The sequence below is a fragment of the Barbatula barbatula genome (genome assembly GCF_947034865.1).
Source record: "Barbatula barbatula genome assembly, chromosome: 19".
NCBI classification, from domain to species: Eukaryota; Metazoa; Chordata; class Actinopteri; order Cypriniformes; family Nemacheilidae; genus Barbatula; species Barbatula barbatula.
The window spans coordinates 3,529,510-3,817,867 of record NC_136782.1 but is presented as its reverse complement, the minus strand read 5'-3'; the positions used below and the strand labels follow the sequence as shown (position 1 = coordinate 3,817,867).

At 41.0% G+C, this 288,358-nt stretch overlaps 14 protein-coding genes and 2 pseudogenes across 23 annotated transcripts in view; 9 read left to right on the top strand and 7 right to left on the bottom strand.

Annotated features, from left to right (window-relative positions):
• The first annotated feature begins 84,276 nt into the window (after nt 1-84,276).
• numa1 (nuclear mitotic apparatus protein 1) lies at nt 84,277-97,032 on the top strand. Its single transcript, XM_079480986.1, has 24 exons — nt 84,277-84,356; nt 84,737-84,786; nt 85,139-85,224; nt 85,321-85,400; nt 85,985-86,070; nt 86,358-86,426; nt 86,910-87,000; nt 87,086-87,233; nt 87,506-87,642; nt 87,727-87,838; nt 87,933-88,050; nt 88,142-88,282; nt 88,398-88,511; nt 89,176-93,489; nt 93,602-93,811; nt 93,986-94,149; nt 94,236-94,515; nt 94,655-94,847; nt 94,951-95,087; nt 95,241-95,585; nt 95,707-95,793; nt 95,952-96,185; nt 96,318-96,355; nt 96,729-97,032. Exons 2-23 carry the CDS (start codon nt 84,745-84,747, stop codon nt 96,318-96,320), a joined length of 7,191 nt encoding a protein of 2,396 aa, XP_079337112.1. The 5' UTR covers nt 84,277-84,356; nt 84,737-84,744; the 3' UTR covers nt 96,321-96,355; nt 96,729-97,032.
• A 5,001-nt stretch (nt 97,033-102,033) lies between these two features.
• Nucleotides 102,034-109,831, top strand: LOC306908276 (uncharacterized protein). Of its 4 annotated transcripts, none has more exons than XM_079480989.1 (22): nt 102,112-102,159; nt 102,632-102,681; nt 102,745-102,830; nt 102,922-103,001; nt 103,428-103,513; nt 104,082-104,153; nt 104,234-104,324; nt 104,491-104,623; nt 104,863-104,999; nt 105,495-105,606; nt 105,876-105,993; nt 106,075-106,215; nt 106,333-106,446; nt 106,548-107,189; nt 107,261-107,385; nt 107,450-107,486; nt 108,011-108,167; nt 108,284-108,393; nt 108,623-108,787; nt 108,883-108,966; nt 109,161-109,379; nt 109,499-109,831. In XM_079480989.1, the coding sequence occupies exons 2-22, from the start codon at nt 102,640-102,642 to the stop codon at nt 109,514-109,516; spliced, it is 2,769 nt and encodes a 922-aa protein (XP_079337115.1). In that variant the 5' UTR covers nt 102,112-102,159; nt 102,632-102,639; the 3' UTR covers nt 109,517-109,831. The 4 variants fall into 4 exon arrangements, with proteins under 4 accessions (XP_079337113.1, XP_079337115.1, XP_079337114.1 ...); XM_079480988.1 differs by having other exon boundaries at nt 102,122-102,159; nt 103,428-103,576; XM_079480987.1 differs by having other exon boundaries at nt 102,034-102,159; nt 102,632-102,830.
• A 109-nt stretch (nt 109,832-109,940) lies between these two features.
• On the bottom strand, nt 109,941-111,504 carry rraga (Ras-related GTP binding A). Its single transcript, XM_079480993.1, has one exon. It carries the CDS (start codon nt 111,300-111,302, stop codon nt 110,355-110,357), a length of 948 nt encoding a protein of 315 aa, XP_079337119.1. The 5' UTR covers nt 111,303-111,504; the 3' UTR covers nt 109,941-110,354.
• A 172-nt stretch (nt 111,505-111,676) lies between these two features.
• On the top strand, nt 111,677-117,565 carry nlrc3l (NLR family, CARD domain containing 3-like). Of its 2 annotated transcripts, XM_079480991.1 has the most exons (7): nt 111,677-111,819; nt 111,933-112,026; nt 112,774-112,893; nt 113,118-113,261; nt 113,348-113,672; nt 113,754-114,000; nt 114,162-117,565. In XM_079480991.1, exons 2-7 carry the CDS (start codon nt 111,986-111,988, stop codon nt 115,742-115,744), a joined length of 2,460 nt encoding a protein of 819 aa, XP_079337117.1. In that variant the 5' UTR covers nt 111,677-111,819; nt 111,933-111,985; the 3' UTR covers nt 115,745-117,565. The 2 variants fall into 2 exon arrangements, with proteins under 2 accessions (XP_079337117.1, XP_079337118.1); XM_079480992.1 differs by lacking the exon at nt 111,677-111,819 and having other exon boundaries at nt 111,852-112,026; nt 114,162-117,558.
• A 183-nt stretch (nt 117,566-117,748) lies between these two features.
• Nucleotides 117,749-122,964, top strand: chordc1a (cysteine and histidine-rich domain (CHORD) containing 1a). Its single transcript, XM_079481216.1, has 11 exons — nt 117,749-118,238; nt 118,896-118,945; nt 119,052-119,108; nt 119,392-119,552; nt 119,647-119,750; nt 119,877-119,935; nt 120,025-120,095; nt 120,179-120,281; nt 120,443-120,562; nt 120,700-120,762; nt 121,120-122,964. The coding sequence occupies exons 1-11, from the start codon at nt 118,175-118,177 to the stop codon at nt 121,282-121,284; spliced, it is 1,017 nt and encodes a 338-aa protein (XP_079337342.1). The 5' UTR covers nt 117,749-118,174; the 3' UTR covers nt 121,285-122,964.
• Nucleotides 122,807-130,689, bottom strand: naalad2 (N-acetylated alpha-linked acidic dipeptidase 2). The gene is made up of 19 exons (XM_079481215.1): nt 130,459-130,689; nt 128,993-129,098; nt 128,693-128,879; nt 128,487-128,588; nt 128,059-128,184; nt 127,702-127,888; nt 127,529-127,622; nt 127,304-127,399; nt 126,304-126,389; nt 125,930-126,049; nt 125,752-125,834; nt 125,611-125,674; nt 125,459-125,526; nt 125,217-125,305; nt 124,784-124,874; nt 124,356-124,620; nt 124,150-124,231; nt 123,571-123,663; nt 122,807-123,026 (listed from the first exon to the last, which is right to left on the bottom strand). Exons 1-19 carry the CDS (start codon nt 130,541-130,543, stop codon nt 122,837-122,839), a joined length of 2,214 nt encoding a protein of 737 aa, XP_079337341.1. The 5' UTR covers nt 130,544-130,689; the 3' UTR covers nt 122,807-122,836.
• Nucleotides 130,690-131,960: 1,271 nt separating this feature from the next.
• On the top strand, nt 131,961-143,335 carry nox4 (NADPH oxidase 4). The gene is made up of 18 exons (XM_079481747.1): nt 131,961-132,272; nt 132,495-132,590; nt 133,288-133,398; nt 133,478-133,562; nt 134,606-134,703; nt 134,797-134,824; nt 135,003-135,075; nt 136,084-136,164; nt 136,987-137,149; nt 137,227-137,394; nt 137,615-137,677; nt 139,206-139,266; nt 139,653-139,731; nt 141,241-141,360; nt 141,473-141,581; nt 141,915-141,983; nt 142,270-142,370; nt 142,497-143,335. Exons 1-18 carry the CDS (start codon nt 132,216-132,218, stop codon nt 142,615-142,617), a joined length of 1,683 nt encoding a protein of 560 aa, XP_079337873.1. The 5' UTR covers nt 131,961-132,215; the 3' UTR covers nt 142,618-143,335.
• On the bottom strand, nt 142,813-147,042 carry tyr (tyrosinase). The gene is made up of 5 exons (XM_079481748.1): nt 146,055-147,042; nt 144,472-144,688; nt 144,246-144,393; nt 143,947-144,128; nt 142,813-143,868 (listed from the first exon to the last, which is right to left on the bottom strand). Exons 1-5 carry the CDS (start codon nt 146,883-146,885, stop codon nt 143,630-143,632), a joined length of 1,617 nt encoding a protein of 538 aa, XP_079337874.1. The 5' UTR covers nt 146,886-147,042; the 3' UTR covers nt 142,813-143,629.
• Nucleotides 147,043-155,184: 8,142 nt separating this feature from the next.
• On the top strand, nt 155,185-191,330 carry grm5b (glutamate receptor, metabotropic 5b; the record flags this gene model as incomplete). The annotated part of the gene is made up of 8 exons (XM_079481960.1): nt 155,185-155,869; nt 171,761-172,010; nt 185,252-185,487; nt 186,380-186,626; nt 186,847-187,015; nt 187,457-187,583; nt 188,175-189,114; nt 190,391-191,330. The coding sequence occupies 8 exons, from the start codon at nt 155,185-155,187 to the stop codon at nt 191,328-191,330; spliced, it is 3,594 nt and encodes a 1,197-aa protein (XP_079338086.1).
• Nucleotides 191,331-201,396: 10,066 nt separating this feature from the next.
• On the top strand, nt 201,397-207,058 carry ctsc (cathepsin C). Its single transcript, XM_079481536.1, has 7 exons — nt 201,397-201,742; nt 202,140-202,285; nt 202,535-202,698; nt 202,797-202,952; nt 203,187-203,305; nt 204,015-204,146; nt 206,087-207,058. The coding sequence occupies exons 1-7, from the start codon at nt 201,586-201,588 to the stop codon at nt 206,584-206,586; spliced, it is 1,374 nt and encodes a 457-aa protein (XP_079337662.1). The 5' UTR covers nt 201,397-201,585; the 3' UTR covers nt 206,587-207,058.
• A 592-nt stretch (nt 207,059-207,650) lies between these two features.
• rab38a (RAB38a, member RAS oncogene family) lies at nt 207,651-211,988 on the top strand. The gene is made up of 3 exons (XM_079481537.1): nt 207,651-207,983; nt 210,033-210,313; nt 210,958-211,988. Exons 1-3 carry the CDS (start codon nt 207,782-207,784, stop codon nt 211,108-211,110), a joined length of 636 nt encoding a protein of 211 aa, XP_079337663.1. The 5' UTR covers nt 207,651-207,781; the 3' UTR covers nt 211,111-211,988.
• Nucleotides 211,989-225,193: 13,205 nt separating this feature from the next.
• LOC306908772 (SPARC-related modular calcium-binding protein 1-like) lies at nt 225,194-227,242 on the bottom strand (annotated as a pseudogene). Its single transcript has 6 exons — nt 227,210-227,242; nt 226,495-226,656; nt 226,042-226,119; nt 225,689-225,982; nt 225,586-225,605; nt 225,194-225,340 (listed from the first exon to the last, which is right to left on the bottom strand). The product of its transcript is annotated as an SPARC-related modular calcium-binding protein 1-like (transcript).
• Nucleotides 227,090-232,369, top strand: LOC306908433 (uncharacterized protein). Of its 3 annotated transcripts, none has more exons than XM_079481297.1 (11): nt 227,090-227,525; nt 229,214-229,376; nt 229,650-229,806; nt 229,901-230,168; nt 230,247-230,421; nt 230,580-230,656; nt 230,746-230,926; nt 231,041-231,289; nt 231,390-231,561; nt 231,663-231,796; nt 231,924-232,369. In XM_079481297.1, the coding sequence occupies exons 1-11, from the start codon at nt 227,241-227,243 to the stop codon at nt 232,088-232,090; spliced, it is 2,028 nt and encodes a 675-aa protein (XP_079337423.1). In that variant the 5' UTR covers nt 227,090-227,240; the 3' UTR covers nt 232,091-232,369. The 3 variants fall into 3 exon arrangements, with proteins under 3 accessions (XP_079337423.1, XP_079337421.1, XP_079337422.1); XM_079481295.1 differs by having other exon boundaries at nt 229,587-229,806; nt 231,924-232,265; XM_079481296.1 differs by having other exon boundaries at nt 229,217-229,376; nt 229,587-229,806; nt 231,924-232,205.
• A 2,929-nt stretch (nt 232,370-235,298) lies between these two features.
• actn4 (actinin, alpha 4) lies at nt 235,299-266,712 on the bottom strand. 2 transcript variants are annotated; one of them, XM_079481431.1, is made up of 21 exons: nt 266,357-266,712; nt 249,028-249,142; nt 248,483-248,602; nt 247,544-247,630; nt 247,334-247,421; nt 246,894-246,972; nt 246,565-246,646; nt 245,210-245,295; nt 242,570-242,662; nt 242,253-242,483; nt 241,995-242,142; nt 241,743-241,893; nt 241,508-241,616; nt 241,290-241,430; nt 240,466-240,648; nt 240,217-240,351; nt 239,948-240,127; nt 239,722-239,868; nt 238,828-238,908; nt 237,436-237,594; nt 235,299-237,349 (listed from the first exon to the last, which is right to left on the bottom strand). In XM_079481431.1, the coding sequence occupies exons 1-21, from the start codon at nt 266,489-266,491 to the stop codon at nt 237,191-237,193; spliced, it is 2,709 nt and encodes a 902-aa protein (XP_079337557.1). In that variant the 5' UTR covers nt 266,492-266,712; the 3' UTR covers nt 235,299-237,190. The 2 variants fall into 2 exon arrangements, with proteins under 2 accessions (XP_079337557.1, XP_079337558.1); XM_079481432.1 differs by lacking the exon at nt 245,210-245,295 and adding an exon at nt 244,718-244,803.
• Nucleotides 266,713-267,695: 983 nt separating this feature from the next.
• LOC306908771 lies at nt 267,696-275,191 on the bottom strand (annotated as a pseudogene). Its single transcript has 15 exons — nt 274,973-275,191; nt 273,713-273,782; nt 273,324-273,425; nt 272,658-272,680; nt 272,367-272,420; nt 271,932-272,022; nt 271,735-271,809; nt 271,078-271,120; nt 270,914-270,987; nt 270,756-270,816; nt 270,446-270,510; nt 269,612-269,684; nt 269,280-269,396; nt 268,949-269,007; nt 267,696-268,764 (listed from the first exon to the last, which is right to left on the bottom strand). The product of its transcript is annotated as an uncharacterized misc_RNA (transcript).
• A 10,161-nt stretch (nt 275,192-285,352) lies between these two features.
• LOC306908239 (kelch-like protein 33) overlaps nt 285,353-288,358 on the bottom strand; it is a 9,162-nt gene continuing 6,156 nt past the window's right edge. Inside the window, exons 3-4 of the mRNA XM_079480935.1 lie at nt 286,501-286,671; nt 285,353-286,137 (exon numbers count right to left, since the gene is read on the bottom strand). Of these exons, the coding sequence (XP_079337061.1) occupies nt 285,618-286,137; nt 286,501-286,671 (691 nt within the window). The 3' untranslated portion in view covers nt 285,353-285,617. The remainder of the gene's footprint in view (nt 286,138-286,500; nt 286,672-288,358) is intronic.

Here is a 288,358-nt window from a genome sequence, read left to right as displayed (position 1 = left end):
TGTTGCTCCCAGCTGTCGCTGTACAGAACTATATCATCAAGATAGGCTGCCGCAAATGTAGAGGAATCACGAAGTACCTGATCCATCAGCCTCTGGAAATTTGCTGGCGCTCCATGAAGACCAAATGGAAGCACTGTGAAGTGGAATAGGCCCCATGGAGTCCGGAAAGCAGTCAGCTCTCTCGATCGCTCGGTCAGGGGTACCTGCCAGTACCCTTTGCTAAGATCTAATGTAGTCAGGAATTTTGCCTTTCCCAGCCGTTCAAGCAGGTCATCAATCCTGGGTGTTGGATAGGAGTCAAACTGAGAAACTGAGTTCAAGTACCTGAAATCAATACAGAATCTTATGCTACCATCCTTCTTCGGTACCAGGACTACCGGGTTGCACCATTCACTCTTTGATGCCTCTATGATACCCTGGGACAGCATGAGATCCACCTCCTCCTTCAGTGCGGTCAGCAGGCGCTCAGGGATCCTGTAACTGAGTCGTCTCACAGAAGCACCTTCTTTAAGGACAATATCGTGTTTGACAAGGTCAGTCCTCCCAGGATTCCCCTGGAACACTTCAAGATTACAGATGGCTCTCACCTGCTGCTGTCTGTCTTCAGAGAGATGACGGAGATCAAAATCCGCTGGACCACCTTCAGAAGGTAAGTATTGCTCCTCCGCTTCCTCCTCTTCCAGAATGCTTCTGACGAGCATCACCTCTGTTTTCTTTTCGGGTCGTTGCACCCATTCCTTCAGGAGGTTCACATGCAGTACTTTACTGGAACGTGACTGACCTGTGGTCAATATTCGATAGGTGGTAGGCCCAAGCTTCTTCTGGACCTCATATGGTCCTTGCCACTTTGCCAAAAGCTTGTTATCATCACTAGGGAGAAGCACTAACACCTTCTGTCCAGGGCTGAAGGATCTCTGGCGGGCTGACTGATCATACCAGCACTTCTGCCGTTTCTGGGCCTCTGCCATATGTGACTGGGCCAGCTCGCTCATTTTCTCCAATCGGTCTCTCATCTGCACAACATAGGATACCACATTAACAGCATCCCCTCTCCCTTGGTCTCCCTCCCAACTTTCTCTCAGCAGAGAAAGAGGGCCTCTGACATCATGTCCATAGAGAAGTTCAAAGGGAGAAAACCCAGTGGAGGCTTGGGGTACTTCCCTGTATGCAAATAAAAGATATGGCAGCCAGAGGTCCCAGTCAGTACCACTGCTGTTCACAAACTTCCGCAGCATCTGCTTCAGTGTTTTGTTGAAGCGTTCTGTCAGCCCATCCGTTTGGGGGTGGTAAGGGGTGGTCCTCAGGCTCCTGATGCCCAGTAATTGATAGACCTGCTTCAACAAAGTTGACATAAAATTAGTTCCTTGATCGGTCAATATTTCACGAGGGAAACCCACCCTTGAAAAAAACTGTACTAGACAAAAAGCAACAGATTTAGCTTTTATAGTCTTCAATGGGAACACCTCTGGGTACTTGGTTGCATAGTCTGTTATAACCAGCATGTAACGGTTCCCAGCTCTACTCTTCTCAACGGGACCAACAATGTCCATCCCAAGGCGTTCAAATGGAATGGCAATGATGGGGAGGGGTAGGAGTGGGGCTCTGGAGGGAAGGCTAGCAGATGTCATTTGGCACTGAGGACAACTTTTGCAGAATTCAGCAACATCTCTACCCAGTCCAGGCCAATGAAAGTGGTGTTTAATGCGGGCTGTGGTTTTGTGCTTACCTAGGTGGCCAGCCCAGGGAACAGAATGCCCCAACGCCAGTATAGCCTCTCTGGCTGCATGGGGGACCACTAGCTGCAATACGGATTCCTGTTGACGGTAGAGAATGCCCTTTTGCAAGATGTACTCCTCTTTGCTCATGTCCAGCTCATCTCCTGTCTCCTTCTCCTTGATTTTCTGAAAAAGAGATGCTAAAGATGGATCAGATTTCTGCATGTTTATGATACTGGCTGGCATTTGAAATCCTAAAGGCAACTCTGGCTGGGTGTTAGTTTGTGACTTCACAACTGTGTGAAGGAACTTCTCCTGTCTTCTCTGTCTACGAGTTTTACGTGACTTCACGGATGTTACACCGTCATTGTAGAATGGCAAGGTACTGAGGATCTCCAGGTGCTCGTTAGACGACTTAGCCTGCCCCCTGGTGACAGCTGCACAGCATCTTCTGGGTTTGTCTAATTGGCACAAATCAAAAAGTACTGGTAGGTCCCGTCCCAGCACAACAGGAAAAGGTAATTTATCAGCGACCACAATGTTCAAGAGATATGTTTGATTGTCAACTTTGATATACATATCCGCAGTTGAGTAACTCTTCTCATCACCATGCACACAACATATAGGGATGGTATCTCTGGAGCTGATAATATTGGTTGGTACAAACTTCCTGTGCACAAGTGTCTGATCACTCCCGGTATCAATTACCGCTTTAAGAGGCGTTCCATTAACTTCCACATCAGCCATCTTTGCAGCTTGGCCAGTCTTTGAAACAACATCCACATGAGGGCGTGGTACAACACACATCTGAGTCCACTTTGCTGTATATTTAGGGCACATGGGCTTGGTATGGCCTTCTATTCCACACAGATAGCAAATTGGTTTTCTACCTGAAGGTTGCGATGGCCTGCTAAATGACTGGTTCTCCCCAGTGGGAACCTTACCCCCGCTGACCTCTGGCTTTGGTTGGTTCGGCTGAGGGAGTTTACGGCTGTCTCTTGGGGACTTCCATGAGTTGGAGCTCCATGGCTGTCCTTTACTCCGCGCCGCCACAAACACATCCGCTAGTTTAGCAGCCTCCATGGCAGAACCTGGGTCATGCTCTCTGATCCAAATCTGCAGCTCAGGGGACACCATTCTCAAGTATTGTTCCAGCATGATAATTTCACCAATTTCTTGTGTCGTTTTACCTTTTGGCTGGATCCACTTTCCATACAGCTCCTTGAGTCTTGCATACAATTCCTTGGGGCTCTCGTCAAGGCTCAACTCCAGGGAACGGAATCTTTGCCTATAGCTCTCAGGGTTAATGTCATACTTAGAGAGAATTTCACCTTTAACCCTGTCATAATCAAGAGAGTCATCAATGTCCATATGCACATAAGCACTTCTAGCTTTACCAGTTAGCAATGGCATTAAATGAAACACCCAGTCAAGCTTCTGCCATCTGCAGGCTACAGCAATACGCTCAAATGCAATGAGAAAGTGTTCAATATCGTCATCATCAGTAAATTTCTCTAATCTGGGCACATGGTGTGGAGGGACCTGACCTGCTGCTGTTGTAGTTGAAACAATCACTGCAGTGGGATCCATTCGGGTTTGTGAATGAGGTCTATTGGGTGGAAAATCCTCCAGATCTTGATCAGAATCTGTTGGTGGGGGCCCTTGCAGTGGATATGTTCGGGCTTGTACCTCTAACTGCAGCATCTGAAATTGATGTTGAAGTGTTTTAAACCTCTGTTCTTGTCTTGTAGTTGCTTCCTTCTGATTCTCATCTCGGGCCTCCTGCTGTCCCATGTGTGCTCGAAGAATAGCTGCCAGGTCAGACAGGGTTGGCTCCCTTCCTTCATCCTCAGGGTTTTCCACTCCAGAAACTCCATTTTCTTCACTTACAGGCTGCTTGTCCGATGTAATTTGGCCTGCAGCTCCTCCTTGTTGTCTACCTTTTCCACCTCTTCCACCACGATTCATTTCTTCTTGTTGGGGAATAGCAAAGAGAGAGAAAAAAAAATAAATAAATCCTGTGTCCGTCACTGAAAGATCCCACCGCTGCCACCAATTGTAAGGGACCAGAACAGTGAGGCAAGGGAACACAGGAAGTTGTCCTTTAAAACAAAGGGTATTTTATTGCCCAAGATGTTGAGGAATTACAAAAAGGACCCGCATCCATAGCTAGGCCCTGAAACCAGCAACACAACAGTGATGGCAAATAGGATTATGTACATTGCCTTGTAACCCAAGACCAACTGAACCAAAAAACTGCCCCCCCTTTCACAAAGACACAGAAGGGCGGTTATATAAAGGCTAAGCAAAACCAACTAACATAGAAGGGGTAAACAATTAACATTTAACGCCCACAAAAATTAACTAAAGGCAAAATCCCCCCTGGCACATGGTGAGACATGGTATGGCCTAATGAGCTGGCTTCCGGATATAGGTCTCCTCAGCCCTTTGCCACTCCTTTCGCCCAACCAGGAAGTGACCGCCCCCAACGATCCAGGTAACTCAAAGAAACATATGATTAATGCACTCCCTGTAAATCAATATAAGGGTAAAGCAAAATAAACCAAATCAAAGAAACTGTCTTGGGTCTGTTATTTAAATATCAGTTTTAGATGACTAAATACTCAGTGCAACAAACAAACTAATAAAACTGTAATCAAATATTCAGAATTGAGGTGATGTTACCCTGTGTGGCCGTAGCCATCACACTCAGTATAAAATACATTTCGTTTCTTCAAGATATGTTCTAACCACAAACTGCTGACCTCTTACACAAGTCGGTAGAAAGAAAACCTTAGAACTTTCCCGGTTCAAATCCGGGACCCGCTTCTAAATTAGATGTTACTTCGGCAGCCGTGATAAAAACGGGAAAGTAAAAAACATGTAAGCCGAGAGGTTTCTTTTGGTGTTGTAATATTAAACTTCTATGTTTGATGTTGGACTACAGGCGACTGGACGAGGGGGGGCGCAACTCGACATGCCACAGGGGAATAAGCTCAAATGGTAGAGCGCTCGCTTATCATGCGAGAGGTAGAGGCATCGATGCCGGCATTCTCCAGCTACGTGCCTTCTTCTTTGCCTCCAATTGAGGCTGACAGGTAACTTCGCAAGCTGACTAGTTCCTACATTTAGGAACTGCACAAAAGGATTTGTTGTAAATTGCAAAGAGAAGGGAAAGCATGAATGTGTCACCCTTTCCATAACTCAGAGTGATATGGTGCAATGTTTTGCACACTCAATGAACATGGACAGAAAGCACCAGAAACTGCAAAGAGCTATATCATCAGAAGGCAGGGCTCGTCCGGGATTTGAACCCGGGACCTCTCGCACCCAAAGCGAGAATCATACCCCTAGACCAACGAGCCTCAACTTCAGGAGCTTTGCGGCCTTGGGGAAAAACAATGAGGTCAGGATACTCAGGAGACAATAAGTTTGGTTTCGGACTAGTTCATCAACACAGTTGCCAAACCGCTTACTCCCTGTACAAGTCGGTATACAGAAATCTTTTTTTTATCAAACGAATTTCTTCTGTCGTGAGTTCCATCATGAGCACTCTGGACTTTAAATCCAGCCATCAGAGTTCAAATCTCAGTGGAACCTCTTTGCGGGTCCTGATGTTTGTCAAATAACTATTTGAATGCAGGTTATATGGGAAGATCGAAGTCAGCAATGCGACGAAACCTGTGGCTTTGAAGATTTAGTGGAAAGCGGTTTGAATTCAATCATCTGTATAACCAGTGCACCGAAAAGCACAGATAATAGGACGTACATATACGCTTATTAAAATGGCTAGAAACAGACCCCTAGACCAACGGCTCTAGACCAAACTGCAGGGTATTGGACAAAGACAAGCAGGTCAGGGTACTCACGAGACAATACGTTTGGTTTAGGACAAGATTATCAATGCATTTGCCAAACCACAGACTGCTTGCCCATTGTTAAAGGTGGTATACAGAAACATACCACTACACCAACAAGCCAAAATTACCAGCGGACTTTGACTTGTGAGGCACTTCACAAACAAAAGAAGGAAGGCCACTCACTCAGTATTAAATACATTTCGTTTCTTCAAGATATGTTCTAACCACAAACTGATGACCTCTTATACAAGTCGGTAGAAAGAAAACCTTAGCACTTTCCCAGTTCAAATCCGGGTCCCCCTTCTTAATTAGATGTTACTTCGGCAGCCGTGATAAAAACGGGAAAGTAAAAAACATGTAAGCCGAGACGTTTCTTTTGGTGTTGTAATATTAAACTTCTATGTTTGATGTTGGATTACAGGCGACTGGACGAGGGGGGGCGCAACTTGACATGCCACAGGGGAATAAGCTCAAATGGTAGAGCGCTCGCTTATCATGCGAGAGGTAGAGGCATCGATGCCAGCATTCTCCAGCTACGTGGCTTCTTCTTTGCCTCCAATTGAGGCTGACAGGTAACTTCGCAAGCTGACTAGTTCCTACATTTAGGAACTGGACAAAATGAATTGCAAAGTGCACAGAGAAGGGAAACCATGAATGTGACAGCCTTTCCATAACTCAGAATGATATGGTGCAATGTTTTGCACAATCAATGAACATGGACAGAAAGCATACGAAACTGCAAAGAGCACAGAAGGCAGGGCTCGTCCGGGATTTGAACCCGGGACCTCTCGCACCCAAAGCGAGAATCATACCCCTAGACCAACGAGCCTCAACTTCAGGAGCTTTGCGGCCTTGGGAAAAAACAATGAGGTCAGGATACTCAGGAGACAATAAGTTTGGTTTCGGACTAGTTCATCAACACAGTTGCCAAACCGCTTACTCCCTGTACAAGTCGGTATACAGAAATCTTTTTTTTATCAAACGACTTTCTTCTGTCGTGAGTTCCATCATGAGCACTCTGGACTTTAAATCAAGCCATCAGAGTTCAAATCTCAGTGGAACCTCTTTGCGGGTCCTGATGTTTGTCAAATAACTATTTGATTGCAGGTTATATGGGAAGATCGAAGTCAGCAATGCGACGAAACCTGTGGCTTCGAAGATTTAGTGGAAAGTGGTTTGAATTCAATCATCTGTATAACCAGTGCATCGAAAAGCACAGATAATAGGACGTACATATAAGCTTATTAAAATGGCTAGAAACAGACCCCTAGACCAACGGCTCTAGAAAAAAATGCAGGGTATCGGGCAAAAACAAGCAGGTCAGGGTACTCACGAGACAATATGTTTGGTTTTGGACAAGATCATCAATGCATTTGCCAAACCACAGACTGCTTGCCTATTGTTAAAGGTGGTATACAGAAACATACCACTACACCAACAAGCTAAAATTACCAGCGGACTTTGACGTGTGAGGCACTTCACAAACAAAGAAGGAAGGCCACTCACTCAGTATAAAATACATTTCGTTTCTTCAAGATATGTTCTAACCACAAACTGCTGACCTCTTACACAAGTCGGTAGAAAGAAAACCTTAGAACTTTCCCGGTTCAAATCCGGGACCCGCTTCTAAATTAGATGTTACTTCGGCAGCCGTGATAAAAACGGGAAAGTAAAAAACATGTAAGCCGAGAGGTTTCTTTTGGTGTTGTAATATTAAACTTCTATGTTTGATGTTGGATTACAGGCGACTGGACGAGGGGGGGCGCAACTCGACATGCCACAGGGGAATAAGCTCAAATGGTAGAGCGCTCGCTTATCATGCGAGAGGTAGAGGCATCGATGCCGGCATTCTCCAGCTACGTGCCTTCTTCTTTGCCTCCAATTGAGGCTGACAGGTAACTTCGCAAGCTGACTAGTTCCTACATTTAGGAACTGGACAAAATGAATTGCAAAGTGCACAGAGAAGGGAAACCATGAATGTGACAGCCTTTCCATAACTCAGAATGATATGGTGCAATGTTTTGCACAATCAATGAACATGGACAGAAAGCATACGAAACTGCAAAGAGCACAGAAGGCAGGGCTCGTCCGGGATTTAAACCCGGGACCTCTCGCACCCGAAGCGAGAATCATACCCCTAGACCAACAAGCCTCAACTTCAGGAGCTTTGCGGCCTTGGGGAAAAACAATGAGGTCAGGATACTCAGGAGACAATAAGTTTGGTTTCGGACTAGTTCATCAACACAGGTGCCAAACCGCTTACTCCCTGTATAAGTCTGTATACAGAAATCTTTTTTCTATCAAACGACTTTCTTCATTCGTGAGTTCCATCATGAGCACTCTGGACTTTAAATCCAGCCATCAGAGTTCAAATCTCAGTGGAACCTCTTTGCGGGTCCTGATGTTTGTCAAATAACTATTTGATTGCAGGTTATATGGGAAGATCGAAGTCAGCAATGCGACGAAACCTGTGGCTTCGAAGATTTAGTGGAAAGCGGTTTGAATTCAATCATCTGTATAACCAGTGCACCGAAAAGCACAGATAATAGGACGTACATATAAGCTTATTAAAATGGCTAGAAACAGACCCCTAGACCAACGGCTCTAGACCAAACTGCAGGGTATTGGACAAAGACAAGCAGGTCAGAGTACTCACGAGACAATACGTTTGGTTTTGGATAAGTTCATCAATGCATTTGCCAAACCACAGACTGCTTGCCCATTGTTAAAGGTTGTATACAGAAACATACCACTACACCAATAAGCCAAAATTACCAGCGGACTTTGACGTGTGAGGCACTTCACAAACAAAAGAAGGAAGGCCACTCACTCAGTATTAAATACATTTCGTTTCTTCAAGATATGTTCTAACCACAAACTGCTGACATCTTATACAAGTAGGTAGAAAGAAAACCTTAGCACTATCCCTGTTCATATCCGGGTCCCCCTTCTAAATTAGATGTTACTTCGGCAGCCGTGATAAAAACGGGAAAGTAAAATACATGTACGCCGAAACGTTTCTTTTGGTGTTGCAATATTAAACTTCTATGTTTGATGGTGGATTACAGGCGACTGGACGAGGGGGGCGCAACTTAACATGCCACAGGGGAATTAGCTCAAATGGTAGAGCGCTCGCTTAGCATGCGAGAGGTAGCGGGATCGATGCCCGCATTCTCCAGCGACGTGCCTTCTTCTTTGCCTCCAACTGAGGCTGACAGGTAACTTCGCAAGCTGACTAGTTCCTACATTTAGGAACTGCACAAAAGGATTTGTTGTAAATTGCAAAGAGAAGGGAAAGCATGAATGTGTCACCCTTTCCATAACTCAGAGTGATATGGTGCAATGTTTTGCACACTCAATGAACATGGACAGAAAGCACCAGAAACTGCAAAGAGCTATATCATCAGAAGGCAGGGCTCGTCCGGGATTTGAACCCGGGACCTCTCGCACCCAAAGCGAGAATCATACCCCTAGACCAACGAGCCTCAACTTCAGGAGCTTTGCGGCCTTGGGGAAAAACAATGAGGTCAGGATACTCAGGAGACAATAAGTTTGGTTTCGGACTAGTTCATCAACACAGTTGCCAAACCGCTTACTCCCTGTACAAGTCGGTATACAGAAATCTTTTTTTTATCAAACGAATTTCTTCTGTCGTGAGTTCCATCATGAGCACTCTGGACTTTAAATCCAGCCATCAGAGTTCAAATCTCAGTGGAACCTCTTTGCGGGTCCTGATGTTTGTCAAATAACTATTTGAATGCAGGTTATATGGGAAGATCGAAGTCAGCAATGCGACGAAACCTGTGGCTTTGAAGATTTAGTGGAAAGCGGTTTGAATTCAATCATCTGTATAACCAGTGCACCGAAAAGCACAGATAATAGGACGTACATATACGCTTATTAAAATGGCTAGAAACAGACCCCTAGACCAACGGCTCTAGACCAAACTGCAGGGTATTGGACAAAGACAAGCAGGTCAGGGTACTCACGAGACAATACGTTTGGTTTAGGACAAGATTATCAATGCATTTGCCAAACCACAGACTGCTTGCCCATTGTTAAAGGTGGTATACAGAAACATACCACTACACCAACAAGCCAAAATTACCAGCGGACTTTGACTTGTGAGGCACTTCACAAACAAAAGAAGGAAGGCCACTCACTCAGTATTAAATACATTTCGTTTCTTCAAGATATGTTCTAACCACAAACTGATGACCTCTTATACAAGTCGGTAGAAAGAAAACCTTAGCACTTTCCCAGTTCAAATCCGGGTCCCCCTTCTTAATTAGATGTTACTTCGGCAGCCGTGATAAAAACGGGAAAGTAAAAAACATGTAAGCCGAGACGTTTCTTTTGGTGTTGTAATATTAAACTTCTATGTTTGATGTTGGATTACAGGCGACTGGACGAGGGGGGGCGCAACTTGACATGCCACAGGGGAATAAGCTCAAATGGTAGAGCGCTCGCTTATCATGCGAGAGGTAGAGGCATCGATGCCAGCATTCTCCAGCTACGTGGCTTCTTCTTTGCCTCCAATTGAGGCTGACAGGTAACTTCGCAAGCTGATTAGTTCCTACATTTAGGAACTGGACAAAATGAATTGCAAAGTGCACAGAGAAGGGAAACCATGAATGTGACAGCCTTTCCATAACTCAGAATGATATGGTGCAATGTTTTGCACAATCAATGAACATGGACAGAAAGCATACGAAACTGCAAAGAGCACAGAAGGCAGGGCTCGTCCGGGATTTGAACCCGGGACCTCTCGCACCCGAAGCGAGAATCATACCCCTAGACCAACGAGCCTCAACTTCAGGAGCTTTGCGGCCTTGGGAAAAAACAATGAGGTCAGGATACTCAGGAGACAATAAGTTTGGTTTCGGACTAGTTCATCAACACAGTTGCCAAACCGCTTACTCCCTGTACAAGTCGGTATACAGAAATCTTTTTTTTATCAAACGACTTTCTTCTGTCGTGAGTTCCATCATGAGCACTCTGGACTTTAAATCAAGCCATCAGAGTTCAAATCTCAGTGGAACCTCTTTGCGGTTCCTGATGTTTGTCAAATAACTATTTGATTGCAGGTTATATGGGAAGATCGAAGTCAGCAATGCGACGAAACCTGTGGCTTCGAAGATTTAGTGGAAAGTGGTTTGAATTCAATCATCTGTATAACCAGTGCATCGAAAAGCACAGATAATAGGACGTACATATAAGCTTATTAAAATGGCTAGAAACAGACCCCTAGACCAACGGCTCTAGAAAAAAATGCAGGGTATCGGGCAAAAACAAGCAGGTCAGGGTACTCACGAGACAATATGTTTGGTTTTGGACAAGATCATCAATGCATTTGCCAAACCACAGACTGCTTGCCCATTGTTAAAGGTGGTATACAGAAACATACCACTACACCAACAAGCCAAAATTACCAGCAGACTTTGACGTGTGAGGCACTTCACAAACAAAAGAAGGAAGGCCACTCACTCAGTATAAAATACATTTCGTTTCTTCAAGATATGTTCTCACCACAAACTGCTGACCTCTTACACAAGTCGGTAGAAAGAAAACCTTAGAACTTTCCCGGTTCAAATCCGGGACCCGCTTCTAAATTAGATGTTACTTCGGCAGCCGTGATAAAAACGGGAAAGTAAAAAACATGTAAGCCGAGAGGTTTCTTTTGGTGTTGTAATATTAAACTTCTATGTTTGATGTTGGATTACAGGCGACTGGACGAGGGGGGGCGCAACTCGACATGCCACAGGGGAATAAGCTCAAATGGTAGAGCGCTCGCTTATCATGCGAGAGGTAGAGGCATCGATGCCGGCATTCTCCAGCTACGTGCCTTCTTCTTTGCCTCCAATTGAGGCTGACAGGTAACTTCGCAAGCTGACTAGTTCCTACATTTAGGAACTGCACTAAAGGATTTGTTGTAAATTGCAAAGAGAAGGGAAAGCATGAATGTGTCACCCTTTCCATAACTCAGAGTGATATGGTGCAATGTTTTGCACACTCAATGAACATGGACAGAAAGCACCAGAAACTGCAAAGAGCTATATCATCAGAAGGCAGGGCTCGTCCGGGATTTGAACCCGGGACCTCTCGCACCCAAAGCGAGAATCATACCCCTAGACCAACAAGCCTCAACTTCAGGAGCTTTGCGGCCTTGGGGAAAAACAATGAGGTCAGGATACTCAGGAGACAATAAGTTTGGTTTCGGACTAGTTCATCAACACAGTTGCCAAACCGCTTACTCCCTGTACAAGTCGGTATACAGAAATCTTTTTTTATCAAACGAATTTCTTCTGTCGTGAGTTCCATCATGAGCACTCTGGACTTTAAATCCAGCCATCAGAGTTCAAATCTCAGTGGAACCTCTTTGCGGGTCCTGATGTTTGTCAAATAACTATTTGAATGCAGGTTATATGGGAAGATCGAAGTCAGCAATGCGACGAAACCTGTGGCTTTGAAGATTTAGTGGAAAGCGGTTTGAATTCAATCATCTGTATAACCAGTGCACCGAAAAGCACAGATAATAGGACGTACATATACGCTTATTAAAATGGCTAGAAACAGACCCCTAGACCAACGGCTCTAGACCAAACTGCAGGGTATTGGACAAAGACAAGCAGGTCAGGGTACTCACGAGACAATACGTTTGGTTTAGGACAAGATTATCAATGCATTTGCCAAACCACAGACTGCTTGCCCATTGTTAAAGGTGGTATACAGAAACATACCACTACACCAACAAGCCAAAATTACCAGCGGACTTTGACTTGTGAGGCACTTCACAAACAAAAGAAGGAAGGCCACTCACTCAGTATTAAATACATTTCGTTTCTTCAAGATATGTTCTAACCACAAACTGATGACCTCTTATACAAGTCGGTAGAAAGAAAACCTTAGCACTTTCCCAGTTCAAATCCGGGTCCCCCTTCTTAATTAGATGTTACTTCGGCAGCCGTGATAAAAACGGGAAAGTAAAAAACATGTAAGCCGAGACGTTTCTTTTGGTGTTGTAATATTAAACTTCTATGTTTGATGTTGGATTACAGGCGACTGGACGAGGGGGGGCGCAACTTGACATGCCACAGGGGAATAAGCTCAAATGGTAGAGCGCTCGCTTATCATGCGAGAGGTAGAGGCATCGATGCCAGCATTCTCCAGCTACGTGGCTTCTTCTTTGCCTCCAATTGAGGCTGACAGGTAACTTCGCAAGCTGACTAGTTCCTACATTTAGGAACTGGACAAAATGAATTGCAAAGTGCACAGAGAAGGGAAACCATGAATGTGACAGCCTTTCCATAACTCAGAATGATATGGTGCAATGTTTTGCACAATCAATGAACATGGACAGAAAGCATACGAAACTGCAAAGAGCACAGAAGGCAGGGCTCGTCCGGGATTTGAACCCGGGACCTCTCGCACCCAAAGCGAGAATCATACCCCTAGACCAACGAGCCTCAACTTCAGGAGCTTTGCGGCCTTGGGAAAAAACAATGAGGTCAGGATACTCAGGAGACAATAAGTTTGGTTTCGGACTAGTTCATCAACACAGTTGCCAAACCGCTTACTCCCTGTACAAGTCGGTATACAGAAATCTTTTTTTTATCAAACGACTTTCTTCTGTCGTGAGTTCCATCATGAGCACTCTGGACTTTAAATCAAGCCATCAGAGTTCAAATCTCAGTGGAACCTCTTTGCGGGTCCTGATGTTTGTCAAATAACTATTTGATTGCAGGTTATATGGGAAGATCGAAGTCAGCAATGCGACGAAACCTGTGGCTTCGAAGATTTAGTGGAAAGTGGTTTGAATTCAATCATCTGTATAACCAGTGCATCGAAAAGCACAGATAATAGGACGTACATATAAGCTTATTAAAATGGCTAGAAACAGACCCCTAGACCAACGGCTCTAGAAAAAAATGCAGGGTATCGGGCAAAAACAAGAAGGTCAGGGTACTCACGAGACAATATGTTTGGTTTTGGACAAGATCATCAATGCATTTGCCAAACCACAGACTGCTTGCCTATTGTTAAAGGTGGTATACAGAAACATACCACTACACCAACAAGCTAAAATTACCAGCGGACTTTGACGTGTGAGGCACTTCACAAACAAAGAAGGAAGGCCACTCACTCAGTATAAAATACATTTCGTTTCTTCAAGATATGTTCTAACCACAAACTGCTGACCTCTTACACAAGTCGGTAGAAAGAAAACCTTAGAACTTTCCCGGTTCAAATCCGGGACCCGCTTCTAAATTAGATGTTACTTCGGCAGCCGTGATAAAAACGGGAAAGTAAAAAACATGTAAGCCGAGAGGTTTCTTTTGGTGTTGTAATATTAAACTTCTATGTTTGATGTTGGATTACAGGCGACTGGACGAGGGGGGGCGCAACTCGACATGCCACAGGGGAATAAGCTCAAATGGTAGAGCGCTCGCTTATCATGCGAGAGGTAGAGGCATCGATGCCGGCATTCTCCAGCTACGTGCCTTCTTCTTTGCCTCCAATTGAGGCTGACAGGTAACTTCGCAAGCTGACTAGTTCCTACATTTAGGAACTGGACAAAATGAATTGCAAAGTGCACAGAGAAGGGAAACCATGAATGTGACAGCCTTTCCATAACTCAGAATGATATGGTGCAATGTTTTGCACAATCAATGAACATGGACAGAAAGCATACGAAACTGCAAAGAGCACAGAAGGCAGGGCTCGTCCGGGATTTAAACCCGGGACCTCTCGCACCCGAAGCGAGAATCATACCCCTAGACCAACAAGCCTCAACTTCAGGAGCTTTGCGGCCTTGGGGAAAAACAATGAGGTCAGGATACTCAGGAGACAATAAGTTTGGTTTCGGACTAGTTCATCAACACAGGTGCCAAACCGCTTACTCCCTGTATAAGTCTGTATACAGAAATCTTTTTTCTATCAAACGACTTTCTTCATTCGTGAGTTCCATCATGAGCACTCTGGACTTTAAATCCAGCCATCAGAGTTCAAATCTCAGTGGAACCTCTTTGCGGGTCCTGATGTTTGTCAAATAACTATTTGATTGCAGGTTATATGGGAAGATCGAAGTCAGCAATGCGACGAAACCTGTGGCTTCGAAGATTTAGTGGAAAGCGGTTTGAATTCAATCATCTGTATAACCAGTGCACCGAAAAGCACAGATAATAGGACATACATATAAGCTTATTAAAATGGCTAGAAACAGACCCCTAGACCAACGGCTCTAGACCAAACTGCAGGGTATTGGACAAAGACAAGCAGGTCAGAGTACTCACGAGACAATACGTTTGGTTTTGGATAAGTTCATCAATGCATTTGCCAAACCACAGACTGCTTGCCCATTGTTAAAGGTTGTATACAGAAACATACCACTACACCAATAAGCCAAAATTACCAGCGGACTTTGACGTGTGAGGCACTTCACAAACAAAAGAAGGAAGGCCACTCACTCAGTATTAAATACATTTCGTTTCTTCAAGATATGTTCTAACCACAAACTGCTGACATCTTATACAAGTAGGTAGAAAGAAAACCTTAGCACTATCCCTGTTCATATCCGGGTCCCCCTTCTAAATTAGATGTTACTTCGGCAGCCGTGATAAAAACGGGAAAGTAAAAAACATGTACGCCGAAACGTTTCTTTTGGTGTTGCAATATTAAACTTCTATGTTTGATGGTGGATTACAGGCGACTGGACGAGGGGGGCGCAACTTAACATGCCACAGGGGAATTAGCTCAAATGGTAGAGCGCTCGCTTAGCATGCGAGAGGTAGCGGGATCGATGCCCGCATTCTCCAGCGACGTGCCTTCTTCTTTGCCTCCAACTGAGGCTGACAGGTAACTTCGCAAGCTGACTAGTTCCTACATTTAGGAACTGCACAAAAGGATTTGTTGTAAATTGCAAAGAGAAGGGAAAGCATGAATGTGTCACCCTTTCCATAACTCAGAGTGATATGGTGCAATGTTTTGCACACTCAATGTACATGGACAGAAAGCACCAGAAACTGCAAAGAGCTATATCATCAGAAGGCAGGGCTCGTCCGGGATTTGAACCCGGGACCTCTCGCACCCAAAGCGAGAATCATACCCCTAGACCAACGAGCCTCAACTTCAGGAGCTTTGCGGCCTTGGGGAAAAACAATGAGGTCAGGATACTCAGGAGACAATAAGTTTGGTTTCGGACTAGTTCATCAACACAGTTGCCAAACCGCTTACTCCCTGTACAAGTCGGTATACAGAAATCTTTTTTTTATCAAACGAATTTCTTCTGTCGTGAGTTCCATCATGAGCACTCTGGACTTTAAATCCAGCCATCAGAGTTCAAATCTCAGTGGAACCTCTTTGCGGGTCCTGATGTTTGTCAAATAACTATTTGAATGCAGGTTATATGGGAAGATCGAAGTCAGCAATGCGACGAAACCTGTGGCTTTGAAGATTTAGTGGAAAGCGGTTTGAATTCAATCATCTGTATAACCAGTGCACCGAAAAGCACAGATAATAGGACGTACATATACGCTTATTAAAATGGCTAGAAACAGACCCCTAGACCAACGGCTCTAGACCAAACTGCAGGGTATTGGACAAAGACAAGCAGGTCAGGGTACTCACGAGACAATACGTTTGGTTTAGGACAAGATTATCAATGCATTTGCCAAACCACAGACTGCTTGCCCATTGTTAAAGGTGGTATACAGAAACATACCACTACACCAACAAGCCAAAATTACCAGCGGACTTTGACTTGTGAGGCACTTCACAAACAAAAGAAGGAAGGCCACTCACTCAGTATTAAATACATTTCGTTTCTTCAAGATATGTTCTAACCACAAACTGATGACCTCTTATACAAGTCGGTAGAAAGAAAACCTTAGCACTTTCCCAGTTCAAATCCGGGTCCCCCTTCTTAATTAGATGTTACTTCGGCAGCCGTGATAAAAACGGGAAAGTAAAAAACATGTAAGCCGAGACGTTTCTTTTGGTGTTGTAATATTAAACTTCTATGTTTGATGTTGGATTACAGGCGACTGGACGAGGGGGGGCGCAACTTGACATGCCACAGGGGAATAAGCTCAAATGGTAGAGCGCTCGCTTATCATGCGAGAGGTAGAGGCATCGATGCCAGCATTCTCCAGCTACGTGGCTTCTTCTTTGCCTCCAATTGAGGCTGACAGGTAACTTCGCAAGCTGATTAGTTCCTACATTTAGGAACTGGACAAAATGAATTGCAAAGTGCACAGAGAAGGGAAACCATGAATGTGACAGCCTTTCCATAACTCAGAATGATATGGTGCAATGTTTTGCACAATCAATGAACATGGACAGAAAGCATACGAAACTGCAAAGAGCACAGAAGGCAGGGCTCGTCCGGGATTTGAACCCGGGACCTCTCGCACCCGAAGCGAGAATCATACCCCTAGACCAACGAGCCTCAACTTCAGGAGCTTTGCGGCCTTGGGAAAAAACAATGAGGTCAGGATACTCAGGAGACAATAAGTTTGGTTTCGGACTAGTTCATCAACACAGTTGCCAAACCGCTTACTCCCTGTACAAGTCGGTATACAGAAATCTTTTTTTTATCAAACGACTTTCTTCTGTCGTGAGTTCCATCATGAGCACTCTGGACTTTAAATCAAGCCATCAGAGTTCAAATCTCAGTGGAACCTCTTTGCGGTTCCTGATGTTTGTCAAATAACTATTTGATTGCAGGTTATATGGGAAGATCGAAGTCAGCAATGCGACGAAACCTGTGGCTTCGAAGATTTAGTGGAAAGTGGTTTGAATTCAATCATCTGTATAACCAGTGCATCGAAAAGCACAGATAATAGGACGTACATATAAGCTTATTAAAATGGCTAGAAACAGACCCCTAGACCAACGGCTCTAGAAAAAAATGCAGGGTATCGGGCAAAAACAAGCAGGTCAGGGTACTCACGAGACAATATGTTTGGTTTTGGACAAGATCATCAATGCATTTGCCAAACCACAGACTGCTTGCCCATTGTTAAAGGTGGTATACAGAAACATACCACTACACCAACAAGCCAAAATTACCAGCAGACTTTGACGTGTGAGGCACTTCACAAACAAAAGAAGGAAGGCCACTCACTCAGTATAAAATACATTTCGTTTCTTCAAGATATGTTCTCACCACAAACTGCTGACCTCTTACACAAGTCGGTAGAAAGAAAACCTTAGAACTTTCCCGGTTCAAATCCGGGACCCGCTTCTAAATTAGATGTTACTTCGGCAGCCGTGATAAAAACGGGAAAGTAAAAAACATGTAAGCCGAGAGGTTTCTTTTGGTGTTGTAATATTAAACTTCTATGTTTGATGTTGGATTACAGGCGACTGGACGAGGGGGGGCGCAACTCGACATGCCACAGGGGAATAAGCTCAAATGGTAGAGCGCTCGCTTATCATGCGAGAGGTTGAGGCATCGATGCCGGCATTCTCCAGCTACGTGCCTTCTTCTTTGCCTCCAATTGAGGCTGACAGGTAACTTCGCAAGCTGACTAGTTCCTACATTTAGGAACTGGACAAAATGAATTGCAAAGTGCACAGAGAAGGGAAACCATGAATGTGACAGTCTTTTAATAACTCAGAATGATATGGTGCAATGTTTTGCACAATCAATGAACATGGACAGAAAGCATACGAAACTGCAAAGAGCACAGAAGGCAGGGCTCGTCCGGGATTTAAACCCGGGACCTCTCGCACCCGAAGCGAGAATCATACCCCTAGACCAACGAGCCTCAACTTCAGGAGCTTTGCGGCCTTGGGGAAAAACAATGAGGTCAGGATACTCAGGAGACAATAAGTTTGGTTTCGGACTAGTTCATCAACACAGGTGCCAAACCGCTTACTCCCTGTATAAGTCTGTATACAGAAATCTTTTTTCTATCAAACGACTTTCTTCATTCGTGAGTTCCATCATGAGCACTCTGGACTTTAAATCCAGCCATCAGAGTTCAAATCTCAGTGGAACCTCTTTGCGGGTCCTGATGTTTGTCAAATAACTATTTGATTGCAGGTTATATGGGAAGATCGAAGTCAGCAATGCGACGAAACCTGTGGCTTCGAAGATTTAGTGGAAAGCGGTTTGAATTCAATCATCTGTATAACCAGTGCACCGAAAAGCACAGATAATAGGACGTACATATAAGCTTATTAAAATGGCTAGAAACAGACCCCTAGACCAACGGCTCTAGACCAAACTGCAGGGTATTGGACAAAGACAAGCAGGTCAGAGTACTCACGAGACAATACGTTTGGTTTTGGATAAGTTCATCAATGCATTTGCCAAACCACAGACTGCTTGCCCATTGTTAAAGGTTGTATACAGAAACATACCACTATACCAATAAGCCAAAATTACCAGCGGACTTTGACGTGTGAGGCACTTCACAAACAAAAGAAGGAAGGCCACTCACTCAGTATTAAATACATTTCGTTTCTTCAAGATATGTTCTAACCACAAACTGCTGACCTCTTATACAAGTAGGTAGAAAGAAAACCTTAGCACTATCCCTGTTCATATCCGGGTCCCCCTTCTAAATTAAATGTTACTTCGGCAGCCGTGATAAAAACGGGAAAGTAAAAAACATGTACGCCGAAACGTTTCTTTTGGTGTTGCAATATTAAACTTCTATGTTTGATGGTGGATTACAGGCGACTGGACGAGGGGGGCGCAACTTAACATGCCACAGGGGAATTAGCTCAAATGGTAGAGCGCTCGCTTAGCATGCGAGAGGTAGCGGGATCGATGCCCGCATTCTCCAGCGACGTGCCTTCTTCTTTGCCTCCAACTGAGGCTGACAGGTAACTTCGCAAGCTGACTAATTCCTACATTTAGGAACTGCACAAAAGGATTTGTTGTAAATTGCAAAGAGAAGGGAAAGCATGAATGTGTCACCCTTTCCATAACTCAGAGTGATATGGTGCAATGTTTTGCACACTCAATGAACATGGACAGAAAGCACCAGAAACTGCAAAGAGCTATATCATCAGAAGGCAGGGCTCGTCCGGGATTTGAACCCGGGACCTCTCGCACCCAAAGCGAGAATCATACCCCTAGACCAACGAGCCTCAACTTCAGGAGCTTTGCGGCCTTGGTGAAAAACAATGAGGTCAGGATACTCAGGAGACAATAAGTTTGCTTTCGGACTAGTTCATCAACACAGTTGCCAAACCGCTTACTCCCTGTACAAGTCGGTATACAGAAATCTTTTTTTTATCAAACGAATTTCTTCTGTCGTGAGTTCCATCATGAGCACTCTGGACTTTAAATCCAGCCATCAGAGTTCAAATCTCAGTGGAACCTCTTTGCGGGTCCTGATGTTTGTCAAATAACTATTTGAATGCAGGTTATATGGGAAGATCGAAGTCAGCAATGCGACGAAACCTGTGGCTTTGAAGATTTAGTGGAAAGCGGTTTGAATTCAATCATCTGTATAACCAGTGCACCGAAAAGCACAGATAATAGGACGTACATATACGCTTATTAAAATGGCTAGAAACAGACCCCTAGACCAACGGCTCTAGACCAAACTGCAGGGTATTGGACAAAGACAAGCAGGTCAGGGTACTCACGAGACAATACGTTTGGTTTAGGACAAGATTATCAATGCATTTGCCAAACCACAGACTGCTTGCCCATTGTTAAAGGTGGTATACAGAAACATACCACTACACCAACAAGCCAAAATTACCAGCGGACTTTGACTTGTGAGGCACTTCACAAACAAAAGAAGGAAGGCCACTCACTCAGTATTAAATACATTTCGTTTCTTCAAGATATGTTCTAACCACAAACTGATGACCTCTTATACAAGTCGGTAGAAAGAAAACCTTAGCACTTTCCCAGTTCAAATCCGGGTCCCCCTTCTTAATTAGATGTTACTTCGGCAGCCGTGATAAAAACGGGAAAGTAAAAAATATGTACGCCGAAACGTTTCTTTTGGTGTTGCAATATAAAACTTCTATGTTTGATGGTGGATTACAGGAGACTGGACTAGGGGGGCGCAACTTAACATGCCACAGGGGAATTAGCTCAAATGGTAGAGCGCTCGCTTAGCATGCGAGAGGTAGCGGGATCGATGCCCGCATTCTCCAGCGACGTGCCTTCTTCTTTGCCTCCAACTGAGGCTGACAGGTAACTTCGCAAGCTGACTAGTTCCTACATTTAGGAACTGCACTAAAGGATTTGTTGTAAATTGCAAAGAGAAGGGAAAGCATGAATGTGTCACCCTTTCCATAACTCAGAGTGATATGGTGCAATGTTTTGCACACTCAATGAACATGGACAGAAAGCACCAGAAACTGCAAAGAGCTATATCATCAGAAGGCAGGGCTCGTCCGGGATTTGAACCCGGGACCTCTCGCACCCAAAGCGAGAATCATACCCCTAGACCAACAAGCCTCAACTTCAGGAGCTTTGCGGCCTTGGGGAAAAACAATGAGGTCAGGATACTCAGGAGACAATAAGTTTGGTTTCGGACTAGTTCATCAACACAGTTGCCAAACCGCTTACTCCCTGTACAAGTCGGTATACAGAAATCTTTTTTTATCAAACGAATTTCTTCTGTCGTGAGTTCCATCATGAGCACTCTGGACTTTAAATCCAGCCATCAGAGTTCAAATCTCAGTGGAACCTCTTTGCGGGTCCTGATGTTTGTCAAATAACTATTTGAATGCAGGTTATATGGGAAGATCGAAGTCAGCAATGCGACGAAACCTGTGGCTTTGAAGATTTAGTGGAAAGCGGTTTGAATTCAATCATCTGTATAACCAGTGCACCGAAAAGCACAGATAATAGGACGTACATATACGCTTATTAAAATGGCTAGAAACAGACCCCTAGACCAACGGCTCTAGACCAAACTGCAGGGTATTGGACAAAGACAAGCAGGTCAGGGTACTCACGAGACAATACGTTTGGTTTAGGACAAGATTATCAATGCATTTGCCAAACCACAGACTGCTTGCCCATTGTTAAAGGTGGTATACAGAAACATACCACTACACCAACAAGCCAAAATTACCAGCGGACTTTGACTTGTGAGGCACTTCACAAACAAAAGAAGGAAGGCCACTCACTCAGTATTAAATACATTTCGTTTCTTCAAGATATGTTCTAACCACAAACTGATGACCTCTTATACAAGTCGGTAGAAAGAAAACCTTAGCACTTTCCCAGTTCAAATCCGGGTCCCCCTTCTTAATTAGATGTTACTTCGGCAGCCGTGATAAAAACGGGAAAGTAAAAAACATGTACGCCGAAACGTTTCTTTTGGTGTTGCAATATTAAACTTCTATGTTTGATGGTGGATTACAGGAGACTGGACTAGGGGGGCGCAACTTAACATGCCACAGGGGAATTGGCTCAAATGGTAGAGCGCTCGCTTAGCATGCGAGAGGTAGCGGGATCGATGCCCGCATTCTCCAGCGACGTGCCTTCTTCTTTGCCTCCAACTGAGGCTGACAGGTAACTTCGCAAGCTGACTAGTTCCTACATTTAGGAACTGCACTAAAGGATTTGTTGTAAATTGCAAAGAGAAGGGAAAGCATGAATGTGTCACCCTTTCCATAACTCAGAGTGATATGGTGCAATGTTTTGCACACTCAATGAACATGGACAGAAAGCACCAGAAACTGCAAAGAGCTATATCATCAGAAGGCAGGGCTCGTCCGGGATTTGAACCCGGGACCTCTCGCACCCAAAGCGAGAATCATACCCCTAGACCAACAAGCCTCAACTTCAGGAGCTTTGCGGCCTTGGGGAAAAACAATGAGGTCAGGATACTCAGGAGACAATAAGTTTGGTTTCGGACTAGTTCATCAACACAGTTGCCAAACCGCTTACTCCCTGTACAAGTCGGTATACAGAAATCTTTTTTTATCAAACGAATTTCTTCTGTCGTGAGTTCCATCATGAGCACTCTGGACTTTAAATCCAGCCATCAGAGTTCAAATCTCAGTGGAACCTCTTTGCGGGTCCTGATGTTTGTCAAATAACTATTTGAATGCAGGTTATATGGGAAGATCGAAGTCAGCAATGCGACGAAACCTGTGGCTTTGAAGATTTAGTGGAAAGCGGTTTGAATTCAATCATCTGTATAACCAGTGCACCGAAAAGCACAGATAATAGGACGTACATATACGCTTATTAAAATGGCTAGAAACAGACCCCTAGACCAACGGCTCTAGACCAAACTGCAGGGTATTGGACAAAGACAAGCAGGTCAGGGTACTCACGAGACAATACGTTTGGTTTAGGACAAGATTATCAATGCATTTGCCAAACCACAGACTGCTTGCCCATTGTTAAAGGTGGTATACAGAAACATACCACTACACCAACAAGCCAAAATTACCAGCGGACTTTGACTTGTGAGGCACTTCACAAACAAAAGAAGGAAGGCCACTCACTCAGTATTAAATACATTTCGTTTCTTCAAGATATGTTCTAACCACAAACTGATGACCTCTTATACAAGTCGGTAGAAAGAAAACCTTAGCACTTTCCCAGTTCAAATCCGGGTCCCCCTTCTTAATTAGATGTTACTTCGGCAGCCGTGATAAAAACGGGAAAGTAAAAAACATGTAAGCCGAGACGTTTCTTTTGGTGTTGTAATATTAAACTTCTATGTTTGATGTTGGATTACAGGCGACTGGACGAGGGGGGGCGCAACTTGACATGCCACAGGGGAATAAGCTCAAATGGTAGAGCGCTCGCTTATCATGCGAGAGGTAGAGGCATCGATGCCAGCATTCTCCAGCTACGTGGCTTCTTCTTTGCCTCCAATTGAGGCTGACAGGTAACTTCGCAAGCTGATTAGTTCCTACATTTAGGAACTGGACAAAATGAATTGCAAAGTGCACAGAGAAGGGAAACCATGAATGTGACAGCCTTTCCATAACTCAGAATGATATGGTGCAATGTTTTGCACAATCAATGAACATGGACAGAAAGCATACGAAACTGCAAAGAGCACAGAAGGCAGGGCTCGTCCGGGATTTGAACCCGGGACCTCTCGCACCCGAAGCGAGAATCATACCCCTAGACCAACGAGCCTCAACTTCAGGAGCTTTGCGGCCTTGGGAAAAAACAATGAGGTCAGGATACTCAGGAGACAATAAGTTTGGTTTCGGACTAGTTCATCAACACAGTTGCCAAACCGCTTACTCCCTGTACAAGTCGGTATACAGAAATCTTTTTTTTATCAAACGACTTTCTTCTGTCGTGAGTTCCATCATGAGCACTCTGGACTTTAAATCAAGCCATCAGAGTTCAAATCTCAGTGGAACCTCTTTGCGGTTCCTGATGTTTGTCAAATAACTATTTGATTGCAGGTTATATGGGAAGATCGAAGTCAGCAATGCGACGAAACCTGTGGCTTCGAAGATTTAGTGGAAAGTGGTTTGAATTCAATCATCTGTATAACCAGTGCATCGAAAAGCACAGATAATAGGACGTACATATAAGCTTATTAAAATGGCTAGAAACAGACCCCTAGACCAACGGCTCTAGAAAAAAATGCAGGGTATCGGGCAAAAACAAGCAGGTCAGGGTACTCACGAGACAATATGTTTGGTTTTGGACAAGATCATCAATGCATTTGCCAAACCACAGACTGCTTGCCCATTGTTAAAGGTGGTATACAGAAACATACCACTACACCAACAAGCCAAAATTACCAGCAGACTTTGACGTGTGAGGCACTTCACAAACAAAAGAAGGAAGGCCACTCACTCAGTATAAAATACATTTCGTTTCTTCAAGATATGTTCTCACCACAAACTGCTGACCTCTTACACAAGTCGGTAGAAAGAAAACCTTAGAACTTTCCCGGTTCAAATCCGGGACCCGCTTCTAAATTAGATGTTACTTCGGCAGCCGTGATAAAAACGGGAAAGTAAAAAACATGTAAGCCGAGAGGTTTCTTTTGGTGTTGTAATATTAAACTTCTATGTTTGATGTTGGATTACAGGCGACTGGACGAGGGGGGGCGCAACTCGACATGCCACAGGGGAATAAGCTCAAATGGTAGAGCGCTCGCTTATCATGCGAGAGGTAGAGGCATCGATGCCGGCATTCTCCAGCTACGTGCCTTCTTCTTTGCCTCCAATTGAGGCTGACAGGTAACTTCGCAAGCTGACTAGTTCCTACATTTAGGAACTGGACAAAATGAATTGCAAAGTGCACAGAGAAGGGAAACCATGAATGTGACAGTCTTTTAATAACTCAGAATGATATGGTGCAATGTTTTGCACAATCAATGAACATGGACAGAAAGCATACGAAACTGCAAAGAGCACAGAAGGCAGGGCTCGTCCGGGATTTAAACCCGGGACCTCTCGCACCCGAAGCGAGAATCATACCCCTAGACCAACGAGCCTCAACTTCAGGAGCTTTGCGGCCTTGGGGAAAAACAATGAGGTCAGGATACTCAGGAGACAATAAGTTTGGTTTCGGACTAGTTCATCAACACAGGTGCCAAACCGCTTACTCCCTGTATAAGTCTGTATACAGAAATCTTTTTTCTATCAAACGACTTTCTTCATTCGTGAGTTCCATCATGAGCACTCTGGACTTTAAATCCAGCCATCAGAGTTCAAATCTCAGTGGAACCTCTTTGCGGGTCCTGATGTTTGTCAAATAACTATTTGATTGCAGGTTATATGGGAAGATCGAAGTCAGCAATGCGACGAAACCTGTGGCTTCGAAGATTTAGTGGAAAGCGGTTTGAATTCAATCATCTGTATAACCAGTGCACCGAAAAGCACAGATAATAGGACGTACATATAAGCTTATTAAAATGGCTAGAAACAGACCCCTAGACCAACGGCTCTAGACCAAACTGCAGGGTATTGGACAAAGACAAGCAGGTCAGAGTACTCACGAGACAATACGTTTGGTTTTGGATAAGTTCATCAATGCATTTGCCAAACCACAGACTGCTTGCCCATTGTTTAAGGTTGTATACAGAAACATACCACTATACCAATAAGCCAAAATTACCAGCGGACTTTGACGTGTGAGGCACTTCACAAACAAAAGAAGGAAGGCCACTCACTCAGTATTAAATACATTTCGTTTCTTCAAGATATGTTCTAACCACAAACTGCTGACCTCTTATACAAGTAGGTAGAAAGAAAACCTTAGCACTATCCCTGTTCATATCCGGGTCCCCCTTCTAAATTAAATGTTACTTCGGCAGCCGTGATAAAAACGGGAAAGTAAAAAACATGTACGCCGAAACGTTTCTTTTGGTGTTGCAATATTAAACTTCTATGTTTGATGGTGGATTACAGGCGACTGGACGAGGGGGGCGCAACTTAACATGCCACAGGGGAATTAGCTCAAATGGTAGAGCGCTCGCTTAGCATGCGAGAGGTAGCGGGATCGATGCCCGCATTCTCCAGCGACGTGCCTTCTTCTTTGCCTCCAACTGAGGCTGACAGGTAACTTCGCAAGCTGACTAGTTCCTACATTTAGGAACTGCACAAAAGGATTTGTTGTAAATTGCAAAGAGAAGGGAAAGCATGAATGTGTCACCCTTTCCATAACTCAGAGTGATATGGTGCAATGTTTTGCACACTCAATGAACATGGACAGAAAGCACCAGAAACTGCAAAGAGCTATATCATCAGAAGGCAGGGCTCGTCCGGGATTTGAACCCGGGACCTCTCGCACCCAAAGCGAGAATCATACCCCTAGACCAACGAGCCTCAACTTCAGGAGCTTTGCGGCCTTGGGGAAAAACAATGAGGTCAGGATACTCAGGAGACAATAAGTTTGGTTTCGGACTAGTTCATCAACACAGTTGCCAAACCGCTTACTCCCTGTACAAGTCGGTATACAGAAATCTTTTTTTTATCAAACGAATTTCTTCTGTCGTGAGTTCCATCATGAGCACTCTGGACTTTAAATCCAGCCATCAGAGTTCAAATCTCAGTGGAACCTCTTTGCGGGTCCTGATGTTTGTCAAATAACTATTTGAATGCAGGTTATATGGGAAGATCGAAGTCAGCAATGCGACGAAACCTGTGGCTTTGAAGATTTAGTGGAAAGCGGTTTGAATTCAATCATCTGTATAACCAGTGCACCGAAAAGCACAGATAATAGGACGTACATATACGCTTATTAAAATGGCTAGAAACAGACCCCTAGACCAACGGCTCTAGACCAAACTGCAGGGTATTGGACAAAGACAAGCAGGTCAGGGTACTCACGAGACAATACGTTTGGTTTAGGACAAGATTATCAATGCATTTGCCAAACCACAGACTGCTTGCCCATTGTTAAAGGTGGTATACAGAAACATACCACTACACCAACAAGCCAAAATTACCAGCGGACTTTGACTTGTGAGGCACTTCACAAACAAAAGAAGGAAGGCCACTCACTCAGTATTAAATACATTTCGTTTCTTCAAGATATGTTCTAACCACAAACTGATGACCTCTTATACAAGTCGGTAGAAAGAAAACCTTAGCACTTTCCCAGTTCAAATCCGGGTCCCCCTTCTTAATTAGATGTTACTTCGGCAGCCGTGATAAAAACGGGAAAGTAAAAAACATGTACGCCGAAACGTTTCTTTTGGTGTTGCAATATTAAACTTCTATGTTTGATGGTGGATTACAGGAGACTGGACTAGGGGGGCGCAACTTAACATGCCACAGGGGAATTGGCTCAAATGGTAGAGCGCTCGCTTAGCATGCGAGAGGTAGCGGGATCGATGCCCGCATTCTCCAGCGACGTGCCTTCTTCTTTGCCTCCAACTGAGGCTGACAGGTAACTTCGCAAGCTGACTAGTTCCTACATTTAGGAACTGCACTAAAGGATTTGTTGTAAATTGCAAAGAGAAGGGAAAGCATGAATGTGTCACCCTTTCCATAACTCAGAGTGATATGGTGCAATGTTTTGCACACTCAATGAACATGGACAGAAAGCACCAGAAACTGCAAAGAGCTATATCATCAGAAGGCAGGGCTCGTCCGGGATTTGAACCCGGGACCTCTCGCACCCAAAGCGAGAATCATACCCCTAGACCAACAAGCCTCAACTTCAGGAGCTTTGCGGCCTTGGGGAAAAACAATGAGGTCAGGATACTCAGGAGACAATAAGTTTGGTTTCGGACTAGTTCATCAACACAGTTGCCAAACCGCTTACTCCCTGTACAAGTCGGTATACAGAAATCTTTTTTTATCAAACGAATTTCTTCTGTCGTGAGTTCCATCATGAGCACTCTGGACTTTAAATCCAGCCATCAGAGTTCAAATCTCAGTGGAACCTCTTTGCGGGTCCTGATGTTTGTCAAATAACTATTTGAATGCAGGTTATATGGGAAGATCGAAGTCAGCAATGCGACGAAACCTGTGGCTTTGAAGATTTAGTGGAAAGCGGTTTGAATTCAATCATCTGTATAACCAGTGCACCGAAAAGCACAGATAATAGGACGTACATATACGCTTATTAAAATGGCTAGAAACAGACCCCTAGACCAACGGCTCTAGACCAAACTGCAGGGTATTGGACAAAGACAAGCAGGTCAGGGTACTCACGAGACAATACGTTTGGTTTAGGACAAGATTATCAATGCATTTGCCAAACCACAGACTGCTTGCCCATTGTTAAAGGTGGTATACAGAAACATACCACTACACCAACAAGCCAAAATTACCAGCGGACTTTGACTTGTGAGGCACTTCACAAACAAAAGAAGGAAGGCCACTCACTCAGTATTAAATACATTTCGTTTCTTCAAGATATGTTCTAACCACAAACTGATGACCTCTTATACAAGTCGGTAGAAAGAAAACCTTAGCACTTTCCCAGTTCAAATCCGGGTCCCCCTTCTTAATTAGATGTTACTTCGGCAGCCGTGATAAAAACGGGAAAGTAAAAAACATGTAAGCCGAGACGTTTCTTTTGGTGTTGTAATATTAAACTTCTATGTTTGATGTTGGATTACAGGCGACTGGACGAGGGGGGGCGCAACTTGACATGCCACAGGGGAATAAGCTCAAATGGTAGAGCGCTCGCTTATCATGCGAGAGGTAGAGGCATCGATGCCAGCATTCTCCAGCTACGTGGCTTCTTCTTTGCCTCCAATTGAGGCTGACAGGTAACTTCGCAAGCTGACTAGTTCCTACATTTAGGAACTGGACAAAATGAATTGCAAAGTGCACAGAGAAGGGAAACCATGAATGTGACAGCCTTTCCATAACTCAGAATGATATGGTGCAATGTTTTGCACAATCAATGAACATGGACAGAAAGCATACGAAACTGCAAAGAGCACAGAAGGCAGGGCTCGTCCGGGATTTGAACCCAGGACCTCTCGCACCCGAAGCGAGAATCATACCCCTAGACCAACGAGCCTCAACTTCAGGAGCTTTGCGGCCTTGGGAAAAAACAATGAGGTCAAGATACTCAGGAGACAATAAGTTTGGTTTCGGACTAGTTCATCAACACAGTTGCCAAACCGCTTACTCCCTGTACAAGTCGGTATACAGAAATCTTTTTTTTATCAAACGACTTTCTTCTGTCGTGAGTTCCATCATGAGCACTCTGGACTTTAAATCAAGCCATCAGAGTTCAAATCTCAGTGGAACCTCTTTGCGGGTCCTGATGTTTGTCAAATAACTATTTGATTGCAGGTTATATGGGAAGATCGAAGTCAGCAATGCGACGAAACCTGTGGCTTCGAAGATTTAGTGGAAAGTGGTTTGAATTCAATCATCTGTATAACCAGTGCATCGAAAAGCACAGATAATAGGACGTACATATAAGCTTATTAAAATGGCTAGAAACAGACCCCTAGACCAACGGCTCTAGAAAAAAATGCAGGGTATCGGGCAAAAACAAGCAGGTCAGGGTACTCACGAGACAATATGTTTGGTTTTGGACAAGATCATCAATGCATTTGCCAAACCACAGACTGCTTGCCCATTGTTAAAGGTTGTATACAGAAACATACCACTACACCAATAAGCCAAAATTACCAGCGGACTTTGACGTGTGAGGCACTTCACAAACAAAAGAAGGAAGGCCACTCACTCAGTATTAAATACATTTCGTTTCTTCAAGATATGTTCTAACCACAAACTGCTGACCTCTTATACAAGTAGGTAGAAAGAAAACCTTAGCACTATCCCTGTTCATATCCGGGTCCCCCTTCTAAATTAGATGTTACTTCGGCAGCCGTGATAAAAACGGGAAAGTAAAAAACATGTACGCCGAAACGTTTCTTTTGGTGTTGCAATATTAAACTTCTATGTTTGATGGTGGATTACAGGCGACTGGACGAGGGGGGCGCAACTTAACATGCCACAGGGGAATTAGCTCAAATGGTAGAGCGCTCGCTTAGCATGCGAGAGGTAGCGGGATCGATGCCCGCATTCTCCAGCGACGTGCCTTCTTCTTTGCCTCCAACTGAGGCTGACAGGTAACTTCGCAAGCTGACTAGTTCCTACATTTAGGAACTGCACAAAAGGATTTGTTGTAAATTGCAAAGAGAAGGGAAAGCATGAATGTGTCACCCTTTCCATAACTCAGAGTGATATGGTGCAATGTTTTGCACACTCAATGAACATGGACAGAAAGCACCAGAAACTGCAAAGAGCTATATCATCAGAAGGCAGGGCTCGTCCGGGATTTGAACCCGGGACCTCTCGCACCCGAAGCGAGAATCATACCCCTAGACCAACGAGCCTCAATTTCAGGGGCTTTGCGGCCTTGGGGAAAAACAATGAGGTCAGGATACTCATGAGACAATAAGTTTGGTTTCGGACTAGTTCATCAACACAGTTGCCAAACCGCTTACTCCCTGTACAAGTCGGTATACAGAAATCTTTTTTTTATCAAACGAATTTCTTCTGTCGTGAGTTCCATCATGAGCACTCTGGACTTTAAATCCAGCCATCAGAGTTCAAATCTCAGTGGAACCTCTTTGCGGGTCCTGATGTTTGTCAAATAACTATTTGAATGCAGGTTATATGGGAAGATCGAAGTCAGCAATGCGACGAAACCTGTGGCTTTGAAGATTTAGTGGAAAGCGGTTTGAATTCAATCATCTGTAAACCAGTGCACCGAAAAGCACAGATAATAGGACGTACATATACGCTTATTAAAATGGCTAGAAACAGACCCCTAGACCAACGGCTCTAGACCAAACTGCAGGGTATTGGACAAAGACAAGCAGGTCAGGGTACTCACGAGACAATACGTTTGGTTTAGGACAAGATTATCAATGCATTTGCCAAACCACAGACTGCTTGCCCATTGTTAAAGGTGGTATACAGAAACATACCACTACACCAACAAGCCAAAATTACCAGCGGACTTTGACGTGTGAGGCACTTCACAAACAAAAGAAGGAAGGCCACTCACTCAGTATAAAATACATTTCGTTTCTTCAAGATATGTTCTAACCACAAACTGCTGACCTCTTACACAAGTCGGTAGAAAGAAAACCTTAGAACTTTCCCGGTTCAAATCCGGGACCCGCTTCTAAATTAGATGTTACTTCGGCAGCCGTGATAAAAACGGGAAAGTAAAAAACATGTAAGCCGAGAGGTTTCTTTTGGTGATGTAATATTAAACTTCTATGTTTGATGTTGGATTACAGGCGACTGGACGAGGGGGGGCGCAACTCGACATGCCACAGGGGAATAAGCTCAAATGGTAGAGCGCTCGCTTATCATGCGAGAGGTAGAGGCATCGATGCCGGCATTCTCCAGCTACGTGCCTTCTTCTTTGCCTCCAATTGAGGCTGACAGGTAACTTCGCAAGCTGACTAGTTCCTACATTTAGTAACTGGACAAAATGAATTGCAAAGTGCACAGAGAAGGGAAACCATGAATGTGACAGCCTTTCCATAACTCAGAATGATATGGTGCAATGTTTTGCACAATCAATGAACATGGACAGAAAGCATACGAAACTGCAAAGAGCACAGAAGGCAGGGCTCGTCCGGGATTTAAACCCGGGACCTCTCGCACCCGAAGCGAGAATCATACCCCTAGACCAACGAGCCTCAACTTCAGGAGCTTTGCGGCCTTGGGGAAAAACAATGAGGTCAGGATACTCAGGAGACAATAAGTTTGGTTTCGGAGTAGTTCATCAACACAGGTGCCAAACCGCTTACTCCCTGTATAAGTCTGTATACAGAAATCTTTTTTCTATCAAACGACTTTCTTCATTCGTGAGTTCCATCATGAGCACTCTGGACTTTAAATCCAGCCATCAGAGTTCAAATCTCAGTGGAACCTCTTTGCGGGTCCTGATGTTTGTCAAATAACTATTTGATTGCAGGTTATATGGGAAGATCGAAGTCAGCAATGCGACGAAACCTGTGGCTTCGAAGATTTAGTGGAAAGCGGTTTGAATTCAATCATCTGTATAACCAGTGCACCGAAAAGCACAGATAATAGGACGCACATATAAGCTTATTAAAATGGCTAGAAACAGACCCCTAGACCAACGGCTCTAGACCAAACTGCAGGGTATTGGACAAAGACAAGCAGGTCAGAGTACTCACGAGACAATACGTTTGGTTTTGGATAAGTTCATCAATGCATTTGCCAAACCACAGACTGCTTGCCCATTGTTAAAGGTTGTATACAGAAACATACCACTACACCAATAAGCCAAAATTACCAGCGGACTTTGACGTGTGAGGCACTTCACAAACAAAAGAAGGAAGGCCACTCACTCAGTATTAAATACATTTCGTTTCTTCAAGATATGTTCTAACCACAAACTGCTGACCTCTTATACAAGTAGGTAGAAAGAAAACCTTAGCACTATCCCTGTTCATATCTGGGTCCCCCTTCTAAATTAGATGTTACTTCGGCAGCCGTGATAAAAACGGGAAAGTAAAAAACATGTACGCCGAAACGTTTCTTTTGGTGTTGCAATATTAAACTTCTATGTTTGATGGTGGATTACAGGCGACTGGACGAGGGGGGCGCAACTTAACATGCCACAGGGGAATTAGCTCAAATGGTAGAGCGCTCGCTTAGCATGCGAGAGGTAGCGGGATCGATGCCCGCATTCTCCAGCGACGTGCCTTCTTCTTTGCCTCCAACTGAGGCTGACAGGTAACTTCGCAAGCTGACTAGTTCCTACATTTAGGAACTGCACAAAAGGATTTGTTGTAAATTGCAAAGAGAAGGGAAAGCATGAATGTGTCACCCTTTCCATAACTCAGAGTGATATGGTGCAATGTTTTGCACACTCAATGAACATGGACAGAAAGCACCAGAAACTGCAAAGAGCTATATCATCAGAAGGCAGGGCTCGTCCGGGATTTGAACCCGGGACCTCTCGCACCCAAAGCGAGAATCATACCCCTAGACCAACGAGCCTCAACTTCAGGAGCTTTGCGGCCTTGGGGAAAAACAATGAGGTCAGGATACTCAGGAGACAATAAGTTTGGTTTCGGACTAGTTCATCAACACAGTTGCCAAACCGCTTACTCCCTGTACAAGTCGGTATACAGAAATCTTTTTTTTATCAAACGAATTTCTTCTGTCGTGAGTTCCATCATGAGCACTCTGGACTTTAAATCCAGCCATCGGAGTTCAAATCTCAGTGGAACCTCTTTGCGGGTCCTGATGTTTGTCAAATAACTATTTGAATGCAGGTTATATGGGAAGATCGAAGTCAGCAATGCGACGAAACCTGTGGCTTTGAAGATTTAGTGGAAAGCGGTTTGAATTCAATCATCTGTATAACCAGTGCACCGAAAAGCACAGATAATAGGACGCACATATACGCTTATTAAAATGGCTAGAAACAGACCCCTAGACCAACGGCTCTAGACCAAACTGCAGGGTATTGGACAAAGACAAGCAGGTCAGGGTACTCACGAGACAATACGTTTGGTTTAGGACAAGATTATCAATGCATTTGCCAAACCACAGACTGCTTGCCCATTGTTAAAGGTGGAATACAGAAACATACCACTACACCAACAAGCCAAAATTACCAGCGGACTTTGACTTGTGAGGCACTTCACAAACAAAAGAAGGAAGGCCACTCACTCAGTATTAAATACATTTCGTTTCTTCAAGATATGTTCTAACCACAAACTGATGACCTCTTATACAAGTCGGTAGAAAGAAAACCTTAGCACTTTCCCAGTTCAAATCCGGGTCCCCCTTCTTAATTAGATGTTACTTCGGCAGCCGTGATAAAAACGGGAAAGTAAAAAACATGTAAGCCGAGACGTTTCTTTTGGTGTTGTAATATTAAACTTCTATGTTTGATGTTGGATTACAGGCGACTGGACGAGGGGGGGCGCAACTTGACATGCCACAGGGGAATAAGCTCAAATGGTAGAGCGCTCGCTTATCATGCGAGAGGTAGAGGCATCGATGCCAGCATTCTCCAGCTACGTGGCTTCTTCTTTGCCTCCAATTGAGGCTGACAGGTAACTTCGCAAGCTGACTAGTTCCTACATTTAGGAACTGGACAAAATGAATTGCAAAGTGCACAGAGAAGGGAAACCATGAATGTGACAGCCTTTCCATAACTCAGAATGATATGGTGCAATGTTTTGCACAATCAATGAACATGGACAGAAAGCATACGAAACTGCAAAGAGCACAGAAGGCAGGGCTCGTCCGGGATTTGAACCCGGGACCTCTCGCACCCGAAGCGAGAATCATACCCCTAGACCAACGAGCCTCAACTTCAAAAGCTTTGCGGCCTTGGGAAAAAACAATGAGGTCAGGATACTCAGGAGACAATAAGTTTGGTTTCGGACTAGTTCATCAACACAGTTGCCAAACCGCTTACTCCCTGTACAAGTCGGTATACAGAAATCTTTTTTTTATCAAACGACTTTCTTCTGTCGTGAGTTCCATCATGAGCACTCTGGACTTTAAATCAAGCCATCAGATTTCAAATCTCAGTGGAACCTCTTTGCGGGTCCTGATGTTTGTCAAATAACTATTTGATTGCAGGTTATATGGGAAGATCGAAGTCAGCAATGCAACGAAACCTGTGGCTTCGAAGATTTTGTGGAAAGCGGTTTGAATTCAATCATCTGTATAACCAGTGCACCGAAAAGCACAGATAATAGGACGTACATATAAGCTTATTAAAATGGCTAGAAACAGACCCCTAGACCAACGGCTCTAGACCAAACTGCAGGGTATTGGACAAAGACAAGCAGGTCAGAGTACTCACGAGACAATACGTTTGGTTTTGGATAAGTTCATCAATGCATTTGCCAAACCACAGACTGCTTGCCCATTGTTAAAGGTTGTATACAGAAACATACCACTACACCAATAAGCCAAAAATACCAGCGGACTTTGACGTGTGAGGCACTTCACAAACAAAAGAAGGAAGGCCACTCACTCAGTATTAAATACATTTCGTTTCTTCAAGATATGTTCTAACCACAAACTGCTGACCTCTTATACAAGTAGGTAGAAAGAAAACCTTAGCACTATCCCTGTTCATATCCGGGTCCCCCTTCTAAATTAGATGTTACTTCGGCAGCCGTGATAAAAAACGGGAAAGTAAAAAACATGTACGCCGAAACGTTTCTTTTGGTGTTGCAATATTAAACTTCTATGTTTGATGGTGGATTACAGGCGACTGGACGAGGGGGGGCGCAACTCGTGATGCCACAGGGGAATTAGCTCAAATGGTAGAGCGCTCGCTTAGCATGCGAGAGGTAGCGGGATCGATGCCCGCATTCTCCAGCGGACGTGCCTTCTTCTTTGCCTCCAACTGAGGCTGACAGGTAACTTCGCAAGCTGACTAGTTCCTACATTTAGGAACTGCACAAAGAGATTTGTTGTAAATTGCAAAGAGAAGGGAAAGCATGAATGTGTCACCCTTTCCATAACTCAGAGTGATATGGTGCAATGTTTTGCACACTCAATGAACATGGACAGAAAGCACCAGAAACTGCAAAGAGCTATATCATCAGAAGGCAGGGCTCGTCCGGGATTTGAACCCGGGACCTCTCGCACCCGAAGCGAGAATCATACCCCTAGACCAACGAGCCTCAACTTCAGGAGCTTTGCGGCCTTGGGGAAAAACAATGAGGTCAGGATACTCAGGAGACAATAAGTTTGGTTTCGGACTAGTTCATCAACACAGTTGCCAAACCGCTTACTCCCTGTACAAGTCGGTATACAGAAATCTTTTTTTTATCAAACGAATTTCTTCTGTCGTGAGTTCCATCATGAGCACTCTGGACTTTAAATCTAGCCATCAGAGTTCAAATCTCAGTGGAACCTCTTTGCGGGTCCTGATGTTTGTCAAATAACTATTTGAATGCAGGTTATATGGGAAGATCGAAGTCAGCAATGCGACGAAACCTGTGGCTTTGAAGATTTAGTGGAAAGCGGTTTGAATTCAATCATCTGTATAACCAGTGCACCGAAAAGCACAGATAATAGGACGTACATATACGCTTATTAAAATGGCTAGAAACAGACCCCTAGACCAACGGCTCTAGACCAAACTGCAGGGTATTGGACAAAGACAAGCAGGTCAGGGTACTCACGAGACAATACGTTTGGTTTAGGACAAGATTATCAATGCATTTGCCAAACCACAGACTGCTTGCCCATTGTTAAAGGTGGTATACAGAAACATACCACTACACCAACAAGCCAAAATTACCAGCGGACTTTGACTTGTGAGGCACTTCACAAACAAAAGAAGGAAGGCCACTCACTCAGTATTAAATACATTTCGTTTCTTCAAGATATGTTCTAACCACAAACTGATGACCTCTTATACAAGTCGGTAGAAAGAAAACCTTAGCACTTTCCCAGTTCAAATCCGGGTCCCCCTTCTTAATTAGATGTTACTTCGGCAGCCGTGATAAAAACGGGAAAGTAAAAAACATGTAAGCCGAGACGTTTCTTTTGGTGTTGTAATATTAAACTTCTATGTTTGATGTTGGATTACAGGCGACTGGACGAGGGGGGGCGCAACTCGACATGCCACAGGGGAATAAGCTCAAATGGTAGAGCGCTCGCTTATAATGCGAGAGGTAGAGGCATCGATGCCGGCATTCTCCAGCTACGTGCCTTCTTCTTTGCCTCCAATTGAGGCTGACAGGTAACTTCGCAAGCTGACTAGTTCCTACATTTAGTAACTGGACAAAATGAATTGCAAAGTGCACAGAGAAGGGAAACCATGAATGTGACAGCCTTTCCATAACTCAGAATGATATGGTGCAATGTTTTGCACAATCAATGAACATGGACAGAAAGCATACGAAACTGCAAAGAGCACAGAAGGCAGGGCTCGTCCGGGATTTAAACCCGGGACCTCTCGCACCCGAAGCGAGAATCATACCCCTAGACCAACGAGCCTCAACTTCAGGAGCTTTGCGGCCTTGGGGAAAAACAATGAGGTCAGGATACTCAGGAGACAATAAGTTTGGTTTCGGAGTAGTTCATCAACACAGGTGCCAAACCGCTTACTCCCTGTATAAGTCTGTATACAGAAATCTTTTTTCTATCAAACGACTTTCTTCATTCGTGAGTTCCATCATGAGCACTCTGGACTTTAAATCCAGCCATCAGAGTTCAAATCTCAGTGGAACCTCTTTGCGGGTCCTGATGTTTGTCAAATAACTATTTGATTGCAGGTTATATGGGAAGATCGAAGTCAGCAATGCGACGAAACCTGTGGCTTCGAAGATTTAGTGGAAAGCGGTTTGAATTCAATCATCTGTATAACCAGTGCACCGAAAAGCACAGATAATAGGACGCACATATAAGCTTATTAAAATGGCTAGAAACAGACCCCTAGACCAACGGCTCTAGACCAAACTGCAGGGTATTGGACAAAGACAAGCAGGTCAGAGTACTCACGAGACAATACGTTTGGTTTTGGATAAGTTCATCAATGCATTTGCCAAACCACAGACTGCTTGCCCATTGTTAAAGGTTGTATACAGAAACATACCACTACACCAATAAGCCAAAATTACCAGCGGACTTTGACGTGTGAGGCACTTCACAAACAAAAGAAGGAAGGCCACTCACTCAGTATTAAATACATTTCGTTTCTTCAAGATATGTTCTAACCACAAACTGCTGACCTCTTATACAAGTAGGTAGAAAGAAAACCTTAGCACTATCCCTGTTCATATCTGGGTCCCCCTTCTAAATTAGATGTTACTTCGGCAGCCGTGATAAAAACGGGAAAGTAAAAAACATGTACGCCGAAACGTTTCTTTTGGTGTTGCAATATTAAACTTCTATGTTTGATGGTGGATTACAGGCGACTGGACGAGGGGGGCGCAACTTAACATGCCACAGGGGAATTAGCTCAAATGGTAGAGCGCTCGCTTAGCATGCGAGAGGTAGCGGGATCGATGCCCGCATTCTCCAGCGACGTGCCTTCTTCTTTGCCTCCAACTGAGGCTGACAGGTAACTTCGCAAGCTGACTAGTTCCTACATTTAGGAACTGCACAAAAGGATTTGTTGTAAATTGCAAAGAGAAGGGAAAGCATGAATGTGTCACCCTTTCCATAACTCAGAGTGATATGGTGCAATGTTTTGCACACTCAATGAACATGGACAGAAAGCACCAGAAACTGCAAAGAGCTATATCATCAGAAGGCAGGGCTCGTCCGGGATTTGAACCCGGGACCTCTCGCACCCAAAGCGAGAATCATACCCCTAGACCAACGAGCCTCAACTTCAGGAGCTTTGCGGCCTTGGGGAAAAACAATGAGGTCAGGATACTCAGGAGACAATAAGTTTGGTTTCGGACTAGTTCATCAACACAGTTGCCAAACCGCTTACTCCCTGTACAAGTCGGTATACAGAAATCTTTTTTTTATCAAACGAATTTCTTCTGTCGTGAGTTCCATCATGAGCACTCTGGACTTTAAATCCAGCCATCAGAGTTCAAATCTCAGTGGAACCTCTTTGCGGGTCCTGATGTTTGTCAAATAACTATTTGAATGCAGGTTATATGGGAAGATCGAAGTCAGCAATGCGACGAAACCTGTGGCTTTGAAGATTTAGTGGAAAGCGGTTTGAATTCAATCATCTGTATAACCAGTGCACCGAAAAGCACAGATAATAGGACGTACATATACGCTTATTAAAATGGCTAGAAACAGACCCCTAGACCAACGGCTCTAGACCAAACTGCAGGGTATTGGACAAAGACAAGCAGGTCAGGGTACTCACGAGACAATACGTTTGGTTTAGGACAAGATTATCAATGCATTTGCCAAACCACAGACTGCTTGCCCATTGTTAAAGGTGGAATACAGAAACATACCACTACACCAACAAGCCAAAATTACCAGCGGACTTTGACTTGTGAGGCACTTCACAAACAAAAGAAGGAAGGCCACTCACTCAGTATTAAATACATTTCGTTTCTTCAAGATATGTTCTAACCACAAACTGATGACCTCTTATACAAGTCGGTAGAAAGAAAACCTTAGCACTTTCCCAGTTCAAATCCGGGTCCCCCTTCTTAATTAGATGTTACTTCGGCAGCCGTGATAAAAACGGGAAAGTAAAAAACATGTAAGCCGAGACGTTTCTTTTGGTGTTGTAATATTAAACTTCTATGTTTGATGTTGGATTACAGGCGACTGGACGAGGGGGGGCGCAACTTGACATGCCACAGGGGAATAAGCTCAAATGGTAGAGCGCTCGCTTATCATGCGAGAGGTAGAGGCATCGATGCCAGCATTCTCCAGCTACGTGGCTTCTTCTTTGCCTCCAATTGAGGCTGACAGGTAACTTCGCAAGCTGACTAGTTCCTACATTTAGGAACTGGACAAAATGAATTGCAAAGTGCACAGAGAAGGGAAACCATGAATGTGACAGCCTTTCCATAACTCAGAATGATATGGTGCAATGTTTTGCACAATCAATGAACATGGACAGAAAGCATACGAAACTGCAAAGAGCACAGAAGGCAGGGCTCGTCCGGGATTTAAACCCGGGACCTCTCGCACCCGAAGCGAGAATCATACCCCTAGACCAACGAGCCTCAACTTCAGGAGCTTTGCGGCCTTGGGGAAAAACAATGAGGTCAGGATACTCAGGAGACAATAAGTTTGGTTTCGGACTAGTTCATCAACACAGGTGCCAAACCGCTTACTCCCTGTATAAGTCTGTATACAGAAATCTTTTTTCTATCAAACGACTTTCTTCATTCGTGAGTTCCATCATGAGCACTCTGGACTTTAAATCCAGCCATCAGAGTTCAAATCTCAGTGGAACCTCTTTGCGGGTCCTGATGTTTGTCAAATAACTATTTGATTGCAGGTTATATGGGAAGATCGAAGTCAGCAATGCGACGAAACCTGTGGCTTCGAAGATTTAGTGGAAAGCGGTTTGAATTCAATCATCTGTATAACCAGTGCACCGAAAAGCACAGATAATAGGACGTACATATAAGCTTATTAAAATGGCTAGAAACAGACCCCTAGACCAACGGCTCTAGACCAAACTGCAGGGTATTGGACAAAGACAAGCAGGTCAGAGTACTCACGAGACAATACGTTTGGTTTTGGATAAGTTCATCAATGCATTTGCCAAACCACAGACTGCTTGCCCATTGTTAAAGGTTGTATACAGAAACATACCACTACACCAATAAGCCAAAATTACCAGCGGACTTTGACGTGTGAGGCACTTCACAAACAAAAGAAGGAAGGCCACTCACTCAGTATTAAATACATTTCGTTTCTTCAAGATATGTTCTAACCACAAACTGCTGACATCTTATACAAGTAGGTAGAAAGAAAACCTTAGCACTATCCCTGTTCATATCCGGGTCCCCCTTCTAAATTAGATGTTACTTCGGCAGCCGTGATAAAAACGGGAAAGTAAAAAACATGTACGCCGAAACGTTTCTTTTGGTGTTGCAATATTAAACTTCTATGTTTGATGGTGGATTACAGGCGACTGGACGAGGGGGGCGCAACTTAACATGCCACAGGGGAATTAGCTCAAATGGTAGAGCGCTCGCTTAGCATGCGAGAGGTAGCGGGATCGATGCCCGCATTCTCCAGCGACGTGCCTTCTTCTTTGCCTCCAACTGAGGCTGACAGGTAACTTCGCAAGCTGACTAGTTCCTACATTTAGGAACTGCACAAAAGGATTTGTTGTAAATTGCAAAGAGAAGGGAAAGCATGAATGTGTCACCCTTTCCATAACTCAGAGTGATATGGTGCAATGTTTTGCACACTCAATGAACATGGACAGAAAGCACCAGAAACTGCAAAGAGCCATATCATCAGAAGGCAGGGCTCGTCCGGGATTTGAACCCGGGACCTCTCGCACCCAAAGCGAGAATCATACCCCTAGACCAACGAGCCTCAACTTCAGGAGCTTTGCGGCCTTGGGGAAAAACAATGAGGTCAGGATACTCAGGAGACAATAAGTTTGGTTTCGGACTAGTTCATCAACACAGTTGCCAAACCGCTTACTCCCTGTACAAGTCGGTATACAGAAATCTTTTTTTTATCAAACGAATTTCTTCTGTCGTGAGTTCCATCATGAGCACTCTGGACTTTAAATCCAGCCATCAGAGTTCAAATCTCAGTGGAACCTCTTTGCGGGTCCTGATGTTTGTCAAATAACTATTTGAATGCAGGTTATATGGGAAGATCGAAGTCAGCAATGCGACGAAACCTGTGGCTTTGAAGATTTAGTGGAAAGCGGTTTGAATTCAATCATCTGTATAACCAGTGCACCGAAAAGCACAGATAATAGGACGTACATATACGCTTATTAAAATGGCTAGAAACAGACCCCTAGACCAACGGCTCTAGACCAAACTGCAGGGTATTGGACAAAGACAAGCAGGTCAGGGTACTCACGAGACAATACGTTTGGTTTAGGACAAGATTATCAATGCATTTGCCAAACCACAGACTGCTTGCCCATTGTTAAAGGTGGTATACAGAAACATACCACTACACCAACAAGCCAAAATTACCAGCGGACTTTGACTTGTGAGGCACTTCACAAACAAAAGAAGGAAGGCCACTCACTCAGTATTAAATACATTTCGTTTCTTCAAGATATGTTCTAACCACAAACTGATGACCTCTTATACAAGTCGGTAGAAAGAAAACCTTAGCACTTTCCCAGTTCAAATCCGGGTCCCCCTTCTTAATTAGATGTTACTTCGGCAGCCGTGATAAAAACGGGAAAGTAAAAAACATGTAAGCCGAGACGTTTCTTTTGGTGTTGTAATATTAAACTTCTATGTTTGATGTTGGATTACAGGCGACTGGACGAGGGGGGGCGCAACTTGACATGCCACAGGGGAATAAGCTCAAATGGTAGAGCGCTCGCTTATCATGCGAGAGGTAGAGGCATCGATGCCAGCATTCTCCAGCTACGTGGCTTCTTCTTTGCCTCCAATTGAGGCTGACAGGTAACTTCGCAAGCTGATTAGTTCCTACATTTAGGAACTGGACAAAATGAATTGCAAAGTGCACAGAGAAGGGAAACCATGAATGTGACAGCCTTTCCATAACTCAGAATGATATGGTGCAATGTTTTGCACAATCAATGAACATGGACAGAAAGCATACGAAACTGCAAAGAGCACAGAAGGCAGGGCTCGTCCGGGATTTGAACCCGGGACCTCTCGCACCCGAAGCGAGAATCATACCCCTAGACCAACGAGCCTCAACTTCAGGAGCTTTGCGGCCTTGGGAAAAAACAATGAGGTCAGGATACTCAGGAGACAATAAGTTTGGTTTCGGACTAGTTCATCAACACAGTTGCCAAACCGCTTACTCCCTGTACAAGTCGGTATACAGAAATCTTTTTTTTATCAAACGACTTTCTTCTGTCGTGAGTTCCATCATGAGCACTCTGGACTTTAAATCAAGCCATCAGAGTTCAAATCTCAGTGGAACCTCTTTGCGGTTCCTGATGTTTGTCAAATAACTATTTGATTGCAGGTTATATGGGAAGATCGAAGTCAGCAATGCGACGAAACCTGTGGCTTCGAAGATTTAGTGGAAAGTGGTTTGAATTCAATCATCTGTATAACCAGTGCATCGAAAAGCACAGATAATAGGACGTACATATAAGCTTATTAAAATGGCTAGAAACAGACCCCTAGACCAACGGCTCTAGAAAAAAATGCAGGGTATCGGGCAAAAACAAGCAGGTCAGGGTACTCACGAGACAATATGTTTGGTTTTGGACAAGATCATCAATGCATTTGCCAAACCACAGACTGCTTGCCCATTGTTAAAGGTGGTATACAGAAACATACCACTACACCAACAAGCCAAAATTACCAGCAGACTTTGACGTGTGAGGCACTTCACAAACAAAAGAAGGAAGGCCACTCACTCAGTATAAAATACATTTCGTTTCTTCAAGATATGTTCTCACCACAAACTGCTGACCTCTTACACAAGTCGGTAGAAAGAAAACCTTAGAACTTTCCCGGTTCAAATCCGGGACCCGCTTCTAAATTAGATGTTACTTCGGCAGCCGTGATAAAAACGGGAAAGTAAAAAACATGTAAGCCGAGAGGTTTCTTTTGGTGTTGTAATATTAAACTTCTATGTTTGATGTTGGATTACAGGCGACTGGACGAGGGGGGGCGCAACTCGACATGCCACAGGGGAATAAGCTCAAATGGTAGAGCGCTCGCTTATCATGCGAGAGGTAGAGGCATCGATGCCGGCATTCTCCAGCTACGTGCCTTCTTCTTTGCCTCCAATTGAGGCTGACAGGTAACTTCGCAAGCTGACTAGTTCCTACATTTAGGAACTGGACAAAATGAATTGCAAAGTGCACAGAGAAGGGAAACCATGAATGTGACAGCCTTTCCATAACTCAGAATGATATGGTGCAATGTTTTGCACAATCAATGAACATGGACAGAAAGCATACGAAACTGCAAAGAGCACAGAAGGCAGGGCTCGTCCGGGATTTAAACCCGGGACCTCTCGCACCCGAAGCGAGAATCATACCCCTAGACCAACGAGCCTCAACTTCAGGAGCTTTGCGGCCTTGGGGAAAAACAATGAGGTCAGGATACTCAGGAGACAATAAGTTTGGTTTCGGACTAGTTCATCAACACAGGTGCCAAACCGCTTACTCCCTGTATAAGTCTGTATACAGAAATCTTTTTTCTATCAAACGACTTTCTTCATTCGTGAGTTCCATCATGAGCACTCTGGACTTTAAATCCAGCCATCAGAGTTCAAATCTCAGTGGAACCTCTTTGCGGGTCCTGATGTTTGTCAAATAACTATTTGATTGCAGGTTATATGGGAAGATCGAAGTCAGCAATGCGACGAAACCTGTGGCTTCGAAGATTTAGTGGAAAGCGGTTTGAATTCAATCATCTGTATAACCAGTGCACCGAAAAGCACAGATAATAGGACGTACATATAAGCTTATTAAAATGGCTAGAAACAGACCCCTAGACCAACGGCTCTAGACCAAACTGCAGGGTATTGGACAAAGACAAGCAGGTCAGAGTACTCACGAGACAATACGTTTGGTTTTGGATAAGTTCATCAATGCATTTGCCAAACCACAGACTGCTTGCCCATTGTTAAAGGTTGTATACAGAAACATACCACTACACCAATAAGCCAAAATTACCAGCGGACTTTGACGTGTGAGGCACTTCACAAACAAAAGAAGGAAGGCCACTCACTCAGTATTAAATACATTTCGTTTCTTCAAGATATGTTCTAACCACAAACTGCTGACCTCTTATACAAGTAGGTAGAAAGAAAACCTTAGCACTATCCCTGTTCATATCCGGGTCCCCCTTCTAAATTAAATGTTACTTCAGCAGCCGTGATAAAAACGGGAAAGTAAAAAACATGTACGCCGAAACGTTTCTTTTGGTGTTGCAATATTAAACTTCTATGTTTGATGGTGGATTACAGGCGACTGGACGAGGGGGGGCGCAACTCGACATGCCACAGGGGAATAAGCTCAAATGGTAGAGCGCTCGCTTAGCATGCGAGAGGTAGCGGGATCGATGCCCGCATTCTCCAGCGACGTGCCTTCTTCTTTGCCTCCAACTGAGGCTGACAGGTAACTTCGCAAGCTGACTAGTTCCTACATTTAGGAACTGCACAAAAGGATTTGTTGTAAATTGCAAAGAGAAGGGAAAGCATGAATGTGTCACCCTTTCCATAACTCAGAGTGATATGGTGCAATGTTTTGCACACTCAATGAACATGGACAGAAAGCACCAGAAACTGCAAAGAGCTATATCATCAGAAGGCAGGGCTCGTCCGGGATTTGAACCCGGGACCTCTCGCACCCAAAGCGAGAATCATACCCCTAGACCAACGAGCCTCAACTTCAGGAGCTTTGCGGCTTTGGGGAAAAACAATGAGGTCAGGATACTCAGGAGACAATAAGTTTGGTTTCGGACTAGTTCATCAACACAGTTGCCAAACCGCTTACTCCCTGTACAAGTCGGTATACAGAAATCTTTTTTTTATCAAACGAATTTCTTCTGTCGTGAGTTCCATCATGAGCACTCTGGACTTTAAATCCAGCCATCAGAGTTCAAATCTCAGTGGAACCTCTTTGCGGGTCCTGATGTTTGTCAAATAACTATTTGAATGCAGGTTATATGGGAAGATCGAAGTCAGCAATGCGACGAAACCTGTGGCTTTGAAGATTTAGTGGAAAGCGGTTTGAATTCAATCATCTGTATAACCAGTGCACCGAAAAGCACAGATAATAGGACGTACATATACGCTTATTAAAATGGCTAGAAACAGACCCCTAGACCAACGGCTCTAGACCAAACTGCAGGGTATTGGACAAAGACAAGCAGGTCAGGGTACTCACGAGACAATACGTTTGGTTTAGGACAAGATTATCAATGCATTTGCCAAACCACAGACTGCTTGCCCATTGTTAAAGGTGGTATACAGAAACATACCACTACACCAACAAGCCAAAATTACCAGCGGACTTTGACTTGTGAGGCACTTCACAAACAAAAGAAGGAAGGCCACTCACTCAGTATTAAATACATTTCGTTTCTTCAAGATATGTTCTAACCACAAACTGATGACCTCTTATACAAGTCGGTAGAAAGAAAACCTTAGCACTTTCCCAGTTCAAATCCGGGTCCCCCTTCTTAATTAGATGTTACTTCGGCAGCCGTGATAAAAACGGGAAAGTAAAAAACATGTACGCCGAAACGTTTCTTTTGGTGTTGCAATATTAAACTTCTATGTTTGATGGTGGATTACAGGAGACTGGACGAGGGGGGCGCAACTTAACATGCCACAGGGGAATTAGCTCAAATGGTAGAGCGCTCGCTTAGCATGCGAGAGGTAGCGGGATCGATGCCCGCATTCTCCAGCGACGTGCCTTCTTCTTTGCCTCCAACTGAGGCTGACAGGTAACTTCGCAAGCTGACTAGTTCCTACATTTAGGAACTGCACTAAAGGATTTGTTGTAAATTGCAAAGAGAAGGGAAAGCATGAATGTGTCACCCTTTCCATAACTCAGAGTGATATGGTGCAATGTTTTGCACACTCAATGAACATGGACAGAAAGCACCAGAAACTGCAAAGAGCTATATCATCAGAAGGCAGGGCTCGTCCGGGATTTGAACCCGGGACCTCTCGCACCCAAAGCGAGAATCATACCCCTAGACCAACAAGCCTCAACTTCAGGAGCTTTGCGGCCTTGGGGAAAAACAATGAGGTCAGGATACTCAGGAGACAATAAGTTTGGTTTCGGACTAGTTCATCAACACAGTTGCCAAACCGCTTACTCCCTGTACAAGTCGGTATACAGAAATCTTTTTTTATCAAACGAATTTCTTCTGTCGTGAGTTCCATCATGAGCACTCTGGACTTTAAATCCAGCCATCAGAGTTCAAATCTCAGTGGAACCTCTTTGCGGGTCCTGATGTTTGTCAAATAACTATTTGAATGCAGGTTATATGGGAAGATCGAAGTCAGCAATGCGACGAAACCTGTGGCTTCGAAGATTTAGTGGAAAGTGGTTTGAATTCAATCATCTGTATAACCAGTGCATCGAAAAGCACAGATAATAGGACGTACATATAAGCTTATTAAAATGGCTAGAAACAGACCCCTAGACCAACGGCTCTAGAAAAAAATGCAGGGTATCGGGCAAAAACAAGCAGGTCAGGGTACTCACGAGACAATATGTTTGGTTTTGGACAAGATCATCAATGCATTTGCCAAACCACAGACTGCTTGCCCATTGTTAAAGGTTGTATACAGAAACATACCACTACACCAATAAGCCAAAATTACCAGCGGACTTTGACGTGTGAGGCACTTCACAAACAAAAGAAGGAAGGCCACTCACTCAGTATTAAATACATTTCGTTTCTTCAAGATATGTTCTAACCACAAACTGCTGACCTCTTATACAAGTAGGTAGAAAGAAAACCTTAGCACTATCCCTGTTCATATCTGGGTCCCCCTTCTAAATTAGATGTTACTTCGGCAGCCGTGATAAAAACGGGAAAGTAAAAAACATGTACGCCGAAACGTTTCTTTTGGTGTTGCAATATTAAACTTCTATGTTTGATGGTGGATTACAGGCGACTGGACGAGGGGGGCGCAACTTAACATGCCACAGGGGAATTAGCTCAAATGGTAGAGCGCTCGCTTAGCATGCGAGAGGTAGCGGGATCGATGCCCGCATTCTCCAGCGACGTGCCTTCTTCTTTGCCTCCAACTGAGGCTGACAGGTAACTTCGCAAGCTGACTAGTTCCTACATTTAGGAACTGCACAAAAGGATTTGTTGTAAATTGCAAAGAGAAGGGAAAGCATGAATGTGTCACCCTTTCCATAACTCAGAGTGATATGGTGCAATGTTTTGCACACTCAATGAACATGGACAGAAAGCACCAGAAACTGCAAAGAGCTATATCATCAGAAGGCAGGGCTCGTCCGGGATTTGAACCCGGGACCTCTCGCACCCAAAGCGAGAATCATACCCCTAGACCAACGAGCCTCAACTTCAGGAGCTTTGCGGCCTTGGGGAAAAACAATGAGGTCAGGATACTCAGGAGACAATAAGTTTGGTTTCGGACTAGTTCATCAACACAGTTGCCAAACCGCTTACTCCCTGTACAAGTCGGTATACAGAAATCTTTTTTTTATCAAACGAATTTCTTCTGTCGTGAGTTCCATCATGAGCACTCTGGACTTTAAATCCAGCCATCAGAGTTCAAATCTCAGTGGAACCTCTTTGCGGGTCCTGATGTTTGTCAAATAACTATTTGAATGCAGGTTATATGGGAAGATCGAAGTCAGCAATGCGACGAAACCTGTGGCTTTGAAGATTTAGTGGAAAGCGGTTTGAATTCAATCATCTGTATAACCAGTGCACCGAAAAGCACAGATAATAGGACGTACATATACGCTTATTAAAATGGCTAGAAACAGACCCCTAGACCAACGGCTCTAGACCAAACTGCAGGGTATTGGACAAAGACAAGCAGGTCAGGGTACTCACGAGACAATACGTTTGGTTTAGGACAAGATTATCAATGCATTTGCCAAACCACAGACTGCTTGCCCATTGTTAAAGGTGGAATACAGAAACATACCACTACACCAACAAGCCAAAATTACCAGCGGACTTTGACTTGTGAGGCACTTCACAAACAAAAGAAGGAAGGCCACTCACTCAGTATTAAATACATTTCGTTTCTTCAAGATATGTTCTAACCACAAACTGATGACCTCTTATACAAGTCGGTAGAAAGAAAACCTTAGCACTTTCCCAGTTCAAATCCGGGTCCCCCTTCTTAATTAGATGTTACTTCGGCAGCCGTGATAAAAACGGGAAAGTAAAAAACATGTAAGCCGAGACGTTTCTTTTGGTGTTGTAATATTAAACTTCTATGTTTGATGTTGGATTACAGGCGACTGGACGAGGGGGGGCGCAACTCGACATGCCACAGGGGAATAAGCTCAAATGGTAGAGCGCTCGCTTATCATGCGAGAGGTAGAGGCATCGATGCCGGCATTCTCCAGCTACGTGCCTTCTTCTTTGCCTCCAATTGAGGCTGACAGGTAACTTCGCAAGCTGACTAGTTCCTACATTTAGGAACTGGACAAAATGAATTGCAAAGTGCACAGAGAAGGGAAACCATGAATGTGACAGTCTTTTAATAACTCAGAATGATATGGTGCAATGTTTTGCACAATCAATGAACATGGACAGAAAGCATACGAAACTGCAAAGAGCACAGAAGGCAGGGCTCGTCCGGGATTTAAACCCGGGACCTCTCGCACCCGAAGCGAGAATCATACCCCTAGACCAACGAGCCTCAACTTCAGGAGCTTTGCGGCCTTGGGGAAAAACAATGAGGTCAGGATACTCAGGAGACAATAAGTTTGGTTTCGGACTAGTTCATCAACACAGGTGCCAAACCGCTTACTCCCTGTATAAGTCTGTATACAGAAATCTTTTTTCTATCAAACGACTTTCTTCATTCGTGAGTTCCATCATGAGCACTCTGGACTTTAAATCCAGCCATCAGAGTTCAAATCTCAGTGGAACCTCTTTGCGGGTCCTGATGTTTGTCAAATAACTATTTGATTGCAGGTTATATGGGAAGATCGAAGTCAGCAATGCGACGAAACCTGTGGCTTCGAAGATTTAGTGGAAAGCGGTTTGAATTCAATCATCTGTATAACCAGTGCACCGAAAAGCACAGATAATAGGACGTACATATAAGCTTATTAAAATGGCTAGAAACAGACCCCTAGACCAACGGCTCTAGACCAAACTGCAGGGTATTGGACAAAGACAAGCAGGTCAGAGTACTCACGAGACAATACGTTTGGTTTTGGATAAGTTCATCAATGCATTTGCCAAACCACAGACTGCTTGCCCATTGTTAAAGGTTGTATACAGAAACATACCACTACACCAATAAGCCAAAATTACCAGCGGACTTTGACGTGTGAGGCACTTCACAAACAAAAGAAGGAAGGCCACTCACTCAGTATTAAATACATTTCGTTTCTTCAAGATATGTTCTAACCACAAACTGCTGACCTCTTATACAAGTAGGTAGAAAGAAAACCTTAGCACTATCCCTGTTCATATCCGGGTCCCCCTTCTAAATTAAATGTTACTTCGGCAGCCGTGATAAAAACGGGAAAGTAAAAAACATGTACGCCGAAACGTTTCTTTTGGTGTTGCAATATTAAACTTCTATGTTTGATGGTGGATTACAGGCGACTGGACGAGGGGGGGCGCAACTCGACATGCCACAGGGGAATAAGCTCAAATGGTAGAGCGCTCGCTTAGCATGCGAGAGGTAGCGGGATCGATGCCCGCATTCTCCAGCGACGTGCCTTCTTCTTTGCCTCCAACTGAGGCTGACAGGTAACTTCGCAAGCTGACTAGTTCCTACATTTAGGAACTGCACAAAAGGATTTGTTGTAAATTGCAAAGAGAAGGGAAAGCATGAATGTGTCACCCTTTCCATAACTCAGAGTGATATGGTGCAATGTTTTGCACACTCAATGAACATGGACAGAAAGCACCAGAAACTGCAAAGAGCTATATCATCAGAAGGCAGGGCTCGTCCGGGATTTGAACCCGGGACCTCTCGCACCCAAAGCGAGAATCATACCCCTAGACCAACGAGCCTCAACTTCAGGAGCTTTGCGGCTTTGGGGAAAAACAATGAGGTCAGGATACTCAGGAGACAATAAGTTTGGTTTCGGACTAGTTCATCAACACAGTTGCCAAACCGCTTACTCCCTGTACAAGTCGGTATACAGAAATCTTTTTTTTATCAAACGAATTTCTTCTGTCGTGAGTTCCATCATGAGCACTCTGGACTTTAAATCCAGCCATCAGAGTTCAAATCTCAGTGGAACCTCTTTGCGGGTCCTGATGTTTGTCAAATAACTATTTGAATGCAGGTTATATGGGAAGATCGAAGTCAGCAATGCGACGAAACCTGTGGCTTTGAAGATTTAGTGGAAAGCGGTTTGAATTCAATCATCTGTATAACCAGTGCACCGAAAAGCACAGATAATAGGACGTACATATACGCTTATTAAAATGGCTAGAAACAGACCCCTAGACCAACGGCTCTAGACCAAACTGCAGGGTATTGGACAAAGACAAGCAGGTCAGGGTACTCACGAGACAATACGTTTGGTTTAGGACAAGATTATCAATGCATTTGCCAAACCACAGACTGCTTGCCCATTGTTAAAGGTGGTATACAGAAACATACCACTACACCAACAAGCCAAAATTACCAGCGGACTTTGACTTGTGAGGCACTTCACAAACAAAAGAAGGAAGGCCACTCACTCAGTATTAAATACATTTCGTTTCTTCAAGATATGTTCTAACCACAAACTGATGACCTCTTATACAAGTCGGTAGAAAGAAAACCTTAGCACTTTCCCAGTTCAAATCCGGGTCCCCCTTCTTAATTAGATGTTACTTCGGCAGCCGTGATAAAAACGGGAAAGTAAAAAACATGTACGCCGAAACGTTTCTTTTGGTGTTGCAATATTAAACTTCTATGTTTGATGGTGGATTACAGGAGACTGGACGAGGGGGGCGCAACTTAACATGCCACAGGGGAATTAGCTCAAATGGTAGAGCGCTCGCTTAGCATGCGAGAGGTAGCGGGATCGATGCCCGCATTCTCCAGCGACGTGCCTTCTTCTTTGCCTCCAACTGAGGCTGACAGGTAACTTCGCAAGCTGACTAGTTCCTACATTTAGGAACTGCACTAAAGAATTTGTTGTAAATTGCAAAGAGAAGGGAAAGCATGAATGTGTCACCCTTTCCATAACTCAGAGTGATATGGTGCAATGTTTTGCACACTCAATGAACATGGACAGAAAGCACCAGAAACTGCAAAGAGCTATATCATCAGAAGGCAGGGCTCGTCCGGGATTTGAACCCGGGACCTCTCGCACCCAAAGCGAGAATCATACCCCTAGACCAACAAGCCTCAACTTCAGGAGCTTTGCGGCCTTGGGGAAAAACAATGAGGTCAGGATACTCAGGAGACAATAAGTTTGGTTTCGGACTAGTTCATCAACACAGTTGCCAAACCGCTTACTCCCTGTACAAGTCGGTATACAGAAATCTTTTTTTATCAAACGAATTTCTTCTGTCGTGAGTTCCATCATGAGCACTCTGGACTTTAAATCCAGCCATCAGAGTTCAAATCTCAGTGGAACCTCTTTGCGGGTCCTGATGTTTGTCAAATAACTATTTGAATGCAGGTTATATGGGAAGATCGAAGTCAGCAATGCGACGAAACCTGTGGCTTCGAAGATTTAGTGGAAAGTGGTTTGAATTCAATCATCTGTATAACCAGTGCATCGAAAAGCACAGATAATAGGACGTACATATAAGCTTATTAAAATGGCTAGAAACAGACCCCTAGACCAAAGGCTCTAGAAAAAAATGCAGGGTATCGGGCAAAAACAAGCAGGTCAGGGTACTCACGAGACAATATGTTTGGTTTTGGACAAGATCATCAATGCATTTGCCAAACCACAGACTGCTTGCCCATTGTTAAAGGTTGTATACAGAAACATACCACTACACCAATAAGCCAAAATTACCAGCGGACTTTGACGTGTGAGGCACTTCACAAACAAAAGAAGGAAGGCCACTCACTCAGTATTAAATACATTTCGTTTCTTCAAGATATGTTCTAACCACAAACTGCTGACCTCTTATACAAGTAGGTAGAAAGAAAACCTTAGCACTATCCCTGTTCATATCCGGGTCCCCCTTCTAAATTAGATGTTACTTCGGCAGCCGTGATAAAAACGGGAAAGTAAAAAACATGTACGCCGAAACGTTTCTTTTGGTGTTGCAATATTAAACTTCTATGTTTGATGGTGGATTACAGGCGACTGGACGAGGGGGGCGCAACTTAACATGCCACAGGGGAATTAGCTCAAATGGTAGAGCGCTCGCTTAGCATGCGAGAGGTAGCGGGATCGATGCCCGCATTCTCCAGCGACGTGCCTTCTTCTTTGCCTCCAACTGAGGCTGACAGGTAACTTCGCAAGCTGACTAGTTCCTACATTTAGGAACTGCACAAAAGGATTTGTTGTAAATTGCAAAGAGAAGGGAAAGCATGAATGTGTCACCCTTTCCATAACTCAGAGTGATATGGTGCAATGTTTTGCACACTCAATGAACATGGACAGAAAGCACCAGAAACTGCAAAGAGCTATATCATCAGAAGGCAGGGCTCGTCCGGGATTTGAACCCGGGACCTCTCGCACCCGAAGCGAGAATCATACCCCTAGACCAACGAGCCTCAATTTCAGGAGCTTTGCGGCCTTGGGGAAAAACAATGAGGTCAGGATACTCATGAGACAATAAGTTTGGTTTCGGACTAGTTCATCAACACAGTTGCCAAACCGCTTACTCCCTGTACAAGTCGGTATACAGAAATCTTTTTTTTATCAAACGAATTTCTTCTGTCGTGAGTTCCATCATGAGCACTCTGGACTTTAAATCCAGCCATCAGAGTTCAAATCTCAGTGGAACCTCTTTGCGGGTCCTGATGTTTGTCAAATAACTATTTGAATGCAGGTTATATGGGAAGATCGAAGTCAGCAATGCGACGAAACCTGTGGCTTTGAAGATTTAGTGGAAAGCGGTTTGAATTCAATCATCTGTATAACCAGTGCACCGAAAAGCACAGATAATAGGACGTACATATACGCTTATTAAAATGGCTAGAAACAGACCCCTAGACCAACGGCTCTAGACCAAACTGCAGGGTATTGGACAAAGACAAGCAGGTCAGGGTACTCACGAGACAATACGTTTGGTTTAGGACAAGATTATCAATGCATTTGCCAAACCACAGACTGCTTGCCCATTGTTAAAGGTGGTATACAGAAACATACCACTACACCAACAAGCCAAAATTACCAGCGGACTTTGACGTGTGAGGCACTTCACAAACAAAAGAAGGAAGGCCACTCACTCAGTATAAAATACATTTCGTTTCTTCAAGATATGTTCTAACCACAAACTGCTGACCTCTTACACAAGTCGGTAGAAAGAAAACCTTAGAACTTTCCCGGTTCAAATCCGGGACCCGCTTCTAAATTAGATGTTACTTCGGCAGCCGTGATAAAAACGGGAAAGTAAAAAACATGTAAGCCGAGAGGTTACTCTTTTGGTGTTGTAATATTAAACTTCTATGTTTGATGTTGGATTACAGGCGACTGGACGAGGGGGGGCGCAACTCGACATGCCACAGGGGAATAAGCTCAAATGGTAGAGCGCTCGCTTATCATGCGAGAGGTAGAGGCATCGATGCCGGCATTCTCCAGCTACGTGCCTTCTTCTTTGCCTCCAATTGAGGCTGACAGGTAACTTCGCAAGCTGACTAGTTCCTACATTTAGGAACTGGACAAAATGAATTGCAAAGTGCACAGAGAAGGGAAACCATGAATGTGACAGCCTTTCCATAACTCAGAATGATATGGTGCAATGTTTTGCACAATCAATGAACATGGACAGAAAGCATACGAAACTGCAAAGAGCACAGAAGGCAGGGCTCGTCCGGGATTTAAACCCGGGACCTCTCGCACCCGAAGCGAGAATCATACCCCTAGACCAACGAGCCTCAACTTCAGGAGCTTTGCGGCCTTGGGGAAAAACAATGAGGTCAGGATACTCAGGAGACAATAAGTTTGGTTTCGGAGTAGTTCATCAACACAGGTGCCAAACCGCTTACTCCCTGTATAAGTCTGTATACAGAAATCTTTTTTCTATCAAACGACTTTCTTCATTCGTGAGTTCCATCATGAGCACTCTGGACTTTAAATCCAGCCATCAGAGTTCAAATCTCAGTGGAACCTCTTTGCGGGTCCTGATGTTTGTCAAATAACTATTTGATTGCAGGTTATATGGGAAGATCGAAGTCAGCAATGCGACGAAACCTGTGGCTTCGAAGATTTAGTGGAAAGCGGTTTGAATTCAATCATCTGTATAACCAGTGCACCGAAAAGCACAGATAATAGGACGCACATATAAGCTTATTAAAATGGCTAGAAACAGACCCCTAGACCAACGGCTCTAGACCAAACTGCAGGGTATTGGACAAAGACAAGCAGGTCAGAGTACTCACGAGACAATACGTTTGGTTTTGGATAAGTTCATCAATGCATTTGCCAAACCACAGACTGCTTGCCCATTGTTAAAGGTTGTATACAGAAACATACCACTACACCAATAAGCCAAAATTACCAGCGGACTTTGACGTGTGAGGCACTTCACAAACAAAAGAAGGAAGGCCACTCACTCAGTATTAAATACATTTCGTTTCTTCAAGATATGTTCTAACCACAAACTGCTGACCTCTTATACAAGTAGGTAGAAAGAAAACCTTAGCACTATCCCTGTTCATATCTGGGTCCCCCTTCTAAATTAGATGTTACTTCGGCAGCCGTGATAAAAACGGGAAAGTAAAAAACATGTACGCCGAAACGTTTCTTTTGGTGTTGCAATATTAAACTTCTATGTTTGATGGTGGATTACAGGCGACTGGACGAGGGGGGCGCAACTTAACATGCCACAGGGGAATTAGCTCAAATGGTAGAGCGCTCGCTTAGCATGCGAGAGGTAGCGGGATCGATGCCCGAATTCTCCAGCGACGTGCCTTCTTCTTTGCCTCCAACTGAGGCTGACAGGTAACTTCGCAAGCTGACTAGTTCCTACATTTAGGAACTGCACAAAAGGATTTGTTGTAAATTGCAAAGAGAAGGGAAAGCATGAATGTGTCACCCTTTCCATAACTCAGAGTGATATGGTGCAATGTTTTGCACACTCAATGAACATGGACAGAAAGCACCAGAAACTGCAAAGAGCTATATCATCAGAAGGCAGGGCTCGTCCGGGATTTGAACCCGGGACCTCTCGCACCCAAAGCGAGAATCATACCCCTAGACCAACGAGCCTCAACTTCAGGAGCTTTGCGGCCTTGGGGAAAAACAATGAGGTCAGGATACTCAGGAGACAATAAGTTTGGTTTCGGACTAGTTCATCAACACAGTTGCCAAACCGCTTACTCCCTGTACAAGTCGGTATACAGAAATCTTTTTTTTATCAAACGAATTTCTTCTGTCGTGAGTTCCATCATGAGCACTCTGGACTTTAAATCCAGCCATCAGAGTTCAAATCTCAGTGGAACCTCTTTGCGGGTCCTGATGTTTGTCAAATAACTATTTGAATGCAGGTTATATGGGAAGATCGAAGTCAGCAATGCGACGAAACCTGTGGCTTTGAAGATTTAGTGGAAAGCGGTTTGAATTCAATCATCTGTATAACCAGTGCACCGAAAAGCACAGATAATAGGACGTACATATACGCTTATTAAAATGGCTAGAAACAGACCCCTAGACCAACGGCTCTAGACCAAACTGCAGGGTATTGGACAAAGACAAGCAGGTCAGGGTACTCACGAGACAATACGTTTGGTTTAGGACAAGATTATCAATGCATTTGCCAAACCACAGACTGCTTGCCCATTGTTAAAGGTGGAATACAGAAACATACCACTACACCAACAAGCCAAAATTACCAGCGGACTTTGACTTGTGAGGCACTTCACAAACAAAAGAAGGAAGGCCACTCACTCAGTATTAAATACATTTCGTTTCTTCAAGATATGTTCTAACCACAAACTGATGACCTCTTATACAAGTCGGTAGAAAGAAAACCTTAGCACTTTCCCAGTTCAAATCCGGGTCCCCCTTCTTAATTAGATGTTACTTCGGCAGCCGTGATAAAAACGGGAAAGTAAAAAACATGTAAGCCGAGACGTTTCTTTTGGTGTTGTAATATTAAACTTCTATGTTTGATGTTGGATTACAGGCGACTGGACGAGGGGGGGCGCAACTTGACATGCCACAGGGGAATAAGCTCAAATGGTAGAGCGCTCGCTTATCATGCGAGAGGTAGAGGCATCGATGCCAGCATTCTCCAGCTACGTGGCTTCTTCTTTGCCTCCAATTGAGGCTGACAGGTAACTTCGCAAGCTGACTAGTTCCTACATTTAGGAACTGGACAAAATGAATTGCAAAGTGCACAGAGAAGGGAAACCATGAATGTGACAGCCTTTCCATAACTCAGAATGATATGGTGCAATGTTTTGCACAATCAATGAACATAGACAGAAAGCATACGAAACTGCAAAGAGCACAGAAGGCAGGGCTCGTCCGGGATTTGAACCCGGGACCTCTCGCACCCGAAGCGAGAATCATACCCCTAGACCAACGAGCCTCAACTTCAAAAGCTTTGCGGCCTTGGGAAAAAACAATGAGGTCAGGATACTCAGGAGACAATAAGTTTGGTTTCGGACTAGTTCATCAACACAGTTGCCAAACCGCTTACTCCCTGTACAAGTCGGTATACAGAAATCTTTTTTTTATCAAACGACTTTCTTCTGTCGTGAGTTCCATCATGAGCACTCTGGACTTTAAATCAAGCCATCAGATTTCAAATCTCAGTGGAACCTCTTTGCGGGTCCTGATGTTTGTCAAATAACTATTTGATTGCAGGTTATATGGGAAGATCGAAGTCAGCAATGCAACGAAACCTGTGGCTTCGAAGATTTAGTGGAAAGCGGTTTGAATTCAATCATCTGTATAACCAGTGCACCGAAAAGCACAGATAATAGGACGTACATATAAGCTTATTAAAATGGCTAGAAACAGACCCCTAGACCAACGGCTCTAGACCAAACTGCAGGGTATTGGACAAAGACAAGCAGGTCAGAGTACTCACGAGACAATACGTTTGGTTTTGGATAAGTTCATCAATGCATTTGCCAAACCACAGACTGCTTGCCCATTGTTAAAGGTTGTATACAGAAACATACCACTACACCAATAAGCCAAAATTACCAGAGGACTTTGACGTGTGAGGCACTTCACAAACAAAAGAAGGAAGGCCACTCACTCAGTATTAAATACATTTCGTTTCTTCAAGATATGTTCTAACCACAAACTGCTGACCTCTTATACAAGTAGGTAGAAAGAAAACCTTAGCACTATCCCTGTTCATATCCGGGTCCCCCTTCTAAATTAGATGTTACTTCGGCAGCCGTGATAAAAACGGGAAAGTAAAAAACATGTACGCCGAAACGTTTCTTTTGGTGTTGCAATATTAAACTTCTATGTTTGATGGTGGATTACAGGCGACTGGACGAGGGGGGGCGCAACTCGTGATGCCACAGGGGAATTAGCTCAAATGGTAGAGCGCTCGCTTAGCATGCGAGAGGTAGCGGGATCGATGCCCGCATTCTCCAGCGGACGTGCCTTCTTCTTTGCCTCCAACTGAGGCTGACAGGTAACTTCGCAAGCTGACTAGTTCCTACATTTAGGAACTGCACAAAAGGATTTGTTGTAAATTGCAAAGAGAAGGGAAAGCATGAATGTGTCACCCTTTCCATAACTCAGAGTGATATGGTGCAATGTTTTGCACACTCAATGAACATGGACAGAAAGCACCAGAAACTGCAAAGAGCTATATCATCAGAAGGCAGGGCTCGTCCGGGATTTGAACCCGGGACCTCTCGCACCCAAAGCGAGAATCATACCCCTAGACCAACGAGCCTCAACTTCAGGAGCTTTGCGGCCTTGGGGAAAAACAATGAGGTCAGGATACTCAGGAGACAATAAGTTTGGTTTCGGACTAGTTCATCAACACAGTTGCCAAACCGCTTACTCCCTGTACAAGTCTTATACAGAAATCTTTTTTTTATCAAACGAATTTCTTCTGTCGTGAGTTCCATCATGAGCACTCTGGACTTTAAATCCAGCCATCAGAGTTCAAATCTCAGTGGAACCTCTTTGCGGGTCCTGATGTTTGTCAAATAACTATTTGAATGCAGGTTATATGGGAAGATCGAAGTCAGCAATGCGACGAAACCTGTGGCTTTGAAGATTTAGTGGAAAGCGGTTTGAATTCAATCATCTGTATAACCAGTGCACCGAAAAGCACAGATAATAGGACGTACATATACGCTTATTAAAATGGCTAGAAACAGACCCCTAGACCAACGGCTCTAGACCAAACTGCAGGGTATTGGACAAAGACAAGCAGGTCAGGGTACTCACGAGACAATACGTTTGGTTTAGGACAAGATTATCAATGCATTTGCCAAACCACAGACTGCTTGCCCATTGTTAAAGGTGGTATACAGAAACATACCACTACACCAACAAGCCAAAATTACCAGCGGACTTTGACTTGTGAGGCACTTCACAAACAAAAGAAGGAAGGCCACTCACTCAGTATTAAATACATTTCGTTTCTTCAAGATATGTTCTAACCACAAACTGATGACCTCTTATACAAGTCGGTAGAAAGAAAACCTTAGCACTTTCCCAGTTCAAATCCGGGTCCCCCTTCTTAATTAGATGTTACTTCGGCAGCCGTGATAAAAACGGGAAAGTAAAAAACATGTAAGCCGAGACGTTTCTTTTGGTGTTGTAATATTAAACTTCTATGTTTGATGTTGGATTACAGGCGACTGGACGAGGGGGGGCGCAACTTGACATGCCACAGGGGAATAAGCTCAAATGGTAGAGCGCTCGCTTATCATGCGAGAGGTAGAGGCATCGATGCCAGCATTCTCCAGCTACGTGGCTTCTTCTTTGCCTCCAATTGAGGCTGACAGGTAACTTCGCAAGCTGACTAGTTCCTACATTTAGGAACTGGACAAAATGAATTGCAAAGTGCACAGAGAAGGGAAACCATGAATGTGACAGCCTTTCCATAACTCAGAATGATATGGTGCAATGTTTTGCACAATCAATGAACATGGACAGAAAGCATACGAAACTGCAAAGAGCACAGAAGGCAGGGCTCGTCCAGGATTTGAACCCGGGACCTCTCGCACCCGAAGCGAGAATCATACCCCTAGACCAACGAGCCTCAACTTCAAGAGCTTTGCGGCCTTGGGAAAAAACAATGAGGTCAGGATACTCAGGAGACAATAAGTTTGGTTTCGGACTAGTTCATCAACACAGTTGCCAAACCGCTTACTCCCTGTACAAGTCGGTATACAGAAATCTTTTTTTTATCAAACGACTTTCTTCTGTCGTGAGTTCCATCATGAGCACTCTGGACTTTAAATCAAGCCATCAGAGTTCAAATCTCAGTGGAACCTCTTTGCGGGTCCTGATGTTTGTCAAATAACTATTTGATTGCAGGTTATATGGAAAGATCGAAGTCAGCAATGCGACGAAACCTGTGGCTTCGAAGATTTAGTGGAAAGCGGTTTGAATTCAATCATCTGTATAACCAGTGCACCGAAAAGCACAGATAATAGGACGTACATATAAGCTTATTAAAATGGCTAGAAACAGACCCCTAGACCAACGGCTCTAGACCAAACTGCAGGGTATTGGACAAAGACAAGCAGGTCAGAGTACTCACGAGACAATACGTTTGGTTTTGGATAAGTTCATCAATGCATTTGCCAAACCACAGACTGCTTGCCCATTGTTAAAGGTTGTATACAGAAACATACCACTACACCAATAAGCCAAAATTACCAGCGGACTTTGACGTGTGAGGCACTTCACAAACAAAAGAAGGAAGGCCACTCACTCAGTATTAAATACATTTCGTTTCTTCAAGATATGTTCTAACCACAAACTGCTGACCTCTTATACAAGTAGGTAGAAAGAAAACCTTAGCACTATCCCTGTTCATATCCGGGTCCCCCTTCTAAATTAGATGTTACTTCGGCAGCCGTGATAAAAACGGGAAAGTAAAAAACATGTACGCCGAAACGTTTCTTTTGGTGTTGCAATATTAAACTTCTATGTTTGATGGTGGATTACAGGCGACTGGACGAGGGGGGGCGCAACTCGTGATGCCACAGGGGAATTAGCTCAAATGGTAGAGCGCTCGCTTAGCATGCGAGAGGTAGCGGGATCGATGCCCGCATTCTCCAGCGGACGTGCCTTCTTCTTTGCCTCCAACTGAGGCTGACAGGTAACTTCGCAAGCTGACTAGTTCCTACATTTAGGAACTGCACAAAAGGATTTGTTGTAAATTGCAAAGAGAAGGGAAAGCATGAATGTGTCACCCTTTCCATAACTCAGAGTGATATGGTGCAATGTTTTGCACACTCAATGAACATGGACAGAAAGCACCAGAAACTGCAAAGAGCTATATCATCAGAAGGCAGGGCTCGTCCGGGATTTGAACCCGGGACCTCTCGCACCCAAAGCGAGAATCATACCCCTAGACCAACGAGCCTCAACTTCAGGACCTTTGCGGCCTTGGGGAAAAACAATGAGGTCAGGATACTCAGGAGACAATAAGTTTGGTTTCGGACTAGTTCATCAACACAGTTGCCAAACCGCTTACTCCCTGTACAAGTCTTATACAGAAATCTTTTTTTTATCAAACGAATTTCTTCTGTCGTGAGTTCCATCATGAGCACTCTGGACTTTAAATCCAGCCATCAGAGTTCAAATCTCAGTGGAACCTCTTTGCGGGTCCTGATGTTTGTCAAATAACTATTTGAATGCAGGTTATATGGGAAGATCGAAGTCAGCAATGCGACGAAACCTGTGGCTTTGAAGATTTAGTGGAAAGCGGTTTGAATTCAATCATCTGTATAACCAGTGCACCGAAAAGCACAGATAATAGGACGTACATATACGCTTATTAAAATGGCTAGAAACAGACCCCTAGACCAACGGCTCTAGACCAAACTGCAGGGTATTGGACAAAGACAAGCAGGTCAGGGTACTCACGAGACAATACGTTTGGTTTAGGACAAGATTATCAATGCATTTGCCAAACCACAGACTGCTTGCCCATTGTTAAAGGTGGTATACAGAAACATACCACTACACCAACAAGCCAAAATTACCAGCGGACTTTGACTTGTGAGGCACTTCACAAACAAAAGAAGGAAGGCCACTCACTCAGTATTAAATACATTTCGTTTCTTCAAGATATGTTCTAACCACAAACTGATGACCTCTTATACAAGTCGGTAGAAAGAAAACCTTAGCACTTTCCCAGTTCAAATCCGGGTCCCCCTTCTTAATTAGATGTTACTTCGGCAGCCGTGATAAAAACGGGAAAGTAAAAAACATGTAAGCCGAGACGTTTCTTTTGGTGTTGTAATATTAAACTTCTATGTTTGATGTTGGATTACAGGCGACTGGACGAGGGGGGGCGCAACTTGACATGCCACAGGGGAATAAGCTCAAATGGTAGAGCGCTCGCTTATCATGCGAGAGGTAGAGGCATCGATGCCAGCATTCTCCAGCTACGTGGCTTCTTCTTTGCCTCCAATTGAGGCTGACAGGTAACTTCGCAAGCTGACTAGTTCCTACATTTAGGAACTGGACAAAATGAATTGCAAAGTGCACAGAGAAGGGAAACCATGAATGTGACAGCCTTTCCATAACTCAGAATGATATGGTGCAATGTTTTGCACAATCAATGAACATGGACAGAAAGCATACGAAACTGCAAAGAGCACAGAAGGCAGGGCTCGTCCAGGATTTGAACCCGGGACCTCTCGCACCCGAAGCGAGAATCATACCCCTAGACCAACGAGCCTCAACTTCAAGAGCTTTGCGGCCTTGGGAAAAAACAATGAGGTCAGGATACTCAGGAGACAATAAGTTTGGTTTCGGACTAGTTCATCAACACAGTTGCCAAACCGCTTACTCCCTGTACAAGTCGGTATACAGAAATCTTTTTTTTATCAAACGACTTTCTTCTGTCGTGAGTTCCATCATGAGCACTCTGGACTTTAAATCAAGCCATCAGAGTTCAAATCTCAGTGGAACCTCTTTGCGGGTCCTGATGTTTGTCAAATAACTATTTGATTGCAGGTTATATGGGAAGATCGAAGTCAGCAATGCGACGAAACCTGTGGCTTCGAAGATTTAGTGGAAAGCGGTTTGAATTCAATCATCTGTATAACCAGTGCACCGAAAAGCACAGATAATAGGACGTACATATAAGCTTATTAAAATGGCTAGAAACAGACCCCTAGACCAACGGCTCTAGACCAAACTGCAGGGTATTGGACAAAGACAAGCAGGTCAGAGTACTCACGAGACAATACGTTTGGTTTTGGATAAGTTCATCAATGCATTTGCCAAACCACAGACTGCTTGCCCATTGTTAAAGGTTGTATACAGAAACATACCACTACACCAATAAGCCAAAATTACCAGCGGACTTTGACGTGTGAGGCACTTCACAAACAAAAGAAGGAAGGCCACTCACTCAGTATTAAATACATTTCGTTTCTTCAAGATATGTTCTAACCACAAACTGCTGACCTCTTATACAAGTAGGTAGAAAGAAAACCTTAGCACTATCCCTGTTCATATCCGGGTCCCCCTTCTAAATTAGATGTTACTTCGGCAGCCGTGATAAAAACGGGAAAGTAAAAAACATGTACGCCGAAACGTTTCTTTTGGTGTTGCAATATTAAACTTCTATGTTTGATGGTGGATTACAGGCGACTGGACGAGGGGGGGCGCAACTCGTGATGCCACAGGGGAATTAGCTCAAATGGTAGAGCGCTCGCTTAGCATGCGAGAGGTAGCGGGATCGATGCCCGCATTCTCCAGCGGACGTGCCTTCTTCTTTGCCTCCAACTGAGGCTGACAGGTAACTTCGCAAGCTGACTAGTTCCTACATTTAGGAACTGCACAAAAGGATTTGTTGTAAATTGCAAAGAGAAGGGAAAGCATGAATGTGTCACCCTTTCCATAACTCAGAGTGATATGGTGCAATGTTTTGCACACTCAATGAACATGGACAGAAAGCACCAGAAACTGCAAAGAGCTATATCATCAGAAGGCAGGGCTCGTCCGGGATTTGAACCCGGGACCTCTCGCACCCAAAGCGAGAATCATACCCCTAGACCAACGAGCCTCAACTTCAGGAGCTTTGCGGCCTTGGGGAAAAACAATGAGGTCAGGATACTCAGGAGACAATAAGTTTGGTTTCGGACTAGTTCATCAACACAGTTGCCAAACCGCTTACTCCCTGTACAAGTCTTATACAGAAATCTTTTTTTTATCAAACGAATTTCTTCTGTCGTGAGTTCCATCATGAGCACTCTGGACTTTAAATCCAGCCATCAGAGTTCAAATCTCAGTGGAACCTCTTTGCGGGTCCTGATGTTTGTCAAATAACTATTTGAATGCAGGTTATATGGGAAGATCGAAGTCAGCAATGCGACGAAACCTGTGGCTTTGAAGATTTAGTGGAAAGCGGTTTGAATTCAATCATCTGTATAACCAGTGCACCGAAAAGCACAGATAATAGGACGTACATATACGCTTATTAAAATGGCTAGAAACAGACCCCTAGACCAACGGCTCTAGACCAAACTGCAGGGTATTGGACAAAGACAAGCAGGTCAGGGTACTCACGAGACAATACGTTTGGTTTAGGACAAGATTATCAATGCATTTGCCAAACCACAGACTGCTTGCCCATTGTTAAAGGTGGTATACAGAAACATACCACTACACCAACAAGCCAAAATTACCAGCGGACTTTGACTTGTGAGGCACTTCACAAACAAAAGAAGGAAGGCCACTCACTCAGTATTAAATACATTTCGTTTCTTCAAGATATGTTCTAACCACAAACTGATGACCTCTTATACAAGTCGGTAGAAAGAAAACCTTAGCACTTTCCCAGTTCAAATCCGGGTCCCCCTTCTTAATTAGATGTTACTTCGGCAGCCGTGATAAAAACGGGAAAGTAAAAAACATGTAAGCCGAGACGTTTCTTTTGGTGTTGTAATATTAAACTTCTATGTTTGATGTTGGATTACAGGCGACTGGACGAGGGGGGGCGCAACTTGACATGCCACAGGGGAATAAGCTCAAATGGTAGAGCGCTCGCTTATCATGCGAGAGGTAGAGGCATCGATGCCAGCATTCTCCAGCTACGTGGCTTCTTCTTTGCCTCCAATTGAGGCTGACAGGTAACTTCGCAAGCTGACTAGTTCCTACATTTAGGAACTGGACAAAATGAATTGCAAAGTGCACAGAGAAGGGAAACCATGAATGTGACAGCCTTTCCATAACTCAGAATGATATGGTGCAATGTTTTGCACAATCAATGAACATGGACAGAAAGCATACGAAACTGCAAAGAGCACAGAAGGCAGGGCTCGTCCAGGATTTGAACCCGGGACCTCTCGCACCCGAAGCGAGAATCATACCCCTAGACCAACGAGCCTCAACTTCAAGAGCTTTGCGGCCTTGGGAAAAAACAATGAGGTCAGGATACTCAGGAGACAATAAGTTTGGTTTCGGACTAGTTCATCAACACAGTTGCCAAACCGCTTACTCCCTGTACAAGTCGGTATACAGAAATCTTTTTTTTATCAAACGACTTTCTTCTGTCGTGAGTTCCATCATGAGCACTCTGGACTTTAAATCAAGCCATCAGAGTTCAAATCTCAGTGGAACCTCTTTGCGGGTCCTGATGTTTGTCAAATAACTATTTGATTGCAGGTTATATGGGAAGATCGAAGTCAGCAATGCGACGAAACCTGTGGCTTCGAAGATTTAGTGGAAAGCGGTTTGAATTCAATCATCTGTATAACCAGTGCACCGAAAAGCACAGATAATAGGACGTACATATAAGCTTATTAAAATGGCTAGAAACAGACCCCTAGACCAACGGCTCTAGACCAAACTGCAGGGTATTGGACAAAGACAAGCAGGTCAGAGTACTCACGAGACAATACGTTTGGTTTTGGATAAGTTCATCAATGCATTTGCCAAACCACAGACTGCTTGCCCATTGTTAAAGGTTGTATACAGAAACATACCACTACACCAATAAGCCAAAATTACCAGCGGACTTTGACGTGTGAGGCACTTCACAAACAAAAGAAGGAAGGCCACTCACTCAGTATTAAATACATTTCGTTTCTTCAAGATATGTTCTAACCACAAACTGCTGACCTCTTATACAAGTAGGTAGAAAGAAAACCTTAGCACTATCCCTGTTCATATCCGGGTCCCCCTTCTAAATTAGATGTTACTTCGGCAGCCGTGATAAAAACGGGAAAGTAAAAAACATGTACGCCGAAACGTTTCTTTTGGTGTTGCAATATTAAACTTCTATGTTTGATGGTGGATTACAGGCGACTGGACGAGGGGGGCGCAACTTAACATGCCACAGGGGAATTAGCTCAAATGGTAGAGCGCTCGCTTAGCATGCGAGAGGTAGCGGGATCGATGCCCGCATTCTCCAGCGACGTGCCTTCTTCTTTGCCTCCAACTGAGGCTGACAGGTAACTTCGCAAGCTGACTAGTTCCTACATTTAGGAACTGCACAAAAGGATTTGTTGTAAATTGCAAAGAGAAGGGAAACCATGAATGTGTCACCCTTTCCATAACTCAGAGTGATATGGTGCAATGTTTTGCACACTCAATGAACATGGACAGAAAGCACCAGAAACTGCAAAGAGCTATATCATCAGAAGGCAGGGCTCGTCCGGGATTTGAACCCGGGACCTCTCGCACCCAAAGCGAGAATCATACCCCTAGACCAACGAGCCTCAACTTCAGGAGCTTTGCGGCCTTGGGGAAAAACAATGAGGTCAGGATACTCAGGAGACAATAAGTTTGGTTTCGGACTAGTTCATCAACACAGTTGCCAAACCGCTTACTCCCTGTACAAGTCGGTATACAGAAATCTTTTTTTTATCAAACGAATTTCTTCTGTCGTGAGTTCCATCATGAGCACTCTGGACTTTAAATCCAGCCATCAGAGTTCAAATCTCAGTGGAACCTCTTTGCGGGTCCTGATGTTTGTCAAATAACTATTTGAATGCAGGTTATATGGGAAGATCGAAGTCAGCAATGCGACGAAACCTGTGGCTTTGAAGATTTAGTGGAAAGCGGTTTGAATTCAATCATCTGTATAACCAGTGCACCGAAAAGCACAGATAATAGGACGTACATATACGCTTATTAAAATGGCTAGAAACAGACCCCTAGACCAACGGCTCTAGACCAAACTGCAGGGTATTGGACAAAGACAAGCAGGTCAGGGTACTCACGAGACAATACGTTTGGTTTAGGACAAGATTATCAATGCATTTGCCAAACCACAGACTGCTTGCCCATTGTTAAAGGTGGTATACAGAAACATACCACTACACCAACAAGCCAAAATTACCAGCGGACTTTGACTTGTGAGGCACTTCACAAACAAAAGAAGGAAGGCCACTCACTCAGTATTAAATACATTTCGTTTCTTCAAGATATGTTCTAACCACAAACTGATGACCTCTTATACAAGTCGGTAGAAAGAAAACCTTAGCACTTTCCCAGTTCAAATCCGGGTCCCCCTTCTTAATTAGATGTTACTTCGGCAGCCGTGATAAAAACGGGAAAGTAAAAAACATGTAAGCCAAGACGTTTCTTTTGGTGTTGTAATATTAAACTTCTATGTTTGATGTTGGATTACAGGCGACTGGACGAGGGGGGGCGCAACTTGACATGCCACAGGGGAATAAGCTCAAATGGTAGAGCGCTCGCTTATCATGCGAGAGGTAGAGGCATCGATGCCAGCATTCTCCAGCTACGTGGCTTCTTCTTTGCCTCCAATTGAGGCTGACAGGTAACTTCGCAAGCTGACTAGTTCCTACATTTAGGAACTGGACAAAATGAATTGCAAAGTGCACAGAGAAGGGAAACCATGAATGTGACAGCCTTTCCATAACTCAGAATGATATGGTGCAATGTTTTGCACAATCAATGAACATGGACAGAAAGCATACGAAACTGCAAAGAGCACAGAAGGCAGGGCTCGTCCGGGATTTGAACCCGGGACCTCTCGCACCCGAAGCGAGAATCATACCCCTAGACCAAAGAGCCTCAACTTCAGGAGCTTTGCGGCCTTGGGAAAAAACAATGAGGTCAGGATACTCAGGAGACAATAAGTTTGGTTTCGGACTAGTTCATCAACACAGTTGCCAAACCGCTTACTCCCTGTACAAGTCGGTATACAGAAATCTTTTTTTTATCAAACGACTTTCTTCTGTCGTGAGTTCCATCATGAGCACTCTGGACTTTAAATCAAGCCATCAGAGTTCAAATCTCAGTGGAACCTCTTTGCGGGTCCTGATGTTTGTCAAATAACTATTTGATTGCAGGTTATATGGGAAGATCGAAGTCAGCAATGCGACGAAACCTGTGGCTTCGAAGATTTAGTGGAAAGTGGTTTGAATTCAATCATCTGTATAACCAGTGCATCGAAAAGCACAGATAATAGGACGTACATATAAGCTTATTAAAATGGCTAGAAACAGACCCCTAGACCAACGGCTCTAGAAAAAAATGCAGGGTATTGGGCAAAAACAAGCAGGTCAGGGTACTCACGAGACAATATGTTTGGTTTTGGACAAGATCATCAATGCATTTGCCAAACCAAAGACTGCTTGCCTATTGTTAAAGGTGGTATACAGAAACATGCCACTACACCAACAAGCCAAAATTACCAGCGGACTTTGACGTGTGAGGCACTTCACAAACAAAAGAAGGAAGGCCACTCACTCAGTATAAAATACATTTCGTTTCTTTAAGATATGTTCTAACCACAAACTGCTGACCTCTTACACAAGTCGGTTGAAAGAAAACCTTAGCACTATCCCTGTTCAAATCCGGGTCCCCCTTCTAAATTAGATGTTACTTCGGCAACCTTGATAAAAACGAGAAAGTAAAAAACATGTACGCCGAAATGTTTCTTTTGGTGTTGCAATATTAAACTTCTATGTTTGATGGTGGATTACAGGCGACTGGACGAGGGGGGGCGCAACTCGTGATGCCACAGGGGAATTAGCTCAAATGGTAGAGCGCTCGCTTAGCATGCGAGAGGTAGCGGGATCAATGCCCGCATTCTCCAGCGGACGTGCCTTCTTCTTTGCCTCCAACTGAGGCTGACAGGTAACTTCGCAAGCTGACTAGTTCCTACATTTAGGAACTGCACAAAAGGATTTGTTGTAAATTGCAAAGAGAAGGGAAAGCATGAATGTGTCACCCTTTCCATAACTCAGAATGATATGGTGCAATGTTTTGCACACTCAATGAACATGGACAGAAAGCACCCGAAACTGCAAAGAGCTATATCATCAGAAGGCAGGGCTCGTCCGGGATTTGAACCCGGGACCTCTCGCACCCAAAGCGAGAATCATACCCCTAGACCAACGAGCCTCGACTTCAGGAGCTCTGCAGCCTTGGGGAAAAACAATGAGGTCAGGTTACTTAGGAGACAATAAGTTTGATTTCGAACTAGTTCATCAACACAGTTGCTGACTTCAGGCGCTATGCGGCCATGGGAAAAAACGATGAGCTCAGGTTACTAGGGAGACAATAAGTTTGGTTTCGGAGTAGTTCATAACACAGTTGCCAAACCGTTTACTCCCTGTACAAGTCGGTATACAGAAATCTTTTTTTTATCAAACGACTTTCTTCTGTTGTGAGTTCCATCATGAGCACTCTGGACTTTAAATCCAGCCGTCAGAGTTCAAATCTCGGTGGAACCTCTTTGCGGGTCCTGATGTTTGTCAAATAATTTTTTGATTGCAGGTTATATGGGAAGATCGGAGTCAGCAATGCGACGAAACCTGTGGCTTCGAAGATTTAGTGGAAAGCGGTTTGAATTCAATCATCTGAATAACCAGTGCATCGAAAAGCACAGATAATAGGACGTACATATAAGCTTATTAAAATGGCTAGAAACAGACCCCTAGACCAACGGCTCTAGAAAAAAATGCAGGGTATTGGGCAAAGACAAGCAGGTCAGGGTACTCACGAGATAATATGTTTGGTTTTGGACAAGATCATCAATGCATTTGCCAAACCACAGACTGCTTGCCTATTGTTAAAGGTGGTATACAGAGACATACCACTACACCAACAAGCCAAAATTACCAGCGGACTTTGACGTGTGAGGCACTTCACAAACAAAAGAAGGAAGGCCATTCACTCAGTATAAAATACATTTAGTTTCTTCAAGATACATTCTAACCACAAACTGCTGACCTCTTACACAAGTCGGTAGAAAGAAAACCTTAGAACTTTCCCGGTTCAAATCCGGGTCCCGCTTCTAAATTAGATGTTACTTTGGCAGCTGTGATAAAAACGGCAAAGTAAAAACATGTAGGCCGAAACGTTTCTTTTGGTGTTGTAATATTAAACTTCTATGTTTATGTTGGATTACAGGCGACTGGACGAGGGGGGGCGCAACTCGACATGCCACAGGGGAATAAGCTCAAATGGTAGAGCGCTCGCTTATCATGCGAGAGGTAGAGGCATCAATGCCAGCATTCTCCAGCTACGTGCCTTCTTCTTTGCCTCCAATTGAGGCTGACAGGTAACTTCGCAAGCTGACTAGTTCCTACATTTAGGAACTGGACAAAATGAATTGCAAAGTGCACAGAGAAGGGAAACCATGAATGTGACAGCCTTTCCATAACTCAGAATGATATGGTGCAATGTTTTGCACAATCAATGAACATGGACAGAAAGCATACGAAACTGCAAAGAGCACAGAAGGCAGGGCTCGTCCGGGATTTGAACCCGGGTCCTCTCGCACCCAAAGCGAGAATCATACCCCTAGACCAACGAGCCTCAACTTCAGGAGCTTTGCGGCCTTGGTGAAAAACAATGAGGTCAGGATACTCAGGAGACAATAAGTTTGGTTTCGGACTAGTTCATCAACACAGTTGCCAAACCGCTTACTCCCTGTACAAGTCTGTATACAGAAATCTTTTTTCTATCAAACGACTTTCTTCATTCGTGAGTTCCATCATGAGCACTCTGGACTTTAAATCCAGCCATCAGAGTTCAAATCTCAGTGGAACCTCTTTGCGGGTCCTGATGTTTGTCAAATAACTATTTGATTGCAGGTTATATGGGAAGATCGAAGTCAGCAATGCGACGAAACCTGTGGCTTCGAAGATTTAGTGGAAAGCGGTTTGAATTCAATCATCTGTATAACCAGTGCACCGAAAAGCACAGATAATAGGACGTACATATACGCTTATTAAAATGGCTAGAAACAGACCCCTAGACCAACGGCTCTAGACCAAACTGCAGGGTATTGGACAAAGACAAGCAGGTCAGGGTACTCACGAGACAATACGTTTGGTTTAGGACAAGATTATCAATGCATTTGCCAAACCACAGACTGCTTGCCCATTGTTAAAGGTGGTATACAGAAACATACCACTACACCAACAAGCCAAAATTACCAGCGGACTTTGACTTGTGAGGCACTTCACAAACAAAAGAAGGAAGGCCACTCACTCTGTATTAAATACATTTCGTTTCTTCAAGATATGTTCTAACCACAAACTGTGGTTAGACAGAGGTCTACCGACTTGACCTCTTATACAAGTCGGTAGAAAGAAAACCTTAGCACTTTCCCAGTTCAAATCCGGGTCCCCCTTCTTAATTAGATGTTACTTCGGCAGCCGTGATAAAAACGGGAAAGTAAAAAACATGTAAGCCGAGACGTTTCTTTTGGTGTTGTAATATTAAACTTCTATGTTTGATGTTGGATTACAGGCGACTGGACGAGGGGGGGCGCAACTTGACATGCCACAGGGGAATAAGCTCAAATGGTAGAGCGCTCGCTTATCATGCGAGAGGTAGAGGCATCGATGCCAGCATTCTCCAGCTACGTGGCTTCTTCTTTGCCTCCAATTGAGGCTGACAGGTAACTTCGCAAGCTGACTAGTTCCTACATTTAGGAACTGGACAAAATGAATTGCAAAGTGCACAGAGAAGGGAAACCATGAATGTGACAGCCTTTCCATAACTCAGAATGATATGGTGCAATGTTTTGCACAATCAATGAACATGGACAGAAAGCATACGAAACTGCAAAGAGCACAGAAGGCAGGGCTCGTCCGGGATTTGAACCCGGGACCTCTCGCACCCGAAGCGAGAATCATACCCCTAGACCAACGAGCCTCAACTTCAAGAGCTTTGCGGCCTTGGGAAAAAACAATGAGGTCAGGATACTCAGGAGACAATAAGTTTGGTTTCGGACTAGTTCATCAACACAGTTGCCAAACCGCTTACTCCCTGTACAAGTCGGTATACAGAAATCTTTTTTTTATCAAACGACTTTCTTCTGTCGTGAGTTCCATCATGAGCACTCTGGACTTTAAATCAAGCCATCAGAGTTCAAATCTCAGTGGAACCTCTTTGCGGGTCCTGATGTTTGTCAAATAACTATTTGATTGCAGGTTATATGGGAAGATCGAAGTCAGCAATGCGACGAAACCTGTGGCTTCGAAGATTTAGTGGAAAGTGGTTTGAATTCAATCATCTGTATAACCAGTGCATCGAAAAGCACAGATAATAGGACGTACATATAAGCTTATTAAAATGGCTAGAAACAGACCCCTAGACCAACGGCTCTAGAAAAAAATGCAGGGTATCGGGCAAAAACAAGCAGGTCAGGGTACTCACGAGACAATATGTTTGGTTTTGGACAAGATCATCAATGCATTTGCCAAACCACAGACTGCTTGCCTATTGTTAAAGGTGGTATACAGAAACATACCACTACACCAACAAGCCAAAATTACCAGCGGACTTTGACGTGTGAGGCACTTCACAAACAAAAGAAGGAAGGCCACTCACTCAGTATAAAATACATTTCGTTTCTTCAAGATATGTTCTAACCACAAACTGCTGACCTCTTACACAAGTCGGTAGAAAGAAAACCTTAGAACTTTCCCGGTTCAAATCCGGGACCCGCTTCTAAATTAGATGTTACTTCGGCAGCCGTGATAAAAACGGGAAAGTAAAAAACATGTAAGCCGAGAGGTTTCTTTTGGTGTTGTAATATTAAACTTCTATGTTTGATGTTGGATTACAGGCGACTGGACGAGGGGGGGCGCAACTCGACATGCCACAGGGGAATAAGCTCAAATGGTAGAGCGCTCGCTTATCATGCGAGAGGTAGAGGCATCGATGCCGGCATTCTCCAGCTACGTGCCTTCTTCTTTGCCTCCAATTGAGGCTGACAGGTAACTTCGCAAGCTGACTAGTTCCTACATTTAGGAACTGGACAAAATGAATTGCAAAGTGCACAGAGAAGGGAAACCATGAATATGACAGCCTTTCCATAACTCAGAATGATATGGTGCAATGTTTTGCACAATCAATGAACATGGACAGAAAGCATACGAAACTGCAAAGAGCACAGAAGGCAGGGCTCGTCCGGGATTTAAACCCGGGACCTCTCGCACCCGAAGCGAGAATCATACCCCTAGACCAACGAGCCTCAACTTCAGGAGCTTTGCGGCCTTGGTGAAAAACAATGAGGTCAGGATACTCAGGAGACAATAAGTTTGGTTTCGGACTAGTTCATCAACACAGGTGCCAAACCGCTTACTCCCTGTATAAGTCTGTATACAGAAATCTTTTTTCTATCAAACGACTTTCTTCATTCGTGAGTTCCATCATGAGCACTCTGGACTTTAAATCCAGCCATCAGAGTTCAAATCTCAGTGGAACCTCTTTGCGGGTCCTGATGTTTGTCAAATAACTATTTGATTGCAGGTTATATGGGAAGATCGAAGTCAGCAATGCGACGAAACCTGTGGCTTCGAAGATTTAGTGGAAAGCGGTTTGAATTCAATCATCTGTATAACCAGTGCACCGAAAAGCACAGATAATAGGACGTACATATAAGCTTATTAAAATGGCTAGAAACAGACCCCTAGACCAACGGCTCTAGACCAAACTGCAGGGTATTGGACAAAGACAAGCAGGTCAGAGTACTCACGAGACAATACGTTTGGTTTTGGATAAGTTCATCAATGCATTTGCCAAACCACAGACTGCTTGCCCATTGTTAAAGGTTGTATACAGAAACATACCACTACACCAATAAGCCAAAATTACCAGCGGACTTTGACGTGTGAGGCACTTCACAAACAAAAGAAGGAAGGCCACTCACTCAGTATTAAATACATTTCGTTTCTTCAAGATATGTTCTAACCACAAACTGCTGACCTCTTATACAAGTAGGTAGAAAGAAAACCTTAGCACTATCCCTGTTCATATCCGGGTCCCCCTTCTAAATTAGATGTTACTTCGGCAGCCGTGATAAAAACGGGAAAGTAAAAAACATGTACGCCGAAACGTTTCTTTTGGTGTTGCAATATTAAACTTCTATGTTTGATGGTGGATTACAGGCGACTGGACGAGGGGGGCGCAACTTAACATGCCACAGGGGAATTAGCTCAAATGGTAGAGCGCTCGCTTAGCATGCGAGAGGTAGCGGGATCGATGCCCGCATTCTCCAGCGATGTGCCTTCTTCTTTGCCTCCAACTGAGGCTGACAGGTAACTTCGCAAGCTGACTAGTTCCTACATTTAGGAACTGCACAAAAGGATTTGTTGTAAATTGCAAAGAGAAGGGAAAGCATGAATGTGTCACCCTTTCCATAACTCAGAGTGATATGGTGCAATGTTTTGCACACTCAATGAACATGGACAGAAAGCACCAGAAACTGCAAAGAGCTATATCATCAGAAGGCAGGGCTCGTCCGGGATTTGAACTCGGGACCTCTCGCACCCAAAGCGAGAATCATACCCCTAGACCAACGAGCCTCAACTTCAGGAGCTTTGCGGCCTTGGGGAAAAACAATGAGGTCAGGATACTCAGGAGACAATAAGTTTGGTTTCGGACTAGTTCATCAACACAGTTGCCAAACCGCTTACTCCCTGTACAAGTCGGTATACAGAAATCTTTTTTTTATCAAACGAATTTCTTCTGTCGTGAGTTCCATCATGAGCACTCTGGACTTTAAATCCAGCCATCAGAGTTCAAATCTCAGTGGAACCTCTTTGCGGGTCCTGATGTTTGTCAAATAACTATTTGAATGCAGGTTATATGGGAAGATCGAAGTCAGCAATGCGACGAAACCTGTGGCTTTGAAGATTTAGTGGAAAGCGGTTTGAATTCAATCATCTGTATAACAAGTGCACCGAAAAGCACAGATAATAGGACGTACATATACGCTTATTAAAATGGCTAGAAACAGACCCCTAGACCAACGGCTCTAGACCAAACTGCAGGGTATTGGACAAAGACAAGCAGGTCAGGGTACTCACGAGACAATACGTTTGGTTTAGGACAAGATTATCAATGCATTTGCCAAACCACAGACTGCTTGCCCATTGTTAAAGGTGGTATACAGAAACATACCACTACACCAACAAGCCAAAATTACCAGCGGACTTTGACTTGTGAGGCACTTCACAAACAAAAGAAGGAAGGCCACTCACTCAGTATTAAATACATTTCGTTTCTTCAAGATATGTTCTAACCACAAACTGATGACCTCTTATACAAGTCGGTAGAAAGAAAACCTTAGCACTTTCCCAGTTCAAATCCGGGTCCCCCTTCTTAATTAGATGTTACTTCGGCAGCCGTGATAAAAACGGGAAAGTAAAAAACATGTAAGCCGAGACGTTTCTTTTGGTGTTGTAATATTAAACTTCTATGTTTGATGTTGGATTACAGGCGACTGGACGAGGGGGGGCGCAACTTGACATGCCACAGGGGAATAAGCTCAAATGGTAGAGCGCTCGCTTATCATGCGAGAGGTAGAGGCATCGATGCCAGCATTCTCCAGCTACGTGGCTTCTTCTTTGCCTCCAATTGAGGCTGACAGGTAACTTCGCAAGCTGACTAGTTCCTACATTTAGGAACTGTACAAAATGAATTGCAAAGTGCACAGAGAAGGGAAACCATGAATGTGACAGCCTTTCCATAACTCAGAATGATATGGTGCAATGTTTTGCACAATCAATGAACATGGACAGAAAGCATACGAAACTGCAAAGAGCACAGAAGGCAGGGCTCGTCCGGGATTTGAACCCGGGACCTCTCGCACCCGAAGCGAGAATCATACCCCTAGACCAACGAGCCTCAACTTCAGGAGCTTTGCGGCCTTGGGAAAAAACAATGAGGTCAGGATACTCAGGAGACAATAAGTTTGGTTTCGGACTAGTTCATCAACACAGTTGCCAAACCGCTTACTCCCTGTACAAGTCGGTATACAGAAATCTTTTTTTTATCAAACGACTTTCTTCTGTCGTGAGTTCCATCATGAGCACTCTGGACTTTAAATCAAGCCATCAGAGTTCAAATCTCAGTGGAACCTCTTTGCGGGTCCTGATGTTTGTCAAATAACTATTTGATTGCAGGTTATATGGGAAGATCGAAGTTAGCAATGCGACGAAACCTGTGGCTTCGAAGATTTAGTGGAAAGTGGTTTGAATTCAATCATCTGTATAACCAGTGCATCGAAAAGCACAGATAATAGGACGTACATATAAGCTTATTAAAATGGCTAGAAACAGACCCCTAGACCAACGGCTCTAGAAAAAAATGCAGGGTATTGGGCAAAAACAAGCAGGTCAGGGTACTCACGAGACAATATGTTTGGTTTTGGACAAGATCATCAATGCATTTGCCAAACCAAAGACTGCTTGCCTATTGTTAAAGGTGGTATACAGAAACATGCCACTACACCAACAAGCCAAAATTACCAGCGGACTTTGACGTGTGAGGCACTTCACAAACAAAAGAAGGAAGGCCACTCACTCAGTATAAAATACATTTCGTTTCTTTAAGATATGTTCTAACCACAAACTGCTGACCTCTTACACAAGTCGGTTGAAAGAAAACCTTAGCACTATCCCTGTTCAAATCCGGGTCCCCCTTCTAAATTAGATGTTACTTCGGCAACCTTGATAAAAACGAGAAAGTAAAAAACATGTACGCCGAAATGTTTCTTTTGGTGTTGCAATATTAAACTTCTATGTTTGATGGTGGATTACAGGCGACTGGACGAGGGGGGGCGCAACTCGTGATGCCACAGGGGAATTAGCTCAAATGGTAGAGCGCTCGCTTAGCATGCGAGAGGTAGCGGGATAGATGCCCGCATTCTCCAGCGGACGTGCCTTCTTCTTTGCCTCCAACTGAGGCTGACAGGTAACTTCGCAAGCTGACTAGTTCCTACATTTAGGAACTGCACAAAAGGATTTGTTGTAAATTGCAAAGAGAAGGGAAAGCATGAATGTGTCACCCTTTCCATAACTCAGAATGATATGGTGCAATGTTTTGCACACTCAATGAACATGGACAGAAAGCATACGAAACTGCAAAGAGCACAGAAGGCAGGGCTCGTCCGGGATTTGAACCCGGGACCTCTCGCACCCAAAGCGAGAATCATACCCCTAGACCAACGAGCCTCGACTTTATGAGCTCTGCAGCCTTGGGCAAAAACAATGAGGTCAGGTTACTTAGGAGAAAATAAGTTTGATTTCGAACTAGTTCATCAACACAGTTGCTGACTTCAGGCGCTATGCGGCCATGGGAAAAAACGATGAGCTCAGGTTACTAGGGAGACAATAAGTTTGGTTTCGGAGTAGTTCATAACACAGTTGCCAAACCGTTTACTCCCTGTACAAGTCGGTATACAGAAATCTTTTTTTTATCAAACGACTTTCTTCTGTTGTGAGTTCCATCATGAGCACTCTGGACTTTAAATCCAGCCGTCAGAGTTCAAATCTCGGTGGAACCTCTTTGCGGGTCCTGATGTTTGTCAAATAACTTTTTGATTGCAGGTTATATGGGAAGATCGGAGTCAGCAATGCGACGAAACCTGTGGCTTCGAAGATTTAGTGGAAAGCGGTTTGAATTCAATCATCTGAATAACCAGTGCATCGAAAAGCACAGATAATAGGACGTACATATAAGCTTATTAAAATGGCTAGAAACAGACCCCTAGACCAACGGCTCTAGAAAAAAATGCAGGGTATTGGGCAAAGACAAGCAGGTCAGGGTACTCACGAGACAATATGTTTGGTTTTGGACAAGATCATCAATGCATTTGCCAAACCACAGACTGCTTGCCTATTGTTAAAGGTGGTATACAGAGACATACCACTACACCAACAAGCCAAAATTACCAGCGGACTTTGACGTGTGAGGCACTTCACAAACAAAAGAAGGAAGGCCATTCACTCAGTATAAAATACATTTCGTTTCTTCAAGATACATTCTAACCACAAACTGCTGACCTCTTACACAAGTCGGTAGAAAGAAAACCTTAGAACTTTCCCGGTTCAAATCCGGGTCCCGCTTCTAAATTAGATGTTACTTTGGCAGCTGTGATAAAAACGGCAAAGTAAAAACATGTAGGCCGAAACGTTTCTTTTGGTGTTGTAATATTAAACTGCTATGTTTGATGGTGGATTATAGGCGACTGGACGAGGGGGGGCGCAACTCGTGATGCCACAGGGGAAATAACTCAAATGGTAGAGCGCTCGCTTAGCATGCGAGGTAGCGGCATCGATGCCCGCATTCTCCAGCAACGTGCCTTCTTCTTTGCCTCCAATTAAGGCTGACAGGTAACTTCGCAAGCTGACTAGTTCCTACATTTAGGAACTGGACAAAATGAATTGCAAAGTGCACAGAGAAGGGAAACCATGAATGTGACAGCCTTTCCATAACTCAGAATGATATGGTGCAATGTTTTGCACAATCAATGAACATGGACAGAAAGCATACGAAACTGCAAAGAGCACAGAAGGCAGGGCTCGTCTGGGATTTGAACCCGGGACCTCTCGCACCCGAAGCGAGAATCATACCCCTACACCAACGAGCCTCAACTTCAGGAGCTTTGCAGCCTTGGGAAAAAACAATGAGGTCAGGATACTCAGGAGACAATAAGTTTGGTTTCGGACTAGTTCATCAACACAGTTGCCAAACCGCTTACTCCCTGTACAAGTCGGTATACAGAAATCTTTTTTTTATCAAACGACTTTCTTCTGTTGTGAGTTCCATCATGAGCACTCTGGACTTTAAATACAGCCATCAGAGTTCAAATCTCGGTGGAACCTCTTTGCGGGTCCTGATGTTTGTCAAATAACTATTTGATTGCAGGTTATATGGGAAGATCGAAGTCAGCAATGCGACGAAACATTTGGCTTCGAAGATTTAGTGGAAAGCGGTTTGAATTCAATCATCTGTATAACCAGTGCACCGAAAAGCACAGATAATAGGACGTATATATACGCTTATTAAAATGCCTAGAAACAGACCCCTAGACCAACGGCTCTAGACCAAACTGCAGGGTATTGGACAAAGACAAGCAGGTCAGAGTACTCACGAGACAATACGTTTGGTTTTGGATAAGTTCATCAATGCATTTGCCAAACCACAGACTGCTTGCCCATTGTTAAAGGTTGTATACAGAAACATACCACTACACCAATAAGCCAAAATTACCAGCGGACTTTGACGTGTGAGGCACTTCACAAACAAAAGAAGGAAGGCCACTCACTCAGTATAAAATACATTTCGTTTCTTCAAGATATGTTCTAACCACAAACTGCTGACCTCTTACACAAGTCGGTAGAAAGAAAACCTTAGAACTTTCCCGGTTCAAATCCGGGACCCGCTTCTAAATTAGATGTTACTTCGGCAGCCGTGATAAAAACGGGAAAGTAAAAAACATGTAAGCCGAGAGGTTTCTTTTGGTGTTGTAATATTAAACTTCTATGTTTGATGTTGGATTACAGGCGACTGGACGAGGGGGGGCGCAACTCGACATGCCACAGGGGAATAAGCTCAAATGGTAGAGCGCTCGCTTATCATGCGAGAGGTAGAGGCATCGATGCCGGCATTCTCCAGCTACGTGCCTTCTTCTTTGCCTCCAATTGAGGCTGACAGGTAACTTCGCAAGCTGACTAGTTCCTACATTTAGGAACTAGACAAAATGAATTGCAAAGTGCACAGAGAAGGGAAACCATGAATGTGACAGCCTTTCCATAACTCAGAATGATATGGTGCAATGTTTTGCACAATCAATGAACATGGACAGAAAACATACGAAACTGCAAAGAGCACAGAAGGCAGGGCTCGTCCGGGATTTAATCCCGGGACCTCTCGCACCCGAAGCGAGAATCATACCCCTAGACCAACGAGCCTCAACTTCAGGAGCTTTGCGGCCTTGGGGAAAAACAATGAGGTCAGGATACTCAGGAGACAATAAGTTTGGTTTCGGGCTAGTTCATCAACACAGGTGCCAAACCGCTTACTCCCTGTATAAGTCTGTATACAGAAATCTTTTTTCTATCAAACGACTTGTTTCATTCGTGAGTTCCATCATGAGCACTCTGGACTTTAAATCCAGCCATCAGAGTTCAAATCTCAGTGGAACCTCTTTGCGGGTCCTGATGTTTGTCAAATAACTATTTGATTGCAGGTTATATGGGAAGATCGAAGTCAGCAATGCGACGAAACCTGTGGCTTCGAAGATTTAGTGGAAAGCGGTTTGAATTCAATCATCTGTATAACCAGTGCACCGAAAAGCACAGATAATAGGACGTACATATAAGCTTATTAAAATGGCTAGAAACAGACCCCTAGACCAACGGCTCTAGACCAAACTGCAGGGTATTGGACAAAGACAAGCAGGTCAGAGTACTCACGAGACAATACGTTTGGTTTTGGACAAGTTCATCAATGCATTTGCCAAACCACAGACTGCTTGCCCATTGTTAAAGGTTGTATACAGAAACATACCACTACACCAATAAGCCAAAATTACCAGCGGACTTTGACGTGTGAGGCACTTCACAAACAAAAGAAGGAAGGCCACTCACTCAGTATTAAATACATTTCGTTTCTTCAAGATATGTTCTAACCACAAACTGCTGACCTCTTATACAAGTAGGTAGAAAGAAAACCTTAGCACTATCCCTGTTCAAATCCGGGTCCCCCTTCTAAATAAGATGTTACTTCGGCAGCCGTGATAAAAACGGGAAAGTAAAAAAACATGTACGCCGAAACGTTTCTTTTGGTGTTGCAATATTAAACTTCTATGTTTGATGGTGGATTACAGGCGACTGGACGAGGGGGGCGCAACTTAACATGCCACAGGGGAATTAGCTCAAATGGTAGAGCGCTCTCTTAGCATGCGAGAGGTAGCGGGATCGATGCCCGCATTCTCCAGCGACGTGCCTTCTTCTTTGCCTCCAACTGAGGCTGACAGGTAACTTCGCAAGCTGACTAGTTCCTACATTTAGGAACTGCACAAAAGGATTTGTTGTAAATTGCAAAGAGAAGGGAAAGCATGAATGTGTCACCCTTTCCATAACTCAGAATGATATGGTGCAATGTTTTGCACACTCAATGAACATGGACAGAAAGCACCCGAAACTGCAAAGAGCTATATCATCAGAAGGCAGGGCTCGTCCGGGATTTGAACCCGGGACCTCTCGCACCCAAAGCGAGAATCATACCCCTAGACCAACGAGCCTCGATTTCAGGAGGTCTGCAGCCTTGGGGAAAAACAATGAGGTCAGGTTACTTAGGAGACAATAAGTTTGATTTCGAACTAGTTCATCAACACAGTTGCTGACTTCAGGCGCTATGCGGCCTTGGGAAAAAACGATGAGCTCAGGTTACTCAGGAGACAATAAGTTTGGTTTCGGACTAGTTCATAACACAGTTGCCAAACCGTTTACTCCCTGTACAAGTTGGTATACAGAAATCTTTTTTTTATCAAACCACTTTCTTCTGTTGTGAGTTCCATCATGAGCACTCTGGACTTTAAATCCAGCCATCAGAGTTCAAATCTCGGTGGAACCTCTTTGCAGGTCCTGATGTTTGTCAAATAACTATTTGATTGCAGGTTATGTGGGAAGATCGAAGTCAGCAATGCGATGAAACCTGTGGCTTCGAAGATTTAGTGGAAAGCGGTTTGAATTCAATCATCTGTATAACCAGTGCACCGAAAAGCACAGATAATAGGACGTACATATAAGCTTATTAAAATGGCTAGAAACAGACCCCTAGACCAACGGCTCTAGAAAAAAATGCAGGGTATTAGGCAAAGACAAGCAGGTCAGGGTACTCACGAGACAATATGTTTGGTTTTGGACTAGATCATCAATGCATTTGCCAAACCACAGACTGCTTGCCTATTGTTAAAGGTGGTATACAGAAACATACCACTACACCAACAAGCCAAAATTACCAGCGGACTTTGACGTGTGAGGCACTTCACAAACAAAAGAAGGAAGGCCACTCACTCAGTATAAAATACATTTCGTTTCTTCAAGATATGTTCTAACCACAAACTGCTGACCTCTTATAAAAGTCGGTAGAAAGAAAACCTTAGGACTTTTCCGGTTCAAATCCGGTTCCTGCTTCTAAATTAGATGTTACTTCGGCAGCCGTGATAAAAACGGCAAAGTAAAAACATGTACGCCGAAACGTTTCTTTTGGTGTTGTAATATTAAACTTCTATGTTTGATGTTGGATTACAGGCGACTGGACGAGGGGGGGCGCAACTCGACATGCCACAGGGGAATATGCTCAAATGGTAGAGCACTCGCTTATCATGCGAGAGGTAGAGGCATCGATGCCAGCATTCTCCAGCTACGTGCCTTCTTCTTTGCCTCCAATTGAGGCTGACAGGTAACTTCGCAAGCTGACTAGTTCCTACATTTAGGAACTGGACAAAATGAATTGCAAAGTGCACAGAGAAGGGAAACCATGAATGTGACAGCCTTTCCATAACTCAGAATGATATGGTGCAATGTTTTGCACAATCAATGAACATGGACAGAAAGCATACGAAACTGCAAAGAGCGCAGAAGGCAGGGCTCGTCCGGGATTTGAACCCGGGACCTCTCGCACTCAAAGCTAGAATCATACCCCTAGACCAACGAGCCTTGACTTCAGTAACTCTGCGGCCTTGGGCAAAAACATTGAGGTCAGGTTACTCAGGAGCCAATAAGTTTGGTTTCGAACTAGTTCATCAACACAGTTGCTGACTTCAGGCGCTCTGTGGCCTTGGGAAAAAAGGATGAGCTCAGGTTACTCAGGAGACAATAAGTTTGCTTTCGGACTAGTTCATCAACACAGTTGCCGACTTCAGGCGATCTGCGGCCTTGGGAAAAAACGATGAGTTCAGGTTACTCGGGAGACAATAAGTTTGATTTCGGACTAGTTAATAAACAGTTGCCGACTTTAGGCGCTCTGCGGCCTTGGGAAAAAACGATGAGCTCAGGTTACTCAGGAGACAAATAAGTCTGGTTTCGGACTAGTTCATCAACACAGTTGCCAAACCGCTTACGCCCTGTACAAGTCAGTATACAGAAATCTTTTTTTATCAAACGACTTTTTTCTGACGTGAGTTCCATCATGAGCACTCTGGACTTTAAATCCAGCCATCAGAGTTCAAATCTCGGTGGAACCTCTTTGCGGGTCCTGATGTTTGTCAAATAACTATTTGATTGCAGGTTATATGGGAAGGTCGGAGTCAGCAATGCGACGAAACCTGTGGCTTCGAAGATTTAGTGGAAAGCGCTTTGAATTCAATCATCTGTAAAATCAGTGCACCGAAAAGCACAGATAATAGGACGTACATATACGCTTATTAAAATGGCTAGAAACAGACCCCTTGACCAACGGCTCTAGACCAAACTGCAGGCTATTGGGCAAAGACAAGCAGGTCAGGGTACTCACGAGACAATACGTTTGGTTTTGGACAAGTTCATTTGCCAAACCACAGACTGCTTGCCCATTGTAAAAGGTGGTATACAGAAACATACCACTACACCAACAAGCCAAATCTACCAGCGGACTTTGACGTGTGAGGCACTGCACAAACAAAAGAAGGAAGGCCACTCACTCAGTATAAAATACATTTCGTTTCTTCAAGATATGTTCTAACCACAAACTGCTGAACTCTTATACAAGTCGGTAGACAGAAAAGCACTTTGCAACATGTGCTGTAAATCTTGACTCGTATCTTTCAAAACAACTGAGATACCATTTGGTCAGTAGAAAAGAATGAGATCACAATTCTTTTTAGAGGCTACTCTAATATTGATATTTTATATATTTTTTGTAAACATTTTCATTTTATGAATATTTTGATATTCTAAAACATAACAATGACACTGGATGAGTTTTAGCAATGTTATATGTAGTTAATGGCACAAATGCCATTTATAATTCGTAACCCGTATTTTCTTAATGTCTTGGACCTTGACGGTGTTAAACATGTTGTCACGTGCATGAAAATGATACAAAGATGTGGTTATGCATAGTAACACTATAGGCGTTGTAAACTACATATATGGTGAATATGGGGAGGAGAAATACATACATTTACGCATTTGGCAGACGCTTTTATCCAAAGCGACTTACATTGCATTATACTATTCATTTGTTTCTAAGTATGTGCAATGCCCTGGGATCGATCCCACGACCTTGGCAATACTACAGTTTTAGTATGAAATCTACGGAACGTTTGATACATGATGCCCTAGCATTGTTTCTCTGCGTGTATTTGTCCTTAAATACGATAAAAATGGGTAATGAATCATTTCTATAACAATAAAAACCATCGGTTTAAACTGCTACTGTTTTACGCCGTCTGCAACTTTTCCAAGGGGGCGCTGCTCAGAACGTTCCATTGGCCGCTTTAATTTAACACAGCCAATGAGGAGAGAGCAAATAGCGTTGCGTCGTCACTCGACGGGCCAATGGGCGTTCACGTACAGTAAGCGTTATGAGTTTGAATTTGAAAAAGTTTCGGCGAGAGATTTGATGCGGATCATCTCGGTTTTGTTTCAGCCTGAGCTCACGGTAAAAAATATCTTGTTTATTATTATATTTCGCATTATTGGCAAATATATAAGACTTATAATAGATTTGTCTGCGGTGTCATGTCGAATATAGGAAAGTTAACTAGATAGTAACGCGTGCGACGTAAACAAAGAATGCTAAATGAACGTGCTATACGTTTAGTTGAAACTTGTAGTTGTATGTTTGTCTGTATGCTAGATTTCTAAATATTATGTCCAAAGCATAATGTCATTAAAATGAAGCATGAAATCAAAAGTACATATCGTAGAAATGTTCACAATGATTTTTTTAGCGCATCTGTGAGTTTGATTCAATTCTTCAGTTGTATGCGGTTTCTCCATTGTTGTTTATGATTTAATATGGTTTTGAAATGTTTTTAGAGTTCGCCATGAAGTTAAAAAGGTCGACGATGGAGGCGCTTTTAACATGGGTAAGATTTGTTTATCAATGTAACGTTATGTGATGTGTATGTTCACACCCAATCATAAACATCAAACCAGAAATGTGTTACACTAGATGTCACACAGCATTGTCAGTCACACTGTTTTATTGTTTTCCCTTAACAAGCGGCATGTGTATTTGGCTAAAAATGTCATCCACAAATGATAAAGTATTTTCTTAAAACGGTACATAAACATGAGACTCTTTAAAATGCTTAGTTTTCACTTATCACAAGATATGTTTTCTGTTACATTTTAAGAGAAGTAAACAATCTGATGGTATCTCCTCTGTAACGCTTTAAGATACAGGTATGTTATGAGTGACTCTTGCTTTTCTGACAGATGAACGGCGTGTTCCCGAATGGACCCATCACACAGTTCATCCATATTAGGGACGGGCACCTGCTCATGAGAATCTGCTGTAAATTGTACGTCTGACGTTGAGTTATAATGATTTCGATATTTAGTGATAATTCAATCTATACAATTTTTTCAATGACACTTCTGTTTCTTATTTCACGTAGACAGGGGAAAGAGGAATTTGAGAAACTGATGTCATTACCCCTTGATAATAAAGTGGAAATCATCTTCAGCATTTTGCACAGTAAGTTTAAAATCTGTGCTTGTGACTTTACTCAGTGTCTATGTACTGCGTCTGTGGGGTTATGTTATGTCAATATTAAGAAAAAATCGAATGACATTAGCTTAATAATTAACCCGCAGGGCTGTTTACATTAAAGGAATGTTCTGACTTCAATTCAGGTCATGCTCTTTGGAAATGAGAATGAATCCGTATAGGTCTTTTGCAGACCTATACATCACACATTTTTTGTGTCTTTCTCAACGTGCTGCAAATGTTGTTGATCAACCTTTAGTTGTATTAAGCAAAGATGCTGCATTGGCAACTGAATGTTGTGTATGTCTCAGGTATTGAACCCAGAATATTTCATTAAGGATTGATTTTAGCCAGAGTACTGTAAATGTGTGGTTTGTCCAAATGTGGTTGCTGAGCCGAGCATTGCGGTAGTCCTGGACGCCACACAGAGTGATGCTGGTTCCTGCCGACAGGTCCTGTCAAGTGTTTGGGTTGTCTGTGCAAGGGTTCCACACAAATATTTACAAACAACGGTTTTGCTTTAAGATGATAAAGCTGTTTATTTGACTGTAATGGCTGTCCATCGTCTGCAGATGACTTTAACTTCAGCAGAACACAAGGTTCCCTCATCTCACAGAAAGTGAGTCAAGGAATTGATCTGGAGCTTCAGCTCGCCAAGGTGTGTGTTTGGTTTTACTTGAGTAATTTACATAAATATTTTGTTTAACGTTAAAAAGAATAGTTCACCCAAAATGAAAATGTTTTATCATTTGCTCACCAAATGTTACAAACCTGTATACATTTGTTTGTATTCCTGAACACAAATAATGTTTTTTTAAGTATTCAATGGTGACCCAAATTGCTGAGCAAATGACTACAAAGCTCCTTAAACTATTTCTGAATTTGTGTGCATACAAAATCTAGTGTGTATTTGTGTATTCATGTGTTCTTAATGTTTGTGCACAGGTGGCACTTCTGCTTTGTTACTGCAGTTTAAAAAAAGACAAGGTCAAAAATGTGAGCACAAGTACAGAGGTTAGTCTATATTCATGACTATAACAATATCAAAATCTCACTGTACAATAATACCTGGGTATGGAGTGCATTGTAGGGTATTTATTGCAATATTTAAAATAACAAACGATGACTTGAAAACGTTCCGTTAGCTTCACTTTATCCTCTAATCGGTGCCAGTTCTAGTATGAGATGGTTCAAATTACAGAAAATTTTATAATATAAAATAATTGCACCAAGATGGACCTTGACAAAGGTTATATCTATTATTTCTTGTTACATTCCCTATTTGAGAGCCGGAAAGACACATCCTTTCACAAGTCATGTGACCACGATAATATTGAGAAATTTTTGCTATTGTGAAAACACGATATATAGATAATTTTGTTACATCGATACTCATTACCACATTCACTTACTACACATAAAGCTCCAAACATTTAGTGTTACAGTACTACAACGTATTGCTTGAAACTCTGATGTTTCTCTCTCTTATTAATTCAGCCCGTGATTGGATCCATGTTTCATTTTATAAAAGACAACGCGGATGGTCTGTCTTTAGACGAAGGCTTAGATAAGTTTCTGACCCAAGACTGTATGTAGCCACATTTAACACTGTGTAACGTTTTTGTATGTAATCTGCTGGATGTTTGTGTATGAATCTTTCTTTCTCTGTGTAGCTGTGATGCATTTGTCCAGCTTCAGCTCTGACAGCGGAGCCAGTTCATCATTCAACACCGATGAAGAGTCACCGCTCTTCAGCCGCTTTCATCGTCATCCGATGGTTCAGTTTCAAGAGCTCTGCACTGTGGCCTCAAGTTCAGATGGGTGGGTGTTCTTTCTGTTCAGATGTCACAGTGAAGGAAAGCATAATTACAGAAATGCATTCGTTTCAGTCAGCCACGATTTATTTATTTAAGGTTACTTGTCAAAAGGACGGGAGCTAATACTTTTTTAATGTTTTGTTTTCAGGAAATAAATAAATATAGCTTTTTGTGATGAAGCTAATGTTTGATTATGGGGTAATATTATATTGTTGTACCGAGTTAGAGTTTAATATGACCAAATAATTCTCGTACATCTTTCTGTATGATGTCCAGCTCTCCAGTGCAGGACATGATGAGCACTCCGCATTTCCAGTTAAAGAGACTCCGGAAAGAACTGGCACATGAAGGGGACATCAGAGACGAACTGGAGAAAGAACTGGCCTATCAGATCAGCATCATCTCAGAGAAAGGTTTGTGAGACACACCCATCTTGTTGTTCTGTATGGAGTCAGTGAGGTTATTGCTGATGTGTGTGTTCTGTGTTTGGCACACAGAGGGTTTAATCTCTCAGCTGCAGCACAGGGTCGAGCGTCTGCTGCGGGAACAGGGTGAGCTGGAGAAAGACCATAAAACTGCTCTGCTGGAGCTGCACGAGAAGAACGAGAGGTGAGAAATGATAAAACTAAGATTTTAAATAAAACATTAAAAAGTTGTTCTGTGGTGAGGGTACATTGAGTATAATTAATGTTTTTTTAAACAGTCTCCTTCACAGAGTACACGAGGTTCTAAAGCAATGCCAGGAACTCAAAACCGACAACTCTCAGAAAGAGAAAAAGATTGATGAGCTGACGGAAGAGAACGGGACTCTTGCTGCTCAGGTCAGATTCTGTTTTGTCTTACTGTGTTCTGTAGTGTCATTACAAACAGTTTGATCAGATTGAGTTCATCTTCTGTCTTTGGTCCCATCAGGTACGAAACGTCTTCGCTCGGCTGGCGAGAACAGAGGAGGAGGTTGCTAAGCTCACGCTGGCCCAGGAATCATCTCAGGATGAGTGGAGGAACAGAAGAGAGTTTCTGGAGAAAGGGTTGAATGAGGCCGTCACACACCGGGTGAATCATTTGAATTCTTTTGGAAAGCAATTTGCGCTGTGACTGCAGTAACTCTAAAATTCTTTAACTTTGCGTTGTGATTTTTGTTTCAATTCATTCTTTTCTGTATGTACAGGAGTGCCTGAGTGAGCAGGTTCAGATCTTGCAAGGAAAGATTTCTGTTCTAGAGGATGAACTCATGAAAGCACAATCTCAGGAGAAGGGAGAGGTTCTTGGTCCCATCATGGAGGTGAGATGTTCAAAATCATAGATAATAATTTGTATTTTTCTGAATAAATTTGTGCTGGTACTCAAAGATACAGTTTGATGTAATAATTGATTTGTACAATATTGTTACCGTGGGCAATACAAGATTCAGTTTATAGTTCTTGATAACATACATTTTTCTAAAATCACAAAAGCTTTTTTCAGCAAGTTAAAATTATGAAAGCTCTAACCAGAGTTATTGGTTTTACCTGTATTGTAGTTTTATGTATATTTTGAATTTGCTTTTATTTAGTTTTTGTCAATTTTACCTTTTCTTTTTTAGCAATTTCTTATGTGCTTTTGTCATGTATTTATTTGCATTTTTTTTTGCTATCCAGGATACATTTATTTTAATTTATTATTATTATTGTTCATAACTTTTGTATCTTGGTTTATTACTCCCAATGCTACATGGTACCTGCTGTATATGAAAGTGAGGGTATTGGCAACAGTATATTATATATATAATCATTTAATATATACTGGATGTAATTGCATTCACCATTGATCAGATACTGCATATTATATCAAGGTTTTATCTTAGAATGCAAAATTGTCATTAAGTTGGCATATAAATTACAACCATTTTTCTGTATCTATACTGTTTTCTAGAATCTTGACTAATATTCGTAAATTTTCTTTCTCAGTGGGAGAAGCTTAAACAGGAATTGACAGATCTGACTCTTAAACTTGCTCAACTTCAGGACACTATTTCTCGTCTTGAGAAAGAGAAGGTTGAGGTCGAGGCCTTGCTGGCTAAGGAGAGAGGCTTATTTGAAAAGGAAACCCAAAGACTTCAGACCGTGGTATTCGATCTGGAGCAATCCATAAGCAGTATCCGTATGGAAAGAGAGACACTGCAACATGCCTTACAGACCCAGAAAGAGATGCTCACCAGACAGATTGAGGCTCTGGAAAGAGATGTTTCTCGGCTGCAACAAGTAGAGGTTCAGCTGACAGAAGAGATCAAAATCTCTGCAGATCTCCGCCAACAGAGAGAGGAGCTGGAGGGGAGGGTAGCCTCGCTCGATCAGATGGTTAATACTCTACGTGCTGATATCCAGGGCTTGGAAATGGAAAGAGCATTGCAGAAGGACTCTCTTAATGCCCTCATGGTCGACCTGAAAACTGCCAAAGCAACCCTGCAAGAAAATGAGATGAAGTTGGAAGACCATCAGAATTTAGTCAAAGAAAACGTTTCATTGAAAAAGGAAGCACATACAATGCGACAGGAGATCGATGAGCATCTGCAGGCTATCAAAGATCTTCACGGGCAAATCAGTTTCCTTCAACAGGAGAAAACGGAGGAAGAGAACAAAGTGAGTCAGGCCGTATCCCAAATTGAGAGCCTCCAAACTCAAATCACACAAGTGTCAGAGCAAATATCCCAGAAGGATGAAGTTATAAAAAATATGAGTAATGAATTTGACTCTTTATATAACGAGCTGAAGCTTGTGAGGGAACAAAATGTTGAAATCAATGAAATTATCAAATCCATTTCTAAAGACCACGAAGACACTATTAAAAAACTTCAGCAAGATCTATGCTGTGCTGCTTCGACTTCTTCAAAGAAACAAGAAGCACTGTCGGCTGAAGTAACATGTCTAAAAGAGCAGATCTGTCACTACAATGAAAACAAACTGCAGAAACAACAGGAGTTTTCTATTTTAAAGGCCGAACACAAAGTGATGAAGGAAAACATGACGTCTCTTCAAAATCAGTTTATGGAAGCAACCGCTACCACTGCACAGAAAGAATCCGAGCTCATCTCTCTTCATCAGGAGATTTGCCATCAAGAAATCCTGAGAAAAACAGCTCAGGAGCTCGAGACGGCCAGGTGTGAGGAATTCAACAAGACTGTGAGTGAACTTCAGGCCAAAATCCAAGAGGTGTCCTCACATGCATCAAAAAGTGAAGCATGTGTGAGATCTCTTCAGGATGAAATAAAGGATCTTCAGTTGAGAGCAAAACAGTCTGAAAAGGGTCTTCGCACAGAGCTTGAAGAAAATATGAATAACCTACAAAACAAACTGGATGCTGCGAAATGTTGTCTTGCAGATAAAGAACATCAAATGGAGTCTTTGGAACAGAAGCTGAAGGAGATGGAACGTATTTGCCAACAAAAGGAGAACAATGTTCTTGAGACATGTCAAGCAAAGGAAGACCTGGAGAAGAGGATTGTTGAGCTTCACGTTGAAAAAAATCAACTAATTGAGTGCCAACAAAATGTAGACCTCTTGAAAAAAGAAAAGGACCAATTTTCTGCTGAAGTGACATCTCTCAAAGAAGAATTATGCCATGCCCTAGAAAAGGAACAACAGAAACAGAAAGAGGTGTCTGTGTTGGAGGCTAACCACAATGCTTTGAAGGAAAACTTGGCTGCTCTTCAAAACAAGTTGGTGGAGGTGATGGCTACAGATTCGCAGAAGGAGTCTGAGCTTCTCTTGCTTCAGCAGGAGCTTTGCCACCAAGAGAATCTGAGAAAAAGAGCTCAGGAGCTTGAGACTGCCAAGTGTGGAGAATTTGAGAGAAAGGTAAGCAAACTTCAAACCAAGATTCAAGAGGTTACCGCTCTTGCCACTGAGAGAGAAGCTCAAGTAAGTTTGCTTCAAAATCAGATAAAGGATCAACAAGCGAGAGCCAAACAAATTGAAGATGATCTCCACAAAAAGCTGGAAGAGACTGTTGGTTCCCTACAAGGAGAGCTTGATGCTGCTAATTCTGTTGCTATGGATAAAGGACATCAGCTGGAGTCTTTGGAAGAGAAGCTGAGGGAGATGGAATGGCTTTGCCAACAAAAAGAGAACAATGTTCTGGAGAAACAACAAGCAAAGGAAGACCTGGAGAAGAGGATTGTTGAGCTTTACGTTGAGAAAAATCAGCTAATTGAGTGCCAACAAAATTTAGACCTCTTGAAAAAAGAAAAGAACCAATTCTCTGCTGAAGTGACATCTCTCAAAGAAGAATTATGCCATGCCCTAGAAAAGGTACAACAGAAACAGAAAGAGGTGTCTGTGTTGGAGGCTAACCACAATGCTTTGAAGGAAACCTTGGCTGCTCTTCAGAACAAGTTTGTGGAGGTGACTGCTACAAATTTGCAGAAGGAGTCTGAGCTTCTCTTGCTTCAGCAGGAGCTTTGCCAACAAGAAAATATGAGAAAAAGTGAGCAGGAGCTTGAGACTGCCAAGTGTGAAGAATTTGAGAGAAAGGTGAGCGAGTTTGAAGCCAAGATTCAAGAGGATTCCGCTCTTGCCACTGAGAGAGAAGCTCAAGTAAGTTCGCTTCAAAATGAGATAAAGGATCAACAGTTGAGGGCCAAACAAATTGAAGATGATCTTCACAAGAAGCTGGAAGAGACTCTCAGTTCCCTACAAGAAGAAATCAAAGCTGTCACTGCAGATAAAGAACATAAACTGAAGTCTTTGGAGCTGAAGCTGAAGGAGATGGAACGGCTTTGCCAAGAAAAGGAGAACGATGGTCTTGAGACACACCATGCAAAGGTGGCCCTTGAAAAAAGAATTGACGGGCTTCTTGTTGAGAAACAACATCTGAACGAGTGCCAGCAGAATTTAGATATCTTGAAAAAGGAACGAGACCTCTTGTCAACTGAATTAACATCCCTCAAAGAAGAAGTCCAGAGTTACCATGAGAACGAAGTTCAGAAACAACACGAGCGATGTCTTGTAGAAGCTGAATGCAACACGTTAAAGGAGAACCTGGCCGCTCTTAAGATGCAGTTGGTGGAGGTGACGACTTCCTCCGCACAGAAGGTGAGTGAACTTCAGGCTCACATCCTTGAGGTGTCCACTCTTGCATCTGAAAGGGAAGCTTATGTGAGTTCTCTTCAAGAGAAGATGGATGATCATCAACTGAGGGCCAAACAGTCTGAAGATGATCTCCGCAGGGAGCAGGAACAGAAAATTGGAAACCTACAGACACAACTGGAGGTGGCTGGTCATCATGCTGCAGAAAAAAATCTGAAGCTGAGGGAGATGGAGCAGTTGTGTCAACAAAAGGAGAGAAATGCTCTGGAGACGCATCGGACAAAGGAAGACCTGGAGAAGAGGGTTGTTGAGCTTCTTGAAGAGAAACAACTGTTTAATGAGTACATGCAGAATTTAGATAAATTGAGAAAAGAAAAAGACCATCTGTCAGATGAAGTAACATCTCTTAAAGAACAAGGATGCCATTACCAGGAGAATCAGGTGAGAACACAAAAAGAAATGTCTGATTTGGAGGATAAACACAACAAGATTGAAAAGAACTTTGCTGCTCTCAACAACCAGTTGGTTGAGGTGACGACTACAGCTTCACAGAAAGAATCTGAGCTCCTTCGCCAACACAAGAACCTTAAAGAACTTTCTGAAGAACTTCAGGAGAAAGTACTAGAGGTCTCCACTCTTGTTTCTGAGAGGGAAGCTCAAATTGGGTCACTTCAAGATGAGGTAAAGAATCAACAATGTATAGCCAAACAGTCTGAGGATGATCTCCGCAAGGAACTGGGGGACAAGATTGAAATCCTACAGAGCCGATTAGAAACTGCCAAGTGTGAAGCTGTAGAGAAAGAACGTGTCCTAGAGTCTTTGGATCACCAGCTGAGAGAAATGGAAGTGCTGTGTCAACAAAAGGAGAAAGATGTCCTCGAGATACAAATTGTGAAGGTTGAATTGGAGAGGAGAATTGTTGAACTTCATGTTGACAAACAACGGCAGGATGGTCAGCAGCAGAATTTGGAGATGCTAAGGAAGGAAAGGGAGCACTCGTCTTCTTTAAGCCAGTCACTCCAGAGAGAATGTGATGCATCACAGAGGATTAGAGCTGAGCTGGAGGTGAAGGTTGAAGAGCAAAGTGTTTCCATTTCAGCTCTTAAGGAGACAGCTCGACAGTGGGAGGAACAGAACCAGGCACTCTTGGAACAACTGAAGATGAAGACGGAAGCAGTTGAACACTACAAAGCACAGGTATGGCTTGGTTTTCTCTTACATTCTAATTTGGAAAGCCTATTTTGATGCTTTCATTTAAAGATGTGCAAAAATGTTAATGTAATTTGTCTGTCATTTGTTTTTTCTTCAGGTAGAGAAAGCAAAAAATCACTACAACGGTAAAAAGCAGCTGCTGGTGGAGGCTCAGGAAATTAACCAGAATCTTGAAAACTGCCTGGAGGCCAGCAAGAGAGAAGTCAAAGCTCTGGAGACTGAACTGACACTGGCTCGCATGGAACTAGACCAGGCAAAGACCAAAGAGAAGAACATGGCAACCAAAGTGAACAGCTTGGAGGCTCAGGTTTGTTTGTGGATGTTTCAAGAAATGGTTCATCTGAAAAAACAAAAATGTCCTCATGTTTTACCTGTTCTGGTCTAAGAGCTCCATATGATGTTATGTAAAACAGACTTTAGAGTTCTTTCGAATTTTCATGACTATTGCCTAGTCTCATGATTAGGTCTTTGTTTGCCTCAGGTGGACTTTGCTAACAGGCAGCTGCGAGAGCAAAAAAAGCTGAGCGATAATATCACAGAAATGAGACACACAGAAACTCCGTACACAAGACTCCCAGAGACACGGCAGGACACCAGCACAGACAGCTTGGAGCTGGAACTCAACGATTCTCTCAATTCTAACAGGTAACTGGACAAATCAACCTGTACCCTGTAGAGTTTTCTTCCAGGTGTAGCTTATGCCATGTCTACTTTTCCCCTCTCTTTTGCAGTCAGTCGGCAATGCCAGGTGAGTCTAGCACTCCGTTGGTCCGTAGCTCAGAGCGTTTGGCTGCTAAACGCCATGCGTTGGGGGCAGAATCCCTGGAGACTCTCTATTTCACACCGATGAGTCAACATGGGAACAAGAGAAAAAGCAATGATGCCATCGAGCACAAACTGGAGTCGAGCATCATTTCATTTGGTGATCTCGTGGTTGACTCTGCCAAGAAACTCACAGCCTCGGCCCGCAGGCGGCGTACTACACAGGTTATCAACATCACCATGGCTAAGGTAACGTGTCGGGACTTCTGTTTTTCTACTCCTTTTAAATTATATTTGGTCAATTGGTCATCCATGTTCAAACATGTTATTATTGTTTATAACAGAGGTAAATGAGGTAAGAAAATACTTTTGTTTTTATTTTGTTAAGAAGGCATCAGGTGAAGGGGAGGAGTCTTTTTCTAGTCTGCACTCTGCTCGATCTCATCCCAACTTGGCGGTACAACAGTCACGGCCTTTCTCATTGGATTTCTCAGAAGATGGTGGTTTATCCAAAACAGACAAACTTCAAAGTTTGCCAGGATATCGCAGAAGTGCTGTACACACAGCTGGCCCAACAAGAGGTACAATTTTGCATCAGATTATTTGGTCATATGACCTCATTGGCGTTACATCATGTGAATTTGATACAACACATTTTCACTTTTGTGTATTTGTGTTGTGTAGCCACCAGTACTTTCTGCATAGGAGCAGAGAATGAACCTGAGCACGCTGCCGACGACTGGATGCGCATCGCTGAACTGCAGGCGAGGAATAAAGCTTGTCTGCCTCATCTGAAGAGCAGCTACCCGCTCGAGTCCAGGGTATGAACAGTTAACTGACACACATGCACATCTCTGTTTGCCTTGCCTCTCTGTTGTATGAATCACTTAAACACTGAAGTTCCTATGTTTCCTCCAGGGCCTTCTGTAGATGCTGAAATTCAAATTAAACTCTACATCATTCTCCCTCTTTAGCCCAGTCAAGGACTCCCTTCATTCACCATAACAGACGATGACCTGCGGATGGGTGATCCGGACGAGACGATTCGACGTGCGTCCATGATTCCCGACCAGATTCTGGAATCCCTGAACTCCCGCCGCTTCTCTCTGGCGGTTGGAACGAGCTCAAATCAGAGCCTCGCACAATCCCAGCCTCAACGCGCCACCATGTTACCCGGTCAGATCAGATCTAGCACCACCGCTCACCGGGCCGCGCAGCTCACGAAAACCAACTCGCAAGTGCATGCATCACAGAATACCCGCAGCCCATTAGCTCCAAAACGGCAGGGATCCCAACTGCAGGGACCTGATACACCAGAGGTACATGATTTCTTGAGTCATGTGAAAACGACATATATTAAAAGCTGTTTTGTTTGTTTATGTTTATTTGGTGGCAGAATTACAGTTTTCTTTGGTTTCACCGATATATTTGTTTCCACAGGCAAAGAAGTTGGCAAGCTGCTTCCCACGACCAATGACACCTAAAGGCCGGCACGCCAACAGTCAAAACAGACCTCCAAACTCTCCGGTATGTCATCTTTCATTTCAGGTTTACTGCTAGGTTAGTTTATAGCAAGTGAAAGCACTTAAATGGTTGTTTCATACTAAAGATGTTTGAGAAATTATGCTTTTTGATATAGTGTAAGCGTCTGCCGAATGAATAAATGTAAATTTCTTTATCACCAGGCTGAGCGCAGACAATCTCTCATGTTCACCGTGGTAAATACTCCGAAGAATAACAGTTACGGTGACAGCAGGCTGCAGAGAGGCCTCAACAAGCTGCGTAACAGTGCCCGCAAATCTCCTGCCGTGGCCAGTCGGGCCTTGCGCTCCGCTGCCAGTGCTGTTAATGGCAAATCGCCTCTGGACTCGAGAAAATCACCTCGCAACAAGTCTCCTAAATCCTCCAATGCCAAAAAGGTACAAAAGCATCCTGTTGTAAAAAATATGTTTGATGAGAGCAGGTAGTTCTTGTTAGATATATCGTACGGCAGAATGATTATGATCAGAAATCGCAGGTGTATATAAAGTATTTGCTTTGTGTGTTTTCAGTGAACTGCTATGACAGATTTATGCTGGAGTATTTATCTGTATGTATCTGTTATTGAATTGAGTAATGTTTCCTCTGGGTGTCTCTGATCTGTCTTGCGGGCTTAGTCACTCATCACATGTTTCAGCTTCACTTGTGGTTGTGAGTTCTGTATATTATAATTGTTGTTATAATCGCTTCCAATGTTTCCTCATCTGTAAGTCGCTTTGGATAAAAGCGTATGTTTGGTGGAGGAATTGCACCGATGTGGGTTCAGTTCTTACTGGGTCTCCTTTGATCTCACCTGCCGATGATGTGCACAAAGTCCCTTTTGGATCATCTCATGTTTGTGTCTAGATCATACAGAATGTGGAGGTAACAGCGATATAAATGTTTTCCTTCACTGAAAAATCTTCCTTTTTCTTTCCCCACAGATGAAATTCAGGATGAAGGTTTAAATTGCAGATTCCACCCAAAATCTGTCTTCTTGCATCAGAGTTTTAAAGCAAACTATGCACCTTACTTGATTTCTGTACTTTTTAAATAAAGGTTTTATTTTCATTTCATTTTGGTGTGCAGTCAGTTTATTGACTGTTGCCCTGTTTGTTTCATGTAACTGGTTCTGTTTGTATAATATTTAAATGTATTTCTTGTTTTCTGAAAATAAAGTCTCTGTCAGATGTGCGGATGAGCTTCTCAGCTATTGCTAAATAAAAGCAATGAAAAATGAATATAGACTTTGTTTCTTATACAAATATACAAGAATGTGATCCTATTGAAATGTCCAGAGACGTGTGTGTTCACGGGCGCGTGTTCTTGATCATTTGTACAAATTTACTACTAAAATGCTTTGTCCTAATGTTTACAAAGGCTTAATTTTTGCACTTTTATCAAAATGAGCCCATGTGTCTCAGCCAGTGGCGGTTCTACACGGAGGCCTATGGAGGCCCGTGCCTCTGTAGAAATGTCCCTGGCCACCCCCGTGCTGACCAAAAAATAAGTATCAATTAATTATGATTTTACACGCGAGCGCCAAAAGCGGAACTAATACGACTCAACGTTCTACACGGGTGAATTAAAGCGGCGCACCCAAACACTGTAGCCGCCTGCGGTGCTGCTCGGCTCAGCACCTACTCTTGGAGAGCGGAGCTACAATTTCTCCTGGTGCAAGAGTCGAAGCAGGTAAGAAAAAATGATTTGATCTCATAAGTGACTTGTTGTTCTTGCACATAACCATGTTACTTTTGTTCCTTACATTGATAATAAAATAAAGTTTGTAAATGTCTGGTTTCGATATGTTTAGAAACATATTCATATCTAAGCAAACTTGTTGAAGCAGAGGCGAATATCTAAATGTCAGTATCCTTGCTACTTACGGAACAAAAATATATGGGAATATTCTTCAAAATGTAATGCGATATATTACATAATGCATTTCCATATATGGGAAACTAGTGCTTATAGTTTTCAATATACTGACATAGCATCCTTTTTTGCCCGAATAATTAAAAAAGTGAGAGAAACAAATCAAGGTGTTGAGGAGCAGGAAGAGGGAGAGCCAGATGAGTCAGTGGAGGTTGGAGAGAGAGCATGTGATTAAAGTAAGGGCTCTGACACAGAGAGGGAAATTCCAGAGGGTGATGAGCATGAAGAAGAGGGTGAGGAGGAAGAAAATATACAGGGACAGAGAGGGGAACAGCCAGAGGGACAGAAAATTGATCCATGTGGATCAAGTACTGCACCGTCAGGTTTGTGATGAAGAAGGTCTTTAGTATTTGCAAAACAGTGCAATGATAATTTCCTTGTTGGCCTACTGTGTGTCCTTAAAATGGTGCTTTCTGCTGTAAATTCCTTTTTGTGACAATATGACTCTGTTTATTTTTTTAAGTAAATACTTGCCTTATAAATTGAAATACATGTCGATATACATGCATAAGTCATTAAATGTGTGTTTACTGTACATCTTTCTACAGATATCAGCAAGTCCAAGAATGATGTACCAGTCTTGCCCTGCCATCTTGAATATATACCCAACCACTTTGATGGGGGACAGAAAACGGAGCTTCAGGCCAAACTGGTATAATCCAGCATTGTTATGCCAAGTTAAGTGTGGACTCAACTGTCCACAATAGGAAATGGCACATTGTTGTACCCTGGATGCATTTTTTATGGCCCTACCTCTTTTACACCTGCACTCACTCTTGCACTACTGTACAAAATAAATGTTTATATGATTGTAAAGTAAAATAAAGTTTGTAATCTTTAAATATCATTTGTTGCAATTTTTTAATGTGCCCCTCTGGTTAAACACTGGCCCCTCCTTGGCCCCCCTAGTAAATTTTGTCTATAACCGCCACTGGTCTCAGCCATGTGTCTTAAAAGGCAGAATATGTTTTCCTGCGGCTCAGTGCGTAGAGCATGGCGCTGGCAACCCCAAGGTCATGGGTTCGACCCCAGGGGATTGCACATTATCAGAAACAAATGTGAAGTACAGGGGTCTGCCAAATGAATAAATGTTCGTCTCCACAGAAATAGTTGCCAATTAAGTTAAATCAAGCCATGACAAACTTGAGTTAATTTTAATATAATTGAAATTGGTTGTGAAATGTAAACACAAGCCCTTATGGGAGTTTTATCCAGACAAGGGGCCCGTTCTTCGTACGTCGCTAACTCGGTTAGCTGGATTTGATTGTTGATGATTTGGCATGATCTTGGATTGTTCGGTTCTTGGACGCTCATCCTGGACTTGCTGTCATAGCAACAGGTCCGTAAGCTTGAACCTGCTCGGGAGCAGGCTTACTTTATGTAAACAGGATTAGATTGCGGCTTTATAAGCGGAGGAGATAGGTAAATCTGTCGCAGCCATGTCTTGTCCATTTATACGACAGCAACCTGTTGCGGAAGGTGCAAGTATAATTCGCAGAGCTTTTCGAATGAATAGACAGGATCATTTAGCGCAGCGCGATAGCGTCATTGTTGAGAGATACCGTATTTCTCGTAAGGGTGTTATTTACATCATTCATTTGTTGGAACCACACATTACGTGTTTAACACGGAGGAGTCGGGCTTTAACAACACCACAGACTGTGTGCATTCGCAAACTTTACCTGGCGCTCAAGCAGTTTTTAGGGGTTTTTGTTGTATTTCTAAGCCACTTAAAACCGCAGGATTTTTTAGCTATTGCAAGTACATTTATAATTGTTAATGACATGCAATCATGACCATGCCAATAAGTATGAATAACAGTTCCCTAACGTGATTGGTGCCATAGACTGCACACATGTCCCCATCAAGGCCCCCTCAGGCAAAATATAATTTTATAATTATAAAATATAAATATAATGAGGGGGATTTTGTGAAGCGAAAGGGCGTTCATAGTGTTAATGTGCAGGTAAATTACTATTACAATTTATAATATTCCAGATTATTTCATGGAAAAAAGTAATGAAATCAAAAAGTATGCAGTTGACTGACTAAAATCTCTTCGATGGTGTTTGACTCAATGCTCCATGTCACCAATGTGGAAGCAAAATGGCCAGGATCAGTAGGCCTACATGACTCAAGAATTTTCAGAGAGTCACATTTATGCACATTATATGAACGTGGTAAGGGAACAAACATTTCAAGCTCACGGTATTATACACAGTATTATGCTGAGCCTAACAGAACTGCATTTTCCATTATACAGGGGATTGTGACGGGATCCTGCTTGGAGACAGGGGCTATGCCTGCAGGCAGTATTTTATAACGCCCTTCCGTGAGCCAAACCCTGGACCACAAACCCGTTACAATGCAGCTCTAGCCAGGACAAGCATTGAAATGACCTTTGGGCAACTAAAGGGAAGATTTCAGTGTCTGAAAAGTCTGAGGGTTGCACCTGACAGGGCCTGTGACATAATTGTTCCATATGCCATATTGCATAACATTGCCACCATCAGAAAGGAGAGGAACCCTGTGGTGGGGGTGAAGCCTGATGATGACCTCCAGCCAGTGCACTTGAACCAACCTAGTAGCAGAGCTGCACGGGACAGAATTGTGGAACACCATTTTTTTACTGAATAAAAGACAAGACAAATATGCTTAGTTTCTTGAGTTTTATTTAAAAGATTATTTATAAAGAAAAGCCAGCAAGTCATATTTTGCCTGCAATAAGAGATAGTTATGGAAAGTCAGCAATACTACTATGTGTGAAATAGTGTATTAGCACTTACTCTGAAGCAACTCTATCTCCAGTGAAATTTTTCTCTCTTTCAAGTTGTCAAGTTCAATTTCTCCTCTTATTTCTCTTTTTTCACCTTAAAATACTCTAGTTTTGGTTAAAGATGTCGTTTATATAGGGAACGGATGTCACCCTGTGTAATTTTGTGAAAAAAAGGGTCAAAACATGCCTCATGCAACAAAAGACAAAAGTAAAACACTGCCCACCTCTGTATCAGTTCTTTGTGCAGACTGTTCTGTGAGCCTTTCTGTAGACCTTTCTCTAGGTGTGGACTCCTGCAACTCATGTTGCAGACAGAAAGAATAGGTACACAAGTATATACAAATTATAGTTAAGTTATTTATGCACTTACAGGTTCTTCCTCCAAAGGACAGTCATCTGAGAGGATTTCTTCACAGGACGTGCAATGGAAATAAATGGGTATTACAATGTGTTGCACTCTTGGGGGGGGGAAATAATGTCATTACAATTAACTACACTGTAAAAAAATAATGTGATCAATTACTCATGGCAACATATTTTATATGAACAAAGTTTATTAGTTTTCACTTTCACAAACATTTGAAATGACTGTACCAAATTCATTTAATGCAGCAACAAACCATTTTACAGTATACTAAGAGAAATAAAAGCTCATTTAGCCTAACAGTAATGTAGGTGTTGCTGCTGGTCCCTGGCTTTGGGTATAAGGAAGAGCTGCCCCCAGGGATAAGGAAGAGCTACCTCCACAACGGGTCGGTTTGAATTCAACCCAAGGGCCAGCTCTTCTGCTGGGGTATATTGTGGGGGTGCACCACCACCTGTAATCTTTCAGCCTTTTTCTTTGTGGCTGTCATAAATAGACACATAATTTAACAGTGGCTTTTTACATAAGGACTGTATAAGAAGTAAAGGCTACCATTTTGTAGAATATTCTTGTACCTCACATTTACTTGTTCCCATGTTCTAGTGGGTCCCGTGGTGGCTCTGACATAAGTAAATATGAAATAAATAAAAAATGCAAAAATACATACTGTAGAAAGTGATAGAAACATCTGACATGGACACCATTTATGCATTTAATTTGTTTGAATTAAATGTTCAAATTGGGCATAACCTTCCATTAAAAGCTCTTGTTCTGCTTGAGAGGAAAACTGGGCGTTTTCTTTAGCCATGCTGAACAGCCAATCACAGCGTTGCTGATCATTGTTTCTACTATCGATACATATCCCCTTTTAAACCAACGCAAGAACGCGCAATGATCTCAGATAACTCAATCCAGCGATACTTATCATAAACAACAGGTGTGTTCGAAGAACCCAATTAGCCGGATCATGATTAGCACGATGATGTCATCTTGGATGCGTCTTTTGATCTCGGATGTAATAAGCGACGTACGAAGAACGGGCCCAAGGTGTCGCTCCCCGTTCACCTGTATGTGTTTACAGAACAATCTTGCTCCGCTCCAATATGGCGTCGTCGTTGACCTATCGCAGCCACCGGTAAAAGCGCGCAATGCGGCGCCTGTGATTTAATTGGCTGCAAAGCTACGCTAGAATTTTTCTATTGGCTGCTTAATTTACGGCAACCACTGAGAAGCGATAACAGGAACTTGCGTCATCAAATATAATACACAGTTAAACCTGACGCACTATTTTACATGTGTGGTAAGTATTAATACTGTCTTGGATAGTCTAGGACACACTTATCAACGATTCATTTAAATCTCATCTTTACATTTGCATGTGCAAATAATTAATTACTTTATTATGTCAAGATTTTTAACGTCGTGCTTACGTTGTAAACCAATCTTTTATATGCGTTCTTTGATCCACATATCCAACGCTTTATAAGTACTTGTGTCATAGTACAGATTGTTTAAGAGACTGAATAAGTCTTTGTTAGAGCTTTATGCAGCAAAATGCATCCCTGTCTATGTTTACCTGTTATGTGAAAATTGCTGTATATAAACCTGTTTATGGAACATAGGCTATGCTGTTATTGGTTCACCATATTTCATTTGTTTATTTAGTTCAGCTTTACCGTATTAAACCGTTTTTCTATGAAACATTTTAATCTGTTCTGGAACTAGAACATAATACATATTGCAACCTGTGTGATAATGCTGTTTTGTTTTAGTGTGAGTTATGGAGTTGAGTAAAGGAAAGGAAGAAGCACTGTTGTCGTGGGTAAGTCACGTCTTAAAACCGTCACCCCATAATGTTTCGCATAACCAGTGTTTATTTGGACAGATCAACAGCCTTTGTCCAGTGGAGCCTTTTGGGAAAATTATTGATGTGAAAGATGGACATCAACTCCGGAGGTTTACCTACAAAGTGTGAGCTGGGATTTTAACTCAAAGACCCCAGACATGCGTTACAGTATATTGCTTGTGATGGTTTTTTGCATTGTGTTGGTGTTTTCTGTAGACAGGGGAAAGTGCCCCGTGAAACCATGTTTGTGCCACCGTTTTCTGAGACGTTAGAAATCATCATAAACATACTGCAGGGTGAGTTACAGTCACATACATCCATTTAAAAAGTTTTAAATGCAAACATTTTTGTTACACTCGAGGAAAAGGGCAGCGAGTAGACACTGACCATGTAAATTATGGGATGGGATGGAGAGGGTGATGGTGGCTCAGTGGTTAAAGAGGCTGACCTGCTGACACGAAGGTTGCATGTTCGATCCCAGGTGTTCATGAAAATCCACTAATATGTGGAATCCAGACGAACATTCAAAAAATTGAAAGCAAACTGTGGTCGGTCCAAATGTGGCTGCTGAGCCGAACAGTGCTGTAGTCCTGGACGCCACACAGAGTGATGCTGGTTCCTACCGACAGGGCCTGTAGAGTGCTTGGGTACTCTGTGCGATGGTTCCACACAATTATTTCAGATCGTAAACCTCTGCTTACCTGAATATCATCTCTTCACAGATGATTTTCATTTCAGCAGAAGACAAAGTTCCCTCATCTCACAGAAGATCACTCAAGAAATTGACCCGGAGCTTCAGCTCGCCAAGGTGTGCTTTTCCTCAGTATTACTGAAAAAGAGGCCGGTCACAGCTGATATGCAAGGTTCTATAGTAAGATCTGTTTTTGTCTGGATGTATAAATGTAGGCAGTATCGAAATCATTTAAACACTAAACTATTTTAAGGGATACTTCACCCGAAATTCTGTCATCATTTCCTCACCTTGGAGTTGTTCCAAATCTGTATACATTTATTTGTTCTGATGAACACGGGGAAAGATATTTGGAAGAATGCTTCTAACCAGACAGCTTTTGCCCCCCGTTGACTCCCATAGTAGAAAAAATACAATGGTAGTCAAAAGTGCCCCAGAACTGTTTGCTGTCCTACATTCTTCAAAATGTCGTCTTTTGTGTTCAACGGGACAAAACGGTAAAGTTTTTTTTCTATTATGGGAGTCAATGTGGGGCAATATATGTTTGGTTATAAGCATTCTTCCAAATATCTTTCTATGTGTTCATCAGAACAAAGAAGTCTATACCCATTTGGAACCCGAAGGGGTGTAATTTGAGTCCAGGATCCCTTTAATATGTATTTATACTGTATGTGTATGTGCACAGGTGCTTCTTGTGCTCTGTTATTGTGGTTTTAAAGAACACAACCTGGTACCTGACTTAGATGTGAAGTCAGAGGTAAGGGATCGTCGTTGTTTTATGGGGCTCTGTGACACTTTGTTTGGTGACACAATCTCTCTCTCTCTGTCTTATTTCAGCTGATGATGGCATCCATGTTTCGGTTTGTTAAAGACGATGTAGATGGTCTTTCTTTAGATGAAGGCCTAGATAAGTTTCTGACCAAAGACTGTAAGTTATTGACACTGTGTGGATTTTTCATGATTTTCAATGCCTTTGACAATTGAATAAATACTCTGTATAATACTTTAATGAATACATCCATGTTTTCAAGAGTGAAGTGTAAATTATTATATTTAAATTAATATTATTTGTTTCTATGTCTCTCTGTCTGTAGCTGTTTTAAATTTATCCTCAAGCAGCGAGAGCAGTATCAACTCACCATTTTTCACTGGTGATGAGTCTTGGTTCTTTGGCCCTAGCAGGGTTCAGTATCAGAGGCTGTTGACAGTGGCCTGCACCTCGGTCAGGTGGGTTCCCGGTCTGATGCTAAACCTCGCTTACTGTGGGTAACAATATTTCATTTTACTCTGATGCCTTCTGTCCACTACAGTTATGAGATGTTTAGATCTTAGCCAGTGTTGTAACTTTTAGACCAGCCATGAGCCTCTGCCTGCCGGACGCTTCAGCAGTAGAGTCTTCTGAAATATACCCAGTCTCTTCTGAATGATAAATTACTAAATCATGCTCATACATGTATGATCTCCAGCTCTCCGGTGCAGGACACAACGAGTATGCCGCACTTCCAGTTGGAAAGGCTCCGGAAAGAACTGGCGAATGCAGGTGACGTGAGAGACGAACTGGAGAAAGAACTGGCCAATCAGATCAGCATCATCTCAGAGAAAGGTACCTCAGACACGGCCACCCGTCACCTCTGATGTTGCAGTTTATTTTCTTGTTCAGTTTAACTAATGCCTGTTTTTCGATAATCAAGTTAAACAAAATCCAATTTTATATCCTGTGTTTTGTTGAAAAAGTATTTTCTCATCCGTAGAAACTCACATTTGTGAACATATACGCTATACATTTAAATATTATACGTTTGTTGATAACTTTTCATTTGAACAAACAGAAATCGATCTTTATGCTCAAAGCAATTTTTTTTATTTAATCCGAAACTGAAATGATCCAAAACAAATTTTAGTTTTTATTCTATTGAAATTTGATTTGTCAGCTATTAGTTGTTGTACGCCTGTTTTAAAATGAGTTCTTGATTCCTTTATGTATGTGACCGTGTTTTGTTTTGTAATGTCCATTGCACTCATGTATATGCTTTTTGTCATCAATTTGATAAAAACCACTGTGCGATTTCATTCAAACTATTGAATGTTGAATCCTCAGAGGGTGTCATCTCTCAGCTGCATCACAGGCTGGATTGTCTGCTGCGGAAAACTGGACAAATAGAGACAGACCATGATGCCAGAGTGCTGGAACTCCAGGAAAAGAATGACAGGTGAGACAGGAAATTCATCATCAGGGACCTCAAAGGGATAGTTCACCCAAACCAATTCTGTCATCATCTAATGTAACCAGACAGTTCTGAGGCAGAATCCCACATTCTTCAAAAAATTTATTTTTGTGTGTGTAAAACAGAACAAATACATTTGTAAAGCTTTGAAACTATCCCTTAAAGTTTGAATTACTGGTTGTATTTTTTGTATTAAACCAATGAAATTTAGTTTTATACATCGAGAATGTGCATAACTTAAATGTTCTTTACAGTCTGGTCCAAAGAGTGCATGAGGTTGTAAAACAATGTCAAGATTTTAAAACCAGCAGCTCTCAGAAAGAGAAGAAGATTGATGAGCTGACAGAGGAGAATGTGACTCTTGCTTCTCAGGTGAGATTTAGTTCTCGCCTTCTGTTGTCCTGCTTAAAACTTCAGATTTGGTCGACTCTCATCTGTGTCGGGTCCCATCAGGTGCGAAATGCTTTCGCTCAAATGGCAAGAGCCAAGGAGGAGATTGCTAATCTCACACTGGCTCATGAAATGTCACAGTCTGTATGGAAGGACAAGAGCGAGTATCTAGAGAAAGAGTTGAGTGAGGCCGTCACACACAAGGTGAATCGTTTTAAAACTTGTGTAAAGCCACGTGATAAATCTATAACTTAAGTCACTTTGGATAAAAGCATCTACAAAAATATGTCAATGTTTCTTTCTCATGTCATCTATGTTCAGGAGGTCCTGATTGAACACGTTCAGATATTTCAGGGAAAGATCTCAGTTCTGGAGGATGAACTTCAGAAAGCTCAATCTCAGGAGAGCGGAGAGGTTCTGGGACCCAGTTTGGAGGTGAGATGTTCTTTTCTGTTCCTAAATAACATTTTGTTCTTAAAACACTTGAAACTATTTGTTGGAGCTATTCTAAAAAATAAAAAAATTGAATATGCCAGGCATTGACCAAAATTGAGAGCCTCGAAACCCAAATCCTGGAACTGACAGCTCAAATATCCATAAAGGATAATGAAAAGACTGAGTGTGACATTAAAATAAACAATACAATCAAAATCATGCGTAAAGACCATGAGGACACTATTAAGAAACTTCAGCAGGAGCTATGTTGTGCTGCTGTGACTGCATCAAAGAAACAAGAGGAAATGTTGGCGCTGTCAGCTGAAGTAACCCGTCTGAAAGAGCAGATCTGTCACAACAATGAAAACAAACTGCAGAAGCAACAGCGAGAAGCTTGTGTAAATTCTCTTCAGGATGAGATGAAGAGTCAAGAGAGGCTTCGAGATAAACTCAAGTTGAAGGTGGAGAAACAAAGCGACTCCATCCTTGCTCTTAAAAATATTGCCAGAAAATGGGAGCAGCAGTGTAAAGAGCTTCTGGAGAAGCTGAAGATGATGTCGGAAAGATTACGACATTACAGCGTAAACAAACAGCAGCTGACGGAGGCTCAGGAGATGAACAAGTCTCTTGAGAACTCCCTAGAAACCAGCAGACGAGAAATCAAAGCTCTGGAGACAGGACTGTCGCTGGCTCGTATGGAACGAGACCAGCAGGGAGCCAAGGTCAAACGCTTGGAGACAGAAGTTAGTTTACAGCTAATAATTGTATATTTTGTAGTTTTCTTCCTTTTTTCATGTGTAACTGTATGTTTCAGGTGAACTTTTCTAACAAGCGTCTGAGAGCGAAGATGATGGGTGATGACATTCACTTCCTCAGAGTGCCAGAGACATGGCAGGACACCAGCGCTGACAGCTCCGAGTGCGAGTTCAATGCTGACAGGTACCTTCACAAGTCAACAGATCCCAGAGTTTTGCATTGATTTTCAGTCATTTTTCTTGATCAGCTGTTGGGCAGAGTCTGGTGAGAACAGGACCCCACAGGTACATTGTTCTGAGCAATGAATCAGTCAGTTTATCATCACAGTGACTGGGGTGGAGCATGCTGGGATACACACAACTGTTGTCTCCTCTGCACTTGGGATGTTAACAGGTTGATTTTACATTCACTGGGATAAAATTAAGTATTAAGGCAATTTAAGGTATACAGTGTACTTTCAATACAGTTTGCACTTTTGATTAAGTTCACTTGTAGTGAGAAACATTGGTAAACTAGTTGTGTACTTATGGTTCACTACCATTACACTTTAAGTACATTTAAGGTATACTTTTAAAAACTAAAAAGTGTGCCAATGCAGTCCTAAGTGGTATTGAAATAGTACACTTACCTAGTACACCACTAGTACACTCATATTAGTTTACGTCTTACATAAAGTTAAAATACTTGAACTTCACAGAAGTTCATTTAATAAAATTAACTTATTGCTTGTAAGACATTTCTTTTCTTCAGGTAACAGGTGGAGATTTTAAAGCTTTTATTTATAATTGCCATTATTGTTGTTTAAAAGACACCAGGGAGTGTTGAAGTGGAGGAATCATTTTTAAACCTACATCCTGCCCGATATCAGCACAACCAAGCGGCCCAACGTTATAAACCCGTCTCCACAAATATCTTCAAGGAAAATGATGTCACAGCAACTTCATCTAAAACAAATGAACCTCAAGGTCGGGATATAGCAGAAATGCAGACAGTTCAAATCTCATTTGCCTTTTGTTTTTTCTATGTAGCACATTATTGAACATATACAGTATACATCTTCATAGATTGATATGTCTGACAGAGAATAAACCTGAACGCACTGCTGATGACTGGATGCGCATCGCTGAACTGCAGGAGAGGAACAAAGCTTGTCTGCCTCATCTGAAGAGCAGCTACTCACTGGAGTCCAGGGTATGACATGCTATTGCACAGTACATCTATTGATGGGGGATTGAAGGAACCGCTACAGCTTGGGATGATTCTGAACCATGGGTTCAGCATGTGTCCTGATAAAAAAAGAGACAGTCTCACACTGCCACTTTGAACAAAGAAATCAGACAAACGTGGAAATGTAATAAGCAATTTAAATCATCTTTTATTTTTAACCATTGGTATAATCTGGTTTCATGATCTTCTGTAGCCCAATATTGGACTTCCTTCTTTCACAATAACGGATGATGACATGCGGATGGGTGACCCTCGAGAGACCATTCAACTTGCTGCTTCACACCTGCGTGCATCACAACACACACGCAGCCCACATGCTCGTAAATGCCCAGGATCCCGGCGGACAGCCACATCTGAGGTTTATAGATATAATCGTTAATTGATTTGTTGATTTTTCGTTTCTTTACCTGGCAGTATATGGATTATAGTCGAAAATCCTGTTTCTTTCCACAGGTGAAGGATCTGACAAACTGCTTCTCTCAGACGTCAACTAAAGGCAGGCGTGTGAACAGTAAGAAAACACACCTGAACTCTCAGGTGAGTGTTTGTTTATGCGTATATTTAATGCTTTAAATATGCACCGCTAAATTTCACTTACACCATAGATTCAGAAATGCTTATTCTATACTATACTATAAACCAACTATTGAAAGGTGCACTCAGTAGTTTCTCCCATTTAAAACGTTTCCACAAAGAAATACCAGTAAAAATCTAAACTCTTTCATCTCTAGGCTAAGCAAATGGAATCTGTGACTTTCACAATTCCTAATGCTCCAAAAGCCAATGGTGGTGGCAGTTTGCTGCATCGTGGTAAGATCTGTAATGACGCCTGCAAATCTGCCACAGCATCCCTGCGCTCGACGGCCACCACTGCTAACAGCAGATCTCCCAGAGTCTCAGCAGTGAGAAAGACTTCACACAAGCCTCTCAAATCCTCCAGTGTCAAGAAGGTAAAACAAGCCTGACACCCATAATGTGGAGGTCTTGTTTGTAATTCAACTTCATGTTTGGTGGTGCATTATTTATTGATGGAGGACACCTTCTCTTACACCAACTTCTGTTTTCACAGACATCCACAAGAAATTGATGACCTTTTCCCCCGTTTATCTTCTGTCACCTTTATAAATGTGATTATTTTAAATGTATTTCATTTGAAATAAACCTGTTTTGTATATTTTTGTATTAAGGTCTTTCGTTGAGGTTTCATTTTCCTTCTTAAACAAATAAATGCTACATGGTAAATAAAATAATCCTGTTGTTAAGTGTGGAATGGATGGTTTTTAAAACTGGATTTGCGTGTTGTTTTACTTTTCAAATTTGAATGTTATGTGTCACGTTCCATTCACATTTACCAAACACCTATCGCACTGTACAGCATACAAAATTAAATAATTACGTCACTAAATACCTCACTGTGTTTGTGTAAAAGCAAACGGTCAACATCAACATGATGGCGTGTCCTTACTGTGCCACAGCATGGAGAATGTTTGTGTGAAATCAAACAATACACATCAAACGTATAATATTTATTTTTTGACATCCTCTACAAAGAAAAAACAGGATGCAAAAATAATTTCCATCAGAAGCATACTTCATCAACATTCGACTCGTTGTTTTTCACATTTGCTGAATGTATTTTTTAAGTGGAGAAACAGTCATTGCTTAATTACAACCAGCTATGATCATGCTGAAAGACATCAGAATGTGTATAAAGGACACACATGAAAAAATGCAAACAATAGTTCGTTTTACTTTCTGATGTATGCAACCTTTAAGTCACTGTATGGCACAACTCATGATTTAAAAGACAACGGGACCGATCGTCATATAATGACCACATCCACTGCAACGTTTGTGCACTGAGAGAAACAATTTGAACATCTGAAGAAAAGAAAACGCTCGACACAGAAGTGTGGAGTGCGCGTCTAGCGCATGCGCATATGCAGACTGTGTTTCGGCCCGTCCACCCGTTCCAGCTTCTCAAAATGCCTCCGGGCGTTTCTGATGTTGATGAGAGTAGCAGCCGAGGGTATCGACGGGTCAGACATGATCACCATCACGTAGGTGTTGGACGTGAACACATCAATAAAGGCTGCGAAGTTCGAGTTGCGCACTTCCATGCTCTGGAAAGATGCTGCCAACTTACTGCAGCTGAGCTTGAACTGCTTGATGATGTTACTGATTTTCTCGAAGCGATGCGCGTCGCGCTGCTCTTTGCACTGATAATGCGAGATCACCAGGAAAGTGGCCCTTTCGAAAAGCAGCACCTCGTCCGCTTCGATAATCTGCGCAAAGTTGCGCAAGTTGCACTCGAGCTGCTGCACGTTCGGGATCAGCTGGTAAACGATGCTCGACCAGGCTTTATACAGCGTCTCGTCCCAGATGGACGTCCGGAAGCAGGTGCAGGCAAGCGGACGGGACAGTCTCTTCAGGTCCTCCTCGCGCTCTTTAAAGATCAGATCTCGCTGATCCTCCTGGACCAGGTCCATCTTGTGCACGAGACAGAAGATCTTGGCATCGGGCGAGTTCTGCAAAATGGCTTCCAAACACGACTGGTAATAGTGCATGTCTTTCTCCAGCTCGCGGCTCTCGACGTCGAACACGTAGATCAGCACCTCCACGTTGCGGAATATGTTGTCCCGCTGGCTCGTGAAGTAGTTCTCCATGAACGTGTCCTGGCCGCCGCAGTCCCACAGGTTCAGCACCAGGTTGCCCAGGAATCTAACGTGAGAGTGCTCGACGTCTATTGTGGCTCCGAGACGGCGGGTGTCTCTGGCGATGTAGTTCGCGAAGATGATCGACCGCATGCTCGTCTTTCCCGAGCCGCTTTTCCCCATCAACAGCACCTTCTTCTTCATGGCTGTGCTGGACATTTCCCGCTTCACCGTCTCCCGTACACGACGATCGAACTTCGGATCGACGTTCGTCAGCTGATTCGCACGAAAGCGAAAGTAAAATTGCGTCACGGGCGTATGACAGGAAGTGGCGCAGTCACATGAAGCGTTTCGGGACCCCGGTGCGATTGCTTCATTGGCTGAAAGACTTTTGAGGGCTGCTCGATTTAGTGCCTGATCACAATGTCTTTAAATCGCTTACATAGACATGTATACTTCATCGTAACGATGTGAAATGGCCCTTAATGTATTTTTAATGATTTGTTACATGTAATTTTATGTTAAACAACCACATTTTTCGTGAAAATAAGCATCGCATGTTACCTGTGTTTTTAAATCTGACGTATATTCCTATGACTAAAGTGCTGAGGCGGTTCCGGGTAGATCCAATGTCGGACAGCAGAAAAGTGCCGCGAACAGTGTTAAAACATAAATAAATATAAAGAACTCGTTAAAGAGACACATTTAACGCTGGGCTGTCTTATAAATTATTTGGGTAACTATGCTTTCACGTTACTTCAATGTTGAGGTACCGAATTAGTTCCGATATGCTGAACAATAATTTCCTCATTGCATGTAACGTAATGTATGTGTTCTTTTCAACGACAGGAACCGTGTCGAAGTCTGACTCATGAGTTCATAAGGATTCATCAAACTTCATCATGAGTGATATGGGGGAAGACAGTGATAATGAAGTGGAGGGGTGAGTGTATTTACAGGTTGCTGATCCGGGTAAAGTCTTGTCAAACCATCTTAAGCAGACGTAAAACGCGCAGAACGTGGTGTAAAATAAATGTCAGTAGTGCAAATTACAGGAAGGACGAAGAAAAACAGGTGCAACAAACCTTTTGCGAGAAATATTTGACCTGATGTCTTATACAATTATTCTACAGTAACATCATATAGCATATTGTTCCTGAGCACTTTAATTGAGGTTTGAAGTCATTATGTTGTTTTTATATTATTTCAAGCACAAATAACAATACTGCATGCTTATTTTCTACAAAACATTAGAACAAATGTATTTTCGGGGGTTCATTTTTGGTTTGGAGAGCTGTTGGCTTGTCATATAGATCATCTGTGGGATTAATGCTTGATTTTTTCTACCATTAGACTTTTTGGAACCTAATCTGACTGATCCGGTGTCAAGCCACTTTGTTCAAGAGAAATCATTCTCACTGTCAGAGATGTTTCTGTTTCAAGTCTTTTATTCCATAAAAATCTTCATGCAGACACATGATTTTTGATCGACTCTTCTCTAGTTATTCCATGGCTTGTTCAGATCGGTCCCAGGCTTGCATGAATACCGATACGTCTCTAAACAACTTTTCTTTCCTTGCACAAACAATGTTCTACAAAGACAAAGTGGTCTGATGTAGTTGTGTAAATGATAGTTATTGGTTATTGGGTTGTTAGTTTTGTTTTTAACATTCAATTGTAACATTGTTAGGAACATGAGGGGCCGGCCACCCAGCAGTTATGGATCTATGATGAGTGACGAGCCAGAAGACATGGATGACTTTGATGATCCTCCAGCATCAACGATCAGAGTCATCCAGGGAGCTGCGGGGTAAAGCTGCTATACACAGTCACACTTTCTGGGAAACCTTCCCATTTTTGCATGGTCATTTTCAAAAGTGCATTATTAAACATTCTGTCAGACCGAAGAAATTGATAATTAATTGATTGTGAATGAGGAAGCCAATACACAAAATGCAGAAGCGCATACACCTCAGTATATTCACTACATGTGTGTTGATGTGTTGTCATATATACAAGTCTTTGTTTATACAGTTTAATGCTGCAGCGCCCAGAATCGCCAGAGACAGTGATAACGGAGCGTACACACACAAATCAGTCCAGTGTACACAGAGAGGGAGTGTTCTTGAAACATGCGTCCAGCGGACTCAGTGCGGAAACATTCCCAGTCCAACACAGGTAACTACAAGCACATTACATGCTGGTGATAGTTCACCCAAAGCATTCAGCTCTCATTTCTTTACATTTTGTAACGATGACACTAGGTCCAGCGTGGACAAAGAGCACATGGTGGCAGTGGGGTCTGAGGTGCGGAGCAACATTCGAACAGAGAGAGAACTGGATAATGCACAGAGCGAGAGACAAACCGAGTTCAGTGAGACACACGTGGAGGAGCAGCCGAACGAATGCGGTGCAATGGAGGTGCAGGAGGAGGACAAGAAGGAGATGGAGACGAGTGATGATTATGATGAAATTGTTTTAGATGCGGGCTTCAGTGAGCCAGTGGAGCCTCCGCCTCCTCCCCCAGAGGGCGTTGGTCTTCAGTTTCGTCACAAGCATCGGTCACTAACACTGAGTCATCTTTTAACGGTGACTAAGAAAAAACATACAATTCCAACATGCAATTTTTCCTTTGCATGTGTTCAATTTATTTATACTTGTCTTTTTCAGGCCATGGTGACGAGTCTCAGACCGTTGAAGCAAACTGAACTGGCTTATTTTAAGCGAAATCTGTGCGGCCATTACAGATTTGAGGCTGACTACTCGACGATCGCTGACCTAACTGACGTGTTGGATCTGGCAGATAAACTCATTGAGCTCTGCGGTGAAGGAGAGGCGATGTATCTCACTATACGATCACTCCTTAACATAAAAAAGGATGAGCTCGCTAACACACTAAAGAAGACCTGTAGAAGAGGTAAACTGGCATTTACATCCAATCTAAAATGTTGAAGCTGTTGTTTTTCTAATATGAAACCTTGACCTCTTTCTTTCATGTCAATCTAAATGGGTAAATACAACTCTTTACTGAACTAAACAACCTCATTCTTTCCTATTTTCTTTTTCGTTTCTCTTCAGCTTTGTTGCAACATGAATTGAGATTGGACCTTGACAGGCGATATTACTGTCTGTATGAAGGCTGTTGCCGTCCGGGTCAGCAGCGGTACATCAGCGAAGTCTACTCTGAACCTCTGACTGTCATCAGAGGCAACGGGGACCCTGTAAACACTGAACATGAGGTGCGCAGGACAGAAAGCACAATCCAGGAGACCGTAATAAGAGCTAGCGACATCTTCCGACCCCTCCCCAATGACCCCAGCGACGTTCGTACAATCATGATGACCGGAATTCCTGCTTCAGGGCTGACAGTGGCTGTGAACAACTTCATCATTGACTGGAAGGAGGGAAAAACCAATCAGGATTTTCAGTTTGTGTTCCCACTGGCAGGGAAGGAATTACACCTTGGGAAAGAGGGCGATCAGACCTTCCTACAGATGCTTGCCACGTTTTTCCCAGAGGCTGACAGCATCAGATTCATAGAGAAGGAAGACTGCTTGATTCTGTTCATTATCGACGCTTTAGATCTTTGTGAGTTCCCACTTAACTTCCAAAGCAACGAAGCCATTACAAGCGTGGCTACAAAAGCTCCCGTGGACGCTCTGCTGACCAGTCTGATTAAAGGCACGATGCTTTCTCACGCCCGAGTTTGGATCACCGGCCACAGGGCCGCCGCTTACAAAATCCCCTCGCAGTTCATCAGCAGGTACGTGGAGTTAAGAGGGCTCACGGACGCCCAGAAGGAAATCTACTTCACAAAGCGAACCAAAGACCCGGAGCTCGGTAGGAAGGTTTGGAACCACGTAAAGCGTTCCAGAACCCTCCAGATCATCTGTCACCTTCCCCTATTTAGTTGGATGGTGGCATACGTGTTCGAGCGTGGATTCCGTGATCCTGAATATGGTGGACGTCTGCCTGCCCTCACAACGTTCTATTTGCAATACGTCATCATCCAGATGAACAGGTCATTCGAGAGGTATCGCGGATTGAGCGTGGAGGCACAGAGGTGGAGGGATGAAGACAAGCTATTTCTGGAGAAGCTGGGAAAGATGTCATATCGCATGATTCTCGAGGAACGGGAAGAGTTCAGCGTGAAGGATTTGCACTCCGTGGAACTAACATTTGAGGATTTGGACTCTCGGGATGAACTCACCACCGAGGTCAGGAGAAGTAGCGATGACCAGCAGACGTGGGTCTTCAAGTTTGTGCACTACACCATCCAGGAGTTCATGGCGGCGATGTACGCGTACGTCACGTTTAGGAAACAAGGGAAAAACGTAATGGACTCACACAAAAGCCTGTTAACAAAGATGCTGAGCAAGGATCGGCCGATGATCGACCTGTACCGTACAGCGATCGACCAAGCGCTGGCCTCTAAGAGAGGACAGTTCGATTTGTTCTTGCGTTTTTTGCTCGGACTGGTGACGCTGGGAACAGAGGACAACCTGCGTGGATACCTGCTCCCGCACTATCATCCCAAACCCAAAGGGATGGAAGATGTGGTTAAATACATCAATAAGAAGATCAGAGAAAACGCTCATCCTGAGAGGTGCGGGAATCTGGAATTGTGTCTGGTTGAACTGGAGGAAGGAAAAGATGGATGAGAGTTGAGTAGAAAAAAGAAGGACTGTGTTACACATTGTAGATGACCGAGGTGTGTTTTGGGGGGGCAGCTATTTTATAACAGCTTTCTGTAAGGAACAGAACTAAATCTAACCGATGAACTTTCCTGCAGCTCGCAAATCTCATTTGTGCTTGCAGAAACTTGACATCAGTGGCACCAAAACATATTTTTGACCAATCTCTAGTCACTGTTCTTTTCATTGCTTTGTATTTATCTTGTGTTCAGTGGATGAAGGTCATAAGAGTGTGGCCTTATGAAGTTACCACTTCCAGGCTAATTCATTCTTAACTGTTGGGTGAACTGTTTCTTCAAATCGTTTTGGTGGTGTGAGCATAACATTTCAATTAGCTTCTTTTGCTTAATCTAATGATGTAACCTTTTTTGTTTATAACAAACGAAAACATTTAAAAACAAAAGAAAGCACCTCTTAATAATATGATGCACACGTTCCCTGACTTTAACAGACATTGGACACACTAGTGGTTGTGTAAATCTCAGCAATACACACTAATCATCTGTTTGTATGTGTCACATGTTTAAAAATACTTTGTAATGCTGCCTTGATGCATCTGACTTGTGTACTAAATGAGAGGTCACAGCATTTGCGTCCATGTTCCTGTCAAATGAGTATGTAATGTTTTCATTCAAATGGCATTTCCTTTTGTAGACACAAAAGTCTCAGGGGACTGGTTTCACAGACAAGATCCAGGACTATTTCAATTGTGCAAATTTCGCAAACAACTTGCAACTACACAATGTAAACAATCCCCTTCCCCTACAATAACTGCGAAGTTCAGACTTCTTTAAACTGAATAGCATGCAAAGATAAGTTGCATACATAACAGAACAGCGCTCGAAAATAACATTTTCCCATATCTATGGGCAGCACTGGTGCTCCCAACCTCAAGAGAATGTGCACCAACCCGAAAATAAATACCACGGGCTGTTTGAATAGTTGAATACAAAATAGTAACAATATACCAGTAACACAAGCATGTGATGTCTACTGTGTTTTACATAATCACATTGGCTTCATGATTTCCTGAAATCATTTTTTTTTCATTAAACAAAGGCATCTTGCTGGCAATCCTCCTACCTGTCAATCATCATAGCATACAGAGAAACAGTTAAAACTAGAAGCGCATTGTTATAATCTTATATTGAGCAGGTATAAGGGGAACACGGTTTGCTCGTGATATTTACTATAACGTAATTTGAACTTACAATTGCTACACCGGTCACAATGCAACAGTGAAAAGGAACCCCAGTGCGCGCTGCGTGTTAAAGCTATATAGGCCTACCGGTGATGCGGTATATAAAAAATGTATATCAGAAAAAAATGCACACCGGTATTTGGTATGAACCGGTATACCGTCCAACGCTAACTGGTGTGCATCTCGAGTTAAAACAATGGCAACATAAAACAACATTTAAATATGTCCGGGCAAGTTATTTTCAGTTCAAACTTTCATCTTAAACTTTCCTTTTGGCCTGGGACTAGTTTAAAGCCTAGTCTCTGAAACTGGGCATACATGTGATTTTTTTCAGTTTGTTTAGGGATTTTATGTGTCATTGTTTTAAATGTATGCTCCAGAATAAAATGTTGTGTTTACAGATCCAGAAACATTTGAGTGTATGTGTTTTTAAAGGAGACTACAAACAGAAGTAAGATAAACAGGTGTTTTGCTTAGATGAAGGTTGTGTTTTAAAAAGCTACTTTAAACAAATGAAATACACATTCATTAAAGTTATAGCTGTGTTAAACTTTAAATACACGTATTAAACCATTCTGAAGACTGTTGAAGATCTGATTTATTCGTTACACTAACGCGTTTAAATGAATAAATTAAATTGTTATACTTTTGTATTATGTTCTAAGCCCCGTAACCATTGTTATGAACGTATTTGTGTAACGTAATATCATGGAGCTATGGACTTTACGATCTTTACCGATGTTTCACGAGTCCCTGCCATGTGCTGCGTCGGTGCAAGCATTGTGCTGCAAACTCTCTACTGTGTCTCGTTGTTCTTCCTGCAGGGGGCGCATGATGGCCCTTCTGAATGGGCTGCATTCAAATCTAAACTCGATTTTTGTCTTGGAGATATTATATTTCTATACCCAACAAATATAACCCTATACACAGATATCACACTTAGTCGACAGTGACTGGCCCTTCCTCAACGGCATTTGAGGCACGAGATTGAAACGCTCTGAACGTCCATCGCCCTTCTAGAGGATTGTTTTTATCTGACGCTTGAAATTTCCCGAAACCTCGCGTGAGTTTCCGGGAAAGAACAGAACAGATCCAGCGCGAGCCACAATACACGCGGAACGTTTAGTGTAATAATATCAAAAAGTCGGGCGTTATACGGGCTGTGTGTATTCAGCTTGTGTCGCGAACAAAGCGTGATGTCTCAGTTGTGTTATAATAAAGGCTGCGGACAGAGATTCGATCCAGACAACAACCCGGAGGGTAAGTGATCGCCATAAAGTTCATTCATCACGCGAACATCTCAAATGTTATTTGTTATCATTCATCATGCGATATACAGGATCATGATACAGTGACGTTGGGAATCTTTAAAAACAGAGTCAGAAATGCATGCATTGCTTTTTATGCACGACTATAACAACGAAGAAAATGTTGTACACACAATACATTAACTACAGTAAATATTAAAGCATGTCACGGTATTTTCTAGTTTATCAATTCACTATAGTCCATATATGAAGACTTTGGTTCCAAAATGAGATCTCCCTTTTAAAAAATCATGTTTTTTTATTGTGCATTCCGATTAATATCAACCAAACTGCAGTTGGTTTTGATTTAAGCCACAATATCAGCTGACTTACACATAGTAAAACATGATTTTTTAAAATTTTTGTTGTATATAATCATTGGTAAAATATGATACATCTTCGAATATTTGATATATATTATGTCAAATAATAAAAAAGTTTCGTAACTTTTTAATAGGGAGAAAATCACGTTCATTTGACAGGTGAATGAGGGTTGTCATCAAAAATCTGTTTTCATCACAGTTTACTTTTTTACTGATGTTAAGATAACAGTTTTAAATGTTTGTGTGCTGTTCATCATGAGTGTAAAGAGTAAAAGCATCTTTTCCAGACGCCTGCACGTATCATCCTGGAGTACCCGTGTTTCATGACGCTCTGAAGGTCAGTGTTTGAAGATCCAAGACAAATAACCGCAACCATATCTGTATTATTCTTTTGTTGTAGTTTTAAATCTGAACAAATCTCTCTTAATTCCTGTTTTCTTCAGGGCTGGTCGTGTTGTAAGAGACGTACAACAGACTTCTCAGATTTTCTGAGTATTGTGGTACGTGAGAAGACATCACTTATTTATACCAGATAGGGCAGAGCATCTACATCTAAATAAAGTGAAGGAATAGTTCTATGCTTTGCTAAACAAACACACATTTTTCACAATTAAACCTCATCTGAAACTCTTAACAACATCATGAGATGTTTTTGGGCGCAGTGTGAAGGGGGTTGACATTGCTTTTATTAAATGTTGCGAACAGAAAAATATGATAAAACAAAAGTTCAATAAACAATTTTGTTCATTAAACAACCAGAATATATGTTTGATCATGTGTCAGGGCTGCACCAAAGGCTCTCATAACAAAGTGAAGCCCCTGGAACCCGTGAAACCAGAGGTGAAGATCTCAGGCGAGAAGAAAGAATTGGAGGATCTCAAACCCAGATTTGATGAATACATCATTCAAGCCCCTAAACCACTGGAGCTCATACAGCGACCGAGGTGACTCCTCCTCATCTTCGTCATCATGACTGATACCTTTATTTCATCTCTCTGTGTGTTCATTTCTTGACATGCGTGTATGTGTTTATTACAGCGGTGAAGAGCCTCTAGTAGAGCTACAGCGGAAAGTTGCCCCGTCTCTAAACCAAGCGCTTGAGAAGCTACGACTAGCGGACAACAATCAGCTCAAAGAGAAAGGTAGCGTTACACCATCAGGGTGCCGAGAAAAGTGTTGATGCGATGATATGATTGGCTGTTATGCACAGCTACGCACCTAGACCTGGAAAATCCTTTAAACTTGAACGCAAACCTTTGCATTTTCAGAAGAGAAAGGAGGTGAAGTACAGCCTGGGACGACGTGCAAAAACAGAGGCTGCTCGAAGGTAAAAAAAGTGTTCTTTACATCGTATTTAATGTGTAAAAACCAAAATAAACATGACTTGCATACTGATATGATGGCGTTGATTATCAGTCCTACACCAGCCCAAAGACGGACGAAGAGACATGTTTGTATCATCCTGGAGTGCCCATCTTCCACGAGGGGTGAGCGAGAGATGATAGACTGTGAACAAGTATTTGATCTAATTTCATCATGATGACATCGTGTGTGTCTGTGTGTTTTGCAGGATGAAGTATTGGAGCTGCTGTAAAAGGAAAACATCAGATTTTAACTCTTTTGTTTCTCAGGAGGGCTGCAGTAAAGGATCACACCAGTGGAGAAAAGACTCGGTCAGACTAACAACTGACACATGTGACAATAAACATTTTATTAACGTTCTGTTGATTACATTATTATATATATATGATGCAACAGTGATATCAGTTACTCTTATTGTGATGTCAGCGTGTGTTTGTGTAACTTTACTAAAAATGGTATCTCGATGTTTCAGGGTAATAAAGTGGCACCCTGCAGATTTGATTGGCACCAGACAGGAAGTCAGGTGACCATGTCCATCTACGCAAAGAACTGTAACCCTGAGCTGTCACTCCTGGAGGCCAACAGCACCACGGTCAGTGTGTGTGTGTATTTGTGTGCGATGGCACGTGTTATCCCTGTGTGCCGTGTCTGGCCTGTGTTTTGTCTTGTTTCATAGATTTGATGGTATACTCTAATGCTTTGTTTGTAACGTTGATGTTTTTTTTACAGCTGAAAATCCATCTAGTATTTGAGAGAGAAAAGGAGTTCGAACTGATGATGAATCTGTGGGGAGTGAGTATCATTTATCATCAGCTGTTAAAAAGAATGCTTTATCTTAATGGGTGATATATTGAACATTTTGATATTATTGAGGCTATTGTACTTAAAAACATAATACAGAATATTGTGAATATGGAATATTGTTGACATTTTTTTCTGTGTTCTGTTTTCGCACGTAACATTTTTAATGTTCTATTCAAACCATCTGTTTTTTTAATGGTGCAAAAGAATATCACGTTTTGTACTAAGAAGATATATAAAGAGTATTGTCAAAATTTGTAAAGATATCAAATTTGGATTAGTATCATACAAGGGACATGTCAAATATATGGTGACAGTGAGTGAATCTTTTTTCAAATGTTTTTTTAGGTTATCGACATCAGTAAAAGCTTCGTAAACATGATGGCTGCTAAGGCGGAGATTGTCATGAAGAAGGCGGAGCCTATGTCATGGGCGAGGCTCGACCTGCCTCCTCCAAAGCCTGAAGCAGCCAATGGGAAGAAAGAAAACGACGGAGAGAAACTGAATGCTTAAGACGCAGACAAGCACAGATTAACTCATTATCTCAGATTTTCAGATATACGCACACAGACTGCAGTAACACCTGCGAGAGTTCATAAGAATCTTCTGGTGCTGATCATGTTGATTCATGTAGGAAGAGAACAACACTGCAACCCTCCGATCACTTATGTGTATCTTACAGAATACACAAATTTGTCATAATTTATTTACCATCATGTGTTTGTATGTTACTCTTTCTTCTGTGGAACTCAAAAGAAGATATTTTGAGAAATGTCTTGGTGGTTTTGTGTTTAATGGAAGTCAGTAGGGTTCAGTGTTGTTTGTTTACCCACATTCTTCAAAACATCTTCGTTTTGTATTCTGTAGAAGAAAGTCATACAGGTTTGACATGACGTGAGGGTGAATAAATGACCAAAATATTTTTAGGTAAACTGTTCCCTTATTATAGTTTTACTGTAACTATTAAGGGTGGATGTTGAATTTCATGTCACATGAGTCCAGATGTACAGATGGTTTAATGTCATACAGATGATGTTGTGAGCTACGCAAGTGTAAACGTCATATTATATAATTGGTAATTCTGCATTATTCTTTACACAACAATGCTTGTTCTTATTGAGTTTTCTGCCTATTACTTTCCACAGTAGATTTTCAGTTCTCGTGGCTTTTGTTGATCTTTACCTTTGGTTTGTTTCGTATGTCATTCACTTGAAGAGTTCATATGTATTTGCAATAGGAACTTCAATCCTGCAGTTGTTTCAGTCAGATTACAGCCTTGGCCAAAAGTATTGGCATTGGCATAAATACTGTGCTTTGCTAAATTTCTGCTTAAACTGTTGTTGTGTTCATTCATTGTTTATTATGCAAAGTGATCCGATGCATTATAAATCATTGCAGAAAAAGCAACTCCAAAAAGCGAGTGGACAAGCAGAACCCCAAAAATGTTGTTCCTCTCAGAGCACTAAGACGGGAGATGTTCGCCATCGGTCAGGATTTGGCACAAAAGCTAATATCCAGAGGTTATGAAAAACAAGGCCCGACACTGCATATGTTATGTTTTTGACAATAAACGCCCTTAAAATGTAGGATATACCATAGAAACATCTGGGGAAATAATCTACAAATAAAAGCAACAAACTTTGCAAAACACAAAATGTATGTCACTGCTAATATTTTTGTCCACAAGTGTAGATTTAGTTATTTCCCTAGTCTATGACTGGAAACTTGTCTCTGTTGTTTTGTGAATGTACTCGACAGAAGAAGAAACAGAGCAAGAGATGTCGGAGAGACTGTGTCCGTCTCGTAGGGCCAGTGGAAATCAATCCGCTGTCGGTCATAGATCACCTTATTATGAATGAGTTTGTCTCATGGGCCATATCACGTGTTATTTGAAACATTACATTATTGCACACAATTGCACGTGTCACTCTTGTCTAGTCAGTTGTAAAATGTGCAGAATGTGCAACTGCTCATATTTAAAATGTTGCATGATGTGTATTTTTTCCATAAAGACGGCTGACTCTGGGTTTTTATTAACTGGAACTTTATTTCGAGGAGCTGAAGGTCAGACGACAGGCATCAGGGTCACGGCGGCTGCGTTGACAGTGAAGGCAGCGATGCTGATCTGTCGTTTGACCTCCTCCCAGGACTTGTGTGGCTCTGCTGTGTTCTCAATGTCAAACAGAGCATCGTAAATCCCGGGAAAAGACTCGCCCGCGTATTTATTGTGACTGCTGGGAGCAAAAATGATATGCCTACAACAGACAAGAAACAAATATCTGTAGTTTTAGACCAGAAGTTGTATGTCATATGGAAACGTTTAAAGTTCGTCGACACTTTAGAGCAAGTTTACCGCGTGTCTGCAGCTTTAGTTACATTCATGTATGAATATCAAATGTTGCGTGTGGTTGTGTAGACCAAAACATTGCAGTTGCTAACTAACAATACAAGACGAAGGCGTTTACTAGCATTTACAAGTGACCATAATTTAAAATCCTGTAATAGTGAGTAAATACGTACAAAAACCCAAACCAAACATGTAGTTACTATCATAAGAGGTTGCATCTTAGAGAATACCAATCAATAAGTAACAACCGCAACTGAAATGCGCTAGACATTGATACTGTATATCTACCAATGACCTTGAGCATGTCTCATTTTAATAAAAGGCTAGATATGCTCCTTGTTTGACAATGCATTATGGGTATGCCCAGAGATCTCCTTCCCAACACTGCTAAAAGATGAATGTGAAGCTATGAGTCTGTCAACATTGCTATTCAATGCTGATCTGTGTTTTACCTGTAGAATGGCCTTCCAGGTAGACCCAGCGGGTCAATGAAAGCTCTTTCCAAATACATGAGCTGATCATTTATCATCCGCACAGCCAAAGCACTGAGAGAGAGAGAGAGAGAGAACAGATAACAGGTGTAAGAGCAAGTTTTCTGTTGTTGCGGTTGGAAAGTGGATGTGCCATCAGCATCTAGTTACTAAAAGGGATAGTTCACCCAAAAAACATTCTGTAATCATTTACTCTTCCTCAGGTCGTTCCAAATCTGTATAAATGTTTTTTTTCCGATAAACACAGAGAAAGATATTTGGAAGAATGTCAGCAACCAAACAGATCGCATCCCCCATTTACTGCTATAGTAAGGAAAATAAATACTATGGGAGTCAATGCAGGATGAGAGTTGTTCGGTCACTGACATTCTTCAAAATATCTTCCTTTGCATTTAGCAGAACAAAGAAATGTATACAGGGTTGGAACAAGCTGAGGGTGAATAAATGTTGACAGAATTGAATTTTTTGGGTGAACTGTCCCTTTAAATGTTTCATAAAAATCGCTAAATCTTGTCCGTGATGACGTGTTGTCGCTCGTACTCAGAAGTGTCCAGATGAGTCAACCGCTGGTGAAAATCTCGTGCTGCGTCTGTGAAGTTCCCAGCCGCAGAGAAGAGAGAGTCTAGAAACACCAAAATAAAGAAGTCGATGACAAAGAATTAAAGCTTCGCATCCCAATTCAAACTGACAGGCTGTGTCTCAATACTGCTTCTACACACCGAGTATGTTCATTTATAACCTCTCACCGAATGACACGTGGTACTCTTTCATGGCATCAGGATGTTTCTGTGCCAGCTGGTATATGCTTTTAGCGTATCTGTTAAGAGATGAGGCGTATTCCTCGCAGTTTAGAGGAAGAATCACAGAGTCAGCCAAACTGAAGATGAGTCCACCCCTGACGCGGGCCACGGCCTCCAGCCTGCGGAAAGTAGGGTCGTAGAAACGCTCCACTATCTCATAGGTCTCATAGACACTGTGATAGACGGGATAACTGCTGTAGCGCTCTGTCTTCTGAGGGACGAAACACGAGTATATACTCTATAAATGACTTGTTTAGAAATCGTTGTGGTTATGTAATGAATGCTAAGGAGGATTGAGAGAGAGGATAGAGAAGCATCTGAATTATGTTTAGGTGCTACAAAATTTATTGAAGATTTCACACGAAGTCACTCACGCTGTTTTTTGTGTATCTTGCCCTTCCAGACGCAATACCTAATCTGATGAAATATGCTTCAAAATCACTTCCAGAACCCAGTTTACTGATCCTACACACACACACAGAGAGACTTGATCAGAAACACCAGACATCTTAAAGATCTCAAATCAATCAGGTCTTATAATTAATATTAAAGGAATAGTTCATCTTTCTTTCATCTGCAAAACACAAAAGAAGATATTACAAATTGTCGGTCCCCATGGACTTCTATCATATGGACACGAAACCAATGCAAGTCAATGGGGACCAACAAATATCTTCTTTTGTGTTCTGCAGAAGAAAGAAGGTCATACAGGTATGGAATGACAAGAGGGCGTGTAAATAATGACAGAATTTTTATTTCGTGGTGAACTATTCCTTTAATTCATAATCATCATCACACTGTCCTTACCGAGGTACATTTTGTTCGGTCCAGTTGTCTCTCTTGTGCCAGCTCTCATATAGACTCATTTTCTCCTCTCCGACCTCTGGACTCGATACCTTCAGAAACACAAGTTTGACACTTAAGTGTTGTTAGAAGAATGATTCAGAGGGTTTCTTGAATAAGCAAATCACTTTACAATTATTTAAAGAATTTACAATTATCTATTTAAGGCAGGCAGACAAAAATAAATACACATTTTTATTTCTGACCTTCTTGGTGATGTCATACACAATAGTGTGTAGAGAGGGGGTGCAGTCGACCCTCAGTGTGTACATACCTGAATACACACATCAGATGTGACTTCAACATGAACATGAAAACTCAACGTGCGTGTATGTGTGTGTGTGTGTGTGTGTCTAACCTTCAATGGCAGAGTCAGCATTGATGTAAGCGACCGCTCGCTCCTGCAGGATTCTGGCATTATCCTACAACACACAACAAACAAATTCATTCATTTTAAGTCATTCAGTACTTCATTTATTCATTACTTTTACATTCTTACTTCTGCCCACTCTGTCGATCCCAGCAGACCAAACTCTTCTGCGTCCCAGCTGGCAAAGATCACCGTTCTTCTCGGTCTCCAACCTCAATAACACACACACACAGATAAAACATGATTTAAATAGAAAATGAGGGTACAATACTGTAAGAGACGGTCATGACAGTGTGTGTGGACACACCTCTGCTCATGAGTTTTCCAGCCGCTCTCACAATCTCGTGCACCACAGCAGCTCCTGATACAGGATCAATCCCTCCAAACACCCATGCGTCCCGATGACCACCCAGAATGATGTACCTGTCTGATCACGTACATACACACACCAAACACAAGGTCGCACACACACACACAAGATCACTAAATTTGTCACCTTAATCCTAGGGATCAGGGGATTGTTAGTGGGTCTTATGGTGTTCTTGGTGGTTTGAGTTTACATGATATTCTGCTCTGTTAGAGTTACAGGTTTGTTTAAATCACTAACCCTAAATTATAGTGAATGATGGTTCAAAATAAGAACTAGAACAAGAACTAAGAATTGGACATCAGTGATATCACCTGGCTCCACAGCTCCTCTCATCCAGCCAATAACATTGTAGATACGGGTCACCTGATTGTTGGTGTGGATGTTCATACGCACTGTACTAAATTAAATAAAAAGCAATAAATGAGTGAACGGTGACAACTTTTCATTATACTGTTTATAGCAGCATGCTGTAGTGTACACGGTATACACTCTTAAAAATGAAGGTTCTTTAGGTAGACGTTAAAGGTTCTTTATGGAACCATTTAGACAAAAAAAGGTTGTTCTATGGCACCGTGAAGCACCTTTATCTTTAATAGTGTAAGTGCCCACTTAAACAATATTTTGAGGACCCAAAAGTGAGCAAAGCCCGAAAAAAGTCAAATCTATATAGTAAAATGTTTTCTTTTTCAAAATTGTACAAATGTTAAAAGTTCCCTTTTAGGATTTGGTTATTGCGTTTATATCTAGCTGCGTAGACAAGAGAAGTCTATGGAATGTCGTCATGTAGAGAGATTTGTAAACGTGTGTGTGTGTGTGTGTGAAAACACAGGGTCAATGTGTGCACTGGCAGACCTCCAGAATTAAAGAAAACAACACAGCCAAAGAAGTGTGTGTGTGTGTGTGTGTGTTTGCGTGTATTGCGGGAAGAAAATGTTGTGTCACCTCAATGAGATTGTTTAGTGAACAAACAGCTCTTTACTGCTGACATCATGAAAAAGATTTGTTAATGTTTACCTGGAGTGACAAAATGTGTGTGTGAGCTGATAATAGCTGAAGTTAATGTAACCCTTCATTAGAAGGATCATGGGTTGTACACACACACACACATAAATATATATATGAACACGCGCGTGACACTGGTTAAAGGTCAGGTGTGAATTGGGTTCAATGTTTAAGTTTAACTGTCTAAGTGTCTTTAAACATCATGAAATGAAAGATTTACCCTATTCACTTTTTTTATAATTGTCCCGGGTCTCTACATAATTTTAAAAGTTTACCATATTTAAGGTCAAAATTAAGTGTTTATTTTACTTCTGTTCAATGCCAGCCATGAATCCTGGTCCAATCCGGTACGAGATGTTAAGAGCGCCCTTCCAGTTATCAGGAGGAACAGGTCCCCCCATATTCCTACAAGAAGTGACATCACATCTCATCTCATAAATCGGTGCCCCCAAAACCTTGAACGCATTGTTGCATTTTATTTGATCACAGACCCGGATTCAATAGCATCAGTATTTTTAGCAAAGGTCAACCCACTTCAGCAGTTGAAAAGCATCATGATATCCAATGGGATGGACTGGAATCTTGGGTAATCCCACGCCGTCCTCTGCCGGATATCTGTAGGTGTATTCTACAAGACAGATGCATAATGATGAAGACTATGAAGATTTAACACTCACACCACAAAATTTCTCAGCACAAACAGAGACCTTTAGCAGGGTATCCGGGTGTGAGAGGGTCTCCCGCTCCATTCAGGTTAAGAACGTTTCCTCTCTGAGCGCCCCCTCCTGGTAGATTCCAGCCTTTCGGGTACGGCTCTACACCCTCGGCACAATAATCTGCAGGGTCCGAATAAAGAATGATGCCTTTCGCTCCAGCTAACATCGCATTCTTCACCTGCGACGACATGTTAGAATAGTCCACATGTTGAAGATATCACTATTTACATCGGAATCTTTCACTTAATGCCATTTGCGAAAACCTTTCGTGTTTGGGTAAGCGTCCCTTTAACACAATCCATCAAACATACATCATACAGCGCATCATACAAGCACAACCCTCATCACCTTGTTTCCACGGAAGATTTTGCCGTATCGAGCGATGACGATTTTTCCAGTACAGTTAATCCCCAGATCTCTGTCCAGTTTAAAGAAATCCTCCGTCCGTCCATAATTCACATACACCAGATCACCCTATAGTTCAGGAAACATCACGTTACTACAAGAGCTTTGTATACCTTTGTGTAACGCATTATATGGCAGTAAAGGATCTGACTTCCATTGTATGAACACAAAGCCACTGAAACATTTCTCAAAATATCTTCTTTTGTGTTCCGCTGAAGAAAGAGTCGCTCAGAGGTTATGGAGAAATAAATAATGACCACATTTTTATTTTGGGGAGAACTATCCCTTTAATGAACGAAACAGGATTAATTAAGATTCATGTTAACTCTATACATTAGCAGATAGCAGTATGTTGTCTATAAACCCATCACCTGTGGTTGTCCTTTCGCAGAGAAAGCGCTGTACGGAGGGACGATATCTTTCACATGTTCATAACCTTCAGGAACAGGTTCAGCCAGAGAGGTGTTGAAGATCTGAAAGAGAGACAAAACCTTACTCATGAAATATCGCAATGCTTATTTGAACATATTCTAATGAATGAATGAAAACACACGAATGTCTTATTTATGTTTCATACCTCATTGCCCACACGGTCCACTATGGAGATGTAATTGGGGTTTGTTTTATTGGGGTACGACAGCAGTACGTCATATGGTACAAGATGCACCGAGTCCAGCCCGAACTTCATCCACTCATCTCGAATCTGCTCGGCCAGGATGAGATTCTGCTGGGACCCCGCCAGATGGGGCAGTCGCGTGAACTTTCTGTTTGGTTGAAAATGTACTGCTGTAGAAAACATCTAGACCCTTTAAACATCAAACTCTCAGTAAACTTGGTGCATCGAGGGAACCTCCGGACAGGAGGGGAGTATTTTCACCTGAGATGTTGCTTAATATTCTCTGCCTGCATTTCATCCAGCAAGTCACGCAGGGAAGTTTTTGACGTTTGTCCATGATTGACATGAGTAGGTCGAGCAAACCAACCTGTGAACAACAGTTATGAGAAACAGACACCTGTTACGCCAAACCATGTCTGAAGGAATAACACTTATCTTCAGTTCACGTATGTGCTTTCAGTTAAATAAATAATGCACAAAAAACTGCATTCCAGGTGTGTGCATATTCCTGCCCAACCATTACTTTGCATTGTATTTTATCTTGACGCATTTTATTTGATCTTCAGTATTTCATCTGCATTCTCGACGATTCATGCTGTGATTAAAAATAAGCGCTTTAAACTATCAAATCTAAAGATCCATTGAGCTGAGGTCGGTGGGGTCTTAGGTGACATTCAGGAATTCTGGAATGCGGCAGAAGAAATCTGGACAAGCGAGGGATCAGTGGACCATGAATGCGTCACCACAGGAACAATACAAACACTTTTCTTCAAAGCATCTGACGAAGCAAGAGCAGCAACCTTTGCCGTCCTGCAGGTTTAAAGAGTAAACAAGAGCAGTAGACTCAGAAAAATTAAAAGTTCTATGAAGGTTCTTTAGCAGTGATGACAAATAAGAACCATTTTATATTCAGTCAAAGCTTCATAAAATAACCATTCACAGTTTGTAGAGCCTTCTGTGCAACAGAAAGGTTAGATGTCATTGGTTCTTTACAGAACCGTGTAGATCAAAAAGTTGCAGGAATCTTTATTTTTCGGAATGTACAGAAATGACATCAGAAGTACAAAACTCTCTAGTAGCCTATAGAGGGACAGAACAAGAATATATTTGAGCTGTTATTGCAAGTTACGTTACAACATGATTCATTCTTTTAGTGAGGGTTTGACATAGGCCAAATACCAGTTTTAAGATATGCCGAGGTTTTAAAGAGGTTTCAAAACCGCTGAAAGTTTCCGTTTCCAAGGTATGAACTGTATATACACAAAAATAAATGATGTTTATGAATATATGGGCTATGTAGGCTATTACAATTTTAAGGTTTTATTTTTACCCGACATATATGTTCTATGAATGTTGGTTAAAAATGAAATGTCCAGTTGAAAAGTTGTCATTTGGATACGCAGACATTTGAAAAGAACACACTTCAATGTTATAATTGCAACACCGTGAAACCGTGTCACTTTTGCAAGAGGATATCATATCGTCAAAATCGCATACCGGCGGCCCAGTGAGGGTCACTTAAGGCTTCACAATATTTGTGAGGACATTTAAAATAAAAGTGTCTCTCTCACGAGTACAGTTAAACCTTCACACACACACACACACACACAAACTAAAAACAATGAATGTTGATTGTGCTCATGGCGTGGCATAATGTTGTTTACAAAAATCCACAATCGGACATTATGTAAACATTCGGACATTGTAAACAATAACATTAAACTCACCTACAATAAACCCAACCAAGAAAAAAGCCGTAATGACTGTCAAGCGACAGATCCAGCTCTTTGCTATCTTATCCTGGGTTCCCATTTGAATGCGAGCAACACTGACTGCTGCATGAATGAACTGAACAGAGAGAGAGAGAGAGAGAGAGAGAGAGAGAGAGAGAGAGAGAGAGAGAGAGAGAGAGAGAGAGAGAGAGAGAGAGATTGGCGGGGGCGGGTCTTGGCAGGTCTGAGAGAATCGTTCATTTCAGCGAATCGGTTCATTTAAAGGGTCCGTTCACCCTACATCTCCCACTGAAACTGTCAAACCTAGCGCAGTGACTATAAACCTATAAAAACTATTCCCAAAACATATCCATCTACAAACATTTGATATTTGTCTCATTGTCTTCAGTTTAGTTTAGATTATAGTTTGTTAAAAGTTACATTTGTCTGTGATAAATGCACATTTGCAGGGCAGCAGGACGCGCTGACACCGGACAAGACGCGCGCGGGGGACGTTCAGGAACGCGACGCGATGTTTTACTTGGAGATTATTTAGAGAGAGAGAGAGCGAGAGAGAGCGAGAGGAGCGAGAGAGAGCGAGAGAGAGCGAGACAGAGAGAGAGAGAGCGAGACAGAGAGACAGAGAGCGAGAGAGCGAGAGAGCGAGAGAGAGCGAGAGAGAGAGAGAGAGAGAGAGAGAGAGCGAGAGAGAGAGAGAGAGAGAGAGAGAGAGAGAGAGAGAGAGAGAGAGAGAGAGAGAGAGAGAGAGAGAGAGAGCGGGTGGTATGTGGAGGTGCATGTCTTTGGTTTAGGTTCATTTGTTTTTTATTGGAAAGGATCAGACGCATTTGAGCTTGTCGGCGCAAAACGACATTAGTAGGCAGGCATACCAAACTTTGCAATGTTGTAACTCCACTAGATAGCGCTATAGTCCGCGACGAGATTTGTGCTCAATACTCCCTTTACACGCAAAAATAAATAGCTTTTGTAAACGTGTCCGACTGCGTTTACCAATAAAACTACATATAACTTAGACAATACAGATAATAAAACGTCACATAGAGATATATATGTGTTATTAATGGAATGGCTATTGCGTAATTAAAATAAAATGACCACCTCTTTAATTTACCTGCCAGCGTGTTTAATTTTTAAAGAATACAAACAGATACGCTAACTTTGTCTTTACTTTGCATTCGTTTTGCATTTTCGATATATACATTTTTATAATTTTTCATCACTGCTTTGTTTACTTGGACACCCTGATAAAAAAACAACGCACATTCTGGTGGTTTTCATTACAGATACTACAAAAATCCAGCCATCATCTGTCATTAACATCACTACAAAATTGCGTGTACTGCGTTTTGGGATTTATTCCACTGGGATTTAATATCGGTTCCCATACCCATCTGCCATTATAACCGTCACGTACTTTCTCCAAGAATTTCTCTGATGAGATCTGCTGTTGTTCTATTTTTTTCAGCAGGCTAAAAAGTTCGTCACAGATGTTCATTGTAGTGATTTTGGTTAATGCTTAGAATGCACAGGACCGGACGTCTGCCCTCCGCGTTCCCAAATCCGGGTGTTGCTGTTGAGTCGCAGGGGAGGCGCGTCACACCCGAAACATGACCGGCGCGCACGGGTCCGAGACTCAAGAACACGATCAGCATTATGAATGTGAAAACCTGCAACTCCGATGATCATCGAGACTGATCTACGGTCAGAGGGAAAACGTCGCCGATCAGTTTTGCGGTGCGTGGAAACAAAAAATGCCTTTAGCGCTTAAGAGCTGGATGGCCAACGAGGGTCCCAAACACTTCATCATGGTGAGATGAGTTATCTCATGCCTTCATTGAGATGCGTTTGTGTTACAGCTCATTTAACACAAACCATCAGAGAAAAATGTCTGGATCTAACTGCTGGAAATTGCTTTGGTTTGAATAGAAACTAACGGTGTATTGGTAATGCGTTGGGTTTTATTGGTGGGATATTATCTGGTTGATGGGAACCAAACGTTAGATTTTCTGATGTGTTTTAACTGTGAATAGATGGTTTGGGTTGGAGTGAATGTCTTTCTGTTCTGGAGAACCTTCATGCTGTACTACAGCGGCGCGCAGTATTATTATTTACACAAGATGCTTGGGGTAAGTCAGAAGTGTGTGTTGTGGAGATGTGTGTGTATGTTGGATTTGTTGTGTGCATGAGCTGCATTTCATTGTGTTTATGTGTTGAGTGTTTAAACGTTTGTGATGTGTGTTATGTAATGTATATTTTAGTACAGATATTTATGTGCTTGATTTTGTGAGGTGAACTCTTTCTCATTGCTGGTGTAGAGGACAGGACGTTCGGAGTGTGTTATGATGTTCTTGTAATGTTAATGTGCCTGAACACAATGTGTCCGCGTGAATCTGGCCAACTCTCGCCGAAACACATTGTGTAAAGTCTTGGAAAGATGTGACACACTCACACACACACACACACACAAACCATTTTACTAAATTGTGATAAAGGGACACCTGGTGCGTGCGTGCGTGCGTGTGTGTGTGTGTGTGTGTGTGTACAGTAATCCCTCTTGAACACATGTTGTGTTTCTGTATGGGGTTGTACAGACGTGTGTACACATGCCCTCCTCTAAGCAGGAAGCAAAAGGATCAGAGAGAACAACACATCTCCTCTCTCTTTTGCTCTCTCATATAAACACACGCACACACACACACACCGCACAGAACGATTGTGTGTGTATTGAATGTTTTCATGTGAACAGTTGTTTCTGTTAATGATGAAGTAATATGACTGACGAGTTTCTGCGATCGATATGTTTATGTGTGTGTTTGTGTTCAGTTGGGGCTGTGCATCAGTAGAGCATCGGCGTCCGTGTTAAACTTTAACTGCAGTCTTGTTCTGCTGCCCATGTGCAGATCAGTACTGACGTTACTGCGGGGGTCTCAGCGGGTGAGATACACACATCATGTGCTTCTGATTGCAAAACCTTTTTTTCGGAAATTACACATGACATCTCTCTTTGTCTCAGGTGACCGGTCGACAGGTTCGCCGGTGCTTGGATAAGAGTAAATTGTTTCACGTGGCTTGTGGAATCACCATATGTGTCTTCTCAGGTAAGAGACTGATCTGTGATGTTTAAACTTGCTTCGACCGTCAAACGTAAAGTGTGCTCCACACTGTATCTTTCTGTGTCCACACGCATGCATGCACATGCATGTAAAGTTGGATACAGACCCACCTCTGAAAGCAATCCGAGATATTTAGAGAAGAGATTTGCATCTACGTGTCTCAAACAAATCTCTTGAAAAAACAAGAATCTGCAAACATTGCTGCTCCCATAATTATTTATTAAAATTATCACAACGTTAGGAGAAAGGGTGTTTAACATATATATAAAACGCTTCCCTATGTAGTAAAATTGTATCGATAGCATTACTCCTTCTTGGCATCTTCACTTCCTAAATATTGAAGAATCGACGAGTTATGGAGTTTTCTGTCTTGAAAATAATTGACATTTTTGTGTGTAATATGAGCGAGTGACTTCAGATCAGACAGACAGCCGTTTCACATCACACAGACAATGACGGATTATTCACAATATGGCACTATCATATCTGAAAACATGTTTTGTGTGTGTGTGCGTGTCCGTGCCCGTCTGCGGTTGTGTGTGTATGCAGGCACACTTTTGGGAGCGTGTCTTGGTTAAACAACATATTGTCTTGCGTTACAGTTTTAGGACGCCAGCTGTGGGTTGTCGACTGACGTGTTGTGTGTGTGTGTGTTTGGTAAGAATATCGGAGTGTCCTGAGGGTTTTCCCAGCTGGTTTGACCATGTTGTCTAAGACTCCCCCCCTCACATTTCCTGTCTCATGGTATTGTGGTCTTGTTCTAATTACAGAGCTCTTGAGGCATCCCGTTACCACGACAACTGTACAGCATAGCTAGAACCCCCCCCCCGCATGCACACACACACACACACACACACACACACACACACACACACACACAACTGTTGAATAGACAAATCTTTCAAACATTCTTGAAGTATGCTGTCAGAGCGAGTGTGTGTGTTCATGTCTGGTTTTCTCTGTGTGTGCATGTGTATTGTGAAAGCAGATGTGATTGTTTTTGTGATTGGTTTTGTTTATTTCTGCAGTGATTCATGTAAGCGCTCACCTCATGAACATGGTCAATTTCTCTGTGAGATATTCAGAGGATTTTCCTGAACTGAATGTGGCTCAATACAAAGGACAGGTAAACCGCTGTTTTCATAAAATCCAAATTATGAGTTAATGAGATTATGGTTCTTAATGTCATAATTTGATGTTATGTTTCTTGTCTCCTCAGGACCCCAGAATCCTCATCCTGAGCACAGGTATTTCACATTTCTCACTTGATTTCTTTTTTGGTAATATGTTATTTTTTCAGTGGTGTTCAATGCTGTTAAGCGTTTAACAACATAGATCATGTCTGATAACTTTAAACATCGATCAACTGACTGGTTTCTTATTGCTGTCATGGTGAGAGGTCATGATGGTGTTCGTCTCTTTCAGTTCCTGGAGTTACTGGTGTTCTGTTGGTCATTGTGTTGTGTCTGATGTTTACCGCATCATCTTACAGCATTAGGTAAAACGTCTCCCTGGCACGTATACACATTACATCTATCTCTATTCTACCCTATTAAATCATTTTGAAATGAAAGCGTGAGACAATGATATATTTACAGTGAGGGAACTATATCTTTAAGTGCTGCATGACCTAATTCTGACCCCAGTTTTCTCTAAACGCAAACACAGACACACACACACCGGATATTATCTCCGTGGGGACAATCTGTAGGCGTAATGATTTTATACTGTTCAAACTGTACAGTATTTTATTCCCTAACCAACCCCTAAACTATTAATGATGACTATTAATGACAAAATTTATTAATTAAATCATTTTTTTTACTTTGTCTTGTTGTGCAAGCACGGTCGAGCTTGTGCAGAGGCTGCAGCTTTTGCCAGAGGGAAACTGGAATCCCCTGGTTAGGAGTTTTTTTTCCTTTTTTATAGTTTTATTTAATTAACACTGCATATAGGAATTCGTCTGTCTGGTATTTGACCTGTGTTTTGACTTGCATGACCTTATATGTTTTGCTTATAGTCAATGTTTTCTTGTACAGCTGCTTAGTAACAATGAACATTTTAAAAAGAGCTATATAAATAAAGCTGACTTGACTTAAACTTAAAGATCATAGAAAAGTCTTAGGTTTTCAAAAAATATCGTTCTGTACTATACACTTTTATGCCGGTGGAGACCTAAATTTTGGTCCCCACAGTGACATGAGTCCCCACGAGCTGGTGAGTGTTCAGGTTATGGTCCCCACTGGGATATAAGAACAAGGCCACACACACAGCACTATAATTACTGACAGTAACCTGAAGGGGTCCTTCCCCTCTGATTGATGTGAAGCTGATGGGGGTGTCCACTCTGTTTGCTTGCTGTAATTGAAATGTTTACTGGGTCTTTTGTTTTGTTTCTGAGTGTCTCATTCAATCTAAGAGATTTAAAACACACAGTCTATCTCTCTCATTCCTTTAATGTGTTTGACAGTGGTGGATTTAAGTGTGTGTGTGTGTGTTTTCTCAGGGTGTCGAGCTATGAGATATTCTGGTACACTCACAATCTCTTCATTGTGTTTTACCTTATTCTGATGCTCCATGTAGTGGGGTGAGTTTCTCTCTCTCTCTCTCTCTCTCTCTCTCTCTCGCTCTCTCTCTCGCTCTCGCGCGCATGCACACATAAAAGATCATACAGAAAATTAGTTTTATGTTTAAACAACTGTCAATATGTGATGGCTGCATCCTAATATACACAGTATCCTGAAAAGATCCCAATACAAAAGTAAGTATACTCAAAGCTCATTTTATGAACTATAATTCATTTCTAATAATTCATATAAGTACATTTCTAGTGTATTATAAAGTATATTTTATCTAGTAAGTATACTAATATTAATGTTCTAGCAGTTCACTTTTCAATGTATAACTTGGACCTAAATTGGCTCACATTTGAAAAGTATTCTTAAAATTATACTTTAAGTGTACCGTAGTAAACTTAGAGTACACAACTATGTTTTTTAATGTTACGACAGTTATGTGAACTTCTAGGTATACTGGTATGTTGAGTAGCTAGACGCTTGTAGTTCATGTTTTGGTTGATGAAAGTACACTTTGAAATACACTCTCAGTTAACCACTACTGAAAGCAAAGAGGAAAAAAATGAATTCGCTACACAATCACGGTACTTCATTATACTTGTAGGTATGTCAAAGGATTGTTTACAATTACACAGCAAATGCTGTATACATTTTCCGTACATAGAGTAAACAAAAGTATACTTTCTTATTCTTCATTTCAAATAAATTAACTCTGAAAACTTCTTAACTATCCCCAAATCATATAGTACATTTAAGAACCTTACGCAAAAAAGTTCTGGTTGATCTTCCCTCTGTGCTCGACGTGATATGATTGACACATCTTTATCCAAAAGGGGCGCTTTAAAGTATCAGTTAAACGTGGAGGCACACCCACCTGGCTGCCTACACAAAAACCTCAGTTCACACTCGCCACTGACCAATCACAGAGCTGCAGGAGAAAAGGACTCCCGGTCAGTTTGTCGAGAAGAGGCACGTTTTCAAACACATTTCCCTCAGGTAGGGAATGATTTCTGTGTGTTTATAATGTTGTGTAAATGTGTACGGTTATTGATCTTCGTGTGTCTGCATTTTAGACATGGCTGTGGGTCTCGGCTCCTCTCTGTCTGTACTGTGCCGAGCGGTTGTATCGCTACATTAGAAGCACCACTGAACCTGTTACCATCATTTCTGTTGTCTGTCATCCCTGTGACGTCCTAGAAGTAAGCATGTTGAAGAGCGGCTTCAAGCCCCGCCCAGGGCAGGTGAGTAAGCTCCGCCTCTGTGCTGGGCCACATTTTGTCTTTTATGATAGTGGATAAACATTTACATGTATTGGTTTAGCAGATGCCAAAGCGATTTAAAAGTAAGAATAGACATATTCTAGGTATTTATATTCATAGCTCTAAACTGAATCCCTAGTCCTCCCAGGGTTGCAGCTTTTATTTTAAGATTATTTTAAAAATCATGTGCTTTTTTCTTTAGTACATACTGCTGAACTGCCCGAGTGTGTCCTCTTTTGAAAATCATCCCTTTACTCTAACCAAGGTAAGTGTGTTTCAGTGTGTATGTCAGAAATATTGTTCGTTTATATGACACATGTACCACACCCAGGCCCGGTTCCAGAACCAATGAGGGTGCTTTTGAAAATAGTGCGCAAACATATCTAAATATATTATGTTGTAAATAGCCTGTAATCATAAACAGGAAATAAAACAAAAACTATTACCAACAAACAAAACATGGTATTATCCATCTATTACCTTATACCGTATATGTCTCCTAGATTTAATAACAATAAGAACAAAATCTGTAAAATTCATAAAAAAACAATGGCACATTACCAAGAAATATATCACCACCCTTACGAACATTAACCATGAAAACCATGTTTTTAAAAAGCCAAAGTTAAGCTATGGTTACTGTAGTAAAACCATGGTTTTGCAATAAGTAGTCAATTCACCAAATTGTTTTTATTTTCGCTGGGGATGAGATTTAACAAAAATAATTTAATGTAAACAATTGGTTTATAACTCACTCGCAGCGTTCACAGCACCGAAACAGAAACAAATTGAAGAACCACAAAATTAACGAATATTTTCACTGCCACTACTAAATGGTCGATGGGGTATTTCTTTAGGCATGTGACATGTAAGGCTCTTCGTCACCTTGGTCACTCGGCGGCACTCGCTGAAATTTGACGAACATCTTCCACTGTGGTTTGGGATTTGTTTATCCAATTTCTGATGTCTATAAGTACATTGTTTATGAGCAACATGGACGATAAATGTTTACATTTTTTACCAGTTAGCTAGCAGAGTTGACTTCCAGAGCGTAACGTTACAAACAAGCAATTGAAGATACAGGATCACATGCGCTTCACGCTCGCTGAAGACATGAATCGAACAAAACTGCATTTTAAGAATACAGACAAAATGAAATTAAGAGATTAATAATTTGATTTTGGGTGCTTTTCCTTTGCACCCTCGTTGAACCGGTCCTGACCATAGATTGGTATAAAGTGACTCAACTACGTTTTTCTTTCAAAGATCATCTGTTACACACCTAATGCATCTTTTCGTCTTCATTTGGTTGCACTCTTAATTTTGTTGTGTTTAGAAATGAGATTCAGAGATACATTTTCCCAGTGCGGTTATGCACATGTTTGAATGCACATCGTAATTTTGATGTCTGAACTGATCAGGAGGAATTTTCCACAAGAACACGAAGGCAGCGTACGGACATGTTCTTTTATTTTCTTCACAGCTCATGGCTAAGGGCAGTGTAGATGATGTCATTCTGTTGAAGTATCAACCCTCTCTCTCCCTCTCTGTATTCAAAGAAAACAAGTGCGCAATGTTTGAGAAACATTCTGATCTGAGCAGTAATCCCCACCAGACACTTTCACATTCCACTGCGAATCATTTTTACCAGATTGCGATTCTTTCCACACACGGTCATTTTTGTCACAGTGTTGAGGCCCGCAGGGGTTTGTTTCTGTGCAGTGCATGACTGTACCTAAGAATCACACAAAGCCTGTGGTGTGTGTGCCTGTGTGTGTGTGTGTGTGTTTTAGTGTCCAACAGTGAAGAATGCATCATTTGGTATTCATCTCAGAGTGTTGGGGGACTGGACATGTAAGTACCCCCCACACACACACACAGCAGGGTTTGTGAAGACAAATGAAGACCTCTCGTGATGTTATGAAATTCAAAGCAGACTGAATGAGATTTATGAGACTTTCAAAAATAGTGAGCTCACTTCAAATGTTAAATGCTTTCTAATAGTATGATATTAGAATAGTTATCTTTATTTGTCAGGATATTTTGTAACATTTCTTTGGATTAGATTCAGCTTTATTGTCATTACACATATACAATTACAGTGTAACGAAATGTATTAACCCTCACAAGTGAACTCAAACTTGGACACACACTCACAGTAAATTAAGTGTATTTATAAAGTACTGTACATTTAACTTTGTAAGTGTGTATTTTCTCTCTTTTTCTCTATCATGTCTCAGCGAGATTTTCTCAGTTGCTGATCAAACAGTCAAACAGCTCCGAGATCCTTCCCATGATGCAACAGAAGAGATATCCCACGTAAGTCCGGTTGTGGCACATAAACTGCCCAGAGTTGCTGGCTGACCTTTTGGCACTGAGGAGGTTCCAACCCCTCGTGCAGATCAAATACGTTCTGGTCTGGTCGGAGTGCACAACTGCCATGGCGTACATCAATCACCAAGGTGGCACACACTCACGGCAGATGTCACGATTTGCCCGATGCCTCCTCCTCTGGAGTCAACAGGTGATCAAGTTGCTGCAAGACACCTTCATCCCGGGTGACCTGAACCAGACACCCAATGTGGTGGCGCATTTTTTCGCATGTTGTTCTCCCCACCGGTGAGACCATGTTGGTGTCTCCATGTGTAACCTCCCCTTGTGGTAGGATGTGGGCTCCGTAACACACACTTCAACATGGAGAGCAGTGTTTCCCCAATGTTCCTTTTGACGCCATGTGGCGTCTGGCTAATAGAGACGAATGCCACCGCCCGTGACGGCCGTCGGTACGAGCCTCTCAGGGTATGCTATTAAGTGCTGATCCCACTGGAAGATTACGTCTCGCAGTAGTGCTCACTTGTGACTATCTAGTCTAGTCAGTGTTGCTCCACTTGAGGTTGTGATACGGCTCAGCGGCGTGTAAAGATAGGCCCCCAGTCTGTCTCTCAACACAACCTGAGAGACCGACTGAAGGTGGAACGTCTCGGTTACGACTTTAACCTCCGTTCCCTGAAGGAGGGAACGAGACATTGTGTCTTCATGCCCATGGCTTCCTCAGCCCTAAAGATGAGTGAATGGCCGCCGCCACCTCCCTTTTATACCCGTATGCACTTGGCAGGGACTGGCATGCGTGTGCCATACACCAAGCCCATTGGCGTTTTAAAATTCCTCTCTGAGAGAATAGGTCCTCAAGATCAAAGTCTTTCTCTCAACACATCGTCTCGTTCCCTCCATCAAGGGGAATGCTACAACTATGCTACAACTAAACTTGTTTACTAGTTGGATCTTTTTTTGCTTATGAAAGTACACTTTGAAGTGTACTGCTAGTAAACTACCAGTTTATTAGTTTTTTAGACTTTTTATAGTTTTAAAGTGAACTTAAGTAAATACTTATAATTTACTATTTATATGCGTCTGTTTTCCTTCATCATAGTTTTAAGTGTATCTGGTTCAAAGGATTGAGTATAGGCCAAGAATATTTTTTCTAAATTCTTTGATGTGTAAGTCAAAATTTAAATAGTTTTGAAACGTACCTAGAAATAATTAAACTTGTAAGGGCAGCAAACATGCAAACATTCCAAATGCACAAACGTAAATTAAAACATGTAAATGCTGTTGTTAGTGTGTAGTTTACCACGGAGCATGCAATGCACTTGACCTGACTTAATTTCCAGTGTAAGTGATATTAACCATAATTTAACCAATGCAGTAGGTCATCTGGATATTTCAAATCACTTTATTAGCTTTGACTAATTTGATCAAGTGATCGTTTTGTGTCTGTACCCTCAGCATCTGTCATTTGATTGGTTCTTCTGTCTTGTTCTGCCCCAGAGTGCATGTGGACGGTCCGTTTGGCAGTCCGTCAGAGGAGGTGTTCAATTATGAGGTCAGCCTGTGTGTGGCGGGCGGGATCGGAGTCACACCGTTTGCTTGTGTTCTGCAGTCTCTCTTGTAAGTCCTCAGTCAAACCTGTCAGTCACCTTCACTATGATGGACAGAAGTACTGTATGTGTATGTGTTGTAACTGTGTGATGTTACAGTGTTTGTTGTGTTTGTGTTACAGTGAGGGTTGGTGTCAGTATAAATTGAAGAGGTTATATTTTGTTTGGGTGTGTAGAGACCTTCAATCCTTCTACTGGTTTGCTGATCTTCTGTGTGGCCTTCATGAGAGGGTAAAACATAGAAACATACACAAGTTGGCTTTCTGAGGCTCTCTGGTCCCCACAATGATAGATAAAAACACAAATACACAGAGAGAATTTGAATATTTGATAGATTTGTATGAATGTGTGAATCTCAGGGTTATATCGCCACCTGCTGGTCCATTTTACACCATCATGTTTCTCTATAAGAGACTATTGGCCAGTCATTGTATCATGCTCTCTCTCTGTCTCTCGCTCTCTCGCTATCTCTCGCTCTCTCTCTCTCTCTCTCTCTCTCTCTCTCTCTCTCTTGCTCTCTCTCTATATATCTCTCTTGTTCTCTCTCTCTCTCTCTCTCTGCAGTTGTGGCATAACAATCGTCCAGATTATCTGAATGTCCAGCTGTACCTCAGTGATTCTCAGGGATTACAGGTGACATCACTTTATCTTTCATTGTTTATCACATAACCTCATACACTACACAGTGGACACTTAAACAACAAACACATATGTGCTTGTTTAACATGTTTGTAACTGTAGTTTTTAAACTTTTGTCATTTACATGATCCTCTTCTGTTTATGTGAAAACATTTTATTTTGCTTTATTTAAATGTACTAAAAAGTAGTTTTTCCTTCTTGAGGTTTTACCTTACCTCTATTGTACTTATGGTTTTCCTTTATTTATATATCCGAGTGTTTCTTTAATTGTGTCTTTAAGAACATCGGCGAGGAGCGATACCGTTTCCTGAGCTCGAGGCTTCAGATTGGCCGACCAAAGTGGAAGCTGCTTTTCCAGGAGATAGGAAGAGCCAACCAGCAGTGAGTTTACCAGAATAAAATACTATTATTGTTTTTTTAACTTTTGTGGTAACTAATCGAATTTAACACCCAATTTTGTCTAAATGTCAAAGCAAGAATCAATTTATTTGTATGTGTTTTCCGCAGTAAAAGAGTGGGAGTGTTCTGCTGTGGACCCAAAGGAATTTCTAAAGCATTACACACACTGTGTAACTCAAACCCACACTCAGGAACTGCTTTTGAGTACAACAAAGAGTCCTTCAGCTGAGAGATCACAAAATGAATCTGAAGCAAAATAACAATGCCAATAACACCTTTTCCTCTCTGTTGAGGGATGAAGATCAGAAGACGTCTGCACTTCACAGCAGCATCATCATCATCTTCAGCTGGTAACCAAGTTTAAAGATTTGCACAGCGCTGAAGTTGCACATGTATTCAGGGATCGTTTTTTCGACACGTATCTACACGGCCCTGGAAAGACCTTTATAGAGAGAGTTTGCACAAAAAAATGATCAAACAAATCATAAAAACATCTTGAAACAAGATGATGGACAGAAATGATAACAGTATTTACATTTTGGATGAACTTTTGCTCTATCACCTCATCCTGTCTGCTGAATGCAAACACACAAGGAGGGTTGGACTGAAGCTTATTTAATTATATTCTTTATTTATTGGCTATTTTTACTATTTCAGTTTTTACTCTCTTCGTATTTCAAGTAGGTTATTACAATTTTCACACATCATGGAGATCTATCATCTGTCCATTATCCTAGGTAAAGCACAACAATTGTTTACGTTTTGTTTTTGAACATACTGTATTATTATTCATATTTTATTCTGAACAAAGAGACTAAATATTAACATTGAGATCATCTTGGGTCACGTGTGTCTGAAATGAACTGCACTGTTTTTTATAAGCACTGCCAAAGATTTCATTTAATCTTTATATGTTTCATGCTTTTATAAACATCTTTTTAATATGACTATGTGTTTTAATGCATAAACGTGACATGACAGTACGTAAGATTATAAAAGCACCAGAATGATCATTGGTTGACTAGGAGATTAGTACAGACGTGTATGTTTTACTCCGTCATGGTTGGTGTTTCATGACTGGTACAGGGTTCGAGATCTCATCACATGACTTTGCTCAATGGTGAGATCTTGCTTCATTTGTCATATGACTCTGTAAACTGACTGGGTTAACTGGCTGTTGTGTCTTTTCCCCGTTGGTACAGTAGGTCCTGCCACGTGCCTGTAGTTTGTGTGTGTTTGATTCACAGCGTCGTCTGATATGAAGTTGAACCGTCCTCCTCGCTGCTGTTCAGAAGCGGCTGTCTCTCTGCATACTCCGACACCTTCCTCCTTTTTTGCCTCCTGCGACACGCCACGGCGATGATCGTCGCGACAATTCCTGCCACGAGCGCCCCCAAAATTCCTGCAGCCAGGAGCCAGCGCCAGATCTGCTGAGCTTGCTCAAGATACGGCGTCAGAAACTCTTGGACGAACCGCTGGCCTGCGAGACGGCAAACACAGTTACGCAAAAAGCAACATAGAGATGAAAAAATAACCTATGTGTGTGGGAATATCTTACTGGGGTCCAGTAAATATGCATATTCATAACCCAGAGCTTTGGTGGAGAGGAAATAATCCCCGTTTCTGTACAGAGGAATGAAGGGAACCATGAAATATCCGTCGTTGTGCCCGATCGGGGCGTTGGCTGTCGGGTACTTTGAGCGCGGAGGCTGATGTCGTCTTAACCACTGCTCAAAGATGCTAAAAACACACACATACACACATGTATATATTGTGATTTAATTGTGTCAAGAATTGTATCCGCCTTTATTTGTAAAAATGTTGGTTGAAATGCGGAACGAGATGTGTGCGTGCTACCTGTCAATAAAGACGTGATGCAATAGAAAAATGGGGTCATTGGCTGACCCCTGAACCGAAGACATGGATCCGTTCATGAAGACGTGTAAGGAGTTGTGCATCAGACTCTGACCTGTTACTGGCAAACCTGTTTCTGGACTCGCAAAACCTGCGTCCACAAACGCACAGGTGAGTCTGTGTTAGATTGTGTAAAACTGTGTTGTTGTTGTTGTTGTGTTGCTTTTACCTTCCAGAGTGTTCCGGAAGCTCATGTTGGCCCGCCGGTCCATTGGTCCCGTCTCGTACTCTGTGAGTCTCAGCACCGACTCCACGTCTTCAGAGGTGGGCAGTCGTCTGACACGGCTTCGGTCGTGGTTGCCGGGGTTGCGCTCTAACGGCCCCTCGGGTGACCCGTCACACAGCACCTCGCGACTGTTGTATTCTTCGGGTTGTGAACAGATCACCTGTGCAGGTAAAGTATGTGAACATGCATCATCATATATGTGAAATCACATCAATAGAAATAAAGTGAATTATAACTCATTCTGTTTTAATCTCCGGCTATAAAACTCAACAGAAGGGTCCAATACATACAGTAGATTCAATTTAAATTGTTTATGTGCAGGATATACCGTATATGCTTAAACTAAACCAGTGAAAAAGTTGGAAAAAAAATTCTGTTTGTTTATTTAAGCATAAACATAATTCAATTATGTTTGATCTTTTTTATCAAAAGAATTTGTTATCTGTCTAAAATCATCTCAATGCAAAAGGCCTGCAGCAGGTTTGTGTTTGAAGCGTGAAAGCACAATAGAATGCGTCCTCTATTTCTAAATGCCATTCAGAGAGGGTTTTTTTCCATGAATCCAAAGCCTGACATTACAGTGTGCTCAAGTCAATTGGGGTTTGAGGGTCAGAAACACATGTGACTTCTTAAAACCCCCAAATTCCACTGCAAGAGTTGTGCTTCAGGCACAATCACGCATTTATAAGATCAATGGAGTGTGACCTCACTGTTTAGTCACATGGGACGGCTTCATACTTGATGTACTTGATGTCAGAAACACTTGGAGCTTTTCGCTCTACATGTGTTTTCATCACTTAAATTGTAAATGAAAGAGAAGTGATTGGACCACATGCCCTAAACATGATGTGTAATGAGCTTTCTTATTAATTGATTTTTGCAACATAATAAATAACTGTATATATATTATATATATATATATATATATATATAATCATTATCATTTAGAATGATCTATTAAATAACTATACTGAAATGGATATAGATTGTTAATAAGATGTAATGGAAATTACAAACTCTAATTATTACGATTATTTGGGAATAATATTCATACCCATTAGAACGCAATAAATACATTGAAATTATGAATATTTACTTATAAATGATAATGTCAAATGATGAATATTGACTTATAAATGATAATGTCAAAAGTCTATGATTTGACAAAAGTTTAAACACTGCTATACATTTTACATTGTTTAACATTTGACTTTTTTAGTAAATGTATTAGTGAACATTAGCTGTCAATATATGTGCATGTATGTATGCATATATATGTGTATTATATATGTATTTTTGGTTTTAGTTTATCGGTATATTTGTGCATTATCCAATGTTAATATATAACTAAAAATTATCAAAATAAATAATTCAATATTATATGTAGGCCTAATTAGTATCACTATTCATAATTGTTGTAATTGGCATAAATAAGATTAAGAAATTAATTAACTGTTGAAACCTTACGGTAAAGTGTTACGCGTTGTCTTTTATGAATAAAGAATTCTTTACTGAACGTAATTTACCTTCCAAGATGAGAATACAGAGGATGGGCTGATAAGGTTTGGTCTCAGGGGGCTGCGCCCTCCCATCAGCTCATCCGTGCACACCTGACAGTCCTCCGCGTCACGCCAGTCCCAGTACGGGATGGTGAAGTCAAAATCTCCGGTCAGTTTCCGTATCTCATGCTCCCAAAACAGCAGATAAACGCGATGCCACGGCAGGAAGGCCGCCGACTCGTGCGCAAAGTCGATGTCGGGCCACACGTTACCGGGACCCCCCAGAAGCGCGTCATGGGACACGTAGTAGTGCATCCACACGAACAGGTCGTACACGCTGCTGTTGGCGAACATGGGCATCGTGCCGTTGTTCATCTGCGCGTACGTGCCCGTCGCGATCATGTAGTCCGGGCTGATGGTGTTCTTGGCGAGGTTCAGGTACGAGATGAACCGCTGTCTCTCTGTTATCGACAGCTGGAAGATGTTCCTGCGCACAGATTCGCGTCTCTCCGCGCAGATGGCCCCGAAGTACCCAAACTTGCATTCGCCGCAGTTGAACCCCATGTAGTTACCTGCGCATTGACATGTTCGGTTGTAAAACACCAAAGGCCACTGTTCACGGTCATCCACGCCGGTGTGGGGGTACTGCGGCCCGTTGGGTAGATCCGAGACCGTTACATCCTGGCAGAACCCTCGACCCGAAAGGCTCCCGCACACCGAGCCGTCCCCGGTCCAAACCGGACAGCACTGCTTGCTTTGGAGAACCTCTGGAGTGGTACATGGTCTAGGAAACTGTTGGAGAGAGGGACGCGGGTTCTGAATGAAGAAGAGGAGCAGAGAGACTAATAAAGGGTTCATGGCGAGCTATCCAAAGAGAGTAAGTTACATTAGACACGCAGGGCAACGAAAAAAGCGTGAAACATTTTAGGAACACTTGATTCATCCCTCTATCTCTCTCTTTACGCACTGGATTGCGTACCCTCCCTCCCAAGCGCACACATGCACGACCCTCAGTTGTGTCACATGCTTAGGATAAAACCATGCACCCAGGTCTCGGGACTCTGGAATGCGCGTGCTTGAGTGGATCGTGAGATCATTTCATTTAGAGTTGAATAACTTGTTTAATGAAAATCCATTAGTTTGAAGCCAATAGCCGGCGCAAATAACCAAAGTTAACACAATGACCGCAAGCCTTTTGATTGACAGATGCAAGCTGTCGGTGCACAACATGGTTTTAGTGGGTTTTGTTCAGTTTGAGTTGAACTCTGTGTGCATGATATATTTCCTCATTCAATGCAATATATCAGTAGCAACAAACTTTTAAAAGTATAGCTTACAGTTGCCCAAACATATATTTGGATGCTTAAGTCACTTTTAATGTATATATTTAATTACAATAGATAATACAATGTGCCATTTGCCAGCACGTATTTCTTGAGATATTTTTCACTTAGTAAAATATATTCACTCACCTTTGCAAATGTATGATATAAGTTTCTCTAAAGTTTTGGTGTTTTAGTGTTCATCACATAAACTATCAACATGACCCATTAACTTGTCAATAAATTTTCAAAATAGTGACAATATCGTTTAATTATTTAAATAATGATTATCTAACACAATATTATTCAGCCATTTTCAATTGTCATTTTATTTACTTTTGTGGCCACTTTATGAAATTACAATGTCTTCATTAGTTCTGAAATTCTGTAAATATAAAAATATTTTTAGATTAAATGTATTTGATACAGTAATAGCATCAAATGGCAACTCTTAGTGCTGATGCTAACCGTGTACCATGGTTTTTACATAGTAGTTTACTTCAAGATAATCCAGAAATGTCAATAATACTATATCATTGTGAGTACTCTTTTGGCAGTGATGAACCATGTTGTGTCTTTATGGGTGCGTGTCATATGTCGCATCATGAGTCGTTTTGGAATCTGCACATCTCGGATCATAAGTTTGTCACATGTTAGAGAAGTTCACACGAGGGCCAGATAATCCAGCACACAGAACTAGTCTGAACGTCACAGGATTACTACTGCCTGTGGCTCTCTCCCCTCCCCCTCCCCCCCTCTCTCCTCTCTCTCTCTCCCCTCTCTCTCTCCCCCTCTCTCTCTCTCTTTCCCCCTCTCCCCCCCTGTCTCCTCGTCTCTCCCCATCTCTCCCCTCTCTCTCTCCCCTCTCTCTCTCCCTTCTCTCTCTCTCCCTCTCTCTCTCTCTCTCTCCCCCCCCCCTCTCTCTCTCTCTTTCTCTCTCTCTCTCTTTATTTTACAGAAAGGTATTTTTAGCGTATTATAATACATTCAGTGGCCAGTTAATGTTTGCACACAGTAATTCTCACTATTATGCATTTGTGAATATCATTGCATTAAATATCAGAATATTGGTAAAATAAACGCTTCAAAAATGTTTTGCTGATGAGTACAATAAAATAGCTTTTTACCATTTTAAATGTTTTTTCCATTAAGTCTACTCATCAAAGTAAGTTAGGCCATTTCTACTTTTTTTATGCAACTTGAAGATTTGAGTTAAAATGAATGGTGAAGCAGGTTTGATTGTACTTAAATATTAAAGTCAAGACAAAAACATACAGAAAATGAATATATTTTATGTATAGCAGTTCATTGTATATGACTGGTTTATAACTGAATTGACTGTTAGTTCATGTTGGTCTGCAGGGGGCACTGTGGTGGAATTTGTTGGGCACATTGGAAAAAAACCGAGATACCCACTGAATGGTGCTGATAATCATTTCTCTTTAATAATTTGCTCTCCTTCTCTTTTCCCTCAATAGGGAAAGCACAACTGTTTACTGCTGCTCCATCTGTTGGATTTCCCATTATAATCTTGTGTTGTGCGAGCATGAGATTGAGCAGAATTATGAGCCTGCACGGAAGATACAACAGTTTTACGGGGTAAATCCAAACCAGTGGAATTCACAGGTTCAGGAAGGCTTAGTTTTAGTGTAAATTCATGTTTTTAAATGTTTTGAATGTGCTTGAAAACAGAGAGAGAGAGAGATATCTTTATGTCAAAAGCTTCTATGAACATCACTTACTGGTAACAGCATTTCATGTACAGGAATCTTTATATATCATCAGTGTTTCTATGGCAACGGAGATTATGTCAGAGTAATTTTAGAATGGCATCATTTTTATGGGTTTCTTCATGTGCGTGTGTAAAAACGATAATCTCTCCCGTCACAAACTGCCCACTCAAAACGACATCTCTGTCCTTCGGTTTTTTGCTTTCTTTTTTGATGGTATACAGTGTTTCGTATTTACTTCTAAAAGCTGAATTCAGTGAGGAAAAATATTGAGATGCACTAACTGATCAAATCATGAGCGTTCTGGATTCAGGTGGTTACCTATAGAAAAAAATATTATTTTATGTTAGTAATCTTTTACCAACATAGAATAACTTGGTACACTACAGAAACAATTTCAATTTACGGCTGATGACACAAGTTCCTCTTTACAGCCCCCTCCATTTAAACACTTAACCAAAACATAACCCTGAACCACAAAACCAGTCATAAGGGTCAAATTATTTCCATTGATGTATGGCCTTTTAGGATAGGACAACATTTGGCTGAGGCTGCAAAAAAAAAATCAAAATATGATGAAAATCGTCTTTAAAGTTGTCCATTAGAGGCGCTGTAGCAGGCTGTTGGCCTAAGGCGAAACATGTTTGTTTTAACACTCTCTATTGGCTTACCACTGTAATGATGTTGTGGAGAATAGATGAAACCAGAAAGCAGAAATTCTAAGCTTAACATCGATATCAAACTTGAGTGGGTAATTCCCAGAACGCGGGCAGCAGCGAGTGAAGTTTGTAGGCGTGGTTCCAGCCATTTTTGTTCAAAACTGCATCTACTCACAAAAATAAAGTTGAAATATATTAACGGTTGGAAATGTATAAAATATCTTTACCTGATTTACTAATGATCTTGGGCATAAAAGAAAAATCGATCATTTTGACCCATACAATGTGTTGTTGGCTATTGGTTCAAATATACCTATGCTTATGACTGGTTTTGTGGTTCAGGGTGCACAAACCTGGCTTTGTTGCCCCTGCACAGTAAGCCAGATGTTAAAATGTCAAATGAAAATGAATTGTTAATATTCTTCTTTCTAGGTTACCGATCAGGAGTCAATGGCAGCTGTTATCATTACATCACATAGATGATATGTAACATACTTGTTGCTAAAGTTTGGGGTGGTGATAATATGATTTGTTGCATAAAATGCAAAATTGCATCACTTTTGCTTGTGGTCTTTTGTGCGTGGTGTGTGAAGGTGGATAAAAGCCTCGCGTGTCTCCATAAAGCAGCACAGCAGACTGTGAGTCACTCACACCAGTTTCATCCCACGCAGACGTCCAGATTCTCAGCGTGTTTGTGTGTGTATTCAAGAGTCATTTAGAAAACTGTCATGTCCTTCATGAAATATTTCCGTATTTAAATGACAACAACTGTGTGTGTCTTTTGGTTGTTTTTGAACTTTGTTGCTTGTTTATTTTGGGGGGGTTACTTGACGTGTGTGTATTCTTGCATTTGACTGAGGGCTCAATTACACACTTCAGACTCTGATTACTCGTCATTACTCATTTAAAGAGATTGGGAGGGGTTGCCATAGCAACTTGACCCCCAGAAGCCATTGAACGACTACTCTTGTACTTTCTAAGAAGCGTTTAGGATGCTTTCCAGCTTTCAAATGTAATTTATCCCAAAACGCGATCAGGCTAATTCTATAATTAACACGCGTTAATGATATTACAAACATTCCAGAAGAGGTTGATAGGTTGTTGAGTATTTGGAAGAAAAAGCGGGAAGTCAAACAAACAAATGTGACATCACAGTGGACAGGTTTGGTTGTGAACTGAATGTGTAGTGAGAGATAAATATTTTGGCTGATTAAAGAGACAATTCACCCTTTCTTCGTTTCTTCATCCTTGTGTCATGTCAAACCTGTGTGGGTTACTTCTGCAGAACACAAAGAAGATGTTTTGAAGAACGTTGGTACAACACTGAACTCCATTGACTTCCATTATATGAATGCAAAACCAATGAGACATTTCTCAAAATATCTTCTTTTGTGTTCCACAGAGAAAAGAATCATATACAGGTCTGTATTTTTGGGTGAGCTATCCTTTTCAATTACTACATTCAAGAACATGTGACCTGCCCTAATAAAAATGTAGCCACCATCCCAATTTCACAAAAATTACCCTGAGAAGTGCCCCGGGCTTTTCCAGGCTATCACAGATTGATCTTTATAAAGCCATCTTTTAAGATAAATATGCTTTTATGATATTACATGACTTCTCTGTTAGCTTTTGGTGGAAAAGATTTAAAAGCCGCTGGGCTTAGCTTGAGCTTAATGTTTAGCGTATTGTTTATTCCTTTTGGATGTTTGCTTATGAATATAGGGCCAGATTTGTTCTCTAATCCATCTTGTACTGAGCTCAAATGCATCTACAGCCAGACGTGCACTGTACACATTTTTGCCGTAGTTATGCAGCTAGTTGCCAGTAATTTACTGTAGATATACATTCATGTAATTTATTAGCAACAGTTTGTTCAAAGATAAATGAACATTAAACATGTCTTTATCGTTACAGAAAAAAAGATAAAATAACAGCCTCATGCAAAGCATTCTGGGAACCAGAAATCCACATAAACCTTTTTCATATTTTTTCTCATTTTGGTTCCAAGAATGCTTTGCATGAGGCTGTTATTTATAGTTTTTTTTGTAAGGATAAAGACTTGATAGCGTTTAAGGATCATTTACCTTTGAACAAACTGTTGCTGGTAAATGACATAAATGTATATCTACAGTAAATTACTGGCAAACTGCTGGCAGCAATACCGTAAAACATTATTTACAGTGTGAATGTGCGTTTAGGAGAAATGCAGGGCAAAATTCTGAGGTTAAGAAGAGGACCTGTTGTGGCTAAATTATGTGGCCTGATATAAAGAACACGTAAGCTTCATCACCATAGGCCAACACAAAAGCCAGCACTAACTCACCTAAACCAGTCTGGACCCACCTGGTCTTCCAGCAGGTTGAGGGGAGAAATGTGTGTGGGGGAAAACAGAAAGATGTCAGCCCATCGGCGCTCTGGTAAACATCACAAGATGCTGCTGGAGTGGTTTTGCCCTTTTAATGGTCGTTAATCCCACACGCAGTTGGCCGGCACTTTAATCCCGCGCGAAACCCAAAGCCACTCTGTCTAAAAAGCCCCATCCCGTCAGCCCCACCGACTACCGCTGTAGCTTCTAGCACAACAGATTGCTGTCAATTCGAGATATCGATCGGCGGCTCTTCTTTTGGTTCTTTTCTGCTGTGCTCAAGAGCGAGCGGGAAAATGAAATCCCGCTGTGGAGCGCCTCTGTAACGGCTCTTGCGGTTGCAGTGGATTAATCGTCGAAATGCGGCTCTCGTAATAGCCGAAAACAAACCCCAGAAAATAAACCTCTTGACAAGGTGCGTGAGGAAACACATTGGAATACATTTTCTGTCAATACCGTAAAACATGATTAGGATTATGTTTAACAAGTTGTGGTTTATTGGTGCATTTGTGTTTATCTTGATTTTGACAGGAGCTGTGTTGCTTGTGTCCGTTTTCAAGTTTAGTCCCGAATTGAAAAGTAGGCTACCACGAGGTGGTGGGCTTCTTCAGGGTTGTTCTCTTTTAGATGGGGAGCAATTGGGGGTTGCTTTCCACCTGCTCACGTTTTAAAATATAGGCCACTATTTTCTTGCCTCATATGATGCTTTAAAGCAAACCTAAGAAAAATGATATTGCGTTCGGTGATTTTGTGCGCGTACCCTGCGCTCAAACCCGCCACAGCAGCGGGAAACGTCTCAATCTCCGCTGTGCCCGTTCGCACGCAGATCCCCCTACAATATTCCCCAAATAATGTAAACAAACACCAGCAGAATGCGTGTTTTCTTTTTCGTTTAGAGAAGCAGGCTTGCAGGTGACACCGCCGGTTGGATTCAGCCAGTCGGGGGGTTTACGGGTGGGGGGGGGAGCGAGTCGGACTGGCGCCGGGATGTGTGTACACAACCACGCATCGGCAGTGTCAGTGCGTGACAAGAAGACGAGCCGGGACGACACGAGAGTAGTTGCTCTCCGGTGCCCCGCCGATTATCGCGCTACAGACCCCCAAATCTCAAAAATTACACCTGTGGGAGGCACGCGCCGTCCGTGACCTTAAAGGATTAGACAGGTAAGGAAGACCGTCATTAGCGCCACAGAAAACCTATGCGTAGATACGGGTAACAGTTTGGAGGTGTGGGAGCGATGTTGTTCTGGAATGAAGGACCGAGGAGAGTTATTTGCTCTCTCTGCAGATTATCGACCGCTAAAGGCTCCACGTAACAACCGCAAGTACGCGAGCATTTCGTTTGCACGGGTACCAATTTGCACATAACGTTTAAGCCCACTTGACTTAATGGGAATTTTTTAGTGCAGTGCCGTATTGCGAATGCAATGTTACAGCCTATAGGAAAAGCTTTATGACTTATTGAAAATTCTGTACTTGTATTGCGATGTTTATGTATTGTCCACACAGTGGCTGTCAGATAACCTCTTTGCATTAGGTTGAGAAGGTAAAGGAGACTATTTATCATATATATCGGAGCACATGGAGTTTTTGGCCACCGCAGTGTCGCGCGAGGCGAACGGATGCGTTTCAGCACCGCGGACAGCGCGCAGCTCTCCGTTATCAACGGCAAGGTCGTTCACTCTTATCCGTCCCGTTCAATTTCCATTTATCTTCGAGGGTTCGAGAGGCGCCTTCTGCTCTATCAGACTGACATTTAAATGAATTCAAGTGAGGTGATCATTAAATACCAGTCTGAATTCAACATGTACTCGTATTTGCTTAATAATATTGGATTGGAGTTCTCCTCTATTGTTTTTGTACGGTGAGAGCCATTCAACATGATGCATTGATTTAAACTCTTCCATTGAGCTTTTGCTGCAGTGTTTTATTTAAAAGGGATTTTTTATAATGACAGAAATCACAGTCCCTTTTTATTGGACCTCACACAACACATTTGAACAAGGAGCCAGTCTGCGGTTTGGTTTTCGAGACTGTACGTTTAGATGCCGCTAAATGAGGGCATTTATTTATGCAGCTCTTCATTAATACTGATGCGATTACTCTGAGAGACTCGAATGAGCTGCTTGTGTAAACCACTCGATGAAAGTCTATTCATTTTGTGAGTGTTCAGAGACAGAGGCAACTCCTCTGTAAATTGTCACCTCATTTTGGTTTTGTCCATGGTTTGACTGACAGGTTTTGTGACTGGCCTCCGTGCTTGTTTTGGGTAAATTGTCCCTCTTGACCACAGACATTGTTGATGTGTCCATTGTTTTCTGACCCAATAAACAATGTCCCATTCAGGTTCCTCTAGCAATAGTGATATTATTTACCCAACCTATGTCATTCCAAACCCCTATGGGTTTCTTTCTCTCATTGCTAGAAAACGGGGGCTGTTAGGCAGATGGTTCATTTCTGTGTGCAACGACAGTAAATGGTGATCATAGGATGTCAAACTCACAACATGCCTAAACAGCATCAATATCATATCATAACATACGATCGTTAAGGAAACTTTCTGTGCGAAAACAACCAAAATGTAAATCATTATTCGTTTTATATCTTGGCACTTGCTGAGATCTCGTGTGCAAATCAAATAATACATCAAAATCATTTTCTCATGAGTGCACCAATTGTTGTATCAATCTTTTAAATTAAAATGATCAAAAAATGCTTAAATTATTCCTACGGATGTAGAGATCAACATTTCCAAGATTCTCTGTGTTGCTTGTGGATAATAATATTGCTGTGTCCATCTTCTCTGTTATTCAAGGTTATGAGGCTGATCATCTCATGCCATCCCCAGCTAGAGGTTGCCACGGCAACGACCCAGCATCCCGCTCGGGGTCATCGTAGAAGCTTTCGGACAAATGACAGCACAGTTGAGAGCAGCAGAAACCCCGGATTTCCTTTTTGTCTAGACCGATTTGGTAAGGAGCCAGTGGAACCCACTGCGGTTGACTTGATCGGCTCAAAGCCGCTGGACTAAAGACAAGACAAAAACAGTAGAACCCCTTTTTATTGTCGTTCTTCAAAATGGCCACATGGTTCCCACTCGGTTTCGCCGTGCTCTTCTGTCGATTGGCATCTGTGGTGACAGCGGCCCAGTCCATAGAGCGGCGTGTTGTGTCCCACATGCCTGGCGACATCATCATTGGAGCCCTTTTCTCCGTGCACCACCAGCCGCCGGCCGACAAGGTGCACGAGAGAAAATGCGGGGCCGTCCGGGAGCAGTACGGCATCCAGCGTGTTGAGGCCATGATGCACACGCTGGACCGGATCAACGCCGACCCCAAAATCCTCCCCAACGTCACGCTAGGCTGCGAGATCCGTGACTCATGCTGGCACTCCGCAGTCGCCCTGGAGCAAAGCATTGAGTTTATACGGGACTCCCTCGTTGCCGCCGATGATGCCGCGGAGGCCGGGGGAGGGGGCGGGACCAGGTGCGCCGACCCGGGAGCCACGCCCATGAAAGGGAAGAAGCCGATTGTGGGGCTGATTGGTCCGGGTTCAAGCTCTGTGGCCATTCAAGTGCAGAATTTGCTGCAGCTGTTTAACATTCCTCAGATCGCGTACTCCGCGACCAGCATGGACCTCAGTGATAAATCACTTTATAAATACTTCATGAGGGTCGTGCCTTCAGACGCCCAGCAGGCCAGAGCCATGGTGGACATAGTGAAGAGATACAACTGGACTTACGTGTCTGCCATCCACACTGAGGGTGAGTAAACGGCAATGTGTAACAACATCATCTTTAACTACATCATATAAACATCTGGTCAGTAGATGAATCAAATGAGTTCAGTAACTAAATCGTTAGAGTAATTTCGATCAATAACTTGTGAGTCGTTCCAACCCGATTCATTATACGAACCAGGTCAGTTGTTTTTGAGGAAATCAGTGTGGAAATCAAATTATGACAAAAGTTCATGTGTGCAGCCTTTGAAGACAGCGTCGATGAACAGATTTGCTGTTTATTTCATACATTTGTATTCTTTTTTATCTTCTCGTTCAATTCAGAGTGTATTTTTTCTGCCACCATTGATTGACAATGCATGTTACTGTACAAACACATGACAGCTTAGAGGTGTGATGTGCATGGTGTGTGTGTCATTTAAATTCTGACAGTGTGGCCTCTTTGGTGTCAGATGGGAATTGTGTGTGAATGCATCTGTAAAGGGTGTGTGTCTGTGTATGTAAAGAGCTAAAACACTGAACGATAATACTCGGTCAGTGAAAAATGGTGAAGTGTGAATTTTTTTTAAAATTTGTTTTCACATCACAGGCCGTGTGTGTTCCATCTCTCTGCTACTGAACATGACATTATGAATGTTGTTTATTAAGTAATAACTGTTTTCATTTTAGTGTTTCCTTTATTTGACTGAAATAATATTTCTGTCAGTTTCAATACCGTCAAAATGATTGACAATTAGCAAACAGTTTAGATTGATGGTTCTGGGCAAAACTCCCTGCCCATCCATGCAGCCTGCATGAATAAGAGCAGGGAGCGCAGCGATAACCCCCCTTAGAGTATACAGAACAGAACAACAGATGTCATTAGTTCTCAAAGATATTTAAGTGTAACACATAATTAAAATGTAGTTGATACTTATGAAAAGGAATAACACAAATGTCGAGTCCCGATTGTAAATGTAAGGTGGAGCCTGGGATGGAGGAGGGTAATTTGCTCCTGAGCAATAAACTGCTATTAGCTGAATGGATTTTAAAACGGTTGCTCTGATCGCGTCATATTTCTATAGGTAGAGGAGGATCAGCTGACGCAAGCTTGACTCACGTGACCTTCCAGAACTAACACTATGCTTGATTATTTAAATCGATAATTTGGGTTATTATTTTAGAGTACGGTAATGATCCTGCTCTTCTAACACTTCACCCTTATGGCTTCTGTTCTTACTCAACATCTCTCTTCTCCTCAGACACACACACGGAATGATGTATTTCCTTCCACCCACTCCACTCGCTCTCTTTTCATCCCACTCTATTCCACAGCTCCAGAAACACCCCCACTCCACGTCTGATCTCAGATATTCACACAGAGAGTGTGTGCGTGTGTGTGTGTGTGTGTGTGTTGGTGTGTGTGATGGTATTTTTACTGTCTTGACCCTAAAGCTAGAGACCTGGAATGTGTCCCAGACATAATTAAGTCAAGTCAAGTCAGCTTTATTTATATAGCGCTTTTTACAATTTTCATTGTTATAAACCAGCTGTACAAGAAAACATTGCCTATAAGTAAAACATAAAAGGTTATGGAAGTCAAAACACAGGTCAAATATCAGACACACAATAAATTCCTATATGCAGTGTTAATTAAATAAGACTATCAAATTCTAGCAGCCCCCCAGCCAGGCAAACAGTGCAAAACAGTATGCAAACGGTGGCGAGGAACCCAAAACTCCATTGGAGGAGAAAAAAACCTCAGAGGGAAACCAGGCCTAACCAGGCGATTCCAGTTCCCCTCTGGCAAAAGCTGCAGCCTCTGCACAAGCTCAACAGTGCTTGCACACAAAGGCAATATAAAAAAAGTTAGATTTAAAATTATCATTAATAATCTAATAGCGACTGAAGTTTTGTAGAGTCGCCACGTCCTTCGTCCAGCATTTGTCAGGTCTGGGAATGGAGAGCGTAGTGCACGTGATGGACTATAATACGTTAGAAGTTCTCTCAAGTAGTGAGGAGCTAAACCATGCATGGCTTTATAGGTAATAAGCAAGATTTTAAAGTTTATGCGATGCTTTATAGGTAACCAGTGCAAGGTTGACAGAACCGGGCTAATATGCTCATACTTTTTTGTACGCGTAAGAACTCGAGCTGCCGCATTTTGGACCAGTTGGAGTTTTTGTAATAGGCCTGCAGGGCAACCACCTAATAGTGCATTACAGTAATCTAGTCTTGATGTCATAAAGGCATGTATAAGCTTCTCTGCATCTGATGGTGACAGCATATGACCTAGTTTAGATATATTTTTAAGATGGAAAAACGCAATTTTACAGGTGTTGGCGACCTGGTTCTCAAATGACAGAGTACTATCGAATATAAAGCCAATATTCTTAGCTGAAGATGAGGGTTTTATGGAAGATCCATCAATAGTTAAGCAGTATTCTTGGTTGTTACGTAGGGCGGTTTTCGGTCCGATAAGTAACACTTCAGTTTTGTCCGAGTTCAGTAATAAAAAATTGCTACTCATCCACTTTTTTATATCGATTATGCATTCCACTATTCGATGGAATTGCTGTGTTTCATGAGGCTTTGAGGAAATATAAAGTTGCGTATCATCAGCATAACAGTGAAAGCTTACTCCGTGTCGCTTTATTATATCTCCTAGAGGTAGCATGTATAATGCGAAGAGCATAGGCCCTAAGACTGAGCCCTGTGGTACACCGTACTGGACTTGCGATTTGCATGATACCTCATTGTTTATTGCTACATATTGAAAACGGTCGCATAAATAAGATCTAAGCCATTTCAAAGCTATTTAGTTAATACCGACATCATTTTCGAGTCTATGTAGGAGCATGCTGTGGTCAATGGTGTCGAATGCAGCACGAAGATCTAGCAGCACCAATAAGGAGATACAACCTCGGTCGGACGCCACAAGCAGATCATTTGTAACTCTGATCAGAGCAGTCTCTTTACTGTGATGTGCTCTAAATCCAGACTGGAAATTTTCATTAATCTCATTCCTTTGGAGGAAGGAGCATATTTGAGTTGAGACTACTTTTTCCAGAACTTTAGATAAGAAAGGTAGATTCGAAATATGTCTGTAGTTAACTAGTTCTCCAGGGTCCAGATGGGGTTTTTGACAAGGGGCCTTATAACAGCCACCTTATATGCTTTAGGCACATGTCCTAATGTCAGAGATGAGTTAATAATGCTAAGTAGAGGATCTATAATTTCTGGGAGCATCTCTTTCAGTAGATTTGTAGGTATAGGGTCTAACATGCATGAAGTTGATTTAGATGATCTAAGGATTTTAGAGAGTTCATCGTGATCTATAGTAGAAAATAAACGTAATTTCTCCTTAGAGGCGCTGTAGTTAGTCGTTTGTTCAGCGGGATTCACTTCTGGTTGCATAGTTATAATTTTTTCTCTAATATCTTGGATTTTATTTGTGAAATAGTTCATAAACTCATCACTGCTATGCTGGTATACAGAATCAGAAGTCACTGACGATTTATTTTTGGTTAATTTAGCCACTGTATCAAATAAAAACCTAGGGTTATGCTGGTTTTCTTCTATTAGTGATGAAAGGTAGGCAGATCTAGACGTTTATAGGGCTTTCCTGTATTTTTTAATACTATCCTTCCAAGCAGTATGAAATACCTCTAATTTAGTTTTCTTAAAGTTGCAAGAAACGCACCTTTTGTAGTCGAAGTTATTGTTCTACAATATTTGTAACTTGGAGTTTGATTTGCCACCATTGGGTAGTGAAGCAAGCATGATACCAGATAATGATCCGAAATGTCTTCGCTCTGCTGAAGGATTTTTACGTGGCCCACGTTTATACCGTAAGACAATATTAAATCCAAAGTATGATTACGAAGGTGAGTAGGTCCTGACACATGTTGACTAACGCCCATGGAGTTAAGAGTGTCTTTAAAAGCCATTCCTAAAGCATCTGTATCATTATCTACATGAATGTTTGAGTCACCAACAACAAGGACTCTGTCTGCAGCCAGTACTAGTTCTGATAAGAACCCACCAAATTCTTTAATAAAATCTGTGTGGTGCCCTGGAGGCCTATATACAATAGCCAGAATACATTTTAAAGATGTTTTGTCCTTAGTATTAGGTATTGATGCATCAAGTACCGTGACTTCAAAAGAATTATATTTAGGATTAGACTTCTGAGAAATGCTAAAAGAGTTACGGTAAAGTGCAGCAACACCTCCTCCTCTGCCTTTTAGGCGAGGCTCGTGTTTATAATAATAATCTTGGTGGACAGACTCATTTAAAGCAATATAATCATCTGGCTTAGCCATGTTTCTGTTCATATCGTTAACAAAAAGTGCTTTATTAGAGAGAGATCTAATATTTAGCAATCCGAGTCGTAACAGTTGATTATCTGTATTATGTTCATGTTTAGTTAGTTTAACGTTAATTAAATTACCTTTGAGAGGTTTACGCATTATTTTATGTTTGCTAATCCAGGGGACAGACACAGTCTCTATTTTATGATGTTTGGGAGAAAGTATTATCGCATGTTGTGTATTTAGTGTGTTCTGCAACGTGAGACAGCAAGCAGACCGTTGGTTAAGCCATTCTGTCTGCTCCCTGACCTGGGCCCCAGTGAGTCAAGTTTTAGCATTAAGACTATGTGCCATATTTCTAGACAGTAGAAAAGCTCCAGCCCAGGAGGGGTGGAGACCATCACTTTTCAACAGGTCAGGTCTGCCCTCAAAATTCTTCCAGTTATTTATAAAAACTATATCATTCTGCAGGCACCACTCAGACAACCAGCCATTTAGATATGATAATCTGCTATGTATCTCATCACCACGATAAGCGGGGAGGGGCCAGAGAATATTACAGTGTCTGACATCGTGCTTGCGAGCTCACACACCTCTTTAATATTATCTTTTGTGATCTCCGATTGACGGAGTCGAACATCATTTGTGCCGACGTGAATAACAATCTTACTAAATTTACGATTAGCCTTAGCCAGCACATTTAAATTTGACTTGATGTCAGGCGCTCTGGCTCCTGGTAAACATTTGACTATGGTTGCTGGTGCGTCTATCCTCTATCCTGGTGCCTTAACGTTCCGAACAATAGAATCACCGATAACTAGGGCACTTTCAGCAGGTTTCTCAGTCGGTGCATCACTGAGCGGGCCTAGCTATTTCCCTGTATTTATCGCATGTAAAGCCCTCGCCGCTGACAGAGAAGGCTAAGCTAAACATATGACATGAGGTGCAAGTGACAATAATAAGAGAAGAAGCCATAACTCACCGGGCTTGAAGAGTAATTCCAACTTACCAAGGCTGCTCGGTGATTCTTAGTATACACGCTTAAGAGAGAAACCGTTAGCACACAAGAAAACTAGAAGGCGAGATGATATTTAGCAGTGTAAACAGAAAATCCGCTAGCACGCTTGTGCTATGCTAACGGCGCGGAGTGTTTTGGTTTAAGATCTTCAAGTAAATAACCAGGAGATGTTTCTTGAGATATCAGGATAAGTTTAGCAACAACAGTGATAAGTAACAATGTATGCTATGAATAAAATACACTAATATGAAAGAAAGTACAAGTGCAGTGATACAACAAACCGATTCCGCTGCAGTGAGGTGAAACTCCGTCTACCGGAAGCCAGTGAGCTGATGATACAATTAAGATGGCAGACAGTGTAAAACACTTAAACACACACATACACACACACACACACGAAGAAACAGAAAGCAAGATTTTCACTTGAACATATCTGTTAATGAAAAGAGAAAACAAACCAAACACAGGTTGAGTCATGCTGTAGTAGAACGCTGTGTGAGTATTCATGGTGAATGCGAGAATGATCTAGATTTCTTTAGAATTTATAAAGTCAATTGGAATCTGATGGCCAGTATTTTTGTGCGTGTGTGCATGTAAGAATAAAACTTTCACCTCATATTTCAAGACCCTCAGGTGTTTCTATATTTACATCAGCTTTTCTCCGAGCCTCTCTCTTTCTCTTGTCTCAAACAGTCTCCCTCTTCTCTTTCATATTCTTTCATAATTTCTCTCTATCAAACACAGTATCTCGCTCGTCTTCTCTCAGGAATAAGCTGCTGTGAAGAGAGTGATCGAAGAATGGAATAGAGATTAGTTGAAGTAAATTGGGTGGAATTTAAAAGAAGGCAGAGGAGGTGGGAGAGAGAGAGAGACCTGGAGAAGAGTGAGATGAGGAGAGGCAAAATATAAGGATTAGGAGACGAATATCAGAGAAGAGCAGAATGAGGGAAAATAGGAACTGAATTAATCCAGTTTGAGGCGCATGATAAAAATCTGTGTAGGTGATCTGACACACATACGTTTCTCAAATATTAAGATTTAGATATATACAATAAGATTCAGGTTAATACTTAGACATCATTTCCGACATCATGAAAAAGCAATAAATGATGCTCGATCGGGGTTTGTTATCTGAATTAAATCATTTAAAAAAAATCATTTTAACAACTTCCACTTGAGTTCTAAGCAGCACTGGAACTAGAACTAGAATTAGAACATTTGACTCGCTCACTAAAGCCAAAGTCAATACTTTACGTCATATCCAAGTCCGACTTGAGAACACTTTCTCTCTTGTGTTGAATGGATGATGTTGCACATGTATACATTCATGTAGGAATTTCTTCTGTGCACACATACGCACATGTTAAAACACACCTGCAAGCACTTGTTTATGCGGCAGATATCGCAGCTCTTGTAGGCGAGACACGTCTCTTTGTTTCTCAGACTTCAGGGTGAATGAGAATATTTTGAATGATTATTAATGACAAACCGGCATGTTCTCCATGGCAACCTTTTTCCACCTTCTTTCACTTGCACTATGCTTTTCATTTGAATTGTAAACTCTGAGCCGTGTGGGTGGATGGAGAGAGAGAGAGAGAGAGAGAGAGAGAGAAGAGGGAAAGTAAGTTTGCCATGCGTCTGCTCTATCAGCGATGACATTGAGAACACAGCCGCTTTAACAAGACTCAGATTCACCCCTTAACAAGCCAGAGGAACCTTTATAAAACAGCACAACCTTTACTGAACAACACACACAGTCCCATACAAAGACTTATGACTCACACAGTACTGCCGCATTTGAATTTAGTTTCGTTTTTGTTACTGCCAGTTTACTTGAATTCAGAGCGGAAATCTCACAAAAACTCACACAAAAGAGAACGTTAAAAAGAAAAGCGTAATAAATGACTAGGGGTGTCACTATACGTTCAGCTCACAATATGATACGATACAAGATACTGGGTTTGCGATTGGGATTGCATCACGATATTTGAAAAAAATATATATAAGAAACTGACACTCGAATGACAGATTTCTTCCCCCCAAATATTATCAAGTTTTTCTATTTTCTTAAAGAATTTTAGAATTTTAAGAAAAGGTTCAATTATATTAATTAAACCATCTTTATGTAAACTAATAAAAACTGTATAGATCTGTCACAAAAAAATACTATAACTGAACTGCCAATATTAAGGATACATATCTTAATACTGTAGCTCTCTACGATACATATTTTCATGTTTATGTATTGCGATATGCAATGCTTTCTATATATTCTTACACCCCTAGAAATGACATATGCATAACGAAGATTAGACCAAATTTTTAATACCTTAATATCATTACACAGTGTAACAAATTGTTGTTTCGCCCGACCTTTTTATGGTTCTCGTACAATTCTGTGGTGCTAATTATTAAATTTTTCAATTCAATTTTATTTATATAGCGCTTTTCACAATTTGCATTGTTCCAAAGCAGCTTTACAGGGGAAAAACGAAAAACCCAAGAAATTGTAAAACACATTACATGGTGTTTTATATAATAAATCCAATTATTCTAGTAAATAATATCTAATATCAGCATCTCCTGGTGGTTTATTTAGCATATTTGCATTAAGTTAATGCTTGGCTGAAAAGATGCGTTTTTAATCTAGATTTAAATTGGGCGAGTGTGTCTGATCCTCGAATAATATCAGGAAGGCTATTCCAGAGTTTAGGTGCTACGTATGAGAAAGCTTGACCCCCTTTGGTGGATTTAGTTATTCTAGGTGTTATCAAAAGTCCTGCGTTTTGAGATCTTAGAGAGCGTGATGGGTTGTAGTGTGATAGAAGCTCTGTTAGGTAGGTAGGGGCTAAACCCTTTAAGGCTTTATAAGTGATTAAAAGAACTTTAAAGTCAATACGATACTTAATGGGTAGCCAGTGAAGGGTTGATAAAATTGGGGTTATGTGATCGTATTTTCTGGACCTGGTTAGAACTCTGGCAGCTGCATTCTGAACTAACTGTAGTTTGTTATTGATGATGCAAGACAACCACTAAGTAGCGCATTACAGTAGTCAAGTCTTGAGGTCATAAATGCATGAATAATCTTCTCCGCGCCAGCAACACACAGAATATTTCGTAACTTGGCAACATTTCTTAGGTGGAAAAAGTCTGATTTCGAAATGACAGGTTGCTGTCTAATATAACGCCTAGATCTTTTACTGTATTTGTTGGAGTAACAGTACATCCTTCAACTTGCAGTTTATAATCAGAAATATTTGGTTTGCGTGTCTTTGGTCCGATAAGTAATATTTCTGTTTTATTAGAATTTAAAAGAAGGAAATTACAGGTCATCCAATGTTGTATATCTTCAATGCACTCTGCCAATTTGGATAGCTGTGAGGAATCATCTGGTCTTGATGAGATATATAGCTGAGTATCATCTGCATAGCAATGGAAGCTAATTCCATGTTTTTTAATAATGTTTCCGAGGGGAAGCATGTATATGGACAACAGCACGGGTCCCAGAACCGATCCCTGAGGTAGTCCATAGTTTACTTGCGTTAGATTGGATGATTCCCCATTTAAATGGACAAATTGATGTCTGTCTGACAAGTACGATCTAAACCACTGTAGTGCCTGTCCCTCAATACTTGTGTAAGCGATCTAGAAGTATGTTATGGTCTACGGTATCGAACGCAGAACTAAGGTCAAGCAGGACCAGGAGTGAGATGTTACCTTTATCTGATGCTATAAGCAGGTCGTTTGTAATTTTAAAGAGCACAGTTTCAGTGCTATGATGCGATCTAAAGCCTGACTGAAATTTTTCGTGCATTTTGTTATTTTGTAAGAAAGAGCACAACTGAGTGCACACTACTTTTTCTAGTATTTTAGACAGGTATGGGAGATTTGAAATCGGTCTATAGTTTCCAAGTTCATTTGGATCTAAGTTTGGTTTCTTGATTAGAGGCTTAATGACGGCCATCTTAAAGGGTCCTGGGACATGGCCTAGATTAATTGACGAGTTGATAATGTTATAGATGGGCTCAATTGCAACAGGTAGTAGCTCTTTTAATAATTTAGTTGGTATGGGGTCTAATAAGCAAGTTGTAGGTTTAGAAGTTGCGATAAGTTGAATTAAATCTTCCTGTTTTATAGGTGAAAAACGCTGGAGCGATGGTTGGTGCTAATTCATAGGACAGATTTGGAGGTTGAGTGTTTACAATTTTGTCACAGATGTTTTCGATTTTCTCTGTAAAAAATTTCATGAATTCATAGCTACCGAGGTGCGGCGGAATAGCCAGGTCAGGTGGTGTCTGTTTATTTGTTAATTTAGCGACTGTGCTAAATAGAAACCTTGGATTGTTTTTGTTGGTTTCTATGAGGTTACGAAGGTGCTCAGCCTTTGCTGCTTTTAGTGCCTTTTTATAACAATTTGCACTCTCTTTCCACGCCATTTTAAAGACTTCTTATTGCGATTTTATCCATTTGCGCTCTAGTTTGCGAGTTTCTCTTTTAAGGGCGCGAGTGGTCCTATTGTACCATGGTGCAATATTTTTCTCATTAATCTTTTTTGACTTCGTAGGTGCAACAGCTTCTAATGTATTAGAGAAAATAGTACCCAATTTCCTGGTCATGACATCGAGCGATTCTTTATTTATTGGTATGGTTATTAAAGGAGTCAGATCTGGCAAGCTCTTTGCAAAGCTATCTTTAGTAGCGGAGGTGATTGTTCTACCCCTTTGAGGCATAATATCTATACTGGTTAGATCGGCTCCGTGAGATATAATCAGGTCTAGTGTATGAGTAACTTGGTGGGGTACACTCATTTAGGCCGAAATATTCATTTGGTTTAAGCCAGGTCTCGGTAAAACAGAGTATATCAAAACTTTTGTCCGTGATCATTTCATTTACAATTACTGCCTTTGAATTTAGTGATCTAATATTAAGTAGGCCGAACTCTATAATTTGGTTTTGGTTGTTTATTACATTGTCTTCAGGTTTAATCACGATCAGATTTTTTCTATGACTTTTGCCAAAATTTTTACTTTGTAGTATTATTCGGGGACACATATAGTCTCTATATATTTGAAAGCAGTAATTATTGCGGTTATATTTATTTTCATGCAGCATCAAAGTTTTATTTAGCTCAAGTAAATTTTGAGCTTATATCATTGATAACAATATATCGGTATGATGTAATTGTTTTACATATTTTGAAAATTATTTTGCAATTGTCACTGTGATGACTACATCTGGAACTTGGTTCATGAAGACAGTTTTAGTCATTATAAAGACAAAAACGATCAAATGTAGACTTTGGAGTTTTGCACTGAAGTTTTGGACGACACATTTTTAGTAACTGTTATGTTAAACAGCTCAGTGTTATGCCAGTACCCTTTAATTTCTGCGTACGAGTAATAATACCAAAATGTATACGTTTGCGAAAATATTTTTTAGTTTTTACCGTCGATGGTAAATATTCAGCATATTAGACTGTATAAATAAACAAATTAAAGCGAAACTCAACTTAAAAACAATGTTTGTGTGTAAAAATAAATCTGCATTTTAGTTTCTGCTGGCACGGGGTTTATTCATTGAAATATAGCAGGTAAAGTCCTTTCTGATGTAAATGCACCCTGTGGGGATACACAAACCTGTTTTATAGACAGCTGGAAATAATGCAGGGCTTCATCTTACCCACTGAGATGTAATGCGACTGGATTGTGAAAGGTATAGGAAAAATAGTACCTATAATGAAAATAACACAAGGGACATATTTTAAAAAATCAGCTTGCTGTTAATATTCCTCAAAAGGAAACATGATTGAGGAGTCAGTGATGATGTCCAGGCCTCTGGGGATGTGAGAGTGTTTCTGAACACAGCATCTCACACTCTCATCTACTGTAGGCTGTTTACTGTCATCTTAACACGACTAATGCACTGTGACATTTACAGAAACATGTCTTCTGATCTCTCCTGCCACGCGGTGACTTTACCCCGCCGGGGTCGAGACCCATCCTTTCCCCTGCAAACTAATTTAGGCCTTGTGTCATTTCTCTCGCTGGCTCTTTTGAGGTTAGTGCTAGAGCTGGGTCAGTGTGAATGTTTTCGGGTTTTCTGGATCAGAACAGTCCAAACACGTTCTGTATGAGATTAAATGTCGACTTCAAATGGCATTTACACAGGGGATAGCAACCACAACAACTGAGAAACTTCTCAGTCCGTGCCTCCTCTTTTGGAAAGAATCAAGAGTTTCAGGCACCGTGTGAAGAAAACATTCTTGTTGCCTGCTACCAGCCGAAAGCTTTGGCAATTAAAGAACTTAATTTCAGAGACAGGCCTCTGGGAGATTTACGTTTAGATGAACGATGATGAAGACAAGTGTTTTTGCTTTGGAATAAAATGCACCGATGAATTGTGTGCAGTAAAAGCTGGATGGAAATGTGATTTTATGTCGATTTGATCTATTCTTATAATGATATTCTTCTTCGTGTCACTTATAGCAATAATGTCTTTGCCTTCCCTGCAGATGAGAAAAGTACGATAGAACCTATCCAAGAACCTTCAGGTCCTGTCGTAAAGCTTCACCTGCAGTTAGGTACATTAGATTGAAACGTCTCGTCTGTCTTTAAATTAAACTCTGTCATGGATGCAGTTGAGTCTTCACACCTGGCAGTTAGCGTCAGCACATTTGCGGCAGGCAGCCGTGGTCTCAACTAGTTATTCAGTCACTTAATAGGACAGAAAATCGTTCTGTACAAACATTTAGAAAAAATGGGCTTTTACATGCCCGAGCTCTGAGCTGATCTGAATACAAAAAAACAGGTGCGACAAAGCAGGAAGAAAAAATCTTTAGAGTATCAAGAGACCATAACATTCTACAATGCCAAATACACCACATTGGGAAATAAGAGAATACGTTTTTTTGTTTACCTAAAACATTTTTGTCTTTAAGAAGTTATTTATTGTTCAATATCTGTGGAGTAATGTGATGTTCAGTGATAGAGGAGACAGTGTTGGGTCAGTCCTGGCAAGGTTTATACAGGAGGGTTAGCTGGTCAGATTTGGATCCACAAAGAACCTTTAACATCTGAAGAACCTTTCTATTTCACAAAAGTTTCTATGTGGCAAAAAAGATTAGAAAAAGGAATACAGAGATGGTTCTTTAAAGAACCTTTGATCGAATGGTTCTTTGTGGAATCGAAGATGGTTCCTCTATGGCATCATGTGGAAAACCTTTGAGCAGCTTTATTTTAGTTCAAGCTTTGTGTTATTTTTGTACTTTGTGACTTTAAACACTATATTTCTGTGATTTAGTAATACCAGTGATGTCGTTTTTAGTGAAAATTCGTATATATAAAACAGTTTATCCTTAGTTTAAAGACTATATAAAATGTGTGCAGGGCTGTTGTACATTATGCTCTATGAATGGAAATATTATCTGCATGGACATATTTTTTCCAAAGCACTTACAAGTGAAGAACATACTTCAAGCTATTTTCATTCAAGAGTCAACAATATTTACAGACTCAAAATAAAGCGGGTTTGAAGAGTACACGCTTAAAAATAAAGGTGCTTAAAGGTTGTTCACACATTGCCAAGGAAGAATCATTTTTGGTTCCACAAAGAACCATTCAGTCAAAGCTCAGATTCAGTCTTATTTTTAAGACTGGTGCGGAAGTCCGAGCAGAAAGAAAAATCCAGATTGGTTTACAGTTTGTTTAAATGAATGGCTTCAGTTAACAGTTGTGATTTTTCTTCATTCCACACCTACACACACGTAAGGAAATGTCTTCACTCCTTGTATTTTTCACTGTGATTAACCATAACATCTCTGAATCATCATAGTCATAACACACACAGATCAAATAGTGAGTGGTTTAGGCCGCTCATTGTTTGGGTTTGTGTGCTCTGACTCATAGAATATTTCAAAATCTCTTTGGTTTAGTGAAAATACTGCCGTCCCCGGCAGCATTGATCTGAGCTGTAGAGCATTCAGAATGCTCTGGAAATGTGCCCGGTCTGTCTCGCCCTCTTTTGTTCCGTCTCTTTTATGTCTTTAACTGCTGCTCTCTGGTCAGGTGAAATGAACAGGGTCACTTCTGTAAGACAATCGAGCGAGAATTCATCAAAGTGGAAAGAGAGTGACTCCACTGCGCTGCTAAATAATCATGCCTTTACTTCAAGAGCGGAGGCGTTTGGGATGGCTTTCTATACGAGAGTATCATGATTTTATTTCATTTATTTACTCTTTCTTATTGACCTCATCTGAAGTCTGTGTAGACCACCTTATTTATATTGTTCAAATAAATGCCAAGGTCTCCAAACATAAAACGTAAAACTGGCTTTCCACAATTCCTGTGACTCGGCATGCTGAGAGAGTTTTACTTTCAGGTCTCCTGATTTTAGTGACGGGTTTGGGGAGTAACAACAGAATACCTAAGATGCCAGATAACCTTGCTTTTATAGTTATATATCACATTCACAGATGTCATTATAATTTTATTCAAATAAGATTAAACCCGTCTTCATCTTGTTTAATGGGATCTGCATTTTCATTCAATTTTTAATAGCTACAGTATAAAAGAGATGTCATTTGCACATGCGATTGTCAGCGTGTGTGTGATAAACAGGATGTGTGTGTTTCCTGTGGAGACAGACATGTATGTGCCATCTGCTCGTGGTTTTGATATCAGTGTTGCGTTCAGTGCTGGAATCATCACATGTTTGGAGTATTGTGATTTCATACGAGAGTCAATCACAGAAATGAATATAAAGGTGCTAGATGGAAGAAAGAAAGAAATAGCTGTTTGAGAGATACATTTCAGATGTTATCACCACGGGACATTTTGTAAATTATGTGGCACGGCGGGGGATTTTTTTATCTTTTGATGTCGTCGGATTTTCTACTTGATTTAGTGAAAATTCTTCAGAGCAAATGAAATGACAACCTGATCCTTTGTAGCTTAATACTTTAATCATTCAACCTTTTCACATCTGTACTGTATGACCTGAGCATGTGCTGTAAAGGGAAGAATCTTAAAGCAATAGTTAACCAACAATTAACACTACTGTTTACTCACTGAGAATGTGAGTTAATGCCTCAGTCTCCATTCCCTGGTGACTGAGTCTGTCAGTCTCAAACATTCTGTCTGATGTGATAAACGGGTTTAGAATGACATGAGGGTTAATAAATGTCGACAGAAATTTTATTTTTGAGTGAACTTTTGCTTTAATGCAAGCGGACAAAACAAAGGCTTACACATTCGTTCACCCGTCGCAAGAATTAAAGGCAGACTGCTGAACCACAGCCAGAGAGAGAGAGTGAAAGAGCAGGAGAGAGATACTCCGGGCAGTTCTGATAGCATCTCCGTTCAGCTCCAGTGTGTGAGCAATTACAGACACACAAACCCAACACATCCATGTCAACACACGCACACACCTATGTCTGGTTTATTATCTCCGTAGGGAAAATCCAGTAAAAACAGTATATTTTATCCCATACCCCTAAACTTACTCCTTAACCTAAAGATCATAGAAAGCTTTTTGCATTTTTAGGTTTTAATAAAATATTTGTACAATTCATAAGCTTTTTTGCCCATTGGACCTCAATTTTTGTCCCCACGGTGACACACACACGCACACACACACACACACACACACACACACACACACACACACACACACACACACAGTCAATATTAACCATTCCATTTTAGTACAGAAAAGTAAAATGTATAAATAATCATTTGGCACATTAGTTGACAAATACTGTGTTCAATAGTGTTAGTTCTGAAAAATCTGTTATCATGACTTTCTCTCTTCCGCAGTAGACGACATTTTGAAGAAAGTTGGAAACCAAACAGCAGCGGCACCCATTCACTTCTATTGTATTGTCACAAAACCAATGCAAGTGAATGGGTGCCAGTTAACCAACATTCTTCAAAATATCTTCTTATGTGTTCTGCTTAAGAAAGAGAGTCAAGATTTTCATTTTTGGGTGAACCAAGTCATATAAGCAGCTAAAAAGAGTGTGTTCTGTGGTGCCTATATACAATACAATGCAGAATATATATATATATATATATATATATATATATATATATATATAAAGTTACATAATTTTTCCACACTTATGGTGTATTGTTCTGTTTCGGTTATGGAATACTTTATTGCCACATTGAGCTCTATCGTGTTCTGAAATGATTTTATGAGATGTGAACAAACAGAGTTCATTGTTTCAACTGTGAGTTGTTTGAAATTGATCTCTGTGTATGATCATTTGAGAGGAACTGAAGGCCCATTTATGAACCGAGACTGTGATCGTGTGTGTATGTAAACAGTGTGTGCGTGTGTGCCCGCATACGTGTGCCATCTGTTCACGTCTGCTACTCTCACTTCGAGACTGATGACAAGACTTTACACGTCGCCAAGACAACCAAGGCCGTCACATCCCAACCCGAGGAATTTCAAAGTTCATGCACTCAGTGAACACTTTCTCTTATCCATTTATGTACTGTATATGAGTTAATGTATGTGTGCGAGAGAGTCTTTGTACACTTGATTTCTTTTAGTAAATCCTGGCATGCCATAACTCTATTTGCCCATCTCTCTGGTTTCCTAGGTAACTATGGGGAGAGCGGGATGGAGGCGTTCAAGGAGATGTCAGCGAAAGAAGGGATTTGTATTGCTCACTCGGATAAAATCTGGAGTAACGCCGGCGAGCAAAACTTTGACCGTCTGCTGATGAAACTGCGTAAATATCTGCCCAAAGCTCGTGTGGTGGCCTGTTTCTGCGAGGGCATGACCGTACGTAACATCCTCATGGCCATGAGGCGCCAAAACCTCGTTGGAGAGTTTGTACTGGTAGGCAGGTTAGTGGATGAATGAAAAAATGGAAAAAGGGAGATTTTACTTGCTGTGCTTTTTATAAATGTGGGTGTTCATACGGTCCATTACATTCATACGGTGTTCATACGGTCCATTACATTACATTACACATAACTGTGTAACTGGTTTTGATTGACTGCGGACCATTTGGGATGTTGTGATTGTGTGTCTCTCTGTCTATAGTACATTACTTTATTTTGTTTTCAAAAGATTATTATATAATATACAGTATATTACATTAAACATTTAACATACAGTACATTCGATATGAAATAAATGAAAAAGAAACAATATTTGTATTTGAAATTTGGGAGAAATAATGTTATGAAACAAAAATATATATCTTTAAATAGTAAATTCAGAATGGTCTTTGAAAAGGTCTCTTAATTTTTTCCAAGGCTATATATATTTTCCAGTATATTCCCCCAATTTCTGTTGTATATGGGTATTCTTCATATAATGATAGTGAATGTGCCTGTTGAGCTCCAACAGAATATAACAGCACCATCAAAGTATTGTATAAGTCATATGTTTTTTGTGCTATATTTCAAGTCCTTTGAAACCATAGAATCTGTGTCAGGAACCTGATTAACTATAAATCTTGCCCTGTCAATGATTTGATTTATGTACTATGACTTGAATTCACCTTTATTTTGACACTCATGAATTAACATGATGAGACATAATCTGTGTGTGTGTGTGTGTTTGTGTGTGTGTTTATGTGTGTGTGTGTTTCACTATTATCTGCTCTGTTTAGATGTCAACCTACAGGAAGTTACTTCAACATGATTGTCATCTTCATAACCATCATAATCATCTTCTTCATCACCAAATCATCCTCATCAGCATCAGTATGTTTGGAGGTAAAGTTTGTTGCATTGATTGCAGAAGACACACGCGCACATGCATACATACATTCATTCTGTCTGAAGTGGAAACAGAACAACAGGCCGTTGTTTCATTAAAAAAGAACAACATGCTGTGTGTTATTAATCATATGTGTGTGTTTGTTTGTTTGTTTAAAAAATAAACACTTTTGTGTGACCCTCACCTAAACTATAAAGTCTTGTAAAGACGTTCCTGGTAAAATACAGAAAAATCTTACACTGAAAGAATTGAAGCATCATATGCATCCAGCAGTCCATGGAGTGTGCAGTGTGCATACAAATGATCTCACCTTCTCTCTGCTATCCTCCTCATGTTTGTCCTTGCCTCTCCTCGCCCCGCTTCTCATCTCTCCTCCTCGCCTCCCCTCACCTCGTTTCTCTTTTCTCCTCCTCGCCTCGCCTCAACTCTCCTCGCTTCTCTTCGCTTCTCTCCTCTCCTCGCCTCAACTCTCCTCGCTTCTCTTCGCTTCTCTTCTCTCCTCCTCGCCTCGCCTCAACTCTCCTCGCTTCTCTTCTCTCCTCTTCTCTCCTCCTCGCCTCGCCTCAACTCTCCTCGCTTCTCTCCTCGCCTCGCCTCAACTCTCCTCGCTTCTCTTCTCTCCTCTTCTCTCCTCCTCGCCTCGCCTCAACTCTCCTCGCTTCTCTTCTCTCCTCGCCTCGCCTCAACTCTCCTCGCTTCTCTTCTCTCCTCCTCGCCTCGCCTCAACTCTCCTCGCTTCTCTTCTCTCCTCGCCTCGCCTCAACTCTCCTCGCTTCTCTTCTCTTCTCTCCTCCTCAACTCTCCTCGCTTCTCTTCTCTCCTCCTCGCCTCTCCTCGCTTTGATCTCTTTTCTCCTCCTCTTCTCGCCTCAACTCTCCTCGCTTCTCTTCTCTCCTCCTCGCCTAGCCTCTCCTCGCCTTGATCTCTTCTCTCCTCCTCGCCTCGCCTCGCCTCAACTCAACTCAACTCTCCTCGCTTCGCTTCGCTTCTATTCTATTCTATTCTATTCTATTCTCTTCTCTTCTCTTCTCTTCTCTTCTCTTCTCTTCGCCTCAACTCAACTCAACTCAACTCAACTCTCCTCGCTTCTATTCTATTCTCTTCTCTTCGCCTCGACTCAACTCTCCTGGCTTCTCTTCTCTCCTTCTTGCCTCGCCTCAACTCTCCTCGCTTCTCTTCTCTCCTCCTCGCCTCTCCTCGCTTTGATCTCTTTTCTCCTCCTCTTCTCGCCTCAACTCTCCTCGCCTCAACTCTCCTCGCTTCTCTTCTATCCTCATCGCCTAGCCTCTCCTCGCCTTGATCTCTTCTCTCCTCCTCGCCTCGCCTCGCCTCAACTCTCCTCGCTTCGCTTCTATTCTATTCTATTCTATTCTCTTCTCCTCACCTCACCTCAACTCAACTCTCCTCGCTTCTCTTCTCTTCTCCTCGCCTCTCCTCGCTTTGATCTCTTTTCTCCTCCTCTTCTCGCCTCAACTCTCCTCGCCTCAACTCTCCTCGCTTCTCTTCTATCCTCATCGCCTAGCCTCTCCTCGCCTTGATCTCTTCTCTCCTCCTCGCCTCGCCTCGCCTCGCCTCAACTCTCCTCGCTTCGCTTCTATTCTATTCTATTCTATTCTATTCTCTTCTCCTCGCCTCAACTCAACACAACTCAACTCTCCTTGCTTCGCTTCGCTTCGCTTCTATTCTATTCTATTCTATTCTATTCTATTCTATTCTCTCCTCCTCTCCTCGACTCAACTCTCCTGGCTTCTCTTCTCTCCTCCTTGCCTCGCCTCAACTCTCCTGGCTTCTCTTCTCTCCTCCTCGCCTCGACTTGATCTCTTCTCTCCTCCTCGCATCGCCCTGAACTCTTCTCTCCTCCTCGCCTCGCCTTGATCTCTTCTCTCCTCCTCACCTCAACTCTCCTCGCTTCTCTTCTCTCCTCCTCGCCTCAACTCAACTCTCCTCGCTACTCTTCTCTCCTCCTCGCTTCTCCTCGCCTCAACTCTCCTCGCTTCTCTTCTCTCCTCCTTGCCTCGCCTCAACTCTCCTCACTTCTCTTCTCTCCTCCTCGCTTAGCCTCTCCTCGCCTTGATCTCTTCTCTCCTCCTCGCCTCGCCTCAACTCTCATCACTTCTCTTCTCTCCTCCTCGCCTCGCCTCAACTCTCATCACTTCTCTTCTCTCCTCCTTGCCTCGCCTCAACTCTCCTCACTTCTCTTCTCTCCTCCTCGCTTAGCCTCTCCTCGCCTTGATCTCTTCTCTCCTCCTACCCTCGCCTCAACTCTCATCACTTCTCTTCTCTCCTCGCTTCTCTTCTCTCCTCCTCGCCTCAACTCAACTCTCCTCGCTACTCTTCTCTCCTCCTTGCCTTGCCTCAACTCTCCTCACTTCTCTTCTCTCCTCCTCGCCTCAACTCTCCTCGCTTCTCTTCTCTCCTCCTTGCCTCGCCTCAACTCTCCTCACTTCTCTTCTCTCCTCCTCGCCTAGCCTCTCCTTGCCTAGATCTCTTCTCTCCTCCTCCCCTCGCCTCAACTCTCATCACTTCTCTTCTCTCCTCGCTTCTCTTCTCTCCTCTACTTTCCTCTCTCCTCTACTTTCCTCTCTTCTCTCTTAGCCTTGATCTCTTCTCTCCTCCTCGCCTCGCCTCAACTCTCCTCGCTTCTCTTCTCTCCTCCTCGCCCATAACTCTCCTCACTTCTTTTCTCTCCTCCTCGCCCATAACTCTCCTCGCTTATTTTCTCTCCTCCTCGCCTAGCCTCTACTCTCCTCACTCCTCTTCTCTCCTCTACTTTCCTCTCTTCTCTCCTCACCTTGATCTCTTCTCTCCTTATCGCCTCTCTTCTACTCTCCACGCATCTCTCCTCCTCCCCTCGACTTAACTCTCCTCGCTTCTCTTCTCTCCTCTACTTTCCTCTCTCCTCACCTTGATCTCTTCTATCCTCATCGCCTCTCCTCTACTCTCCACGCATCTCTCCTCCTCCCCTCGCCTTAACTCTCCTCTCCTTACTTCTCTTCTTTCCTCGCTTCTCTTCTCTCCTCTACTTTCCTCTCTTCTCTCCTCACCTTGATCTCTTCTCTCCTCATCACCTCTCATCTACTCTCCACGCATCTCTCCTCCTCCCCTTGCCTTAACTCTCCTCTCCTCACTTCTCTTCTCTCCTCGCTTTCTCTTCTCTCCTCTACTTTCCTCTCTTCTCTCCTCACTTCTCTTCTCTCCTTGCTTCTCTTCTCTCCTCGACTTTCCTCTCTTCTCTCCTCTACTTTCCTCTCTCCTCGCTTCTCTTCTATCCTCGACTTTCCTCTCTTCTCTTCTCTCCTCTCTTCTCTCCTCGCTACTCTTCTCTCCTCCTCACCTCACCTCACCTCTCCTCGCTTATCTTTACTCCTCCTCACCTCGCCTCTCAATGCATTGCACCTCCTCTACTCTACTTTCCTTTTTGTCTTTTTTTGGTAAAAACTTCTCTAGCCCCATCTAGCCTCCCCATCATGTCTTTGCCTTGCCTCTCTTCACCTTCCCTCGCCTCTCTTTTCACTCTACTCTCATCTGCTCGCCTCTTTCCTCCTTTTTCGCTGTCTAGTCTCCTTTCTTCTCTTTTCCTCTTCCTTTCTCTCTTTTTTGGTCCTCTCTTCTCCTTTCGTTATCTATCTAGTCCTGTCCTGGTCTCTGCTCTTGTCTCTGTTTAGAGCTAAACCACAAGGCAGTCATAAAATTGAGCACATTGTACAATCATCAGTGAAGGTTTAACAGCGGTTATGATGCGTTTCCAGTCTGTCTTTCTCTTGGGCAGGACGGGGTGTTTGTGCAGCGGTCTGTGTTCCATGCGGAGGAGCTGTCAACTCTTCGTCATCCTCCTCTTCCTCCTGGCAGTGCTGGGAGTGTGAGAGGAATATTTAACAGATAGAGTCAAGCAGATCAGCACTGAGACGAATGAAAGATGGCAAGCAGGAGAGTTTGAGACGCGCTACAAACCTGTTTGTTCAGATCAGCAGTAAAAGTCAGTTTGCAATTGGATGATTTGAAACAAACAAATTTTAATGTGTAAAAGAGTTTTAACGATTTAAAGAGAAACTTAGATGTGCGTGAATTTCCCCTCTATTAGACTATTGATCTAAAGCCAGAGATGAAACGCAGAGGATCAAAGCATCTCAGAGCTAATTTTCTGTGGAATAAACACTCTTACGCACCTTTGCTTGTGTGTACATACACACATTTATGAATTCACTTCTTCTTAAAAGGGAAAGTTTGTGATGTTTTATTGTCCTGAACTTCGGTATAAGTGGATAAGAAATCACAAACATCACTGTTAAGAAGAGTTCACTTGTAACATCTTCCTAACGCTGCAGACGTTATGTGGGCTGGGTTTGTGGGATTCCAACCATGTCGGCATAGGAATATACCAGATCCTCTTATGGACCTCCTGATGGATGTACCTCACGCTCTTCCATCACAAACAGCCTTCGCATCATTCTATTTAGCTTTCATTAATGCTGTGAGGGGGCGGGGTTTCCAGAAATTGAACTATGAGTTCAAATAGCGAGAGTCGTCTGTGTGTCAGCGTTAATGGACCTGTCTCGCTGAACTCTCACAACACTGATCTTTATGACCCGTGTGACATGCATTAGTCATGTTCTGCCTCCAGCGTTTAGCCCGCAGACACACACCCGGTGCTAACTGATTAATGACGGACAGCGTGTGTGTGTAGCTGACTGAACTGCTCCTCCGCTCTGTCATGTTGCACCGCGAGCTAGAGATGGAACGAAATCAGAACTAGTTCCAACACCCTTCTGCTTGTTGCCATGGCAACAGAATTGTCACCCTTACCACCCCCCAACCTCAGATTTAGTCAGAAAGAGAGAGACAGAGAGACCTCTGGGAAAATTGTGATCTTGTGTAAAGTTTTAAAGTCCCCATGAATTCAAAATTGACGTTTTGTTTGTAGGTACAGTATTTGCAAGTAGTGTTTCAGTTGAAATTAAGGCATTGACTATGCTGTGCATTTCAAGCCACGTCTTTTTACTTGGGTAGATTTCGGGGGAACTAAAAATTAACAATAATAGTAATCACTGTCTTAATAAGCTCTAGTAATTCAATTCTTCACCCCTTATGTGTAGAGGAGCACAAGAACATCACGCATAAACTGTGAGCCGCAGATCTGAATGTTATTGCTGGTGTTTTGAGATTTTATTGATGGTTGGTTCATGAGGATTGTGCCTGATGGTGCAGAAACGGAGAGGCTAAAATGAGAATGATCATCACAATTAAAGCTGCTGTTATCATCCATTTTAAATGACTAACTATGGCTTTCAAAATGGCTGGATGTACTGATCAGTGTGTTTGTGTGAGAAAGATACATTTAAAATTGTATTTATATTGTTTTGTTGTTTTAAATGGGAACTGTGTGTCTGTGTGTGAGATGTTAGAGAGGATGGACTTCACTTCAGATTTAACACGTCATTTGTCAAGTACAATTGACTTGACGAACAGATACAAGGTTTGTCAAATGTTGTACGGATTTTATAGTTGTTATTGTATTTCGGGATAAAGTCGAACTGGACACAAGCGGCACGACAAATGCCTTTTTCTAAATAGGTTTGTCTTGTCGCACTGCGCGGCATCCAGTATGAACAAACATAAAAAATTATAATGGGTTCTAAAGGGTTCTATTGTCTTTTGTCGTGCCGCACACGACAGTGTATCATTCATACGCAGCAGAATGTCAGATTTACTCTGCTCAGAAGACATGCTGCTGAGGTTGTGTAGACATCAGTTTTGTTTCTGTTATTCTGTGCTTTGTTGAAATAATCTGTTAATGAGAAAAACACAATTTGAAAAATTTTGCGATTATGTGTTTGTCCACAGTTTCAGTGTTAAAAACCCTGTGGGTGACACTTGTGTGTGTGTGCATGTGTGTGTGTGATAATTGAGGGTAAAAGTCTGTAGCTGTCAATCTTGTGTCAGTGGGTTTTTCTGTCATGTCATGATGTCAGATGTGTGCATAGATGGACACTGACCTCATAAATTTGATCTACAGAGCTGTGTGTGTTGTTTTAATGTGTGCATGTTTTGTGTGAGGAACAGCAACATAACAAGGTGTTTGTCTGTACGTGATCGTGTAAGTCTGTGTGTCTGTGGTGTTTTATTGTGTGCAAAACAGCAGGGTGTGTGTGTGAAGGACAGCTGTGGCCAGTGTTTTGACTGGCTGTAGTAATTGCTGTCTATTTTCAGCTCTCTCCAAATCTTTGAAGATCGCACATTATACCCTGACTTAAATGACTGAAAAAAGCACAGCAATCTCTCTCTTTCCTTCTCTCTCTTTACTTTTATCTCCTCTGACATCTTGTTAAACACCATCTCCCTGTTCTGAACTTATTCGGACAACTCCAAAATCGGACAATCTGGTCTAATTGTTCATACCCAAGATAAACAACCGACGTCACACAGGTTAAAGTTCACAGATAGTCAAAGACATTGAAGTTAATGGAGTGAACACAAAACCAGTCTCATACAATGGAGGTCAATGAGTTTCAATGATGTTTGGTTATCAACATTCTTCAAAATATCTTCTTTTCTGTCCTGAAGAAGAAAGAAAGTCATACAGGTTTGGAATTGCATGAGACTGATTAAATGATGAACGGATTTTCATTTCGGGGTGAACTATTCCTTCAATTTGATAAAGATTATGACAAAAAAAGAGGGGTTGTCATTGGGACACTCTGAAGGATGAACATGACCTTCTGCTTCTAAATTCAAGTCTAAAATCCTCCTCGACAGTCAGAGCTGCTGGTTTTTCAGGTCCTTCACAATCCGCTGAACCTCACATTCAGCTCTGACTTCGTTCTGCTCATCCAATTAAATCCAGAGAGGAGTTGAACATTCAGAGGAAAAGAGACGAGAGGTTTGATCTTGTCTGCACGGTCACATTTCATTTGAGTTCAAAGCTGTCAGAATCTGCACACAGGTTTGAGAAGTGTTGAGAGAGAGAGAGAGAGAGAGAGATGGTGTGTTTATCACTCAGGCTGTCCTTCCTTTAACCTTCATTGAGTATATGTATGCAGATACACAAAAATGTAAAACGAGGAAAGGAGATGATGTGTGTGTGGCACAGAGATCTTGCTTTGGATCAGTGTTAAAGATGCTGTGTATTGATCAGGGATTTGAGGATTGATCAGTATTGATCGGAGATGTTGAGTTAATAGACTCGAGATAGAGAGGAAGATCTGTGTCTTCACTAAGTCAATGTTACTTTAAGTAAATAATATGACACTATAATGACTGTAGATACTGTAGTCTCCGAAAAATTTGAAGATGTTCGTACAGAAATGAGGTCATATTGACTTTGGTATCATTGCAGATCAGTACAAAACATCTGGATTGGATCTGAAACTCAAATTTGATATTACTTTAGTCTGATTCTTGTCCTCGAGTCTCCATTTTCTCTTGACGTAATCTTGTTCCTTATGAGAAACAATCGGGATATTAAAGAGCTCACTTTTTAGATGTTTCCTCTCGAGTGGGATCGAGAGCTGAATTATTTCAGGCTTGATTCACAGAGAGGTGAATGAGATTTTAGGCGCAGCTGTGCGTAAGGAGGAACAGATATGATCCCAAATAAACGAGTGCAGACGCATCCATCTGCCTGTTCATTTCCTCTCTTGACAGAAGCGATGGAAATAAATAGATAGTGAAGAGACACGAACACCCAATAAATGCAGAGGAAATTTAAACACGTGCGATTACGCGTGGCTGAACGAGTCTTTAAATTATGTATTCCAAATTTGACAGGAATTCACACTTATTATAATACCTGTATTTATTCATTTATTCAATTTCACCGCAACGATCGAACAGCTCTTCATCCAGACGCACACACACTGGTTTTATGGGGACATTGCATCGACTGCCATTGATTTTATATCGTGCTTATGATATATTCTATCCCAACACCTAAATCACATAAAACTTTCTGCATTCTTATATTCTCAATAAATACCATACAGTATGATACAAGGCTGTTTTGCCTGAAACCTGACAATGTCCACGAGGTCAAAATCCACTGGTATTACTATCTTTGTGGGGACATTAGGTCCTCAACACAGTGGTGAATACCAGACACACACACCCGGTCTGCATGTTGAGTGGACGCCCACACATCTGTTGTGATTGTGTAAGGTTTTTTGTTAAGAGAATTTCATAACACAAACAGAGAAAATTACACTTCTCTTAAGGAAACACCACACAGGCCCGGTTTCACAGACAAGGCTTAAGGCTAGTCACGGACTAAAATGAATGTGTGACCCGTTTAAATTGAATATAACTATAGCCCAGAAATATCTTAAAATATATCAGTGCCATTGTTTTTTCTCGAGAGGCAAACCAGTAATGGATTCTTTTAAGGCATTTTATAAAAGCCATAAAAATATCTTAATTCAACTAAGACTTAGTCCTGGCTTAAGATAAGATGTGTCTGTCAAACCAGGCCTTACAGTTATAAAACCATTTTTTAATCTGTATAGCATACACATTATATAATGCATCCTGGATGCTGATTGGTCAATAAATTGGTGTGTGTATGTGTGTGCGTGCGTTTGTTTGCTTGTGTGGCTCAGGTGACATGAATGCATTAGTGTAACATTATTCTTATATTAATGTTTCCGTGGTGATGGGAGTTTGATAGATGACACATGCTTTCATTTTAAATACCTGCTCAGAGCCACCCACACATTAATAAAGAGCGACATCGTGTCCGACATCTGCTCTCACTTTTCTATCACACACACTGTTTTAGTGCGGGCATCTCATTCCATGGTTTTCAATGCAGACTAATGATATTTTCCATCTCTTAAATGTAACCCACACTGACCTGTATCCCTGAAGTGTAGCTGAACTTAAAATGAGGACACACAACAAACTTCAGCATTACTAACAAACATTTGTAGAAGAGATGTTGAAATACATTTATGCCGAGTCAAAACTTTGGAGTGAAACAAAAAGGTAGAGATAAACCAGGTGTGACCTGTTTTAGGAAAGTTTCATAAGAATCTTTTGAACTTACTCTTTTTCGTAAAAACACACATCTCTCTCTCTTTCTCTTTCTACACTCTCCGTCTTTCTAAAACTTGCTAATACCCCTCCAAGCTGTCAGGTTGTCAAACAGCGAAAGATCTATTGCCGTAGCGATCAGCCTCCCTATGATCAGTCTCCAAGGGGGTGGGCCTTTTCTGATGGAGATGGTGAGACAGTGTGCACAGTGAGAGAGAGAGAGACAGAAAGACATAGTGCAGGGGTTGTTTGTTTTGTTTTTGGAGGTTAAATTCACACAGAATACAGTTGGAAAACTTGGAAACTCTGGGTTGGATTGTGTCTGTTTAGCTCTGTTTGCGAGTCCATATGTCCTCATTAAAGGAGTAGTTCACTACAAAATAATTCACGCAACCCTATTTCAGACAAGCCCTGTTTGTGTGTTTATTTCTTCTGTTGTAAACAAACTAATGCATTTGAGGAAAGCTTTCCAGGGTTCTTAACCATATAATGGACTAAAATAGGGGGCAGTTGGTTAAGGTCCAAATTTCCATTTCATTGCAGCTTCAAAAGGCTCTAAATGACACCAGTCGATGAATACGGGTGTTGTCTAGAGAAACGATTAGCCATTTTCCAAGAAAAATAAAAAGATATACTTTCAGAGCCCTGTCCACACATGTAGGTAAATGAATTATCATGAAATGTTTAATATTATAGTGAAAATATCATGACACACAACTCACTGCCAAACCATGTTTTTTTCTCTTCAAATCTAATGATGTGAGGGTTAAATTTCGGGTTAGTTACTAGAAATGATCAATAGCCAGATAAAATCAATGGAAGTCTTTGTAAAAAACAGAGCTCGAAAGAGAGAGAGATTAGCGATCTGTCCCTTCGGGGAATGCTTCGGCGTTGTGATTGTTTCATCCTCAAAGAGGACAAGAAGAAAGAGAATCCTTTCAAGTCAACACGAAATGACAAATTGACCTTGTTCATGCAGACTTTCTATAATCTTGCCAGTAGTTAAAGGTGAAGTGTGTATTTTTATTAACACCTTCAAATGAACTGCCAGCCTAGGCACCTTGTAAAATATTTACAAATTCCTGTAAAATTAGGTTGAAACTGCAGAATAATGATATTGAGATACTGTCATGAGTTTATGAGAACTTCAGTCCCTGTCTGTCTTCTCCAAAAATCCTCACTGTATTCACATTTTGTCCTGTTCTGGTATAGAATGTCTACAATGCAAACATTTAAAACAATTTAAATGTAGTCAAAAATATCATGATGTGATCGTATTGTGAACCCTATATGTTGTATTGTGTTGAATCTTGAGCTGACTGGAGCTTTCGTTTGCCTTCTGTAAACGTTTTTCAGGCATTTCCATATTTGCCGGAATGACAAATTCGCTTCATTAACTCATTTATTTCCCACGCCGTTCATACACCTCAGGAGTCAACAGTTCACAGCAAAATGACAATTCTTCCGAACACTGGTTTGTCAGAGTGCGTTGTGGGAAGATGTGATAGCTCAGGGATGAAAGCGGGAGCACAGAGAGGAAACTGGCACTGCCTCCTGTGACGGTCAGCAACATTGCCAGTGTTTGCTGGTTGAAGTTATCTCTGGTACGCAGCCCTTGTTCCAGACGACAGTGCGGCTGCATGACGGACTGTGTTGTGGGTCAGTTTGTGTTCAATTCCTCAACTTGGGAATGACAGCGATATGAGTTGCCCTCTCTCTGTCTCTCTCACTGGAGAAAAGGATGTTCTCAATAAGTCATGCTACACACGTTTTTAAACTATTCCAAAAGCAACTTGATGTATTAGTCAGATTAACATAATTTAACAGTTTGAAATAACAAAATATATTTCATAATTTAATGCTAAATTTTAGAATTTGATTTAACTGACATTAAAATCAAAATAACCTTTTTTATATTATTTCTTTGTTATTTTTTGTCCTTCATTTATTTGATTATGTTCTTCTGATACAAGCTTTTAGTTTGCTTTATTTGAGTTTTGATCTATTTTCAGTTAGGCTAATTATTAAGTTAATCATTTTAGTGCACCATTTCTAATTTTCATTTATTTTGTTTAAAAAATTGTATGCCAATTTTAATACATAGAAGTGTTTAATAGTTTTAGTGAACTAGTGCTCTCAAATGCCTTTACTTGTTTGCATAGACATCAAATGGAGACTTTTGGTTAAACGTGATGTGTTTTTTTTTTATAAATATGTTTTTTTGTGGGTAGATGTCTTCGCTACAGTTTTAGAAGAATGAAACAAATTTGAAAAATCTCTTAAAACGTGCAAGATACTAAAATGAGCTTTAAAAAAAGAATAGATCCAAATATTCCATTCATGGTGTAGCTCAATGCTTGTGTATTTTAAGAGAAATAATAATAAAGTTGTTTTGAAAATGGAACAAAGCTCTTGATATTAGAGCATCCTGTGAGCAATAATATTTTCTTCTGGGACATCAACACACACTAACAGTCTCAGTGTTGTCCCTCAGAATCCCCATTAGGCACTTACACGATGCTGTAGCCATGGCTACAGTCTCGTCCAATCACAGTCCAGCCAGTTGTGAGGTCACCAGCACCTTCAAACAACCACACAGGGTGTCAGATGAGTTTACCCACAATGATGCCATCTGTACCCTCAGTGTGTGTGTGTGAAAGACAGAGAGAGAGAGAGATTTTCCACATTTATTTATGACCTGCATCTGTGTTGTGGTATTAGGTCAGACCACGGGTACTTTTGAAGCTGTCCGGTCGCACTCATTCACAAACACATCAAACACACAAAGATTTGCATGGAATTAGTTTTATATTTATATATATACATCTTTAGTTTTGCTACATGCTAAGACACAAACTTGAGTCTCATCTGTGGTGGAGTAATATTTGTGCCCATCAAACTGTTTTTATCTCCGCTCTCTTGACATTAACTGTAACATATAAAGTCATAAATCACCAGCATATGTGTGTAAGTTATTAAATAAATAATTCAGTGCAATAGCGTCTACGTATATATGATCATTTCTCATTCACACATGCACTTACTGTATATATAGATGCGAGATTTTTTCACATGAAGGATTATCAGTCTTTTAAAAATACTCCTGTTGTTGTCATGGTGACCAGGGAAACTGGCAGAGCAGGCAAAGAAAAATAATGAGTCATTTGCTTGTGGGTGTTCGGCTAATTGGCAATTTATATCTGGTTTGTATCAAACTATTTAATTTGTTCAAATGTTTCAGTCAACGTGAATTTCAGCGCCGATTCATGCGGCAGAACTCGATGCCAAAATCTCACACACTGAAATACATACAAATGCTGTCTTTGTTCATTCGCAGCGATGGTTGGGCGGACCGTTATGACGTGACCGATGGCTACGTGCGCGAGGCCGCCGGCGGGATTACGATAAAGCTTCAGTCTGCAGACGTGAAATGGTTTGACGATTATTACCTGAAACTACGACCCGACAACAACCTGAGGAATCCGTGGTTCCCCGAGTTCTGGCAGCATCGCTTTCACTGCAGACTGAAAGGACATCCACAGGAGAACCTCAAATACAACCGAACCTGCGGCAGTAAGTCACAAACCCCCACATTCATAAGCAGAACAGTGGTGTTTTGAGTATATTGCATTTGTGTATGTCATTTTGTTCTCAATCGTGAATGAATTCTGGCCAAACACTGGCGTTGACTTGATGAAACTGACCACAGTTTAATGTGATGCTACATTGTATATAATAGAACACAAAATGAAATACATAAACTCCGATACATCTGGTTTACTTGCTGGTTTTGTTATCATTCAAAACATTGAATGAAATTAAATTTGACATGAACTTAAGAAAACAAAACCTTCAGTCTTTGTGCCATCGTCACGGATGCAAATAGTTATATAGTTATATATACACAAAAACACGTCCATGTCCAGTAAACAAAATAATCCTTCTCAGCGACAATTTTAGTCTACATTTGTTCAATACCCACAAAATAATACATTGACACCTTCTACTAAAAAGATCCTTGTTCAAGATACTTAATGGATTTTGTTAGGAGAAAATTTTCATTAAACATTTTTAACAGAATGTTATTCACAATATGAAGGATGAAATTACTTAAGTTGTGAGACGATTTTGAGAAGCGATCTATCAGCTCAAGCCATATTTTAATACCAGCTCACACCATCTCTTCATACAGTTTATAAAGGGGATCTGATACTGTTAGTTCAGGGGTATTTCTCAGCCGTGTAAGTTACACCTTCACTGATCCCCTATAAATACTGTACATACCCCTCACCGATAGAATTATGAGTCTCTCCACCGTACGTAAGCAATTTAACACAGTTATATTTTCATTTGCGCAGCCAACAGGACAGAAAGAAGACTTATCTAGCATTAACACCCATCTTTCTCTCTCTCTCTCTCTCTCTCTCTCTCTCTCTCTCTCTCTCTCTCTCTGTGTGTGTTTCAGAGCGAGATTCTCTCCAGCAGCAGTACGCTCAGGACACTAAAATGGGTTTCGTGATAAATGCCATCTACAGTATGGCCTATGGGCTTCATAACATGCAGAAAGCTCTGTGTCCTGGTATGGTGGGACTGTGTGATGCCATGAGACCCATCGATGGTTCCAAACTGCTCGAGTTCCTCATGAAGACCAACTTCACTGGAGTGACGGGGGAAAACATTTATTTCGATGAGAACGGAGATTCACTCGGAAGGTAAAATAGTCCATCCAGTCATTTACTAACCTGGGAAACACTGAACTACAGTGGTCAATCAATCATTGAATAAATGTATCAATCATTAACGCAGACGGCCATTGATCGATTGAATCAATCCGTTAATAAATCAGCTAACAAGTCAGGCAATTCATGTTTGATAAATGGACTCATACGATCAATATTACTTTGATCAGACCGTGTGTTTGAATGTTCACAGTTATGTCATCATGAATTTTAAGAAGATGGGGAAGGATTATTTTGACTACACAAACGTGGGCAGCTGGGACAACAGCGGACTGCAGATCGAGGATGACGAGATCTGGCCCAACAAAGATGACATCATCAAATCAGTGTGCAGTGAACCCTGTGACAAAGGTCAAATCAAGGTCAGCAAACAGTGACGTGCTCATCGACCCTCAATGATACATAATCTTCAATATGTTTTGCATGCTTGTTGGTAAATATATAGCAGTAATTACAAGTTATAATATAATTTTATGAGTTTAATTGAATGTACAGCCTTGGACGTCAACAATAAAACACGATTATTCTGTCCGCAGAAACAATGAGTCTGTATATTTTTCAGTCCTACCCATGCACAATCATTGGGCTAGTTGTATTGTATTGATTGCATTTATCATTGCTTGATAAGCTCCCTGACGTGACCAAAGCTCTGCTTTATAGAACCAAATAAGATTAAAAAAGCAGGTAAAAATAAGCTTGTTCTCTCGCTTTCTTTCTTTCTTTCTTTCTTTCTTTCTTTCTTTCTTTCTTTCTTTCTTTTTGTCTCTCTCTCTCTCTCTCTCTCTCTCTCTCTCTGTCTTCAGGTGATCCGTAAAGGTGAGGTGAGCTGCTGCTGGACCTGCACTCCCTGTAAAGAAAATGAGTTTGTTTTTGATGAGTACACCTGTCGAGCATGTGAGCTGGGTTCATGGCCCACCGATGACCTCACTGGTGAGTCAACAAACACACAAACCCAGCGACACATCAAGAGCGCAGCAATCAGACTCCTAGACTTTTGAAGAGATCAGATTGATGACAGAGATCTGACAGCCCTCAATTTACTGCCTGCACTTGTGTTGAGATTCAATAACGTGTTTGTCCATCTAGTTCTGTAAATTTGCAAAGTGCACAAGCTTCAAACACACAGATCTTCTAATAAGCGTAAAGCGTTTCGTTCAGGGTCAGTTAGGAAATAAATGATTTTGAAATGTGCATGACTGTATCTCTATTAAATTTACCAGTGCTAGGAAAAGAAAGAGGGACGAATGAGAGATTTATGTATCCACCACAGAAAGAAATTCATTTAAAATGCGTACAGTTATTGAGCTGAGCTGAAGGTCAACAGTATCAAAGTCGTCTGAGCTGAACTGATCAAATCGGACTTCCTGTCTGTCTTCATCACCTATTTATACAATCAGTTTAGCAAAGGAAAAACATTTAATTTAAAAAACGACTTTATGATATTCTGATCGCTAGCTATGACTTGATTTATTTTTACGATCATCTTAGCAGACAGTATTAAATGTCTCTCTTTCTCTTCAGGTTGTGACCCTATCCCAGTGAAATATTTGAGGTGGGGAGACCCCGAGCCCATCGCCGCGGTGGTCTTCGCCTGCTTGGGCCTGATGGCCACTTTCTTCGTCATGTCCATATTCGTCATCTACCGTGATACGCCGGTAGTGAAATCGTCCAGCCGTGAGCTCTGCTACATCATCCTGGTGGGAATCTGTCTGGGATACCTCTGCACCTTCTGTCTCATCACCAAACCTCAAGTGATCTATTGCTACCTGCAGCGTCTTGGCATCGGCCTGTCGCCCGCCATGAGCTACTCCGCCCTCGTCACCAAAACCAATCGCATCGCTCGCATTCTGGCCGGCAGCAAGAAGAAAATATGCACCAAGAAACCTCGCTTCATGAGTGCATGCGCCCAGCTGGTCATCGCCTTCCTCCTCATCCTCCTGCAGCTGGGCATCATCGTGGCGCTCTTCGTGATGGAGCCTCCCGACGTCATTCATGACTACCCGTCCATCCGCGAAGTCAACCTCATTTGTCACACCACCAACCTGGGCGTGGTGGCGCCGCTGGGCTACAATGGCCTGCTCATCATGAGCTGCACCTTCTACGCCTTCAAGACGCGCAACGTTCCGGCGAATTTCAACGAGGCCAAGTACATCGCCTTCACCATGTACACCACCTGCATCATCTGGCTGGCGTTCGTGCCCATTTACTTCGGTTCCAACTACAAGACCATCACCATGTGTTTCTCTGTCAGTTTGAGTGCTACCGTCGCTCTGGGCTGCATGTTCGTGCCGAAGGTTTACATCATCCTCGCTAAACCCGAGAGAAACGTCCGAAGCGCCTTCACCACGTCAACGGTGGTGCGCATGCACGTCGGGGATGGAAAATCGTCGTCCGCTGCCAGCCGTTCCAGTAGTCTGGTAAACCTATGGAAAAGACGGGGATCATCCGGAGAGACACTCAGGTGTGTGTGTGTGTCCAATACCAGATTTGGATATCATGAGAATAGCATTAAAGTTTTAGATAACTTAGAGCTTGGTTGTGTATAAATGAGAGCTGCATTAGAGCCATTATTCTGGTATAATTTACCAAAACTTTATTAAATAGATGGACAAACAGACAGGTAGTTATTCAGACAGACAGATAGACAGGCAGACAGACAGACAGATGAATAGAACAGAAAGTTGGTTAGACAGACAGATACAAATAAAATGGAGGGATGGATGGATAGATAGACAGCGAGTCAGATGTATAGACAGAAAGGTGGTTAGATAGACAGATAGACCAAACGGCAGGATAGATAGATGGGTGGGCAGACAGACAGACTGACACGTGGTAAACAGACCATAGATGTCAGACAGGCAGACAAAAGGATAAATAGATAAACATGCAGACAGGTGATAGATAGACCGACAGAGGGAGGGAGAAACAGTCAGTTAAAAGACAGACAGGTGGTTAGATAGACAAACATTAGACAGATAGACAGCCAGTGTAGCCGGTCCCACTCGCACAGTTCTTCGCGGGCTTCGAACCGACGTCGGTCCGAATGGGAGACGGGTGCTCTAACGAGGAGGCTAAAGACCGCAGTCTCTAGCGTCTGTCGCTAGAGCGTCTCTGTTGGTCGGGGAGTGAGGCTTACACACTGCACAGCTCTTCACTAGCTTGCACCCGTTAAACCAGTAAGATGAACAAATGTTTAGACAGACAGATGGTAGACAGGCAGAAAGAGATTGATGATGACGGATAAAAATGTTGTGGTTGTTTTTCAAAGGAAATTCAAAGACACAAAAGGAAACAGAAAGACAGATTGTAGAGTTTCACCTGTCATTGTGGTTTATGGAGTTTCATTAACACAAAAGCTATTGTTTTATTTATCCTTGATGAAGGTCACACATCTGTCTGTCAGTCATATTTAATATCAAAGAGGAAACTGAAAAATGTTCTCCATATTTTCTCTCTCTCCATAGCTGTCTCTTGTACTGCATTTAGACAAAAAATGAAAATGTGTTGTGAAGTGAAGGTCATTGTTTTGGCACGTATCTGTGTGTGTAAGACAAACATCACAGAAGCGCCAGTTTAACCTCAGGCAACCATAATGAGTCTAAATAACCCCACAACATCACAGAGAGAGCGACAGTGATCTATGACTTCACCTATGACTGCATGACTCTTTGGTCAGGTTGTGTTTGCATCCCGCACGTTGAACATCTGTAAATAGAACTCTTGTAATCTTCTTGCAGCTCTAATGGAAAGTCTGTGACGTGGGCTCAGAACGAGTGCAGTTCCAAAGGAAACCACCTGTGGCAGCGTCTCTCCTTCCACATCAAGAAACGCGAGAGCAACCAGACCGCAGTGATCAAACCCTTCTCCAAGACAGCAGAAGGGCGCTACTGTGGTGGCACAGACATTAACACCGACAACAGTAACAACAAGATGCTCTACGAGGTCACGGAGACGGAAGAACGCTATCCGATCACATATCGGCCTCAGATGCCTTCACCCATCAGCACCGTGACCCAGAGAGCCAGCATGACTTTAGCGCAGAGCTCAGCGGTGGATGCGCAGGTCATGAGCGTCTCCACGTACATGTGTCAGCCTCCGCAGCGCGGAAGCGTAACGTACGGCGGCGGGAGTGCGTCGCAGGGTTCACTGATGGAGCAGATCAGCTGCGTGGTTAACCGTTTCACTGCCAACATCAGCGAGCTCAACAGCATGATGCTAACCAATTCTCCACCGGCAGGGCCCGCCAGTCTGTCCACCAGCGCTTCTGCGCACGCTCAAGCCACCGTGATGGAACCATCAGCCTACCGCCTCTCTCGAGAGGTTTCAATGCCGACCACCATGACCACCTACGCCGAGATTCAGCCCCTCCCACCAGTGGAGTCTAACGTTAGCCGCCCGACCCCGCCTCGCCCCCTCTCCGGGTCATCGTGCCTCAGATGCTCACCCACAGCCAGCGGGAAGGAGTTTAAGGTGGCCGTGGTCTCGGGCCGGGAGTCTCCATCCAATCAGCCGGAGCTCGACGAACTGTTGCAGCTGACTCCGCCCTCCCCCTTCAGGGACTCTGCCGGGTCAGGTAGTGCCTCGCCTGGTTCGGAAGTTGAAACGGCCCTTCCGCCCACACCTAAATACGAGTGCCTAGTGCTCCGACACTACAGCCAGAGTTCCTCCTCATTATAGGACCGGCACAACAGAGAGGGACAACGCACCAGAAGAACAAGACGGAGACGGACGGAAGTCCTGGCTTACATGTGTGTGTGTTTACATGTTCTCACGTTAGGACCAATGCAAACAAACTCTTTCACAGACCTGCAGTAGAATCGCAAAGGTATGTGATCGTTCGTCGAGTCAGAGTGCCGTTTGTCTGTTTTGTAGTGGCCTTAAACACACACGGCTTTCATCTAATTAGTGCTGTCTCAGGCGTGTTGACGTGTCACTGAAGAGACGGGGTGGACGAGCTCACAGGGAGACGTGCGCCACAGGGACGTTTTCCAACGTACCTGGACATTATAAACCTTTTCTGCAGTGTTCATCTTCAGACAATGAGATTATTAAGGGCTGGAATAAGATAAGCAGAAAAGCCTGTATAATTACATGTTGAATAATCACGCGTGCACACACACACGGCTGGTACACCGTCATAATTAAAGTCTGTTAGAGGTGATGTCCCTGTAGATTTCTCAATCTTTGAACAAAGTGCTTCGTCTGATGTTCAGCAGAGAAATGTCAGTGGAAACGCAGGCTGGTTAGAGAGATACCGACTGTTCCGTCATCTTCAGTCTTCACCTTCTTCCTGTCTGTCCATCTTTATTTGGGATCAAAATGAAAGAGGAATCTCTCAGAAAACAGGTCATGACGTCTCCTTTTTTTACTCCAATTTCAAAAGAAATGTAGAACCATTGAAACTTTCTGCACAGTCACAGCTATTAATATATTAATGCAGTGCAAAAAATCTGTTTTGAAAGTAAACAAAATAATTAGTTAAGTAAGTAGATTGACTACAAGTCTACAATGTCACAATGCTAACACATCTTAATGATTTAAAAAATATATATATTATTATAATTCTTTAACATGTCTTTTGATTTCGGGATGAAATGTGACCTTGGTTTTGTGGGATTGACTGTTTTTATATTGTATTGAAATTATTGTGGGTCCAAACTATGTATCCATCTCGGCCTCTTAGAACAGATTCTTTAACCTCTCATCATAAGATGATACCGGGGCAGTATTGTGGTAAAATAATCATATCTGATGGTAATGCCAAAGTAAGGGACCTCAATGTCATTGTAAAAATAATACTAGGTACTTACCGTGGTACATTCCGGTACTTTTTTGGTTAGTGACTACAGCAAACTAATGAATGAAAGACTGAAAATATCGATACAACCTTTTTTAATACAGAAGAGTATGAAGTTGCATCTTATCACCTCTTTCAAACTGCTTCGCTGTGGTTTAACGATTATTACAATGCATCCAATATTCCAGTCCAGTCATTAAAGTCAACATGAAATAAAAATGGAGCCACGTACTTCGTACACACCGGTAAGAATTGAAAAAAGAACACAGTTCGGTTTTCTTTAATATCTTAATCATTGTTTTATCTAATTATTATCAGTGAGATAAAATGAAGAACGAATGAAAGGGATTTTTTGCTTAAAGGGATATTTCACCCAAAAATTCTGTCATAATTTTCTTACCCTTTGTATTTACTTACATTGTTGCAAACCTGTATCAATTTCTTTGTTCTGCTAAACTCAAAGGAAGATATTTGGAAGAATGTCTAGATCTCACCCCCATTGACTCCCATAGTATTTTTTTTCCCTATATGGCAGTAAACGGGGGTGAGATCTGTTCTTACAAATATCTTTCTCTGTGTTCATCAGAACAAATACTTTTACACAGGTTTGAAACAACCTGAGGGTGAGTAAATGATGACTGAATTGTCTTTCTTGGGTGAACTATCGCTTTAAGTGTCTCACATATTTCTCCTGAGAACAAGAGTCAGAAATGTCACAAATGTGTCTGTCATTAGAGTTTCAGAAGAGATGTCAACACTGTGTCAAAGATTATTAAAGATCTCAATATGAACTCAAACCTTCCTCATCAAATGAACTCAAACTCAGATGATTTGACCTTTACAATCTTCATTCATTCAAACTTCTTTTATTTCTCCTGAGACTTTGATACTTGAATGAAACACGACTCTCCATCAAATATCCAGAGCTAAAAGAGAGCAACATCTGAGCAATAAGGTTTTCTTCTGGACAATCTTGATGACGTTATTGTAAACAATTCATCAGTCGGTATTCTAAAGAGAAAAGTGTTGCTTCACCCCTTAAATGACTCGTCACATCACAAGAGAAAGGTTTCATGTTGACTTTAAAGGCTGTTATCACTAGCAGAAGGGCTTCTGACACCATTTCAGTCTAAAACAGTTCTCAACAGTCTATTCAGAATTATAGTTAGTAACAGTTCATTATTCAGTCATTTTCTATTGATTGTGTAAATATCAAGGGCATGCGTACGGCAACAAGTATGGTAAAGTTTTAACACTCACAGAGTGTTAAACCTAAACAACAGCAGCGTTTTACACAGATGATAGGTGGACAGGAAACTTTATCATCAGAATCAAAGATGTCTTTTCTTACGTCCCCTTATGTACAGAACTTAGATGAATGTGAGCCTACTCAAGTCTCTTGCAATTGTATAGATATATAAAAAATAAAGAACGTGATTTAAAAGTTATATTTATCTTATTAGAGCTTTTAGTGCCAAAGGGGAAAGGGATGAAATGTGGGTTTTCGTAACATAGTGATACGAATCGTTTTTATGGTGATAAATATTATTTTATATATTATAAATATACCAGACGACTCGAAGCAATACAAACCATACACCTACACAAAGCACACAGACATTAGTGCGTATTTGTGCTAAATGAGGACGTTTTTTTTCTTAATTTATTTGAAGCGTTTCTGACGACACTGGACGAGTTGGAATGATGAACGCCCTGTTTCTATTTCTGCCGCACATTTGAATTCTTAAAGCAAGCTTGTGATGTTTCAATTCAGTTCGGACCATTTCGAATATTTTTTTATTTCTCCACATCATGTAGCAATACTTCATCATTTCAACTGTATATTTCTAATGAATATGAAGTGGGATATAATGTCCTGCACTCATTGTACTGTTGTTAATATGTACGCCTCGAGTTTACAGCCGCTCTGTTATCAATGAACATTCACAGCCAGATAACATGTTGCGCTATTTTGTCGCAATGCGCTGTGATGTCGGCCACTTCTAGTATAGACGAAAAAACTGCTGATATGAAGCTGATAGCTATAGCTGAAATAAAGTCACATTGTGTTTTCAGTGTACTGAACATTCAGACCATCGCAAAGATGTTGTTTTAAAAACTGTGATTTTACTCTGAGGATTTACTGTGGTCTGCCAGTGTGTTCCACTTCTTAATTTCTTTATCCCCTGTTTTGTAGAGAATACTGTATATCAGGGCTGCAATGAATCCATTTACATATAAATATTTATAAGTATGAAATATTTATGAATATTCAAAATCTGTTTGTAAATCTATCTATTCCAAATGATATGTAACATTTGTGTCAATTGGTAATAGGCTTCAGTGTTTAGCTTTACAAAATAGCCAGAGAGATTATTCAGATTTCTGAAAGCTGCGGTTTATTAAAAACCAGCGGCGGTTTGTCAGGAACAACTTAGATTTTATTTTGCATGATCAAAAACATGACGCTAGAAGAGCCCCGTTAATAATTCAGCCCCGATATTCATTAAATGGGTTTATGAACATGACAGATACGTTTGGCACATTTGTAGCTCTGCGTTGAATGTCTACAGCGGACTCACATCAATGTTTACATTTTGCTACATTATAATGCTTGTTATGAAGTTATTGAGTTCATGAAATCATTTCTCGGCACAAAACATAGTCGGTTATAGAGTTTAAACTACAAAACTAAACCTGGCTGGATGTTTTGAGGAGGTGAATTCACTAAGAATGAAGCGATGTTAAAACACACTTCTTATCTGTTAATTGAGTTTTTAATCTCAGAAGAACTGCTTTGGGAATTCACTCCTGAATGTTTGACAAAGGTTCATAAAATCATGAACTCTGTGACTTTATCTTAAGTGCTGAACATTATTTTTGTGTTCTTGCCTCTCAAGTGATGGTTTTATTTTCGTTAAATCTATATATCGATCTATATATCTATATATTGGGATTGTGTTTTCGGATTCTCGGACGTAGAGATCTTATAGAATGTTGATTATCATTGACGTGATACTGCAGATGATTTTTTGACATTTGTTGATATTCCAGTAGTTTCTTGCAACTTTGTGAGAAAAACAAAATGCTGTGTAAAAAAAACGTCTCCCTTTTTCTTGACATGGAAACCGTTGTGGTGTGTTATGACATCTTTCTTTATTAAAACCAGGAAATATAAATAAAGCTGTGTTTCTGTGGAACACAAAAGGAGACATTTTGAAATGTTTTTTTTCCGTACAAGACATCATCACTTTTACAGTTTGAGTCAGCTTCACACAATTTAACGAAAGAATAATTCGCCAATAACACAGTCAAATGACAGTGATATCTTTGGACCAGCCTCTTTGAGTCCCCTTAGCGTTTCAACACTGAAACTATTTTAAAAAGAAGGGGTCTGATGGTCACATCAATGGGGGAAAAACTAAAAAAGAATAATTATTCTAGAACAAAAATATTGGGATTAATGGGAGTTATGTAGCCTACTCAATCCATTTGGTCCAAGAAAACAACAAATAGATCCTTCTGGAAATCTACACGAAATTATTTTTTTTCCATTATACATATACTCTTCAAGACATCAATCCAGCCTCGCCTTTGTGAAGGGTTAGATTTATACCAACACAGAGTTATTGCTTTTTAGGCTGATGCAAGAATCATTTCAAACATATGTTTCCTACTCTTCCCCCGAGACATCGAGACATTTCCCAAATAAAGTACCTCAAAACTATAATCAATTGCCATATTAAGAATTTTTCCTAGGACATTGTCTATCTTCCCCAAAACGTACAATATTAGGGCAATCACAGAAAATGTGAAAGTGACTGGCTTCTTGAATGCCGCCTTGCCTCCAGCAATTTAAATTACCCAAATAATCTTTTCTGATTTGGGGTAAGGAAAAACCAGATGGGAACAAAATTCTCTCCAGTACGGAGAGGGTGATGTTGTCCATGTCTCCCAATCTTATACTGCCCGTTTCCTTTTACCATCTTTTTTCATATATAAACTGTACAGAAAAGTCATCTTGTAAATCTACTAATGATTTAAATCATTTAGAAATTGCAGACTTATCCGTTGACTGAGCTTTGTAAGCTGAGGTAATTATTTAAATTGATAAAATACTGTTTGCGTCTCCATCAGTCCTTTATTTAATGTTTTGGTAAAAGTGTTGCCGTAATTGGTACCGATATCTATAGAAATCCTTAGATTCCAGCTGCAATTTGTCTTTCAAGGATTGAATATCTTATAGTTGCCCTTTGTCCATGATAGAGAAATAAACCGTAATACATTTCTGAATCGTATGAGCCTCGTTTCAATATTTTATCCATAATCCATAATCCTTTTTTCAGGATGGTCACTTGAAAAAGGAATCTCCACAACACTAGCCTATCTCTGTCTAATAGTTAGAGTTACACCAACAGATTACTGTTCTCAATTGTGCTGCCCAAGAATTATTTTTGTAAACCCCCCAACCCCCCTGTAGGGAGGTAGGCGGGACGAGACCCGGGATTCGAGGCCGGTGCATGAGTGATTACGAGCGTCAGCTGTACGCGCACCGATCTCGTATCACGGAGGAGATTGGGAGCATAAGAGGACAAGCGACCGGACCGCCATTGAGAGAGGACCAGGCCTGGATTTTATGTTGTGGTTAGTTTGTGTTTATTTACGTTTTATTTTATTAATTAAAAGTTAGTTTATGTTTGCCGGATCCCGTCTCCTTCCTTCCTTTTATGGATCTTGTTACGTCCCCTTTAATGTTGGGGTGTTTCAACACATTGTTAGGTCAAATAAGGATAAAATATGTGTGTGCTGTTTTCTAAATCCCAAAAAGAACTTGTTATTCTTATAATGACACAAAACTCCATTACTGCTCCTGTGTATTACAACCAAATCAAGTTGCATGGATAATGAGATTTTAGATTTGACTGATTTAATGTGACTTTATTGGTTTAACTGAATGTAATTGGAATTGGATTGTTTTGGAGTTCATGGCTATGGGAAAGTTCTGTAGAGAAAAACGTTTTCAATCCCAGACAGGCCGGTATGAATGAAAGCGCATCAGCATAATTTTCTTTCACCCACATGAACACACATCTCTCGTGTGTCTTCATACAGAATGTTTGTCTTTTTAGGAGGTAGTCTGTGCTTCAGCTTTAATTCTCTTTGATAGAGAAGAAATTGGAAATTGGAGGACAATATTTGAATACATCTCACTCTGCGAAGGATTGAAACCACACTCGCATCAGGGACGTCGCCCGTGGCTGTTTGGAAGCATCTGCCGTCAAACCGAAGCGTTTTTCATTGTCAGATGAATATCAGCAGATAAACACGGTTGTAATTCACGTTGTGTGAGCCGAGACCTTTATCTGAAGGTCTAAATCTGTCACAATCTCCACTGTTGTGATAAAAAACAGGTGTTGAAAAAATATCACCACACGCTTTAATGTAGAGGTTAAAAAACACAGCTGAGCTGCTGAAAGTCTTTCTAACACTTCAAGGCACTTGAACACACACATACGTATTAACATTAATTGTGGGTGGGTAAGAGCGTTTTCTTTCAGTTTTTCTGAAGCTGTAGATTGTTACAGAAGAACAATGGTGACGGTATGTGTATGTTTCCGTGGCTAATGGTTTACAGTCTCCCTGCGTGAGACCTTTATTGCAGCAGCTCAGATCATTAACAGCAGACCAGTGCTACTGCACTGCATTTCATCATTTCTGTGCTTCTCTTCTGAGCTAACGCACACACGCGCGATCATGTGATTAAACATATACCACAAGAGACGATGCCTGTGATTGGATACCAATGTACCAGAATACCAATGTGCTGCTCACTGCATTCTGCAGATGTAATGTACTGTATACTGTTAATGTTTTGTGAAAATGAGATGTCAAGAATATGCGACAGTGAACATTTATTTGACAACTGATCAGTGACAAGGTGCGATTATGGTAAAATATGTAGTTCTTTGGCGTAAGCCCCTTCCATAGCTCGCATCCAGAGGGTCAAGAATTCCTGCCTGGAGATGAAGGCAGGGGCGCACCCAACCCCCCTGCGGTTAATGGACAGGGACCATCCTGGTGGTGGTGGGGAGGATGGGGGTGAATATCGGCTGCTTCAACTGAACACAAACAAAGGGTAGGTGGCGATCTTATATACTCCAAGTGTCAGATGAAGATTGGTTAGGTCTTTACGTAGTAAGTGATGTAAGATTGAGTCTTCCCAGCACAACTAACATTTTCATATATAGGAATCAAATGTATTAATATATGTATGAAATGTTGCTATTGCTTTTGAATGATTTAATTTATTGTATTAAATGATTTAGTATATTGACAGTTAAGGAAAGACTCTGTTTTTCTGTGTTTAAAATGTACTAGTCATAGATTTGTGTTTAGGTAAAATTATTGGCAGAATGACAACTGGAGAAACAGGTGAAAATAACAATAAAGTATGAAGTATTTTTTCAGACATCAAATACTGCAAAGAAAACAAGTTCATATTCAATTTTAATCAATCTATCTATCTATCTATCTATCTATCTATCTATCTATCTATCTATCTATCTATCTATCTATCTATCTATCTATCCACTCACCCACCTAACAATCATCATCATCCATCTATCCATCTATCCATCCATCCATCCACCTATCCCACTATCAACCTATCATCTATCCATCCATCCATCCATCTACCATCCATCTATCCATCTATCTATTTATTTAATTATAATATCTGTCCATCCATCCACTTCGGAAAAGTAAGATTAGCATTGTAGTACTATAAATGAATGGGTGCCTCGTGTGGCGTGTGTGTTTCAGCGCTGTATTAGAGTGACAGCAGATGGCAAGCTTATGTAATTAGTGTGGGCGAGATAACAACAGCAGCATGTTTGAATTCAAGACCCCGAAGATCACGTCATACACACACACAGAACACAAACCATGAAAATGTGCGCTGATCAGAGTAAACGCACTTGTCTGTATCCATGGAATCTCTGTTTTTAAAGCATGAAATGAAAGTGTGTGCTGTCTTTGAAAACACATCACGGTTTAGATTCTTGTGAAGGTCTTGAGACTGCGTCCATCCTTGTTGTGCCATTAGCCAATCAGTGTTGTCATAAATCTACGTGACAAAATATCTAGTTTATCATAAAGAAATACTTTTGAATCAACAAAGAAAGATCCTTCTACCCCGTGGTGATGACATGCAGGTCACAATGCAGAATGTGTTCTGTCTCTCATTATATGCATTTATTTCCAAAACATTTCATTCCCATCGTCTTTTCATATCCGATGCATAACAGCAAAGCAAATCTATTCATCAAAATCAGAAACATCGCACTGACACCAGTTATGTCCGCCGAAACCCTGACACCAGCCCACCATTCCGAATAAAGCAGCTGCTTGATGTGAACGCCCTTAAAAGCTCTCTTCCTTCCGCTTCCTAACACACACAAACACGCTGCCAGAGTCGTAGCCGGCATGACTAATTCCTGTGCATGCGAGCCCGGCGTCGTCTATTCTGGGTTGTTAGGATGGAGTGTGTGAATCATAGTCGTTGTGGTAATTGCCCGTCTTTTGTCTCAGCCCCTCCCGGCATAGCTCTGATTGGTTAATGAGGCTTGTTAAATGCAGAAGCCCGTCCGTTCGACAGAAGAGACAGCTGAGCGCAGAGGGGGTGTCAGATGGTCTTTCCTGTCTCTAAATTTAATCAGCCGATAGCCTTTAGAAACACATAAATACAGGAGAAATCATCTCTGTTACCGAATCACTAAACTCCCGAGAAAGATGTTCATAAAGTAGCAGGGGACATTAGTGTCCCCGAGGGTCAATGGCTGTGTTTGAGATAGCGGTCAGTATTTTGGCCTAAAGCATGTATATAATGTGCATCTGCACAGTGTGTCTGTAATTCGGGATGTACTGAATGTCACAACTTGGCAAAAAGTGGCGTATCCAACATTAATGTAGCCCACATTAAATGCTCTTGACATGCAGTCGACTTGATGTTATATGTCACATGATGAATTAAATGTGCAATGCAGTGAGAAAGTAAATGCTTTGTAATGCTTTCTCATGCTTCAGATGCAGTATATCGTTCATTAAGTTAGTATTGCGTTGTGAGCATGTAGCCTCTTAATGCATCATTAAGTGTTTAATTTCCTGAATGGACAAAAACGTTTTTGCTCATAAAGAAGCAGGATAGGTCTACTCTCCCAAAGGACCACACTGCTTAAAATCTTAATGCTTTTGGGTTTGAATGTGTTCGCTAAAGCAATACTGACTCTTCTTTGGGGGGAAAGTCTGGCCTTTTTATGCAAGTAATTTTATCGTAATTTTATAGAAGTCTTTGTTAATCTTAGATTAGGTGTGAAACTGTGAATACACAGGTTTCAAAACTGAAGGCAACTGTTCAAAGTCTTAAAGACACAATTCGTCTCATTACGCTCTATATATTTGATCAGTGAAATGAATTAAAAGCCTCATAAGCATTTCCTTCCTCTATGTTGTGCAGATTAAAGGATTTTAATGTCCACACAGACATTTGTGACTAAGGTTAAGAAGGTCATCGTGTCAGCATTTTCACTTCACCAAAGAGCTTCCTCTGAGTGTGTGTTGGTATGTTTGTGTGGAATTTAATTCTAATGCCTCTACAAAAATGGGATAATATTTGGTTCCCTTGATGAAAACAATAATTAATCTATAAATCTCAAATGTTTTTTTTCTATGACGCTTAAGGGAAGGGATTGTACAGTATGCTTTGTACAGTACAAAAGTCATTCTATAAAATCGCCATAAAACACAACATTTTTAGAGGACTATGATATGCACATTTGATGGCAGTTTTTTAATTGTCATCACAAATACAGTAAAACAACTTGAACAAAATACCCTTTAAGAAACACTGCGAGATGCAATAAACGGGTGTGAACGCGCGCGCTCAATAGCCCGTCACGTGGCTGCGAGCACATGATTCGTGTCACATGACCATCACCTCTATAAGTCAGCGGCACGCTGTTTCTCAACGGAGTTTGTTTGTGCTGCAGGTGCGCAGAAGTATACGCTTGGTGACACAAAATCGGACGTCATTCTGTTCGACTGTCTCTCTCGAGGAAGATCGGACCACCTGTCGCGATGATGCTCGGACTGTCTGTCGTCGCGTTGTTTCTGCTTGTCGGCGGATCCGTGGCCGACACGCCTGCCAACTGCACCTATGAGGATCTGTTGGGCACATGGATCTTCAGCGTGTCTGATGTGGGTCAGGATCGGACAATCAACTGCTCGAGCACAGGTCAGATCAGACCCAACAATGACAACTGCTCTTTGTTCTTTAACGCGGAAGTTACTTTCAGTTTCATGTCGTGCTTTTGACCTTCTATCCGTTTAGAACGTTTGAGTCATGTGATGGATATGAAATGTATTTATAGTGCTCACAGGACGTCCAAAAACACGATACTATTTGTTAGTTTCAATAGTTTGTAATGTAATATCGTGATCTGTTTTGAACATGATTCATAGTTGTGCTGTAATCCAATATCACAAATGTGAACCTTAGATTTTATTTTCTTGTGTATGGTTTCTGTTGTGCAGTGTGTGGACTGTGTTCTAAAAATTGAGCTGTCTACATGGGCAGTGTTATAGGTGCATTCAGACAATCTTATAATGCCCAGATGGTTTGTCACTAACAGGTAAAGTAGTGAAGACCGTAACGGTGGATCTGCAGAAGTTATATCTAGCCGTGGATGATCTGGGCCACACTGGATTCTTCACCCTGATCTATAACCAGGGCTTCGAGGCGGTGATCAATGACTACAAATGGTTCGGTTTTTTCAAAGTAAGTTTGTTATGACACTCGATTGTGAACGACACATGACGCCTGTCAGATGACTGATCTGTGTCACATCAGGAAGTGCTAACTTCAGCTGTTTTCTAGTGTAGTCTGGTTTAGACCTGACACTTCAGATCAAATCTGTTTTACAAACACATCTTGCAATATGAACTCTTCAGAAGACATTTTCAGACCGACACGAGTTGATGAAAGTTGATGAAGTGAAAATGATCACTTTTGTCTCCGTGTCTGCAGTATTCTAAGAAGGGTTCACAGGTCACCAGTTACTGTGATCAGACGCTGCCCGGTTCGGTTCATGACGTGTTGGGGAACAATTGGGCCTGTTTCACCGGGAAGAAAGTCCAGCCAATCCCACCCCGCACTGACCGTAGTCCGCAGTTGGGCTTCAAACATGAGCTGTGAGTGTTTGATTGTGTCATCTGTGATCTTATCATCTCTTTGTCTCACTGACCTCTTCACGTGTTTGATCATGTAACATGTTTAATTTGAACTCTAGACTCATGCAGTTGCCATACACGCACAACATTGAGTTTCTGGATCAAATAAACTCAGTTCAGAAGTCGTGGAGGGCCGTGGCGTACAGTCACCACGAGACCTTCACCATGCAGGAGCTGCTGAGGAGATCAGGAGGACGGGCTTCCAGAATACCACGGTACAGACATGATTTACTCATGACGGAGTAATTCGTCGTGTTTTGATTTGTCGAATCGCTCTTGCTGTACTCGATGTAATTCGCCTGTCGGTTCTTACAACGTGGCAATGACAGGCCTTTTGGTTTCCTTTTTTACTGTTTTGAAGGCTACAACAATACAACTTTTTTATCCAATCAAAAGCCTTTAATTAAAATAAAAGGTCTGTTATTTTGTATTCTGTCGTTCTCTTTTAGGCGAGTCAGACCTGTGACTATAACTGCTGATGTGGGAAAGATGGCCGCTGGTCTTGCCGAGCGCTGGGACTGGAGAGATGTTAATGGAGTCAGTTACCTCAGCCCTGTACGCAACCAAGGTGTGTGTGTGTGTGTGTGTGTATGTAACACTGTATGCTTGGGAATATAATGTTGTTTTGTATGTGTAATAGTATTTGTGTAGTCTAGACTTTGTGCTCATATTGAAGTGCATACATGGAATTCAGATAGCATAGGCTGCACATTTCAAATTGTCAGACGTAAAGGTTAATGTAATCTTTCATCTTGACCTTATGAGGTGAGCGAGAGAGGGAGCGCACAAAACAATGAAGGCGTACAAGTGTGTTTCAAGGTGAAGTGTTGGTCACCTGCTGGGTCACTGTGGGCCAGTAATGAGATTTTTGACAGTTAAATAAAACATTTCCTGAAGATGAAGTCCAGAATAATTTCCTGAATTTTTAGGGCGAATATCTATTTAATAATTTCCTGTGATTTGTACATTTTCATTAACTTTTAGTTAATGTGACTTTCATTAAGTCATGGTTTTAAAGATCACTAGTTGTTTTTATACCTAAATCTCATTGCACATCGTCAACTAGCAGAGTCATCCGTCTCTGTGTGTGAGATGATGATCGTCTCTTTGGCAGATTTATCTGGATTGGCTATTTCTGAGGGTCTATCAGGGTCTCCTCCTCAGGAGAGGGAGAGATTAAAGGAGGGAGAAACAGAAATGATAACACGTAGATGATGATATTAGATTGTGACTCCTCCTCTCACTGGTAAATCATTTATTCTCATCGCTCTCTCTAGCATCTTGTGGCAGTTGTTATTCTTTCGCCACTATGGGAATGATGGAGGCCAGAGTACGGATCCAGACGAACAACACACAGCAGCCCGTGTTCAGTCCACAGCAGGTCGTGTCCTGCTCTCAATACTCTCAAGGTATCACGCCTGCCTCAGTCATTTATAATTTGATGTGTCTGTTCTGAACTTGACCTTGTGGTGTGTTCGCTTTTTTATTCCCTCACAGTAAAACGAGATCTGAATGGATCATTGTGTAAATGTTTGACTTTGTAGAATGTTTTTTAATAAGATGGAAACATCGTTGACTTTAATTTGAAGAGTTTAATTCCAAAATGATAACCTTTTTTAATGTGCATTCCAATTAATATCAATCAAACTACAGTTGGTTGGTTTTGATTTAAGCCATAATAACTAAGAAAAAGAATACAGCTACCTAACACAATGAAACTCAATAAAAACAGGATAACACAATAGAAAACATGATTTTTGACGAATTAAAAAAACTGAGTTATCTTATTTTGGATACAAACTCTTCATTTATACTTAATAAGCTTGAAAATTTTGTTTCCACGTTTTGTTTTACAAGCTCTAGCATGAATGGATGTTGTGGTCGCAATAGCGGTTTATCTTAAAGTTTACTTCAGATAAAACACTCATGCCAAAATTTACACTTGCAGTGTATCCGGAAAGTAGTCACAGCTCTTCACTTTCCACATTTTGTCATGTAACAGCCTTATTCCAAATGGATTCAATTCATTATTTTCCTCAGTTTTCTACAAACAATACCCTATAATGACAACATGAAAGAAGTTTGTTTGAAATCTTTGTGCTTATTTCGTTTTTTATTTTTAATAAATTTGCAGAGTATTCACAGATTTTGCCGTGACACTCAAAATTGAGCTCCGGTTCATCCTGTTTCCACTGATCTTCCTTGAGGTGTTTCTACAACAGTTTTCAGTTGATTGGACATGATTTGGAAAGGCACACACCTGTCTGATATATCAGGTTCCACAGTTAACAGTGCACGTCAGAGTACAAACCAAGCCAAGAAGTCCAAGGAATTGTCTGTAGACCTCCGAGACAGGATTGTATCGAGGCACAGATCTGGGGAAGGGTACAGAAAAAATTCTGCAGCATTGAAGGTCCCAATGATCACAGTGGCCTCCAACATCCGTAAATGGAATAAGTTTGGAACCATCAGGACTCTTCCTAGAGCTGGCCGCCCGGCCAAACTGAGCGATGGGGGAGAAGGGCCTTAGTCACAGAGTGTCCAGCATGTCTCTGTGGAGAGATGTTGGTCTTCCAGAAGAACAACATCTCTGCAGCACTCCACAAATCAGGCCTGTATGGCAGAGTGGCCAGACAGAAGCCACTCAGTAAAAGGCACATGACTGCCCACCTGGAGTTTGCCAAAAGGCACCTGAAGGACTCTCAGACCATGAGAAACTAAATTCTCTGGTCTGATGAAACAAAGATTGAGCGTCATGTCTGGAGGAAACCAGGCACCACTCATCACCTGGCCAATACCATCCCTACAGTGAAGCATGGTGGTGGCAGCATCATGCTGTTGGGATGTTTTTCAGCGGCAGGAACTGGGAGACTAGTCTGGATCGGGGGAAAGATGAATGCAGCAATGTACAGAGACAAAACTGCTCTGGTCCTCAGACTGGGGCGAAGGTTCATCTTCCAACAGGACAAGACTAATGGGAGAAACTGCACAAAAGCTTGTAGCATCATACTCAAAAAGACTTGAGGCTGTAATTGGTGTCAAAGATGCTTCAACACCGTATTGATCAAAGGCTGTGAATACTTATGTACATGTGCTTTTTTAAATTTTTAATAGATTTGCAAAGATTTCAAACACTTTCACGTTGTCATTATGGGGTATTGTTTGTAGAATTTTTAGGACAATAATTAATTGAATCCATTATGGAATAAGGCTGTGACATGACGAAATGTGGAAAAAGTGAAGCGCTGTGGAAAAAGGGAAGTGCTGTGAATACTTTCCGGATGCTCTGTATACAGACTGATTGCTGCAGAATTTTTCATCTTTTGTGCATTTCTGATGTCTTTGGCAGGTTGCGACGGAGGTTTTCCATATCTGATCGGTAAATACATCCAGGACTTTGGTGTAGTGGAAGAGGACTGTTTCCCGTACACCGGCTTCGATTCTCCCTGTGAAATCTCCAACAAGTGCAGGAGGTACTACGCCTCAGATTATCGTTACGTCGGAGGCTTTTACGGAGGATGCAGCGAGGCGGCGATGAAGCTAGAGTTGGTCAGGAACGGCCCCATGGAAGTTGCCTTTGAGGTGTACCCGGATTTCATGCACTACAAGGAAGGTATTTACCATCACACCGGCCTGCTTGACTCCAACAATCCGTTCGAGCTCACCAATCACGCTGTGCTGCTGGTGGGCTACGGGAAGTGCAAGAAGACCGGGGAGAAGTATTGGATCGTGAAGAACAGCTGGGGAACAGGATGGGGTGAGAACGGGTTCTTTAGGATCCGCAGAGGAACGGATGAATGTGCCATTGAGAGCATTGCTGCAGCGGCTACGCCAATCGCCAAACTTTAAGACTAATTTGTGGGACTGTATGAATGACAGCAAATTGGTTCGGTTGTTAGATCTGCACTCATGAAATCGTTCAGGTCCTGGGACGCACGCTGGAACTCCAATGTCTGTTTTTCATCTGCTTAAGTGTTTTAAAAGGGATTTTTTTTAGATTTTGTATCGATACGCTTTTTCTTTGTATTGCCCTGAATGTCATCATTACACAACATAATTTTTTACATCACTGTTTTAATCTGTCATTTATTCACTTTGTATTCAAAGATTGATCATGTTTTCAGTTATTCTCAGGTAAAAATGTTCGTATGTGAACCTATAGCAAAACATTTCATAAAGGGTTTTCTGAATGCATGCATGCGTGTATGTATATTTGCAGTCCTATCAGCCTGTCTTAGGCTGTTTGAATCAGGAGTTTAACATTTTGCCTTTGTGGATCTTCAATAAAATTGCTTTTTAAGACTTCATCATTGATTTTGAATGTTTCGTTTTCTGAGTCTTATTATAGCCTGAATTGCAAACAAATAGGACCATTATCATTACCCCAGTTTGTCATATTCAATGTGTTTATTAATGCTGTCAGTCAAATTCATTTTCACTCCTTGAATCACACCCAATATGTATAGAGAGGCAGAGGGTGAGTTTGCAACCTTTGTTGCTCAATCCAGAATTTTTTTTTTACAAACTGTTCTTATGAAATAAAGCACCGCTTGACTAGTTTTATCAGATCTAAATATTTTGTGGCGCTCTCTTGAATCTGACCCTAAGCAGTCGTTCAACTGGGTCTTGACTTGACTAAGCTATGCTCATGTGTTGTTTGATTTATTTGCTCCTCTTGAAAAGATTCTCAAAGCAAAGTGTCAGTTTTACATTCCAAGCTACAAGCACAGAAACTCTTGGAGAAACATTTCATAGTTTGATCTTTAAACATTCAATATATGTAGGCTACACAAGGTTTTCTCGCTGCCGATGTAAGATCACGTAAAGGGGAAGGCGCTTTAAAGATGATGTGCCTTGAAGTCACACTTCTACCTTTTAAGTTTAGATTTTTCTGCTGAAGTGTGGTCATGTTCAGTGTTTGTAGGGGCAGAGCTCGGGTCTCATGCTTCACTAGAGTCACAAGCTTCTCTGCGGGGCGTTTCTCTCTCTTCCCTCTCTCACCGCGGCTCACACCGGTCCATGGTCGGGTCCATCTCACAGAACCATGCAGAAGCATCACCTGAAGGAACACCTGTATAAAATCCTGGTGATCGGGGATCTGGGTGTGGGAAAAACAAGCATCATCAAGCGCTACGTGCACCAGAACTTCTCTGCGAACTACAGAGCGACGATCGGCGTGGACTTCGCGCTCAAGGTCTTGAGCCTCGAGCACGAAACCGTCCGACTGCAACTCTGGGACATCGCTGGTAAATCAAAGACTTTATTCAATTTAAAATGAGAATTCGATTACTTGAAAAGGTTTTTTTAACAATTGAGGTTACGATTTTTTGTGCTTTTTTGTGCTTTACTGGATAAATGAAAAAACAACAATAATCTAAAACGATGATGCTTATGCATTCACAACTTATGTTCTTTGTTTATATTTCACATCACTTTAGAATAAAAGAGAACTCATCAAACTTATGTAAAAAAATCCCCCAAAAATGTACTTCTGGGAATTAATAATCTTAGCCACTCTTTGGGTGAAAGTTGCCGCAATGTGCCTTTAACGTTACCTTTAATGTGAATGACCTCTCATTGTCTTTTTTTTTCATTATTCAGTACAAGTCATCCAAAAAAACATTCGTCTAGTTAAAGTAATATGCAGAATTATAGTTTTGTTCGGCTACAAATTAACTTACTTTGAAACATTAAGCATACGCCTTCAAATAAAAAATGTTTCATAGAAAGCAATGATTCATATAAAAGTAATACATATTTTTGGCCTTGTTTAACTTTATAATATTGTTTATAAAATAAACCTCAGCAGGAGCGCGGTCATGTGTTATGCGCGGTCACGTGTTAGTCGCTCATGTGAGGGAGATTTTCACTTACAAAAGAGGTTAAAACAGAAACATCATTGTAAATCAAAGCGCTTGAAACTCACAGAAGTGTTTCTGATAGACGCAAAGCACATAAATACTCTGTAGGTCCCCTGAATTATTTGCATTTGGTGTTAGGATGTATAAAATGTTATTTCCATTTCATTTGACGTGTTTTGTAAATGTCAACCATTTCAGCCGTGTGATACATGGAGATGTAACTTTAATCTAACTGCTAATGTTCATGGGAACTTGAGTTTTATTTCCCTCTGACTGTAGTGTTTGTAAATATCTAGACACTAATCTGGATGGAGAGTTCAGGCAGCAGCAGGAGCTCAGTAGACTTTGTGGATTTGGTCAATATTAGCCCTTGGAATGTGCTTTTCCTCATTAACGATATCCAGGATTTAACGCAGAACCTTGGAAATATGTGCAAGAATATCCAAATAAATCACGTGGATTGAACACAAGAGTGGTTTTGTGTGAAGGAGAAATTCCACATGCACACACAGGCTTGACTGAATATAAACAATTACTTTGTGCTTCGTGATCGTCAGGAAGTCACAATGAAATGCCTTTATGTTCTTTATTCTCTATTGACATGGAAGGTTATTTTTGTAAATACACTCATTTGAGCAGTTTATTCATAGCAACTGAAACCAGTAACGTAAGGCTGTGAAGGTACCAAAACCATGACGTGCATGGTAACCACAAATGGTTGTGAGAGTTATTTTAGCAGCTTATCACCCAAACATCTTAAACTAGTGTGAACATGTAGCGAAAACCGCTTATAGAATTTATCTTTCATATCTTTCATTTGATCAAGTACCCTATAGCTGCTAGTTCAAGGCATAATGTATGTAGTAAGAATAATATCAATGTGCTAGGCCTATAATACTTGTAGGGTCCTGTTTCAAATGTCAGACAAATGGTCAAAAAAAATTTCCTTAGCTTGTCACTGGGGTATCCTTAAAGTCCCAGTGAAATTAAAAACTAAAAATGTTATTTTTTCATGAAATATTGCAGTGTTTATAGTAAATAGCATATCAATGTCAATCATAATCTTCAGTTAAAATCTGATAATGCACTTCTGCCCTGAAATTACTATCCTAATCAAACGACGTAAATCAGACGGCTTGGGCGTAGCATCCATTAACTCCTCCCCTTTCACAGTCAGTCTGCAGCTAGTTTCATTTGAAAATGCAAAAGCTGTTTTTATACATCCAATCAATTCACAGCAAAAAACTGCCCACCACGCCCACTAATGTTCTCCTTTGAAATTCCTTTTCATTCAGAAATGCGTCAGAATACGGAAGTAAAAACGATCGCTACTTCCGGTTCACAGGGACTTTAAGGGTAATTTTAAAAATGTCTAAGGCATTATGAAAGTATTAACACACGTCTTGTTTCTCACATGGTTTATTCTTTTCACAGGTCAAGAGCGTTTCGGGAACATGACTCGAGTGTATTATCGAGAGGCTGTGGGAGCTTTCATCGTTTTTGATGTCACACGACCATCGACGTTTGAAGCGGTGAAGAAATGGAAGGAAGATCTCGATGCCAAGTTGGATTTATTTAACGGCAAACGCGTGACTGCCGTTCTGCTCGCCAACAAATGCGACGAGGGCAGAGACGTTCTGACCAACAACGGTTTCAGTATGGAGCAGTTCTGCCAAGAGAATGGCTTCGTGGGATGTTTCGAAACTTCAGCCAAAGTACGGGAGTTTTTTTGCCTCCTTTAGAGAAGTATAGCCTACTGATGGTGATGTTAGAATCGATTTAATGATTGACAACCACATGTTCAAAATTTAAATTCTTCGCTCAAATGAATATGACTTCATTTCTTTAGTTGAACTCAAACAAATCATGTTATATTTAAATTTTTCCTTTAGTCATATCTTTCTTCTCAAGACACAAAAGAACCAATGACCCACATATGTAAGAAATATAAAGTCATATGATGATAAAAGCGTGAATAAATTATAGCAAAGAGATTTATTTTATATTTAAGGGAATTTTAAATCTTAGCGATGATAATAAAACGACTATTAAATTACAATAATATTGTGATGCAACAGTACAGCTTTTTATTTCACTTAAAGTGAAAGCTCACCTTAAAATAATTTTTTTATTTTCATTCAAAATATCTTCATTCACTTCAAAATATCTTGTTTTGTGTTCTGAGGCTGAATATTGACAAAAATAGTTACATTCCTTTCAATGTAAAATGGCGAGTTCATAAATATTCAAGCGCTCATTAATTAATTCACAGCTCGAGACAAGGTGTGTGAACATTGACAGTAACGTTACCATGTCTCTCTCTCTCTCTCTCTCTCTCTCTCTCCCTCTCTATCTTTAGGAGAATATTAATATAGATGAAGCGGCACAGTGTCTGGTGAAGCACATAATAGCAAATGAGAAAGATCTGCTACAGTCAGAGGTTTTAGACACCATCATACCACAGCAGGAGTCCAGCCATGGAGGAACCTGCTCCACGTGCTTCACGTCCTGAAGGATGCAAACACACAAACACACACTCATATCCTGCCGCCGTGGGCCAGCATCAAGCCAGATTTCATGTCTGGAAACACATTTTCTGCTGTCATCTCATTTTCTCTCATCTCAGCTCTTCTCTTATTGTCTCATTTTCTTGTCTTATCTTATCTGATCTCGTTTTCTCTTCTTTCCCGTCTCCCGCCGGAGACACTGCCCCATTTCCATGGTAACAGATTTATCGAATACTCTGCAGAGCGGAAAATATTTTAAAAGGAAAAGAAAGTTGCGAGAATTATGTCAATAGTAATTCTTTTTCAATTCTTTATCTTCATGTGGGAGTTCTGTGAGCGTTTTTGCCAAATCATCAGAATGCAAACAGAGAAACGGCTAGAAAACCCAAATGGCCACTTTCAATGTTTCAAACACGCAGACGGTGCATTGTAATGTTCTTTTACTTCATTCAAGTCTATGATGTTTATTCATATTCTCAATTCAGTTTTCTATGCAGAAATCATAATGCACAACAGACTTGAAGAAGTTAACATCAATACGTGTAGAACCAAATGGTTCAGGTTTCTTTTCAAATGCTGGCAAAAGTCCTGCTGCTCATGAATTATACAAACCGGCCTTAAAATATGAACATGAGCGGAATGCATATCTCTCAGTGCAGTTGCTTTTGTAATTCTAATGCGGATGTTTTCTACATTTGTCTGATTTTTTACTGTTTAACTTTCTTTTGGATGTTTGTTGTTTTTTCAACACGATGAACTGGCAGCATTTTTATTTATCATGTGGCTGTAAGATGGTGAAATATTTTTTATTACAGAATATAAGATCCTGTGAATCCCCCTGTATTTACCCAGACTGATGAGTTAATAAACTTAATCTGTAATCAAGCCTGTTGTCTAAATGCATTTCTCACAGCTCAAAATGGATTTAAATCCAACAAAACATTAAGTCGCTTCGGATAAAAGCGTCTGCTCAATGAATACATGTAAATGTGAAATATTACTGCATCTTCTCAGAAGTGTTGGTCTGCCGGTTGGTGGAGAGCTTCGAGCATCATTCACAACCATTCCAATCGATAAACCAAGAGGCCGCAACTTGTCATTATTACATCCAACCTGTGGAAGACAGAGGAAGAAAAACATGTGCATACAGTTATAGCAGAAGAATTAACATTCTGTAGATTGTGTTGGAATAATTTGCCATTGAAATGAACCGTGTGCAGTGATTTGCAGGAAATCTCAGCGTATGGGATCGCTGCTTCACACCTCCTAATAAAATACATTTGTTCCAAGATATTCCAGGTCAATTTAACTCTGACCTGACACACGGGGTGGAGGATTCATTTCATATGGGAACTAGAGCATGACCAACAGGTCAATGAATAAAACATTCCTATTAACTCTCTCTTCCTCTCTCTGCCATGCAGTGAGTTGATATGATACACATGCTGTGAAAAGGGAATTTTATCTCATTCAATTAATGATGTTGATCTGATTATGATGGGAGAATTTATTTATTTTTCTGTGTTTCTTTACTTCCTTTACCTAACCCTAGGTGCAAATGCACCTTTATTTATTTTGATACACTTGGCAGACGTTTTAATCTAGAGGAATTTATTGCTGTGCTTTCTGTCGGACTGTCAATCTTGTTGTCAGTCACTTTTGCCCAGGTAGACAACGACCTCATTCGTGAAACACGAGCGGAACAATTTGTTTGTGTAAATCGTTCGTGAAGTCGTTTTGCCGTAAATCTTCGTATTTTCAAAATGTATGTTGGTAGGAAAGAAATGTACACCTGTTCCACACCACGTGTAAATATTGCGTAAAACCGCATGTAACATTCTGTATTCTTTCAGACAAACTGATGGCACAGCATTTTGATTCACTATGTGTCATAATGTTATTTCACAAGTTCTTTCGCCCAGTCTTTTATAATTTTTTTCCTTTTTAACTTTGGGTAAAACGCAGAGCTCTTCACTGTCCTTTTTAACACAGCCAGCCAATCACACTGGAGAAGAGGCGGGACAAACACTACATTGACCAACCATCATACATTCACATACATTTACATTTAGTCATTTAGCAGGCGCTTTTATCCACAGCGACTTAGAGATGAGGTAAACAATGGAAGCAATTGGAACAACATAAGGACAACAAAAAGCATTAGTGCAATCAAAGACTGGTCTCATATAGCCTACCACTCTATACAGAGCTAAGTTGTAATTTTTGGTATTTATTTTATTGGAAAGAGTAGAAAAGAGATCAGAACTGATCGGTCAGGTGTTGACGGAAGATATGTGTTTTCAGAAGATTCTTAAAGATGGCTACAGAATCTGTTTATCTTGTTGCAGCGGGCAGATCATTCCACAAATGTGGAAGAGATCCAGAGCAGGTACGTGAGAGAGATTTGTAACCTTTTTTGGATGGCACCAAAAGACATTGTTCGTTTGCACAGCGTAGGGATCTGGTGGGATTAGCGAGTGAAGATAAGGGGTTGCCGAACCAGTGCTAGTCTTGTTGGCCAGGAGCAGAGTCTTGAATTTGATGCGAGCCACTACAGGGAGCCAATGTAACTTAATGAAGAGAGGAGTGATGTGTGCTCTCTTTCATTCATTCTTGGAAATAAGATACTAGTAACAAGTAGGCTTAAGGTCTTTGCACACACAGTCCAAATTTTTTTCGTATTTGGCACTCGTCTGTACGGTGTCTCTCAATTGTTAACAAAGGTCACTTAAAATGCTTGACGGATGCAAAAAACGCAGAAAAGTATTTATTTTTTAACGTGTGAAAATTTGGGCAACTGTTGCGGATATTCTTAATATACAGCAACCAACGCTTCTCCGGAATAACGCGCAGTGCCTACAAAACATTCTCAGGTGCCACCAGTACAATGTATTATTATTATTTTAGCTGGCTAAAAACGCTTTGGTGGACACGGTTTAATTGATACATTTTTGGTTAGCATACAGCCTATTAGTATCTTATGCATTTATGCAGTATAGCCTAATGTAGCCAAACCAGAGAACGAAGTCCAGTAATTTGCGTAGCTGTAATTCATAGGCGGGGATTATGCTAATTGTGCATGCGTGCCCAGTTTATGAATGATCGGAATTCATTAACATACACACAATTTACTACGAAATCTAACGTTTATAAAGTATTTGTGAATCCGGAGGAAAGTTTTCGGGAAGGTCTGTTTTAAGTGCAAATTACTTGGAATTTACTCATTTATTCTCGAGTGTTTCATGAATGATGGCCTATGAGTGTAACCTTTAAATGAAGAGCAAGAGATGATTAAATCCATTCCATGTCACGAAACACAGAAAGTGTGACTTTAAAGTGTGTTAACCTACTTCTTAACTTTAAAATGATTTGTTATGACAAGAATCATGATGCTCATAACAAACCTACAAGTTTACATTTCATACTTTATATTAAACATTGTGATCTACATTTACATTAAGTCATACAGCAGACGCTTTTATCCAAAGCGACTTACAGAGAGTTCAGGGAGCAATAAGCGATATGTCATACAGGAGCAATAATACAATAGGTGCTAAATCAAAGTTACTAGTTTCTACAAAAGCCAGACAAATACCTGTCAAGAGAAAGAGAGAGGTTTTTTTAAGTATTCACAGAAGAGATGGGTCTAAGGTAGTTTTTGAATGTTGTGAGAGATGCTGTTGACTGGACTGAGTTATAGGAAGGATGTACCACCAGGAAGGAGTTGTGAAGGAGAAGATGGCTGTAATGCGAGCTGCTATCGTTTGGGTAAAATATGTAAATCTAGGTGTCATCAGCATAACTGTGTATGTGATGGATCCCAACGATGTCGTGTAGATGGAAAAAAAGCAGCGGTCAAAGCACCGATCCCTGAGGGACCCCAGTGATCATGTGGTGGGCAGTGTTCAGCGAGCCTCTCCATGACACCTTGAAGGATCAGCCGGAGAGGTAGGATTTGAACCAGTCGAGAGGACTGCCTGAGATTCCTAATGATGACAGGGTTGACAGCGGTATCTGGTGATTGACAGTGTGGAACGCTGATGGTTGAGTTGGATTTAGAATCTGTCATAATCAGGGGTGGTGAAACATGGATAGAGGACCCAGGTGCAGACAGCGGGTAAGGGGTTAAGATACGTATGGCAAGCCAAATCAACAACAATTGCTTCTCTCCACATTAAACATGAGGTTCTGTCATGTTCCTGCCACTAGACCAAAAGAAACCTGACATGATGTGGCAGAATCATGACAGAATCAGCTCAGATTGTTTCTCATTTTCTATCTTTAGTCTGTTCAGTATCTTGTTCAACACCAGTATGTCCTTGATAAGACATGAATTTCTCAGATTATAGAAGAATTGATTCATTTCTATTCTCAATGATCCTGAGATGTTTTAGTCCATCGCTAATTTCGAGGCCCTTCCCTCATCATACCTCTCTCTCTCTATCTGTCTCACTCTCTCTGAAGTGATGCGTGAAGTGCATTGTGGGTATGGTTTACATCACCCCAGACCTGCTGTGCAGTCATCTCATTTATCTCTTCTAAAAGGTTTTGACCTCTTTTCCTTGTCTCTCTTGTTTCTCTTTTTTAATTAGTTCTTTAATTATATTCTTTCTAGACGGCATATTAATCTTCAATATGCTGGAAATGATTGGCTATAAATGTCCTCAGTGTAAAAAAATACAGTATATATACATTTAAGTAGGATTAATACGGAATACACCTATTTGTTAAGTCTGTTTAATATAGTGAGAAAAAGTGCTACAAAACGTTGTAATGAAGATAATACAGAGAAACAAAAAGACAAAATGGCTAAAATGTTCATCAGTACTGTCATTATGAAAGAAGCTGATCTATAGATATCTCTATATTCGCTGAATGAAAAAAGTAGAAATCACCGAACAAATTGCAGTTCAGCTCAAAATCGACATTGCTTGACATAAAATTAAAACTCACCATCCTCTGGGCGAATACATGCATGAAAATAGGGAGAAGGTTGTCTGCAAATGATAATGTAATGCTTTTACCGCTGTTGTAAGTAATGTACTTTGATCGTTTATAACAACGAAATTGAGACAGAATTGAGATGCATGTTCGACAACATTCAAGGGTCATGCTCTGTACATAAATCTGTGTTTGTGTGTGTGTCTGTGTGTGTGTAACCCATGTGCACACACACATAAAAAATGCTATAATAATTGCGGCAGGCGCAGTTGTGTGTCACTGTGGTTGATCACTCATCTGCAGTTCAAACATATCTGACACTTGCAATAATGAGAAAAACCTGCGTCTGTGTGTGAAATCCGTGAGTAACGACACGTGTGTATAAGTGTATAAGACTCCCTGCTGGAACAGACAAAAGGTGGGCAGGAGACGAATTAATCTCACATTTTATCCAAACCACTACGGACAGCTGGATAATAGATCCACAAGCAGCAAAATGTCAGTTTAACAACACACTTTCACAACATACAGTGTGTGTGTGCGATTGAGATCAATAGCTGGATAGCTGTGGGGTTACACAGATTTTATAGAACTATCGTAAATGTAATACTCAAATTTTGCCCTGCAAGCTCAGGAGCATTTGGTGGAGTCAGATGTTTCTCTTAAACTTTCTCAGGAGAAATAAGAAGAGAAACAAGTGAGAAACACTGAACATGTACAGATGTGAGATCAAATGTGATGAGAAATGTGTCATATTGAGATCTTCAATAATGTTGACGTTAGTTTCGCAGACAAATCTGAGCTCAGTTTGACACATTTTGTTTGCATCCCTCTCTGAGTGTTGGGGTGGTGGGTGTACAGGGTATGTGGGCTTGGGTGGGGTGATGTTTTAAGGTCTAATTGAGTAGAATAAAGACTCTGAAGATCGAACGGTTAGGTTAAATTAACATCAAATGGTTTCATCCAACAAGGGGTAAAACAACCCGGCATTTTGGGTTGAAACAACCATTTTAATTGGGTTTGTCCATTTTGTATCCAACGCTTGGTTGAAAATAACCCAACATTTTTACAGTGTAATAGGACAATTTATTAAACCAAATACTGTACCATCACAAGAAGGATGGATCACGTGACTAATCAAATGCCTCATCAACCAATCAGTAATTCCCTGAAGGTTTCCAGAAAAACACTGCAAAAACACTACAGCTCTAAAACAATGAAGTGATATCGCACAGTTAGGTTCGGCAGTGGAGTTTCAGATGAACAGACTGACAGACAAGAGAGCTGATGAAGAAAAGATTTAAAATGATCAGTGGATTGCAACAGCAGCAAGTAATAGAGCTTCCATTCTTGTCAATGCTGAAAAATGAATTCCTTATGGTTTACGTTTATATCCCGTAATGCCAAGAAGAAATGAAGATAACAAGAAACTATTTCGCTAACCTTCATGGAAAAGTCTTCAAAGAGAAAGAGAGAGAAAGAGAGAAATGTTTGAGTAATAAATGTCTTGTTATCTCAGTAAGTCAACCTGTATTGTGAGTTGAACAGCACTTGATGTGTTTTATATCACAGATTGTCGTTTTAATGAGGAAGGTTTACAGGATCTCATTTAAATCTCACAGGTTGTATTGGCCTACATGGGCTTCACATCAGTTTGCTACATGTTAATGACACTAACAGTTTACCCCCGAGGATTCTGGGTAGTTCCAGCGGTGCTAACACATGAAAGTCCCAATTCTCTTACGACCCATTCTAAACCTCATCCAATCAAAGTAACAGCAAACCTTTGTGCAATAAAAAAAGTTCATTTCTTCAATTTTCATAACAAAACTTTTCACACAAAAGAAGATATTTGGAAGAATGCTGGTAACCAGACAACACTGAAGCCCATTGACTTCCATTGTATGAACACAAAACCATTTCTCAAAATATATATATTTTCAGTTTCACTGACGAAAGAGTCACATACAGGTTTTGTACTGTAAATAATAACACAATATATATTTTACATTAATGTATTTCTTTAAACTAAGACACATTAGATCAATCACCATCCTTCATCATATCTCTCTGACTTTCTTGAGAGAACATACAGGATCTTGTCATCGGCTCTGACATTTGGTCCGGAAGGACAGGTGTGCTCAGACATCCAGCCCCTGTGTCACATCTGTCCCATCGTTCCCATGGGAACATCAAACGAGATGACACCAGGAGAAAACAGGAAGGGTGCCAGAGCATCTCCTCTAGTGTCAAACAGCTGTCTGATCTTTAAAAGCCATATGCTGTTGAACAAGTCTCCTCGCATCACATTTCTCTTTCATCTCGCTTGCTTGCAGGTTTCAGGAATGGGCGCTTCATTTTTTAAAGATGGATTTGTAATCAAACACACAGACGTGCATTTGATATTTATTCTATCATCATACGTCACTGGCACCAGAGGGACAGCTCCATGGGTTTTTCATAGACAGATTTGATTTATTTGACTATTAAAACACTTTAATTGACTTCACTGTGACCATTTATCCTTCACTTCTCCTTGTGAGCACATTGATGAGATCATGACCAACTCCAGTAATTTTATTGGTCAGCTACATCGGTGAGCTCACGCATGACTAATAATGTCACATAAATACTGTGTGCACACTGTAGGAAGTATTTAGAACGATCAACGAGACCAACACTTCTCTGCATCTCCCTGAACATCAACATAACAAGCAACTTAAATTCAGCAGAGTACTATTTTGATAAACATAACATGAAGTGGACATACTGAAAGACCAAACATGTTTAACATTTCCAAGCACACGCTTAGATCGACTCTAGATTCAATAGAAAGACCTCCGCAGATTCAGCAGAAAAGCGTTTTAATTAAGAAAATGAATCAGCGATGATAATGAAACGCTCACAGACGAGGAAGAGATAGACAGAATGAATGAACAGTTAATAAAGTGAGAGGCCGAGCACACCGGGCAGATGCAGAAATAATGAATCGGCAAATCTACATGTAAATAATCATCAGCATCCTGTTTCATCCTCACTGGAGCTGCAAGAGCATGGATGTTCATGAGAAAGGATTCAAATAGATAGACAGAAAGATAGACGCGTAAACACATAGACAGGTAGATAAATAGGTAGACAGGCAAACTTACAGATAGACAGGCAGGTAGACGGACAGACAAACAAACATAAAGATAAGCAGGCAGGCAGACAAAGAAACAAACAGAAAGATAGATAGACAGACAGACAGACAGACAGACATATACGTGTACATATAGACACAGCTAGACAGACATAAAAACACATAGAGAGATAGATACACAGATAGACATACAGACAGGCAGGCAGACAGACAGATAAAGTATGTCAATTTGACCTTGTGTTTTTCATCAGCGCAGTGAGATGAATCTGTGAGAGAGGATGATGAATCCATGCGGTCCGTCTGGTCATGAGGTGATGATGAGCTGGACACAGATGTGTTTCTCTCTTCAGTAATATGCCTGTGAGGTCAGGTGAGAACATCTCTGCCCCATCCCATAAACCTGTGTGATTACATCAGTAAAAAGAAAAAGTATTTGTAAGTCTGTGATTTAGAGTTCATACACTGTATTATTCGCACGTGATCCATACTGCAGTGTTTACCGTAATGATTCTCCTTCAATTCTCAACATCTTCCCCAAAAATGAAAATTCTGTCATCATTTACTCGCCCTCTTGTCATTTCGAACCTGTATGACACTTAAAGGGATAGTTCAACTAAAAATGAAAATGTTGCTCTCAGGTTGGTATTTGGACGAATGTCAGTAACGGAACCGCTCTCATCTCCATTGACTTCCGTTGTATTTATGGTTAATAAAATATGGTTACTACGGTAAATGGGGGATGTGATCTGTTTGCATACAAGAGTCTACTTTTAAACTACTCAAAAGAATAAAAAAACTACTTGTAAGTCGCTTATGATAAAAGCGTTTGCCAAATGAATAAATGTAAATGTAAATGTAAGAGAAAATGATGACAGAATTAAATTTTTGGATGAAATATCCCTTTAACCTTCAGTGCTTGTGTTTAGTATTTGGATATTTTAAGATAAAAGAGATCTGAAACCTGTTCTATAACAATGTGTAACACTGATATGTTGTTAAAATGAAACAAAGATTACAGGTGTAACTGTTTTCAGTGTCTAGATTTTTACTTTTCAAATACAGTATATATCTGCATATTTAATGATATCAGCTCATTTGCATATCAAAATCATGTTTTGTCAGAAAGATTGCAATGCAAAACGAATGTTACAATTAATGCATTTAATTTATTGGTAACATTTCATAACAACAAGTTATTATGTTAAGATAAATAAAAAAATCCTATTACCCTGTAGTGTCTCGCCTTAAAGTGGCAAAAACTTTTATTCAGATACAACTAGGCAAAAAATCCGATGCTAGAAATTCTTCAAACCAGCGATGCATCTGTATAATGTGCTGGTTTCTCTGTTCTCCTGACACCAGAACATTCAAAGCCACCCAGAAGCCAGGGTAGATGTTAGCTGACAATACAGACAATCTTTCTTCCTTTCTATAATACATTTTTTATTCACATACAGTGGAGTCCAAACATCTGACACAAATAATAAAAATACTTTTTACTATTTTAGACGTTTCTAAATGAAAAGAGAAAACTGCATGATACTCAATATTACTGTTATGCAATTCAAAGAAAAAAAGTCAGTATGCATGTGTCTCAGGTCTTGACTTCATAATGCATAGAAATTCAACTGAATTTAACAACGTGAACGCAGTCTGGATGTGTGTTAACATTCCTTCAATACATTCATTTCAGGACAGCGCTGTTCTTTACAACGATTATTCACTAAGTGACACAGCCACTATTAAATAACTAACTCTTATAGGATGTATCTTCTCTCTGGACACAATGGTGCTGAAGACAAACTGCCAAATGAAAACCCACCCTGGCTTTGTCTTATTCTGTTGAAAAATAAACGTAGGCCTACTTTATACAGTATCTAATAAGATCTCTCAGTGGATTGCATGGCTTATTAATTTTCACTAATGATGACACATAAGGTTCTGTTTCTATATCTGATCGAAGTGGATTTATTGAGCTGGATCCGTTCGCACAATGCTTCTGCTATTTTGTGTTTCACAACAATTGAGACAAAACTTAATTCATGAATGACTTCAGATTTTATGGAACGATACGAAAATCCTTTTGACAGCACTCACAGCCAGCGTGTGAGACATCTCACAGAAAGAAATCATTGAGGACGATGTGTAAATGCATTCAATACTGTCAATACTCTCTTCTCATCCCTCACAAGCCCTGTTTTCTTGTTTTGGGGTTTGTTAAAATGAAATCGCTTTTCAGAACAGCCTCCCTTATTGACTGTGACATAGAATAGAAAAATAAAATAACAGCATTTCTTAAATGCAGCAGCAAGTTAAGGGCGAGTGTATATTTTCAACAGACAACAAATTGACGCCTATGGATAGAAGTTGTGTTCCTGAAGAGCGTTACCATGGCGACAGACAACACATCGACATGAAAAATGTCATTAACATCTGACGTCTTTCACGTGGCCAGACGTTTGATCATCTGCATGTCTGATACAGTAAGCCAAGGGCTTTAGTCGTGCTCCTGGGGGGCTACTGTTCTACCAACACTAATAAAACACAGCTGCCTCTGTTTTCTCAACATCTTCATGAGCTTGTTATTGGTCGGTCTTGGGTTGGCGCTGTACTCTACAGGCCAGTGGCCCGGTTGGAGGTAGATTGGACACCCCTGCGCTATCAATCTTACTCTGAACTGCCCGCCATAGACGGGAAGAGAGACCATCTGACAGACAAGAGAAGCAACCAGCCACAGTCTATATACTGGTGTTCGTATAGTATATAGTATTCTACAGTATATCATATACGTAATACTACAGTCTACAACACTACACTATAGTTCAATGCACAACAATACACTACAGTTTACAACAGCTTACTCTATCAAATAGTATGCAACAGCATTTACTTCAGTTTATCAATATACTTAATGTAATACTAATGGACCGACGATATTTATATACTCCAGTATACTGTACTAGTTAGTTTCCTTTTGTAAATACTTAAGCATACTACAGTACTATACTATAATTATTATGCACTAAAGTACCACAGTTTACGAAAGGTAAACCATAATATTATACAGCATATTGCAATTGACTACAGTTTACTATAGTAAATGCTAGTGTATACTACCCTTTTTACCAGCTGTTTCAAAAACGATTCACTTTCATCAGGGATATAACCGAAACTCCCTGAGTTCCTCACAAAACCTTTCAATATAAAGCTTAAAAGAACGTAGGAAAACTTCATTTAGTACTTCAGCCCTCTCTTTCATCTGGAAATTGAATAGACGACTGAATCAGTCTTTAAAAACGAGGTAGATTTATGATTTATTCATGTCTAATTTCTCGCTGCCGCACACCTGCAGTATGGATCTCATGATAGAGATGAGATGTTAGAAACAATGCTACGGGTATTACAGTGTTGAGAACAGAAACGCTTTGATGACTCTCTGAGTCTGACCAGCCAATACATACAGTATACCTTTACACATTAACACTGAAAGTGTCAGATTCATTGAAACAATCGGTGTTAATGTAGGTTTGCATCATGCACATAGAGTAAATGAACCGTCTGCAGTGTTCAGACGCATGAACTGAGTAACACTGTCATCTAGGGGTGACGTACAGTCCTTGGATCATTCTCGTACACATCAGGGTTCTAAACATGTGATTGAACCATTGTGATTCTTGTCTCACTTGTGATTCCTAACTAAACGATGAAAGACATATAAGAGATATGGTAAATTATGTTTGATTTATTCTTTTGGTATGATTTGACAGCAGCACTTAAAAAAACCCGATGATCATGTTCTTCTGAAGAGCAACTTTCAATCTTTAATAGAAATCTGAACATTTGTACAAAGGATATAACACGGTAAATTATTAAAGGGAAAGTTCACCCAAAATTTAAATTCTCTCATAATTTATTCATTTCAAACCTGTTACGATTTTATTGTATCACTAAACACAAAAGAAGATATTTGGAAGAACGTTCGTAACCGAACAGTCCTGGGGCACCATTGACTTTAATAGTAGGGAACGAAACTACTGTGGTGGTCAATAGTGCCCCAGGACGCTTTGGTTTCCTATATTTTTCTAAATATCTTCTGTGTTCAACAGATTTGAAACAACATGAGGGTGAGTAAATGATGAGAGAACTTTCATTTTTGGGTGAACTATCCCTTTAACCTGGGAAGTCTTTATTTAACCATTTAACTTCTTTAACATTTTTCAAAAGCATTGTTTATACATTTACATTTAGTCATTTAGCAGACGCTTTTATCCAAAGCGACTTACAAAGAATTCAGGGAACAATAAGCGATATGTCATAAGGGTCTCTAATGGTATCTAAGGGTGTCGCAATACACCGGTATAGAAAATAAATTGTTATTTTTAACATGTTAATGCTACAGTAGTAGTATCTGTAGTACAGTACAGAAGTATCCAGATGACACTTGAGTATAATAGTTGGCGGTTTCACATCTGTTTAACATTCAATTACAGATCATTGATATTTACATGTGCTAATGTGCTTTAAACAGAACCAATACAAGTCTTTTATGTGAAAGGGAGAGTTTGGACTATAAAGGTCATGAGAGCTAAAAAAGATTGAAAAACGCACAGTGAAACGATCGAATGCCACTCTGAGGCCACAAGCCCTGGAGAGATGAAGGTCAAACTTAAGTCTGCGACCATATCCAAAAGATAATTTATCATGCATGAGATGTATGGAGGCTGCGGACAGACTTCAAGACAGGAGCTGAATTCGAAAGGGCTGAGACTGCCTTCTGCATTGTGGTCGCAGAACTGCAGAAACTTATTGGCACAGCGACGAGGACGTAACATTCTGCGGAGCACGAGATGCACCGGTCAAGCTTTTCCGCTCTTTGAGAATGCTGTTAGCATCTGTGTCCAGTCGAATCAAATAAAAGTGAGCGGGATGGAGGAGGGGCGTGATGGTTGACAGAATGAGACACGGTGGGCGGAGAGGTGGAAACATGAGGCGGCTCCTCACGCGTCTGAAAGACAAGATGATAAATAAACTTTACAATGCTCATGTCAGATGAACGCAGTGTTTACAGACTTCTTGACATCAGCTTTCCAACAGCTTAGTGCACACAGGTCAGCTTATGAAAACTGTTGCAAATGCAAAGCAATCAAATTTGAAGAGGTTTTTAATGAATGTCATGACGTAATACCTGGTTACTCAAATAATAAATAGCTGATGACTCATTTTTATCAATCTGTGTCTCTGACCTGTAAGACAGATACACACACGCTGGCACGCACACAGTCAACCTAAAAAATGATATCTTAAATAAAATGGTTTAGAGAATGAAACAGACCTGAAAGAGATGTTGGTGACAGCATGAGTTCCTGATGGCTGCAGTCTGGCAACTGGTTTCTGTACACAAAAAATAAAAAAGGAGCTTTGGACAATACTAATCAACACAAAAACATTGGGTTTCCATGTTTTATGGGAATTTTTCATATAGGCTACATATTTACTTTTATACTATGCTATCCCATAAACAAAACCTTTACAGAAAATCTTCTTTACACATAAAATACTTTGAAAAAACAAAAGTTTGTTTAGTAAAAAACACAAGGGACCACACACACTAAATAGTGTACGTCATAACTTCTTATGAAATTATAATGCAGGTAATTATAAAAGAATATAGTGTTTTGACATTTTTGACAGAAAACCCTATTGGCTGTTTTCTACACAAAATCCTTTCATTGAATTCTATTAAAATATAGCTTTGATATCGTCCGTATTGTATGTGTAAAGTCATACGATAAAAACTAAAATAAATATTTAGGAAACCAACTACCAGTTGTGCAAAATAATAACACATAGTTTCAATAAAATAATTTCAGTATATGTGAATACTGTGTGTCGAAATCTATCAGATAATCTTTACATCAATAAACACACATCATCGACAGTATTTACACATTATTTTGATGGGTATGACCACTTTGATGCTCCTAGCCTCATAACTAGATCATGTGACTTTAGACTGGTTTCACAGACAGGGTCCCATTAAAGTTAACACTCCATACCCGACAGAGACAGGCCGAGTATTTTGTGCTGCTGTGACACTGAACAGGTTTGTGCCGTCCATCTGCACTGCATTCTGGGACAAAACGCTCCTCTGACCACTGAAGAGACACATCAGCCAACAGAGTCGCCCGCTCGTGTTCACAACATGCAAACACAAGGCGTGTGATGTAATCCAATATAGCGAGTATAGCGGAGAAGAAAAGACAAGAGCAGACCTGGTAGACTATTCTTAATGGAAAATGACTAAATGGACTCTTCACCAAAACTAAAAAGTTCTGTACAATTTATTTCCCTCATGTGGATAAAAGTGTCTGCCAAATGCATCAAATGTGGTTGTAAACACGTGTGACTCTTTCCACTCATCTGTGGAACACAATAGAAGATATTTTGAGAAATGTGTTCATACAATGCAAGTCAATGGAGTTCAATTTCTGTTGAGTATCAACATTCTTCAAAATATCTTCTTTTGTGTTCTGCAAAAGGTTTGGAATGAAATGAGGGTGCGTTAGGAACACTGACAACATGAAGGAAAGCCCACCGCTCACCAGTGCAGTAAGGTGGCAGGTGTAGGACAAAGCTTCCGCTAACAGGAACTCCATCTGGAGCTGAACACCAGCAGTTACCCGTCTGACTGTGACACTGCACCTCAAGTTTAAAGATAAAAGCGATAATTTCATAGCTCAAAGAAACCATTAAAAAATTCTGAATGCATCTTAATCCTTGATTTAAAATAACCCAGACTTCACAACATCACAACACTTTTGCTTACACTCTATTGACTTTGCATTGTGGGACGAACATGGCAAGGATTCAGAGGGAGCAGTGGCCCTCAGAGCTTGAGAGCGAGCCAGCTGACATTTAGACCTCGACACATCTCCTGACGGACACAACGCAAACATGAGCACACAATGATGGGCTTTCTGTTTGATGAAAAGTATTTCCTATGATCGGTCTGGTGGTGCCCAACATGAAAAAAAGCTTACTAGCACAGTCCATGCAATTTATCTCTAAAATATGATCACATTAAATCATATTATAAAATCACAGTCCGTTAATCCACAGAAAAACACAAAAGAAGATATTTTGACATCGAACCCCGTTGACTTCCATTGTATGAACACAAAACCACTGAGACATTTCTCAAAATATCTTGCTTTGTGTTGCACAGATAGGTTTACAAACACTATACTATACTAAAATAATAAAGTTTTGGGTGAAGTGTCACTTAATCTGTGTTGTGTATATTGTCTGCCTTCAGTTTGCTTTCTCCACTCAAAAGCACACAGCGCCTTAAACAGTCGTCCATACTGCCGCAGTTGACTCGATGGTGTCCTCTAGTGCAGTCCAGCACACACGCCTGAGACCACCGGCTCTCAACAGCTGTAATGAGGGAAGGTCTGTTTTGAACATCTGGCTGAATGTGAATGGCCTAGTTTGTCTGAAACTCATGGAGTCTGGCTTGAGAACAACAGTTCACTGTAATGAGAAAGCGGACGGGAAATGGATACATTCACAGCAAAACATCACATATTGCACTGCAGTGAAAAATATAGGAAATATAGTCATGAACTGCAACTAAAACATAATAGTCAAGTCAAGTTTATTCCTTTAGCGCTTTTTATGTTTTCATTGTTACAAAGCAGCTGTACAAGAAAACATATTGACTATAGGCAAAACATATAAGATTAGGTTATGCAAGTCAAATGAATACATGTATAAAACAGGTTTAATCTTATTTTACATTCACTTTTAAATATATAGTGTCAATTGTGAACTCTATTGACTTCCTTTCAACATTTGTGTACACAGTTTTGTATATGCAATAATGTGCATTAAATGAGTTTAAGGCAAACGACGTGATCTGTCATATTATTCTGATCGTGTGCGTTATCTGATTATCAACCTTTTTCTTACAGTAAATTTAACAACAAATGTCGATCTTGTAAATATAACAACCCTTCCTTCACAGTGGGAGAAGGTATTAGTGTTGACGCCGCCATGTCGTGGAGACGCTGCGTGTTTCGCTGTGAAAGAAAATCGACTCTGTTTGCCCTTCCAAAAGATGACGCAACTAAAAACGAGTGGTTGAAGTTTATTTACAACACTGTCCCGGAACAGTACAATCCAAATATTCTACTGTGTGCAGCGCATTTAGCAGCCGACTGCTTCCTGAACCTCGGAGAGTACAAGGCCGGCTGTGCACAAAGGCTATTTTTAAAAAGTAAGGCAATTCCAACCATTAAAACTTTGCAAGGACAGTCTGCAACTTCAGACCCACCGCTTGTAAGTATATGTTCATTGTTAACGAGTTTGCTTCGGACTAACGCGAGTGTGTTTGTAGCGCATGTTGTTTGTGCGCAGCCGGGCGGGGGAGGCGTTTTATTTTATGTTGCTACGCAACCACCGATCAAGTTGCTGCTAGCTGTCATATTAGCAGAAACTTTTAAACGGGTACACGCAGAGGTGCTCGGTCTACTCGCGACAGCCACCACAAATGTCTCCTCCATCATTGCAGTCTCCGGTGTCATGAATAATCTGGCACCATAAATAATCCTAGATTATTATCTAGTTTTGACTAGAAGGGATACATCTACCTCCACTGGGCATGCGCACTTCAATACCGCATAATTTTTGTCACTCTGAAAACAGTTGACAAATATGATGTATTATTGTAAGGTTATGTTTAGGGTTTGTGCAGGTGTTGGAAGTAGCTAATCTAATTTATTGTAATTATATGGCGAGGTTTTGCACCGCTTCCGGCATAGCCGTTTCCCTTCTAGCAACAACCTGTGAATTCTGTCCGCTACGGACCCGTTCTAGTAGGTATTTGTAATGCCTGATCACAAAGTCGTTATCTTAATCATGTGTTGTTGTATCATCCCTTATTACAGAATTTTTCGGTAAATTATATAAAAATGACTCCAACGTTATTGACCCTTTTCATATAGTAAATTCCATTTCTTTAATGAGAACTGTGAGTAATTTCAATCCATTAAAAGTCATTATTAGAAAAAAGTTCAGTGCATTGCTAGCAAGAGACCCGCCCCCACTGGTCTTATTGTCAAAAGCAGAGGGTCTATCAAGAGTTTCCTATATCTTAATAGATTGTACTAAGTCCTCATGCTTAAATAAATAATTATATAATTTTATATGGAAAAAGATATCGCACAAAATAAAAAAGGAAGTTGTCAACATCTGCTTCACAAACAAGAAGCATCCCTTTTGATATTTAGATGTAAAAATTACCATTGTTTTATAAAAGAAAATAACTAAACAGGTTGAACGAGATTTGTTTGATTTCACTAACCATAGCCTCATTTATGTACTATTATATGAAGTATTTAGTGAAAAAGACAATAATCAATCATTTTAACAAGCGATATAATCCCAGCAAACAATTTTTGGTTCCCAGAACGTTCTGGGAACGTTAGCGCGTGGTTCCTAGAACGTTCCCAGAACAGATATTCTAACGTTCCCTGTTGGTTTTCCAGGAAAGTTTTCTTGACGTTAATAGAACGTTCCCTGTAGGTTAGGGGAACGTTCCCCTACCTTTGTACTAACGTTAGGGGAACGTTCCCCTAACGCTTAAGGCGATCAGAGCGTTCCACCCAAAACATGAAGCAAAACACTCTCTACCAATGGAAAACAATGTGTTCTGTCTGATCGTTTTGAAAATCAGAAATTATGTACCCAATGCAACAAATGCTTCTCTTATAATGGTATGCCGTTTTTACACTGGCTGCTCAAGAAAGGCCGAAGCGTGCATTCATAGTCCATCGTGTGACCATTTTCAGGGGTCTCACCTCCTGTGATTTATTATGGTAGCGTTAGCATACACTACTGTGATGCGAGCTTGCTTCTCCACGCATTTTCCGTCTGATGTAGCCTATATGTTTGTTTATGTGTTAGAATCGTAACAACACCGTTATTTGGGTTTTACATACAATCATGCAACTACTTGAACATCTCAGCAGGGCCAGGGTTCACAACAATTATCCACTTCATCTCGAAGCCATGATGTTGGTACTCAGACGGACTTTATTGAAACTATGCCTGCAGCATCTCCAAAGACGCGTTCCATTGGCACACAGCTGTCTTGGGGTACAGTGATGGAACGTGCCGTTTGGAGCAAAGGTATTTCACACGCAGTGATGTTCGTGTTCATGAATTCAACTATATATGCATTACTTAGAGTTGTTTATTATTGTTAAATAGAATGCAACCTTCTAGAAAATCCAGTCAAATTAAGCGTTGCACGGTACACGGTAAATGTTATGTTTTATGTTTAAATTAATTATCATGATAATTTGATTAAAAATACACACTTTTTACTTTCGGCTACAGTTACTTCTTTAGATGTAGGTACTGAAGCTACTCCCAGTTTCCCAGTAATGCCATTTTCTTCAGCGCCCATGAAAGCCGCTTCTTTCACACCGCGCAAAAGGGCTTGTCTTGAGTTGGATGAAGAAAAGGAAGAAACAGATATTTCTGAAAGCATTGCGGAACCACACGATTCCACGAACAACCCAGACAAATCAGTTGTTACAGAGGAGTCAGACTTATGGTCATTTTTTACCTTTTCATTTTTATGTTCATGTATTTTGGCAATTTGTAAACGTGACTTCAAATAACACATTTTCTTGTTTGTCTTTCTTTAGCCAACAGACCGCATACAATGTCTCAAAATACATTGTTTTTGAAAGCTGCCTCCGAGAGTTATTTGACACATGCCCAATTTGCAAAACAAAGTGTAATGTGCACTTGAGACGAATGGGCACCTATGTGTCGTACACTCAGCTTTGCCCAAAGTGCAGTTATTACAGAAAGTGGGAGAGTCAGCCTGTCATTGGAAGTACCCCTGTTGGAAACCTACTGGTGTCTGCAGCTATTTACTTTAGTGGTGCATCCTACTTTAAATTTGAAAAGGTGCCTTCTGATCATATTTCTGTTTCAGTCACGCTGCTATTAAAATGAAGTTTATAATGCTTTTTAAAACATTTTTAGATATGCAACTCCATGCAGCTTCGGATCATCCACTATGATGCATTTAGGAGGCATGCTAGGAACTACCTAGAGCCTGCTATAATACACAAGTGGAACGTGGATCAGAACAATCTTTTCAGGACGCTGCAAGAGAGAAAAGTGGCAGTTGCTGGAGATATGAGGGCTGTTTCACCGGGTAAGTTTATATTAAGACCTAATTATATGTTCATCTCGAGTCTTCTGATTCATATTTCTTTATGTTGAACTGGATTACCAAAATCAGCCAAACATAAATTTAAATAGTACTGGTGGGGGCACGATGTGGGGGATAAAATTCAGTCTTACTTACTTTAGGGCACACAGCAAAGTTCGGCAGCTACACCTTGATGCACCTGGACAGTAATACCGTTCTTGACATGCAGCTTGTTCAGGTAAACTTATTTTATATCTTAAACTTCACATTTTAACCAAGAAGAATTACATGGTAGGTTTACGCCTTTTTCATTTTATTTATACCCAGTGCAACGAGGCAGGTGGGAGCAGCCACATGGAGAAAGAGGGCCTGAAGCGGTGTCTAGACCATCTGGACTCTAAAGGTTTAGCTGTGGAATACATCATAACGGGTCATCATCCACAGATCCAGACGTTTCTTAGAGAGTACAACATCGTACAGTTCTACGATGTGTGGCACTTCGAAAAAGGTGACTACTGTACAGTGTTGTGTAATGAAAAACACTTTTTTCTGTTGTTGTTATGATTATTTGATGATGTTAATCTATGTACCACTCATACACCACATTTATACTTTGTTACAGGTTTGTCTAAAAAGTTGGACAAACTTTCACAAAAAAAGGGGTGCGAGATATTGAAGAAGTGGTTGCCCAGCATCAAGTATCACATATATTGGAGTGCTTTGTCGTCTTCATCTGGTCCAGAGAAGGTGGCAAAATATACTTCCCTGCTCAACCACATCCAAAATGTACACATTCATGAGAACCCTGTATTCCCGAAATGTGCACACGCAGACAAAGTGACTAGAGATCCCCAAAAATGGTTCCAACCAGGTATGCATTAGAATTTTAGATTATTTCATAATGTAAAGAAGTTCCAAAAAAGGTTTGTACTATTACTTTTACAATATATTGTCTCATTTTCTCATTCAAGGGTCAATGCCTCTCTACAAAGTGGAAAAGATCATGAACAATAAGCGAGTCTTGGAGGATGTGGAAAAGATTAGTCACCACCACCAAACTTCTTCACTAGAAGCCTTTCACACTATAATCCTGCGTTTTGCCCCCAAGAATGTTGTTTTTCCTTTCATTGGAATGTTGTGCAGGTATTATACATTATTAAAATAACGTTGTATTGATCTATTTTTCAGATATGAATAATGCATGATTATCTTTGTGCATGCATTGTTTCATTATTGTACTGCAGGATGTACCTTGCAGCAATGCATTACAATGAAAATGGACAGCAGGCAGTAACAACTTCAGCACAAGCAATGTACAAGATGGTTTTCCCCAAGGGTGAAGCCACTGCAAGGCCACTAAAAACAGCCCCTTCGTATGGTATGTTCTATGATGTGTTTTATTGTCATACACTTACAAATACAATCTACATGTTGTAATGCATATGATTGATTGTAACAACAGTAATATATACAAGGATATTTCCTTCTGTACCATATATTTACAGACTATGTAACTGACTTGATGAAGCTCGTCTTTGAGGAGGTGTTTGCAGACCCTGCACCATTTGTGGAGAAGCTGAAACAAATCCCCATTCCTGCACCCCTGTCCTCTCAGTTTGAAACGCCTTCGAAGGAGGAAGTTCACTGGCACCAGCTTACGAAGCTTCAATAGACGAGATATCTGTACCACCAGTAAAGACAGATATTAACATTATAAAAAAGATTTACTCAAAAATGTGTACATATTTACATTTGTATGACTTATTTTTATAAACAAATATTTTGATGAACAACCTTCGTTTTAATTGTATTTCAAATGAATATTGGTGTCAAAAGGAATACTTTATAAAGATAATGACTTATTCCTTTTGCATTTCAATTTCACTTGGCATTTTATTACAGTTTTTACAGTTGCACCTACACAAAAACAGTAAGAGAACACCAGTATGTTTTAAAACTGACATTTTACACCCTGCGCGAGTCACGCTGAAAAAAGTTGATGTATAAGCTTGCTCATCTGCATTTTTCAGGATCAGATTCGGGCTCAAATTGATACAGTAATACCTATGACCTGTTAGTATCAGTATACAATAGCTCACGAAGCTGATGATCCAAATATGGGAAGGGGCGTTACATTGCCGTCACACGCTTGAGGCAGTTGGCTAATCAAAATGCACTGGTTAACTAGCTAATCCGAGTGCACCGCGCTGAGCGCTGAGTTTAGTAAAAAATGAGTGTTTCAGAGAGGTGGGGCAAAGAGGAGCAACAATAATGTACGGTATGTGGACGTAACAAAGTTCCATAAAAGGAAGGAAGGAGGCGGGAACTGGCAAACATTTAACAACTTTAATTAAATAAACAAACAACAAACACGGAAGTTAAAAACTTTAACCAGAAAACCATAGACACAAACGTCACATGTCCGGGCGTGGTCCTCTCTCGTCATACACTCCTGTCGCTCCTCTCTTATGCTTCCTGAGCTCCTCCGTGAGAGATCCCTGCTCGCCACATAATATAACGCGTTTTTGAACCTTCATCCGTGTATCTCACCACACACTGACGTAGATTTGTGAGGGCGTGTTTAAACGAGGTATTTTGGGCAGTTCTGGATGAGCCTCTGCTTCTAGATAGAAAGCATACTTGGTTTTGAGACTTTGATTTTTTGCAATTTTACGTGTTTTATTTATGCACAAACCACCAAAGAAAACATATATAACACACCAAAGAAAAACATGAAATCGTGGCCTATGACCCCTTTAACTTCCAGATGGATGAATTCATCCATATGGACACACATTCACTGCTGTTGTACAACAGGATGCTATTTTTTGCTAATACTCTGTGTAAATGACTAAATGTAACTATATTTTTTCAAGTAGCCGCCTAACATATGACTACTTTGAGGAAGAAGAAAAAGATAGGTTTAAAGTAAAAAAACTTTTTGGCCTGTGTTTTCTTTTCTCATGTGCTGTATTGATGTAAAGAGATGCACAAACACATAATTAAACTATGTAAATACAAAAAACTGTAAAAACCAAAGTCAAATAAACACTCTCCTTATTTTTATCATGTAGGAATTAAACAGTAATGCACCGTAAATGCTTAATATTACGGAAGCACATTGGTAACAACTTGCAAAATGACAATGCATCTATGTCTTTAAATATACATTTAAAATAATATGCAACATTCGGTGGAAAATGAAAAATTCAATAATATAATTTACATTTGTCAGTTCATACACTACTTTTAATATGTAATTTAAATGCACATTATTTTAACGCTCTTTAAGTTGCAAAATTTCATTAAAATGAAAAATGCATTCCCTGGATTGATTACATATATAGGCTATGTTTTTTTTATTATCAACAAAAATAATTCTTTGCAAACATTCGTGTATATAATGAAATTTAACATGTATATAACAAAGATTTGCACATTAGGGGGCTATTGTTAATTTACATGAATATATTAAAGCATTTACAAATTTTCAATGTTTTAATTGCTTTTTGCTTCATAGAAAATCGGAGTGAATCAATATAAAGCTCAGTTTCTTTCCTGATGAAGTTTTAAAAAAAAATTGTCATTAAAATAATAAAATTAATTCTATAAACCTGACTATGCTTGATTCTACCGTTCTCCCAAAGACCAAATAAAATATGTTTCCAAAACAACATAAATTGGTCATCAATGTTTCTTATATAGGCTATGTTTGAGATGTTTATTGTTAGAAAATCTCGCTGAAAATCCTCTGCCTTATTGGGCCCATGCTTCTGCCTTATTCTCGCCATGCTGAACACCTCATGTTGACTCCCTCATACACGTGCAGACGACTTTTCATCATGAACACACTCAGTACTTTGACTTTTGTCTTTACTAAAATCCAAAATTGTTGGATTAGTTTAATTTTATTATGACACGATCGCTTATTGCTCCCTGAATTATTTTGATAAAAGCGTCAGCTACACGACTGAATGTAAATGGCACCCATTTCCACACAAATGAATTGGTTTATCTGAACCTAAACTGGGTGAATTGTACAGACAAGTAAATCTTAAATTCATTAACTTATTTAATATCAGATAAATGCAATTCATTTGTGTTGAGCTACTTAAATTTGAATGATTCAATGCTACACTATTTTTAAAGTAAACATTTTTATTTTGACCACATATTGTATGGTGCAAGCAGGATCGAGCAGCAGAGGGTTTACGGAGTATTTTATCACAGAGTAAAGCTGGATACATGTAATGACGTAGATGTGCTTGACCCCCAACCCAAGTAAAACCTTTACTCTTCACCACTTTTCAATTTTCATTTAGCACCTAATGTTGCACTAATGTTATTTGAAATGTGTATTTAAGGCCATAAATGCATTGCATTTGGAAAATTGCAACCAATATGCTCCATACTATTAATTTTGGTTTAGTTAGCAAAAATGATAGTAGCTACATTTATGCTGAAATTCTTACTGATCGTTTTCTGCACAAAAAAGTTCATGTATTCTAATAAAAATACAATTAACATAACAAAAATATTTCATATATGTATTATAATAACAATATAATTACTAATTTAAAAATGTGAAGTAGACATTAAGCATTAACCTCACTAGATTATACTGATTCCTGAAAATGACAGTCAGTAAGTTTATCATATTTTGCTTTGCCATTTAATGTTAGGGCTACACTTTCAAAACAATCTATTTTACAAATCTATTGCCTTGACTACACATCCATTAAATTTTTTTTTTCAAAACGTTATTTTTTTAACTTTGCTACATCTTTCTTTAACCCAATCATTTGTCAGTTTTGCTCTTAAATCTTAAGCTTTTGCTTAATTCCAAGCAAGCAGGGACACAGACAAATCATTCCAAGTGGTAATATTTTATAAGGAAACTTTATGTGTGCATGTGAAATTCACTTTTCATTTCAAGACAGAAAGCCGATTTAGCAAATTTCCAGTACAGCAGATAAGGTTTGATATTAAAGAGTATAAAAAGAAAAAAAATCTGACTCCAAATGCTTTTATTCAACTTTGCAGACGTTAAGAGCAGACTTTTGGTCCTAGTCATCGGAAACCACCAGTCCAACCTCTCCTTTACCCTTTGTTCTCACTTGCAAAAATTGAACACTTTTGATTGCAAATCACCCCTGCCATTCATTCTCGAGCACGGTTGCTATCTGACATATGATTGCATAGATTTATTGAACAGTAATTTAATTTTAATTAAGACATAATGGAATGATCATTAAGATTTCAGCTCCCCCACTCCCTCTCAACCTCCAGAGCTGTTCACTGGGTCCCTGCCCTTTTCCTGTAGAAAGAGAAAAACGAGCGTACGACAAAAGGAAAAGATAAACGTGTGGGAGAAAGCGTATGCTGCACCTACCAACCACATTGCTTATTTCTGACTAAATAAAAACCTTTTTTCATTCAATAGCCTTGTCGTCATTGACAATAGAAGAGGGATCAGTACAAGGCTATGTGGCTCACATCATCACCGAAGCTCTTACATGGACATTCAGTCATATCGAAGAAACAATTAGAGATGGTTGCCATTATTAGTTACAGGTAAATAAATCCATAAGGGACACGACTGGGTCTAGTATCAATGAGAGGATGCTGTACGGTCGACTGTGTGGGGGAAAATAAATGACACCAGGTATTTTTGTAACTTCATTCCTCAACCCCAAAATAAAACCAAACCAGTTCTGCGCAGGGGTGAAACTGCACATTTTACAAAACCGCCATCCTTATGAAGCCCTATGCAACCGCATGACAGTTCTGTGTACTGGAAAACAAGTATGTACAGCGTGGAATCCCGCTAACTCAAAATGGCTGGAGAGGAGAGAAATAAAAATAGGGGGGAAAAGGTTAGATTTTCGAAGGGTTCCACTGATCCAGCAAAATGGGTTAAGAGGGCATGTCGCAAAAATCTAAATCGAAACACTTTGACTCGTTCTCTCCACTTTCCTACGATACACAGCTTTGCTATCTGCCAAACAACATATCCCAAACCAAACCTTCCTCCCCACCAACCCTAGCTAGAAAACAACCAAAATTAAAACAAAGAAAATAGCATGTTAACTGGGAAAGCTCGTAAGCTCGTGCCCTCCCCGCCAAGGTTAAGAGTGCAGGCATAGACTGCAGCCAATGCCAATTCTTGAAACTCACTTTTAGTCGATTCTAATTCAAAAATATATTTCTTTTATTCAAGTGGCCTAGAGAGAAAACGTTAAGTGTCTTTACATTACTGCTGGTGTGAAAAATATCCTTGGGCACCTTCAATTGTATTATATACATCATTCAAGATAATGGGGGAAAATGAAACGAGTTAAAAGAGCCTGAGCGCCGGCAGCAGTCCAAACCCGCACACCCTCACACTCTGAACCTGCAATAAACGTATCTTATTCCTTCTCGCCTATATATTTCATCTCCATTTCATAAGCTCTCTAAGACTGACATGAGTTACACTGAATCAAAAGGTGTGGCAAGCTTCATCAACAGTTATTAGCTCCTCCCACAATGCCATGGTAACCCCTTTCCCTAAATCAATCCCCCCTCCCCTCAGATGTGCTATTAAGTCCCATTTCCAACACTCTTAAATATCTTCCTCTTCCTCAGGAGCGCTGATCTCTTTAAGGACTAGATGGGTGAGAAAAAGGTGGCATCATCCAGTGTTCTCATCTATTTAGTCTGTGAGAGGATCAGCACAGGAGAGAGAGAGAGAGAAGGAGAGAGCGCTGCTCCGGAGTTCTGGAGTTGGCCCTTAGAGGTCGCTCTCTCCGTACAGGGCGGTGGAGAAGGACATGTAGTCAAGTGCACCCGGGATGCCGTCTGGGCCTGTATACGGTGCCATTCGGGCAATGCAGTATTCCGCCTGGTCTGGAGGAAGCTCGCGCCTCAACTCTTCTGCTGTGATGTAGTTCTGAAAGAGAAGAACGGGTGAATAATAGTTTGACTATTATTGACTAAAGTGTTTCTTTACTTGTATACTGATATAAACATGCTTACCTTGTCTCCAGCTAGGATCTTAAATGAGGCGATGACCTGGTCTGCGGTGTCTGTGTCGGTCGTTTCCCTTGACATGTAGTCGATAAACGCTTGGAAGGTCACTGCGCCGCTGTTGTTGGGGTCAACGATACCCATAATACGAGCAAATTCAGCATCACCCTGAACACCCAAGGTAAGAGGTTAACCCAGATAAACCACAGAGATACTTTTGAGATTTTATTAGTGGACTCACAGTAGACATTGGACTTTATGTAAATGAAAACAGGGTTGTGAAGGATATATAGTCTGTTCAATAAGCTGTGCCACCAAAAGATTCAGATTCAACTTATTTTCGAAAATGCATACTTTCAGAAGTTTAATTGTTGGCTAAACGACTAAAATTGTATTAAACAGGGTTGTACCTCACGAATCAACACGCAATACTGGGCAACAATACTTGTATCAATTTCCGAAATGTTTCCAATCTTCAATGAAAAACAATTTTTTAAAAGAGAAATTTTTGAAGATCAAAATGGAAAAAACATTAAGCTGCAAGCAAAGCCATCTAACATTCTTCATTTAGGATGGATAGTCACTACAGGACGAAAGTGCATTTTTAGATTTTAACTGAAGTTTATGAGGGCACACGATTTGAAAAAAAGAGATTGACTAACATTGATAAACTATTTAGAATAAACGCTGCAATATTTCATGAAAAAATAAGAATTTTGAGGTTTAATTTCACTGATACTTTAACCAATAGGATTAAACATCATATAAAACAATTGCTATTGCTCTAGGATACATTGTTTCGTGATATGTCATGCAACAATATTCCTTTACACTCAACAAAAAAAGCTACTGAACAGACACATATCCATCTGATTTACTCTTATAAAGATCAATTAACACTTTCAAAACAAACTAAGAGAAAAAAGCCAGGACAAAAAACATTTTGAGAAAACATAAGAAAGCAAAAGTGGGGATTTTGGGTAAATTACTCAGCAATAGATAAAAGAGGTAGCAGTACCAGGCTGTTCCCAGTGGAAATAAGCAGCGCGCGGAAATCGTCGCTATCCATTGTGCCTGTGCGCTTCTATAGAACGCAAGGTATAGGATAAGGAGATAGGAAAAGAACAGGTGGACAGCAGAGAAATTGAGGATAAAGAATCCGAGGGAGTTTGAAAGTCAGAATTGTGGGAAGTTATGTCAGGGAAAAGGAAAGTGAAATAAGGAAAGAAAAAGGAAGCATTGAAAACAGTTAAAATCAAACAATAGCCTCAGCTGACCTGCAGAGGGCACCCTTTCTAAAGCAATAGCACAGGTGAGTGAGCAAGCGAGATAGTGAATGATGGAACGAATGAGTGGCAAACACACACAACATGCACACTAACGCCTTTTGTGTGTTCATACCTGCTTGTTGTTTTCTACGTCGTAACCAAGACTGATCAAACAAGCCTTGAACTCCTCAGCTGCCAAGACGCCACTGTGGTCCTGTAGCATGCAATGAATGGCAGTGGACGGACGAATCAAGAGCATGCCGATGAAGACCGGTGGTAGCGAAACACATTGATATGACAGCATGTTTGCGATGGATAACATAAAGAGATGGAGACAAAACATTGACGATGTCAGACAAATGTCACACCGACTGATGGTAAACAAAGGTCTAACACGCCTGACCTAATTTCTTATGAAGTTCAAGCAGAAATATATACTTTAATATTCTGAGAGCGCTACATTTGCTTTTCCTTCTCTTAACTAAACCGGTCTAACGTAAAACGTCTCGCATTAACTCACTTCCACCAGACTATACAGGTGGAACATTTCAGGTCAGAGGTGTTTGACGCTGTGTTTATTTTAAGAGATGTTTTCCTTCCCTTCCCCTTAGTGCCAGAATAAATAAAGAAAATGGAGCGAGGGAGAAGGTATTAAAACAACTCCAACCAAAACTTTAAACTGAGATCTATTTTTATCCTGCATCAATCACGCTGAAATTAAACACAGCCTTGACATGAGCAGCATGCGCTACATCTACCGCGTTAATCTTTACATGATGAACAGCCTCTGGTCTGTCTCGACAGTCTAAAATGACTCCATAACAATATTATAACATTGTGTGTATTAAAGGAAAGGTTAAGCAAAACTTCTTGTTTCACCAAAGAGCTCCAACTCAACAAAAACTCAAGTTTGAAAAGACATCAAACTGAAACTCCGGAAAGGTTTTATTTTTACTCAAATATTCCTTTAATACACTAACGGAAAATTAGTTTAGCGGTCTTAAAGATATGGTTTTGAGTCCCTGACCTTGTCGAAGTGATTGAAGGATGTGCGGTACTCGTGAAGCTGCTCCTGACTGATGCCTTTAGCGTCTCGAGTCAGAATCTGGTTCTCGATCTCGTTGATGGTGCGAGCGATCGTTGTGAGGAGTTGCTCCCAGCCAACACGCAGATGCTAGAGTAAAGTAGATGAAGTAGGTCTTACAAGTGTCATTTTCTCTGTGAAAATATTGCCGTTTCGTGGAGATACATACCTCCATAGTATAAGAGGTGTATTTGTTGTCAAATATAAGTGCTTCCTGAATGAGCTGATGGTCTCCCTCCAGTTGATCAATTTTGGGTTTGTATTCAATTATACTTTGCTCATACTGACTCAGATGGGTTAGCTGATCCTCCAACGTCCCGTTCATCTCAATGGATATCCGGCCGATCTCCTACACAAACACCAAGACACAATACGAATTATCAAGCATTTGATCCTTTTCAAAAACAAAAAAGTTAGAGACTTGAAGAGTAACTATACCTCCATCTTGTTTTGTACCCATGGTCCGATCATGTTGGCCTGGTTGGCAAACTGGCGCCTGAGATGGTCGTTAGACTGCTGGCGAGACAGTTCTTCCTGAAGAGCCTGATCACGCTGTGGTACCAATTTCTGCACCTATGTGAGGATAAAAGAGAGACCAGCACTACATCAATATCTGCAAACTCAACGGAGCTGGAAGGACAGAAGCGCAGGCAGCTATTCTCTAATTCACCATTTTGGCAATCTTACCTTGTCCCACTTGCTGTCAATGCTCTGAGGGGTGATGGTGGTGTAGGGATTGTTTCCAGCCAGTTTGATGCCATTGTACTGAGCTATTTTCTGAACTTCAGCGTGGATGGCCTGGATAGCTTCACGCTCTTTATTCGCCTCTGGAAGAGTGGACTTGAACTGCTCGTGAGCTGTTATCAGTCCCTACAGAAAGAAAAGAGTAAAACAAATTCTGTCAATCCATCAATTCCATTCTTAAAAGAGAGTAACCACAGAACCCAAAGGCCTTTAAAGCAAAGATATTAATATCAACCAGATGCGCCACTGTCGTTACAATGAATGGCTAGGAATGCAACGCTCAATATGGCTGCATTAGCAAAGGAAGTTCCGCCTTCCAGTCAAACGAGCCAATCATCAAAGACTGATGATTCTTTGGGGTGGGGCTCACGTGAGGCGCTTGAAAGCCTGTGTGCAGGCAGAGTACATGAGGCGACATCGCGGAAAAGGTTATAAATGCGCAATTTAAGCTTGGCAAACCCAAGTTATGAGACCGTTCGTGTCATGTTTCATTATTGATCGCTATTATGCCGTTTAATTGTGTTTTTTGCTTGTGATTTTAGAAATATCTGCCTTCCCATTCAAGTAGATAGGACTGTGGACTTCCTATGACATAAATAGCTGCCCAGAGGCGTTGCAAACATGGCTGCCGAGTGGTAAGACTTCCGTTAACATTAAAAAAAAAACTAAACAAAAAAGACATTCACAACCTAGATTACTTCCGGTAAAAAGTGATAGTTTTTAGCGTGAAACTTTCCCTTTCAATCCAAACATTGCTAGTGTTGTACCTGGATCTCCTCTATGTTGTGTACAATGAACATGTCTTGAAGATCCTCCATGGCTCCTTCCATCCAGTTGTTGAATGGCGCTGCTCTCTTGGCGTACTCCAGATAGAGTTCATCGATGGACTCCAGCTGTTTCTCCGTCCTCTGCACACAACATATACACACGCAGAGTGATGAAGAGTACACTGTCAGAAAGAATCTCTTCTAGAAAGCGAACGTACCTCAAGAGACTCTCTACGGTTCTGTGTGAGAGAACCCAGAGCATCCCACTGCTCACAGATATTCTGACAGCGTGCATTAACACTTGGAGAGTCATAATAGTCCAGCTCACTAGAACATAAGCATAAGCCTGTTACTCATTTTCAATATCGTGAAGCATACATTTTCTTAAATTTTATCCCTTAAATTCTGTTCATTAGCTCTCATTTGCTGGCTTCGTTTTTGCTATGTTCTCACTTGAGCTCCTGTGCGATGGCGGCAATCTGCTCCACTCGGTCCTGGTGAGCGGCGAGGTCACTCTCGAACGCCTCGTGCTTCTTCAGAAGAGCTTTGATCTCAGATAGAGTTGCAGTCTCATAATCCTTCTGTGTTAGCATGGTCTCTTTACCTACAAACAATCACAGAAATATAAGTAATCAGATGACTGAACGATGAACACTTCTTCACTCCAAACAGAAGTAAGTGAAAGTGTGGTTTCTGCAAGCATACCATCTGTCCAGCTCTCGTGGATGGCTGCTTTCTGACGGAACTTTTCTGCGAGATGGTCAAGCCTCTCCAAACGACGGATTTCATTCAGTAGCCACTCTTCATATCCTTTCTCTGCGCCTTCCAGTTTATGCCATGACCCATTAATGTCCTAGAAAAAAAAACAGAATCTTATCTGGCAAATGTTTTACTTTAACAGGCAAAGTCAGATAAGCGGGTTAAGAGTAAACATTACAGGGTGCGTTGTCAACCGTTTCTTACCGACACCATGCGGCCTTCAGATGGCATAAAGGCAGGTCGGTTGCTCAGACGAAGTTTGGTCTGCAATGTGTTGAAGTTGATCTCTAGCTGACACTTCTCCTGAACTTTGGGTGGTTTGTGAACGCGCCGATAGTCACGGAAATCTTCCAGTTTCTGCTGCATTTCTGTCATGGTCTTTTCCGGGGCACGGTTTTCCAACCATGGAATTGTCCTGCGTATCCACTCCAACAACTAAAGAAAATGAACGATGGGTAGAATGAGAAACTGAAATGCAAACCAACTACAGGATCTTAACCAGCGCAAACGAACACACTTACGTCACTAGCCAGCTTCTCATAGTCTTCCATCAGGTGCTCGTTCTCTTGGTTGACCGCCAACACCTTGCAGATACGATTGGCTGCTGTCTCAGCCTATCACAGAAGAACATCAGAGTTATTAACCCGAGTAAAATTTGAAATGGGTATAAAGAAAACATCAAACCGCATACAGTGTACTACAAAAGTATATAGTGTATATACTGTATGTCGCATGATACGGTATACACAGTATACTTCAATAAGTAATCCGTTTTTAGTTGCCTCTTGAAAAAACTAAAGGATTATTACGATTTTGGTTTAGTCAATGGGTTAAGCACACCGAAACAAAACAAAAAGTGTTGTCGGTTAATATTGTGCTACAAAACGTTCACATGCGTTCACAATAGCCAAATAAAACGAAGAACCATCTTAACATTAACATTAAACGTTGCTAACTCTTATGCTATTTGACGTTCCATGCAAACCCCAAACTTGGTTAGTTCTGAAAACGTGTAATCTAACTGCAAAATACACATGCCATTTTCAAAATCAAATCTGCATTCTCAGTTTCTATACCACTGCTGGAGGATCTCACCAGGGTTCTTTACAGCATTAACTAACGCTGAAAGAGAAAGTGTTCATATTGCTCACGTAAAATGCTTATGCACGTTAAAACAAACAGCAAGAATAAAATGGCTGAATTTTCCTTTTGTTTGCTTAATGAATTTGGCTGCAATTGAGTCGATGTAAACAAAATGTTAAACTACGCAAAATGTTTCTCTTGACATTGGAATAACATATATTATAGTATATCCATGTGTAAAGACAGACCTAACAGTAACCCCGTTGTTTTTAATAGAAGTCATATTTGTAAACTGCATTATATTTTCCTATTTACACTCAATGTTGGTCAGTTCCATTCGGTTGTGTGACCTCACAAATGTGCATCAATGAGTGCAAATACGAAACGCTAAACTTTTTATCTCAACAGCATTTAAAGAAGGTTGTGATAGACTGGTAAACGCAAATAAGCATGTTTAACCAGAAAGAAAAACGGTGTATGTGAAGAAGATGTGCAGGCAGTGGGTTCAGGAACAGTGAAGTCCAAAGCTGTAATGACCGGCCAGTGGCCTCCACTCGTAAGCTGCTTTCACGCCTGGTTTGTTTTCATTTGGTTCTGGTATGGTCACAAAAGATTATAGATTTACATCACAACCTTTAGTTTTTGGTGCAAGTAGTTATATGTGCTCAGAGCCCATATTCATAAAACATCTCGAGGCTTGAAGTAGCCTTGCTGATTTAGGAGATTTCAGACCATTTTAGGAGGAGAGTATTTCATAGTGCTAAACTAGCTACTAAACCTGTGAGACATTTGCAGTAGTGAAGAGGACTCTTAACTAACTAAGACCAACTCAAACCAATCCTAAAATGGCCGTAACACAGGCAGTCTGCCTTAAAACGTAAACATTTTAGAAAGATTACATGACAATGAGCTCAACCATGAAGACTATGTGCTAACTGTTTATGAGATGAGCAAAATGCTTACAGTTAGCTGAATCAGTCCTTTATATATATGAACATAGTATAGTTTATTTGCAAAAGATAACTAGCTGTATATTTATAATCTAAATTTGAATATGGGAACAATTCTATTTAAAAACATTTTATCTGAATGTTTTATACTTAATAAATTCTATAATATTCCTATGAATAAATGACTGACACTGAGGTCATAGTCAGTAAGCTTGCTGACATCATCCATAGCAACGAGGTCAACCCCGCTCCTTAGAAAAAGTTGCTCTCAGCAGCATTGCGAATAGGCTTTAAGAGCGGTTTAGGAGAGCTTTTAGTGGTAAGATAAAACGTTTTGTGAATACGGGCCCAGATGTCTAAAACTTAATCTATAACATATCGTGCCTTTGAATCAAAGTGATCATGGGAACAAGTGGACGTTGAAGTTACATTTCACGACCAACAGGTTTGGAACACGCCTTTAAACACAGTCACATGCCACTTTAACCCAGATATAAAACATAATAAAGAGATTAAGTTGGTTTTATGACTGATTTTCAATGCATCTAATATCCCTCAAAATGGCCTTGAACAAACCAGGTCTGAAAGCACCTTAAAGAGATACGGGGGAAACATCAGGGGTCAAAGGTTTCTCACCTTCTGAGCACCTGAGAAGGCGTGATAGAAACAGGAGACGTAGGTCATAATAGCCTTCTCATCCGGCCGCAGAGTGCCCACGATATCTATAGCAAAGCCAGCAGAAAGAGAGAGAGAGACAGCAGTGAAGCGAAGCGACCCAAAGCCTGCGAGTTCCCATTGAGTGAGCAAGTGGGTGACTGGGGGTCAGTCGATTATGCAGAGACAATTTATGGGCTCCCCACTGAAAGGAAAACGGGGTTCGGAGTCCGGCGTTATAACCATGGCAACCCGCGTAGTGAGAGAGCAAATCCGCTGTTGAGAGAAAGAGTCTGTTGTAGGCCAGAGGAGGGCGAGTCGAGACACGCACGCTAAACGCTGCATGCCTGAAAGTGTGTATTCGACCAGCGTCCCCCTTTGGGTTATTCCAGTACGGGTGGAAAAAGCCATGCTAAAGAGGCGCTGGGCTCACAGAGGTCAAGGGTTAGGGGTCATGGGAGGGGGGTAGGGTACCTTCTGGGCTCCAGAAAATGCATGGTAGAAACTGGACACATAGGTCATTATGGCTTTCTCATCTGGACGTGCAGTGCCCACTATGTCTGCAGGGAAACAAGAGTTATACACACCCGCACATACAACTGGACATAACTGCACGTACACAACGGACATGCATACACAACAGCTGTTACACACTCAAAAACACACATACGTGACATGGAAAGGACGACAGTGGCTTCATTTCAATTCACAAACGTATGTAACTTTTTTCAGGTTATACAAAAAGCAGCATACAGAAAACTGCATTTCGCTTTAATATAATTTACATCCAAGACATAAGATGTAAGCATAAGGGCGAGCGGCCTTTACAAGTTGCAGCATCAACGAGATGGAATAGTCTTCCTACTCATATTAGACTTGCCCCAACGCCAAACTGTTTTAAAAGGTGGCTGAACGCTTATCTTCTCTTTATAGGCTACGAGACCGAAGGGTGTCGAGTTGTGTCATTGTATTGATTGTTGTTTTATTGTCTTAATATCTGAACAACTTCTTGTACCTACAGCACTTTGGTGCAAAGTCTTGTTGTTTTAAAAGTGCTTTATAAATAAAAACGAAACAGACCAAACAAATCAATTGCTTTTGCATTTATGCATTAAATTACCTTAAAATGAACATGTGTATTATTTTATTATATAGTATTATTATAAACTATTATTTTTGTTCAGTGCGTTCAAATGGTCCTGAAATGATGCGTCATCTATAAAGTCGACACTAACTTCATAGTTGCGAACTGAATTAAAACATACTAACATTTCTTTAAAGTACTGGGGTTAAATGGATATTTCTGTCATCATTTACTCACCTCTGTTTGTTTTTACTCAAATTATATTCATCTGAACAGTTTCTCGGTGTTCATCAGAACAAATACATTTATACAGATTTCGAATGCGAGTTAATGACTATTTGGGTGAAGTTTGGGTGAATGCTATGTGCAGAATAAATACACATGCACGTATATATAAAGCACCAAAAAAGCTTTGGTGCAACAGGGTGAATCCTGGAGACATCATGCTCGAGGGAGTAACGACATAATGCTCAGGGGGGGTTTCCATGGTGACACGCTGTTTGTGGAAGACATTAGGTGTGGGAGTTTTGCAATGTCTGTGTGTCTCACACCAGGAACAACTCCTGGAAATACAGGGCATGTACTGACAAGCACAAACACACTATTACACACAAACTCATTCACTCTCTCACACCTACACATACACACCTGCACACACAACACTCACGTGCAGGCACACATTACGTATAATATAAAAACATACTTGCAGACACACACGCACACTAAAGAACAGAACAGGTTTTACCCTCTGCATCCAACATTTTAGGGATATCGAGGTATCGCTCTGCCACTTCAAAAGCATTGTTCAGATTGGTCACTGGGTCATCCTATTAACACACAGGAAATCAATTATACATATCTGTAGTAAACGACACAGAATCGTTGTCTGCCTCTTTAAAGAAACATCATGGGACTTCCACAGAAGACTATTTTCCCCTTTTATTTTAAGCATAAAGTAAACTATTTATATTCTATTACGCTATACAAATTTCTACAAAGACTGTTGTTCGAAAATCCATGCCCATTGCATTTTGTAAACATCTTAGCATTTGGTCTTTTTCATGATAAACTCACCTTTCTCAGTTTGTCATAATCAATGAGCTCTGGTCTGTGTCTATGGATCAGAGCATTGAAGGCAAGACCATCCTTCCAGCTGTACAGAGAGAAAGACACACAGTCAAATACACAGATACATATTTTTCACATTTGTCCAGCAGAGGGCAACAGTAATGCGTTTCTGAACTGATGTGATCGTTGGACTCTACCATTGTTTGCCAAACTTTGTTTATTTTAAAAGGAACTGTTTTATGCCGTGCAGGTAACTGTAAATGTAGTTCGAACGCAAGATTGATTTTAGTTTCAATCGCTCTTTAGCTTGTTCATTTGCTTATTCAAATAAAGCAATGTCCATAACAAGGATTTATGCAAACACTGCTTTAACACTCCCTGGATGTGAGAATCTATGAATGAGCCTCAGACAAATAAAAAGTGTCAAGAGTGGATCTGGTTCACACCTGATATGGAAGTTCTGAACGTTCACGTTCTTGTAAGGAGCAGTCTTTCTCTGACACCAGAGCAACAACCCTTCTTTAGCCGAGGTTTCTGTGGAGTGAAGAAAATTCATTTACAGACCATTACAACTTAGTTTTTTGTTCTCCAAAGCACAACATTTCTTTACACTGTGCAAAATTCTTCAGAACATTTCTTGAGGCCAAAAATTATACCCTCCACTGAGATGTCCTGGATGGCAAAGCGGAGGATGATGGTCCAAATCATCCCCAGAGTCATCTTGGCGTTTCCGTCCACAATTTCTGCAAATGCGCACATAGACCAAAAAAACGTCAATGAAAAGGAACAGCCTCTTTTTATAAGACAGCTTTCGAAAAGGACAATTTGTTTGCCACTTTGATGCTGTCGTGGCTAGTTCTGGCTGTTTATGAGAACCGACACATAGCATGACACTGTCTTTACCGCATAAAGCTTGCTATAGATGAAATGGATAGAAGTCAGATGAACCACTTCACCATGGCTTCCCAAACCTTACTTAAAGCATAAAAGTATTCTGCATTATAAAAGTGGTTTTAATGTATCAATTATTCCTTTTAATGCACCTTGTAATGGTAATGTCTCATAAATAATTGTAACTACAGTTAATACATTATAACACTTAAATTTGGTCATAAATCTTTACAACAACATTGAATGTTTTATAACACACATTGTGAACAATTATAATGCATCATAAACTTCAATAACTCTTTATAAAGAATTATATATAAAGGCTTTTAAGTAAAGTGTTACCGGCAAGCATTACTAACGTTGAGATTTTCAAGCTTTCAGTATAAAACGTCCATATAAAGTGGTTCCGGCTAGATTAAATGCAGAAGTTTAGAGGTTTGTGCCTTGTAATTACTCAAACGGTATTCAGAAATACAGCCTCAGTCTCTCAGCCACTGCATCAATATGGAGGAGGATCAGAAAGGTCACAATTTCCCGAACGCACACGCACTCAAACATGCACGTGTCTTTATATCTGCCGTGGGATTTTCGCTTGGCAGGAAAGGCAGCGAAGCGTCTGTCAATAAATGACCTTTGGATTTCTGGTCACCATTGTATACACACAAACACGTTGAAAGGATTTCATCGGAGGAACGCATTTCTACCTTCTGCACCAATCGACACCAGTTTGACTCCTTTGCTGGCGATGAAGTCCAGCGCTTTGTTGACATTGTTGATCTTGTGCACTCTCATCTTTCCTCTTTCAGGTTTTGGTAATCTCTCCCCTACACAAACACACACAAGGAATTAGTTGTCAAACTCCCCGATGACACATTTTCCATCAGCATTCTAAAGAACCTGGTCACATTTTTCTCTGATAAACATCTTTCTTCTCTCAAACACAAATCAAGATATGTTGAGAAATTAAGGTCATGTTGTTTGGTTATCAACACTCCTCAAAATAACCCTAGTTGTGTTGTGCAGAAGAAAAAAAGTCATGACATGTGGGTGAGGGTTGAATGATAAAAGAATTTTCTCTTCGGAGATAAAAAAAAACTTAAGAATAGAGGTATAAAACCTACGTGTGAGCAACAGTCGGTCACACTATGGGATGTAGTGGTGAATGAATGAATGAAGGTCCACACAGATGAATCTGATTCCAATCTATTCCATAAGAATGTGTCAGGTGAAACGGCTGAAGCTCACTGACCTGAGATGACCTCTAGGAGCAGCATTAGTTTGAGTCCATCTCTGAAATCCTCCTCGATGTTGTCGATTTGCGTTCCTGACTTCCGCAGGTGAGAGTTGCACCAAGCCGTGAAAGTCTAGAACAAACAGGAAGTTACGTCAGAGGAAGCGAGGCCATACAGTCAGGCAAACAGGAAATGGGTTTGCATTCTGCTACACGCTGGAATGTTCAAGATGTTTTCGCAGGAAAAATTTATGTGGGCATTTCTATTTCACCATCTATTCCCAAAGATTGACAATGAGAAATCTGCGTATCACTGTGCTATAATACAATCTAGAGGAGTGAGCAGCTGTTAAACTCAAAACACCTCAACGTGAACAAGTGTTAAACACGGAGACCAGCATCACATCATACTAGGAAAAGGGTTTGTGGGCCTGCCGCTTCCCTCGCTCGCTCTAATACAAAGATTCCATTGAGTTTAGTGGATAATGAGCCCCTTCACCACAACATCCCCCTCGTACGACATCCACCTACCAGGGACAGGACTGCCAGAAAAACAATTCAGGCCTTCAAACTCACGCAAGCCAGTCAGGATCTGGACGGGCAAAATCCACACTGTAAACAAATGCCATTTGACAGGGTCTGAAAATACCTCTGCTCAAACAGGGGCCTCTGTGTGTGCACGTCTATACGTGCGTGTAGGGAAAGCCTAGTGGGACATCTGTGATTAGTTGGGTGTGGGTGACATCATGTCATCACTCCACGTTGCATGAATTACAGAGAAAGACCCACTTTCCCAAAACATGCGCTCTTGTGGCCGAATTCATACTATATACAACTATACGTTTGTCCAACACACTAAATGCAACACACCCCTAACACAGTGAGAAATGTGCATGATAACTGCTATTGTCATGCTCTACCTGTGTGCGCTTAAATGCAGTCAAGTCCACCATTGAAAATATATTAAAGATTGTGCAGTCTTATTAATCTTATTACCACTTACTAATTACAAAAAAGTAAAACATAGATTTAAAATGTACGCAAATGCTATAAATTAATAAAAGAACAAAAATAAATGATCAGATCCTTGCAAAACGAAATGCAGTACAACATACATGTTTTAACACAATTATTTTGCTTGTCGGAAGACAAAATTTACATTTAAAATCAATTAATTGCATTTCCCTAAATATATTTACTGTTAATAAATCGTTTTTTATTAATGAGATTTTCAACATTGGTCAACGGTCATGGAAATAATCATTTGGTGCCTTGTGTCAGTACCAAAGTGTACCGTCGATGGATAAGAGTAGGGCTGCAACAACGAATCGATAAAATCGATAAAAATCGATTATTAAAAATGTTGGCAACGAATTTCATTATCGATTCGTTGTATCGCGCGACTATAAAGCGCGCCACATGTTTGAGTGGCGTGAGCGTGGCGTTTCTGTTGCGTGTCAGCTCTGTGGCGGCTGCGTCGTGTTTTCTGTATCTTTGCACACCAGCACCGTGCCTGACGCGGCGCTGGCGCGCTGCTGCTGCTATAGGTGACATAGAGGGAGGCCGCCGACAGACAAGGGTCTTGTATTCACGACATGTTTAAACTTTTTTCACATAACCTACACCTTCCAAAATCCGAAAAATGAGTAAGTAGGCTGTCTGTTTATTTAAATAACATTTCCAAATGTTTTGTAGCTTTATTACCTGATGTTGGACCGTCACTCAGATGACACACTAGACTACGTTGTTATTGTAGTGTGTCATATTTTTTTCCATTTTTAATCACATTGTTAAGAGCATAAAAAACTAAAATAATTCAGTCACCAATACATTTTGGGGTTTAATACGAACCACAATTCGTATTAAGATGATTCTCAGATATGTTATTAAAGATGTAACGTAATCAATTGATGCACGAGTTTACTTTATGCAATATGTGTTTAAGATGGACATAAATTAATATTCCCATTCAATGCAATGTATCTTTTCATTGGATATAGCCTAAGCATTTTCTTGGAGGAAGATTTTATGGAAAAAAGTAGTTAATTGGAGTATTCATTTGCAACATTTTAGTAATAATATCTCATACTTAATAGGAATATTAATGTATAATTTATTTCAATATTCACTTGTTGTTTCTCCAAAAATGCATTATAAACATGATTTAAGTCCTGATGTTTTCTACAGTGGACATGTAAACCCCGTAACGTGTAGATGTTGGTTTAATGAAATTCAATTTGAAAATACGTTCAAATAAATGATGATTAACTGGCATTCATTAATATGTATTCGTGTACAAAATTACATATAAACATCTTTTCCTATTCTATTTTGCCTGGAAACGCTTCCAACACGCTTGCGTGTCTCGTGAAAAATAGGCGTCGATTCAATTCCTAGCATGCACGCGTTTTCCGTGCGGCTCGTCTCACGCAGGCAGTGTGCAAGCTCTAACCTGTTAACATGGGAGCCGATTTAAAAACGGTCACGCCAGGCTTCTGAGACGCTCACGCCACGCATCTAGTGTGTCACAGGACTAAAAAAAGTTGATCGCGCCGCGCAGCATAGCGGAGAAAAAATAAATTAAAAAAGCAGAGCGGAGGTAGAGGAAAGACCATCAGAGAGACCCGAAAAAATTCCAGAAAAAAACAGCAAACCATGAGAGGCTTCTTGATGGGAAATGCATCATGTAAACCACAGCCAGCTGTAATAATAATATAATAAGTAATAATAAAGCTTTTGAAATATGTTTTGCAATGTCAGTTCTATTTTTCAATAAAGGGTTGAAAATGAATGCTTTTAAAAATTTGTATCCGATTCATCGATTAATCGAACAAATAATCGACAGATTAATCGATTATTAAAATAATCGTTAGTTGCAGCTCTAGATAAGAGCCAAATTATCACCCTAAAAATGTTCATTGGCATTGACCAATAAAACTGGTTGTTTGCCAACTAATTCCAACAGCTGTAAAATGATTGGAAAACTTTGACGTTTGATCGGTGAGTGTGATCAGATTACGTCACAGAGTTTCTTAAATGAAATAAAAGTTAGAAGGAACTGCCACTCCCTGCACAAGAACTACATCCTCCACAAACACACTTCCCTGAAGCACATGTGTGAATTAAGCAGGCATGGTGGGTATGGGTGTGGTGCCACCGACAGGTATGAAGTCAACGCATAGAATGCGAATTCACAACTACTCGGCCAGCTCAGCATGCATGACAGATCATTTCATTCAGGCCCAACGACATTTTACTACCATAAAACACTTCTTTCTGTTAAGCAGACTTCTGTTGTTTTTAATACAAGCCCTACAACATAGGGGAAGCTCTGGAGAAAAAAAGAAACAACCCAAAACCTTACCAGGGGTCTCTTTTGTGAAGCATTTCCGAATAAGCGCTTCGTAAAATCACCCTTTAGTAAACTCTGAACGCACCACTGCGTACAAAGGGTTTACATTTTTTTATAAAATCGCTTACACCTTTCACAAAGTTTGTTCCTCGACCAATATTTCAAATCTGAGCAGTCAGCCCTGACATAACTGAAGCAACATAAAATCAAAAGAACAGTTAGATTAAGATGAAGACAGGACAGGAAAAGAGAGAGGAGGAGGCTACGGGGAGTGTTGTCTTTGACTTCCATGCTCTACAGGAGTTGCTCTGGTGGATGCCATGTTTATTTGTTGACTTATTTATAGTATTTCCTCTCTTTGTGAGACTCCCAGCAGTGTCCGATGGGGTCGGGTTTCTTTCCAGACTGCGGGAACTTCAACCCTTAAAGGATAAGATGGACTCATTTCAAACCACAAAAATGCGACAAAGCGAGCGAACAGAAGCTAATAAAGATACAGATAAACACACGAACAGATGAAAGAATGTTAGACAGGAGTGCCTGACCCAGGTTGAGTCTGTGCAGGAATTGAAGACATCCCAATAATGCACAAGAGAGATTTTAAGAATGCTAGACATGCATATCATATTCAGAGAAAGGCTGTAAGAACAAGCGTGTTGGTATTAGAGACTGAGAATGAAAACACTAGCGGTCATGTCAGAAGTGAAGAGACATCAACAATGTAAAGCATTTGCCCAACGACCATATGCTATAAAATCATAGTTTTGTGTTTCAGATTTGACTTAATACATCTATAGTCTGAAGTTGACCTCACTGACAAGCCGGCCATCATGATCCCTCCCAAGTGATAAACATGTTTTTCCGCATGTACATCTGTTCTTGGTAGAGGAAGTTCCTAACTATCCGATAATCAGACTATCAAGATGAAGTCACACCTTTAAGTGTACTCACCCTCTTGGCATTTCAAACCATTATGACTTTCCGCATAACGCAAAAGAAGATATTTGTATAGAAGAAAGTGTACTGAACAGCCCTGGCCCCCATTCACTTCTATTGTATGGACACAAAACCAATGCAAGTTAATGGGCACCAGTTAACAACATCCTTCAAAATATCTTCTTTTGTGTTCTGTAGAAGCAAGAAAGACGTAAAGGTTTGAAATGACAAAGTAACAGACAGATTTTCTTCACTTTAAATGTATCGTGTGTGGTTTTATTACAGGATGTGACACAGGAAACGTTTCTTTAGCCAGTACACATTAATGAAAATCTGTCTAGTGTCAGCGATTAAAACGTGAGCTGACCTTTGAGCCACAAAAAAGAAACCGAACAAAACAAACAACTTCACAAGAGATCATTCCCGAGATTATTGTCCGAGTCATGGAACGGGCTCCAGGTGTAATGACATCATAACTACACCCTTCACACCGGGATGAAAGGAGGGTCCTCTCTCTCTCTCAGAAAAAAATCTGACATCTTAAAGGAAATGCCTTGTCAGCCACAGAAGGATTTAAGAATATAGATGGATTCAACAACACCATCAGGACCAGGAACAACATCCCAACCCCTAAACGTGACTGATCCAAAGTAGAGATCCTCATTGAGATGTGTTTGACAACACAAACAACATGCACAACGAAACAATGCAATTATATTAACAAGCTGTACAGGCAGCAAGGCCGCTTGAGTCTTCCTGCAAGCTGGTGAAGGTCTTTCCCGTTTCACAGACCTGACGGTTATCTGGCAGCCGCTATGCCCAGCCATTTCCCTAAGTGATTCCCTCAGCGAAGTCTTTTTTTAGCACAGTACTTGTTTTGCACGTTGCCTGCTTAGTGGCACTTCACCAGTGCTGACTCACGTTTGGAGCGGGACTTTCTCAGGCCTGCTTTCACAGAGGAAAGTGAGTCGGATTAAACAGATGCCTCATGGGGACACTGGATATCCAGTCTGCCAATTTGGTCATCCGACACAGTCACTGCTCTGGTCACCAACCCACCTGAAGTTAAAGACTGAATATCAGACCCATTTAGAATGTCTCCTGCTGTAAAGTACCTGTGCACTGGGTGGGTTTGACAGGATGCTCAGAAATGTGGACTAAATTAATAAAGTGGTTTCCCTTATTAGGTTCACAAAGAACGTCAGGGAAGTAAAAAGGCCATCAAGCCATGGCTAAGAATAAAACAGCAGAACTGATGAAACCGCAAGGGCAGTTTCTATATGTCAAGAAACCCACAGTCAAGAACTCAGAAACTAAATAAAACTTCAGTTCTAGAACTGCAAGATATTTTGACCTGGCCTACATTCTCTGACACTGGCTCAAAGGGCAAGCGCAACCAACCCAGCATGTCAGCATACCACAGATCAGATCTGTTCTCTCTGGATGGATCCGATTACTTGTTTGGTGACAGGAAAAGCCATTGTGTCGCTTTCAGGGATTCGCCGCCCTCAAATGTGGTTCAGTCATAATAAATGGATGTTATTTTCAACTCCCTTAACTATAAAGTCATTTAAAACTTTACGTGTAAAACAAAAGAAACCTGTCTGTGAAAATCTGTAACTTCTCAATATGGACTCTCAAAAGCTGCGGATCGATTTTTTTCAAAAATGTGAATGTTATTGCACGTACAATCCTCTAGATGTCACTTTTCCTTTTACAACGGGTGGATGTTACAACAGTGAACATTTCGTTCATTTATTGCTTAATTAACATGTCGGATGCAGGTGTGTCTTCGAATTTAACATCACATTCACATAAAAGGCAAAGGTTCATAAAGTTGCAGCCCCTCTTTAAAGCTAATTTTGTGAAATTTCGTTTTTTATACTGTATCTTAAAAGTAAAATAACCATTTCAATATACCCAAGTGTGTATAAAGTTTTATATACCGATTTCATTTTATAATTCATCGTTGTGATGTGATATTAACTGATCTTGTTTTTAGAAATATCTCTAGGATTTGTATTAAATCTATATAATCATCGACTCGAATCGAGAAATCGAATAGAGAGCTTGCGAATTGGAACATCAGAATCGATACCCAGCCCGAGTATCAAGAAACGATAAAAACAATAATATTTTTGCCACGTTTTCTGTGAATTGATCTTTTATAACCGGGAACTGTGCTAAAGAAATACAATACAATGTTTTTGGTTAACCCTCCTAACCAGTAAAAGTGCACATCACCGGAGAACACGGGACACTGAGCTCTGTGGATATTCATTCCACACATTCCCCAGCGAAAAGAGAGAGACAGAAGCCCTCTGAACTCCCCCTCAACACACAGAGCGAGAGAGAGACAGAAAGACAGACAGAGAGACAGACAGAGAGAGATAGACTGTCCAGCTCTTCACAGCGCACTTGAGGATGGAATGCGTCTTTTCAGCACTTGCACAAACATTCATTCTCTGCCCCTCTCTGGGCTAATATTTACTGTGAAGGGCACTAACAGTGTCCCCCCCAGCATGGACGGTTCTGGGGTCCATTTACATTGCACATCACACCGGTCAATGAAGTTACACTAGATTTTTACATTTAAACAAAACAAACAAATCATTCATCGTTCACCAGACAAAACACAATGTCTAAACTTTATCAACTAACAGCATAGCCACATGAATAAAGGTGTCAATGAGAGCCGGAACACAAACAATGTGGTGCGACCAGTTATGCGTCAATATTTTAAACACCGGTATAAGCAACAGCACCAACACTTGTCAATGCAAACACCACTAGTGAAGGTGCTTGTAAAAAATGACAATAATGTGGTATGCACCATACAAAGCGAGAGAGATAGAATCAGAGAGAATGACGCCCAACAGGTCAGTCCAGTCAGCCCTGTCTCCTGGTATTGTCACTTATAACCGCCTCTTCCTGCGTCTCTTGTAATGTTCACTTTCCCTTATAAGGCAACACACGCTCAGTTTTGCGTGACGCAACAGTCCGCACTTGCCCCCCCCTTTCCCCCAACAATGCATACAAAAGAAACACACACAGTTGCACCTGATCAAAGACGCCACACCTTTTCCTGCTCTGTAGTCCCGACTGACACCCAAAACGTGTCTCAAAAAGGAAACGTCTAATATTGAAAAGTATGCATGCTCATTTATGTTTGTTTGTCCTTCAGTTGCAGGAATGCGAAATATGAGGCTGGCTGCCCCCCCACAGCAGGGACGCTTCCAATGAGGCAGCATAAAAAAAGAAAGAACACAGGCGCCGGGGTTAAAACTGCTGCGTCTGTGCTGTTCACAAAATTCAACCCCACTTCCTGTTCCTGTGAGAGCACATCAGCTGCGGCCTGTTCAGGACAAAACAAGAGGTGTGTGTGCACTGTGTTGTGGTGAAGTGTTGCTTGAGCCGTTCACACAGTCACTTTAGTAAAACAGTTTGAAATTCACACACACAGCACACACACTTCTTCCTCCACGCCTCGCATCCTTTCAAACATTCCAGAGGTAATGAAGTCCGACTATGCTACAGCTTAATCTGTCTGACACACAATCACAGTCATACATGCCACCATCAATCTGTTTCCTTAAAAAGATAAAAGTCTGAAGTACACACACCATCTTTCACAATAGGTGTGGCAAGGCTTTAAATGAACCAACAAGTAATACACTCATACACATGCTTGTGGAAGAAGTAAACCGGAGCGAGTTTATCTTTCTCGTCAGAGAAGTGGCTTTTGTCCACATCTGTTTCTACACAGTGTGTGTGTGTGTGATGTGGTAACTAGTATAGAAAAAAAACTGGGGTTGGCATGACGGTTGCCGATACCAAACAACAAAGCGTCATAACCCTCAATGGCAATTTCAATACGACTGCAAAAACTGTAAAATATATGAACAACAGTCACTAAATTATTGTATTGGTAAAGTACAAAAACATTCAGAGCTGAGGGCTGTAGTTTGAACATTGATTTTATTTGTGACTCTGTAAGAAAGCACTCCTGCTTTTAACATCTCTAGAAAACAATCAGGAAAAATCACATCCCGAAACGACCTGCACACTCACTCCTTCACCATCAATGACCTGAGATTGAGGTGTTATATGTGTAGCCCATCCGAGAAGCACACATCCCCCTTCGCAGCCCCCCCACAGGACAACCAGGAACCAGAAGAACCGCACACTTAATGCCTGAGAACATCCTGACCACAAGCACTCCAGCATGAAACCAAACCCCAGAGAGAAGATGCTTCGAAGCATGTGCAGTCAACAATAAAGAGATGAAACCAGCATCTTTTCAACCGCTGGAGAATTACAGACGTTCATTTAAAAGATGCAAAACACACTGGCTGCAGGCCAGCGCGTTGACATCACTGCTACCCCGTGTACCAGAGGAACACAGTTGATCTGAGCCAACACACACATCTAGACCTGCTCAAGTGAACGATTGCACAATCTGATGCTTTTCACACGTTGAGATCACACACGTCGACTCTCAAAAAGTTTCTGCAGAATATTTTAGCATCAAGGCGATAAATGAGTAAAAAAAGCACACAGTCTCTCCCCCGAAGCAAACTGTCCCGTCTACAGGCAGAAAAACTGTTCAAATTGAGATTATTTGACGACGTCAAATGACCAGTTTATACGGAAAGCTAACAGAAAAAAACATAGATGAAATTATAGATGAAATCAAATGGATTCAGTGTTTACGAATGAACATTTTATTACAGTTCATTTAAAATGCTCACCTGCAAGTTATGAAAATGTACTAAAGAAGATAACAAATTAAAATTGTATTTTGTTATATTTATCTTCTGGTTATATCATATGTATAAAGTAGGAAGATAGACAACATCTATAACACCGAAGTACGAATATATGCACAAAGAAAGAGAGTACAGCATGCTATATGGTGTTATAAACTGGTGTTCTTGGGGTGTATATCGCTCTTCACTCTCTATTAGATGCGCACTTAAGTGTGTTGTGACTCTATCTTTAGGTTTGTTTATTCTTGCGCTTGTCTTTGCACTGTGAGTCGCTGGTGACTTCACAGGCATTTCCCAAAACGGGAGGTAGCAGCGTATCATGTTATATGCGCTCAAGCGGCGATCAACATTGCGCATTTCAACCCAAGTTTCGCCTTGGCTCGCCAAAAGTTAAACTTTATTAAAACTATTAACAGCTTAACAAAGCTACCTGACTTCTGAAATGTGAAAATGAGCACTGTGGGTGAGAGAGAAAGCACCGGGCTGGAGCGGATCTTGAAACTACACACTGAAAGGTCAAAGGAATGTTTGCTTTGTTATGGTTGAATTAATTCACATAATTTTTCAATCATAACGCCCAACCGAGTTAACCACGCCTAGTTACTCACATTCCCCTATATACACGGAATCGAAAAATCTCTTATGGTTGACATTTTATTTCCGCGTTAACAGAATGTTCCGTCATTCCGCCCATTCCTAACATAAACCTACATAAATGAATGCTAATAATTTGAGATATTGTAAAGCGTTACAGCATATTAAAATTCATTCAATATGCCAAATCATCATTTATTTGTGTTTGATCATATCTTAGCGTCTACCATAAAAACCCTAAAACTGACAGTACAAAAACTGACCGGATATCTATAACAAAAATGCATTCAGAGTTACAGAGACCAAACACACACAAAAAACACCCCACAAGCCCGGTGACAAAGTCATTGATTTCGTTTGAACACTAGTTTCCCACAAGGCAACTGGTGCTCAGGGTCACATGTTTCCTTACACACATGAATTCTCAGAGTTCACACCATAAGAGGTCACAGAACAGAAACCACAGCAACCACAACTTCCTTCTGTTAACAAGATTATGACAGAGACAGGAGCAGAAGACCTGAACATATCTGCTGGGACTGTGCACTTCAACGCATGTCAGAACAGGTCAACGCTGTTATTCAGGATCATAAACTAAATTCTCTTTACTCAAATGCAATTTCATTTCATTACGACTCCTAAAACAAAAGTGCTGTTCTTAAGTAAAACTAGCATGCATCTGCACAGCAAAACCAAGGTTTGCAGGGAGCGCAACAACCAGCCGCAAACCAAACCATATGCCACGCTGGAGGGGTCAAAGGTGACGATTTTATAGCCCCTTAGCAAAACAGACATTTTTGTTTAAAAGAGCAGACAAACAGCTCGTCCCGGCCTCTTCGTACTGAAAACATCTACTTTAATGACTGTGGGCAAAAACTATATCGATTATCAGAACATCTGAATGCAGACATTTAAAACCTGATCAGATCAAATACTCGACTAGTCAATGACATATTTTAATCACGCCAAGAAGTATTTTTTCCACATTTTCTGCTAATTTATTTGATGTTGCCAGTACAACTCTTCTATAGTTTTCGCGACTTCGTAAAGGTTACGTCAGATGTCAAACAAAACAAATTGGATTTGACATATCAGTCAGGTGGTCTCTTCCTGTTGTAAGCGGGTGGTCTCTCTGACAAAATTAAACTGAAGAAGGGCTTGCGCTAATTCCGATGTCTGTCTTTACAGTAAAACAGAGAAAAACTCACTATAGATGATGATGCCCTCGGGGGAACCGCCCACCCCATAAACGGCCATCCTCGCTGACTTTATTGGGCTGCATCAGTTTGCGAATTTTATGATGGGTAACGTCACTCGACGTGTACCTCTCGTCCAAAAAAGAACAAGGTTTAAGACTTTCCATTCAAGCACACAAAGAATGAAAGAACTAAAAGAGTCGTGATAAAAATGTACAGTGCTCTCTTTTGTCCGAGATGTTAAACTTATGAGAGATCGGACAAAGGGAAACCTTGGACACCCCCTCCCAGTGTGGTAACTACAAAAATAAAAAGACTTACAATTGTAGTACAGTGAATTGTCAGGCAGAAGCTTGAACTCTCATTTGTAACATGCTTTGGATAAAAGCATCAGCTAAATGAATACATGTAAATGAATTGTAACTAGGGTGAAAAGTGCCATAACATTGTCATAAAAATACACAAATTCTTAACTGCACTAAATTTGTTAAGCAAAATGCATTTTTCTCATTCTTACTCCTTGTTTTGTGGTGAAAAGAAACATTGTGTTATATTGTGTAAGCATGGTTTTGACATTGTTCTCATCGTGTGAATTTAGACTTCAGACAGACAGGGTCACATTAAGATCACGCAGTTACACAAAACACTTTATGACAGACAATTCACCTACATGACCAAACAACAGAAACTTTCCTGAGGCGAGACCTCAGTGGCAGGTCGGTAGTGTGTGCTGACGTGATCGCTTAGCGTGGGCAGATGAGATGCGTGATAACTGATGTCATACAGATGCCTTTGATTTCCGGTTGGGTGACTCGGATTGAGAAAATGGGCATAATGACTCAGGGCAATTGAATCTGAATGCGTCCAAATATCACAAAACCAACCGAAAAATCATTCCTTGTATTTAATGTACTGAGAAGTCGTAAGTCATTATTAATGATTAGAAATATTAGTCATCTGAAAATCCTTGCTGTTGACACAACTTTACCTCTCTCAGAAAAAACACGGAGCTGACAGACTCTTGAGAGTAAATAGTGTGAAGAGATTTAAAAGAACAAAGATCGGAATCTGATAGTATTTAGAGAAGTGTTTCTTTGGCTGGGTGTGACTGAAAGCGGGTCAGGTCACGCAACACATCCCCATAATGCCTCATAGGCTAGCATGACTGTCGGTATCAGTCACTCCCACTTGCTGTTTTCAATGGGACACACATGAACTCTTTCCAAACATCTACTACAACAAACCAGAATTGGACTTGCTGGGCAAAATTTGTGACCAAATCATCAACATTTTCTTCTAGTGAGCCAACGTTATCATAAAAGACAATCTAGTGGTTTTAACAAGCCAGAAATATCCACTTTGATACCTGCTGACAGTCTTTTCAATAATCCATTTCAATACGGTTTTGTGACTTCGTAATTTATCTTAAAATAAATATGCACACTACATGTGTGTCATCAGTAATCATGGCAACTTCGGAAAAACACAACCATATGACCTTTCAGAAAAACATCAACGCCGAATAAACAGAGGTGACTGCCAATAGAAATGATCTGCAAACCTTGCACCTCATGTGGCAGGAAAACAGATGTTATAATTTATTGACTGGAGGCTGGCACACCTCGGAAGTGTCCTTTGATTATGTAGTTTGTCATAACCGACGTACAAAAAAAATTAACCAATATCTAACCCAAGCTTTCCTGTAGCTCAGTGGGCAGCGCATGGCATTAACAACGCCAAGGTTGTGAGTTCGATCCCAGGGGATTGCACATACATATATTGCATTATCTATACATATGTTTCACAGTCGCTTTGGATAAAATCATCTGCCAAATGAATAAATGTAAATGTAAACAATGACTATGTTTAAATGCGCCCTCATAATGCAATTATAATAGGATTTTGGCAATACTGGGATTACACTTTTCCTTATGTAAACGCAATCATTCGCTCTAAATAATGTAATAAAGATCATAAACGCAGTAAGCATAATCGTTACATAGGTACCGTACACCGGTTTTAAAGGGATGCTTCACCAAAAAAGAAAATTCTTTAAACCTTTTCTCACCTTCGAGTTCAAGTTGTTCCAAATCTGTATACATTTCTTTGTTCTGATTTATTTGGAATAATGGAGATTTTGCCCCCCATTGAGTAAGATATACTTTATAATTTTTTTGTTCTGTTGAACACAAAAGACGACATTTTGAAGAAAGTTGCACATTGTATTTTACTCTACTATGGGTGTCAAAATCTGATATATTTCTAATTTCAATATGGCGGAGAGTAACCATAAAATACATCCATATAAAAGTGTTTTTCTTTTGACGCAATTCACGTGACTATTAAAACGATAGCCAGAAACACACCCTTACTGTAAACGTTGTCAATAACTCCTGTACACTTTCGTCTAAGCAGAAGCTCACACATACAGAAGTGCAACTGACACGCATGTCCTCACGCCAACTCACTAGTTAAAAACACAACATGGTGTGAAAAACACTTTATCGTTTGAAACTAAACCTCAGTCAAACTGACACGCAGTACAAAATATCACTAAACCAAGTGTTGCATTCTACCGGAATAACAAACGCAGTTACAAAAAGCTGCACTATTTTCAAGAAAATATTTATAGTTCTGGTCATTTAACCTGGTTGTGTACATTCAGAGCTGAGGCACAGAATACAGACATTTTTCTGTGCAATTACACTCCTAGCGTCCTGCACTAAAACAGTGTGTCCATTCAGATCCAACTACTCACAGGAATAACTGAATCCTCATTTGCATAACTGAGCCCTAATTGCTCCTGTAGTCGGTCTGTCAGTTTCACCGATGTTGCGTTTGCATGTGTAGCTACAACACAACGCCCAGAACTCGTCGCATGGTTAAAAAGAAAAAAACTACTCCGTGACAACAGACACGAAAGGTTGTACATTACTCTACTCGCTCTTATAAAGTTAAAATTAACAATGCATATTTTAATAACTTGTATCTCTATATCACCATCTATGTTTGAAACATAAAATTACAGGTAACTTTGCATTCATATCTTAACGCGTGACTGTTGAAGTAAAATTAAGTAAAAAAACTGACATTTTCCTTAAATTGTACCTGAAAGTGCAACTTAAAGCAGAGGTAACATGATATTTCATGCAATCTGACTTCTTTACACTGTAAAACGTGCTGGCATTTTATGGTCAACATGTCCAAACACAAACTTATGACATAGTATTTCCGTACTCTATTCACTCTGCCAGGGTTCATTCATTTTACTTGGATTCCCGTTTCGTAACAAGGGGATCTTAGTCCCATATTGGACAATTCTCCCAGAAAAGCACGCCCATGCGTCATTCAGCGAGTGAAAGAGCACAACCAGCGTTGAAAGAGTCAGCGTTGTTTGTTTGCCCACTGCATTTGGGTGATGAATGTTATATAAACGGTGAATATAACGCTGGATTTGGAGATCGTTTGAACTGATTGATGGAGTGGTCACGGTGCTAAAAGATGCCGGACATGAGCCTACGTATGACATATCGCTTAATGCTCCCCGAACTTTTTGTAAGTCGTTTTGGATAAAAGCGTCTGCTAAATGACTAAATGTAAATGTCATACGCTTTGTTAGCAATCGGAGTGTGCGTGCATATTGTAAACACACAAACTTATAGTGGATCAATGCGATGATGTATTGTGTTCTCGTGCTGTAGTTTACAAATTATTATCATGAGCTTAACGTTATGAATCAGGCTAAGGTAAGGAAACAATAATCTTTTGTGTACATGTTCAGTAACTAATTTCTGTTTATTTTTAACCAAAAAATGACGAACTGCAGCTTTATGACCGTCCATTTACAAGAAAACATAAGAGCCATTCACACACTCTTCTATTGCAAACTTAGCAGGCAGCAGTTTGTTTATTATATTAAAATAATTAATAATATGCAGTTTCCTTGCTGACTACCAATTACATCGATAAATCAAAAAGATTTAACACAAAAGACACATCTCAAAGGATCCAGGGAGAGTTTGAGATCCCTCAAAAAACTCTGAAATGTTTTACAAGGTATTAACTTTCTGTGATACTTTCTCATATGAAATTGTAATTTCACTAGGCAGTTTATACATTTCAGAGAAGGTTTTGAATAGCTACTCGGGGCCAAGGGACGACTGGCCATTGAAACACACACGCTAATCATATATAGCCGAGATAAAAGCATTGCCTCTGTTAAAGAGATACTTCACCCAAAAATGAAAATTCTGTGAGCATTTACTCATAATTGTATACAGATTCAGAACTCGAATATTTGTTCTGATGAACACAGAGAAAGATATTTGGAAGAATGCTTAAAACAGATCGCAACTCCAATAGTAGGATCAAATACAATGGTAGATAAAGTAATTTTTCCTACTATGGAAGTCAATGGGTGTTGACATCTGTTTGGTTATAAGCATTCTTCCAAATATCTTCAAACGCAAAAAAAAGCCTTCAAACACAGCTAATAAATTAACTGTACTCTACAAAACACCAATCTTCCATGCAAGCCCTGATGTCTGAAGAATGTTTATGACTGTCTATATTAGTTGTTGACTGGAATACAGGAAAACAACAAAACAATAAAGTAATAAGGCACCCGAGGCCATGCGTTACAGTGATTTTACAAAGGAAGCCATAAACCACCTGATATGTGATACAATCTCTGTATCACACACATAATACAATACGATTTAGAAAATATGCCTTGTGCACATCCCCAATAGAATACGCTGAAAACATCAAGTGCGATTCAATGATACAACACAAAAAACAACTTTCTTAGAGTCATTAATAATCTGCAGATATTGAAATTATAAAGGCAGATTAAACCCTCAAATAAAACACAACGACTGCATTAGACATGTCTTATCAAACACTACACCAAACCGCAGAGGTACAGCCAGCGAGACCACTTTCTTTTATTTCAATGCGCATCTGCTCAGCTTTTCAATACAAACAGGTTGTTTAATGGAGACAGAGACACTTAGAAGACCCTTAAGGCATTTTGGGTGGAGCAGAGAGGCAAGTCTTAGCCGGTCACAGGGCGTTTGGCATATGTTGGGGAGTAATTTCATGTCTGTCACTGTTAAGGGGTATGATTGAGGAATACTCACACACACACCCTGTTTCAGTAACGTGAAATTGGGTTACGTTGTCATGAAACTGGGTTACGTTGTCATGAAACTTTACGGCGTTTGAATAGGAGATAAAGAAGATGTAATACACATTGGTTTAGTAATCGCGCGTGAACTTCAGCCTGTCTGTGAATATCCACCCACATGCAATAGAAATTCTGCAGTTAAAATGTCACTTTACGATCAAAGACTGAAAAAGCATTCACTAGAAGCTTTAAACCTAGACATAACCTATAAGATTAAAATCTATTTATTCTACTTGCACCATCATACAGATGCTCTCAAAGCTGACATACACAGTCTAAAAACACTATATTAATTTCTAATGGACTTTAAAGAAATTGTTCAACTCAAGCACCGCCCATTCTCCGAAACCCCGCCCTGCAAAGCCATGTCAGCAAACCGGACGTCAGCAATCCCTACTCCAAAATGACTGACAGGTAGAAAACTACTTGTTGGCTATTCGGTTAACTTTCATCGGCGTTTACAAAGCCTAATGCCGTCACGGACACCAATGTGATCAGGTAAAAGGGACGAAATACGTTTAAATATATTGCTCTAGAAACGTACGGTCTTCCTGCACTCGTGTCAAATAAATGTCTCGTTTAAAGTCTCTCACGGACTGTGTCAAATGTGGACCGTGCTGAAGTGGCTCGGGTGGTTAATCATTGACTCTCCGTTTCCCTCCTGACCAAACTTTGACCTCCAAACTCTGCAAAACCGCCCCGGCTCGAAATACGCTGTCAATCGCAATCCCAAAAAAACTCAAATGTGCCCCAAAGGACACACACCCAAAAACGTAATTCAGCCGTGAAGCATTGCTCAATGTTCCTCGATCACGTTCACGCGTGTATTAAACACCAGGGCACATTCATAAATGTTGCTGATGAAACGCAGCAGACTCAAATGAAAGGATTTTACACCAACATAACTGAAGATAAACTCCTCAAACATTATTTCAGCGGCTATGTTGATGTCTTAAATCTACAGCCATTTTAAATCCGGATGTCTGCTGTCCGTCATGAAACCGAGACGAAGAAATTAACCAGTAGCGAATGAAACTGGCGCTAGTAAAACAGGTTCAGCCGTTACAATGTATCGCTTTCACGCACGCACGCACGCACGCACGAGTATGAAACATTGTAACACTCGAAACGCGCGCTTCCGTTTAAACACACACATACAATGCTCAACTAGTAATAAATCACACAATGCATCATGCAAAATACAATTAAGACAAATCTCTAATCCTTTCCACCCGGGCTCCTCTAACCCCTCACAGGCCCCTGCGGCGATCCGCGATCTTTCCCGAACCCCCAAAGCCGTGCGAACTCTTACCTTCCTCTGCTGTCTCTCCCAAGCTGGGTCGAGAAGCAAGTCTCGGTCCCAGTCGTTTTCTTGCTCCATGTAGGTCTGTTGGCCGCCCGACGAATATAGGACTGGATTATTAGTAGCGGCGTGATAATCTACCATGTCACAAACCCGCGTGCACCTAAACGACTCTTCCTGAAAGGAAAACGAACAGAAAAACTTGTCGTGCGCGTCGCCCTCGAAGCCGTTCGTCGCTCGGTGTGAAGTATGCTGTCCGCTGCGTGGACTGACAGTATCCCTGCCGAGAGTGCGTCTCCACCCGTCTGACAAAAATGGAGTAGGAGAGGGACGCGCCGCTCCCACTGAGGAGGAGGTAGGCCTAGAGACTCATGAATATCTAATCGCGAGGTATCCGATCGTAGCTCCGCCCATCGATTGGCAGGGATGTGTCGCGAGAATATTTTGAGAATATCAAATGTAACTTTTGTTTATTGTATGAAAAATTTAACGCGAGGTCTTGTAAGTGTACATTGGAAATCTGATATTTTAAATAATAATCGACATTGTAATATGTGACAAATCATAACCTGTAGCTCAGAAAATATATTATATTAACTGAACATAAATATAAATTACATTATTTTACATACATTTGAAAATATGTAAAATAATCATTGTTAACTTTGTTACAATATTCGTTTAGTTAACTACAATTATTATACATTCATATTAGTTCATTGTTATTTAGTTAGTAATTCAAAAAAGACATTTGTTTGTTTTTGTCATGTTGGTCAGTCAGTGTAACGTATATCTTCCGTTCTTACACACGCACAGCGCACGCACGCACACAGAAAAACAGGAAGAGTTCATCTGTTATTTATGCACTTTCCACCAAACAGTCACCAGCCGCTTGAACTGTTTCTTTAACTTTGATCTAAATCTCACACTTTTAGGTTTAATAACACGCATAGATTTTGGACAATACAGAAACACGGATGGCTTGATTTTATTGTGGTTTGAAAGGGACGGACTCTCAGCCAGATATAAGCTTCTTAACCCCAACATTAAAATTTCATGGTGTCTGTCAGACGGGACGTGAAGTGGGTCAGCATCAGTCAGATGGGCGCAGTGAGCATATGCTGTTTACATTGTTTTTATTAAACAAAAAACTTATGAATCGAACCTCTGGGTCATTTTCTCATAATAAACACACGCTGAATTATTTATTAGATGGTTATTTATAGAGAACCTATTCTATTATCTGTTGATCTAAATGCAAATGTTTTAGTGATTTATTGTTTTGCAATTCAAACTAGCAGCGATGCTTACAATCACAACATGGATATTTTACAGATACAATGCTCATGAACTGCACAGTTTGAAGATGTTTTATTGTTTGTCATAATTTTCAGTCATACCTGTGTGAAAAATGATAAATACAGTATGTACAGAACAGGCCACCGGCACAGACGAGGAGGGAAAAACGTTATAAAATCACAATTGTGTAAATGGCATGAATTAGAAACATTTGGTTAAATCTGAAGCAATACAAACTGATGTCATGCAGAAAATAAAAATAAAGAATAAATAAGAACTAAAGATGCATTGATATAATAGCCAACAATCGGTCGATAAAATAAAATTTTCAACCTATCGGCTATTGAACGATAGTTAATAGAAATGTAGTATGAGTGCATCTCTAATAAAAACTGATGCCCACCTGCAAACATTAAAAATAAAAAACTGATGTCAACATGCAGAAATGATAAATGTAAGGAAATGAAAACTAGAGTTTTTATTTATATAGAGTTTAAATGAGAGAACAATATAACTCTTAAAGTGATGACCATAGACTGTAGTATCATAGTTTATGTTAAAAATTCTTACGTCTAATGCATTAAATGCAAGTGTGTGAAAACTCAAAATAACAGAGGTACTCTGGGAAACCCCATAAAACAGGACACGCCATTGTCTGGACCGTCACGTCCGGGTATGTAAACGCAGAACATCCAAACCGTTTAATTATATCTATCGTTATATTTAAACAAATAAAACTGATGTCAACATGCGGAAATTAAAGAGCAACAAGTAATGAAAACTGAGGTCAACATGCAAACATTTAAAATGTAAAAAAGAAAACCGATGTTAACATGCAAAAATTATATATGTTAAAGAAAAAAAATTGATGTCAAAACGCAGAAACAAGAAATGTTGAGGACGCTCTTTTTCATAGTAAAATGATTCAGTGAAGCACATTCATGATGTGTCTTTCATCTGCTGTGTGATATACTGTAGACCCTGACATGTAAACTAGGGGTAATAGTCGGACCCTTCGGGGGCCGGAACAAGAACAGATGAAGACGTTGTGTAAAGTAGCTCCACGTGAGAGTCCCACAGCTGGTATGAGTTCAGTTGTACATGGTCATAGTCAAGAACTACAAATCAAAAGGAAAGATGTCATGAATATTTTAAAGATCACATTTTACATACGATACATCTGTTCAGCTTCAAAACTTATCATGTCACAAATCACTTATGAAGAATTAAAAGCGCTGGATTACACACATCAAAGAGCTTTTTAGGATGAAATATGAGTGTGTTTGTGTTGAGTTTTTTTACCTGTCGGCATTTGATTGTAATCTTTTCCTCCCCCACGATATCAAAGGACCGAAAAGTACCTTAAAAAGACAAACACACACATAGTATAAAGTATACAGCGACCGTATAAATTGAATCTTAGTTTTATACAGTATATCATTTGTTTTTATTATTTGAATTGTATTATTTAAAATTTGTGTTGTCACATATTATACACTTTGTATAATATGTGACAGAAGTTGCACATATGCTTTGAACAGTATGTACTGTAGCTATTCATGTTTTTTTTGCCACATAACAAAAACATCTTTACAGTTGTGCAGTTTTCTGTGATGTGTGTTTGTTCTCTTACTGAGCATGCAGTCCAGTTTGAGGAGCAGGAAGAGGAATCCTGGGAAACTGACGGTCAGATCTGGCTCTGTGTAACGCAGGCTGATCAGCTGCAGAATGAAATCATCCACCTTTATGCCTAGACCAGAGCAGATGATCACAGAGAAACACAACACACGAATGAACCGACGTCTGACAGCTAGGTGTGTTCAAAAACAGATTCATTAGCCTGATATGGTGTGTATGACATTGAGTAATGAAGGAATTAACTGTGTGTGTGTGCGTGCTGAAATGAACCGTTATTTCAATGTGTGTGTGTGTGCGCATGCATTTATATGAATGTGTCAGTTTCACCTGTCAGAGCCTGTGGGATTTCTTGGTACTCCAGCGTGTGATTCTTGTTTTTGTCGAATGTCTTGAAAATACCCTTGAAAACAAACAGACGGTGGCACAATCATTTATGCTAAAGCCCTCTCAATGTATATGCTTTTTTATGACTGTTGATGATTCAAATGAAAATGTAAAATGTTTAATATTTACAATATAAAGTAACATTTATTCTCCATCAGGTCACAACATAGCAGTGAAAAGGTCAGAGGTCGAAGGTGAAGCAATGACTTTGGGTTTACTAAACACACAAAACCCCAGTGTTTGACAATCTTGAGCAAAACCAAAGTACTTTATTTCTCCGAACAGAGAAACATCCTCACCGTCCACTTGAGTTTTTACCACAATGCCTGGAATTCCATCCAGTCGAGGTGACCCGTTCCTTTGCTCTGATTGGTGCAGTTAAGGCGACATACCGATCTCCACCCAATGTGTTCAAACGCACCATAAACCAGCACACCCACACACCTCATGCAACTGAGATAAGACTGTTTGAGATAAGAATATTTAAAACCTGTTTGATTTTTGGTATTTTGAAGAATGTTGATCACCAAACAACATACGTCACGCGACCATAACATATGGGCACAAAACCACTGAGACATTTCTTACATTTTTTTCTTTTGCGTTTTACAGAGTCATATACAGGTGTTGAACAACATGAGGTTGAATGAACAATAACATAATTTTTCAGGTGCACTATCCCTTTATATCTATAACAACTTTAAATTGAGGAAGCAAACCATATTATTAACTGTGAATATCAACTGTACACTTGTTATGACATAGCGTGCAGGATACGTCCATGAGCACCACAAAGCTCTTGCAGATCTCCAAACTCAATTTCTTCTCACTGCCTGCAAAGACTGACCCAAAAGAAAACAGAAAAACTGTAACGAAACTTCCTCTCTGGTTAGCGCTTCACGTCCTGTCAAGTTTTCATCACTTCTCGCTAAACTTCAGTAATACAAACGCTTGTATTATTATTAACTGTAAGCAGAACTGTAAACTTGACTTCTCTCACCAATGGCTTCATGCGTTGACATGCAAATCTAGTGAAAAGCATTACAGAGATGTAAAACACATTAGAACAATGAAAACATGTTCTCACCTCCATTTGCGATATCTTCCGTCAGCAGGTTATACAGATCCAGTGGCCTACAGAAATATCCCTACAGACACACATGTACAAACCATAAACACACGTATACTGTATGTACTGTATGTAAATACACGCATGCAATATGCAGACGAGTAACTTGTTTTTACCTGGTAGAGTGTTTCATGAAGAGATCTTTAGTTTCAGTAATAGACGGGAGCCCTGGCAGGCTTGGAGACAATGGCTACATACATTTAAAAATGAAAAGTGAAACGGGTGTATGATAAAAATAAATCCTCAAGACGGTAATGTCATATGAATTTGTCATTTTTACCCCAGAGAGTAAGATTTCATCTGTTAAAGGCTTCTCGACAGACCTGGAAACACACACATTCATCAACATATATAAAGTGAATGTGAAGTGTGTTTTTGATGTCGTAACATGAAGAAGCAACAATAACTAAACCATAAGAAACATCAGAGATCAAAGCACACGTTTTCATTTACACCCTCATGGAAAATGTAATACCTCAAATGTTGCTCTTTCATAGCTCAGAAGATCGAAATGACTGAGAGAAACCAAATCAAGTGATAAATAGATCTCATCTGTGATTCTTATAAATGCTTTTCATTCCATCTCACTGAGACTACAGAGATGTGATAGTGAACGTCTCCTACACGGTGAGGTTTCCTTTTTCCGTCAGAACTCTCAGGAGAAATTCTCCCGTCCGATTGGCCTCTGAGGTGTCAGCAATGATGACGTAATGACCCGATGCCAGGCACGACCTCCCGGTAAAGGTTGTTAGTGAACCGGATCTTAGGTCTCATGTGAGACAAATCCCGAGAGGACACAAATTCACCCTCAGATCCCACCTGATCACACACTACCGTTTGAATGTTTAAAATTTGCTGGAAGTCAGACAGAGCCATCCTGATGGAGAAAGAGAGAGAGAGAGAGAGAGAGAGAGAGAGAGAGAGAGAAAAAGCTCACCAAAATTCCCCATCCTCCAGATTTTTTCTCTGCACTCGGTTCTGCTCTTCTTTGCTCACCGTCAGCCACTCGATCCTACACACACATACATACACAACTTCAATACAAACACATACAAAGATACAACTAAAGCAGAGTACACTTGCATTCATATGATTGAATATACACAAACAATAAATAAATAAATAATTAAGTACTCATATTTGTCACTCCAGGGCCCCTCCCACTCAGTATTACCCCACAGGTTGTAAACCGCACCAGCTCAACAGGACCAGTTTTAGCTTGTATCTGAAACACACAAATCAAACTTTCAATGAGACACTGCAGTGTGATATTGTCCAGAAGAGGGCGCCGACCACACATACTCAGTTCTTTCCTAAATAAAGGCACAGAAAATGTCCCATTGTTAAAAATGGTCTAAAAGCAGCTGGAAATGGAAGTCAAGCACAATGCATTGTGGGATACAATTCCCCCAGTTTCTCTGTTAAATAGAGCAAATTTGAGCAAATGGGAAACATCATCCGGCTAGAATATGCATTTGGGATCGCACACCCTCTGTTTCTCTATTTCATGGCGTCCTCTGGTGGAGTTATGGGTGTAAAGGTGGGGAGGGGGGGAACGATTTGTCTCACCATCTCCAGACCCGTGACAGAATAGGCATGACCACCTACGATCCCAAAGCCATCCTACACAAGGCAAAACAGAGCAGAGATAACATAGATCAAAATATATGTATTTCCTGAAACACCTTTAACAGATAAAGACATGCACATAAAGACATGCATATAATGCGTATCCTTCCAACAGGAGCTTCATGTTTTAAACCTAGCACGTGATATCCTTGCATATGCAGTGAAGATTGCGCATTATTTTTTATAAATCCTACACTCTATTGTGCATATTGTATTGTATTTATAGCCTACATCAGGCTCTTCTGACGGATGAGCTAGAAAATGAAAAGTTTGACTACGAACTATAATTATTCTGCTTCAATGAGACTGAACATGAAAATGATCATTAATATGGTTATGAAAACACATTTGACTGTGCATGTTCATGAACTGAAATAAAAATAGTTCAACATATATAGCAACATAAAAAAGTAAAACAATTCAACTAAAATTAACATTGAAACTAAAATATAAGGCAAAACATAATATTAAAACTCAAAACCAAACTATAACTATAGAAATTACAGTATGCTGGCAGCAGTTTGCCAGTAACTAACTGTAGATTAACATTGATGTTATTTACCTGTAACAGTTTGTTCAAAGATAATTGAACATTCACATTTTTTATCTTTACAGAAAAATCTTTAAAAAAGCAGCCTCATGCAAAGCATTCTGGGAACCAAATTTAGAAAGAGAAAAAAGTAGTAAAAGGTTCATGAAGATTTCTGAGGCTGTTATATTATATTTTTTTCTGTTATATTATAAGATAAAGACTTGCTAATATTTAATGTGTATTTATCTTTAAACAAGCTTACTACAGCAAAACATTTAACAGTGTGTTGACTGTCCATTTAAATAAGCGTCTTAAAGAGACAGTACACCTTGGAGGTGTTACAGTTGATGAGAGCTCCTTTCAGCCATTGTATCCCTGCTGAAAGCTTTGACTGGGCGGGACGACACGTTCCATTAGAGACGGATATAGAGAGAGGGACGCCACCGCCGACAAGAACCAGCAGTCATCTATGACACAATAATACGACACAATAACGCTCTCTGCTTTATGAATTTCCATCGGCTCCAAACATGGTTTGCTTCATGCCTAAGAGGCTCAAAACAGTACCAAACTGTGCAAGAGTAAGCTAAATGTTTATTTTATTTTTTTAGATCTTCGGGACACGGCACACCGGTGAGAAGCACTGCAATATCTCATGGGTCTGATACTTCAGCTGCTTTATGAACCACTTGAACCTGAAGCACCAATCTGGATCCTTATTGGTTATATGATTCATGACTATAACAAATCTCACTTAGATCTCCTTGGCAGATGTCCAAACGTGTGGCTCCATCCACGACAAACTGAGGAGACTCGCAGAACTCCTGCAGGTGAGACAGAAGGAGAAAACCACAATGAATCATTTTAAAGAACAGCAGAGAGAATTTGACTCAAAAGCCTGGAAATGTAAAACAGACAAAATATGTAAAACCTTGCCTCCCTAGTAGGAGTACTACGTATGGGTACGGTAGTTACCGTACATGTGTCCTATGATTTGACATAGCAAAAAACTTTGAAAACAAACTGTTGATAATGTATTGTTTTATATTGTTAATATTTATAGATACAAATATCTGGATTTCTAGGAACAAGCTTTAACAAGGAAAACATGACCGACACTCCCACAAAAGGAGCCTCATGTTTAAAACCTGATAATAATATTTATACTTATGATATAAAATTGCGAAAAATAGAAATATTTGCTGTCCATAGCACAAGACACATTTAGAATACTTGTCAACTACCCATATATACTGTAAATGTTTGCTGTCATTGATGTAAACCTAGAGAAACACACACTATTAAAAACAAAGGTGCTTAGAAGCCATAGAAGAACCATTTTTGGTTACTCAGAGAACCATTCAGTCAAAGGTTCTTTGAAGAACCATCACTTTCTTACCCTTTTGTAATCTGAAGAACTTTTTTTGCCACAAAGAACTTTTGTGAAACAGAAAGGTTCCTCAGACGTTGAAGGTTCTTCTATGGAATCAAAAGAACCACTTGAAGCAAATTTTTTTAAGAGTGCATCCCGGAATTCTTTAAAATATCTTTACAAACCATATATGTCCAATGATTTGAGGAACCTAGAACAAAAACTTAAAATGTAGCATCAAGAACTCCTTGACTCTCTAAACGTAAGCAGTGAAGATGAAAAGCTTCATTGACTCATATAAAGAAACATAACCATCATTCCAAGATTAAAAAATATTTTCTTCTAGGCGGTTTGTGCAGATGCGTGCCCGGGCATCTCCTGTGGAATTAGCATATCATACAATCAATAACTAACCCTACGTATTTCAACGTTTGACTATAGAAATTAAAACAGAAACTAACGAGACTGGAACTGTCAAATACATTTTGGTTAATCTAATGATGAAGATACGGCATCTTCAATAATACAGACTGAGCTCTGAACTCAGTTTGTGACATTTTTAAGATCTCATGAGACCTATGGTGAGATATCTGGCTCTTTTTCAGGACACGATGAGATGAGACTTGTGGGATGTAAACTCACCGTGGGTCGTTTCAAAACCATGTCGGGATTAATCTGCATGTTCTGAAAATTAAAAGTGGAATCCACGTAAAGTCCATCTTGCGGTGGGGTTTCAGAGGGAAACTCGAGTTTCGGGCTCTTCACATGCTCCACGACCCTCGGATGAGATTCAGACGAGCTTGATTTTCTTGATTCAGTTTTGTATTTAAACTCAAACTCCGGCTTCTCAAACAGGTTCATTGTGCTCGAGTGTATGGATGGATAGACTGTATGTCAACGCTCAACTGCAATTCGAATTGGAGATACTGAGGGTATTCCTTGTCTCCAGTCTCTTATCTGCGGACTACCGTCCGCTCCGCCCCTGCCTAATTATTAGGTAAGTATAAAAACTTAAATATTCAAACAAAGATGGCAAATAAAAGATTTGCATGTATGGTAGAGTGTATTGTTTGAATATTTAAGTTTTATACTTACCTAATAATTGTTTCTATCTCCTGCCAATAATCACAACCCCAACTCAACCTTCATAGAAATGTTTCTGCATTTAAATAAGCATCATTCAGTTTTTACTAGTTTACTCATTTACTTTTCTTTTATGAAATAAAAGCTGAATATGAGCAAAGAACCCTGTTGAAAAAACAGCATATGCTGAGTTAGGAATGTTAACTTCCAAGAGTGCACTTATTTTCTACAGTGTTCAGGTTCAGGCTTGATTTTGTGCTCAAGAGACATTGTATGTTTAAACCAATGTCCTAATGGAAGATCTAACCACATTAGTTTCTACGATTTCTAGCACAGCCTGTCAGGTTCAGATTGTTTCTGTTGGTATTTGATATCATTTATGATGCCACGGTTCTGGTCAAGATGTCCAGAACCTCTGGTATAAAAGTCCACAACAATAAAGATCTGGCAGTATATTTAACTGTAGACATGAGACACGTTTTGTATCCCTGTGTGCACCAAACCCATCTAGTGTTATTGCTGCCAATGAAACTTCATTTCATATGGCCATAGAACACAGTCCTGGTTGAAGTTCAATATAGCAGATTAATATGATGGAGTTATTTTTTTGCTTGAGAGCCTAAGATTTGTTTCTTGCAATGTCCCAAAACATCCCAAATAACTATTTCCCTGACATTGGAAATGTTTGTTTGAACTATTTCCTTAAAGCCACTTTCTCTTTTGTGTAGATCAGAACTATATTCAAGATCTTTAGAAAACCATCTAAGTCAACTGATTTCAGGAACATAGAAATAAGAGCGAAATAACTTAAAATGTAGCATCAAGAATTCCTTGAATCTCTAAAGGTAAGCATCAGAGAAACTTTATTTGCATATAAGTGAAGATGACAAGCTTCTCTAAATCATGTCGAGAAGCTTCACCATCATTCCAAGATTAAAAAATGTTTTCCTCTGGGTGGTTTGGGCAGACACATGCCCGCCCGGGCATCTTCTGTGGAATTTGTTAACCCTACAGCATCTTAAATAAACATTCCAGCACTGAAAGTTAAAACATTTTACATCATTACAATGTTTGATGCCTAAGACATTATTATTGTGTTTTGTTTCTATTTCAATTTTAATCTCTTCAAATTAAAGGGATACTTCACACACAAAATGAAAATGTTTGTCATCATTTACTCACATTCGAGTTGTTCCAAATCTGTTCGAATTTTTTTGTTCTCATGAACACAAAAAAAGATATTTGGAAGAATGCTTATAACCAAACAGATCTTTTTGAATACCAAGTGGGATAAAATCTAATGAGTCAAAAGTGCCCAGAACTGTTTGCTCTTCTACATTCTTCAAAATGTCTTCTTTTGTACTACTATGGGAGTCAATGGGAGCAAGCTCTGTTTGGTTATTATAAGCATTCTTCCAAATATCTTTGTGTTCGTCAGAATAAAAAGACATTTATGCAGAATATTTGGTGAACTGTGAACATGTTTCAATGTTTGTCAATAGAAACAAGTGAGACTGGAACTGTCACATGAATCAGTTTCAATAAATTCAGTTTGGTGTTCAAACTTAATCTCCTGCTTCTTAAACAGATTAATTGTTCTCCAGTGTAGGGATGGATAGACTGTATTTCAACTCTCAACTGCGCGGTTGGAGGGGGAGTTATGAGGATTATTTCCTCGCCTCAAGTTTCTTACCTGCTGTCATCTCTGCCCCTTACTTGTACACACATGTATTGTTTTCTTTTACGACAAAAAAAGAAAACTCAGGAATTAATCGATATCGAACGTAAAATCTAAAGACAATAAGATCCATATTTGGTTTATGTTTTTGCCGGCCTGCCACAATACCAACACTGGCCACAACAAATAGATTTTTCATGATTCCCCTTAAAATATATATTTTTTATTTTACTCAGTGAAAGTTTATGTATATTTAGCCTATACCTGTGCTTAATCTTTTGACTAATAAGTATAGTTGGGTTGCACTTGTGTATATTCTTTTGCTTGAGTAGCCTATTAAATACTTTTCAGAAAGTTACTGGTGCTCTTCTTCTTATTCCGTTTGCTTTTCTGGACGAAACTTCAGTGCATAACTTGTCCCATACTGCTTGTCGTAGACTCATAAATGAGGCGTAGAAATTAGCTGCTTATTGAGGAGAGGTGTGCTATGCCTTTTATGAGAAATTGTGCATATGATGTCTGGCTGGATCCTTGTGATGCTATCGAGCCATGCCCTAGCAATCATTTAGAACACCCTAGCGACCACCTCGCAACACCTTTGCAATGACCCAGAATGCCTTAGCAACATCATTGCAACCGAGTGCCAAGTTCCCTTTCCGTTGGTCTCTCGACGTTGTGTCAACAGAAAGAGCTTTAAACTTGAGAACCTATCCTCTACAAGAGGGATTTCAAAAGGCCAATGAACTTGGCAATTGGTATGCGCCAATTCATTCAGCTTTTGTTCTTCGGAACCTGCGAGGCATTGTGTATGCTGAGTGATTTTTCTGTCTGAAAGTCCCTTTTTTCTTGAAGTCTAAAAGAGCAAATTTCCTTCAGACATGTCTCGCCGTGTGTCCTTGGATGTGAAACACTCATTCACGAGTCCGACGGGCACGAGACATACATTGCATGCTTGGGGTTCGAGCATGCTCAGAAGTGCATTGTTGACCTGACGTGTTCTGTCTGTGAGAACCTGTGGGTGAAGAACTCCGTCTGCTTCCCGTTTGGGCTCGACTGCCACCTCTGTGAGGTCCACTGCTTCAGCAAGCAGCGTAGATTACATATCCCCCAGGTGGAATGTGCCCTCGCATCTCAGCATCTCTGCAGCCCTCTCATCTCTGCCCACAGACCACTGCCACTTGGAGGCTTCTCAAATTCAAACCCCATTCTGTTGACTTAACTCTTCGTTCCATCAATCAGGGAACTGAGATAACAGTTGTAATCGAGATGTTTTGCCAAAGCATGTAAAGTTTATTAGGGTTCGAACCCGTAGGGCTAGAAACCTATTGTATTTGTTGGTTTTATTCTTATTATTATTATTCTTCCCTAAAATGAACGGGCAGCACATTCATTTCGTTGCACTGTACTTGTATGTGTGTAATGACAATAAATTGAATCAAATCAAAATCAAATCAGCCTAAACCGTAAGGCCGACAGAGCTGAGACTTGGTTAGATGGTAGTAGTCTTGCTCGCTACTCAGATACTCGGAGCCAGCCATGTCGGCCCATAGGTGGCGCTACAGCGATGCTGAACGCGTTTGCGCTCATAACCCCTAAACCGTTTGTCGCACACCCAAGTTGTTAAAGCAATGTAATCTTTGGCTCAAAACTTAAAAAAACTATATCTCCGTTTTTATTTCCGGTATGCAAATATTTTCGCTAATTTGCATTTTATGCAAAACAAATGAACTAGTCTCTGGATTTTTGCCGGATCGGAACCAGACCAACGCTAATGAATTTTGTGGAGTGTGAATGTAAATAATTATCGAAAAAAGTTGAAATTTCAATCCGTGGTGGCGGGGGGGTGACAAAACGTCTGAACCGGAAGTGGCATTTTTGACTAAAATGGTTATAACTCGTGAACCATTTGAGCTATCTTCATGAGGCTTGGACCACATGTTTATACTCTCAGTCCGATGTATAGGCCCACAGTATAAAAAAGTCGGCGTTTGGCCTCTAGGTGGATCCCTAATGTACATTTTCTCGAAAAGGCCAATACCAACAGTTTGCCCGATCGACTAATTTCTTGGTATGGTGTATATTTGTGTCATGTACCATGATTCTAGTAAAGGACATTGGTGTATCTAAAAAAACATGACCGCCATAAGCCAATGAAGTTTGAGCACTCCTTAGACCGAGTTATCGGAGGCTGATCGAAACGACAATCGCTGGGCTTGTTCGACTCATGGTCCTGAAGGTCTGTAAGAAATATGAACTCATTCAGCCACTGGGGGCGAAATAATGTTTTTGGAGTGCATAAACAATTGTTTATCACGTGACATTTGACATATAGTCAAACTATAGTCCTTTAAAGGGGCACCAAAATAAAGAAAATGGGCGGGGCCTATTACATTTAAATGGCCATAACTCAATAACTATATGAGATCTCTTCATGGGGCTTGAAAAATATGTGAAGACCATCACTCCGAGGTCACAAACCTAAGGCCGCGGCGTTTGGACACTAGGTGGCGCTATAACAGTAAAAATTGACATGTTTTTGGTTGCAAAAACAATTGTGTATCACGTGACATTTGACATATACTCAAACTATTGTTATCATATGATAGCTCTCCTCATTCTGAACAACTTTGCCTCTGGAACCACTTCTGTCAAACAAACGGTTTGTGAGTTATCGCTGATGATGTCAAAAACCTACTTTCGCGAACTAGTCCTTGCTTTTTTGACCGATCGGAACCAAACTAATGCAGATGACTTCTGTGGAGTGTGAATGTAAATAACTATCGAAATTTCTTTTCAAGGTCGATAAGGGAGGCACGCCAAAAGTTACATTAAAATGGCCATAACTCAAGAACTAGCTCCGAGGTCACCTACTAAAGGCAGTGGCTTTTGGCCGCTAGCTCTCTTCATTCTGAACAATTTTGACGCTTTAGACTGCTCGAACCCGGGAATCGCTGCTTGCTGCTATATTTTTTTACATCAGGATCTGATTTGAGTTGGAATATAATACATACAAATTGTGTGGAACTGAAATGTTTACTTAAAAAAGTAAATTGTATTTATTTTCTTTACTTTGTTAACTAAGCAATGACAAGTCTGAATGATAGAAGGTAATTAAACACAACATATTCATTGATCTGTGCTTACAAGTGTAAGTTACATTTACAGGTACATCTCCAAAAATTTGAATATCAGAACTAATTTAACCCCAACATAATCAAACCCTAACGTAGATTTTATTATAGATTATGGTGGGTTCTTATCTGAAGTAGTACTGGAGTTCTTGTTGTTGGTGACTTTAACATCCATGTAGATAACGATACAGATGCTTTAGGAACTCTTACTGTATCTCCATGGGCGTTAGACAACATGTGTCAGGACCCACTCACCTTCGTAAATCATACTTTAGATTTAATATTTTTTTACGGTATAAATGTGGACAATGTTAAAATCCTTCAGCTGAGCGATGACATTTTGGATCATTATCTGGTATCATGATAGATAACGATGAACTATCTAAAATCATTAGATCATCTTGCTACATGCATGCTAGACCCTATACCTACAAATCTACTAAAGAAATTATAGATCATCTTCTTAGCATTATTAACTCATCTCTGACACTAGGACATGTACCTAAAGCATATAAGGTGGCTGTTATAAGGCCTCTTGTCAAAAAACCCCATCTCAACCCTGGAGAACTAGTTAACTACAGACCTATATCGAATCTACCTTTCATATCTAAAGTTCTGGAAAAAGTAGTCTCAATTAAATTATGTTCCTTCCTCCAAAGGAATGACATCAATGAAGATTTCCAGTCTGGATTTAGGGAATAGCTTTGAAATGGTTTAGATCTTATCCGTCCAGTACTGTGTACCACAGGGCTCCTTCTTAGGGCCTATGCTCTTCGCATTATACATGCTACCTCTAGGATATATAATAAAGCGACACAGAGTTAGCTTTCACTGTTATGCTGATGATACGCAACTTTATATTTCCTTGAAGCTTCATGAAACACAGCAATTCCTTGGAATGAATAGTCGATATAAAAAAGTGGATGAGTAACAATTTCTTATTACTGAACTCGGACAAAACAGAAGTGTTACTTATTGGAACGAAAACCGCCCTACGTAACAACCAAGAATACTGCTTAACTATTGATGGATTTTCCATAAAACCCTCATCTTCAGCAAAGATTATTGACGTTTTATTCGATAGTACTCTGTCATTTGAGAACCATGTCGCCACCACCTGTAAAATTGCCTTTTTCCATCTTAAAAATATATCTAAACTATGTCATATGCTGTCACCATCAGATGCAGATAAGCTTATTCATGCCTTTATGACATCAAGATTAGATTACTGTAATGCACTATTAGGTGGTTGCCCTGCAGGCTTAATACAAAAACTCCAACTGGTCCAAAATGCGGCAGCTCGAGTTCTTACACATACAAAAAAGTACGAGCACATTAGCCCTGTTTTGTCAAACTTGCACTGGTTACCTATAAAGCATAACATTAACTTTAAAATCTTGCCTATTGCCTATAAAGTCCTACATGGTTTAGCTCTTCACTACTTAAGGGAACTTCTCTTGTATTACAGACAACACTCTCAGCCGTCCGGTCAGTTCATAATACCTAGAATTTCAAAATAAAGTGCAGGCGGCAGATCCTTTTCCTACCTAGCACCTAAACCTTGGAACAGTCTTCCCCTTACTGTCCGGGAGGCAGACACACTCTGTCAGTTTAAATCTAGACAAAAGACGCTTCTTTTTAATCTTGCATATACTACACTATCATAATATAAATATTCCAAAGGTTTAGGCTCCACTAGTTGATCAACCGGAACCAGGAACACTTCCAATAAAAACTGATGCATTTGTTGCATCAAAGAGTGCAGAACAGTACTCTACTCTCAGCCAGTCTTGTCTCATTGTTCCAAGGTTACCAGAGCGGGCAGGATGCAGTCCATGCCCAGACCTGACAAAATCTGTGATGATAGACAAAGTGCGCGGCGACTCTACAAAAATCAGCCACTATTAGATTATTAATGATAATCTTAAATCGAAACCTATCTTGCTTATAGTCAATATGTTGACTTTAACCAACTGCTTTGTAACAATGAAAATTGTAAAAGGCTCTATATAAATATACTTAACTAGACAGAGGACCGAGACACAAACAGTGTAAGGGGTAAGGGGTTAATAAAATACATTTAATAATAATCAACAAAACAAAAACCCATGAGGGGTAACATAACAAAACAGGGATGTATAATGACATGACAACAACTGTAACAAGGTTCAATAAAAGGGAAGGAAGGAGACGGAAACCGGTGCGCGTACGGCCTCGAATCCCGGCCCTTGTCCCGCCTACCTCACTACAAAGACAAACCACACCAAGACAAGCTACACCAAGACAAGCTACACCAAGACAAGCTACACCAAGACTAACTACACAAAGACTAACTACACAAAGACTAACTACACCAAGACTAAAACAGGGCAACATGATAAATACAATAACCAAAAAAGGGGGAGCACAAGAGTCCAGCGAGGGGGAAGTCCAAACAAGGGGATACAATGAGGATACGGACTGGAATGCCGGCTGCCAGCATAATATGCTCATACTTTTTTGTACGTGCAAGAACTCCAGCTGCTGCATTTTGGACCAGTTGGAGTTTTTGTAATAGGGCTGCAGGGCAACCACCTAATAGTGCATTACAGTAATCAAGTCTTGATGTCATAAAGGCATGAATTAGCTTCTCTGCATCTGACGGTGACAGCATATGACCTAGTTTAGATATATTTTTAAGATGGAAAAACGCAATTTTACAGGTGTTGACGACTTGTTTCTCAAATGACAGAGTACTTTCGAGTAAAACATAAAAATTCTTTGCTGAAGATGAGGGTTATATGGAACATTCATCAATAGTTAAGTAGTATTCTTGGTTGTTACATATGGCGGTTTTCGGTCCAATAAGTAACACTTCAGTTTTGTCCGAGTTCAATAATAAGAAATTGTTACTCATCCACTTTTTTATATCGACTATGCATTACACTATTCGATTATCGTATACAAACTTTGAACAGGAACAAACACGATAATCCATAGACAGGAATAATCTGACAGGGCGAGTGTATACGAACAGGGAAAATAATGACAATGAACCGACAAGGGACAGAGGAAAACTAGGACTAGATAAAGGGAAACACTAACAAGGACTGATGACACAGGGAGAGTGGTGGCAGGTGACATGAATGAAACACTAAAGGAAAGCTAACAAGAGGATTGCACGAGGCAGGTGAAGTGAATGAAACACTAAGGGGAAGATTGTACAGGGACGGTGACAGGACTAAACACTAATGCCGCTAACAGGGAAACAAGGGGCGGGGCTTAAGGACGCGTCACCAGGGGCCTGTACCATGAATGTAGCTGAACAAACTCAGGGTAGTTGGATTAGTTTTGGGTTGACAAAACCAAACCAACCAGATCAAGCTTTGTTGGTACCATGAAGCAGCTCATGGAGTTTCTTTGTCAACTCAAGCTTTGATCCTGAAGCTAAGATTAGTTTGCGCGCGCGTGCACATGAACGAGTGACGTCAGCATGGCTAAACCAATCGCATTATAAATGGATAAAGCGATTTCCACAATATGAACACAAACATGAATTTCAGCCATGGAGTGATATATTTCTGCTGTCTACGCAAGAGAGAAGTATTTCAGAAACACTGCTGATTGCGTTAATGCGCAAGTTAAAAGACTATATAGTACACATATTTACTGTAGTGCTGTAGGGCAAACAGGATCCGCGGGGTCCTCGGTGGCACTACAAGGGGTCCGTGTCCTTGCGGGCAACATTTTTATGTAAGGCATGGGTACAGAAATATTACAACAAATGTTCATTGAAGCTCCCGCATATTGCAATTTTAACCTGCGCGCGGACAAAAAACATCCATTCAGGCAGCAGAAGCAAGAAAGTTAACCTTACATCTGCTTCATCATTTCCCTTCCGAGTACACATGAGAGGAGTCGCGTGCAAATAAAGTTCATTCTCATATATTTCTGAACTTCTGTACAAATTTGTTAAAGCTGTAAATGGCTAATTTCACAGGCAAATGACACGTACCGCTTCTGCATTGTAAACTCTGACATCTTACGTGTTTAAAATCAATAAATGCACCGTGTACTGATGGTTCATGTCAAACAAGTTGCCCAAAAGATTACGCGGACTGGTTGCATGTTAGTCTCCTTTTAGTCTGATATGGTAAAAACTAGTTTTTTTTTCTTGCAGAAAGAAGACGGAGCTCAGAACTATAAAATAGCGGTGTGTTCTGCAACACAGAGAAGCGGAAGAATATATAAGAATTACACACAATAAAACGGCCTGCTTTTACAACAGAATGCATAAGCCTCTACCTTTAATAGACTAGTCTTTGCACCATTAACCAGGGTCAGTCATTTCATTGAAGCCTTAATAAAAACTACTGTTCAGGACAAAGAAAAATGTCCTAATACAGTGAAACTGAAAGTGTTCCTAGATGTTCTGCACCACAGACAAGAATGTAAAAAATGCAATGCAAATACATGTGATACAATAAAAGTGGAATATAAGTAAGTAAATTGAATTTCATGTGAGTGTAAGGGAAAGCCAGCAAATCTGTAAAATCAGATTTTACCTATAAAGTAAACAATATTTGATTTAATATTTGTAATATATATTTTTATACTAGTATTTTTATTTGATTAAACCGTATAAAAAATAACTAGCCATTCTAACATGCACTGTGAGTCAGTTACGTCACCTATATGTTTCTGTGCTCACAGCTGATTGGTCAAACTTCAGTCTGAGATCTCGAATCCAGAACATAGCCTGCCCCGGATCAGGTTAGCCGTGCAGCGTAAGATACCATGGCGACGAACACCGAAGAAAGCCGAGCTACTCCCTAAAACCCAAGGTTGGCACAAACTACACTGAAACATAGCTGGCTAGCCACCTAAACCAGCTTCATGGTACAGGCCCCGGAGAGAGAGAATGGCGTGACAAACCAAAACAATGTTCTTTCTCCACACAAAACACATGGGACTGACATGATCCTGCCACAAGACTCGAAAACCAAGTCAAGGAGAGGCAGGATCATGACAACTAGTTCGTTGACATACTTACTGTAAAGTATACTTAACATTATACTTGAATTTTAACTTAGGTATACTTAATCAAATAAACTTGAAGTAGTCTACTTTTTAGCAAGTGAAAATGGAAATGACTTAACACAAATACAAATATAATTTATTTGACACATTTCTACGATCACATAACACAAAGGCCAAAAGGAGAAGTTAAAATCTGCACACGGTTATATGCAGGGATTACACCACCTCAAATTTTTTTTATTTAATGCTTCATCAGAGGCCAAAGAAACCAGTGAAAAGTGCTAAACGTTTTCTATCACATAACAGAAATGTATATTTGGAAAAAAGAATACAAATATTTCTTCATCAATAAATCATTTAAAGTAAGTCCACATTCTTATTTTCTGACATAGGCTGGCAGATGAAGGAGGCACGCCCGAGTGTCTGTGACAGGGCCTGACATCTTGCCCATGGTCTCCCATCTCTGAGTGACAGGGTCACAGCGGTGAGCAAGCCTGATCTCGCTATAGTCTTCCTGGCAATAACCGCCTAAAATATACAGCCTCTCCTCCAAAACCGCTGAAGCTGCTCCGACATGGGGCATGGATAGAGGCGCGAACACTGTCCAGATGTCAAGTGTTGGATCATACATTTCACAAGACAGCTGGTCTGTGTAGAACTTCCGAAGGTTGCAGACTCCACCAGCTACGTATATATGTTTTTTCAGGCCCTCCATGCAATGCTGGGCTCGGTCGTTGGTCATCTCAGCAAGGTAAGTTGTTCCTCTTGCTGGGTGATAGAGGAACATTGATGCCAAGCATTGATATTTGGAGTTGAAGCCTCCTGAAATGAAGATCTCACCCCCCCAAACTGTGGCAGCCTGCCCGCTCAGGGCTATGTCTAAAGGATGAGTCAAGCTGACCCATAGAAAAAGTCAAAAATTAGATCTCTTTAAAATAGCTTAGATTTCTTTTAGATTTTAGTTTGTCCAAAATCTCTATCATCATTTGTGAGATATCAAAAGTCTGCAATCCAATAATAGACCAAATTATCTAAACTTCAACATCATAATTAAACTGTATCACGAGAACAATTCCGAGGGTTGATGCTCTGCCTCCAAGATCCATTAGATGTCTATCTTATCATTTCATCACATTATTGGTCTGCTCACAATTGATCACTTATAGCAAACTTATTCATTTTAGGAGAAACAGAAGTTTCAGAATCTTTCCGAAAGAGTTGTAAGGCACTGTTGTGTTTTCTTGTTTACATTAACGTACCTCCAAACATTTGATTTTGTTGAGTATTGTTCCACACTGTCAAGATTTGTGTTGATTTCCTTGTCTCCTCCAATAGAATACAGGACATTTTCACTCACCACCATAGTAAAGTTACTCCTCTGTTCAACCATGTCCGCCAGCCTTTCCCAGCTGTCTCGGACAGGGTCATAGCTGTTGTTGTGGGAGCGTGGGTAATGGTAAATTGGAGAAAAGAAGAAAAATATACAATAAGCATTAGTGAAAAGTAAAGTAAGGGAATACTGCCATTTAATTACAGTTACTTCTGGTGTAATTTAACTAAATACTGCGTAAGATATTCAATAGTGGAAATGACATCAAAATCATAAGTCTTACTTTAAAATGTTTGCTTTAATGTATACATTTTGTAATACTTTGGTCAGTTAATAAGAATAATTGATGTAGTTATTTATTATTTATTTGAATGAACTAGATATCTATCCTTGAATCAATTCTAATCAAGGTTGATGTAGGATATAGAAAGTAATTAGTAATAAGTAATTAAATACTTTTTGGGAGAGAGTCATTTGTAAAGCAATCTGATGACACTATTAAATATGTTATTAGTAACTAGTAATAAATTGCTTTTTCAGTGTAACTTACCCAACACTGAGTATGACCTAACACAGGGGTTCTCAACCTTTTGCAACCCATGGCCCACCAAGGACTGTTAAATTTTTTTCCGAGGACCACCTTTCCAAATATAATGGTATGAACACAGAATATTCAAAGGGTACATATACTCTGCTGTTTGTCTTTTATGCCACAGTAGCAGACTTAGTCAAGTAAGCTATATAGATGAAAACTGTTGTATAATCATATAAAAGACTTGGCAAGTCGACTCAGTAACAGGGCAGGTCAGACAAGACTGGGTTATTTTGTGTTCAAATGTCTCTGTAGCTTTGTTGGTTTTAGCGCATCGTTCGACAGAATTTCTACACACAAAAAACACATTGTGTCTTCGTCTTAGTCTCAGTACCTGCCATTATTAAACCAAACTTAATGTATTTTGCCGACGGCTGTGATGGTGGAAGTTTTTTACCCACACAGTGTTTATGGAAAAATCAACAGCGGTTGTGCGATGGTTTGGGAAATATATATATTTACATTTATTCATTTGGCAGACGCTTTTATCCAAAGCGGCTTAAGAATTAGTTTTTTAACAGTGGCACATTACTGTAGAGAAATCAGGGGTAAGGTGCCTTGCTCAAGGGCACTTCAGTCATGACCTGCTGGCACTGAGATTCGAACCGGCAACCTTCTGGTTACAAGCCCAAAGCTCTAACCACTAGGCCACAGCTTTCGCCGGGAAACATGGACCTGTCCTGGCAGGTTCATGAGAGCTGCAGGGGAGGTGGTCCTCGGGGAGGAGGAGATGACGGCTGCATTCAACAGCGGCCCTCAGGGTTCCCCTATCGCCAGCGGAGATGAGGAGGATGTGACCGCTGGACTTCGAGAGCATGCTCATGCTCGTCATGAGCCGACCGGAGCCGAGGGTCTTGGTCCATCCGAGTTTATCATCTCCGTTGGGTGCCATCCCTGAGGGTCACACCCTGGAGCTTGGGCTCATGACCACAAGCCTCGGACCCTGCAACCTCTCCACCATCTACCAGTCTTTAGGGCAAGTGTGGAAGGAGAGAGTCCTGGGGGTCCTCTTCGGAGGTCTCCAACGTGGAGCCAGCCCCATCCTTCACCCCCTTCCTCCAGCTGACTACCAGGCAATTGGCTCGGCAGAAGAGGAAGAGGCAACGGAGGGGGGCACGTAAACCAGCCTGGCCGGCTCCCCTGCCGGATCTCTAGCAGTTTTCACAGCCAGCCTTCCGGTGGGCAATCCAGCAGG

What these genes read in the sequence shown, in the direction of transcription:
- LOC306908276 (XM_079480987.1), top strand. Translation starts at nt 102,640, where the DNA reads ATGGAGTTGAGTAAAGGAAAGGAAGAAGCACTGTTGTCGTGGGTAAGT. An exon ending in CTCCAGGAAAAGAATGACAG is followed by an intron (nt 105,607 to 105,875) that starts GTGAGACAGGAA and finishes TGTTCTTTACAG; the next exon opens with TCTGGTCCAAAGAGTGCATG. An exon ending in GTGAGAACAGGACCCCACAG is followed by an intron (nt 107,487 to 108,010) that starts GTACATTGTTCT and finishes GTTGTTTAAAAG; the next exon opens with ACACCAGGGAGTGTTGAAGT.
- nlrc3l (XM_079480991.1), top strand. Translation starts at nt 111,986, where the DNA reads ATGAGTGATATGGGGGAAGACAGTGATAATGAAGTGGAGGG. An exon ending in CACTGAGTCATCTTTTAACG is followed by an intron (nt 113,673 to 113,753) that starts GTGACTAAGAAA and finishes TGTCTTTTTCAG; the next exon opens with GCCATGGTGACGAGTCTCAG. An exon ending in AAAGAAGACCTGTAGAAGAG is followed by an intron (nt 114,001 to 114,161) that starts GTAAACTGGCAT and finishes GTTTCTCTTCAG; the next exon opens with CTTTGTTGCAACATGAATTG.
- ctsc (XM_079481536.1), top strand. Translation starts at nt 201,586, where the DNA reads ATGATGCTCGGACTGTCTGTCGTCGCGTTGTTTCTGCTTGTCGGCGGA. An exon ending in TTGGGCTTCAAACATGAGCT is followed by an intron (nt 202,699 to 202,796) that starts GTGAGTGTTTGA and finishes TTTGAACTCTAG; the next exon opens with ACTCATGCAGTTGCCATACA. An exon ending in CAGCCCTGTACGCAACCAAG is followed by an intron (nt 203,306 to 204,014) that starts GTGTGTGTGTGT and finishes CGCTCTCTCTAG; the next exon opens with CATCTTGTGGCAGTTGTTAT.
- rab38a (XM_079481537.1), top strand. Translation starts at nt 207,782, where the DNA reads ATGCAGAAGCATCACCTGAAGGAACACCTGTATAAAATCCTGGTGATC. An exon ending in GCAACTCTGGGACATCGCTG is followed by an intron (nt 207,984 to 210,032) that starts GTAAATCAAAGA and finishes TTCTTTTCACAG; the next exon opens with GTCAAGAGCGTTTCGGGAAC. An exon ending in GTTTCGAAACTTCAGCCAAA is followed by an intron (nt 210,314 to 210,957) that starts GTACGGGAGTTT and finishes CTCTATCTTTAG; the next exon opens with GAGAATATTAATATAGATGA.
- chordc1a (XM_079481216.1), top strand. Translation starts at nt 118,175, where the DNA reads ATGTCTCAGTTGTGTTATAATAAAGGCTGCGGACAGAGATTCGATCCA. An exon ending in TGTTTCATGACGCTCTGAAG is followed by an intron (nt 118,946 to 119,051) that starts GTCAGTGTTTGA and finishes TGTTTTCTTCAG; the next exon opens with GGCTGGTCGTGTTGTAAGAG. An exon ending in AAAACAGAGGCTGCTCGAAG is followed by an intron (nt 119,936 to 120,024) that starts GTAAAAAAAGTG and finishes GTTGATTATCAG; the next exon opens with TCCTACACCAGCCCAAAGAC.
- rraga (XM_079480993.1), bottom strand. Translation starts at nt 111,302, where the DNA reads ATGTCCAGCACAGCCATGAAGAAGAAGGTGCTGTTGATGGGGAAAAGC.
- actn4 (XM_079481431.1), bottom strand. Translation starts at nt 266,491, where the DNA reads ATGGTAGATTATCACGCCGCTACTAATAATCCAGTCCTATATTCGTCG. An exon ending in CCAGGACATCTCAGTGGAGG is followed by an intron (nt 247,422 to 247,543) that starts GTATAATTTTTG and finishes TTCACTCCACAG; the next exon opens with AAACCTCGGCTAAAGAAGGG. An exon ending in GCCATCGCACAGGAGCTCAA is followed by an intron (nt 241,617 to 241,742) that starts GTGAGAACATAG and finishes CTTATGTTCTAG; the next exon opens with TGAGCTGGACTATTATGACT.
- nox4 (XM_079481747.1), top strand. Translation starts at nt 132,216, where the DNA reads ATGCCTTTAGCGCTTAAGAGCTGGATGGCCAACGAGGGTCCCAAACAC. An exon ending in TACTGCGGGGGTCTCAGCGG is followed by an intron (nt 133,399 to 133,477) that starts GTGAGATACACA and finishes TCTTTGTCTCAG; the next exon opens with GTGACCGGTCGACAGGTTCG. An exon ending in AGTGTTGGGGGACTGGACAT is followed by an intron (nt 139,267 to 139,652) that starts GTAAGTACCCCC and finishes ATCATGTCTCAG; the next exon opens with CGAGATTTTCTCAGTTGCTG.
- numa1 (XM_079480986.1), top strand. Translation starts at nt 84,745, where the DNA reads ATGAAGTTAAAAAGGTCGACGATGGAGGCGCTTTTAACATGG. An exon ending in TAAGTTTCTGACCCAAGACT is followed by an intron (nt 87,001 to 87,085) that starts GTATGTAGCCAC and finishes TTCTCTGTGTAG; the next exon opens with CTGTGATGCATTTGTCCAGC. An exon ending in GATTCTCTCAATTCTAACAG is followed by an intron (nt 94,150 to 94,235) that starts GTAACTGGACAA and finishes TCTCTTTTGCAG; the next exon opens with TCAGTCGGCAATGCCAGGTG.
- LOC306908433 (XM_079481295.1), top strand. Translation starts at nt 227,241, where the DNA reads ATGTCGTGGAGACGCTGCGTGTTTCGCTGTGAAAGAAAATCGACTCTG. An exon ending in ACAGAGGAGTCAGACTTATG is followed by an intron (nt 229,807 to 229,900) that starts GTCATTTTTTAC and finishes GTCTTTCTTTAG; the next exon opens with CCAACAGACCGCATACAATG. An exon ending in TGTGTGGCACTTCGAAAAAG is followed by an intron (nt 230,927 to 231,040) that starts GTGACTACTGTA and finishes ACTTTGTTACAG; the next exon opens with GTTTGTCTAAAAAGTTGGAC.
- naalad2 (XM_079481215.1), bottom strand. Translation starts at nt 130,543, where the DNA reads ATGGGAACCCAGGATAAGATAGCAAAGAGCTGGATCTGTCGCTTGACA. An exon ending in GATGCTTTTCAACTGCTGAA is followed by an intron (nt 127,400 to 127,528) that starts GTGGGTTGACCT and finishes CACTTCTTGTAG; the next exon opens with GAATATGGGGGGACCTGTTC. An exon ending in GATCGACAGAGTGGGCAGAA is followed by an intron (nt 125,675 to 125,751) that starts GTAAGAATGTAA and finishes TGTGTGTTGTAG; the next exon opens with GATAATGCCAGAATCCTGCA.
- tyr (XM_079481748.1), bottom strand. Translation starts at nt 146,885, where the DNA reads ATGAACCCTTTATTAGTCTCTCTGCTCCTCTTCTTCATTCAGAACCCG. An exon ending in CTGTATTCTCATCTTGGAAG is followed by an intron (nt 144,689 to 146,054) that starts GTAAATTACGTT and finishes TTACCTGCACAG; the next exon opens with GTGATCTGTTCACAACCCGA. An exon ending in TGCATATTTACTGGACCCCA is followed by an intron (nt 143,869 to 143,946) that starts GTAAGATATTCC and finishes GCCGTCTCGCAG; the next exon opens with GCCAGCGGTTCGTCCAAGAG.